Source organism: Palaemon carinicauda, chromosome 2 (genome assembly GCF_036898095.1).
Source record: "Palaemon carinicauda isolate YSFRI2023 chromosome 2, ASM3689809v2, whole genome shotgun sequence".
NCBI classification, from domain to species: domain Eukaryota; kingdom Metazoa; phylum Arthropoda; class Malacostraca; order Decapoda; family Palaemonidae; genus Palaemon; species Palaemon carinicauda.
The window spans coordinates 59,007,697-59,250,956 of record NC_090726.1 but is presented as its reverse complement, the minus strand read 5'-3'; the positions used below and the strand labels follow the sequence as shown (position 1 = coordinate 59,250,956).

General features: G+C 42.6%; 1 protein-coding gene and 1 pseudogene across 1 annotated transcript; one reads left to right on the top strand and one right to left on the bottom strand.

The window, feature by feature from the left end:
* The first annotated feature begins 23,388 nt into the window (after positions 1 to 23,388).
* LOC137630233 (5S ribosomal RNA) lies at positions 23,389 to 23,507 on the top strand (annotated as a pseudogene).
* Positions 23,508 to 88,698: 65,191 nt separating this feature from the next.
* On the bottom strand, positions 88,699 to 226,937 carry LOC137625304 (centromere-associated protein E-like). The gene is made up of 25 exons (XM_068356137.1): positions 226,809 to 226,937; positions 222,350 to 222,534; positions 222,083 to 222,205; positions 209,203 to 209,314; positions 207,037 to 207,187; positions 206,524 to 206,619; positions 200,628 to 200,827; positions 200,137 to 200,265; positions 199,338 to 199,494; positions 187,890 to 188,000; positions 185,262 to 185,481; positions 184,778 to 184,970; positions 184,137 to 184,350; positions 183,481 to 183,702; positions 178,888 to 179,007; positions 178,529 to 178,641; positions 160,727 to 160,832; positions 160,295 to 160,507; positions 148,652 to 148,996; positions 141,263 to 147,984; positions 140,005 to 140,081; positions 139,712 to 139,860; positions 131,617 to 131,790; positions 103,058 to 103,456; positions 88,699 to 89,552 (listed from the first exon to the last, which is right to left on the bottom strand). The coding sequence occupies exons 2-25, from the start codon at positions 222,504 to 222,506 to the stop codon at positions 89,289 to 89,291; spliced, it is 10,767 nt and encodes a 3,588-aa protein (XP_068212238.1). The 5' UTR covers positions 222,507 to 222,534; positions 226,809 to 226,937; the 3' UTR covers positions 88,699 to 89,288.
* Positions 226,938 to 243,260: the final 16,323 nt, after the last annotated feature.

The window sequence follows — 243,260 nt, the reverse complement described above, 5'->3', positions numbered from 1 at the left end:
TCTCTCTCTCTCTCTCTCTCTCTCTCTCTCTCTCTCTCTCTCTCTCTCTCTCTCTCTCTCTCTCTCTCTCTCTCTCTCTCTCTCTCTCTCCCCCCCGTAAGAAATAAAACCTTAGTTCACATATGGCAACTTGAGTTTAAGAATGAAATTAACATGACTATTGTTAGTTGTGGCGATCAATTCCTCGTTTCAGGAGGTACACGAAACAAAAACACGGCATTCGATTACAACAGCTGATTCTCTCTCTCTCTCTCTCTCTCTCTCTCTCTCTCTCTCGTTATACAATACTTACAAATAAATGAAGAAACCAAAATCGGTTTTCTTAAAGTGTCGATTAGATACGAAACAAAAAAATTATACCGTGCATACATCCATTTCAGTCATAGCTTAAAATACAGTATCCGATTTCATCAGCAAACCACTATTTTTTAGGAAATACCATTCTATTCCAGAAAATTTTTACTCTTTGAATAGTCAATTGCGCTACAATAAAACATGTACTTATGTTTTTAAATTTCGGGTGTGTTTTAAAAATCGAGTATTGCTGACTTCTTTTTGTTTTACTTTTGGCTGTGATCACATCAACTGATGTCTAGCTTCCGCTCTCAAGATTATGCGCGTATGAATACAGTAACAAAGAATTGTTTATACCATTTCTTAACTTATTCAAACCATCTATATAGTTAATATTACATAAGCACCAATGTGTTATAACCTATCATATTTATTGTTTAGTACATTTAAAACCATCTCTCTCTCTCTCTCTCTCTCTCTCTCTCTCTCTCTCTCTCTCTCTGTCACATCGAACGTAATAGCGGTAACCTAATTGTTCGTTGACTAAAAATCGGCTTAGTACTTTCTTCTTCTTTTACCTTTTTTTCACATGGTTCCATAATTGAGGTGGGTACAAGTTGACTTATAACTGAAGTTAGGAAAAGTATTTTGGATATGGAAAGGACAATCATCTTTCGTAACAGTTTAGAATTATCGTAAATTATCATTCTGTCATAAGCGGCAGTTTGCTATTGTGGATTAAACGCATAAGGGAAAAAAAGTTTTCCAGCTTTGCTACGAATGTAGGAATTTATATGGATACGGTAAGTAAAATATTTGTAATAACAATGTTTACTAAATGTTTGTAATATCATTAGTTATCACTTTGATCATGTATGTTTAATGCGTTCGTTTGTTTATTATGATCGAAGATGGAGCATACCGTACAATAAACAAATGGAAGGTTTCCGTTTCAGGCAGCATCATAAAGAAAAACATTATATAAATGACATTCATTTCATTTATTTGGCAGTTTAAAAAAAAATTAAGTAGAACATTGGTAATAACAAAATCAACATATATTCAATACTTGGTAAGATTGCTGTCGATGCAAAAACTAACCTATACTGTACACAGATGTGTAAATGTGTCTGTTTCTTCGTTATGATCAGAGATAAACGTAAACAAAACATTAGTTGTCGTTTTCTATTGTGCTTTTTGGCGTGTTTACGAAACGCATGATATAAAATCGCCTTTATTTTGATAATTCTGGATTTTTAATGATACAACAAAAGCTAGTCTATAGAGTGATGGTTTTGCTATTCACCAGTTGTCTTATACAATAGATATGACAAACATTGAAATTTGTCTGTATTTTGGGTCGTGTTATAATGGGAAATATACGATGTTTACACCCATCCTGGTTGTAATTTTAACCGTTTTTCAAGTTATTAGAACTTTAAAGTATATTAAATGTTTGATTTATTTACAAGAACAATTTGATATTATAAAGAAATGCAGTGTAGTACATAGAAAGTATTGGAAATGGGTAGTAAACACGTTTGAATAGGCAAGTTGCTGGTTGCCATGGCCCCAATGGAATTATTTCTGTTAGTTTGTTAGTTGTGTGTTTCGAAATATGCGATTTTCCATTTATACGAGGTCATTGATCGGCCAAATTCTCGCATAATTCGGGACCCTACTATACGTAGCAAAGCAGGAAGACAACTTTTTTTTTTTTTTGCTTTTAATCAACAATAACAAACTGTCGCTAATGACAGAATGATAATTTACGATAATTCTAAACTGTTACGAAAGATAATTGTCCATATCATATCCAAAATACTTTTCCTAACTTCAGTTATAAATCAACTTGTACCCACCTCAATTATGGAACCGTCAGAAAAAAAGTAAAAGAAGAAGAAAGTACTAGGCCGGGGTTTAAAGTCATTGAACAATTAAGTTACCGCTATAACGTTCGACGTGACAGAGATGGTGCGAGTTTGGAGAAAGTAAAGAAAATTGAATCATGATTGATTTTTAATATAATTAATACTTTGTGAAGCCACAAAGATTTCATTTGTTAGAGAGATAGAGGTAGCAAAAGGTAGCCTATAGAGAGAGAGAGAGAGAGAGGGAGAGAGAGTGTGTGTGTTTGTGTTTTAAAAGTACTAAACAAAAAATATGATCGGTTAAAACACATTGGTGCTTATGTAATATTAACTAACTGTATAGATGGTTTGAATAAGTTAAGAAATGGTATAGACAATACTTTGTTACTGTATTCGTACGCGCATATTATTGAGAGCCACAGCTAGACATCAGCTGAACTGATCACAGCCAGAAGTAAAACGAAAAGAAGTCAGCAATTCTCGATTTTTAAAACACACCCGAATTTTAAAATCAAATGCACATGTTTTCTTAAAGCGCAATTAACTATTTAAAGAGTAGCAATTTTCTAGAATAAAATGATGTTTTCTAAAAAATTGTGGTTTGCTGACAAAATCGGATACCGTATTTTAAGATATGATTGAAATGGATGTACATATACACGGTATAATTTTTGCGTTTCGTATTTAATTGACACTTTAAGAAAACCTATTTTGGTTTCTTCATCTATTTGTAAGTATTGTATAACACGAGAGAGAGAGAGAGAGAGAGAGAGAGAGAGAGAGAGAGAGAGAGAGAGAGAATCAGCTGTTGTAATCAAATGCCGTGTTTTTGTTTTGTGTACCTCCTAAAGCGAGGAATTGATCGCCACAACTAATGATAGTCATGTTAATTTCATTCTTAAACTTAGGTTGCCATATGTGAACTAAGGTTTTATTTCTTACAGAGAGAGAGAGATTGATTGATTTTTATAATTATACCGTGTACTCTATAGAACCAATCTTCGCAAATCAAATGTATTCTGTTTAAAATATGACAAAATATTGCCGACTCGTTACCAAAGTTTAGGCTATTTACTGCCGATAAACGAACCCAGTCTACTCGTGGAAACCTTGAACGCCTGAAGGGAAAAATAAAGCTTTTATATATACTGTACTGTACTAAACAAAAATAATGCATTAATATACCATCATTAACACTACCATTAAAATTATCGAAAAGTTGGAGAAAGATAAAGATTGCCGAGAACATAACCTTGATTCTGTTTACATTTTGTCAGCTGGATTCGCACAGTTAATAGTTGATTTCATTGTTGATGTGGAATTTTATCCTTAAATAGGTTATTTATTATGAAATTATGTTAATAAGATGTAATGTTAATATTTTTCGTAACATTTATTATAAATCAGCATTTGTTCCGTAACCGAAATACAAACCACGCTACTGTATTTACATTGGGTTTACCTTTTAGCGCAGCTGAAATGGCGAGCCATTAGAATTTAACGAGGGTGTATTACCACCGCGCTAGTTAGCGGGGGTGGGGGGTGGGGGGTAGGGGAGTGGTTGCTAGCTACCCCTCCCCCCCCTCACACACAGGTGAATGCTCACTTTCACTTTTGGCTCGGACTGGGACAGACGTCTCTGGCTTGGTCCTCGCTTGGCAGCCATTGTTTGTTTTGTCTTTACTTAATCGCTTACTTTTCTTTTACTCAATATACAGTATATGTAAACATGTTTTCATGTTTGTATATATATTTGAGTATAGAAATCAGTAAGTTTCCTTTTCAGAGTTGTGTGTGTAGTGTACGATATCTCCGTGGAGTCCTCGGCAGTTAGGCCACCACGGCGTAATTTTATGGGTTGCGATCGAGTTTGACTTCAGTCTTTCTCTCTCTCTTGAAGTCGTTCACCCTTGGCCACCACGGCGTAATTTTATGGGTTGCGATCGAGTTTGACTTCAGTCTTTCTCTCTCTCTTGAAGTCGTTCACCCTTTTACTACGTTTTACTACGCCCTTGTAGCTTCCTTCCCGTGGTGGGGGGGTTGCTACGCCGTACGTTTGGTCTCAATTAGTTTATGAATCTAATTGTAGTTGTTAATTTTTCAGCTTGTAGAACGATTCCTTTCTGGGCTCGAACCTGTGCCACCCAGTGAATAAGCTCCATTTAGCACTTATTCTTAGGTAATTTACTGCTAAATATACCAGAGAAAAAATGTAAAGGAGTGCTAGGTTAACTAGCTCGCTCACCTATTGGTGTCGGTATAAAATTGGGCGTATAATCCAGAGGTCCCGCACTATTTAGATTCATCCACGACAGAAACCCCAATAGAGGAGAGCCGTTCAACCTCACTCGGTACTACTAACACTGCATCCGCTCAGAACCCAACTCCTTTTAGAACGTCTTGTGTTGTAACCCGCTTTTTTGTTGTGCTCTCGTTTTTCCACTTATTTTCATTGGATTATGGCTTCTTTGTCGGTTTCCCAGGAGACACCGTCTAAGTTAAGTACCAAGCTTGGTTTTGCTGTGTTTTGAGCAACCTAGATCGTTTAATATTTGAATTATAGGAGTTTATTCTCTTCGTTCATATCGATCTTGCTTGATCCCACTTACAGTTGGTACTCCTGTTTTGAGAGCTTTTAGTTTCACTCGCGGTGTTACTACTGTATATGTATTATTTTTATTTTTATTAAATTTCATTTGTTATTGTGGATATTCATTATTTAGCGTTTAGAACCCTCGTGGTTCACTTTTTGGGCCGATATCATTTACGTATCGTTATGGCTGCCGACCTTCGTTGCTAGGCGGCAATGTTATTTTTTAAGCCATCAGGTGTGTCTTTTGTGATTTAATTATTATGTTGCATGCCTTGCCCAAAAATTTTTATGTGTTTATTTTATATTATCAACGCTATCACTATTATAATGAATATTGTGCTATTACTCCGTTTGATCTGTCTGGTTGGGGATCGTCAGTTGGTAGCCCTGCTGCTCCGTATCACGTGATCCTCCCCCATGCTCCCCCTCTCGCTAGGTGGGCGGCTAGGCTTCTCTCCCCCCCTCCCCTAGGGGACCGTTGCCTTCCCTAGTTTTAGAGGGGGTAGTTCAGTGTTTATGGACTTTGTCCTCCGGGTGTCCCGGCGGGTTCATCTCTGTCTAGTCTGGTTGGCCACCGGTCAACAGAGTTGGATCCCGGTGCACCCTATTTTATATTCACTTATCACACTGGTTTATGTTATATGAAACCCTCTGGGTTCGGTTGGCGGTTCTTATCTACAGTTCCGCCCCCCCTATTAATTTATAACAGTTCCTATGATTATATATAATGATTATATGACAGATCACTATCCCGGAGTTCCTATACGAATTTGTTTTGGATACTTTTATTTCCCGGCCCGGGGCTTAGCCTCGCCCCGGGAAATCAGACACCATGTGTCTTAATTTCTTGTTGCATCCTTTTTTATGCTCCCGGCTCGACCGGAATGGATGGCTATACTTTAGTCTTAAGCTAGACTTATGTTTAGGCCCGGGTCCTCCGGACCCGCCCCTACTTAAGAATATTACAGTTAAGCTCTAATCTTGTGTTAGGCTTATGTTAGGCCCGGGTCCTCCGGACCCGCCCCTACTTAAGAGAATTACAGTTTCTCATATACTATTCTTTTTATAGATGGTGCATTGTCAGACGACGGCCTGTGCAGCTGTTCTACATCAGCCCTGCGGCCATACCGTCTGTCGGTCCCACGCCCTCTGCGGAGTGCAGCTGGAGGATGTCGTGGTATGGCACCCGGATAACTGTGTGGTCTGTTTTGACCTCGTTACCACCCTTGGATCTGACTTGGTGAGTCCCGTTGGCTATGTTGCCTTCTTATTTATCTTACCTTTTTTGGCATACATACACTATTTAGTAAGATATCTATGGTCTTGAAGGACCACTGGGAGTCTTCCCTTTTTAATTCCCACTATTATTTCAGGCATCCCCGGAGCAAAAGTCTGCGGCTCGGGCCACACTGAAAGTGTGGGTTGGTGGTTTTGCCCGGAACGTGAAGTCCAAGCGGCCGTACGTCCTCTCCGAGGACTACTGTTCCTTGATTTACCCCAACGCCAAGTCTTCAGCCGCTGTGGCTAGGCATGTTGCAGCTCCCATCATTGCCCACATTGATGCCACCATAGCGGGGTTCATTGATCCAGAGCAGGACCCGTCGGACGCCCCCGGAGATCTAGAAGACAATGTTGCCTCCATGAACCTTGACGTGGAACCCATGTTATTGGATGATCCAGATACAGGTAGGGTGGTAAGTGAGGCAGGTGTTTCCGGCGCTGAGATTCCTATCCTCAGCCCCTCTCTTTCTTCTTCATCTGATCGCTCTTCCTTTCATGGTTTTTCTGGGGACCGTGATTCGTCCCAACGATCACACCCGGTTCCCCCCAAGAATAAGTCTAGAACCTTACCTAAAGCTCGTAAGCCTCATAAGGCTTCTCATGGTTCTAAACAGAATACAAACCTGTCATCTAAGGCTTCTGGCTCCTCCTCTAAGTCTCGCGACCCGGGAGTTCATTCCGCCACTCCTGCTGCTAGCCCGGGCCTTTCCGAATCAGCCATGCTTCGCATCGTGTCGGAGATGCAGGCTAAGTTGGTATCAGAGATGCAGTCTAAGATGGACACGATGTTCTCTAACATCGGTCAGAGACTTGGGGCATTAGAGCAAGGTGCTCCGGAGCGAGTCCAAAGCTCTCTCATCCCGGATGCCTCTAAGCTCCCGCCGTTTGCCAAGAATAACCCTTGGCGTATGGCTCTTCATTCCCCGTTCTCAGACGGAATGTTAACTTTGGAGGGTCTTGGCACTCGTCCCCTAGAGGACTTTGAATTCTTTCCTCCTGGTCTGGCATTTCCATTTCATGGTTATGCCAGGCTTACCGAGGAAGCTTTGGTTCGGTTAGACAAGGTCCCCAAAGAGACAGTCATCTTCCCTAAGGAGCAAGCCCAATCTGTGTGGGCCAGATTCCTGAATGACATCGGCTGTACCAACACCATGTTGACGCCTTATAAGAGCTCCTTCACAATGTTCTTAATGGACAAAAACACCGTGACTCCATGTGTCAATAAGGTAGCAGAGCTTGCCTTCCAATATGCTCTGGAGGAGAAGCCCTTGCCTCCCATCCGAGAGGTGGATCCAATCTCCCTCCTTCTTCCTTCAGGCATTGAGTGTTGGGACAACGTCCATACCACTTTTACCTCTGGCAAGCTAGCAGCAGACTGTGCTTCAGTAATGTTTAGTGAGCGGCTTCCCCGTCTCCCGGAATCCCTCATTAAACAGGAATATGATTCCCGCCTACGCGTTGGCCGTACTCTGAACTTGGCCACCTCCACGGAGTCGATAGCCTTGACTTACGATACTGAGGGTATTTTTAAGTCTCTCAACAAGGCTACGTTGCAGTCATTATACTATGACCTGTATGACTTCGCTACTGCTAAACGCAGGTGTCGCAAACATGTCCTGGCAGAGGCGACTATTAGGCATGAACCTAATAAGCTTATCCGGTCCTCCTGTTGGGGTTCAAATCTCTTCCCTGAGGATCTTGTAGAGGAAGACTTGGCGGAGGCCACTAGAGTCAACCAGAGCCTTAAAGCCCGTTGGGGTTTGACTCCTAAACGTAAATATGACCCTGCAAATTACCAAGCCCGGGGTAGGAAGAAGCTCCGTCCATATACCTCCACCCAGTTCAGGCAACAGCAGAGTGGTTTGTCCATTTTCCGGCTGCCTCTTCCCCCATCTCCTGTTGCCCCTGCACAGCCTTCCACCTCTCAGGCTCCTTCGGATGACTATGTCACCGTTCTGCTCCCTAAGAGCCAGCTTTCCGGTGCCTCCGCTACCTCTCCTGCCTTTAACCAGTCGTATGAGGCTCATAGCTCTTCCCAGAGTTATGGTAGAGGTAGAGGCTACCACCGTGGTTCTAACCAGAACAAAGGCAGTGGAAGAGCCTTTCGCAGGGGAAAGAACTTCCGAGGCGGACGTGGAGGCAACTCCTCAAACCAATACTGAGGTGCAGCAGGTAGGGGGGAGGCTCTATGCCTTCCGCAACAAATGGAGGTTCAGTCCCTGGGCGTTCAGTATCATCTCCAAGGGACTGGGGTGGAGTTGGATTCAAGGACCTCCTCCTCCGAACAAATTTCATCAACATTCCACTCCGGACCTGGTCGAATTTGTCCAGGATCTTTTACAGAAGAACGCCATACAAGAAACGAAACACCTGAAGTTTCAAGGTCGGCTGTTCAGTGTCCCGAAGAAGGATTCAGACAAGAGAAGAGTGATTCTAGACCTATCCCTTCTCAACTTGTCCATTCAATGCGACAAGTTTCGAATGCTTACCGTCTCGCAGGTGCGGACCTTACTTCCCCGTGGGGCCGTCACCACCTCTATCGATCTTACAGACGCCTATTATCACGTCTCGATAGCGAGACACTTCCGTCCGTACCTAGGCTTTCGCTTAGGGGACAAAAGTTACTCCTTCAAGGTGATGCCTTTCGGGCTCAACATCGCCCCAAGGATCTTCACAAAGTTAGCAGAAGTCGCTGTTCAGGAACTCAGAAATCAAGGGATTCAAGTAGTAGCCTATCTGGACGACTGGCTCATTTGGTCAGACACCTCCCAAAATTGCCTAAAAGCCACTCACAAAGTCATCCATTATCTTCAATCTCTAGGCTTCCAGATCAACTTCAAGAAGTCCCGTCTTCTTCCAAAATCGAAGTTCCAATGGCTCGGCCTGCAATGGGATCTTATATCTCATACTCTGTGTCTTCCCAAACCCAAGAGGTTAGAGATTGCAAGGAACACCAAACGCTTTCTCAAAGACAAAGTAAGTTCCAGACGACTCCAAGAGAGGATTCTGGGGTCCCTTCAGTTTGCCTCAGTGACGGATCTTCTTCTGAAGGCAAAGTTGAAAGATATCAATCGTGTCTGGCGTTCGAGGGCGAACCGGAAGTTCCGGGACAGGAAAGTCCGCCTTCCTCCCATTCTACGGGAAAGACTTCTTCCTTGGACAAGAGCAAACAGTCTGTCAAAGTCAGTTCCCCTTCGATTTCCGCCTCTGAAATTAATCATTCACACGGACGCATCCTTATCAGGTTGGGGCGGCTATTCTCAGCTCAGGAAAGTTCAAGGTCTTTGGTCTCCCTGGTTCCGCCAATTTCACATCAATGTGCTGGAGGCCATGGCAGTTCTTCTAACCCTGAAACGTCTCGCTCTTCCCAAGAAACAACACCTTCGTCTGGTCCTCGACAGCGAAGTGGTGGTCCGCTGCCTCAACAGAGGCGGGTCAAAGTCAGGGCCTCTGAACCATGTTCTAGTAGCCATATTTTCCCTAGCAGCCTTGAACCGTTGGCATCTTTCAGCTGTCCACCTGGCGGGAGTCCGGAATGTAGTAGCAGACGCCCTGTCCCGGACCTCCCCTCTAGAATCGGAATGGTCACTCGATCTAAAGTCATTTCGGTGGATTCTCTCTCAGGTTCCCGGTCTCCAAGTGGACCTCTTTGCCACGGAGTCCAACCACAAATTGAGAGTATATGTGGCTCCCAATCTAGACCCTCAGGCTTACGCCACAGACGCCATGTCACAGAATTGGGACATCTGGGAAAAGATTTATCTCTTTCCCCCGGTGAATCTTTTGCTGAAAGTTCTAGACAAGCTGAGATCCTTCAAGGGACAAGTAGCCTTGGTCGCACCCAACTGGCCCAAGAGCAACTGGTATCCTCTCCTGCGAGAGTTGAGACTATACCCTCACCCGATACCCAATCCGGTTCTGTCTCAGATAGTACAAACACGCGTTGTGTACGCTTTCTCAAACATTCAGAGCGCCCTAACTTTATGGACTTTATGAAGTTTGCGGCCATGCATGGTGCCAATATTGATCCTCAAAACACCCTGTTCCTAGAATCGGATAAACGGGATTCCACCATCCGCCAATATGACTCTGCAGTTAAAAAGTTGGCAAAATTTTTGATAGACTCAGACGTGAACTGTATGAACTTGAACCTTACAGTCACTTTCTTTAGATCTTTATTAGAATCAGGTCTGGCAGCCAATACTATCACCACTATTAAATCGGCTCTGAAAAAGATCTTCCTAGTGGGTTTTAACATAGACTTAACCGACTCTTTGTTAGCTTCAATTCCGAAAGCCTGTGCCAGACTGAAACCGGTTACTCGTCCTACCCCGGTGACCTGGTTCCTTAATGATGTACTCAAATTGGCTTCTGATACCCTTAACAGTTCTTGTGATTACATTCCCCTTCTCAGGAAAACACTTTTCCTGGTGAGCTTGGCTTCCGGGGCAAGAATTTCTGAACTGGCAGCTTTGTCGAGAGACCCGGGTCATATTGAGTTCCTGCCTTCGGGAGAGGTCCTTCTTTCACCTAACAAATTCTTTTTGGCTAAGAACGAAGACCCTCAGAACAGATGGTCCTCCTGGAAAATTGTTCCCCTCACGCAAGACCCGTCTCTGTGCCCTGTTACTACTCTTAGGTCTTATTTATCCCGGACCTCCTCTAACTCCTCGGGGCCTCTATTCGTTAGAGAACAAGGCGGTACCATTACTATTAAAGGGATCAGGCAACAAATTTTGTATTTTATTAAACAAGCTAGCCCTGACTCTTTTCCTCTTGCACATGATATCAGAGCGGTTGCTACTTCGGTGAACTTTTTTCACCACATGAATTTTACGGACCTTTCCAGGTATACAGGGTGGAAATCACCGTCAGTGTTCAAGAAACACTACCTTAAACATTTGGAAGCCCTAAAATTTTCTACAGTAGCTGCAGGGAGCGTAGTTACTCCCAGGTAACTCACAGGTTAATACCTTGTCTCTTTATCTCTCCCTCTTACCTGCCTCATTTATACCCTATTGTATTCGTTGGTCTCGCACCTGTATACTGTTATTATATTTGTAAATTTTTAAACTCCTGAGTATCTGTATATATTATCACTCACGGCATTATTATACCTACCTTATTTGTCAATTGTCCACCAAGTGGATTTATGTTCATATTTAAGATACCCTTATAATTGTTTTTTGGTACTCATCTCTGATTAAAGCATCCTGTATTTCCCTTACGCTTATGTTTTTTCCTTTATTTTGCAAGTTTGGTGACATATTCTCTTGTATAGATTCACTGGGCGGCACAGGTTCGAGCCCAGAAAAGGGATTTTGACGTAGGAAAAATCTATTTCTGGGCGAGGGACCTGTGCCGCCCAGTGAACCCTCCCAGCTCCTCTCCCTTGGAGTCCCCAAACTTTGGGTGCTAAGGAGTTGGGTTCTGAGCGGATGCAGTGTTAGTAGTACCGAGTGAGGTTGAACGGCTCTCCTCTATTGGGGTTTCTGTCGTGGATGAATCTAAATAGTGCGGGACCTCTGGATTATACGCCCAATTTTATACCGACACCAATAGGTGAGCGAGCTAGTTAACCTAGCACTCCTTTACATTTTTTCTCTGGTATATTTAGCAGTAAATTACCTAAGAATAAGTGCTAAATGGAGCTTATTCACTGGGCGGCACAGGTCCCTCGCCCAGAAATAGATTTTCTGGGCTCGAACCTGTGCCGCCCAGTGAATAAGCTCCATTTAGCACTTATTCTTAGGTAATTTACTGCTAAATATACCAGAGAAAAAATGTAAAGGAGTGCTAGGTTAACTAGCTCGCTCACCTATTGGTGTCGGTATAAAATTGGGCGTATAATCCAGAGGTCCCGCACTATTTAGATTCATCCACGACAGAAACCCCAATAGAGGAGAGCCGTTCAACCTCACTCGGTACTACTAACAATGCATCCGCTCAGAACCCAACTCCTTTTAGCACGTCTTGTGTGTAACCCGCTTTTTTGTTGTGCTCTCGTTTTTTCGCTTATTTTCTTTGGATTATGGCTTCTTCGTCGGTTTCCCTGGAGACACCGTCTAAGTTAAGTACCAAGCTGTGTTTTGCTGTGTTTTGAGCAACCTAGATCGTCTAATATTTGAATTATAGGAGTGTATTCTCTTCGTTCATACCGATCTTGCTTGATTCCATTTACAGTTGGTACTCCTGTTTTGAGAGCTTTTAGTTTCACTCGCGGTGTTACTATATGTATTATTTTTATTATTAAATTTTATTTGTTATTATGGATATTCATTATTTAGCGTTTAGAACCCTCGTGGTTCAATTTTTGGGCCGATATCATTTACGTATCGTTATGGCTGCCGACCTTCATGCTAGGCGGCAATGTTATTTTTTAAGCCATCAGGTGTGTCTTTTGTGATTTGATTATTATGTTGCATGCCTTGCCCAAAAATTTTTATGTGTTTATTTTATATTATCAACGCTATTACTATTATAATGAATATTGTGCTATTACTCCGTTTGATCTGTCTGGTTGGGGATCGTCAGTTGGTAGCCCTGCTGCTCCGTATCACGTGATCCTCCCCCATGCTCCCCCTCTCGCTAGGTGGGTGGCTAGGCTTCTCTCCCCCTCTCCCCTAGGGGACCGTTGCCTTCCCTCCTTGTAGAGGGGGTAGTTCTGTGTTTATGGACTTTGTCCTCCGGGTGTCCCGGCGGGTTCGGCTCTGTCTAGTCTGGTTGGCCACCGGTCAACAGAGTTGGATCCCGGTGCACCCTATTTTATATTCACTTATCACACTGGTTTATGTTATATGAAACCCTCTGGGTTCCGTTGGCGGTTCTTATCTACAGTTCCGCCCCCCTATTTAATTTATAACAGTTCCTATGATGATTATATGACAGATCACTACCCCGGAGTTCCTATACGAATTGGTTTTGGATACTTTTATTTCCCGGCCCGGGGCTTAGCCTCGCCCCGGGAAATCAGACACCCTGTGTCTTAATTTTTTGTTGTTGCATCCTTTTTTTATACTCCCGGCTCGACCGGAATGGATGGCTATACTTTAGTCTTAAGCTAGACTTATGTTTAGGCCGGGTCCTCCGGACCCGCCCCTACTTAAGAATATTACAGTTAAGCCCTAATCTTGTGTTAGGCTTATGTTAGGCCCGGGTCCTCCGGACCCGCCCCTACTTAAGAGAATTACAGTTTCTCATATACTATTCTTTTTATAGATGGTGCATTGTCAGACGACAGCCTGTGCAGCTGTTCTACATCAGCCCTGCGGCCATACCGTCTGTCGGTCTCACGCCCTCTGCGGTGTGCAGCTGGAGGATGTCGTGGTATGGCACCCGGATAAGTGTGTGGTCTGTTTTGACCTCGTTACCACCCTTGGATCTGACTCGGTGAGTCCCGTTGGCTATGTTGCCTTCTTATTTATCTTACCTTTTTTGGCATACATACACTATTTAGTAAGATATCTATGGTCTTGAAGGACCACTGGGAGTCTGCCTTTTCATAATTTCCACTATTATTTCAGGCATCCCCGGAGCAAAAGTCTGCGGCTCGGGCCACACTGAAAGTGTGGGTTGGTGGTTTTGCCCGGAACGTGAAGTCCAAGCGGCCGTACGTCCTCTCCGAGGACTACTGTTCCTTAATTTACCCCAACGCCAAGTCTTCAGCCGCTGTGGCTAGGCATGTTGCAGCTCCCATCATTGCCCACATTGATGCCACCATAGCGGGGTTTATTGATCCAGAGCAGGATCCGTCGGACGCCCCCGGAGATCTAGAAGACAATGTTGCCTCCATGAACCTTGACGTGGAACCCATGTTATTGGATGATCCAGATACAGGTAGGGTGGTAAGTGAGGCAGGTGTTTCTGGTGCTGAGATTCCTATCCTCAGCCCCTCTGTTTCTTCTTCTTCTGATCGCTCTTCCTTTCATGGTTTTTCTGGGGACCGTGATTCGTCCCAACGATCACACCCGGTTCCCCCCAAGAATAAGTCTAGAACCTTACCTAAAGTTCATAAGCCTCATAAGGCTTCTCATGGTTCTAAACAGAATACAAACCTGTCATCTAAGGCTTCTGGCTCCTCCTCTAAGTCTCGCGACCCGGGAGTTCATTCCGCCACACCTGCTGCTAGCCCGGGCCTTTCCGAATCAGCCATGCTTCGCATCGTGTCGGAGATGCAGGCTAAGTTGGTATCAGAGATACAGTCTAAGATGGACACGATGTTCTCTAACATCGGTCAGAGACTTGGGGCATTAGAGCAAGGTGCTCCGGAGCGGGTCCAAAGCTCTCTCATCCCGGATGCCTCTAAGCTCCACAGTTTGCCAAAAACAACCCTTGGCGTATGGCTCTTCATTCCCCGTTCTCAGACGGAATGTTAACTTTGGAGGGTCTTGGCACTCGTCCCCTAGAGGACTTTGAATTCTTTCCTCCTGGTCTGGCATTTCCATTTCATGGTTATGCCAGGCTTACCGAGGAAGCTTTGGTTCAGTTAGACAAGGTCCCCAAGGAGACAGTCATCTTCCCAAAAGAGCAGGCCCAATCTGTGTGGGCCAGATTCCTGAATGACATGGGCTGCACCAACACTATGTTGACGCCTTATAAGAGCTCCTTTACAATGTTCCTAATGGACAAAAACACTGTGACTCCACGTGTCAATAAGGTAGCAGAGCTTGCCTTCCAATATGCTCTGGAGGAGAAGCCCTTGCCTCCCATCCGAGAGGTGGATCCAATCTCCCTCCTTCTTCCTTCAGGCATTGAGTGTTGGGACAACGTCCATACCACATTTACCTCTGGAAAGCTAGCAGCAGACTGTGCTTCGGTAATGTTTAGTGAGCGGCTTCCCCGTCTCCCGGAATCCCTCATTAAACAGGAGTATGATTCCCGCCTACGCGTTGGCCGTACTCTGAACCTGGCCACTTCCACGGAGTCGATAGCCTTGACTTACGATACTGAGAGTATTTTTAAATCTCTCAACAAGGCTACGTTGCAGTCATTATACTATGACCTGTATGACTTCGCTACTGCTAAACGCAAGTGTCGCAAACATGTCCTGGCAGAGGCGACTATTAGGCATGAACCTAATAAGCTGATCCGGTCCTCCTGTTGGGGTTCAAACCTCTTCCCTGAGGACCTTGTAGAGGAAGTCTTGGCGGAGGCCACTAGAGTCAACCAGAGCCTTAAAGCCCGTTGGGGTTTGACTCCTAAACGTAAATCTGACCCTGCAAATTACCAAGCCCGGGGTAGGAAGAAGCTCCGTCCATATACTTCCACCCAGTTCAGGCAACAGCAGAGTGGTTCGCCCATTTTCCGGCTGCCTCTTCCCCCATCTCCTGTTGCCCCGGCACAGCCTTCCACTTCTCAGGCTCCTTCGGACGACTATGTCACCGTTCTGCTTCCTAAGAGCCAGCTTTCTGGTGCCTCCGCCACTTCTCCTGCCTTTAACCAGTCGTATGAGGCTCATGGCTCTTCCCAGAGTTATGGTAGAGGTAGAGGCTACCACCGTGGTTCTAACCAGAACAAAGGCAGGGGAAGAGCTTTTCGCAGAGGAAAGAACTTCCGAGGCGGACGTGGAGGCAACTCCTCAAACCAATACTGAGGTGCAGCAGGTAGGGGGGAGGCTCTATGCCTTCCGCAACAAATGGAGGTTCAGTCCCTGGGCGTTCAGTATCATCTCCAAGGGACTGGGGTGGAGTTGGATTCAAGGACCTCCTCCTCCGAACAAATTTCGTCAACATTCCACTCCGGACCTGGTCGAATTTGTCCAGGATCTTTTACAAAAGAACGCCGTACAAGAGACGAAACACCTGAAGTTTCAAGGTCGGCTGTTCAGTGTCCCGAAGAAGGATTCAGACAAGAGAAGAGTGATTCTAGACCTATCCCTTCTCAACTTGTCCATTCAATGCGACAAGTTTCGAATGCTTACCGTCTCGCAGGTGCGGACCTTACTTCCCCGTGGGGCCGTCACCACCTCTATCGATCTTACAGACGCCTATTATCACGTCCCGATAGCGAGACACTTCCGTCCGTACCTAGGCTTTCGCTTAGGGGACAAAAGTTACTCCTTCAAGGTGATGCCTTTCGGGCTCAACATCGCCCCAAGGATCTTCACAAAGTTAGCAGAAGTCGCTGTTCAGGAACTCAGGAATCAAGGGATTCAAGTAGTAGCCTATCTGGACGACTGGCTCATTTGGTCAGACACCTCCCAAAATTGCCTAAAAGCCACTCACAAAGTCATCCATTATCTTCAATCTCTAGGCTTCCAGATCAACTTCAAGAAGTCCCGTCTTCTTCCAAAATCGAAGTTCCAATGGCTCGGCCTGCAATGGGATCTTATATCTCATACTCTGTGTCTTCCCAGACCCAAGAGGTTAGAGATTGCAAGGAACACCAAACGCTTTCTCAAAGACAAAGTAAGTTCCAGACGACTCCAAGAGAGGATTCTGGGGTCCCTTCAGTTTGCCTCAGTGACGGATCTTCTTCTGAAGGCAAAATTGAAAGATATCAATCGTGTCTGGCGTTCGAGGGCGAACCGGAAGCTCCGGGACAGGAAAGTCCGCCTTCCTCCCATTCTACGGGAAAGACTTCTTCCTTGGACAAGAGCAAACAGTCTGTCAAAGTCAGTTCCCCTTCGATTTCCGCCTCCGAAATTAATCATTCACACGGACGCATCCTTATCAGGTTGGGGCGGTTATTCTCAGCTCAAGAAAGTTCAAGGTCTTTGGACTCCCTTGTTCCGCCAATTTCACATCAATGTGCTAGAGGCCATGGCAGTTCTTCTAACCCTGAAACGTCTCGCTCTTCCCAAGAAACAACACCTTCGTCTGGTCCTCGACAGCGAAGTGGTGGTCCGCTGCCTCAACAGAGGCGGGTCAAAGTCAGGGCCTCTGAACCATGTTCTAGTAGCCATATTCTCCCTAGCAGCCTTGAACCGTTGGCATCTTTCAGCTGTCCACCTGGCGGGAGTCCGGAATGTAGTGGCAGACGCCCTGTCCCGGACCTCCCCTCTAGAATCGGAATGGTCACTCGATCTAAAGTCATTTCGGTGGATTCTCTCTCAGGTTCCCGGTCTCCAAGTGGACCTCTTCGCCACGGAATCCAACCACAAATTGAGAGTATATGTGGCTCCCAATCTAGACCCTCAGGCTTACGCCACAGACGCCATGTCACAGAATTGGGACACCTGGGAAAAGATTTATCTCTTTCCCCCGGTGAATCTTTTGCTGAAAGTTCTAGACAAACTGAGATCCTTCAAGGGACAAGTAGCCTTGGTTGCACCCAACTGGCCCAAGAGCAACTGGTATCCTCTCCTGCGAGAGTTGAGACTATACCCTCACCCGATACCCAATCCGGTTCTGTCTCAGACAGTACAAACACGCGTTGTGTACGCTTTCTCAAACATTCAGAGCGCCCTAACTTTATGGACTTTATGAAGTTTGCGGCTATGCATGGTGCCAATATTGATCCTCAAAACACCTTGTTCCTAGAATCGGATAAACGGGATTCCACCATCCGCCAGTATGACTCTGCAGTTAAAAAGTTGGCAAAATTTTTAATAGACTCAGACGTGAACTGTATGAACTTGAACCTTACAGTCACTTTCTTTAGATCTTTATTAGAATCAGGTCTGGCAGCCAATACTATCACCACTATTAAATCGGCTCTGAAAAAGATCTTCCTAGTGGGTTTTAACATAGACTTAACCGACTCTTTGTTAGCTTCAATTCCGAAAGCTTGTGCCAGACTGAAACCGGTTACTCGTCCTACCCCGGTGACCTGGTTCCTTAATGACGTACTCAAATTGGCTTCTGATACCATTAACAGTTCTTGTGATTACATTCCCCTTCTCAGGAAAACACTTTTCCTGGTGAGCTTGGCTTCCGGGGCAAGAATTTCTGAATTGCAGCCTTGTTGAGAGACCCGGGTCATATTGAGTTCCTGCCTTCGGGAGAGGTCCTTCTTTCTCCTAACAAATTCTTTTTGGCTAAGAACGAAGACCCTCAAAACAGATGGTCCTCCTGGAAAATTGTTCCCCTCACGCAAGATCCGTCTCTGTGCCCTGTTACTACTCTTAGGTCTTATTTATCCCGGACCTCCTCTAACTCCTCGGGGCCTCTATTCGTTAGAGAACAAGGCGGTACCATTACTATTAAAGGGATCAGGCAACAAATCTTGTATTTTATTAAACAAGCTAACCCTGACTCTTTTCCTCTTGCACATGATATCAGGGCGGTTGCTACCTCGGTGAACTTCTTTCACCACATGAATTTTACAGACCTTTCCAGGTATACAGAGTGGAAATCACCGTCAGTGTTCAAGAAACACTACCTTAAACATTTGGAAGCCCTAAAATTTTCTACAGTAGCCGCAGGGAGCGTAGTTACTCCCAAGTAACTCACAGGTTAATGCCTTGTCTCTTTATCTCTCCCTCTTACCTGCCTCATTTATACCCTATTGTATTCGTTGGTCTCGCACCTGAATACTATTATTATATTTGTAAATTTTTATACTCCTGAGTATCTGTATATATTATCACTCACGGCATTATTATACCTACCTTTTTGGATTTATGTTCATATTTAAGATACCCTTATAATTGTTTTTTGGTACTCATCTCTGATTAAAAGCATCCTGTATTTCCCTTACGCTTATGTTTTTTCCTTTATTTTGCAAGTTTGGTGACATTTTCTCTTGTATAGATTCACTGGGCGGCACAGGTTCGAGCCCAGAAAAGGGATTTTGACGTAGGAAAAATCTATTTCTGGGCAAAGGACCTGTGCCGCCCAGTGAACCCTCCCAGCTCCTCTCCCTTGGAGTCCCCAAACTTTGGGTGCTAAGGAGTTGGGTTCTGAGCGGATGCATTGTTAGTAGTACCGAGTGAGGTTGAACGGCTCTCCTCTATTGGGGTTTCTGTCGTGGATGAATCTAAATAGTGCGGGACCTCTGGATTATACGCCCAATTTTATACCGACACCAATAGGTGAACGAGCTAGTTAACCTAGCACTCCTTTACATTTTTTCTCTGGTATATTTAGCAGTAAATTACCTGAGAATAAGTGCTAAATGGAGCTTATTCACTGGGCGGCACAGGTCCTTCGCCCAGAAATAGATTTTTCCTACGTCAAAATCCCTTTTCTGGGTTTTCGTTCTTTCTTTAGTGTTCATTCATTTTTAAATTACATAATTATATAGTTTCATAATTATAATTGTTATAATTCTGTTTTGGTTACAGCTCTCCTTCCGTGAGTGTAAGTGGTTGTGAGGGCACGTGCCTGTTGTGTAATTCTTGTTTCCTTTCCCTCGGGATTCCTCTTCGGAGCCTTCCCGGGGGAATGAATGTGTACTAATGTTTTTTGTTTTTATTTTTTTACAGTTACCGATCTAGTTCGTTTCTGTAATATGGCAACGGTGTGAGCTGTCTTGTGGAGGCCTGGGGATTCGGCTGTTGCTGCCTCCCCTTTGGATTTTCGTCAGGGGCGTGTCTCCTTCTACTGGAAGTACTCCCGTGACGATTGACAGCTCTCCAGTTCATTTTAGAACTCAGGAGGCTTGCCTCCTTGGGTGGGTAACTTTCCTTCCGAGGGAAGTTTTTTCTGTCCAGGCTTGAGTTTTTCTCCTTTTGGGGTGTTCTTCTCTTGCCTTTTTTTCGTGCGACTATGCTCTTGGTGCTGAGCGGTCGCACCTGCAGTTTCGCTCAAGGGGCTGGGCAACTGCAGGAGCCCCTCTTCGGAGGATTGCTCCTTTTAGGTCACTGGCTGACCAGTCTCTTCTACGAAGTGTTTCTCTTTCGTTCGCGAGAGAGTACACTCATAGAGACTCCTCTTCGGAGGATTCTTCTGCTGCTGTTGCTGTTGGCCTCCTTCGCCGTAAGGCTCACCATCCGCCTCGTCATAAGGGCCTCTCATCTCCCTATAAGGGTGCTAAGAGGCGCCTTTTTGAATCTACGTTTGCAGCCTACAACTCCTTCATCCGCCCTGGTGCAGATGGACAGCAGTCTGACCTCGTCTTCCGACGGGCAACGGTCTTCCCGACGGACAATGGTCTTCCCGACGGACAACGGTCTTCCCGACGGACAACGGTCTTCCCGACGGACAACGGTCTTCCGACGGACATCAGTCTCCCGGTGGACAGGCAACGGTCTTCCGGCCTGCTCCTGCTCAGTGTTAGCGCACAGGCGCTCTCCTGCTCATCAGCGCTTCCTGATCGCTAGCGCTCTCCTGTTCGCCAACGCTCTCCCGTTCGTCAGCGCTATCCTGTTCGTCAGCGCTCTCATGATGATCATCTCTGCTGTTCCTGTTCGCCCTCGCGATCTAGAACTTCGGTTCAGGTCTGGGTCAAGGACTCCTCTTCTATGCGCAGGCTTCCACGCGTTGCCTTCTGCTCGTCAGCGATCATCAGCTCGCCAGCGACCTTAGATGCGTCAACGTTCACCTGCTCGCCAGCGATCTCCTACGCGTCAACGATCGCCATCGATCTGCCATGCGTGTCAGTTCCCCTGACCACCATCAGTAGCGATCTAGCGCTCGCCTGCTGTGGACCACGATCTCCGGTAGCTGAGTCTTGCCGTAGATCTTCCTCCTGCTCGCCAGCGCTCACCTTTTCTTCTGTCCTCCTGTGCGCCAGCTTTCTTCAATCGCCAGCGCACATCTACGCGCCCTTCTTTGCCGCGCACCAATGGGCGCCAACGGGTTTCTGACCGTCTAGGATCGCCTGATTAACAGCTGGCTTCAGCGCTCACCTCCTGATGCACCTGCGCACCTTCTGTTAGCGCGATGCGCGCTAACCATCACTAGTCTCTCTCACGTTGGCAATCGCCTATGCACCCGCGCGATTCTTCATCTGCTCGCTAGCGTTTTGTTAACGCACCACTGCTCGCCAACGCGCCGTCGCTTGCCGACGCGCCGTCGCTTGCCGACGCGCCGTCGCTTGCCGACGCGCCGTCGCTTGCCGACGCGCCGTCGCTTGCCGACACACCATCGGTCTCCCGACCGCCTGTGCTCACCCGCGCGCCCACGTGCCTGCGCAGCCACACGCCCACGTTCCTGCGCGACCGCACTCCCGCGTGCCTGCACGTCTACGCTCATGCGCGACCGCGCAAATGCTCTCCAATGTTCGCCCGCGCGCGAACCAACGGTATTCCATCGCGCGAACGGACGGTTTCCGTCGCGCGGACGGACGGTGTTCCGTCGCGCGAACCGACGGTGTTCCGTCGCGCGAACCGGCGGTGTTCCGTCGCGCGAACCGGCGGTGTTCCGTCGCGCGAACCGACGGTGTTCCGTCGCGCGAACCGACGGGGTTCCGTCGCGCGAACCGACGGGGTTCCGTCGCGCGAACCGACGGGGTTCCGTCGCGCGAACCGACGGGGTTCCGTCGCGCGAACCGACGGGGTTCCGTCGCGCGAACCGACGGGGTTCCGTCGCGCGAACCGACGGGGTTCCGTCGCGCGAACCGACGGGGTTCCGTCGCGCGAACCGACGGGGTTCCGTCGCGCGAACCGACGGGGTTCCGTCGCGCGAACCGACGGGGTTCCGTCGCGCGAACCGACGGGGTTCCGTCGCGTGAACCTACAGTGTTTCTTCGCACGAACGTCGGCTTAATTCTTGCAGTATCCATTGCTCGCCTATGGGTTATCACTCGCCGACCACCAGCTCTCGCCCTTCCTTCCACGCTCGCCCTCCTTCTGCGCTCTTTCGCTCACCTTCGTTTGCGTTCCTGCGTGACCGCGCATGGGCGCTTCCACGTTCGCCCACGCGCAAATCATTGATTTACCATCGCGCGAGCTCCAGGGCAATTGCGACCACGATTCCCATTGGGGTTTTCGCAGCATGGCCAGCCTGGCGAGTTCTTCTGGAGGGTATTTCCAGAACACGGCCTCACCCCGTAAACGCAGAGCATGGCACTTGCAAGAATAGGAAGAATCTTCAGGGAGGTCTGAGCAACACTCCTCTTTCCAGAACCTGGGTTAGCCCTTCCCCGTCATTCCCTGGAAGGATTTTTGGCGGGGGGCTTTCCGTTCGAGATTTCTCCATCGGCCAAGGGGTGACTGCTTACCCCTTCCTCTTCACCTCGTGTAGGGGGCTTACCAGGTCCTTTCCCTCCTCGGTTACGGCCCGAGGTTTGGTTCAAGGAAGCTACAGGAAGGTCATGGGTACTTTCCTCCTCTCGGGCTCAGGCACCTTGGCGTTTCGTCGTTAAGTATCTAACTTGCGGGCAAGCTCGATGTTGGACCATCTGGACGCACTGACCGAGGGCTTCCTTTCGGGTGTCTCATCCGTGGATGTCGACAACCTCAGACACCCTTCCATCCTTGAGAAGAGTTTGTTTGTGCCCAAGGACAGAGACTTAGACAGCGGCTGTGCGGAGGAAGTCGACTTCCGTTTTCACTCCTCCAAGGCGCTTTCTTCCAGACTCTGCAGGGCTCCAGCGCCTTTTTCTTTCAACTACAGTACGTCGGCCTAAGTTATCGGCTACGACAACTGAGACAAGGTGTCCAATTGCAGTTTCCTCCTGTCAGGAACAGATGGCACGGGAGGCTCCCCGGGGGGGCCATAGTCCTAAAGGGAGCGGCAGAGTTCACGAACTCTAGGATTGCCGCCCCACCCCCCTTGCAGGTTTCACGCTGGGAGGATGCTTAAGGTTACTCATCCGGATGACAGCTTCCCGATGCCCATTCCCGCACGATCTCTGTGATCAGCCAAGGATATCGCGCCTGCCGTCTCTGTCAGCGAATTCAGTGTCTCTGAACCTCTATGCCATAGGGTCGGCAAGAATTGCCCGTTTGGGCAGAATGATCCATACCTTAGGAGAAGGTCCTCCATAGGATCATCGACGGCTTCACCCCCGGCTTCTTCAGTCGATCCTTTCTTGTAAGGAAGTATCTGAGACGGGAGTTCCGTAGTCGACCTCTCAGCCCTGATCAAGTTTTTTTAACAAACTTCGTCCAGCGTAGAACAGCAGAATCGATCAGACTGGTAACGAAGCGACAGGACTCCTTAAACCCTGGATCGGAAGGACGGGTACTTTCAGTTTCCATTCCATCCATCTTCCTTGGAGCTCGTGGAATTCAGCCTAGACTGCAGGTATTCCTGCTTATGATGCAGTGTGGCGATCCCGCCGTGGCATCGCAGGTTTTTTTCCCCAGAGAACTCTCCCTGCTTTCCTCATGGCCGCTCAGGTGCAGGCTTCCGCCTCCTTCGCTTTTTGGAGGGCTGGTCAACTCCGGTAGGCTCGGGTTCGACCTTCTTCAGCGCCGGGACAAGCTTCCGGATGCTTACCATGAGTGTGGGTTCATGGTATTTTGCTAGGAGCCTTCTCTTCTTCTGCCTCAACATCTGGTGTATCTGGCCATGATATTGAGTCAACGGCCTTACCACGTTGGAAATCCCGCTTCTCGTCCGTCCAGCGAAGTTAAGCAACGTCGGTTTTGGTCGGTACTTGGATGGGTGACCACCTGGGGACGCCAGATTCTGTTGCCACCTCCTCCGAGCCTTCCCTTCAGTTGACTGTGGCAAGGCTGAGGAGAGTCGCAGTACCTGTTCTCAGTCAAGCAGAGCTTTCAGCCCTACCTTGGAACGTTTCCTAGTTCTCCTTTCCTCATTGACCCGTCTATAGTTCCGAACGGTCGCCTCAGGATAAGTTCCATGTGGGGCGGTCCAAGTTCCGGTGGTTTCAGGCAACGATTAACCGGACTTCCTGGCCCCTATTGGACCAGCGGAACTATTAGACCTGCAATGGGTGTTGACCTATGGAACCTCTTGATGGGAGTGGATATCCTCATCCTTTCCCCACATTCTTGATGCTGTTCTCGGACTCGTCAAAGAAAAGGGGGAGGGGGGGGCATGTTCCGGTCCAGGCCTATGGTCAGGACCTGAAGGATACCTCTCCATCATTCAGGCAGGCTTAGGGGCCGTAGTCTGGCCCCTCTACAGATCCTACAGCTCCTGCCGAGTCGCTCCGTGCGCGTCGACTTCATGATTCTGGCGTTTTCTAACCAGCAGGGGACGCATTTTCACACCTTCACATCTTGCAGTAGAGATACCGAGATGATTGAGATACTCTCACTACCACCATCGGCTCTCTCATTCCAGGCAGAGGAATGTTCTCTCCGACTATCCGAGCAGAGCCTCGTAGAGAGAGTGTACCTGGGGGTCTTTGGCCTTGAGTAACCAGCAAGTCCTGGTCTGGGGGACCTGATCGCGACAGCTTGGAACCTCAAACTTCCGCTGTTCTTCCCCCCCAGTCTCAGACCCCGAGACTCTGGCAAGATGCATTCCGGTGATGGTGAGACAACTTCGACGCCTGCGTCTTCCCTCCTTTTTGTCTGTGAATGGGTCTCAACAAGACCAGGTTGTCTGTCAACCTTTCAATGGGAGAGCTCCACTGGGACTATGCACAGAACGGTTTCTGGACCCTCTGCTTCCCCTGACGGAACTCCCGGGAGAGCACAGACTACTCAAACAACCACACTGCAACATCTTTCACGAACCGGGGCGTCGCTTCGGCTTCATGCCTGGAGACACTACGCCTCCTCCTCAAGAAGAGACAACCCGCTACAGTCGCGGGACGGAGGTCGCGTCATCTGCGATAGTCATCCGCAGGGGTCTTCCAGGCGAAGTGAAGAGTCTTCGGTGGTTGGTGCCGTGGGAGATATACCTCTTCCCTTGAGGCCTCTTCTCCAGCAATAACGGTCTTATTGCCTTTCGGCGGGAGGAAACTCCTTTCCGCTCTCGGCAATGAAGCCTGTCGCTCAGCCTTTCCCTGACCTTCAGGCTTAAAGGAATAACTTTTTCCTGCCCGCTGGATCTTTCCTCGCTCATGCGAAGCTACGATCGTGCCTGCCCTAGTCGGAGTGAGACCTCCAACTTGGAGCATGGCTCGGACTTTTTAGTCCCTTAAGAGATCTTCTCAAGACCCTTTACGACAGGCCTCGGATTGTATTCCGTCTTGGGTCTCCTGCTCACTCTGGCCGCGGCCAGTGTGTAAGCAATCTTCTTGGTCTCGTACGACTCCGCCCTTTCTAAGGAAGAGGGGAAGGCAACATTCAGGGTTGCTCCTGAGTTGTTGGCTAGACTCAGAATCTTGGGGTCCCGGCCCTTCGGTCCAATTCCTTCAAGATTTCGAGTCTCCATTCTGTATCTGATGTCCCAAAACCTTCTCTTTCTTGCCAGTAAAGGAATCGAGAGGTTAGCTTTGGGAACAGCTGCAGTTTGTCCTCAGTTGCAGCCGATTTGGGAGCACAAGGAGGACACGGGGGAGAGTCACCAGTACAGTGGAACCTCTACACACGAACGTATCTACATCCGAATTTTCCAACATCCGAAGTAAAATTCGAGCAAATTTTTGACTCTACACCCGAATTTTATTTCGACACACGAAGTAAACATTACGCCATTGAGCGTCGAGTGCTCAGTTCTCTATTCTTTTTGTATCATGTGGTTGTCTTCTGTTTGGTCTGTTATTAACAGTGCTTATTTTCTTCCTTTTCTCACATTTCCTTTTTGATTTTACCTATAATCATGGTGCCTAAGAAGCCAAGTTTCAGTACAGGAAGAAGGCAATTCTTTCATTAGAATTGAAGCAAGAAATTATAGAAAAACATGAGAGCAGTGTGCATGTGAGTGATACTGTATGGCTAAACAATATGGCCGGAATATGCCTAAGATCTCGAGGATCATCAAGCCGAAGGCAGCCATTAAAGCAAATAACCATCAAAGGGGTTCACCATTATTACAAGACATCTTAGGAATACCCTGGAAGAGATAGAACGCCTTTTGTTGATAGGGATAAAGGACAAAGAGATTGTTGGCAACGATCATTTGTGAGAAGGGCCAGCGTGATGAACAGAAAGAAAGAAAAAAGTGAAGCAAAGAAAACCATGATAGCATTAACAAGCTCTTTTAAATAAGACTTCTCTATTTTTCTGTTTCTCTCTAAACATAGCATTAACATGTTCTTTGAATAAAATCTCTCTCTCTCTCTCTCGTTCTTCTTCGCTGTTATAGCGTTAGATACGTCTATTATTTTTTTTTCCGAGAGAGAGAGAGAGAGAGAGAGAGAGAGAGAGAGAGAGAGAGAGAGATTAAACAAAAATGTGTTTAGAGTAGCCTACATATGATTTTTAACAGCGTCAACGAGTTGAAAAACAATTAAATGTAACTAAGAAAGTAATATCAGCTAATCTGAATTCCTTTATTAACTAAAACAAATATTGATACACACACTCGTGTGCGTATGCACAAACACACACATGTGCAAAAATTGCTACGCAGTAAGAGAGACGGTCGGGGAGGAGGTAGAGATGGTGACTGCGATAACATACCGGAACTCGTCACTGAAAGTGATGAAAATAAAAAATCAAAAGAAAAAAGATGTAAAAAATATGAAATATGAAAATAAAAATAAAAAAATAAGTAAGCTAAGTTAGATTAAAATTTCCGTAGTGTAAAAGTTACGCTATGTTATCGCAGTCACCATCTCTACCTCCTCGCCGATCGTGTCTCCTCGTGCGTGTGTGTGTGTGTTTGCGCATACGCACACGAGTGTGTTTGTATCAATATTTGTTTTAGTTAATAAAGGAATTCAGATTCACTGATATTGTTTTTTAAGTTACAATTAACTGTCTTTCAACTCCTTAACGCTGTTAAAAATCAAATGTACACAACACATTTTTGTTTAATCTCTCATTTTTGTTTAATCTCTCATTTTTGTTTAATCTCTCTCTCTCTCTCTCTCTCTCTCTCTCTCTCAGAAAAAATCAATAGACGTCTCTAACACTAACAGTGAAGAAGAACAAGAGAGAGAGAGAGAGAGAGAGACACTTGTTCTTCTTCACTGTTAGTGTTAGAGACGTCTATTAATTTTTTCTGAGAGAGAGAGAGAGAGAGAGAGAGAGAGAGAGAGTATTTATTTAAAGAACATGTTAACACCATGTCTACCTTCTCGCCGATCGTCCGTCTCCTGGCGTAGCAAATCCTACACCTGCGTTGGCCTGTCTCTAAGGTAAAGTGGCAATAAAACAAATTTTTTATTTATTATTTCTTTATAATTATCTTTTTTACATGCTTCTTTCATATTATGCAGTTATGTTATTGTTATGTGTAATTATGTGTAGCCATTTATTAAGGATTTATTATGGGTTTTTAGGCTGAGGAACGAATTAAATGAATTACCATGTATTCTTATGGGAAAATTCGTTTCTACATCCGATCATTTTCTACATCCGAAGTTGGTTTTGGAACGAATTAAATTCGTATGTAGAGGTACCACTGTATACCTCTTCAGCTCGGACTCAAGGACATTCATCTCGACCTGTCTCCAGACCCTCCTCCGTCACGTCGCCCTACAGCACGATGTTGGATACATCGCAACGGACCTCGAACCTCTGCAGGTAAACCATGCTTCCTTGTGTTCCGAGTATTGAGTCAATACTGTCGCGTCCCCCATACCCTGACGAGGTGGTATTAGGAACGTCCTAACCCAGAGTTCCTTCTGGAACTCCAGGTCAACTGCCTAGGACGGGTCACACTTCTTCCTTCACACACAAGCTTATGTAGGTCACACAGTTTCTTGCGGAGCAAGGAACTTGTGAGGTGCAGGGACTCCTTTTCTCGAGTGCGACTCACTCGGATTCTGAGTCCCCGGGTAAAGCCAAAGCCAGTATGGCTGGGGACTTTCCACCCTACTTAAGGGGTAAGTCACCCAATGTAAATAGCGTGGTTTGTATTTCGGTTACGGAACAAATGACAAATTCGTAGATAATTTGTATTTTTCCTAACCATACAAACCTTAGCTATTTACACATAATTGCCCGCCAGCCCTGTCCCCCAAGACAAGTCCTACCTCTAAGTGAAAGTGAGCATTCACCTGTGTGTGAGGGGGGGGAGGGGTAGCTAGCTACCACTCCCCTACCCCCCCGCTAACTAGCGCGGGGGTAATACACCCTCGTTAAATTCTAATGGCTCGCCATTTCAGCTGCGCTAAAAGGTAAACCCAATGTAAATAGCTAAGGTTTGTATGGTTAGGAAAAATACAAATTATCTTCGAATTTGTCATATTTAGGGCTACCAATATACTTAAAAAGACAATAGATTTGATACATTTTGTATTGCTGGACTAGCACTTTGAACAGCTTCGCAGATACAGAAAATTTATTTTTGAAAATAGCTATCACATAAAAGGGGAATCGTATAATTCAAACACTCATAATTCGGGACCGTACTGTACTTGCATGATATTCAGGTATACTGTAATGTTTTAATGTCCAAGTGTTTATGCCAAGGTCAACTAGGTACAGTTTTTTTAATGTTCATATTTAGTTTCAATGACATGGCTTCACCTACTTTGAGGCATAACAGGGTCAGCTATGCTTTTCCAGCCTTAACTGTGATGTGTTCTGCAATTGGTATGCCAATCAGTGGTTGCATTACAAACATGGGTCTCTTCTGCATTTGAGTCTGAGTCTTTATTCCCTTGCTTGATGTCTGGTCTTTTTGTCAAGGCTAAAGGTTATCAACCTGCTAGTGATATGCTGCTGCCTGCACTTCACTTGCCTATTTATCAGACTCCTCTTCCTGTGGCCATGCCCACTATTGTCTCCCTACCTGTCCAGCCCATAAGTTCACCCTCTCCCTTAACAGAAAGCTCACCCACTGTGCTTTAAAGGTGAAAGGCTGCTCATGATTGTCAGAGGCAATGGACAATTAAAATGCCCTAGCTAGCAGGACAATGCCCTAGAGACTGACCATATTTACATATTATTATTATTATTATTATTTTGTTCTGTAACTGGAATACAAACCACGTTATTTATTAGGGGTTATACTTTCGGCGGAGCTGAAATGACGAGCCATTAAAATTTAGCAAGGGTTAACTACCTCCACCGTTAGTTAGCGGGGGTAGGGGGGGGGGGTTAGCTTGCTACCACTCGCGTTCACACACCTGTGATTTAGTTACTTTACTTTTGGCTCGGATTGAGAGCGGTTGTTTCCTCTCTCCCTCCTCGCCTATTCTGGACTGCCATTAATTTTTGTCTTTTAACTTACTTTTTCTTATACAGTGGTACCTCTACATACGAATTTAATCCGTTCCAGAACCAACTTCGGATGTAGAAAATGTTTGGATGTCGAAACGAATTTTCCCATAAGAATACATTGAAATAGGATTAATCCGTGGTTGAGCCCAAAAACCTATGATAACTTCTTAATAAACTATTACACATAATTTCCCATGAGAATAATGCACACTAAATTAGATAATAGACGTGTAAAAAAGAATTAGCAAAAAATGATAAATAAGAAACAGGTTTTTAGCGTCACTTTACCTTAGAAACTCCAGCGCAGGTGTTGTTGGTCTTGCTACACAGAGAGGAGACGGACGGGCGGCGAGGAGGTAGAGAGGTTAACTACGATAAACGTACACTACCGTAACTTATTCTAACTTACACTAAGTGAACTTTAACATAACTTAGCTTATTTTTTTTTTTTTTTATATTTTATATTTTTTTTTACATTTTCTTTTTTTCTTTTTGATGATTAATTTTAATTACTTTCACTCTCTACACTTAAAATTGATTGAATTTCTTTCGCTTCACTCTTTGCCGTTTTCTTTGTTTCACTTTCTTCCGCTTCACTCTTTGCCGTTTTCTTTGAATCACTTACATCCTCTTCATCACGAGTTCGCTTCGTAGTTTTTTTAAAGAAATTATCGATAGATAGTTGCTTGGTACGGCTTTTCAGAATGTCTCGAAAGTGAGTTAGGCAAACATCATCGAATTGCGCAACTACACGACAAACCTGCAATTTTTTGGGGTGGTATTTGTCGATGAAGTCGACCACGTCTTGATATTTTCCTAACACCTCTTTTATATGCACCGAACCTAACACATGTTCTACCTCCTCAATCCCTTCCTCGTCATCACTCATGTGGTCAGACATAGCATGGAGTTCCTTGAGCTCCTCTGTGGTAAGTTCGTCGTGATGTTCGGCGACGAGTTCCGTAACGTCATCTGCGTCGACCTCCAGACCCATGGACTTGCCAAGGGAGACGATTTCCTCTACGTCTTCCGCTGCACCCACCACGGGATCAGGTTTGGGGTCAAAACCTTCAAAATCTCGGGGAGAAACTGCATCAGGCCACAGCTTCTTCCAGGCAAAATTGAGGGTCCGTCGAGTTAATTCCACCCAAGCCTGATCTATGATCTTCAAGCAGTGCACGATGTTGAAGTGGCTCCTCCAAAATTCACGCAAAGTTAAGTTGGTGCTTTGCGTGACATTAAAGCACTGCTTAAATAAGTGCTTGGTGTACAGCTTCTTAAAATTAGAGATGACTTGCTGGTCCATGGGCTGGAGGATAGAGGTGGTATTCGGTGGAAGATACAGCACCTTTATGAACTTAAATTCATCGAAGATATCATCTTCAAGTCCGGGGGGGTGAGCGGGTGCATTGTCAAGGCATAGCAGGCACTTTAAAGGCAATTTCTGTTCATGAAGATACTTCTTCACAGAAGGGCTGAAAACTTGGTTAACCCATTGCACAAAGAACTGCCTAGTGACCCAGGCCTTCGAGTTGGATCGCCAGAAAACATGAAGCTGGTCCTTATCGACGTTGTGTGCCTTAAAGGCCCTAGGGTTCTCGGAATGGTAAACCAGTAAGGGCTTGACTTTAAAGTCCCCACTAGCGTTGGCACATAGGGCAAGAGTCAACCGATCCTTCATTGGCTTATGCCCAGGCAATTTCTTCTCTTCGGCGGTGATGTAGGTTCGACTGGGCATCTTCTTCCAAAACAGCCCGGTTTCATCACAATTAAATACTTGCTGCTCTACGTAGCCTTCTTCCAGCACGATCCTTTCAAAGTTCTTGACAAAGTCAGCTGCAGCCTTTGTGTCCGCACTAGCAGCGTCTCCGTGGCGAACAACTGAATGAATCCCGGACCGTTTCTTAAATTTCTCAAACCAGCCACGAGATGCCTTGAAATCGTCTGAGGAAGTTTCGGTTGAACTCTCCCCAGCATCACCCCCAGAGCTCTCCTCCTTCAAGTCCGTTAAGATGGCGTGCACCTTCTCGCAGATGACGGTTTCGGTGATGGTGTCGCCAACAATCTCTCTGTCCTTGATCCAGATTAGCAGAAGTCGTTCCATCTCTTTTATGATAGGGCTACGGCGTTTTGAAATAATAGTGATCCCCTTAGAAGGTTTCACTGCTTTAATAGCTTCCTTCTGTTTAAGGATTGTCGAGATCGTCAACATATTACGGCCATACTGTTTAGCAAGTTCACTCACGCGGACGCCACGCTCATGTTTTTCAATAATTTCCTGCTTTACGTCTAAAGAAAGCATTTCCTTCTTCCTTTTCTCACCACTACCACTACCACTTGCAAAACTAAGCCTTTTAGGACCCATACTTTGCGTAAATTACCGTAAAAGGATGCACGTAAAAAATCACGATTAAAACACAGTTAATAGCAGAACGCACAGGGCACAACCGCAAGAAGCCGACGAGAACAGAGGACTGACCCAAGCTGCGCTCATTGAGGGTCCCTCCGAGGTCGAAGTGCTGCCTTCTATTGGCGGAAATAAAAAACACTTCAGGCGCTATGAGCACCGACTACGCGTACGAGTATTGTTTACTTCGGGTGTCGAAAAAAAAATTCGGGTGTAGAGTAGGAACGTGTTCGAATTGTACTTCGCGTGTCGAAAAATTTGGATACAACCGGTACGACGAAAATTGCTTACTTCGTGTGCCGAAATAAAATTCGGGTGTAGAGTCAAAAATTTGCTCGAATTTTACTTCGGATATTGGAAAATTTGGATGTTGATACATTTGGATGTAGAGGTTCCACTGTACTTGTATATATATGAAAACATTCTTAATGTTTATGTATATATATGTGTATAGAAATGTGATAAGTTTCCTTTTCAGTGTTTGTGCTGTGCGTGTAATACATATACGACAACGACACTTGCGTACATTAGCAAGGCCAGCACAGTTCCACTTCCTGGGGAACGACCTCTCCCTCTCTGGTCCATCGGTCTTCCCATTGGCATATAACCGTTAACTCGGCCACCGCAGGGGAATCGTCATCGCCTGGACCCTCTTCATTCAACTATTGTCTTCGCCTTTTCCTTTTTTCCTACGGGAAACATAGATTTCTGAGCGAAGGGAATGTGGCCTTTCAAAGATTGACTATGGTCTTTCTCTTCTCGAGGTCGTTCACCTTTACAACAACAGTGTACTATTGGGGAAGCTCCTTTCCCGTGCGCGGGTTAGGTTGCTCTTCCGATTGTTTGTCTCAATTATTTTTAGTGAAAATATAATTGTATTTTAACTTTTCAGCTTTCTCCGTGGGAAACACTTCCCTTCGGAGGGTCAGTGGTTCTCACTATTAGTGAATATTCTTAGCTGATTTAAATAATAGTAATTCTGTTTTTATTACAGTTACTCCGCTCACCCCTTCTCCGTGGATGTCGACTGGGGAAGGAAGGGCGCAATACTTAATTTTATGTTGTTCTCTCGGGATTCCTCTTCGGAGTTCCTCCCTGGGGAATTTGTTAAATAATTAATTTTTTGTCGGCGCAATACTTATTTGTTCTGTAACCGAAATACAAACAACGCTATTTACATAGGGGTATTACTTTCGGCGTAGCTAAAATGACGAGCCATTAGATTTTTAACTACCCTCTTGCTAGCTAGCGAGCGGGTAGGGGAGGGGTAGCTAGCTACCCCTCCTCCCTCACACACCGGTGAACTGATTCTCTTCGCTTTTGGCTCGGACGGTGAGCAGATGTTTCTGCTCCCGCCCTCGCATGGCAGCCATTAATGTTTTGTCTTTACTTAATTACTTACTTTTCTTATACTTAATATATATATAAACATTCTTTATGTTTATGTATATATTTGAGTATAGAAATACAGTAAGTTTCCTTTTCAGTGTTGTGCTGTGTGTGGTAGTGTACGACAACGTCACTGTTAGTTCCAGGCCACCTCGGTGACATTTCGTGGGGCGCGATCTCTCCCTTGGTCCTTCGGTCCTTCCTTCGGCTTCTGATTATCAGGCGCCGTGGGTAATGGCATCGCTTGACTTTATTTAATCTGTTTTCTCCGCTGTTCCTCCTTCCCTACGGGGAACTTGGGCTTTCAGCGAAGGGAACATGGGAGTTTAATTTGACTACGGTCTCTCTCTCTCTCTTGAGGTCGTTCACCCTTTTACTACTACTACGTAGTACGGTAGCTTCCTTCCCGTTGCGGGTTGAGTTGCTACTCCGTTTATTTTGTCTCAATTATTTTTTACGAAATCTAATTGTATTTGTTTACTTTTCAGCTTCTGTGTAGAACACTTCCCTTCGGCGTTTATTCGTTCTTTCTATTAGTGAACATTCCTTTTTGAATTACATAATTATGATTGTTATAATTCTGTTTTTGTTATAGTTCTCCGCCTTCCCCGTGAGTGGCAGGGGGAGGAGGGCACATACCTGTTGTGTAATTCTTATGTTCTTTTCCCTCGGGGTTTTCTCTTCGGAGTTTCCCCGGGGGAATGAATGTTAACTAATTATTTATTTTATTTTCACAGTTAACGATCTGTTTTTCGTTTGCCTAATGTGACAACGAAGCAGAGCTGTCCTGTTGGGCCTGAGGAGTCTGCTGTTGCTGCCTCCCCTATAGGACTTCGTCATGGGCGTGTTCCCTTCTTCTAGAAGTTCTCCCGTGACAACTGGCAGCTCTTTAGTTCATCTTAGAACGCTCAGGAGGTTCGCCTCCATGGATGGGTTCTTCCCTTCCAATGGAAGTTCCCTTCCCTGGTTTGAGTTTTTCCCCTTCAGGGGAGGGAATTTCTCTTACCTTAATAATTCCTGTTTTGTTCCTGGTCCTTGGGCGGTTGCTCTTGGTGCTTAGCGACCATTTTTGTAACCATGCTCAAGGGGCTGAGCGGTTGCAAGTTCGGACCATGGAATTCGTGCGACTATGCTCTTGGGGCTGAGCAGTTACACTTGTAGTTATGCTCAAGGGGCTGAGCAGCTGCGGGAGCTCCTCTTCGGAGGATTGCTCTTTTCAGGTCAGCTTGCTGATCCAACGGCCCTAAGGGGCGCCATCATCAGTTTTTCTTGTCTCTTCTACGAAGTGCTCACCTCTCTCGTTCGCGAGAGAGGACACTTTTAGAGACTCCTCTTCGGAGGACTCCTGCTGATGTTGCTGAAGGCTCAGTTCCCCCCTCCGAACATCCTTCGAGGTGGCAGCTGAGTCCAATGGTCTCTCCTGCGAGTGATTCTCCCCTTCGGGGGAGTTCACTACAGAGACTCCTCTTCGGCGGACTGATGATGGTGCTCCTGTCAGTGGTCGTCTTGATCTTCACCTCCGACGTTCCCCGCAGAGGATCATCCTCGACGAGAACAAATGCAGCTGCTTCGCTAGACCTTCGGCAGATCGTTCGCAATCTCCGACTCCTGCCAGACCTTCTTGTCTTCATCTTCGTTCCTGGACGCAGATGCGCAGTGGGCGCCAATGCACCTCGGTGTCCAACGGGCACCGGTCCCTTCGGGGCAAAAGGGCTTATTCCACAATGTGGGTAAGTCCCTTAAGGGCCAGGTTTTTACCTGCTCGCCCTCGATCTTCTGCGCGCTCGCGCGCAGTAGCGCTCGCCTGCTATGGACCAGTCTTCTGCTGAATCAACATTCCTGCGATCCAGCAATCTCCTGTAGTTGTGTCTCGCCATAGATCTCCTGATCGCCAGCGCTCACCTGCGCTTCTGAGACCTTCTGTGCGCTAGCTCTCTTCAGCTCGCCAGCGCACATCTGCGCGCCCTTTCCTACTATGCGCCATGTGCGCCAATGGTCTTCTGATCGCCCACGATCTCCTGCTCACCAGCGCGCATCTGCGCCCCCCTTCCTGATGTGCGCAATGCATGCCAACATTCGCTCACGATCTCCGGATCTTGGCGCAGGCAAGGAGATTGTTCTTTTGCTAAACGCCCTCGATCGCCTGCTCGCCAGCGCACATCTGCGCACCTTTTCCTGATGTGCGCAATGCGCTCCAACGTTCGCCACGCGCCCACGATCTACCGGATCTGGGCGCAGGTAGGAGATTCTTCTTTCGCCTTCTCGCCGACGATCTCCTGCGCTTCCTCAGAGCTCGCCCACGTGCAAGCCATCGTCTGCACATCTTCACAGGTGCGCACTTCCAGACTCGATTTAGTCTCTGCGCGCCCGCGCGCCCAAGAGAAGTCTCCTGTGCCCGCCCACGAGCGTTCGCCCTTGCGCGCAACCTCACCATCTGGTTCTTCAACCTCACTGATATCTTCTGGTCGCACAACCGCGCGCCAACGATCTCCTAAGCGCCAGCGATCTCCTAGTGACCACGCGATGCTCCGCCTGCGCGCTAGAGTTTTCAACACGCCCACGCTTCAGATCGCCGTAGGTCCCCTACGCGCCCACGCGTTAACCCTCCTGTACGTGATCGGCCGCTACGCGCCATCGCTCGCCATCGCGCCATCGCTCGCCAACGCGCCATCGCTCGCCAACGCGCCAACGCGCCATCGCTCGCCAAAACGCGCCATCGCCCGTCAACACGCCATCGCTCGCCTACGCGCCATTGGTCTTCCAACCGCCAGCGCTCGCCCTTACAACCGCGCTCACCCTCACCTGCGTGCCCACGCGCACTTTCGCCTGCGCACCCACGTTCGCCCGCGCGCGAACCAACGATTTTACCATCGCGCAAGCGCCAGGGCGATTTCGACCGCGATTCCCGTCGGGTTTCGCAACACGGGCAACCTGGCGAGTCTTCTGGAGCGCGTACTTCCAGATCATGATCTTCACCCCGTAAACGCAGAGCATGGCACGTGCAAGAGCAGGAAGAATCTTCAGAGAGGTCTGGGCAATATTCTTCTCCATCTTTTCAGGCAGGCCCCATCATCTCTACTCCTCAGGATCGTTCGATTCCCTTCCCTCCAGCGGGAATCGCTGACACTGCGTCTGTCAGCCGTCAGAAGAGGAGGTACTTCAAGATAATGGGGGAGCCTGGTTTAGCTCTTCCTCTCCACCATTCCGTGGAAGGGGCTTACCAGGGAAATTTTTTTCTCTCGAGAAACTCTCCGCCCGGCAGGTGACATTCTCAACTTCGGAGATCTTAAGCCAGGAGAAAGCCGCAAAGTGTGCCATGCAGGCCACTTCGTGGCTGGTCGTCTGGCTTGGATCCCTGGGCATCCTGTTGCGATCCGAGAATTCGTCCAAGGAGAGCTCCAGGAAGGTCATAGAAACTTTCCTCCTCTCGGGCACGAGCACCATCGTTTCCGGCTCACCAAGTTTCGAACTTGTGGGCAAATTCGATGTTGAAGCTTTGAGATGCAGTGACCGAGAGGTTCCTCTCGGAAGTCCCAACCATGGATGTCGGCAAACTCAGACACTCTTCCATCCTGGGAAAGAGCTTGTTTTGAACCCAAGGACGGGGAACGGACAGCTGAGAGGTGGAGAAAGTCGAATCACGATTCGCTCCTCCAAAGGCTCTTGCATCCAGACCCTACAAGCCTCCAGCGCCTCAACAACAACAGCCTCGTCAGTCTAGGACATGGGAACCGGCCCCGACAGCTAAGACAAGGTGTCTAAACAGCACCCCCCTCCTGTCAGAGACAAGAAGAACGGGAAGTCCTCCTGGGGAGGCAATAATCCTAGAGGGAGCGGCCGAGGCTGCTAACCTTAGGATTGGCAACCCCCCTGCATGGTCCCCAGTGGGGGGATATCTGGGGTTGCGCGTTCAGGTGGCAGCATCTCGGGACCGATTCCTGCAAGATCTCCGTGATCAGCCAAGGATATCGCGTCCCGTTCATAACATCTCTACCTCCACTGACAGCGAATCCAGTGTCGCTGAGCTCCTATGCCATGGGATCGGCAAAGGGCTAACCCTTCGGGCAGAAGTCGAGACCATGCTCTAGAAGGATGCTCGCCGGAAGGTCATCGACGGCTCCCCCCGGCTTCTTCAGTCGACTCTTTCTTGTAGAAAGCGTCTAAAGGCTGGAGACCTGTCATCGACCTCTCAGCCCTGAACAAGTTTGTCGAACAAACTTCATTCAGCGGGAACAGCAGAGTCGATCAGTCTTGTAGTGAGACCACAAGACTTCATGTGCACACTGGATCTGAAGGACAGGTACTTCCAGATCCCAATCCATTCGTCTTCCAGGAAGTACTTGAAATTCAGCCTAGACAACAAGATATACCAGTTCAAGGTGCTGTGTTTCGATTTCTCCACAGCTCCGCAGGTGTTCACCAGAATGTTCACCCTGATATCTTCATGGCCACACAGGAGCGGCATCCGTCTCCTTCGCTTTCTGGATGTCTGGCTACCCAGGCAATCTCGGAATCGACCCTTCTTTGACACCGAGACAAGCCTCTGGGACTTTGCCAAGATCTAGGGATCATGGTAATTCTCAAGAAGCCTTCTCTGCTTCCATCTCAACAACTGGGATATCTAGGCATGATATTAGACTCCAATCTCCAAGCCTTCCCATCAGATGACAGGATAGCAAGGCTGAGGAGAATTGCAGTACCTTTCCTCAGACGAGGAGAGCTTCCAGCCCAATCTTGGTTACGCCTCTTAGGTCACCTTTCCTCCTTGACCCGTCTAGTTCCAAACGGCCGCCCCAGGATGAGATCCCTGCATTGGCGGCCCAAGTCCCACGGGAATCAAGACAACAATTCCCCGGACATTCTGGTCCCTTTGGACCTGCGGAACGAATGGACCTGCAGTGGTAGTTGACCTACGGAAACCTTGCAAGGGAATGGATCTTCTCGTCCCTCCCCCACATTTAATGCTGTTCTCGGACTCGTCAAAGAAAGAGGGGGGGGGGCCCACGTTCTGAATCAGGCCTATGGTCAGAACCAGAAGGGTACCTCCACATCAGTCTGCTAGATATGAAGGCCGTATTCTGGCCCTTCAACAGCTCCAACAGACCCTGGCGAGTCACTCCGTGAGCGACAACGCCACGGTAGTGGCTTATTTCAACAAGCAGGGAGGTACCTTTTCATAACAGCTTTCTCATCCTTCAGTAGAGATACTGAGATGAACCAAAGTCCACTCGATACCCTATCGGCTCGCTTCATTCCGGGCAAAGGAATGTGCTCTCCGTCAGTCTGAGTAAAGCCTCACAGATAGAGAGTACCGAGTGGTCTTCGGCCCCCCCTCGTAGCCAACAAGTCCTGACCTTGTGGACCTGTTCGCGACAGCCTTGAATTTCAAGCTGCCGCTGTACTACTCCCCAGTCCCAGACCCCAAGGCTCTCTGGCAAGATGCCTTCCTACAACGGTGGGACAACATCGACGTCTACGTCTTCTCACCGTTCTGTCTGTTGAGAAGGGGGCTCAACGAGACCAGAATATCGGTCACCCTGACGATGACTCTGATAGCTCCGCTGCGGCATCATGTAGAATGGTTCCCGGACCTTCTGCATCCCCTGACGGAACTCCTGAGAGAGCTTTCCCCACGACACGAGCTACTCAAACAACCACACTGCAACAGCTACCACAAGCCGTAGCATCGCTTCGGCTTCACGCCTGGAGACTATCCAGCACCTCCTCACAGAGAGAGGCGTCCCACAACAAGTTGCCGAGCGGATGTCTGGACACCTGCGAAAGTCATCCGCAGGGGTCTACCAGGCGAAGTGGAGTCTTCTGTGGTTGGTGTCGTGGGAGAGGTACCTCTCCCCTTGATGCCACTATTCCAGCAATAACGGAGTTATTGTTTAGCGGCGGGAGGAAATACGACTTTCGCTCTCGGCGGTGAAAACCTATCGCTCAGCCTTAAGCCTGGCCTTCAGGCTGGAAGGAATAGACATTTCCTCCCCGCTGGATCTTTCTTCGCTCATACGAAGCTACGAACTTACCTGCCCCCAGTCGGAAGTGAGACCTCCTCCATGGAACATGGTTCGGGCTCTTAAGGCTCTTAAGAGATCTCCTTACGAACCATTACGCCAGGCTTCTATCGTCACCTGTCTTGGAAGACGGTGCTCCTGCTCGCTCTGGCCTCGGCCAAGCGTGTCAGCGATCTTCATGGTCTCTCGTACAACGTCGCCCATTCAAGAGGATACGTTCAGGTTCGTCCCTGAGTTGGTTTCTAGACTCAAAATCTTGGAGTCCCGGACCTTCGGTTCGACTCCTTCAGGATTTTGAGTCTCCGTTCTGTAACAGATGAACCAGACCTTCTCCTACTTGGCCCAGTAAGGAGTCGGAGGGGTTATCTTAAAGAACAGCTGCAGTTCGTCCTCACGTGCAAGCCCTGTTTGGGAGCACAGGAAGGACGGAGAGGAGGGTCACCAAGAATGCCTTTTCAGCTTGGATTCAAAGGGTCATCCATCACGCCCTGAATCCAGACCCTCCTCCGTCACGTCGTCTTAGAGCACACGATGTCAGATACATCGCAACGTCCCTGGCCTTCAAGAGGAACTACTCTGTGACGCAGGTGCTACAGGCTGGAGTCTGGAAGCGTCAAACGACCTTCACAGCCCACTACCTGCAGGACGTGACCCACAGGAGCCACGATACATTTTCTATCGCCCTGTGGTGGCTACACAACAGCTGGTCTAACCTCAGGCTCCTTTTTGGACAGGTAGCAGAAGGTTTAGGGCATTGTTACCCGGGTTTAGACTGCATGAATGGAAGAAGTATGTCTGGCCCTTACTTCTTTCTTCATCCTCCCCTCTCCTGGGGAAAGCAGCATCCTGGGTTCTCTGCATAGCTGACCTCAAACCTCTGCAGGTAAACCATGCTTCATTGTGTTCCTAGTATTAAGATAATACTGTCGCGTCCCCCGTACCCTGACGAGGTGGTATTGGGAACGTGCTAGCCTAGAATTCCAGCTAAAGGACTTCAGGTCGACTTCCTAGGACAAGTCACACTTCTTCCCTCCACACATAAGCTTATGTAGGCCGACTTGCGTGGTGCAGGGACTCTTTTTCTCGAAGTGCTGCTCACTCGGATTCTGAGTACCCAGGTAAAGCCAAAGCCAGTAGGCTGGGGACTTTCCACCCTTCCTAAGGGGTAAGTCACCCTATGTAAATAGCGTGGTTTGTATTTCGGTTAGGGAACAAATGACAAATTCGGAGATAATTTGTATTTTTCCTAACCATACAAACCTTAGCTATTTACACATATTTGCCTGCCAGCCCTGTCCCCCAAGGCAAGTCCTACCTCTAAGCGAAGTGAATCAGTTCACCGGTGTGTGAGTGGGGAGGGGTAGCTAGCTACCCCTCCCCTACCCCCTCGCTAGCTAGCGAGAAGGTAGTTAACCCTCGTTAAAAATCTAATGGCTCGTCATTTTAGCACGCCGAAAGTAATACCCCTATGTAAATAGCTAAGGTTTGTATGGTTAGGAAAAATACAAATTATCTCCGAATTTGTCATTTTGTGTTGTTCCCTCGGGGTTCCTCTTCGGAGTTCCTCCTTAGGGAATTTCTGTTAAATAATTAATTTTATTTTTTCCCTGTTAACTATGCAGTTTTTCTTCGTTCGTCTAAGAGTGCCGACGAAGCAGAGCTGTTCTGTTCGTGCGTGGGGAATCTGCTGTCACTGCCGTCCCTCAGAGAACGTCGTCATGGGTGTTATCCCTTCTCTTAGAAGTACTCCCGTGACAACATGACCAGCACTTCAGATCATCTTAGAACGCTAAAGGAGGTTCGCCTCCAAGTGTTGGACAACTTCTCTCCCGAGGAAAGTTTCCTCCCCAGGTGTGAGGTTGTTTCTCCCTTCAGAGGGAGAACTTCCCACATCGTAATAAATTTATCGTCTCTGACTGCTGTTGCTGCCTTCGCCCAGACTTCTCACCCCCCTTGCTGAGTTTCTCTTCTTTCAGGGGCGGAGCACGGTCTTGGCAAGTCTCTTCTACGAAATGTGTAGTTAAACGGCCCTCAATGGGTGTCTTCTAGTCTCTTCTACGAAGTGTTCTCCTCTCTCGTTCGTGCGAGCGGCCACTCATAGAGACTCCTCTTCGGAGGAGCGCTACTGTTAAAGGTCAGCTTGCTGATCCACCGGCTATCAATGGGCGTCTTCTAGTCTCTTCTACGAAGTGTTCACCTCTCTCGTTCGCTAGAGAGGCCACTCATAGAGACTCCTCTTCGGAGGATCGCTACTGTTGAAGGTCAGCTTGCTGATCCACCGGCCCTCATGGGTGTCATCACGGGTGTCTTCAAGATTCTTCTACGAAGTATTCACCTCTCTCGTTCACGAGAGAGCCCACTCATAGAGACACCTCTTCGGAGGATCAAGCAGACCTACCATCGCAGCAGACCTATCAGGACCTACCGATCTACCTTGCGCTGCATCGTAGTCCTTTGGACTTTGGTCCTGGACTCTAACGCCGACCTTTTTACAGTCCCATCGGTGGATGCTCGCTCTTCCAAAGGGCACATCCCAGTTCCTGAACATCCTGCCAGCTGACCTACCGATCTACCAGCGCAACCTTGCTCTGCAACGTAGTCCTTAGAACTTCGGTCCTGGACTCTAATGCAGACCTTTTTTTACGGTCCCCATAGTTGGATGCTCGCCCTTCTAAAGGGCACATCCCAGTTCCTGATCTACCTGCCAGCTGACCTACCGATCTACCAGCGCAACCGTGCGCTGCAATGTAGTCCTTTGGACTTCGATCCTGGACTCTAACGCGGACTTGTTTATGGTCCCCATCGGTGGATGCTCGCCCTTTTTAAAGGGCACATCCCAGTTCCTGATCGTCCTACCAGCTGACCTGCCAACCTACTAGCGCTACCTCCGCGCGTGCGCTCCAACAGTCTTCCTCGCGCGTGCGCTCCAACAGTTTTCCTCGCGCGCGCGGTCTCCGACAGTCTTGCGCGCGCACGCCGACGATCTTCCGCTCGCGGGTGCCATTGGTCGCCTGTGCGCGGGTGCCAATGGTCTCCCGCGCGCGCGCTAACAGTCTTCCGCGCACGCGCTAACGAGCTTCCGCGCATGCGCTGACGATCTTCCGCGCACGGGCGGCGATGGTCTTCCACGTGCGCCCCGATGATTTTCTGCGCATGCGCAGCGACGATCTTCCGTACGCGGGCGCCTATGGTCTCCCGCTCGTGCGCCAACAGTCTTGCACGCGCGTGCGCGCCGACAGTCTTCCGCACGTGCGCCGACGATCTTCCGCAAGCGTGTGCCGACGATCTTCCGCATGCGGGCGGCGATGGTCTCCCGCCCGCGCCTCGATGATTTTTCGCGCGCGCGCCAATAGTCTTGCGCATGCGCACCGACGATATTCCGCGCACGGGCACCTATGGTCTCCCGCGCGCGACACTAGTCTTGTGCATGCGCATCAACAGTCTTGCACGCGTGCGCGCCAACAGTCTTCCGCGCACGCGCTGACGATCTTCCGCGCACAGGCGGCGATGGTCTCCCACGGGCGCCCCGATGATTTTCCGCGTGCACAGCAACAATCTTCCGCGCGCGGGCGTTAACAGTCTTGCACGCGCGTGCCGTCAGTCTTCTGCGCGTGCGCCGACGATCTTCCGCGCGCGTGTGCCGACGATCTTCCGTGCGCGGGCGGCGATGGTCTCCCGGCCGCGCCCCGATGATTTTCTGCGTGCGCACCAATAGTCTTGCGCATGCGCACCAACGATCTTCCGCGCGTGGGCACCGACGATCTTCCGCGCGTGGGCACCTATGGTCTCCCGCGCACCCGCCAATAGTCTTGCGCGCGCGCCACTAGTCTTGCGCGTGCGCGCCACAAGTCTTCCGCGCGTGCACCAACAGTCTTGCACGCGTGCACGCCATCAGTCTTCCGCGCGCGGGCGCCGATGGTCTCCTGCGTGCGCCGAATTTCTTCCGCAAGCGGGCGGCAATGGTCTCCCGCGGGCTTGAGCACCGACGCTCTTGCGTGCACTCGCGCCAACAGTCTTGCGTGCACACGCGCCAACACTCTACCGCATGCGCCGATGGCCTTGTGAGCGTGCCGACGGCCTTCCGCGCGTGCCTGCACCAATGGCATCCGCGCGACCACCCGTTGGCCTTCCTCACGCACACGCGCCAATACTTTTGAGATCCAATGATCTTGCGCGCACGTAGCCTTCTGCACGCGCCAACGGTCTTTTGCGCCCGGGCTCTGATGGTCTCCCGCGCCAATGGTCTTCCGCACGCGCGCGCCAGTAGTTTCCACGTAATACTCGCGCCAATGCACCTGCCCTTGCGCAACCACAGTCACACGCTTTGGCGCATTCTTGGGAGAATGCACAAAACTACACAATGCCTTACTGCGCGCCGGCGCTCTTCCGCACTTTCCTGCGCCATCCTGTGCAGTTAAGGTCTCAGCTCCAATGCGCCAGCTCTTGTCAAAGAGTCAGGGCTCGCAGATCCAATGCACCAGCTCTTGTCTAAGAGCCAGCACTTGCCTGCTCTCCAGGCAGAAATTGAGCACCAGCATCATCCTGTGTGCCATCGCAATAGGCAGTAAAAAGGAATAAAACTTTTTGGACAGGTCACCATTGCCCCATTCCTCCCCGCAGACACATAAACATTGCCAGTGGGAAAGAGGAATAAGGCTTCACAGGATTCAAGATCCCGAAGATTCCATCCTACAAGGGGAATCGAAACGGGGAATCCTTGGTCCCTGTCTCTTCTGAAGTTTCTTTTTTCCTTGACAGACCACCGTCAACAAACGGGAAAGCATCAACAGTCTGATCTCTAGATCACTGTTTGCTGGTGGCTAGTTCACAGTTTACTGATCGCTAGGTCGCCGATCACCAGATCGCCAATTGCTAGCTCAATGCTGATCTTTGACCTCTAGTCCTTCCAATGACTACCGATCTCCAATTGCTAGCGTTTCCAATCACCGATTGCAAGTTTATAACCAGTCATCAACTTGCTGATCACTAGATCACTGATGGGCTGGTCATCTTACTTCGATCATTGAACTCTGCTCGCTGATCTCTAACCAGCCCATCCTTCAGCTTGCTCATCTCTGACCAACCAGGGGGGACCATAGTTAGCTTGCTGATCTGTAACTCACCATCGGCTCACAGACCACCGATTCATCGGTCATCGGCAATTTGCCAGCAGTTGGTGACTCGAACTTACTAGTCAACCGCTTCCTGTAGTTCCTAGATCAGAAGGTATACAACATACTTCTCGCTACTGGCCGTTCGCCATTACACTAAAGTGATCGGCAAACGTTCGACAACCATCATCAACGGCTTGCCGACAGGAAACTACTTGCGAGCAATCCCCATCTGTACAGTAACCTCGATACCCAACGGTTAACCATTGATTAACATTCGCCAGATTGATTCTATTCTAAGGAATAGCATCTATCCCATCAGGGCGCATGGTAAGGCTAAGCATTGCCTTCCTTCTGTTATTTAAAGAAATTCTCTCTCAGAGAAGAATTCTTACACTGAGTATCGCGCCTGATCCTTTACGACACGAGTCAAGACTCCAGCGTCGACAATCTTCCATACAAAAGGATCTGCAAGAAGCTGTACCTTTGGGTCGATGTCCACACAATGTTGGAGTTCGAACAAGGGCTAAGACCTCAGGTCTTCATTTGCACACTTAACCTAAATGACACTTACTCCCAGGTCCAAACCATCCATCTAGGAAGGTTAGAAGATTCAGTCTAGACAAACAAGAAACATCAGTTCAAGGCACTGTGCTTCGGTCTTTCCACTACACCCATCCTGGTCTCACAGGATCGGCTTCTGTCTCCTCTCTCTCGGGATGACTGACTGACCTTAGCAGACTCAGTGGCAACCTTGCATTAACACTGGAACTTCTGAAGTCTTTTTACCAAGATCCAGTGATCAGGGTAAACCTACGGAAGTCTTCCCTACTTTCTTCCGAGGAGACTGGTGTATCTGGGAATGATTCTAGACACCATTCTCCACAAAACCTTCTCGAAACGAGAACGACTTCCATTCCAAGAGACTTAAGTCGGAAAAAGAAGAGAGGAGGGACCATAGTGCTGCGCCACACGACCTCAGCCCTCTGGACAGAGCCCAGAAGTACCTTCACTTAAATCTCTTAAGAGATGAAGGCCAACTTTCCGGTCCTTCAGCAGCCTCATCGGTTCCTAACAGACCACTCAGTGATGTGATAGACAAAGGCACACCACATACCACGTAGAGACTCACATTGACAAGCAAGAAGGAACTTGCTCGTAGCCTCTTTCCATTAACAGTATAAACACTAAGATGGGCCGAAGTCCGTTCGGTACCACTATCAGCCCGCTTCATTCCAGACTGGAAGAACATGCTCGCCGACAATCTGTGCACAGCATCTCAGTTAAGGTATACCGAATGGACTTTGGATTGCCATGTAGCCAACCAAGTCCCGACTTTGCGAGGTCCTCCAACTAGGGATCTGTTTGCAATGCTCCTGAATCTCAGGCTGCTGTTGCTCACCAGCCCTAGACCCCAAGGCTCTCTGGCAACAACGGTGGGTACAACAATGACGTTTATGTCTCGTCCCTGTTTTATCTGGAGAAGGGCACTCAAGAAGGCTAGAACATCGGTCAACCTCTCAATGACTCCTAGCTCTGCTATGGCATTATGCAGAACGGTTTCCAAACCTTTTGCAGCTCCTAATAATGTCTCCAAGAGAACCCTCTCCATATCACAGACAACCCACTTCGACACCTACCACAAGCTATAGCTTTGCTATGATTGTACGCCTGGAGACTACCCAATACCTCTTTGTGAAAAGGTTGTCTAGATATCTGAGGAATTCCTCAGCATCAGTCTACCAGGCAGTATAACGACTTATGTGGTTGGTGTCCTGTGAAAGTGTGTGTCTCCACTCGATACCTCGATTCCAGCAATAGCGGAATCCTCGAGTATATACTAGAGGAAAAGACCCCCTATTCAGTTCCGACAGGTAAAGATGATCACTCAACCTTGATCCTTCACCTTCAAACTGAAAGAAAGGGACACCCTCTCATCGATAGACTTTTCCTAACTCATATGGACTTACAACTTGCCTTTCCCCAGTCAGAATTAAGACCTTCCTCTCAGAACATGGTTCAAATTTCCGATTCCTAAAGGGACCTCCTTATGTTCCACTTCACCAGGCAACAAATTTTCTCCTGATTTAAGACCACAATGTTCCTACACACTTGGACAGCAAGCATACGAGTCAAGGAACTTCATGGTCTCTCTTTCGACATCGCCCATTATTGAGAAGGGCAAAAGACAATGTTCAGTTTCGTCCCTGAGTATGTCGCCAGACACAGTCTCCAGAGATGACGGATCCTACACAAGTCTCAACTCGGTAACGGACGATCCAGATCATCCGTTACTATACCCAGGGTAAGGTATGAGACTTTACCTAAAGAAAATGGCAACAGCCTGTCGGGGTCCCTTCTCTTGTCATCAGCACTGGGAGAGACTAGAGGAGGATCACCGAAACATCATCTCGACATGACGACTCACAGTGTCAGGGGCATAACTATGCCCCTGGTCCTTCTTAGCAGATTACTCTGTGATGTAGGTTTTACAAGAAAGGATGTGAATGCTCCAGGTGACTTTCACAACCTTTCTCCTGCAAGACATGACCAACAGATACGATTTCTATCGATCTGGTGGTGGCTGCACAACAGCTGGTTGTATACCTCAAGCTCTTTATTGGACAAGTAGCAGAAGGTTGAGGGCACTGTTACCCGGTTTTAGTCTGCGTGAATGAAAAGATTTGACTGGCTCTTATTCTTTTCTTCATCCTACCCTCTCATGGGGAAAGCAGCATCCTGGGTTCTCTGCATAAGCTGACCTCAAACCACTGCAGGTAAACCATGCTCTCTTGTGTACCTAGTATTCAGCTAATACTGTTGCGTCCCCATACCCTGGTGAGGTGGTATTGGGAAGTCTCGGTTACATCAGGTTTTTCCTACATAGACTCGGAATAACTTTACCTAGACAGTCACACTTCTGCACGTCTCAACACACAGCTTGCGTAGGCCGCGGACCTTGCGTAGCAAGGTTTAGCAAGGGCAGGGACTCCTTATTTTTGAGTACTAACATACTCAGATAAGGAGCCCCCAGGCAAAGCCAAAAGCCAGATTGGCAGGGACGTCCACCCTTCGTAATGGGTGAGTCACCCCTAATAAATAGCATGGTTTGTATTCCAGTTACGGAACAAATGACAAATTTGTAGATAATTTGTATTTTTCCTAACTATAGAAACCTTAGCTATTTATACAAACTTACCCGCCATCCCTGTCCCCCTTGAAGTCCTACCTCCAAGCAAAGTGACTAAATCACAGGTGTGTAAACGGGAGTGCTAGCAAGCCCTCCCCCCCGCCCGCTGACTAGCGGTGTGGGTAGTTAACCCTCGCTAAATTTTAATGGCTCGTCATTTCAGCTCCGCCAAAAGTATAACCCCTAATAAATAGCTAAGGTTTGTATAGTTAGGAAAAATACAAATTATCTACGAATTTGTCATATTATTATTATTATTATTTGCTAAGCTACAACCCTAGTTGGAAAAGTAGGATACTATAAGTCCAAGGGTTCCAAAATGGAAAATAGCCCAGTGAGAAAAGGAAACAAGGCAAAATGAAATATTTTAAGAACAGTAACAACATTGAAATAAGTATCTCCTTTATAAACTATAAAAACTTTAACAAAAACAAGAGGAAGAGAAATAAGATAGAATAGCTTGCCCAAGTGTACCCTCAAGCAAATGAACTCTACAAAACAGTGGAAGACCATGGTACAGAGGCTATGGCACTACCCAAGACTAGAGAAAAATGGTTTGATTTTGGAGTGTCCTCCTGCTAGCAGACCTGCTTACCATAGCTAGAGTCTCTTTTACCCTTACCAAGAGGAAAGTGTTATTCCCATCATTATTCTTTCCATAGCTCTTTGAGTTGTAACTAGCTTATGTTCTAAGGCTTTAGTAAGGCTCCAAGTTTTTGATGCGTAAGTTAATACTGGTAGGACCGTCTCATAGTTAGGTGACCCATCATCTTCTCTTGCTTTCTCTGCATCTTTTATAATCTCTAGGAACCCATTCTTTTATTCTTAATGTCCATCTATGGTCTGTCATCCTCATTGTATGCTCTGCCCATGTCCATTTCTTTTTCTTACAAATTGTTAGAATAATCTCTACTTTAGTTAATCTTATATAGATGTTGCTCTTTTTCTCTCTGTGTTATCCGATCATTATTCTTTCCCTAGCTTTTTGATTTGTAACTAGCTTATGTTCTGAGGCTTTAGTAAGGCTCCAATTTTCTGATGCATAAGTTAATTCTGTTAGGACCATCTCATTACATACTTTTGTTTTTATAGAAAGTGGCATTTTACTTTTCATAATCTCATTTTGTTTACCAAATGCTCTCCATCCCATGCTCTCTCTGCATTTTCATTGAAAATTTCTTAGTTGTACTCATATTTGTTTTCAACCCTACATTTCCTCTTTCTCTATTCAAATCTTCTATCATCTTTTGTAATTATTCCCTTGATTCACTAAATATAACTATGTCATCAGCAAATCTCAAGTTGTTAAGGTACACCCTATGAATATTAATTCCCACATTTTCCCAATTTAAATTTTTAAAAACTTCTAGACATGCTTTGAATACTTTAGGAAAGATGGGGTCTCCCTATCCAACTCCTTTCTCAATTGGAATTTTCTCACTATATGTAGTTTAAGGATTGCTGTACTTCCTGTAAAGATATCTTCAAGTGCTCTAACATAAGATTCTTTTATTCCTTGTTTTTGAAGGGTTTTCATTACTGCTGATGTTTTGACAGAATCAAATGCTTTCTCATAGTCTATAAATGCTGTACATATTACTGTAGTCTGTAAGACTCTGTTGATTTTTCTATTAGTTGGTTAATTACATTGATATGGTCAGTTGTTGAATAACCACTTCTTAAGTGTGCCTACTCTCTTGGTTGATTAAAGCATAGCTGTCCTTTTTGGCCTAATATAATCTTTCTAATTATTTTATATACAGTATTACAGAGAGGAAACTTATTGGGCGGTAAATTTTCAGGTCTTTTGTGTCTCCCTTTTTATTAATAAGTATAATGATAAAGTTTTTCCCAGCTGTAGGTAAAGAGCATTCTTGCAGACATTTGATGAACAGTTCAGCCAGTTTTACTGCTAGGAAATCTCCTTCATCTACTATTAAATCAATTGTTAGACCATCTTCTCCTGTTGCTTTGCCTCTTTTCATGCCCTTTAATGCTTTTTTTCACTTCTCCTACTGTTATATTTGGTACCAGCTTAGGTGTTTCATTATTTCTATTGGTAAAGTTATTTCTTATATCACTATTGTATAGCATTGTATAAAAATCTGCAATTTTTATCACTTCTCTCTATTGTGGATGATATTTCCATTTTCATTCTTTAAAGCAAACATCTATTGGCACCCTGTTCCAAGTCTTCTTTTCATCGATTTTATGCTGCTTCTTTCCCTAAGTGTTTCCTCAACTTTGGTCCGATTGTTTTTACGAATATTTTGGGGGTTTAGTTGATTTATTGTTTTGGAAAATTTTGCTAATTCTATTTTATCTCTTGATTTTAGGAACTCTTCCACCTATCTCATGTGCTCATTCCAATACAAATTTTGTTAAATTACTGCTCATTTCTTCCTTACTTGCTTCCATTTCATCATGTAGCTGGAAATATATATTTTGTATTGCTAAACTAAACTCATCAGATTTTTCTCTTATTACGGGAATGTTTATTTTCTTTTTTAAATTAATTTTTCTATCAGATCTAAACAAATTTTGCTTCTCACCATTCTAAGATCCCATGACTTTAAATTGTTCAACCCTGTTACATGTCTAACTGAATTGACTTTTTCACTGCTAATAAAATCTATATAATTTTTTGTTTCTCCTTTTGCGCCTCTCCACGTCCATTTTGCATGTTCCTTCTCTAAAAGGTGTTCAGGATTTTAAGATTGGTTCTTTTAGCAAATTCTACAAGAATGTCTCCTCTGTTATTCCATATGCCTACCAACTCTAAATTTACCTACTGCTGATTCTCCTCTCTTATTTGACCTACTTTAGCATTGAAATCACCCAAACAAATGTAAATTGAGTCTTATTTTTTTTCATAGACATCTCCAGATCTTCATAAGAAGTTTCTATTTCTTCCTCTGCATGGGATGTTGTTGGTGCATACTATTGAATGATCTTCAGTTTATACTTTTTATTTAGTTTGATGATTAATCCTGCAATTCTTTCACGAGTACTATAAAATTATTTTCTGTTACCTCCAAGATTTTTATTAATAAGAAAATCCACTCCATTTTCTTTATTTCTTTCCTGTCCTCTGAGACAAAATATATGGCTCTTTTAATTCCATATAAGATTCCCCAGTTCTAATTCTACTCAATCTTATTATATCCCAGTTTATTTCTTTAAGTTCTTCTAGTAACACAGGAAGATCTTCTTCCCTAGGCAGGGTCCTGATGTTGTATGTTACAAGGTTCAGTTTCCAAAGGTGGCCTGATCTAGTCTAGATATTCTTAGCACCCCCTGCAATGGAATGCAGCTGCCCGCCATCTTGGGCAGTTGTTCCACTGCTGCTGGGCACTGGGGTTCGAGACAGGGTTGTGATATACATGTGTGGGTTTTGGCCTGTTATTGTCACCACACTAACCACTGCAGATTGGTGATGGTGAGAGATTTTTGTTTGATCACTCACAGCAAACCAACCTAGTATGGGTAGAGCGGACTAGTATAGCTTTGCTAATCATTGCAATGCGCAAACCCTTTCACCTATCTAAGGAAAGGTCGGCCTATTTTGAAATTTCATTGTTACATACTGTGTTTAATTCTCCTAATTTTGACATTGTTCTCATTGGAAATTAAAAGTATGCTGTTCTGATGGTAACAATATTGTCAGTTTCAAACTTTATGGATCCTGTGGCTCTTATGCATAGACCTAAAGAAATTTTCTTTCTAGTATAAATAATTCTGCTCTGTATTTCAAAAACATCTACTATTAGTAAGTCACGATAGCTAAAATAGTTCCCATTACTACCAACCAGAGAAGACAGTTCTTCCGGGCATTTATATATGTTCCATGGGCACCAGCATCCTTTTATTTTTGCAAACCAAGATCATGATCACTCCTATGAACGATCTAATGATGTGTCCAGATTGTACTCTTCAGATGATAATTTCCCTTTTTTCAATATTAAACTTAGCCGGTGATCATATAAGCTGCAACTCTGTTGCTCGACAGAAAAACCTACGGTCAAAATACGCCAGCGATCGCTATGCAGGTGGGGGTGTACATCAACAGCGCCATCTGTCGAGCAGGTACTTAGTACTCCAAGTAAACAAAGAACCAATTTTCTCTCTGTCGGGCTTCCGGCAAGACCTACTAATACGCTGTTACTAACTGGATTTGTTTTCACAACTATTTGGTGAAGTACACTATTCTAGTTTTGAGCTTTCGCTATGCAGGAGTTTTATCTTCATCTCAAAACTTGAACTCGTTTTGGATAGATTTAATTATGGTGACAAAGAGAGTATGGACTCTCTTTCACTCTTAAATGGCCGATCCTTCCCTTAGACGGAAGTGTGTTTAGCTTTTTAGTAATTTTGCTTAACACGTTATAGATCTATATATTTTATATCTCTCCGCCTTTATTAGGCCTCTTCGATTAACTTTCCTTTTATTATAAACATATAAAAATAAATTTTTATGTTTTGTTTATATGCGACCTTTCCTGATAGTAGGCGGTCCTAACTTGGAACCGAAGTTAATCAACGTTGAGCCCGTTATATCGTATTTAGCCTTTAAAGAATTTAAAACTTTTTAAATTTAATGTTTTATGAAAGAATTTCTTTGATAGTCTTCGTACTGTTTTCAAAGATGAACTAACGTTTAGTTTTTTAGTCTACGCAGTTGTTGACGTTCAGGACGTTCAACATGTGCTCTATCGTTACGATAGAGAGAGTGTATCACGGTTTCACTTTGCAGTAAGAGTAAATCGATTCTGACGTTTCGTTCATTCTTTCTTAGCTTAAATGTTTTAAATTATAAATTAAAGGAACTTTTTATTTAGAAAACCTTTCAGTTTTTTCCTTTAGTCAAATAACATGTTTTTTTGACGATATATAATTGGGCTCTTCTCTTAGGTGCGAAATCAAGAGAGAAAGAGAGAGAGAGATAGAGACGGAGGGAGAGAGAGGAGAAAAAACGTTCCGTTCAAGCGGGTAACGTTGTTCTCGTGTTACTCTCCTCCCTAGTCGCTGTACGGGGAAGAAGGTAAAACGTTTCTAGGGTTTTATTCTTGTCCCCAGGCTATGTGCGGTGAGAGATTGTAAACGTAGTTTATTTGAACTAGTGTTTAGTCTCTTTCCCAGCCACTGAATTCTTTATCTTTATATATGTTTTCTGTTTTTTGCTAGTATTAATGAGCTGCATTATACGACTGTTTTCGCAATTACTACCTTTTAATGAAGGGTAGAATTGCGTGTTTCAGGTAGAAATCAGTAAAAGTTTCGATTTCAGTGAAATAAGTGCAAAACAGAAAATCGAAGTGATAAAGTGATATGCGCAAAGTGTTACAGTGTTGCGTCCGAGGGTTCGTCTGTTCGTGCCTGTCGTTCACCTAGTCCGGGACCTCTTGCAAGCTCCCAAGCCCAGGGGAGAAGTAATGTCGAACGACTTATGGGTTCGTCAGGCCTTGATCAACGAACAGACGTTTCCCTCCGTGGTTTCGGGCGTATCTACCCAAGATCGCCCCACCCACACAAAGACGAGAGAGCCCATTTATTTCTCGTCTGCGGAAGAGGTTTCTCGTAAGAAACCATGGACCAAGGTCTCGCAGCTTATTAAGCGCAAGTCGGTCCCTTCCGCGCAAGTCCAACGGCCCAGTTGTAGCCACTGGGTCAGTTCGGACTCGCTGCAGTCTTCCGACGACTGCTCACCTCCTAAGAGAGGCAACGCGGTACCGCATCAGGCAGTCACACCGTCTGTTGCCGCACCTGCTCCTGTAGACCCTAAGTGGTCTTTGCTGCAGACCATGCAGTCTCAGTTAACGTCATTGATGCGGGACTTTCGTGCGGAGAAGGTTGACACTGCACCAACCTCTAGCCTACAACCAACACGGTTGTGCGTTCTGTGGACGCTGAGGCGACCTTCTGCCGCACTCCAGCTGAGAGAGTCCCGCCACCCATGCGTTCCAGTGTACCCTGCCAGCCGCATGTTGACGTTTCAGTAACGCACGGAACCTTCCGTTGACGTTCGCGAGGTACAACAACAGTCTAAGTTGTTTTGTTTTGACGCGGTGCGTCAACCTCCGCATTCTAGAGTTGTTTTGACTGCTCAGTATAGACAGTCAAAGCAGTCTCGAGTGAACACTGTATGTCCTCACGCACCTGTTGTGGTTGACAGTTCAGTTGTTGACAGTTCACAGACTGTCAAGCAGTTACATGACGTTGCTTTCTGGTCTGCTACTAATGCACCAGTGCTGTATGTCCTCACGCACCTGTTGTGGTTGACAGTTCAGTTGTTGACAGTTCACAGACTGTCAAGCAGTTACATGACGTTGCCTTCTGGTCTGCTACTAATGCACCAGTGAGAGACTCACTGAGATAACCTAGCTTTTATCGGACAAGGTTCATGTAGATGAGAAAGTGCTGTTCTCCCTCCTACTGATATTCCCTTGAGGACTCTGTCATTTGGAGAGGAGCCTTAAGCTGCTTAGCCTCCTATGGACTTTAATTAAATCATGATGATTTTTTAAGGATCTTCGTCCGGATCTTGTAACTGCTGCTCCTCGTTCGCCTAACGTCAGAACTTACACTAGGCCTAGCTACTTCGAAGCCGTTGTTTTTAAGCTAGTGCTCTCTCGCTCTCCTAGAGAGCGTTACGTTGGCTAGGCGACTGGTTTTTGCACCAGGAGTGGTTTTAGGGATACAGCCTTTGATTTCCCTTCTTTTAAACTGGCTTATAGAGCGAGAGTCTGATAGGACACGAGAGAAGTTCTCGGCTTGGGAGTTCATGCCTCTGCCCAGATAGACTTCTCAATTCTGGTAGACTCGCCCTGGCGCCTAGCCAGGAGACGCTCCAAGTTGTTTTCAGGTCAACTTCTCAACTTTTGTCGAGCCTTTGAAGTTTTGCTGTACTATTATGTCATACATAACAAGGCTTTCAGGGATGGTAAATGGTTCCGCCTCAGTCGCTAACCCCGTCTGTTGCCACACCTGCTCCCGTAGACCCTAAATGGGATTGGCTGCAAGACATGCAGTCCAAGCTTGCGTCCTTGATAGAGGACTTAAATGCGGAGAAGAACCTTCTGGCCAACAACCTTCCAACCGGTTGGTTGTGCGCCCTGTTGACGCTGAGGTAACCTACTCGCGTCTGCCAGTTGAGGTGGTTCCTCCTTCTGGCCAACAACCTTCCAACCGGTCGGTTGTGCGCCCTGTTGACGCTGAGGTAACCTACTTGCGTCTGCCAGTTGAGGTGGTTCCTCCACCGATGCGACCCAGTGTGGGTTGCCAGTCGCACGTTGACGTTAAGCGACGCTCGGAGGTGGTTGTTGACGTTCAGGACGTTCAACAACCAGCAGAGGTGACTTGTTGTGACGCAGTGCGTCAACCTCAGCAACCCGGTAGGGTGTTGACTGCACAACCCAGACAGTCTAGACAGTTTCGGGTTGACGCTGTACTTCCTCGCGCACCCATGGTTGTTGACAGTTCACAGACTGTGCAGCAGTGCCATGATATTGCGTCCGGCTCCGTCACGCATCCACCAGTGCGACCGGATTCAGCGAGTCAGACGTTGCCCACTCCGTTGCCGTTTCCCCATCAGTTTCGGATGAGGAACCCTCTGATGAGGACGTTGCTGAACAAGACGATCAGCCCCCAGCCCTGCTATCCATCCAGAAGATGCTGAAGAAGGAACGCTGCCCTGTCAGGCTGTGGATGAGTCTGGTAGGGACACTGTCATCCGTGGATCATTTGTGTCACTAGGAAGACTGCACCTCCGTCCTCTTCTATACCATCTAGCTTTTCACTGGAAAAAGGACAAGACGCTAGAAGCGGTCTCGATCCCGGTTTCCGGAAAGATAAAGTCTTGTCTGACTTGGTGAAAGGACTATATCATCCTTAGAGAGGGTCTTCCCCTGACTGTTCAGACTCCCAACCACGTTCTCTTCTCGGACGCATCGGACGTAGGCTGGGGTGCGACATTAGACAGTAGGGAATGCTCGGGATTATGGAACTCGAGTCAAAGGACAATGCATCTCAACTGCAAGGAGCTACTGGCAGTACGTCTGACCTGGAAAAGCTTCAGGTCTCTCCTTCAAGGCAAAGTGGTGGAGGTGAACTCGGACAACACCACGGCTTTGGCGTACATCTCCAAGCAAGGAGGGACCTACTCTCTGACATTGTACGAGATCGCAAGGGACCTCCTCACCTGGTCAAAAGGTCTAGACATATCACTAGTAACGAGGTTCATCCAAGGCAACTTGAATGTCATGGCAGATTGTCTCATTCGGAAGGGACTAATAATTCCAACAGAATGGACCCTCCACAAGGATGTATGCAAGAGACTTTGGGCCACCTGGGGCCAGCCAACCATAGATCTCTTCGCAACCTCGATGACCAAGAGGCTCCCAATATTTTGCTCACCAATCCCGGACCCAGCAGCAGTTCATATAGATGCCTTTCTACTAGATTGGTCACATCTAGATTTATATGCATTCCCTCCGTTCAAGATTGTCAACAAGGTACTGCAGAAGTTCGCCTCTCACGAAGGGACAAGGTTGACGCTAGTTGCTTCCCTCTGGCCCGCGAGAGAATGGCTCACCGAGGTACTTCGATGGCTAGTAGACGTTCCCAGAACACTTCCCCTAAGGGTGGACCTTCTACGTCAGCCACGCGTAAAGAAGGTACACCAAGGCCTCCACGCTCTTCGTCTGACTGCCTTCAGACTATCGAAAGACTCTCGAGAGCTAGAGGCTTTTCGAAGGAGGCAGCCAGAGCGATTGCTAGAGCAAGGAGAACATCCACCCTTAGAGTCTACCAATCGAAGTGGGAAATCTTCCGAAACTGGTGCAAGTCAGTATCCGTATCCTCGACCAGTACCTCTGTAACTCAAATAGCTGACTTTCTCTTATATCTGAGGAAAGAACGATCTCTTTCAGCTCCCACTATCAAGGGTTACAGAAGCATGTTGGCATCAGTCTTCCATCACAGAGGCTTAGATCTTTCCAACAATAAAGATCTACAGGACCTCCTTAAGTCTTTTGAGACCACGAAGGAGCGTCGTTTGGTTACACCTGGTTGGAATTTAGACGTGGTACTAAGATTCCTTATGTCAGACAGGTTCGAACCGCTATAATCAGCCTCCCTGAAAGATCTCACCTAAGACTCTTTTCCTGATATGCTTAGCCACAGCTAAAAGAGTCAGTGAGATTCATGCCTTCAGCAAGAACATCGGATTCTCATCCGAAACGGCTACATGTTCTACAACTTGGTTTTCTAGCCAAACACGAGCTGCCTTCTCGGCCTTGACCAATATCGTTCGATATTCCAAACTTATCGTATGGTTGGAAATGAACTAGAAAGAGTCTTATGTCCTGTAAGAGCTCTTAAGTTCTATTTAAAAACCTTTACGAGGCCCGTCTGAAGCTTTATGGTGTTCAGTTAAGAATCCATCTTTGCCTATGTCAAAGAATGCGTTATCCTATTTTATCAGACTGTTAATACGAGAAGCTCATTCCCATCTGAATGAGGAAGACCAAGCTTTGCTGAAGGTAAGGACACACGAAGTTAGAGCTGTCGCAACTTCCGTGGCCTTTAAACAAAATAGATCTCTGCAAAGTATAATCGACGCAACCTATTGGAAAAGCAAATCAGTGTTCGCGTCTTTTTATCTTAAGAATGTCCAGTCTCTTTACGAGAACTGCTACACTCTGGGACCATTCGTAGCAACGAGTGCAGTAGTGGGTGAGGGCTCAACCACTACAATTCCCTAATTCCATAACCTTTTTAATCTTTCTCTTGAAATGTTTTATTATTGTTTTTTTTGGGTTGTCCGGAAGGCTAAGAAGCCTTTCGCATCCTACTTGATTTGGCGGGTGGTCAAAGTCATTTCTTGAGAAGCGCCTAGATTAGAGGTTTTGATGAGGTCCTGTTGTATGGGTAGCAACCCTTGATACTTCAGATCCTAGGGGTCGCTCAGCATCCTAAGAGGATCGCGAGGCTCCGTAAGGAAGACGTACTTAAAAAGGCAGAGTAATTGTTCAAGTCTACTTCCTTACCAGGTACTTATTTATTTTATGTTTGTTATTTTGAATAACTGCTAAAATGAAATACAAAATACTTAGTTCATAATAATGTAAACATGTAATGCTGGTCTCTACCCACCCCCCTGGGTGTGAATCAGCTTATATGATCACCGGCTAAGTTTAATATTGAAAAATGTTATTTTTATTAATAAAATAAATTTTTGAATATACTTACCCGGTGATCATATATTAAAGGACCCTCCCTTCCTCCCCAATAGAGACCCAGTGGACTGAGGAGAAAATTGGTTCTTTGTTTACTTGGAGTACTAAGTACCTGCTCGACAGATGGCGCTGTTGATGTACACCCCCACCTGCATAGCGATCGCTGGCGTATTTTGACCGTAGGTTTTTCTGTCGAGCAACAGAGTTGCAGCTTATATGATCACCGGGTAAGTATATTCAAAAATTTATTTTATTAATAAAAATAACATTTTTGTAAGTTGTTTTGAGAAAGATCACCACCAGTGTCTTACTGCAATATAGGGCCTATTTCTTAGACAATATTTTGTCAATGGCAATTACTCCTTGTCATTCATTCTGGAATAGTCTTAATCATACTTTCCCTGGGAACCCTGATAAAAAATCAGAATGCTCTCACAAATTATCACTCAGATTTTGCTACTCTGGAACTGCTTTATATGAAGGAGGAAAAGGGGTAAACTGCTAATACTTTCACAGGCTTACTGATACAGGCTACTCTTCTTTCAAGTTGCACATTGTTCTTATAGACCAAAGTCATAATATACTGTTGGCCTTTATAATTCAAGTTCCAGTGACCTAATTGGCCCCCTTATAAAATCCACAGCTGAAGAATTACTCTCATTGCCTTAGGTGTTAGAAACATCACTGCAGATAGTTAAAGAATGAAAAAAAGGTAATTTTAAGGGTTTATGATTGTTTACAATGCTTTTAGCATACAAGACCAGAGGATCTGAAAATTCTACGGTCAGGTTACTGACTCCCATATGTACACAAATCCTGTCAAGTACTCACTATGCTGCTGTGCAGTACTGGACTCTGCCTGTTGTTTGGTGATCGTCACCTTTCTTGATATTCCTTTTATTATTTTGATGAGCTGTATATGTCTGAAGATCCTTATGATTGTTTGTAAGTTGCAAACTGAATGTGAGAAGAGATTGAGGGCATGAATGTGTGGTATGTTCTTCTATGACATTTACTTTTTAGAATTTTTTTCTCTTTGCATATCTGGCTTTGTAGTAAGAATCTGCCTTGTGAGTATGAAGGAGAGTCAAAGTTTCTCTTTAAAAGAATGCAAAAAAGACTGCCTACACTTCAAGTTGTCTAATAATGGAAGTCTTTTAGGTGCTGTTACTGTATCAGTTGATTTCACTCCCCAGTCTCCCTATGTCACATGGCCTGGGTAGGATTTTACTGAAACAACTGGATGACCTTCCATTGCCTATTTTAACAGAGCGTAAGGTAGATCATAGAGGAATTTTCTATGTATGCTTATTGACCAGAAAACTTTGTTTTCAGTCATTTTTGATAAATTGCATTTTATCCAAACATCTGTATGTAGTACTGTAATCACAGACTTAGTTCTTTTATTTATTTTTTTACCCATATCTCTCTTTTGCTTCTGCAGGGCAGATTATTTGAAAAAATTCAGTATCCTGAGCCTTGCTCCTATTATTATTTCTACTATTATAAACTAGTTTTAAAGAGACCAGAGGGTCATTGCTAGACTATTGAAACGCTTCCCAAAACTGTATGCTATATGCTTTTTGAATATGATTAGAAGAAATTTAATCAAGGTGAATTTTCAAGAAGTTAGGGCATCACAGTAAGAAATGACCAAAGAGAGTTGATTAAAAGTAACCCTTGTATACAGTAAAATCTCTTATCTAGACCTTTTTAAGCCAGTTTGCCGGCTTCGCCAGATAATTTTTGGACCTCAAGATTGGTTTGTGTAATAAACTGTAGCAAAATAGTTGAAATAATTTTCGTATTTTATTGGGTTGAAATAATTTAATAAGGATTTTGGTAATGCCTTAGTTTTTTTAACACATCTCTATAAGAATTTAAAGGTGATGAATTCCTTAATTTTTTTTTTTGTCACCCATAATTATAAATTGTTCCGTAACTGAAATACAAACCACGCTATTTAATATGGGTTATTACTTTCGCGTAGCTGAAATGACGAGCCATTAGAATTTTAACGAGGGTTTACTACCCCCATCGCTAGTTAGCGGGGGTTAGGGAGGGGCATCTTGCTAACCCCCCTCACACACCTGTGTGATGAGCTCACTTTTAGTTTGGCTCGGGTGGTGATCGTACGTGTCCGCTTTCACCCTCGCCTCTTTGACAGCCTTTAATGCTTTTTGTCTTTTTACTTACTTTTTCTTATACTTGTAATATATATATAAACATTCTTTATGTTTATGTATATATTTTTGTGTATAAAAATGAAGTAAGTTTTCTTTCTTCAGTCCTAGATCCCAAAGCACTCTGGCAAGATGCCTTCCAACAACTGTGGGACAGCACCGACGTGTGCGCTTTTCCCCCGTTCTGTCTGATGAGAAGCGTGCTCAACAAGACCAGAATATCGGCCAATCGCTTGATGACCCTTTTATAGCTACGCTATGGCATCACGCGGAATGGTTTCCGGACCTTCCGCAACTCCTAACGGAACTTCCGGGAGAACTCCCTCTGCTGCACAAGCTACTCAAACAACCACATGCCAACATCTTTCACAAAGCCGTAGCTTCGCTTCGACTTCACGCCTGGAGACTATCCAGCATCTCCTCACTGAGAGGATTGTCGCAACAAGTTCCGAACGGGATGTCTGGACACCTGCGCAGGTCATCCGCAGGAGCCTACCAGGCAAAGTGGCGAGTTTTCTGTGGTTGGAATCGTGAAGGGGTATCTCTCCACTCGATACCACTATTCCAGCAAGAGCGGAGTTCTTCGTTTATTTGCGGGAAGAATGCGCCTTTCAGTCTCGGCAATGAAAGGTTATCGCACAGCCTTAAGTCTAGCCTTCAGGCCCAAAAGAGCGTACTTTTCTTCCTCGCTGGTACTTTCCCTACTCATACGAAGATACGATCTTACCTGCCCTTAGTCGGAAGTGAGACCTCCTCCAGGGAACATGGTTCGAATTCTCAGGCCACTTAGGAGGCCTCCCTACGATCCATTTCGCCAGGCTTCAAATCGCCACCCAACTTGGAAGGCGGTGTTCCTACTAGCTTTGGCCTCGGCCAAGCGAGTCAGTGAACTTCATGGTCTCTCGTATGACATCGCCCATGCAAGGGGATGAGGGGAGGTAACGTTCAGATTCGTCTCTGAGTTTGTGGCTAAGACACAGAATCCGGGAGTGCCGGATCCTCGATTCGACTCTTTCTGGATTTCGAGTCTTCGTTCTGTAACAGATGACCCAGACCATCTCCTACTGTGTCCAGTAAGGAGTCTGAGGTTATATCTCAAAGAACGGCTGCATTCGTCCCCAAGTGCAAGCTTTGTTTGCGATCACTGGGAGAACAAAGAGGAGGGTCACCAAGAATACCATCTCCGCATGGATTCGTAGGGTGATCCATCTGTCCCTGAATCCTGACCCTCCCCCATCATGTCGCCTTAGAGCGCATGATGCCAGGGTTGTAGCTACGTCCCTGACCTTCAAGAAGAACTCAGTGACGCAGGTTCTACAAGCAGGGGTGTGGAAGCGTCAGACGACCTTCACAGCCCACTACCTGCAAGACGTGACACACAGGAGGCTCGATACGTTCTCTATCGGCCCTGTGTTGGCTGCACAACAGCTGGTCTAACCTCAGGCTCCTTAATGGACAGGTAGCAGAGGGTTGAGGGCATTGTTACCCGGTCTTAGTCTGCATGAATGAAAAGATTTGTCTGGCCCTTATTCTTTTCTTCATCCTCTCCTTCCTTGGAGAAAGCAGCATCCTGGGTTCTCTGCATAGCTGACCTCAAACCACTGCAGGTAAACCATGCTTCCTTGTGTTCCTAGTATTAAGTTAATACCCTGACGAGGTGGTATTGGGTAAGTCCAAGCCTAAAGTTTTCCATCTAAAGAGCTTCAGGTCAACTTCTTAGGACGAGTCACACATAATCCTTCACACACAGCTTATGTAGGCCGCAGCCCTTGTGTAGCAAGGTGCGACCGAGGTGCAGGGACTCTTTATTGTTGAGTACTGACACACAGATAATGAGTCCCCGGGCAAAGCCAAAAGCCAGTATGGCTGGGACTTTTCCACCCTTCCTAAGGGTTGAGTCACCCATATTAAATAGCGTGGTTTGTATTTCAGTTACGGAACAAATGACAAATTCGGAGATAATTTGTATTTTTCCTAACTACAGTATACAAACCTTAGCTATTTAAGCAAACTTGCCTGCCAGCCCTGTCCCCCGTGAAGTCCTACCTCTAAGCAAAGTGAGCTCATCACACAGGTGTGTGAGGGGGTGGGGGGGGGGTTAGCAAGCTACCCCTCCCTACCCCCTGCTAACTAGCGATGGGTGTAGTAAACCCTCGTTAAAATTCTAATGGCTCATCATTTCAGCTACGTGAAAGTAATAACCCATATTAAATAGCTAAGGTTTGTATAGTTAGGAAAAATACAATTTTCAATATTAAACTTAGCCGGTGATTATATAAGCTGCAGCTTTGCTGCTCGACAGAAAACTCTACGTTCAAAATCCGCCAGCGATCGCTATGCAGGTAGGGGGTGTACATCAACAGCGCCATCTGTCGGGCAGGTACTCAGTACTCAATGTAAACACAGAACTCAATTTTCTCTCTGTCGTGCCACCGGCAAGACCTAATTCGCTGTTGCTAACTGGATTGGTTTTCACATCTTTTTGGTGAAGTACACATTTCTAGTTTTGAGCTTTTGCTTTGCAGGCTTTATCTTCAATTCATCCTTGCATTCTTTTGTTGATACCGGATTATTTGTTGATGACTTTGGATAGTTTCTGAATTCCCCTTTGACTAATTCTAAATGGCTGACCCTTCTCAAGTCCCTAAATTCAGGAAGTGTAATGCTAGGGACTGTTCAAGGCGTCTTCCGAAGGCCTCTATCGATCCTCACACCGTTTGTTCCAATTGTCGGGATAAAACCTGTCAATTGGAAGATCGATGTGAGGAATGCGTTGGGCTTTCGGAATTCGATTTTATCGAATTCCAGAAATATACACGTAGGCTAGAGAGAGATAGAGTCAGGAGAAGTTCGTCTCGCTCCGTTGAATTTTCCTCTCCTCATGCCCCACAACCTATTCCTTCCCCTGTAGTGGTTGCTCCTGATCCCCCTTCTAGCACTCAAGAACCTTCGATGGCAGATATGATGCGTGCCATCCAAGCTCTGGGTGAGAGAGTCGAGTCCTTGGCTAGTGACCGTAACCAGCTCATGGCCGACGTCAAGGAGCTGAAGTGTAAGAGTGCAGTGGGTAGTGATAAAGTGAGTGATAGTGTTGTGGATAGTGTTGCGCTTGAGGGTTCGTCTGTTCGTGCCTGTCGTCCTCCCAGTCCGGGACCTCTTGCAAGCTCCCAAGCCCAGGGGAGAAGCAATGTCGTACGACCAAAGGGTTCGAGAGGCTTTAATCAGCGAACAGACGTTCCCTCCGTGGTTTCGGGCGTATCTACCCAAGATCGCCCCACCCACACAAAGACGAGAGAGCCCATTTATTCCTCGTCTGCGGAAGAGGTTTCTCGTAAGAAACCATGGACCAAGGTCTCGCGGCCTCTTAAGCGCAAGTCGGTCCCTTCCGCGCAAGTCCAACGGCCCAGTTGTAGCCACTGGGTCAGTTCGGACTCGCTGCAGTCTTCCGACGACTGCTCACCTCCTAAGAGAGGCAAAGCGGTACCGCATCAGGCAGTCACACCGTCTGTTGCCGCACCTGCTCCTGTAGATCCTAAGTGGTCTTTGCTGCAGACCATGCAGTCTCAGTTAACGTCATTGATGCAGGACTTTCGTGCGGAGAAGGTTGACGCTGCACCAACCTCTAGCCTACAACCACCCACGGTTGTGCGTCTTGTGGACGCTGAGGCGACCTTCTGCCGCACTCCAGCTGAGAGAGTCCCGCCACCCATGCGTTCCAGTGTACCCTGCCAGCCGCATGTTGACGTTCAGCGACGCACAGAAACTTCCGTTGACGTTCGCGAGGTACAACAACAGTCTAAGTTGTTTTGTTTTGACGCGGTGCGTCAACCTCCGCAACCCAGTGTGGTTACCTCTGCTCGCCCACATCAGACTAAACAGTCTTGAGTAGACGCTATGCGTCCCCGCGCTGCTATGGTTGTTGCCAGTTCACAGACTGGGCAACAGTTCCATGACTTTGCGTCCGGTTCAGTCACGCGTGCACCCGTGCTGCCGGACTCAGCTGACCAGCCGATTCCTACTCCTTTGCCGCTTCCTCCTCAATTCTCAGATGATGGACTCTCTGATGATGACGACGCGGCACACATTGATGACCCACATACGGACCTTGACGAACCCAAGACCACGCAACCCTCTTTGGACTTTAGAAAAGTTCTTGCTCTGTTCAAAGAGATGTATCCGGACCAGTTTGTGTCTGCGGCTCCACGCTCCCCTCCGTCAGAGTTTGCTTCAGGTACTCAGTCATCCGCGCCTGCCTTTACGAAACTCGTCCTCGCCCGCTCGTCCAAGAGAGCTTTACGAGTTTTAGGAGATTGGATGCAGTCCAAAAAGGACCTAGGGAAGACAGCGTTTACGTTTCCCCCTGCGAGACTCTCTTCCAGATCGAGCGTCTGGTATGCCACGGGAGAAGTTCTCGGCTTGGGAGTTCCTGCCTCTGCCCAGGGCGACTTCTCAAGCCTGGTAGACTCTCCCCGCAGGCTAGCCATGAGACGCTCTAAGATATGCTGGTCTCCTACGGACCTAGACCATCTGTTGAAAGGAGTGTTTAGAGCCTTCGAGGTCTTTAACTTTTTGGACTGGTGTCTGGGAGCTTTGAGCAGGAAGATCTCCCCGTCTGACAAGGAATCTTCCTTGCTCATAATGTCCTGCATGGACAAGGCCATACGTGACGGATCTAGTGAGCTTGCGGCTTCGTTCGTATCCGGGGTCCTCAAGAAACGGGAGAACCTTTGCTCTTTCCTGTCAGCTGGAGTAACACCGTGTCAGAGATCAGAACTTCTTTTTGCTCCTCTCTCAAAGTGCCTTTTTCCAGAGGACTTGATTAAGGAGATTGCTGCCTCTTTGATTCAGAAGGACACCCATGACCTGGTTGCGTCCTCTGCCCGCAAAGCCACCCCTTTGCCTACCTTGTCAAGACCCAGGATGGACACTCCAGCGTCCAGATTCATTCCGCCCTTTCGTGGCAGAGCCTCCAGCAGAGGAGGTGCTCGTGCCGAAGGGAGACGTGGGAAGAAGAAAGGTACCAAGTCCTTTAAAGGCAGAGTCTGACTGCCTCCTTCTTCAGACAGCAGTGGGAGCCAGACTCAAGAACTTCTGGCAGACCTGGGAGAAAAGAGGCGCAGATGCACAATCTGTGAAGCTGCTCAGAGAAGGGTACAAGATCCCGTTTGTACGCAAACCCCCTCTAGCAACGTGTCCCATCGATCTCTCTCCCAGGTACAGAGAGGAAGACAAGAGACGAGCTTTGAAGCAGGAGGTGTCTCTCTTACTAGAAAAGGGAGCGGTAGTCAAAGTCCGGGACCATCAATCCCCGGGCTTCTACAACCGTCTCTTTTTAGTGGTAAAGAAGACAGGAGGGTGGAGGCCGGTGCTAGACGTCAGTGCGCTGAATGTCTTTGTCACAAAGCAGACGTTCGCCATGGAGACCACAAAGTCCGTTCTAGCAGCGGTCAGAAAGGAAGACTGGATGGTCTCTTTAGACCTAAGGGACGCATACTTTCACGTCCCCATCCACCCAGACTCCCAACCTTTTCTGAGATTCGTTTACGAAAAGGTTGTCTACCAATTTCAAGCCCTGTGCTTTGGCCTAAGCACAGCTCCTCTTGTGTTTACGAGGCTGATGAGGAATATAGCCAAATTCCTTCATTTAGCGGACATCAGAGCCTCCCTCTATTTGGACGACTGGCTTCTAAGAGCCTCTTCCAGTCGTCGCTGTCTGGAGAATCTAAAGTGGACTCTAGATCTGATCAAGGAATTGGGTCTCCTGGTCAATATGGAAAAGTCTCAACTGGTCCCATCCCAAACTATTGTGTATTTAGGGATGGAGATTCACAGTCAAGCTTTTCGGGCTTTTCCGTCGGCCCCCAGAACAAGTCAAGCCCAGGTATGCATCCAGAACATGCTAAAGAAGGAACGATGTTCAGTCAGACAGTGGATGAGTCTGATAGGGACGCTATCATCCCTGGAACAGTTCGTTTCGTTAGGGAGACTACACCTCCGTCCCCTTCAATTTCACCTAGCTGTTTACTGGAAAAAGGACAAGACGCTAGAAGCGGTCTCGATCCCCATTTCCGAGAAGATGAAGTCGTCCCTGACTTGGTGGAAGGACAGTATCAGCCTCAGAGAGGGTCTGCCCCTGGCTGTTCAGACCCCCAACCACGTTCTCTTCTCGGACGCATCGGACACGGGCTGGGGTGCGACATTAGACGGTCGGGAATGCTCGGGAACTTGGAACTCGCATCAAAGAACGTTACATATCAACTGCAAGGAGCTACTGGCAGTTCATCTGGCCTTGAAAAGCTTCAAGTCCCTCCTTCAAGGCAAAGTGGTGGAGGTGAACTCGGACAACACCACGGCTTTGGCGTACATCTCCAAGCAAGGAGGGACCCATTCTATGACGTTGTACGAGATCGCAAGGGACCTCCTCACCTGGTCAAAAGATCTAAACCTTTCTCTAGTAACGAGGTTCATCCAAGGCAACTTGAATGTCATGGCAGATTGCCTCAGTCGGAAGGGACAAATCATTCCAACAGAATGGACCCTACACAAGGATGTGTGCAAGAGACTGTGGGCCACATGGGGCCAGCCTACCATAGATCTCTTCGCAACCTCGATGACCAAGAGGCTCCCAATATATTGCTCACCAATCCCGGACCCAGCAGCAGTTCATATAGATGCCTTTCTACTGGATTGGTCACATCTAGACCTATATGCATTCCCCCCGTTCAAGATTGTCAACAAGGTACTGCAGAAGTTCGCCTCTCACGAAGGGACAAGGTTGACGTTAGTTGCTCCCCTCTGGCCCGCGAGAGAATGGTTCACCGAGGTACTTCAATGGCTAGTGGACGTTCCCAGAACTCTTCCTCTAAGGGTGGACCTTCTACGTCAGCCACACGTAAAGAAGGTACACCAAGGCCTCCACGCTCTTCGTCTGACTGCCTTCAGACTATCGAAAGACTCTCTAGAGCTAGAGGTTTTTCGAAGGAGGCAGCCAGGGCGATTGCTAGAGCAAGGAGGACATCCACTCTTAGAGTCTACCAGTCGAAGTGGGAAGTCTTCCGAAACTGGTGCAAGTCAGTATCAGTATCCTCGACCAGTACCTCTGTAACCCAAATAGCTGACTTCCTATTATACCTGAGGAAAGAAAGATCTCTTTCAGCTCCCACTATCAAAGGTTACAGAAGCATGTTGGCATCAGTCTTCCGTCACAGAGGCTTAGATCTTTCCAACAACAAAGATTTACAGGACCTCCTTAAGTCTTTTGAGACCACGAAGGAGCGTCGTTTGGCTACACCTGGTTGGAATTTAGACGTGGTACTAAGATTCCTTATGTCAGAAAGGTTCGAGCCACTACAATCAGCCTCCTTTAAAGATCTCACTTTAAAGACTCTTTTCCTGGTTTGCTTGGCCACAGCTAAAAGAGTCAGTGAGATTCACGCCTTCAGCAGGAACATCGGATTTTCATCTGAAACGGCTACATGTTCTTTACAGCTTGGTTTTCTAGCCAAAAACGAGCTACCTTCTCGTCCTTGGCCGAAATCGTTCGATATTCCAAGCCTTTCAAATATGGTTGGAAATGAACTAGAAAGAGTCTTATGCCCTGTTAGAGCTCTTAAGTTCTATTTAAGACGAACTAAACCTTTACGAGGACAGTCAGAAGCTTTATGGTGTTCTATTAAGAAACCTTCTTTGCCTATGTCAAAGAATGCCTTATCCTATTATATCAGACTGTTGATACGAGAAGCTCATTCCCATCTGAGTGAGGAAGACCAAGCTTTGCTGAAGGTAAGGACACATGAAGTTAGAGCTGTCGCAACTTCAGTGGCCTTTAAACAAAATAGATCTCTGCAGAGTATAATGGACGCAACCTATTGGAGAAGCAAGTCAGTGTTCGCGTCTTTTTATCTTAAAGATGTCCAGTCTCTTTACGAGAACTGCTACACCCTGGGACCATTCGTAGCAGCGAGTGCAGTAGTGGGTGAGGGCTCAACCACTACATTCCCCTAATTCCATAACCTTTTTAACCTTTCTCTTGAAATGTTTTTTATTGTTGTTTTTGGGTTGTCCGGAAGGCTAAGAAGCCTTTCGCATCCTGGTTGATTTGGCGGGTGGTCAAATTCTTTTCTTGAGAAGCGCCTAGATTAGAGGTTTTGATGAGGTCCTGTAGTATGGGTTGCAACCCTTGATACTTCAGCTCCTAGGGGTCGGTCAGCATCCTAAGAGGATCGCGAGGCTCCGTAAGGAAGACGTACTTAAAAAGGCAGAGTAATTGTTCAAGTCGACTTCCTTACCAGGTACTTATTTATTTTATGTTTGTTATTTTGAATAACTGCTAAAATGAAATAAAAAATCCTTAGCTCATAATAATGTAAACAATTATTGCTGGTCTCTACCCACCCCCCTGGGTGTGAATCAGCTTATATAATCACCGGCTAAGTTTAATATTGAAAAATGTTATTTTTATAATAAAATAAATTTTTGAATATACTTACCCGGTGATTATATATTAAAGGACCCTCCCTTCCTCCCCAATAGAGACCCAGTGGACCGAGGAGAAAATTGAGTTCTGTGTTTACATTGAGTACTGAGTACCTGCCCGACAGATGGCACTGTTGATGTACACCCCCTACCTGCATAGCGATCGCTGGCGGATTTTGAACGTAGAGTTTTCTGTCGAGCAGCAGAGCTGCAGCTTATATAATCACCGGGTAAGTATATTCAAAAATTTATTTTATTATAAAAATAACATATTTCCGAATTTGTCATTTTAAAAGGTTGTTGAATGTTGATTTAAAATACTTTTGAATAATTAAAATCACTATATTTTAAAGATGTAAAATATTAAAATCCTAATTTATATTTACAGCAGCCTACCTACAGTAGTTAAAAATCTTTACGTACATAATTTTTTTTTTTCTTGACATGCATAATGTATGGACAATTTATTACATTCTGCTGGTTATTTTAACTCATAGATGTTCTCAAGTAGTTCTTACAATTAAATTTTGTTTTTGCTACGGTAATGTAAAAAGAAAAAGTAGGCAAAATTAAATACAGTAATTAAATTTAAATGATTGTTTAACGTATGATTACAATGATCGTAGATATTTCACAATTGAACTTTAATAGTTGTGTAGCCCTCAAATATTGGCACGGTATGCTACCCTACCTTTCTTATACAATAAATGTTCGTTTTAGTTTTAACAATTAGAATTCCTTAGTCTAGCATACAGTAAATAAGTGTGTGAGTACATGAACTTCTCTAGGTTATGATTTGTGGTGATAGCCCTCCTAGCGTATGAACTTCTAGTAGGCTAGCTTACTCATTTGCATAATAAGAATGTAGATCAATTTCTTAAATGGTTTATATTTGTTATAAGAAATGATATATAATTGCATATCATACATAAAATAAAGGTTGAATTACTAAAAAAAGTTATCTTAGCCATTATTGTTGGTAATTAAATTAACGAAAAATCAGCTCAACTGTACATACTGATCTTCCCCCATTAGGCGGGGTTAGCCAGATTTTACCATAACGTTACCTCCTAAATTGCTATCTGGTATACAGTATGTACAAGTGAAAGATTTATGATGGAATAAGAAAAAAGTTGAGGTAGCAAAATTTATTTCTTCATACAAAATCTTGATAAATATGCTTTTCCTAACTCCCTGAGTGCAGTTCACCTAATATGAGGCAGTATTCAAATGTAGACCTGTTGGTTTTCTTGAGTCGTGTAGGTAAAAGATTGCACTGTCTATAACATTTGAAAACCATTAATATTGGTTTCATGTGGATAATAGGTATGTATGAAAATATATATGTATTTCATGGGATTCAGTTATTATAAAGTTTCTGGATAAGAATTACTAAATATTGTATTTTGGATAAGTGAAAGTTGACATGTTTTGAAATCCAGTCCCCAGTTGTAGAAATTATCCTTCTAAGATGTCTGTGCATGTGAAAATATTTTCAGCATTTTATTAAACGGATTTTGAGCGAAGCGAAAAATCTATTTTTGGGTGAGATAGCCATGTCGTCCTGATGGAAAGTTCCTATTAGTAGCTTCCTAAGGGATATTTGACTACAGTGATAATTCTCAGAGAAATTACCTTTAAGTCTCCAGAATTCTAACTCTTGGCGCGAATATCCTTAAACTTTCTCTTAAGGATATCGCATAAATCAGGGTACGTATGATACGACACATAGCAATCTTCACCTCGAATAGCGTTTTCGCCTCGAGGGGGAAGAGTGGCAAAAATAGAAAGGGAGCCGTTATCAAGGTTACCCTTTCTCCCATACTACTATTGAGTATCTAGATGGCACCATACCCAAGATGGCGGTTATTCCTTGTAGTATTGAGCATGGTGCTACAGATATAGTAGTTTCGGGAGAGATCCTGCCAAGGCTTTTTCTGTAGAAAAGGAGGGCGGGTCCATCAGGACGACATGGCTATCTCACCCAAAAATAGATTTTTCGCTTCGCCCAAAATCCGTTTTTGGGCTCAAGCCATGTCGTCCTGGTGGAAGCTTACCAGAGAATTACTAGAAAGTACTTTATCTGTGGATTTTCATAGGTGCCTTAACCTTGGGACAATTTTTCTCTGGTCATCCGGACCATTGAGACAAATGACGTTACCGTTATCCGTCATTACCACTAATCATAGACAATGTTAGTGCTTCTTGCCCCCTACAGGGAAGAGTCATACTCGACGGTAGAAAAGGGGCCTCAAGGTTAGCATATATTGTATGAACAAACATAAGTATCCACTAGATATACAAAGGGTCTCATGGTTTGTATATATTGTCGGAACAATTAAGTGTCAACTATATCCATTGTTTGTAAGCATACAATAATATAAGGTTTACTTATATAAATAAGTAAGAGAACTCTGGCATTTTTAATATGCTAATTGCAGGGCAAAATAGGATGCAATTACACTCTAATAGACATTTATTTCGAATAAATGACCAAATGGAATAATGAGTGTAACGAATGTAACATTTTAAGGGAATTATACGTGCAACGTATACAGAAAATATAATCCTTCCTGAAAGGAAAGAAATGATGAGTGCCACTCTAAAATAGAAAATTTTAATAAATTTTCCCAATATAATTTCTGTAAATGTTGTATACTATCAACACTCTGTACTATGTACACACAGCACAAGTGTTATCTGTGTAATTCCACACCTGACATTTTGAACAGTCTTAGTGTCACCATAGTGACACCCACTTAAAAGGTATCACACTGGAAGTGTCAATACCTTTTCACCCTAATTGATAGTCCCAATCAATTAACTGTTCATCGCAGCACTAGACGACAGGTTTTAATACACTACCTGCCGCCACCACATAATGCTTCAGTTCGTGGACTTGCTTTGCGTAGTGTTTGCAGAACACTCTGGATGATTTCCATCCAGTATATTGAGCGAAGACGTTCGAAGTCCATACAGTGAGCCCTCGTTTATCGCGGTAGATAGGTTCCAGACCCGACCGCGATAGGTGAAAATCCGCGAAGTAGTGACACCATATTTACGTATTTATCTAACATGTATATTCAGACTTTTAAAACCTTCCCTTGTACGTAGTACTGTTAACAAACTACCCTTAAATGTACAGAACACTTAATGCATGTACTACAGTACCCTAAACTAAAACAGGCACAAAAATTAAAGGTGATTTTATATCATGCGTTTCCTAAACACGCCAAAAAGCACGATAAAAGATGGCAACCAATGTTTTGTTTACGTTTTATCTCTGATCATAATGAAGAAACAAACGCATTTAGTGTACACATCTGTGTATAGGTTAGTTTTTGCATCGATTATATTGATTATACAGTATGTTGATTTTGTTATTACCAATGTTTACTTAATTTTTCTTAGGACTTCCAAATGAAATGTTTTTCTTTATGGGTGGCGTCATAAAGTACACTCCATCTTCGATCGTAATAAACAAACGAAGGCATTTAACGCGCATGATGAAAGTGATAAATAATGATATTACAGTAAAAGCTTTTAGAAAATATGTTATTACAAATATTATTTTTGGGCTCAAGCCCTGACGTCCTGATGGAAGGTTCCTTTTAGGTAGCTTCCTTGGGTATATTAACTACTAAGATATTCCCAGAGAATTTAACCACAGGTTATCACAGAAATCTAACTTCTGGAGCAAGTATCCTAAAGGTTTCCCTTTAAGACATCGTATATCAACAGGGGACGCATGTATTAACACGCCACATAGCTATCTGCACCCCATATAGAGTTAACACTTCGATATGGAGGGGCGGAGAATAACTGGGAAGCCGTTCCACAGCTATACTCGTCCGTGGCTACTTTTGGTACTCGAAACGTAAACAAACGGGCGCCATTGTTAAATGACGTCACGTCCGTCCTCATCCTTCTTTTAGTAGCTTGCCTTGCTAAGACGGATTTCCCCTTGTGCCTTTTTATCGGCTTGCATCTTCGTAATGTCGCTACCTTCAGCCTCGCCTTTTTCTGGAAAGTTGAGTACCAGGTCCCAGTATTGTTTAAATAAGCTCTGACCGTAAAGTAACTTATACTTTTCGAGATATTTCATGTTTTCTGGCGGAGCTGTGCTACTACCGGACACGCCATTTTATGGCGTCGCTGTTCCCTTGCATGCCTTATTTAGCTAGCCTGAACAGCTTATTCCGGCCTCTTAACTAATTGATACTGTTAGTTATTTAGTCTTCATAGCTAGGAACTTCATATATCGTGTTTTGACGCACTTTTATTCGGTCATCGCCTGACCCCATACTAGATTGCTAGCTTAGCCCCTAGGCCAGATTGCCTAGCACCAGTGTTCATGCATGATATATTCCAGTGATCCTAGGTTAAGTTATGAAGATAGTGGCATTATTTATGATACTGTTTACTGTGATGCAAGTGTTTTTCGCCTTCAGGGACCATATAGGGGATCGGTTTGATAGTGTGCCTTTCTAACCTAACCTAAATGTAGGACCCCTATATGCTCCCTTCACCCCCTGCCTTAGGGCATTCCCTCTGTGTGGCCATGCTCCCCCTACCATGTAAGGGGATCAAGTCCGTATCAGAGTATTTATCGATTATCTGTCCTCCATAAGGGAATGATCCCCCCTTAGGGTTGCGTCCTCAGTTGCTGCGGTTAGGTTACTTGACCTTCATTGCAACTTGCGATATGTCTTCCAGCCTACCTAGCTTGGGGTTTAACATCCCTTCTCTAGGTTAGGACTCGGGGGGGGGGGGGGGGGGCTAGTTCTGTACTGTTAGCTTGAAACGGTACCCATGCACCGTTCTCATTCAGGTTACCTACCCTAGGCTAGGGAGCGTCCTCCCTTCCTTGGTGGCCGTTTTTGTACAGAGCCTCCCCTATGGAAGACCCCTCTTCTTCCCCCTCCCCACCTATCCCTTAGTATGGTCTAGCCTATACATAGGCTAGCCTATACACATCTGTCCCTAGTCCTACAACTCCTCCTTAGGGTGGAGTGATAGGGCTATCTTGAGCTCCTGTGGGCAGGCCGCTCTGGTACATATACCCTTCATAGCGTCCTATGGGGTTAGCCACTGGAAGCGATTTGTCCACAGGGGTTCCCCCCCTCCTGGGTGTACCCTAACCCTCCCTTGGGTTACTCTGTCACCCGGCCGACTGCCGGCCCCCTGCCATCGGGTGATAGGGCTCACCCCTATCATGGGTACACTCACTCAGGTGGGATGCTATAGGGGTTCGTATTCTTATCCCTCCATCCCTCCTTCTGTCTCTCTTCCTGTCCTGGTGCCGGTCCCTTGCCGCCTCTACTGCCGGCGATACCGCCCTCCCTTGGTGACACATTCCTGAGATACCCTCCCTAGTCGACAGCCCTCCGCGTGCCGTAGGGCTGCCGCCTTCCGTCGGTGTATAGCCGATGGCCCACCCTTACACTACCTAGCTTCGGTTGTCCGTTCTTCGGGCCGGCCTCCGGCGTGCCGGCATTGATTTCCGGTGGTCTGGGTATACCATAACTCCCTTCCTTATCTTATGAACTAGTCACCAAGCTGCCACCGCCTCCTGCCGGCGTGCTGCCGCTGTGCCGGCGGCCGCCAAGCTGGCATTACACCTGAATTCTCTATGTGTCTTCCCTAATGCCATAAACTCTGCTGGAGCGGCCTCCGGCGGGCCGCCGGTCTGCCGGCGCCCTCTGGAGGCGCCAAGAGACTTGCACTACTTCTCCCAGCTATCAACTACATGCTGATAGCCCTACACTGCAACCAGATAGCTTGGCTACCCTAATGGATAGGTATTGTCTTACCGTTCTATTAACGGCCGTGCTGTCTTCTTGCATATCACAATTTTCCAGCATGCTGTGTGTGTCTTAGCGCGGCTGGTTGCCGGAACCCGTTATCATATGGGGTCTTCTACTACCCCCCAATTTTTACCATAATGGTCTGAGTGGTCTCAGTCCTTGATATACATCTCAGGCAATCTCTGCTAGAATTATCTTCTGCCTTCCTTGGCGATCCATGAAGATTTCTGCTTTGTGTCCTCGGTCACAAACGAAATTGCCTACTGATAAGGTTACGGTAACCAGCTGGGCGGGATGCACAAGTATGTGTCTATCTACTTCATTTCCCGCTCCACTCTCTAACATTACAATGTTATAATTTAATTAATGTTAAGTTAAAGTTTAACTACTTAAAATTTAACTTTAGAGTAATATAAGTCACTCCTATGACTTCCGTATACTCATGTTCTCTTTCTTTTACAGGAGGAGTACGTTAAATGTGACCACAACTTCTGTGGAGTGAAGCGCCCGCACTTCTACGGGCACACAGCGTGTCGGACCCACGCCCCCTGCGCCAATAAGAAAGGCGAACTGAAATTCTGGGACCCGCAGCACTGTACAGTCTGCAAGAACCGTCTGGTCGAAGCGTTCAACGATCCTCCTTCAGCGGAGGTAAGGGACACTGCTCGAGAGAAGCTACGCAAGTGGGTGCGTGGCTTCCAGAAGAACGCCACCGGACCGTATCTCGCCACCGAAGATTTGAGGGCCTTGCTTTTCCCGAAGGCATCACCAGACTCAGTGGTCCCTAAAGATCAGATTCCCACCGTCCAGATAGTGGTGGAACCGGATGTGGTCATGGCTCAGTCCATGCATGAGTGCCGTTTGGACTCCGACAACGTGGAACGTATGTCGGAAGTGTCGGAGAACACGGAGAGGAACCTCATGGGCGACGAACTGGACTATGAGGAAGATCAGGTGGAATACCCTGAGTCGGAGCAGGAGGTCGCTCCAACATCCACCCCCACACCAACTCCTACACTGACGGATGTATCACTCCCTTCTACATCCGCTACCCCGGATCCTACCCCATCCAACACCCAGGAGATCTTCATGATGCTTGAGGCTCTCATGGATAAGAAACTCCACGAGACGCACGAGTTCTTCAGGTCCAACATGGGAAGTTCGAAGCAACCGAAAAGGATTTCGGTTAAGGACCTCCCTGCATGCTCGGATACTAATCCCTGGAGGTATGCCGATCACCACGGGCAAGATCTTTATTAGCGAAAAGGTCGGCTCGATCGCGCTGGAAGAAGTGGAATTCTTCCCAAACTTTGAGGCTTACCCGGACTGTTACGTCCGACTTAGGTCTGAACCTGCCTCTAAAGAAGAGACCGAACCAAAGGAGGTTATCGTGTTCGATCTCCCGAAGGCCCAGGCTATGTTAGCCAATACGGTGAAAAGTAGGGGCTTTACCTGCTCTAAACTACCGGCGCTTAGCAAAAAGAACCCGACTTACGTCGCACCAGACGATGCGACCTTCCCCTTTTTGGAAAAGGCCTTCACTGCGGTGCATAAGGCAGTGGAAGAAGGAAAACCTTGCCCTGCACTGGAGGAGTGCAGACCCTTCTCCCTGACCACTCCCCCTGATGTTAGACACTGGAAAGACGTCCAGTCAACATTTGTAGTGGGGAAACTAGAGCCTGACGTCGCTGGTCGTCAGTTTAACGAGGACCTCCCAAAACTTAACGATCATCTCCTTCGTCGGGAACATGATACGAAGGAAAGGCTCGCCGCATCTATGTCCCTCCAAGTACAGCTCGAAGTCATGGCCGGTGACACTAGGGTCCCTGACTACTACATGGTCCTCGCCAAAACACATCTGGCGACCGTAGTAAAGGATCTGTACAGCTTCACGAAGGCTCGTAGAGCCTGCCGTGAATTTGTGTTCTCGAGTGCTACAGTGAGACACGAACCCCGGAGGCTGATTTCCTCCAACATCTGGGGTAAACACCTCTTTTCCTCCTCCCTAGTGAAAGAGATCACCGACAAGGCCGCCACGGAGAACAGGAACCTTCTCCACAAATGGGGCATGTCGAAGAAAAGGAAATCCTCTCAGGACGACGGCCCTCAACCTAAGAGGAAACCCACAAAGCCGAAACCCCAGCAACGTCAACAGAGACGGCAGTTTCCGGGATCCGCTACTCCCCAAGTGGCAGCTCAGCCACAAAAGATCTTTCAATTGGTCACCCAACCGGTCTTGTCACAGTCGCCGGTCTTCACCCCTGCATTTGAGCAGCAGTCAACTACCTTTCGTCCCAAAGGTAGAGGCTCAAACAGAGGTGCAGGCAGAGATGCATCTCGCCGTCCCTCCAGAGGCAGAGGAGGAAAGGGAGCTAGCGGCCGAGGTAGTAAGCCCTCGGGAAACCAGAAGCAATGAAGTGCTTCCGGTGGGAGGAAGACTCCGCCAATTCCAGGATCGTTGGACCTTCGATCCCTGGGCACACAGCATCGTCAAGAAGGGTCTAGGCTGGAGCTGGACTCAACCACCCCCAACCTTCCAGCAATTCTTCCAACAGTCAACCCCCCTTCTGGAAGAATATGTCCTAGAACTCTTGAACAAGAAGGTGATAAGGAGGGTAAAGTCAACCAGGTTCCAAGGGAGACTGTTTTGCGTCCCCAAGAAGGACTCCGACAAACTCAAGAGTCATTCTAGACTTATCCCCCCTCAACAAGTTCATAGCGAACAACAAGTTCAAGAGGCTGACTCTTCAACAGATAAGGACCCTTCTGCCTCAAGGTTCCTACACGGTCTCCATAGACCTGGCGGATGCCTACTGGCACGTTCCAATGAACCACCACGCTTCCTCCTACCTAGGATTTCGACTCCAAAGGAAAAGCTACGCTTTCAGGGCCATGCCCTTCGGCCTCAATGTGGCCCCACGGATCTTCACAAAGCTGGCAGACACCATCGTTCAACAGCTCCGCCTCCGCGGCGTCCAGGTGATGGCCTACCTCGACGACTGGCTGGTCTGGGCTACATCGCCCGAAGATTGTCTAAGATCCTGCAACAAAGTCACCCAGTTTCTGGAACACCTGGGATTCAAGATAAACAGAAAGAAATCTCGGCTCTCTCCAGCTCAGAAGTTCCAATGGTTAAGAATCCAGTGGAATCTTCAGTCACACTGCCTTTCCATTCCCCAGAAGAAAAGGAAAGAAATAGCAGGGTCTGTCAAAAAACTGCTGAAATCCAAACGGATCTCAAGACGTCAGCAGGAACGAGTTCTAGGCTCTCTACAGTTCGCCTCAGTGACAAACCCAGTGCTGCGTGCACAGCTAAAGGATGCCGCGGGAGTCTGGAGACGTTCTGCATCCATCGCTCGAAGAGACCTCAAGAGACGGCTCCCAAACAGACTTCGGTTACTCTTAAAGCCGTGGTCGGAAGCAAAGGCCCTGAAAAGGTCCATCCCTCTTCAACATCCACCTCCATCACTCAACATCCACACGGACGCTTCGCTGGAGGGTTGGGGAGGTCACTCCCACTAACAACAGGCTCAAGGTACATGGTCTCCCCTATTCAAGACGTTTCACATCAACATCTTGGAGGCCATGGCGGTCCTTCTCACTCTGAAGAAACTCTCTCCGCCTCCCTCGATCCACATTCGTCTGACCCTGGACAACTCGGTGGTAGTCCGATGTCTCAATCGTCAGGGCTTGAGATCGCCCCAGATAAATCAGGTGCTTCTCCCAATCTTCCGCCTGGCAGAGAAGAAGAAATGGCACCTGTCTGCAGTTCACCTACAAGGATTCCGCAACGTGACGGCGGACGCTCTATCTCGGACAAGCCCGATAGAGTCGGAATGGTCTCTAGACGCAAGATCCTTCTCCTTCATCTCTCACCAAGTCCCGGAACTTCAGATCGATCTCTTCGCAACGAGCGACAACAATCAACTTCCTCGTTATGTGGCCCCGTACGAGGACCCCAAGGCAGAAGCAGTGGACGCCATGTCACTGGATTGGAACAGATGGTCCAGGATCTACCTGTTCCCTCCCACCAACCTTCTGCTGAAAGTCCTCTCCAAGCTGAGAACCTTCAAAGGGACAGCGGCCCTAGTGGCTCCCAAGTGGCCCCGGAGCAATTGGTACCCCCTGGTCCTGGAGCTACAGCCCACGCTGATCCCTCTCCCGGACCCAGTTCTCTCCCAGCAAGTACAGAAGTCGACTGTCTTCGCTTCATCATCGAAAGTCAGGGACCTTCATCTCATGATTTTCTCTCCCTAGCCGCGAAGAAAAGGTTTGGGATCTCGAAGAAAAGTCTAGACTTCCTCGAGGAATACAAGACCGAATCCACACGACGGCAATACGAATCATCCTGGAGAAAGTGGGTCTCATTCGTCAAGGCAAAAAATCCTACGGAAATCACCATCGATTTTTGCATGTCCTTCTTCATTCACCTTCATGGACAGGGCTTAGCAGCCAACACGATTTCTACCTGCAAATCGGCCTTGACTAGACCACTACTGTACGCCTTCCAGATTGATCTGTCCAGCGACATCTTCAATAAACTGCCGAAGGCATGCGCTCGTCTACGCCCAGCACCTCCGCCAAAACCTATCTCCTGGTCCCTGGACAAGGTGCTCCATTTTGCCTCCAACTTGGACAACGATTCGTGCCCTCTCAAGGATCTGACTCAAAAAGTTATATTTCTTTTTGCTCTTGCCTCAGGAGCCCGAGTCAGCGAAATAGTGGCATTATCAAGAGACGAGGGTCACATCCTGTTTACAGACTCAGGAGACCTTACCCTCTTCCCTGATCCGACGTTTCTCGCGAAAAATGAACTACCCACCAAGAGATGGGGCCCTTGGAGAATCTGCCCCCTGAAAGAAGATGCCTCTCTATGTCCGGTAGAGAGCCTCAAGGTCTATCTTCGTAGAACTTCTGACTTTGGTGGAGGCCAACTCTTCAAAGGAGAAACATTGGGTAGCGACCTGTCACTGAAACAACTAAGAGTGAAAATCACCTACTTCATTCGCAGAGCGGATCCTGACAGTACACCCGCAGGTCACGATCCTAGAAAAGTCGCATCGTCTCTGAATTTTTTCCAGAGCATGGATTTCGAAAGCCTCAAGAGTTTCACAGGTTGGAAATCTTCGCGTGTTTTCTTCAAGCACTACGCGAAGCAAGTGCATGAAGTCAAAGATTTCGTGGTAGCCGCAGGTAGTGTTATGAAACCTGCAATTAACTCTGCATAGAACTGTGAGTTACTTGGGACTTTAACTCTTCGGGTGCCTATGTTGACCCTCGTGTGATACGTAGTGACTTCATGGACACTTAGTGTTTTTCATAGACTGTTCTTTACAAGGTGAAATGTCATAGTCGTCACATGAGTGCCGCATGCCTAGAGCATGATGTGTTTTTTTCCTTATTAAAGACTGACGTTCCTGTGGAACCTGTGCCTTCTAATAATTTGAAATTTTCTTTCAGATTCAAGAGCAAAGTCTTTTCATTACTATGTACATTATAATTTATTTGTAAATTAACTTTACATCCTTTATTGCATTTATTTTTACTATATCCTGCAATTGTGAAATAAAATTTCTATTTTATTACTTGTGCGTCTCTCTCCGCTCCTACTCATACTATGAAATACATGGATGTCATAGTTTCATTATCCCCTTTCTTTTGAAATGATGAAGAATAATAGGTTCTATCCATATTATATACTCACCTATGCTGTGTAATATTCCTAATTGAATACTTACTTGCGCCATATCTTCGAGACCAGACCGTTCTCTAGCTATGAAATATAGTGCCTAACCACCACTTTTCTGTTATTGAGAATGTTCCTACATGAATATTGACCATTCTGTCTTGTCTCCGAGTTCTTCACGTTCTCTCCGCAAGGTGGGTAGCCCTTCGATGACCACTTTGATCTTCGGCATGGACCGTTGGGACTTCTCTGCCAGGGGGGGCAGGAAGTTGCATCCCCACGGAACCTCTATCGAGGTCACTATGCTTACCTTATTCAAAGCCCTTGGCACTTACTCTATAAGGGGAAATCTACCACGATACATTGATTCTCTGGTACTCTTCCATCAGGACGTCATGGCTTGAGCCCAAAAAACGGATTTTGAGCGAAGCGAAAAATCTATTTTTGGGTGAGATAGCCATGACGTCCTGATGGACCCTCCCTGCTACTCTAGTCCAGCCTTTCAGGCCCCACCCTGTCCTGCTGTATCATGGTGATTGGCAAGCAGCTGGCATCAGGATGAGGACGGACGTGACGTCATTTAGCAATGGTGCCCGTTTGTTTACGTTTCGAGTACCAAAAGTAGCCACGGACGAGTATAGCTGTGGAACGGCTCCCCAGTTATTCTCCGCCCCTCCATATCGAAGTGTTAACTCTATATGGGGTGCAGATAGCTATGTGGCGTGTTAATACATGCGTCCCCTGTTGATATATGATGTCTTAAAGGGAAACCTTTAGGATACTCGCTCCAGAAGTTAGAATTCTGTGATAACCTGTGGTTAAATTCTCTGGGAATATCTTAGTAGTTAATATACCCAAGGAAGCTACCTAAAAGGAACCTTCCATCAGGACGTCATGGCTATCTCACCCAAAAATAGATTTTTCGCTTCGCTCAAAATCCGTTTTACCGTATCTATATAAAATCATACATACGTAGCAAAGCAGGAAAACAATTTACGAGAGAGAGAGAGAGTTGTTTTACGTACGTAAATGTAAATTTTAAACAAAAAAAATAGCCCCATTTCGTATAAAATAGGTTATTACAAATATTTTACTTTATCATATTACAGTAGTCTGTATACTGTAATACTGTAAAGTTCAGTACAGTATGTTGTTGTTAGTCGTGGCGATGAAATTCTCACGAAACAAAAACATGGTATTCGATTACAACAGCTGATTCATTCTCTCTCTCTCTCTCTTCGTGTTATATAATACTTACATATAGATGAAGAAACTAAAATTAGTTTTCTTAGTGTCAGTTAAATACGAAACGAAAAAATTATGCCGAGTTTACATCCATTTCAATCGTAGCTAAAAATACGGCATCCGATTTCATCAGCAAACCACTATTTTTTGGGAAACATCATTTTATTCTAGAAAATGGCTACTCTTTAAATAGTTAATTGCACATTAAGAAAGCGTGTACTTTTGTTTTTAAATTTCGGGTGTGTTTTAAAAATAGAGTATTGTTGACTTCTTTTTGTTTTACTTTTGGCTGTGATCAGATCAGCTGACGTCTAGCTGCCGCTCTTGAGAGCGTACGAATACACCAACAAAGTATCGTTTATACCATTTCTTAACTTATTCAAACTGTCTATATAGTTGATATTATATAAGCACCAATGTGTTATAACCTATCAAATTTTTTTGTTTATTACATTTAAAACAACACAAACACTCTCTCTCTCTCTCTCTCATTACATTTAAAACAACACACACACTCTCTCTCTCTCTCTCTCTCTCTCGTGTTATACAATACTTACATATAGATGAAGAAACTAAAATTAGTTTTCTTAGTGTCAATTAAATACGAAACGAAAAAATTATGCCGAGTCTACATCCATTTCAATCGTAGCTAAAAATACGGCATCCGATTTCATCAGCAAACCACTATTTTTTTGGGAAACATTTTATTCTATAAAATTGCTACTCTTTAAATAGTTAATTGCACATTAAGAAAGCGTGTACAGTACTTTTGTTTTTAAGTTTCGGGTGTGTTTTAAAAATAGAGTATTGTTGACTTCTTTTTGTATTACTTTTGGCTGTGATCAGATCAGCTGACATCTAGCTGCCGCTCTTGAGAGCGTACGAATACACTAACAAAGTATCGTTTATACCATTTCTTAACTTATTCAAACCGTCTATACAGTTGATATTACATAAGCACCAATGTGTTATAACCTATCAATTTTTTTTTGTTTATTACATTTAAAACAACACACACACACACACTCTCTCGCTCTCTCTCTCTCTCTCTCTCTGGGCTACTTTTCACTACCTCCCATTCCTTACCTCTCTCTATCTCTGTAACAAATGATATCTTTGCTGCTCCTCAAAGTTTCATTTATATTGAAAATCAATCATGATTCAATTTTCCTTACTTTCTCCAATCTCGCACCATCGGTCACATCGCGGTATTTTCGAAATTTCCGGAAAATCCGTGATATATGTATATACATGCGTTATGAAAAAAATCCGCGAAGTGGTGAATCCGCGATGGTCGAACCGCGAAGTAGCGAGGGATCACTATATACTGAAAAAAGTTCAGTGATGAAGCAGTTTTTTCTCGGATCATGACCTGCGGGTGTACTGTCAGGATCCGCTCTGCGAATGAAGTAGGTGAGCTTCGCCCTCAGTTGTTTTAGGGATAAGTTTGATCCTGAAGTTTCTCCTTTGAAGAGCTGTCCGGAAGATAGACTTTTAGACACTCTATTGGACATAGAGAGACATCTTCCTTCAGAGGGCAGATTCTCCAGGGACCCCATCTTTTAGTGGGTAGCTCGTTCTTGTTGAGAAAAGCTGGGTCAGGAAAAAGATTCAGTTCTCCCACTTCTGTGAACTGAATGTGGCCCTCATTTCTTGATAGGGCTATTTCACTAACTCTAGCCCCTGAGGCTATAGCGAACAGGGAAATAACCTTCTGGGTTAGATTCTTGAGAGAACAATCTTCATTGTTCACAGATGAAGCATAATGTAGAACCTTGTCCAAGGACCATGAAATGGGCTTCGGAGGAGCATGCCTTCGTGATCTTGTTAAAGATTTCGTTCGTCAGATCCATTTGAAAGGCGTATAGAACAGGTCTAGTCAGAGCTGACTTGCACGTAGTTATCGTGTTGGCAGCCAGACCTTGATTATGGAGGTGGATAAAGAAGGACAGACAGAAGTCTATAGAAATTTCTTTTGGTCCTTTTGCTTTAACAAAAGCAACCCACTTTTTCCAAGACGATTCATATTGTCTTCTAGTTGACTTAGACTTGTATTCTTCTAGGAAGTCTTTACTGCCTTTTGAGATCACAAATCTTTTCTTAACCACTCGGGCGAGAAAATCATGAAATGAAGATTTTGGGGTCTCTGTGATGAAGCGAAGACAGTCAACTTCAGAACCCGTTGAGATAGAGCTGGGTTTGGTACAAGGACCAGCCTCAGCCTCAGTTCCATCGGTAGAGGGAACCAGTAGCTCTTGGATCACTTGGGAGCCACTAGAGCTGCCATTCCTTGGAAGGATCTCAGCATGTTGAGGGCCTTCTGCAGGAGATTGGATGGAAGGGACAGGGAATTCCAGGTCCTTTCGTTCCAAACTAGGAACATGGCATCCGTTATCTCCTCTAGAGGGTCCTCGTATGGGGCTACATATCGAGGTAGTTTCTTGATGATGCTCATCACAAAGAGTTCGATTTGCAGTTCCGGGACTTGTTCCAAGATGGAGGAGAATGAGTCTGCGTCTGTGGTCCACTCTGACTCCATCAGCTTGAGCCTGAGTAGAGCATCCGCTGTCACATTGCGGATCCTTTGTAAGTGAACTGCTGATAGGTGCCATCTCTCTAGACCAAGGATGGCTAATATCACATGGATTATATGGGACGATCTCGACCCTTGTCGGTTCAGACGTCTCACTATCACTTCGCTGTCCAAGATCAGCCTAATGAGGGCTGGTTTGGGAGGGGAGAGTTTTCCCAACATGAGAAGGACTGCCATGGCTTCCAAAATGTTGATTAGGAAGGCCTTGAACAGAGGTGACCAAGTCCCTTGTACTTTCCTGTGATGGGAGTGAACTCCCCATTCTTCCGTCGAGGCATCCATGTGGATGGTCCTCAGCAGCAGAGGTGGTTGCAAGGGCACGGTCCTCCTTAGGCTCTTGGTCTTCGACCATGGGTTGAGAAGTGATTGAAATAAGGCCGATATCGGTCATTTTAGATCTCTTCAAGCATTTGATTGCGTTTCTTCTCCAGACTCCTGACACATCTTTCAGCTGTGCTCTTAGCACTGGGTCTGTTACTGCTGCAAACTGGAGAAAGGCCAATACTCTTTCCTGTTGGCGTCTTAAAATCCTTTCGGATTACATTAGTCTCTCGACAGACCCTGCGATTTCCTTCCTCTCCCTTGAGAGAATGGAGGGACAATGTGACCTCAGGTCAATGATTTTCCGGTCATTGAAACCCTTGAGCTGGAGATAGTCGAGACTTATTGAAGTTGATTTTGCATCCCAGATGTTCCAGGAACCTGGTTACTTCTTTGGATGCTTGCAGACCAGCCGTTTCGGATGCTGCCCGCACCAGCCAGTTGCCCAGGTACTCTGGTACCTGAACAGTTTCTAGGCGTAGTTGTTACACGACTGCGTCTGCCCGTTTCATGAAGATACTTGGGACTATGTTTAGTCCGAAGAGTATGGCTTTTAGAACATACTTTATCTTCTGTAACTTGAATCCTAGGTAAGAGGAGAGGGGGCGACTGACTAGAAGGTGCCAATAGGCATCTGTCAGGTCTATCGAGACTGTGAACACCCTTTTTGTAATAGGGTCCTTATGTGTAGAAGGATTAACATCCTGAACTTGCTGTTTCTTATGTGCTTGTTGAGTGGCGACAAGTCCAGAATGACTCTGAGTTTTCTTGAGTCCTTCTTGGGAACACAAAACAGCCTTCCCTGGAATTTGATTAGGCCGTGGGCCCAAGGATCGAAGGCCCAACGATCCTGAAATAGTTGGAGCCTCCCTTCTACTGGAAGCGTCTCCTTGCTTCGATTGATTGGAGGATTTACCTCCTCGTCCGCCTACCTGGGGCACAGCGGTCATTGTAACTGTTGGATGTTGTTGAGCAGGCCGAGGGAAAAGTCTAGACTTCTTCGTCTTCCTTTTAGGTTGGGGACCCACATCCGGGGAAGACTTCCTCTTTGACGAGATGCCCCACTTCTGGAGAGGGTTCCAATTCTCCGTGATGGCTTTCTCGACTACCTCTCTGACTAATTCGTTCTGAAAGAGGTCTTTACCCCAGATGTTCAAAGATATCAGCTTCCTGGGTTCATGTTTCACTGTTGCAGCAGCAAACACGAACTCTCTACAGGCTCTCCTAGCCTTCATGAAAGCATACAGATCTTTTACTAAGGTGGCCATATGCATTTAGGCCAGGACCATGAGCATGTCTGGGGTACTTCGTTGGCCTGCAAACATCTCTATGCAGTTTTGTAGGGATAAAGAGGCCACAATTCTCTCCTTCGTCTCTTGTTCCTTGCACAAGAGAAAATCAGAGAGTTTAGAGAGATTCTCGCTAAACTGTTGTCCAGCGATGTCCGCGTCCAGTTTCCCTACTGAGAAGGTTAGGTGGACTTCATTCCATTCCTTCTCCTGCATGGGCAAGGCTAGCAACAGAGGCCTGCACTCTTCAAGTGCAGGGCATGGTTTGCCTGCCTCCACTGCCTTGGCAACAGATTTAAATGCCTTCCACGTAAAGGGGAATGCTATTGAAGGAGGAGCAAGAAAAGTAGGGTGTTTCTTGCTAAAGGCGGACACTTTCGACATCGAATAGCCCGCCTTTCTCAGGCTACTTGTCAAGAGAGCCTGTGCCTTATCGTGGTTGAAAACCATGACCTGCGTTGGTTCTGTCTCCTCTTTTGACATTGTTTCATGCTTCAGTCGAATGAAGCAATCAGGGAAAGCGTTAAAGCTTGGCCAAAACTGAATGTCGTTTAAGGGGACAGCTCCCATCTTCTCCGAGATGTAGAGTTTGCCGTTCGAAATCGGCATAAGCTCCGCATACCTCCAGGGATTGGTTTTGGAGCAGGTCGGGAGGTCTTGGCCTCTGGGTCGCTTGAATGACCCTCGGGAGGCGATAAGTGGAGCTTCACGAAGCTCTCTCTTGAATTTCGCTTCCCTAGTTTCGCCTCGTTTGCGAATGTTCTCCATTAAATCCGTAAGATGGGCCAACGCCTGGCTCATGTTGTCCAATGGAGGGGTAGAAGGTGAAGACGTCGAGGGTAATGACTCCGGGGCCGGCACAGATGGAAGAAATTCCGACACGACATCATCATCATCTTCCAGAGGTAGAGTAGACTCCTCCTCGGGATGATCTTCCATTAGATCCTTTTCAGTGTCCATAGACACTTCCGACATCCTTACCTTCTGGTGGATGTCCATACTCTGGAACGCCTCCCTGACATCCGTCTCGATGGCAATCTGGACGCGGGGAGGTGCAAGTCGTGTTTGGGGCACAATCATTTAACTACCCACTTTGGGGAACAGTAGGCTACGCATCCTATCGTTAGGTAGGTATGGTCCCGGAGAGTTCTTCTGGAACCCTCTTACCCACTTGCGTAGCTTTTTACGTGCCGCATCCCTAGACTCCATTGACTTGGGGTCGTCAAAACCTTCGGTCACCAAGGTCCGGCAGATATTGCAGACTTGGGGGTCCCAATATTGCAGGGATTCGATAATAATGGTGCAGGGGACATGAGACCTGCATGCTTTATGACTGTAGAAGTACTTACTCCTATGATTGCAGAAGATTGCATTGCATTTCATCTGGGGTTCCTCCTGTAAAGAAAGGAAAAAGGGATTTTGACAAAGGAAAAATCTATTTCTGGGGAGATACCTGTGACGCCCGGTGAAAAGGGTCCTTCCTTACACTTTTCTGATATAAATACTTCCAAATATACCAGAGAAAGTTAAAGTATGGAATGCAGAGGTTACTACCCTCGCGCGAACACCCAGTGGGCGTTGTGTATAAAGCAGGGGCGTGTGAAAACCACTATTCACAGGCTGTCTTCCATTTAGATAATTCCTTCATCAAAGGGAAGGGCCGTAACAGAGGCCCTAGCTACCTTACCTGCGCCACTCTACCGACGCCCAATGCTAGCGCCCTCTGATCTACATCCTTCTGCAAGAACTATGGCTTGGAAAGGAAAGGGTGGGGCAACGTAAGGGAAGGGTTTCACCGGGCATCACTGGTATCTACCCAGAAATAGATTTTTCCTTTGTCAAAATCCCTTTTCTGGGTCGACCTGTGACGCCCGGTGAAAATGTACCAGAGAATGCCTTCCAAGCCCAAAAAACACTATCAAATAAAAGGGATAAAGTCAAACACCAAGTACCAAAAACAAAATACTATATGAAGGTAGGCAAACTAAAAATATAACACATTAGCCAAACAGGAATTCCAAAGATGGAGTGACAATAAGATGAAATGCAGGGAATCATCCCGAGAATCAAAACACAACACAAACTCAATCCTTACATGGCTAAAGAATGGTAACATGAAATAATATAAGGTAAAGTTAAACATACTAACAGGTAATAATCAGGGTAATGAAGTAATGGTAACCTAAATCTAGGGCTAAACGACCCACCCAGGAGAGCGGCGACGTGGCAGGAGTGGCAGGTAGGAGGGAGAAGGAGAGAGACGGATGAAAGGGAAGAGCAAAGAGATTATTGGGGGGGAGATAAGACTCCCCGCTGCAACCGTGGGGAATTTAAGGGCCTGTAGATTCTTCAAATAGTGGCGTTTGAAAACCATAGGAGATTTCCAACCCGTATACTTCTTAAGGTCATCAAAATCCATGTTCTGAAAGTAATTGATGTAGGTTGCCACCGACCGGATATCATGAGCATGGGGAAATGATTCCGGGTTAGCTTGCTTAATAAAATGCAGGATCTGTTGCCTGATGCCTTGAATGGAAATAGTGCCTCCTTGTTCTCTGAGAAACAGGGGGCCAGACAAGCGGGTGGTGGTTCTAGCTAAAAAGGCCCTGAGTGTGGTGACTGGACACAGAGTAGTATCTTGGGGAAGAGGGATAATCTTCCAAGGGGACCACAAATTTTGTGGGTCCTCATTTTTAGCTAGAAAAGCTGTCTGGAGAAAGTAGAACTTCGCCTGACGGGAGGAAATATATTTTCAGGATTACGTGAGAGAGCTGCTAATTCTGAGATTCTAGCACCTGAGGCCAAGGCCGTTAGGAATAAGGTCTTCCTAAGAAGAGTGATGTAGGAGCAGGATTCGTTATCCGTGTTCGAAGCTAGCCTTAGTACGTCGTTCCGAGACCAAGAGACCTTTTGTGGGCGAACCGAAGGTCTGAGCCTAGCGCATGCCTTCGGAATAGATGAGAAATAGGAAAGAACGTGCTATTAAAAGGAGTGACGTCACTGGCGTGGGATTGCTAGTAGTAGTAGGATGTTGAACGGCACCTTGCTGTTCGGGGATGTTGACAGGAGATATCTAAATGGTGCGAGGCCTCTGGTTGTGATTTATTCAGCGCCGCAGTATTATACCGACACCTTATTAAGGTGAGCGAGCTGGGTTCAACCTAGCATTTCTATACAAATTTTTCTCTGGTAAATTCATAGCAGTTTTTACCTTAGAAATGATGTTAAAGGAGCATTTCACTGGGCGGCACGGGTCGGAGCACAGAAATAGATTTTTATTTCGTCAAAATCCCTTATTAATGATCGTGAAGAGCCCCTATACAATAACATATGACACCACAAAGTCTGTAGAATCAAATTGTGCTTTTGAATCTGAAGGACCCTTTTGATATACCCACAAAATTACGATAAATGCTCATAAATCAAAGTTGAAGGAAAATCAACAATTTGAACATTAACTCCAATTGTTGTTGTAGCTGTTAACTATTTCTTGACAGGAAACAAATATTCACATATATGACCCAAATTTGGGATTAAATCCAAGGTATTTGCAAGCAGCATTTCCTTGATTAGAAGTTATTTCAAGTTATTTAACACACAGGTTTAGTTTGGATTTTACAAAAGCCTTTAGGGCTAGATATTTCTAGTATATTTTCTACTTATATCAAAGGTTAACCATACAAAATTTTCTAGAAAAGTTTATTAAAAAAAATTCTTAAAAAGGCCTTGAGAATTTATCTGAATTACAAAATGTACACTAAGAACAAAATCTTGTTCTCAACATGAAATAACTTTTTTTAAAGGACAGATAATCAAGAATGAAAGTATATATATAATTCTTATCCAGGAGTACTTCGTATGTACTAGTGCTTAAATTAGTGTATATCTATGAAGTTAGACACTGTATATTACAGAACAAAATATAAAATATATTCTTGTAGCATTAATTTTGAACAGTAAGTAAAGCTACATTTTGATGTTAGAATTTAATTAACAGACACCTGCCATTATAAGACATTCTTAATTTACTATCTACAGTACTTGTATCTATATGTATAACACTAATCTATCAGACATGTCACTATAAAACATTATTAATTTACTATTCAACAAAACTTTTACTTGTAGTATCTATATGTATAACACTAATCTATCAATATCTCTTCTGTTCAGTCAACTGTCTAATCAACTTAAAACTATGTTGTACTAAAGCACGCTTTCCTTATAATAAATACCCCAGTGATATGTTTTCATATAATTTATTAATAAAAAGTATCACTGAGTTTTGCACTCTTCCTCTTTCTTTTTCTGACTTGAACCTGGAGGCAACTTGTACTTTGAATAGTCTTTGTTTTCCTTATATGCACTGTACCATAAAGGTTCTTTATTTCCAGCAGTCTTCTGTGGATTACTTGGAGTCATATCAGCTGAATGTTCTTCGGTGCGAGTCTGACAAGGAACATCAGCATTGTGATTACGTAGATGTGACACAGGCTCAGACATTCTTTCAGCTCTAATAGCAGCTATTTTATCGCTACCCTGTTGAGAAATTGTATTGATATTAAATCAAGTGGATAAAGAAAGAAATCAGATACTTAAAACTCATCAATTATTTCTTTACATCAACACTAAATTAAAGGATCTTGATAAATATGTTGGACAAACTTGAACAATTGTCTATTACAACAGGCCCTCTGACTTTGTTAATAATAGGTTGTATTAAAATTATTATTATGTTTTGGATATTACCTTTTCAAGAAATGCATTTCAAATAAGTCTTAAATTAATTAATTAGTGTCAAATAACGTATCTTTGCCATAAACTTCAGAAATCAGTTAGATGTGGGATACCTTCAATTTAAAAAAGTAAACTTCAGGGTTTTTCAAATTTGACACTAGCACTTATTATTTAGAAGGCTGGACCCAAGTGCATGCAGTGCAATTTTCTTATGCTAAGCTTCATAAAAATGTTCTTGATACATTAAATTTCTTTTTAATATTAGCTGTAATTTGTTCATCACATGCTCAAATATTGTTTTCAGAAATTCTTGAACAAAAAGCCAATTTTTCTATGATGTGATGTGAACTAAATAGATACACAGTACACAAATATTTAACTGCACTCTACTTATTGCTAGACCAAGAAAATATTAACTTACGTAGAAGTCTCAAAGGTAGCTTGATGATGTTTTTACAATTATTCACATTAATTTTTATACATTCTTGCAATTCAAGAGCACCAATTTTTTTTTTAGTAAATTATATTATTCCTAAATATAAAACCCCAATTTCAATATACCTAGACCTTAGTTGTTAAGAGTTTAACAGTGTCGGTATTTACTAGTGGGTGGCAGGGAAGCCACACCCCACAACGTAGCCGCTTTGACCTTTACTAAGGCTGGTGAGGTGGTTGGGGTAGAAATTGAACCTTGATTCTATGGCGACCGATGAACATCAAACATGATTTTTCAAATACAGTATGGTCCCGAATTATGCGATTCCCCATTTATGCGATGGCTATTTTTCAAAAATAAATTTTCAGCATCTGGGAAGCTGTTCAAAGTCTGGGAGTCAAGCACAACAAAATGTATCAAATCTATTGTGTTTTTAAGTATATAGGGTGCCCTGAATACAGTGCTTCATAATAAATGTTACTAAATGATATTTACCTTACATCTTACTAACATAATTTCATAATAAATAGCCTCTTAAATGATAAAATTCCACATCAACAATGAAACCAACTTCAACTATGCAAGTCCAGCTGACAAAATGTAAACAAAACTGTGGTTACATTTTCGGCAATCTTTATCTTTCTCTAACCTTTCAATAATTTTATTATGTGTTAATATTGATTGTATATTAACCCTGGATAGGTACGGTGGGTCGTTTGCGACCCCGAGCGTCAAAAAAAAACAGGTTTTTCTCACGTGACTCACCCCTGTGACTGAATTTGTGGGTGATCGACCTGCAGGAGGTGTCTCCCCTACACGCTCTAGTAGTGTCCAGATGTGCATTGCTGTAGCTGTACTCCTTCCCCAATTTCTGAGACGCGTCGGGGTCGTTCGCGTCCGAGTTTACCCTTCTGAGGTAGTTTGCATAATTATCAAAGTTATTACGTATTATGAAATTGTCGTAGAATGGTGCAACTTGTATAGGTTATCAGTTGTGGAAAGTCTTGGTGGATTGTTTGGCTACCATGTGCATGTTTTTTTTTTTAGTTAAAATGTCGTTCATCACCACGAGGACCATTTTACCGCGAGTGCCCCTTTTTCAATTTTTTTCATTTTTTTGCCAAGTCATTTTTCCGTAAGATATTGCCAAATAGTGTCGTAAAACTTTTGCTTGTTTAGTGTTGGAAAGTGTGTCTAGATGATCTGGCTACCCATGCATGACTTTGTTTTTGTCAGATACGACGTAGTTATTGGTATATTGGGTATTTAACTGCGGTTACCAATTTCTGTTTTTTTTCAATATTTGTAAAAATTACTACGTAGTAAGGAATTGCCGTATATTATTCATTTTTTTTTCATGTTTATGTGTTAGAAAGTGTGCCTTGATGGTTGGGCTAACACGTGCATGTCTTTTTTTTTATCTGAGATGTCGTATATTAGAATGTCGGGCATTTTACCGCGAGTGTCCCTTTTTAATTTTTTTAAATTTTTTTGCCAAGTCATTTTTCCGTAAGATATTGTGAAATAGTGTCGTAAAACTTTTGCTTTTTTAATGTTGGAAAGTGTGTCTAGATGATCTGGCTACCCATGCGTGATTTTGTTTTTGTCAGATACGACGTAGTTATTAGTATATTGGGTATTTAACTGCGGTTGCCAATTTCTGTTTTTTTTTCAATATTTGTAAAAATTTACTACGTAGTAAGGAATTGCCGTATATTATTGATTTTTTTTTCATGTTTATGTGTTAGAAAGTGTGCCTTGATGGTTGGGCTAACACGTGCATGTCTTTTTTTTTATCTGAGATGTCGTATATTAGAATGTCGGGCATTTTACCGCGAGTGTCCCTTTTTAATTTTTTAAAATTTTTTTGCCAAGTCATTTTTCCGTAAGATATTGTGAAATAGTGTCGTAAAACTTTTGCTTTTTTAATGTTGGAAAGTGTGTCTAGATGATCTGGCTACCCATGCGTGATTTTGTTTTTGTCAGATACGACGTAGTTATTAGTATATTGGGTATTTAACTGCGGTTGCCAATTTCTGTTTTTTTTTCAATATTTGTAAAAATTTACTACGTAGTAAGGAATTGCCGTATATTATTGATTTTTTTTTCATGTTTATGTGTTAGAAAGTGTGCCTTGATGGTTGGGCTAACACGTGCATGTCTTTTTTTTTTATCTGAGATGCCGTATATTAGAATGTTGGGCATTTTTCCGCGAGTGCCCCTTTTTATTTGTTTTGCATTTTTTTGCTTAGTCATGTTACCGTAAGGAATTGGCAAGTAGTGTCGCAAAACTTATATTTTTATAGTGTTGGAAAGTGTTTCTAGATGATCTGGCTACCCATGCCTATTTTTTTTTTAGCCAGATATGGCGTATATATAAGTATGTGTTCGATTTTCCTGTGATTGCCATTTTTTCGTTTTTTCCCATTTCTTTCAAAATTACTACGTACTAAGGAACTATCACAGAGTAATATTTCATTTATATGTTTATTTGTCGGAAAATATGCCTTGATGGTTTGCCTAGCACGTGGCTGAAATTTTTTTTTTCTGAAATGCCGTATATTAGAATGGCCATTTTTCCACGAGTGCCCCTTTTTATTTGTTTTGCATTTTTTTGCTTAGTCATGTTACCGTAAGGAATTGGCAAGTAGTGTCGCAAAACTTATATTTTTATAGTGTTGGAAAGTGTTTCTAGATGATCTGGCTACCCATGCCTATCTTTTTTTTAGCCAGATATGGCGTATATATAGGTATGTGTTCGATTTTCCGGTGATTGCCATTTTTTCGTTTTTTCCCAATTCTTTCAAAATTACTACGTACTAAGGAACTATCACAGAGTAATGATTCCTCTAGATGTTTATTTGTCGGAAAATTTTGTTTACTTTTTTTTTGATTGAATATCATCAAATTTTTTTAGCTAAAATATTGTTTTACATTTTTTTTTTCGATTTTATTTCCCTTCAAAAAAAATTTTTTGGGTCAGAATTTTAATTTTATAGTCGTAAATAATCGACAATTATCCAGCAACCCACCATACAATTTTTATGCATATCCAATAATAATTAGATTAGTAAATAACACCTCGAAATTGACATACCCTTCCTACATTTCAAGTGGCAGATTAGGGAGTCTGAGTCAGTGTGGTTGGCGGCCATTTTGTGGACATATCCGAAGCGTAAGCTGCCCTATCTATATATATTCTTGTTCCCTATAGAATTTGTGATATTTTGGTATATTTTTACCTGCATAAATATCATATTATATATTAAATATATGTATTTTTTTACGAAATTTCCAAGTACTCAAAAAATTACCTTTAGATATGGCCCCTGATATAAATGTAATTTACAAAATAATGAAGATTTTTTTACATATTTCTATTTTAGGATAACATATGTTTATTCCCTAAAAAAATTAGCCACTTCCTATTTCATTTGGGTACCCAAAAAAATTCATGAAATTTGGACAATTTTTTTTGGCCAAAAAAAGTTACCCTTTTTTTCTCATTTCAGATCTTCACCTCCATGGGTCTGACTTCATCCAAAATACATCAAGATGTGTCCTAAACATTCAAGAATCAATTCCTAAAAGGATTTGTGTATATATGTATAAACTTTTTTTTTATGAATTTTTATGTCAGGTCTTTTTTTTTTTTCTACTTAATTTTTTAAAATATTTATAAAAAATAGTTTTTCTGCAGATGAGTAGTATTTATCTTTACAGTTGTTTTAAGCATTCATTGAAGTTTTTTTTGGCAAAAGAAAAAAGGAGGTTACTGCAAAAACTGATTTTTCAAGAATTTTTTTTGGCGTCGGGGTCGTTCGCGTCCGAGTATACCCTTAAAGGGGTGTCCGAGGACCGTACCTATCCAGGGTTAAAGCATTATTTCTGTTTAGTACAGTATACATAAAAGCTTTATTTTTCCCTGTGGGTGTTCAAGATTTTCACACGTAGGCTGAGTTCGTCTATCAGCAGTGAATAGCCTAAACTTCGGTTACGAGTAGACATTATTTTGTCATATTTTAAACTGTATTGTTTTACTTTACAAAGATTTGTTATGTATAGTACACAGTATATTTATCAAAACTTCTCTCTGAGAGAAGAATTGATCGCCACAACTAACAATAGTCTAGTTAATTTCATTATTAAACTCAGGTTGCCATATGTGAACTAAGATTTTATTTCTTACAGAGAGAGAGAGAGAGAGAGAGAGAGAGAGAGAGAGAGAGAGAGAGAGAGAGAGAGAGAGAGATTTGAGGTTTTCTGGTATCAAATCTGTTACTGTATTCGTATGCGCATACAGTATTCTTGAGAGTGGCACTAGAAAACAGCTGATCTGATCACAGTCAAAATAAAACAAAAAGAATTCACAAATGCTCGATTTCTAAAACACACCCGAAATTTAAGAACATAAATACATGTTTTCTTATAGCGCAATTAACTACAGTATTTAAAGAGTAGAAATTTTCTAGAATAAAATGATGTTTCCTAAAAAAATGGTGGTTTGCTGACGAAATCGGATGCCGTATTTTAAGCTACGATTGAAATGGATGTATACACGGTATTTTTTTGTTTTTCGTTTCGTATTCAATTGATACTTTTTAAGCAAACCTATTTTGGTTTCTTCATTTATATGTAAGTATTGTATACCACCAGAGAGAGAGAGAGAGATATTTGAGGTTTTCTGGTATCAAATCTCTTTCTCTCTCTCTCTCTCTGTGTAAGAAATAAAATCTTAGTTCACATATGGTAACTTGAGTTTAATAAGGAAATTAACATGACTATTGTTAGTTGTGGCGATCAATTCTTCGCTTCATATTAGTACAAGAAACAAAAACATGGCATTCGATTACAACAGCCGATTCTCTCTCTCTCTCTCTGGTGTTATATAATACTTACATATTGATGAAGAAACCAAAATAAGTTTTCTTAAAAAGTGTCAAATACGAAACGAAAAAATTTACCGTGTATGCATCCATTTCAATCGTAGCTTAAAGTACGGCCTCTGATTTCGTCAGCAAACCACTATTTTGTAAGAAAAACCATTCTATTCCAGAAAATTTTTACTCTTTAAATAGTCAACTGCGCTATAATAAGACATGTACTGTACTTATGTTTTTAAATTTCGGGTGTGTTTTAAAAATTTTGTATTGCTGACTTCTTTTTGTTTTACTTTTGGCTGTGATCACATCAGCTGATGTCTAGCTTCTGCTCTCAAGATTATGCGCGTACGAATACAGTAACAAAGAATTGTTTATACCATTTCTTAACTTATTCAAACGATATATACAGTTAATATTACATAAGCACCAATGTCTTATAACCTATCATATTTATTGTTTAGTACATTAAAAACCATCATTATCTCTCTCTCTGTCACAAGGAATTAACTAAATGGAAGACAACCTGTGAATAGTGGATTTCACGCGCCTTTGCTTTATACACAACACCCAAAAGGTGCTCGCGCGAGGGTTGTAACCTCAGCATTCCATGCTTTTATCTTTCTCTGGTATAATTGGAAGGTTTTATCAGAAAAGATATTTAAGAAGGACTCTTTTCACCGGCCGCCACAGGTCGACCCAGAAAAGTATTTTGGATATGGAAAGGACAATTATCTTTCGTAACAGATTAGAATTATCGTAAATTATCATTCTGTCATTAGTGGCAGTTTGCTATTCTGGATTAAACGCAAAAGAAAAAAAAAAAGTTTTCCAGCATTGCTACGAATTTAGGAATTTATATAGATACGGTAAGTAAAATATTTGTAATAACAATGTTTACTAAATGTTTGTAATATCATTAGTTATCACTTTGATCATGTGTTTAATGCGTTCGTTTGTTTATTATGATCGAAGCTGGAGCGTACAGTGAACAAATGGAAGGTTTCCGTTTCAGGCGGCATCATAAAGGAAAACATTATTTCATTTATTTCGAAGTTCTATGAAAAATCAAGTAGAACAACATTGGTAATAACAAAATCATCATGTAAAAACTAACCTATACACAGATGTGTAAATGCGTTCGTTTCTTCGTTATGATCAGAGATAAACGTAAACAAAGCAATGGTCGTCATTTTTTATTGTGCTTTTTGGCGTGTTTAGGAAACGCATGATATAAAATCTCCTTTATTTTGATAATTTAGGATTTCCAATGATACAACAATAGCTACTCTATACAGTGATGGTTTTGCTATTCACCAGTTGCCTTATACAATATATATGACAAACATTAAAATTTGTCTGTATTTTGGGTCGTGTTATAACAGGAAATATATGGTGTTTACACCCATCCTGGTCGTAATTTTTACCTTTTTTTTCAAGTTATTAGAACTTTGAAGTATAGTAAATGTTTGGTTTATTTACAAGAACAATTTGATATAAAATAATACAGTACAGTATAGTACATAGAAAGTATTGGAAATGGGTAGTAAACACGTTTGAATAGGCAAGTTGCTGGTTGCCATGGCCCCAATGGAATTATTTCTGTTAGTTGTGTTTCGAAATATGCGATTTTCCATTTATACGACGTCATTGATCAACCAAATTCTCGCATAATTCGGGACCCTACTGTATTCACTAGAAAAGAAAAATTGTGCTATAGCAGAGTAGGGCTCTGTTAGTGTTAGAGCCTTGGGTGAATCACAGCACATCTGGTTCTAAATAATTAATAGTGATCGCTGTTTTATTTCTTTTACGATAATTTTATTGTAATTACGCAAGATTTTTTTCAGTCAAATTGGAAAAAATAACTTTGTTGATACAGAATTTACTTAGAAGCAATGGAAACAAACCTCTCATTCCAATTTTTTCTATTTTATATGGGTGAATATTTATGTCCACGTAGGAAGCACTTGTATTTTATCTGTCATATATACCAAAATTTATCATACCTAGGCAAGTTTTGTTTTGATTCATTAATTATAAACAAAAATGGAATGCTAGTCTATAGCTCAAATATTAAAGTAGATACAGCAATTTGAAAATTCTTTAAATTTTCTTTTTCAGTAGCATGCAAGACCCTGGTACTGGCACAATATGATGTGCAACATATCGTGGTCTTCAATGAATTAAAGGACAACTCAGTTTGTATAGTTAGGAAAAATACAAACCTGCATCATTTAATTGGAAGACTTATATTAAGGTGGGAGGAAGCCTCTATAACCACATTGGCTGGTTCCAAATTTTAATATGTCAAGATACTCATACCTTGTAGAGGTGCTCAAGTGTGGTCTCTTAGCCCACCGCTACAACTACATAACCTTGGTGAGCTTGTCGGCAAGTACGTTCCTGTTGACTGAAATAAACCCTGCCAACTACTCCATTACATGGTCATGCGCTCAATACTGCTACTTTGCCAACTTGCTGAGGTGCTATGACACAGTAACACCATTCTTGTTGACGTATGCCACTACAGCCATGTTGTCTCTCATCATTGCTACAGATCTTCTACTGATTTCCATGGCTTTAGGGCTTTGGATTTTGCCCTAGAATCAGGCTGACAGCAAATCAGAAATGAAGCTACGCATAGGTCTGGTAACTACTTGGACCTCGTATACACCGACTCCTCTTATTATTATAACATGTAAAGTTGGCTCTCCAGTTGGGACATCTGATCATGTCTTGATTTCATTTGTGGTGAAGACTAAGCACCCTGTCCCTGATGTATCATACTCGTGTAAGGTTTATATAAAATCTCAGACTGGAATGGCATTTTGAGTGATCTTTTGGGCTTGAATTGGTAGTTTCATAATACTGTAGTGTTGATCCTGTTGTTCCTTTGAAAGAGAATCTAGTTAACAATTGATAACCATATCTGGTGTGCTAAGGTACCGTATGAAAGACAAACCATGGTTCAATGATGATTGCAGATGGGCTTACTTGGAGAAGCAGGAGGCCTATCATCTTTGGAAGGAAAATAGATCAGATTGACTTGGAATAACTATTCTCAGCTTAAATTTTTTATTCCTGATCTAGATATTAATCTCCGGCCCCGTTGTTCAATTAGTTCGTTATGCATGTTGCATAAGATTTTTCATAATTCTGACCATCCTCTACATTTAGATCTTCCCGGACAATACCATCCTGTCCGTTATACTAGGTATGCTGTCAACTCTAATAGACTGGTCTTCTCCATCATGAGGTTCAATACTACATAGTATTCTTGAAATTTTATTCCAACTGTGACCAAGTTGTGAAATGATCTTCCTAATCAGGTCGTTGAATCGGTAGAACTTCAAAAGTTCAAACTTGCAGCAAAATTTTTTATGTTGAACAGGCTGATAAAAGTCTTTTTATAGTTATATATAAAAGGTGTTTTAATGTTGATACTGTTCTTAAAATATTTTATTTTAATTGTTCATAATTTCTCATAGTTTATTTCCTTCCCTCACTGAGCTATTTTTCCATTGGAGCCCTTGGGCTTATAGAATCCTGGTTTTTCAACTAGGGTCGTAGCTTATCTAGCAATAACAATAATACTAAAACCACAAGGATGAAGCGGAGATTATTTCTGCAGGACCGAGGGACTGGGATCTGAAAGTAAGCATCTTCAGATCTTTACTGTTGCTTGTCAGTACTGACATCACCCTCTTCTCGAACGGAGTTTGGCACACAAGCATAAAGGGTAAGAGATCGATGACCGGTCTCCAACCCGATACCAGAAGTGGCTGTAAAGGCCTTGTAATTTGCCCCCTATGATCTGTAGTGCTCCCTTGTCTATCATCATCTTCACCTTTAGAGGAAAAGCAAGGTTTTTAGGTCTGGTAGATAAGACATTAATGTCTTCAGCATCCAAGTGAGGGGGAGGAGAGTCAACAAACAGATAGTGTTACCAGTCTCACAGGGCCCTTACCATTCATTCATGGACACCGTGCCACTGCCACTTTGCCCATTGGCTCGCCAAGCATCACCCAACTCATGACAGAGTAGGGGATTACCGGCACTATCTGGCTCTCTCCTACCTCTGTTCTGGCCAGGCAACAGTCAAAAGGGAGGAGCAGAGTCCAAACCCTTGCAAGAGGATGCCAGTGGTAGAAGAGGAAGTCACTGAAGGTTTCTCGAGGGCAAATTTTAAGGGTACAGACGTTGATTAATTACAGATCATCCTTGATGGGCCCAGACCCTTAAAGGACACAACTCAGTGGAAAAAGAAATCCCCACCATTCCACCGCTTCATCTAGTTCTTGAGCCGGGAAGAGGGTCTGGCCCTGTCATACAGAATTGCGAAGTGTCAATGTTTCCCTGTCCTGATTGCCTTGCAAACTTGGAAACCCATATGTTCCTGGTGCTATGTAAATTCCACCCACAAACATTCCTCCCACCAAATTCCACCCACGCCAAGTTCCACCCACGGAAATTCCACCCACAAAGAATTTCTACTTCTTGTCTTTCATGTATGTTTAATCATAACAGTAAGTTTTAGTTTTTGCAGGATTACCACGGTGCTTCTCGTACACATAGTTTTCCTCGTCATACAATTTTTTCTTTTTCTTTTCACTTAAGATACACCTTAAGGCCATTCTAAATATACCAAAGTAAAAAATGCTTGAGTAAATATACCAACAGGAAAAAGCTTCTGTAAATATGCCAAACAGGAAATCCACTTCTTATTATACACTTCTTTAATATAAGCAAACAACTGTTTCAAGAATAGCCTGTAGGATAGTGATTGTTTAACGAAGATAGTTCTTTAAAATAAACAAACAACTGTTTCAATACTATTCTGTAGGATGGTGATTGTTTAACGAAGATAGTTGTTTAAAATAATCACCCACAATATACATATATATATATGTGTGTGTGTATATATATACTGTATATATAGTAAAAAAAAGTTGTTAACATTTAAACCTTCATTTATTGATATGAAATGAACAAAGTTTCATTTGGTCTAATGATTAAATAAATGAAAGAAAATAAAAAATATAGAAAATATGGGTGGAACTTTCGTGGGTGGAATTTTACATGGGTGAAATTTTCGTGGGTGGAATTTGGTGGGTGGAATTTTCGTGGGTGGAATTTTCGGACCACGATGTTCCTATGCTTAAGAACCCAGTTGACCCAGTGGTTGGTGGACTAGTGTACCAAGTGGGTCACTGCTTTGGCTCTTAACAGGACCAGGTCGGTGAACTACAGTACTGCTCTGTAATTAATTTGCCCAATTTCTGGGAAAGTGAAGAATTCAATGGCGCCCATCCAATGTTCCTACCAGGACATTGTCTGTAGGTTGGCCCATGTAGGTTGCTTCCATGGCAGAGGACTGGAAGAATGGGAAGATAGTGCTCTCCATTCCTAATTTTTTGGCTCGGCCATGTCGTCCTGGTGGAAGGTTCCTTTAGGTAGCTTTCTAAGGGATATTTGCTACAGTGATACTCCCAGAGAATAAACCGAAGGTCTCCAGAATTCTAACTCCTGGCGCGAGTATCCTTAACCCTGGAAAGGTATGATGGGTCGTATGCGACCCCTACAGCATTTTCAAAACCTGTTTTTTCCCCATAAATCATCAGCTGACTTGAATATGGAAGTGATCGACCTGCAAGGGGTGACTAGTCTATATGCCATTGTCTGCTTTAGGACTGATTTTCGTCTAACTTCCCTCCTTCCCCGTTTTTTTACCCCCCCCAGGGGTCGACCTCGACCCTGACATACCTTTATAGGGGTAAGTGATCAAACAGCAAAGTTATTACATAATTATAAATTGTCGAACAGTGTTGATACTTGTTTGGTTCTTTATAGTTGAAAAGTGTGGATGGATGGTGTGTCTACCACTTGCATGACATTTGTTTTGGCTTAGATGCCATATATTGCCATGAGGTCCATTTTCCATCAAATGCTAATTTCTGAATTTTTTTTCATTTTTTGCAAATTAGATTTTTTTCTATTTATTTTGAATTTATCTTCAATAATGGCCAGCAGGCAGTATTCCCTCGGCATGGATGTCATCAACACACTTCTAATGGAGTTAAAAAGAGATGTTGATGATAATATGGAGTTTGCAACCCCATTCTTCATTTCAAGTGGTAGATTGAGCTGTAAGAGTTGTTGCGGTCTGCGGCCATTTTGTTGACATACCCGAAAGGTAAGTTGGCATATCTCTATATATTCTTGTTCTGTATAGAATTCGTGATATTTAGGTATATTTTAATGCATAAATATCATATTTTATAGGAGATACAATGATTTTCATAAGAAATTTACATTGTGAAACTAGGCCGTCAAAAAATGACCTTTAGATTTCGCCCCTGATATAACAGTAAATTACATCTTAGTGCACATTTTATTATGTATTTCTGTTCTAGGATAATATGAGTTTATTCTATAAAAAAATTTGCCTCTTCCTATTTCATTTGGGTACCCAAAAAAATTTGTTTTTCCTGTTTATCAGAAAGAGAGAAGGGGTCAAATTTTCGGGGGGCACTGAACTCTATCTGGTAGAAAAGAGTCAGGGGTAGGATATTTAATGGCCTGCTGGTCTTTTAACAATTTCCTGGACCCAGAGATCTGGTTGCCCACTGTCAGTCACTTTTCTAGCCAGCTCTGACCAAGGAAGTCTAGCAATGGATTTGACTATTTAGGGGGGCTAGAAAATCGATGTCTTGCAGCCCTTACCTGAGCCTTGATGCTTTGCCCAAGTCATTGAACTCGCTGATCAGATTTAAGATCTTGACAAAGGTGGACAGTGTTTTCATGTTTTCTGCTTCTTTAATAACAAGTCCTAGCTCTGGGGTTGCAGGATTGATAGCATTTCTCAACTCTTCTTCTTGGATATGGAAACAGCAAGCGTGAGGTGGTGGTGTGCAAGCATTCATGATGCGATTAATGTTTGTGTACCTGTAACAACATTTTAGCTCACGATGACTATTTGCAAGAGGTCTCCACCTCCTCAGAGAATTACAACTCCTTCCTCACTTGCTGCCCTGGCAAAGGCTTGCAGCTATCTCTATGTAGATGGTATGACCTCCAAACCTAAGGAAGGCTAGAGTGCCCTTGTGACCATATCCTAAGCTGTGTCGTGAACATTATGCTGCAGCTCACTAAGAGGTGAAGATGCAGCACATCTGCTTCTCTAAGGGAAGCAGATACGACTGCTCATCTTGTAACTTGCCCTAACAGTAGTTAATAGTCATCTTACTTTAACCCCCAGGAGGAGGGTCAGAGGTTTGAGTACTAAGGAAAGAATAAGAAAATACCCACAAACTTTGACTTCAAGAATGACCTCAAAAGGGAATGATCCCATTTAGCCTTTTCTTTATCTTTCTTTTGCCATACTCCACCCACTATGCAGTCAGCCATTCCTTCACTCATTACAGTAGGATGACTGCAAACACCCATGCTCCTGGCAAAAGACGCACATGGAATGGAGATCCACGTGGCTACTGCTCATAAAGGTGCCGCATTTACTTTCAGGGACGACAAGACTGCTAGTGATTTCTCCGTTCAAAACAAATAGTTTAAACAATTTACAAGAAAAAGAGAAAAAGTCAAAATAGCCAAGGATGCACCGAGTGTACATCTGTATAAGTCGCTGACCGAAATCAAAGTGGCTACTGTGTGATGACGAGGTGGGGCTTCCCCGCCACCCGCCAGTACCTACCAACACCTTGTTATAAACTTTAAACAGCCAAATTCCAACTACGCAGATATCATACTCCTATTAAAGGAAGAAGGTTTGTATTCTTGCAGGAGCAAATCTAAATCCAATTACATGAAATCCTCTAAACTAATCTGAAAACCATTTCATGACTTCCCTCTCCTTCAAGAACTGTACATCAAACAGATTTCACTAACCACTCCTCATTCATTCTTCTACATCCACTAACCATATTTGAAGGCCAACTAATCCACCTACTCCCAAAACTGATAATGCTACTTACCTGATCTTTTAGTGGGACAGGTTTAGGAGTCCTGAAGTTAGTTGATACAGAGCACCGACTACCACTTTCCTTCTCTAGTTGAGATTCACCTCTCTTTTCTCTCTCAATCTTCTCTAAAATTTGTCTCTGACCACCAATTTCAAACTGCAGCCTTTCAATTTCACTCTGGCAATCCTCCACCTCCTTTCGCAGTCGGTAGGTTTCAGTACGCCAGGATTCCACTTCCTTTTTAGTTTTATCTACAATCTTTTGCTTTTTCATGGAAGTATCTTTCCACTCTTGTGCTTTAGTCCTATAATGTTCGACGTGCTGCTCCATAGTGCGGTGTTCAATTTCTAACTTCTTCTTTTCATTTTCCAGGCTATATAGTTTGTTTTGGAGTATCATGACCTGCACTTCCTATGGAGTATACAAATATATAATTTAACCTAGAAAAATAAGAGAATATATTTTTTTTAATAAAAGAAACTAGATTTTTCATACAAACCAATCACTTGAACATGACAGCAATCATGGTCTTCGAGTAGCCACAGAAACTGCGTAACTATCTAACAGACTAAAGCTCAGTTAAAGTACACCACAAGTACCACCTAGATGCTCTGAAATCCCTCTATCTTCCATTTCACTTTTCATGTAACAGGCATAAGCCTTTGAGTTTATCAGGGCTGAAGAGGGAATTTCTTATACTGTACAACTGATGGTTTACTAAAAATTTTGACAATATTGTTTTCTTTGTCACATCCATATTACTTTAGTGCTTGAATCTTTAATTTGGGTAAAGGGATCAAACTGCTAAATGGCCCAATAAAAAACCTTAAGGATCCAGTAGAGCATTTGGGATTGGTACAAATCAGGGAACAACTCTTTAAGAGGTAAATGAAAGGTGCTTGGCCTGGTATATGTATTGACTGACTCAAGTCTTGTGAGTCAAGTTAATAACCACAATTAAAGGCTGCAATATTATAAGAGCCCATGTCTGGCAGGAAGGGTCAGGCAATCTACAACAAACACCCCAGGAGTCTCTTATTTCTAGGATGTTCAGCATGAATGGATGAGACGTGGGTCAAGGAAGAGGTTGAAGAAAAATACAGTAGAACCTCAAAGATCAAACTCCCTAGAGATGCAAAAATTCAATTATTTTACCCTTGGAGATTGAACTTGAAAGAATCTATATGGGTCAAGACATGTAGCTAGGGTGGCTGACCCAGTTTACTTGCCCTTACCTAGTTCAGACCCTAAAACCTTATTCCATTAACTTTTTTGTTAATTTTATGGTCATGTTGATAATAAATTCAATTCAATATACAAAGACTGACTGAATAGCTAGGTTCCTTTTTAAGTATCCTTAGACCAAAAGCAGCTGAGGATAAAGCAATTATGATGAAATGGGTCTATTTATAAAATTTTGTAGAAAAAAAAATAGATAAGTTAATATAATTTATATTGAGCTATTTCAGAAAATGTCAAAAGGGGGGCAGAAACAATTCTCTTGATGTTTTTAATAAAAGGTCTTCAAATGAATAACAACTAGTGGTGGAAAAAGGCAAATATATGAAAGAATCTCACTAGAGGACTCCCTTTCCAAGCCTCCACTCTCCTTACAAGTGAAACTCGGTGTTCATCTATTCCATAATTATTCATTTAGTCAATTAAAAATTTTCTTGTTCTTGGTATACTTTTTATACTCTACTGTATTTTAATATTGTAAAATATGTGTATAAAGAGGAGCTTCCTTGGGTGGGGAACCAATTAATGCTATTTCAATTCATTCTTATGGCAAAAATTAATAGCATTGTATTTAACATCAATAAAAGGTAGTTTTGCTTTTAATCCTAATGACTAGAGTATTTAGTATTGTAAACCAATAATTGCGTTATTCAATTTATGATATGTAGGTACTACATGAGTTCCAACCATTTTACTTGTAATACTGTACTCAGTCATGTAGTTACCTTGAAAGTTACCATCAACTAAAAGCATAATAATCTCAACAATCTTTAAGGTGTACATTGTTTTTTAAATCCTTCTTAAGTACCTTTTAGTCAACATCATTCAGCTTTTAATTTATTATTTTTAAGGCCAAGATCACCAACATGAATGTTATACTTATATTATATATTATAATTCAACACAACAAAACTAAAAATAATCTAAATTAAGACTTATTTTTATGATTTTTAACATTATAGAGTTATTTTTATCATCATCATCAGCTAAGCTACAACCCTAGCTGGAAAAGCAAGATGCTATATGCCCTATAAGGGCTCCAACATGGAAAATAGCTCAGGGAGTCAAGGAAATAAACAGATAAAATTGTGCACCTGAATATACCTTTAAGTTATATCAGATGATTTTATGAACTAAAAGAATTCCAGTTTTCCTTGTGATATACCGTATATTAACGTGTAAAGGGCGAAATTTTAAGACCAGTTTTAAATTAAAAAAGTCAGGGCTTGCCCACTCGACTTCTGCTGTGTTGTTGTTTGGGTATTCTAATTGCATATGGTTCATTAATAGGTTAGTGGTTTGGAAGGATCGACCTAAAATTATATAATATACTCATTTCGATTACGGTATATATTTTTATGTTCAAGTAAAATATGGTATTTTCATTTTAAAATTAATTTTTAAACATACTTACCTGGTAGTTACATATATATAGCTTAATCCCGCCGATTCGTCGCGCGCACGGTTGAAATTCAAAATTCGCGGCAATCGCCGACAGGTGGCCAGGTGATCATACCTGTGCTCCCTCTATCCAGGTACCTGGAACCATTCCCATTTGTCCTCAGAAATTCCATGCCCCTGTTTTCAGAGGGGAGGAGGGAGGGACCTTTTATATATGTAACTACAATGTAAGTATATTTGAAAATTCATTTTAAAATGAAAATACCATTTTTAAATAGTGTATGTAACTTCCCTGGTAGTTACACATATATAGCTGATTGACACCATTGGTGGTGGGTTAGAAAACCGCAACCCCGTCGGGAATTAGTATAATTATTAATGGCTACAAATTAGCTGTACCAATAATCTGATTCGTACCTGATAAGGAAGCTGGCTTTGTAGTTATCCTGCCTCATTTGCCTGCATTCCTTGAGAGACCAAGCGATCCACCCAGGGGGCTGTAAAAGTCTCTGTGGGGCTGCCACACGGTCCTTGACCTTAACATGACTAGACCACCACCTTTGCTATCCTGGCACAGCCATGGACAATGATCTGACCACCTGACCCAAAAACACACTCCATAAAAACTAACTTAGACTTGCATCCCAGACTGTGTAAGGTTGCAACAACCTTCACAGACAACCTGTGATACCAAGTTCAAGAAACAAGCAAGGGTATATAATAAAAGGTTATAGGTTAGAGGCAGTAGTACCTTCTCCAACTACGAAGCCGGAGGCAACATACGGACCCAGGGAACAACAATCCTCATATTGGGTCTGTACCTCTTTAAGGTAACATTCTGCGAAGATTGACTCGCTTCGCCATAATGATGCCTCCAAAATAGATTTCATAGACTTAAGTGTCTTTAAGCCATCAAAGTCACCACAGCTCTTACTTCATGTGGTTTGACTTTGAGGATTGGAAAGGTTTTCTCGTCACAGCTCTGGTGAGCTTCCCTTATTAAATCCTTTAAAAAAGAAGGCCAGTGTATTCTTTGACAATGGTAACGAAGGCTTCTTTACCGAGCACCAGAGGTTATCTGCCTGTCCTCTCAGGGTTTTGGTCCTCTGCAGCTAAAATTTTAGGGCTCTCACTGGACAAAGGCCTCTCTCCTTTTCCCGTCCTACTAAATGAGATAACCCTGGAATGGTAAAGGATCTGGGCCATGGTTGCAAAGGATTCTCGTTCTTGGCGAGAAAACCTAGTTGTAGAGAGCAGACTGCATTTTCTCCATTGAAGCCCACCTTTTTGCTAATGGCTTGCAATTCTCCTATTCTCTTGGCTGTAGCCAACGCAACTAGGAATAGGGTCTTCTTAGTAAGATCCTTCCATGAAGCCTTGTTGAGAGGTTCAAACCTGCTCGAGGTTAAAAACATCAGGACTACATCCAAATTCCAAGAGGGGGTTGGGTTGTTTTTCCTCTTAACGGTCTCACAGGATCTTATGAGGTCCAAGAGATCCTTGTCTCCTGACACGTCAATATGTCTGTGACGGAAGACGGAGGCTAGCATGCTGCGTTATCCCTTGATGGTCGATACTGCTAGCTTCTCCTGTGTTCTCAAATGTAACAGAAAATCTGCCAGTTGAGTTAGAGAGGTATTGGAAGAGGATATGTTGTTAATCCTGCACCATTCTCTAGACACATCCCACTTAGATTGGTACACCTTGATTGTGGACGTCCTCCTCGCTCTCGCGATTGCTCTTGCAGCTTCCCTCGAAAAGCCCTTCGCTCTTGCCAGTTTTTCGATAGTCGAAAGGCAGTTAGATTGAGAGCGAGGAGATTTTGACGGTATCTCTCTATGTGTGGCTGTCTAAGTAGATCGTTCCGATACGGTAACGCTCTGGGGGTGTCTACTAGCCACTCCATCACTTCTGTGATCCAAGGTCTCATGGGCCAAAACGGATTTATCAGGGTCATGTGGGCGTTGTTCGACACTCTGAACTTCTTCAAGACTCTGTCTAGGATCTTGAATGGGGGGAAGGCGTACATGTCTAGTCCTTCCCACTCCATGAGGAAGGTGTCCACTGCCACTGTTTCCTGGTCTGGGACTGGAGAGCAATAAACTGGTAACCTCTTTGTTCTTTGCGTCGCAAAGAGGTCTATTGACGGTTCTCCCCACAGATTCCAAAGCCTGCTGCACCCCTCGTGATGTAGGGTCCACTCTGTCGTGAGAACCTGTCTTCCTCTGCTGAGAAGATGCGCTCTGACATTCTTCTCCCCCTCTATGAAGCGGGTTATCAGAGTTATATTTCTCGCTTTAGCCCACAGTAGGAGATCTTTTGCTGCCTCTGAATGAGTGCCTCCTTGTTTTCTGATGTAGGCCAACGCTATGGTGTTGTCTGCGTTGACCTGAACTAACTTGTTCTGGACTTCCTCCTGGAAGTACATTAGTGCTAGATGAATGGCCACTAGTTCCTTGACATTTATATGTCATTCCTTCTGATAATCTTCCCACAGACCCGAGATCTCGCCCTTTCCCAGTGTTGCACCCCACCCCATGTCTTATGCGTCTGAATACAACACTAGGTTGGGGTTCTTCTGTTGAAGTTCGAGGCCTTCTAGGAGTTTGTTGGGGTCATCCCACCAACTCAACTGATTCCTGATTCCCAGAGGAATCGGAATCCACGTCTCTAGACCTTGGTCTTTTGTCCAATATCTTGACAGATGGAATTGCAGTGGACGTAGATGAAGTCTTCCCAGGGATATGAATTGCTCGATCGAGGAGAGGGCCCCCAGCAGACTCCTCCATTCCCTCACCGAGCAGGTCCTTCTGCCTAGGAAGTGCTTCACCTTTCTCAAGCATTCCAGAATGCGTTTCGGAGCTGGAAAAGCCCGAAAAACCACTGACTGATTCCTCATACATAGGTAGATGATGTCTTGTGAAGGCATCAGTTGTGATTTGGCCAGATTTACAACCAGACCTAGCTATTGCATCATGGACATTGTTACTCGTAGATCCTCCAAACACTTTTCTTGCGACCTGGCTCTGATTAGCCAGTCGTCCAGGTACACTGATATTCGTACCCCTTTCAGATGTAACCAGCGAGCCACGTTCGACACCATCCGAGTGAAAACGTAAGGAGCCGTGCTTAGTCCAAAACAAAAGTGCTTTGAACTGATAAATAGTTGCGTGGTGTACGAATCTCAGGACTGACGCAGATGTCTCCATAGCAAACGTGACTTTGCTTACATACTTGTTCAGTGGACTTACGTCCAGAACGGGTCTCCAACCCCCCGAGTTCTTGGGAACTAGAAAAAGTCTGTTGTAAAAACCCTCTGACGAGGGGTCCTCTACAACTTCTATCACTGCTTTTGACAGAATCTGGTTGACCTGCTCTTGAAGAGCTGCTGCCTTGCTCCCCGAGTATGTAGCTGTCAACTCTAACGGCTCTGGCAAAAGAGGAGGCCTTCTTAGGAAGGGGATTTTGTAACCCTCCTTCAAGACATCGACTGTCCAGTCGTTCGCTCCCCTTTGGCTCCACTCTCGCCAGTAGTGGGATAACCTGGCTCCCACTTGTGTCTGGAGGTTGTAGAGCTTACTTTCTGGTTTTTGGTTGCTGCTTTGTGTATTTACGAGGTTGTCCTCCAGCAGCCGTTCTCTGACTTCCTCTTGAAAGGGCCCTCCTACGAAAGGGCTGGCGCGTGGGAGGAGCTTCCTTCTCCTTCCTGGCTAGAAAGTTTGCCGGAAGAACTTTCTTCGCAGTCCTGGTAATAAGATCTTGCGTTGCTTGTTGCGCAAGAGCTGCCGACAAGTCCTTCACTACGTCTGAAGGGAAGAGATGATTATTTAAAGGAGCATACAAGAGCTCTGCTCTTTGAGCGAGAGTCAATCCTGAAGACAGGAAAGAACACAGCATGGATCTCTTCTTAATAACCCCTACCGTGAAAAGGGCTGTGAGTTCGACCGTCCCGTCCCTCACGGCTTTATCGAGACAGGCAATAAGGTGCATCTGCGTCTCGTTCTATTCGTCTGCGACATCTGTGAGGGCTCCGAGAGTCCAGTCCATCAAGCTGAAGACCTCGATAGTTCTAAAGATGCCCCTCAGCAAGTGATCCGTCTCTTGACGTGGACCCCACAACCTTAGCCTTAGTCATGGCTGATCTACGCGAGGCGTCAACGAGTCTGGAGAAGTCCCCCTGGGAGGAGGCAGGAACTCCCAAACCGAGAGCCTCCCCAGTCTCGTACCACACACTGGATCTAGAAGCCAATCTCGTAGGGGGGAAGGAAAAGGTTGTCCTTCCTTGTTCCTTTTTCTTGAGAATCCAATCGTTCAGAGTAGAAACAGTCCTTTTGACCGATCTGGCTAACACTGTCTTCTTAAAGGAGGAAGGTTTCTGGGATCTACCCTTCAAAAACTGCGAGGGTGGGCTCCGAGGTACAGCCTGCTGAAAGTCATCCGGATACAAGTCGGCCAAAACTGCAAGTAATCTTTTAAGATCTGGTGCATGAAGAGTATCTTGCGTTTCCTCCTCTGAGATCTCTAAAGGGTTAGCAATCTCCGATGTAGAACAAGTGGAAGAATCACACGCCTCGTCTTGCTCGCTTGCGTCCCGCATGCTGCGAGGGGGCGTCACGCTCCTTGTCGCCTCCCGTAACGCGTCCAGATCGCTCCAAGGGAGCGTCCATGAGCGCTGCAGCTTGCCGCGAGTCTGCGTCCTGCTGGCTGTTCGCGTCTCGTTCCAATCTTATTCTTTTCCTAGGTCTGTTGACGTCCTTAGGTTCTTGTTGCGAGCTTCCTCTGTTTGCGACTTATAAACGTCTAACAGGGATGTAATGGACTGTTGAAGCTCTGACAGACATGCTGCTTGCGGTGCATCCTGCATGCTGCGAGGGAGCGTCACGATCCTTGTCGCTTCCTGTAATGCGTTCAGTTAGCTGCAAGGGAGCGTCTACAGTTTCAGAAAACCTAGCTGGGGTCTTTTGGCGAAGAAGAGGTGAAGTCCCTTGCGACATCTCCCAATCCGGGGGTGGGGGAGAAGCATGAATCGGTGTAAAGTGCATGTCTTCTTCCTCCAACGAACTATGCGTCCTACACCTCTGTTTAGGTGCGGACACGTCGTTTTCTTCCGACAGGAAGATTTACGGAGAGCTCCAATTGCTACACGAGGGTTGCTGGAACTTAATGGGGGACAATTGTCTCTTGAGAGGTCTCGATTGAAGAGGTTGTCGCCAACCGCGTCTAGATCTTGTCTCTTCCGAAGACGACGAACACTTCCTCATCTCTCCTTTCCTGCGGCGAGGGGGAGCGTCCTGGGATGCGTCGACAGGATCACTCGAGGGGACGTCCGTTCGCTGTTCAACGTCTCTCACCTCCTTTAGCCTGTCGACTTTCCTTCTCCTAGGGGTTGGGGAGCATGGAAGAGGTCTAGGGCTAGGAGCATGATAGACACGAACGGACGCACCCTCCACTGCACTATCACTATCCCCGAACTAGCGTTGCAAACCATGCACTGGCCTCCACATCACTTCCTTATCCAAAGTAAGGGATTGCACTTTCACTCCCAAAGCCGAGATAGCAGCCATAATATCCTTCAAAGAAGGCTCGCTTACCTCAGACTCCGTAGGTGGGTCTGGTACTACAACCTTAGGATTAGGATTAGGAATATTAGTTTTATGCAAGTTAGAAAGGACTTGACTATTCGAAGACCTATTAGACAGAACACTTGACGATCTAGCTCTCCTAAGTCTGTCCTTCTCCAAACACCTAACATAGCGATCATACTCTCTCCACTCTCTCTCTCAGATAAACTTTCACATTCATTACATCTGTCATTAAATGAACAGTCATGCCCTCTGCAACTCTTACATATTGAGTGGGGATCAAGAGCAGCCTATGGAAGCCGAGTCTTACACCCCTTAACACACCTTCTAATAACAGAGTCAGCCATTTTAAAAACTAGAAAAGCAGTTAAAACTAACTGTCCAACAAAATCTTTCTTATCCGAGTGAAAAGTAAATAGGGAAAATCCAAAATCAGCGAAAGCCATCAACAAAAAACCAAACAATGGGTACTTCACCAATTTGTAGACAAAGCAAACCCACAACGTAGAGCGAATTTCCGACGTGTTGCTGGAACGACGGCAGGGAATTTCTGAGGACAAATGGGAATGGTTCCAGGTACCTGGATAGAGGGAGCACAGGTATGATCACCTGGCCACCTGTCGGCGATTGCCGTGAATTTTGAATTTCTGCCGTGTGCGCGACGAATCGGCGGGATTAAGCTATATATATGTAACTACCAGGGAAGTTACATATCTAAAAATTTCATCTTTATTTATTTACAGTACTGTACTTGGGCTATGTTGTGTGAACCTGTTGGTAGGCTAGCCTAGTTGTCTGAAACCTACATTTTTCATACTTGTACCGGTAATTAATTTTTATACTTGCATAGTAGTTAGGAAGGATTGACTTAAAAGCAAATAATATGCCCAGTATAATCATACACTGCAGTTGTGTGTTTATGTATAATAAAAATAAGAATTATTTTTTTTTATTACAATACTTAGTCATCAAAATCTTGTTTTGGACAACCTGGAATGTAATGTTTACATTATTTGCCAAGAGACGGCGGTAGTGGTGGTTGTTCGAAACCTTAAAATTTGCAGGTTATCAGTACCTACACTATGTTTACAAGGAAAGAATGATGCAAACAAATTTAAAAAAAAAGAAAAAACTTCACTTGATAAACTTGAACTTAAAAACAATCAAAATCAACACCGCCATTTGAACTATTAAAATGTGTTAAAAAAAACTCATCAGAACAGCAACGTCAAGGGGATCATCTTTGTTTCTTTCGTTTGTACTACTAGCACTGTCACCGTCCTCCGTTCCATCTAAATTGGTTGAAATGCTTTTGCTGTATACTTAGAAATCCAAAATAAATGAAAGAATTTTTTTCATGCTTTTGCTAAACACACCACCTAAAACCAAAACCATTGCTTTGTTTATGTTCCATTGCCAATCATAACTAACAAACTAACATAATTACATGTCTGTGTATAGGTTAGCTTTTGCAGCCACAGCTATCTTACCAAGTATAGGTCATGTGATAATAATGATATTATTAATGTTGATTTACTTACTTTAGCTCCCTGTGGCCACGGGGGCATTAAAACAATTAGAATAGAGCCAACGTATCCCTGCGTGTCGTAAGACGCGACTAAAAGGGACAGGACGAGGGGGCTGGGAACCCCCTCTCCTGTATTATAATCCTGTGAGACATCAAAGAGGTGGAGCTGGGGGGAGAGTGACTGCTCCCCGCACTCTAGTTTTGGGGTATTTGAATGTGCGTGGATGTAGTACGATAGAGTGAAAGATGTGAGATTGGAAGTATGCTTAGGAATATATGGATGGATATATTTGCTTTGTATGAGACAAAGATAAAAGGGAAAGGTGAAGTGATGTTTGGTGAAATGTCTGGGATTGAAAGGGGAAGAGCAAGAAGAGGTGGCTTTCTTGCTGAGTGAATGGATGACAGGTAAAGTAGTGGAATGGAAGGCGATATCATCTAGGTTAATGTGGGTAAGGGTTAGGTTGGGTAGGGAATGTTGGGCTTTTGTCAGTGCATATGGTCAAGGCTGTGAGAAAAGTGAAGTAGAGCAGAATGAGTTCTGGAATTAATTAACTAGGTGTGTTGAAGGACTGGGTAGAAGGAATTATGTAGTTGTCATGGGTGACTTAAACGCTAGAGTGGGCACTGGAGAGGTAGAAGGTGTCATTGGGAAGTATGGCGTACCAGGTGAAAATGAGTGGTGAGAGACTGGTAGATATGTATGTTGAGCAAGAGATGGTGATAAGTTCTAGCTTTTTCAAAAAGAAAGATAAAAACAAGTATACATGGGTAAGAGTGGCAAATGGAAGAGTGGTAGAAAGGGCATTAATGGATTATGTGTTGATAACTAAAAGAATGTTTGGAAGATTGAAAGACGTGCACGTGTTTACGGGTATGGCTGACGGTATGTCTGATAATTTTTTGGTGGAAGGAAAATCAGTTGTAGCAAAAGAGTGGGTGAATAGAGTAGGTGGGTGTGAAAGGGAGCTAGTGAGGGTTGAAGAGCTAATAAAACCGGCGGTAAAAAGTAAATATCAAGAAAGGTTGAAAATGGCATATGACGAAGTGAAAGTAAGAGAAACTGGTAATTTAGAGGAGTGGAAGTTAGTATAAGAAAATTCTGTTGGGATTGCAAGTGATTTGTGTGGCAAGAAGTTTGTTGGAATAGTGGAATGAAGGAGTGAAGGTAAAAGTGGAAGAGAAAAAGAGGGCTTTTGAAGAATGGCTGCAGAGTAATAGTGTAGAGAAGTATGAAAGATATAGAGAGAAAAATGTGGAAGTAAAGCGCAAGGTAAGTGAGGCAAAGAGGGCAGCTGACCTGAGGTGGGGTCAGGGATTGGGTCATTCATATGAAGAGAATAAGAAGTTTTGGAAAGAAGTGAAGAGAGTAAGGAAGGCTGGTTCAAGAATTGACGAGACATTGAAAGATGGAAATGGAAAGTTGTTAAAAGGAGAGGAGGCAAGAAAAAGGTGGGCGGAATATTTTGAAAGTTTACTGAATGTTGAGGATAATAGGGAGGCAGATATAATTGCTGTTGCATGTGTTGAGGTGCCGGTGATGGGAGATGAGAATGAGAAAGAGATTACAAGAGGAAGTGAGGAGGGCACTAGATGAAACGAGAGTAGGAAAAGCATCTGGTATGGATGGTGTGAGAGCCGAGATGTTGAAGGAAGGGGTGTTACTGTACTTGAATGGTTGGTGAGATTGTTTAATATGTGTTTTGTGTTGTCAATGGTACCAGTAGATTGGGTTTGTGTGTGTATTGTACCACTAAATAAGGGTAAGGGAGATGTGCATGAGTGTTGTAATTCAAGGGGTATTAGTTTGTCGAGTGTAGTTGGAAAAGTGTATGGTAGAGTACTGATTAATAGGATTAAGGATAAAACAGAGAAGATTGGGTTTGTGTGTGTATTGTACCACTAAATAAGGGTAAGGGAGATGTGCATGAGTGTTGTAATTCAAGGGGTATTAGTTTGTCGAGTGTAGTTGGAAAAGTGAATGGTAGAGTACTGATTAATAGGATTAAGGATAAAACAGAGAACACAATCTTAGAAGTACAGGGTGGTTTTAGAAGAGGTAGGGGTTGTATGAATCAGAATTTTACAGTTAGGCAGATATGCGAGAAATATTTAGCAAAAGGTAAGGAGGTGCATGTTATGTTTATGGATATGGAGAAAGCGTATGATAGAGTTGATAGAGAAGCAATGTGGAATGTGATGAGGTTATATGGAGTTGGTGGAAGGTTGTTGCAAGCAGTGAAAAGTTTCTACAAAGGTAGTAAAGCAGGCGTTAGGATAGGAAATGAAGTGAGAGATTGGTTTCCAGAGAGTGGGGCTGAGACAGGGATGTGTAATGTCGCCGTGGTTGTTTAGCTTGTATGTTGATGGAGTGGTGAGAGAGGTGAATGCTCGAGTGCTTGGACGAGGATTAAAACTGGTAGACGAGAATGACCATGAATGGGAGGTAAATCAGTTGTGGTTTGCGGATGATACTGTACTGGTTGCAGACGCGGAAGATAAGCTTGGCCGATTAGTGACAGAATTTGGAAGGATGTGTGAGAGAAGGAAGTTGAGAGTTAATGTGGGTAAGAGTAAGGTTATGAGATGTGAGAGAAGGGAAGGTGGTGCGAGGTTGAATGTCATGTTGAATGGAGAGTTACTTGAGGTGGTGGTTCAGTTTAAGTACTTGGGGTCTGTTGTTGCAGCAAATGGTGGAGTGGAAGCAGATGTACGTCAGTGTGAATGAAGGATGCAAAGTGTTGGGGTCAGTTAAGGGAGTAGTAAAAAATAGAGGGTTGGGCATGAATGTAAAGAGAGTTCTGTATGCGAAAGTGAATGTACCAACTGTGATGTATGGATCAAAGTTGTGAAGAATGAAAGCGACAGAGAGACAGAAATTGAATGTGTTTGTGATGAAGTGTGTGAAGAGTATGGCTGGTGTATCTCGAATGGATAGGGTTAGGTATCTCGAATGGATAGGGTTAGGAACGAAGTAGTGAGGGTGAGAACGAGTGTAAAAAATGGGTTAGCAGCTAGAGTGAATATGATGTGTTGAGGTGGTTTGGCCATGTTGAGAGAATGGAAAATGGCTGTCTGCTAAAGGTGATGAATGCAAGAGTTGATGGGAGAAGTACAAGAGGAAGGTCAAGGTTTGGGTGGATGGATGGAGTGAAGAAAGCTCTGGGTGATAGGAGGATAGATGTGAGAGGCAAGAGAGCGTGCTAAAAATAGAAATGAATGGCAAGCGATTGTGACGCAGTTCCGGTAGGCTCTGCTGCTTCCTCCGGTGCCTTGGATGACAGCGGAGGTAGCAGCAGTAGGGGATTCAGTGTTATGAAGCTTCATCTGTGGTGGATAATGGGGGAGGGTGGGCTGTGGCACAATAGAAGTACCAGCCAAACTCGGTTGAGTCCGTTGTCAGGCTGGGAAGAACGTAGAGAGGAGAGATCCCCTTTTTTTGTTTTATTTGTTTGATGTCGGCTACCCCCATAATTGGGGGAAGTGCCTTGGTATATGTATGTATGTATCCTTATAAATTCAAAATAAATGGAAGAGCAATTTTATGTCATGTTTTTTCTAAAATCGCTGCCTAATACAGGAAAAGTTTTGTTTTTATTTCATCGCTAATCATGACGAACAAACTAACGCATTTACACATGCAAGTGATGGCTTTTGATACCAAGAGCTTTTAGTAAAGATGTTAAAATAAATGATGATTATATGCATTGTAAAATATCTATAATAAAAGTGTCGTTACATTAGGCTGGCCTTAAAATTGCCATTTACCCATTACATGGAGTATATGATAAAAACCCTTTTTTTAAAGGAAATTTTGAGGTTCTCCCTTTACATGCGGTCGTCCATTACACGGTAATACAAGGTACATCTCTCTCTCTCTCCCAAGTGGGGAGCATTAGCAATGAATTTGTTCAAACTTAGGCCTTCCAAATTCCTGTATTACATTTGTTTAATTGTAAATAAAATTTTATATGTATAGTAAAGCACTTTAAATATACAGTATACTAAACTGATGGTCCAGCACTTTGCTGCAGTAGAGGGGCTTGAGTCTCTCAATGATGGGCTGGGCAATGGCGGTGGGGTAGTTTATCCACCCTGGCAGGCTCAACCATACCGCTAAGGCCAGTTCTGAGAGGCCAGACCAAGACTGGACCCCTATAGGCCTTCTCCTTTATTTAAGATAGGCAAAGGCTAGGAGAAGGAAAACTCCAAAATCAAACCAAACAAGACCCCAACGGCGGAGCTTCCCAGCGCCGGCGGAAGAGGGCAATGCCTGTCGGGCAGGCAACAAGGCAATGCCTGTCGGGCAGGCAACAAGGCGGGCCTTGACATAACAAGAACCCGGCAGCCCGATGCAACCAACATCGTAGAAGCCGCCTGTCTCATATGTCTTGAGCCGCGGTGAAAACGGTGTGGGCCAAGTGTGTGTGCGTGGCCGTTGCAAAGCCACGACCACCCAAAACAATATACCCAGCTACTGGCATTCTGTCGTTTCCTCCACCCCTCTTCATCTCTAGATAGGAGGCTGATGGCTAACGACAGAACCCAATACTCGGACACGAGTGGGTGCCGACGACACGACACGATACTAAACTAGTTGAATGAAAATTCTGATATATATTTACTTCAACTATCTAGCTATTTTACTGTAAAAATAAAAATTTTAGAGGAAAATAGCCTGGATAAGTCAGCAAACTGGATGAAAAGGATCCTGACATGCAGCATTTTACAGAGGAAAAAACAAAATAAGTGCTGATAGTTATTTCTATGAACCACCCCTATTTTCATATTTTCATATTGCTTGTCTATGGAAGCTTTGTTATTATTGAAGACAGTAACCCCTAAAATTCTTAAACGTCATTTTACCTTTCGTTCCAATAGATTCGGGCCTGCAATAAAGATATGACAAAATACCTGTTAATGGCAATAAACCATGGCTTGGCCAAGTCATACTGCCTTTGTCTTCATTCTCTGCATCGTGTCAGAGTAAACCTACACACCCCGTACTCCATATTGTTCAAAACCTACACACCCCGTACTCCATATTGTTCAAAACCTACACACCCCGTACTCCATATTGTTCAAAACCTACACACCCCGTACTCCATATTGTTCAAAACCTACACACCCCGTACTCCATATTGTTCAAAACCTACACACCCCGTACTCCATATTGTTCAAAACCTACACACCCCGTACTCCATATTGTTCAAAACCTACACACCCCGTACTCCATATTGTTCAAAACCTACACACCCCGTACTCCATATTGTTCAAAACCTACACACCCCGTACTCCATATTGTTCAGACTTAAAAGGTTTTGTTCTTTTACTGATGTCTTCTCCTGGATTTATTAGTTATTACCGTCTCGTGTCAGGGACAACATTGCGAATTAGATTACCGTTGCAAGGATTACAAAGGCTTCACTATTTCTTCTATACCATATAAGACTAATAATCTATCTAATCTTATTTTAGATTACAATTTAACCTCCTAAAGCCTATCATTAGTACTAATAGACATTAATCATTAAATGCAGTTTGCAAGATGGCCTACAGACAAACCGTTTGTTAAAATTTAAAAAGAACGTAGGGGTTACTTATAATCTTAAAAAAAAAAAAAAAAAAAAAAAAAAAAAAAAAAATTGAAGGCCACTGTGATTTGAATTGTTTAGAATTATTTAACTGAAAATAAACTATAGTAAGCCATGTGTTTAGTGATTAGAAGGGACTAGGCGCGTTCCTCTATGGTTGGGACATTGCCATGGGGCAGAAACATTACTGATAATATTCCCCTATTTCGGTTCCTGTTTTAGATGTAAATATGATTGTATAAGTAATTGCTCAAGAGGGTACCAGGCCGCAAAGTGAGACTGAAGTCACTTTCAAGAGATAACAATGTTTTGGCTTTAAGCCAGTAGCTTCTACACCCCTAGAATTTTCTCCTTTGGGGAATTCCTTCTCCAAAAGTGGTAAAATATGTTTCTGCTCTAGTAGATGTTTGACAAGTTTTCCCAATAGGACTAATAGATCTTATTATTTAGGGTGGTCCTTCCATGCAGGTTGAAGCCTTCAACCTAATCCATGGATGTGACTATAGTCTAAGAACCTCACAGGGTTCCATTAGCCTCCAATCATCCACTTTCCAAAGAACCAATTCCATGTTCAAGTTATCTATCAAATACTGAAAAAGCACAGATTTTGAAACTACAAATTTAAAAACTTCTTTTTCATGGTTTCTACACAAGGTTGTTCCTAGTCCCTAAAATATCTGAGAGGTTTGGGAGGCCAGTCCTATATGACAAACTTACTTCAATAAGTTTACAGTTTTCTGAAATTTTTCCAGTTCGCCAGTCAATTACTTCTTGAGGTATTGGCTGCTCAATTTGTCCCCCCTTATCAAGGAGATCACCCTCCAAGATTCGTGATGGGGTGTAGATTCAACACGGGCACCTCCGCTCCGACGGGACCTGCGGCTAAGACCTTCCGGAGAGATGGGCACCTTTGTCACATAACGAGCCTTTGATAAAGGCACAGGCTCCTCCGTGGAGGGGAGCCACGGAGGGATCAGAGCACGTGTAGAGTCAGCACGGGCCCTCCCCGCTCTGAAAGAGTCTCGCGGTTAAGCCCTTCCAGGTGAGAAGGGTGCCTCCGTCATTTTGAGCCTTCGAGGTGGTGACGGGCCCCTCCGTGAAGGTGTCAGAAGACTCCTTCCTCTGCCTGACTCATCGAGGCGGCCCCGGGAGAGCCTCCAACAGAGCTCGTGATTGTAGACAGGACTTTGAGCTTACACTGGACGGGCATTGCCATGGCATCCAGAACCTCCGTCCTCTAGGCGGAGTCCTCCGTTATGACGGGCATGGTCATGGTGGAGAGGGCCTCCGTCCTGTAGGCGAGGCCCCCGTTATGACGGGCATCTCCATGGTGATGAGGGCCTCCGTCTTAAAGGGGGAGTCCTCCACTAGGATGGGTCTTGCCGTGGCGACAAGGACCTCCACCCTGTAAGCGGATTACCCCGTTGGCATGCCCTCATTGCCGTAGACCAGGTACTCCGTCCGGGGTTGAAGAGCTATGGCGACGGGCGCCTCTGCCCTAGGTTGTGGACTGAGGATGGGCACTGCCGCAGAGGCAAGAGTCGGGTATAGTCGTCTATTTAGCGGTCTTACACCTATTCGACGGGGACCTTGACGGGACCCTCGGCTCATTCTACCCCCTTAGGCCGACGTTTCCTACCTCCTCGAGGTCCTGGACGACGGGACGGGATCTTCCGTGAAATAGTTCGACGGAGGCCCCCCGTCCCCAACTATCATCTTGATGGGGAGACCTGTCGAGGCTGCCCATCCTAGGAGACGGCTCCCTCCACTGAGCGGATGGAGTGGCTCTAGGACGGGACTAGGTCTACAAGACGAGGTCCTCCGCTCCTCGGCTGTCTCCCTGTCGAGGCTCTTGGAGGCCCTTCTAGGAGGACTGTCTCCTGCTCTCTTAGGTATCAAGCCTGAGGTCCTAGTTAGGTCCCTCAGCTTGTTGTCTGGGAACGAGACCCATTATCCTCGAGGCCCTGGACGACAGGACGGGTTCCTCCGTGAAATAGATCGACGGGGGTGCCCGGCCCCGTCTACCATCTCGATGGGGAGACACGTCTAGGCTGCCCATCCTAGAAGTCGGCTCCCTCCACTGAGCGGATGGAGTGGTTCTAGGAAGGGACTTAGGCCTACAAGACGAGGTCCTCCGCCCACCGGCTGACTCTCTGGCGGGGTTCTTGGCTTGTATGGAGGGGAACGGGGACTTCCCGTCCCGAGATCCTGTGGGAGACCGCAAGGGGAGTTCCTCCACACAGACTGATCCCCATTCTCCTGGAGGACCTGGACAACGGGACGGGCTCTTCCGTGAAACAGATCGACGGGGGTGCCCGTCCCTGTCTATCATCTCGATGGGGAGACCCGTCTAGGCTGCCCATCCTAGGCGACGGCTCCCTCCACTGAGCGGATGGAGTGGTTCTAGGAAGGGACTTAGGCCTACAAGACGAGGTCCACCGCCCACCGGCTGACTCTCTGGCGGGGTTCTTGGCTTGTATGGAGGGGAACGGGGACTTCCCGTCCCGAGATCTTGTGGGAGACCGCAAGGGGAGTTCCTCCACACAGACTGATCCCCATTCTCCTCGAGAACCGGGACGGCTCCTCCGTGAAACAGATCGACGGGGGTGCCCGTCCCTGTCTATCATCCCGATGGGGAGACCCGTCTAGGCTGCCCATCCTAGAAGACGGCTCCCTCCACTGAGCGGATGGGTTGGCTCTAGGAAGGGACTTAGGCCTACAAGACGAGGTCCTCCGCCCATCAGCTGACTCTCTGGCGGGGCTCTTGGCTTGTATGGAGGGGAACGGGGACTTCCCGTCCCGAGATCCTGTGGGAGACCGCAAGGGGAGTTCCTCCACACAGACTGATCTCTCTTCCTCCTGTGTCGTCTCCGACGTTCCTCGCTTGAAGGGCCCGAAGGATCGAGCCCCGATGCGGATCCAGGGTGAAGGACTAGCATAGGACCTCCTCCATGTCCAGTGGGGACCTCAACGGCATCCTTGGTACATCCCACGCCAGCGGATCCCTCCGCAGGTGAAGCGCCTGAGGCCTCTACCCATGAATCTGGTGATAAGAAAAAAGGAACATTATTAGGCCACATGGGGTCCTCCGCCGAGACGCCGTCCCTACGAGAGAGACGTGTCCCTCGGACCCCCACACACTCACCTGTAGGCGCCTGATCTGCCCTGAACAAAGAAGGTTCCCCCCACAACATCTCTCCCTTGGGAAGGAGGCACCAACTTCTTACACTTCAAGGACTTACCTCGTCCCCTACTCTGGGTAGGGGAGAAGAATGCACTCAACCTGCCCCCTCTCCTGCCGACGTCGCAGGGGAAGACATGCTAGTTTCCCTAGGAGACCTCTTCGAATCCGTCTTCATCGTGCCGCATTTCCCCCATCGGACCTCGCGCCAACCGGCACATCCGGGACACGTGTCTGACGGCGAACTGGCTTTGACAAGAAAGCCCAACACGAATACCCGGCTCTAGGCCCAGGACAACGGCGATCGTACTCCAAAGCACACACAGAGATCGCTAGACCCAAGCATAAAGCAAGGCAAAGCACTAAAACGCCAATAAAAGCACAAAGGAACGATCCTAAAAGAACACAGATAAGGCACTAATCACTCGTGAAGGAATCGAGACCATGTAGTAACTACATAGTAACGCGCACAAAGGGGGTCGCACAGAGAATGAGGAGCGGTGTGTGTGAACACAACGCGACCAGAAAACATACTGACTAGGTAGAGATCGTCGCCACATGGCTGACCTCGGGCATTGCCCCAGGTCACGTTCTCTTCCGCTAACGGGTCACGTTGGATATAGTAGGGTAAACTACGCAAAACTCTGGTCGTTAGCGAGGAGCCACCAGTGACTCCTATGCAAAGTGTTTCGAGGTAAGTGTCTGTGTCGGAACAATTTAAAAAGAACGTAGGGGTTACTTATAATCTTAAAAAAAAAAAAAAAAAAAAAAAAAATTGAAGGCCACTGTGATTTGAATTGTTTAGAATTATTTAACTGAAAATAAACTATAGTAAGCCATGTGTTTAGTGATTAGAAGGGACTAGGCGCGTTCCTCTATGGTTGGGACATTGCCATGGGGCAGAAACATTACTGATAATATTCCCCTATTTCGGTTCCTGTTTTAGATGTAAATATGATTGTATAAGTAATTGCTCAAGAGGGTACCAGGCCGCAAAGTGAGACTGAAGTCACTTTCAAGAGATAACAATGTTTTGGCTTTAAGCCAGTAGCTTCTACACCCCAAGAATTTTCTCCTTTGGGGAATTCCTTCTCCAAAAGTGGTAAAATATGTTTCTGCTCTAGTAGATGTTTGACAAGTTTTCCCAATAGGACTAATAGATCTTATTATTTAGGGTGGTCCTTCCATGCAGGTTGAAGCCTTCAACCTAATCCATGGATGTGACTATAGTCTAAGAACCTCACAGGGTTCCATTAGCCTCCAATCATCCACTTTCCAAAGAACCAATTCCATGTTCAAGTTATCTATCAAATACTGAAAAAGCACAGATTTTGAAACTACAAATTTAAAAACTTCTTTTTCATGGTTTCTACACAAGGTTGTTCCTAGTCCCTAAAATATCTGAGAGGTTTGGGAGGCCAGTCCTATATGACAAACTTACTTCAATAAGTTTACAGTTTTCTGAAATTTTTCCATAGAAACACCCTCGACAGTTCTGGGGTTGAATGATATCAATAAACTTCACAGATGTATATTTTCATATTCCTATTCACCTTGTTCCAGGAAATACCTTCATTTTGTCAGCAGCTCACATGTTTACCAATTCTATGCTGAGTTTCACTTCAGGAAGGTCCCTGAAGGTCCCCTTTTCAAATTAATTAAGGATTGTGGAGCTAAGACTTCTATACCAGAATAATTTCCTATTTTTGAATGACTCATGGAAAAGGATTCAGCTTCAATAAGTTTGGTTGCTCATGTCACTAGAGCAGTTGAAGATCCTGGTTAATTTGAAGAAGTCTCTGCTGGTTCCAACTTGTTAGATTATATATTTTTGGAAATTATAATAGCAACAAAAAAGAGGATTCAATTTCTCTTTTACTATTGAAGAGCATCTGGAGGAGAATGGAGATCATGACTTCCTTTAAGAACTCGATAAGGCGTTACAATTTTGTCTATTTCAAATGAAACAGAATAATCGATTGAGATGGTCTCCATTCCAGTGATGAAAACTAACTTCAACTGCCGAGTTGATGAGACGCTTGCAATTGGTTATCCTAGGGAGTTTTCTAGGATATGTAAATCCAAGACCTTTCTCTGTTCTAAGATGCTTTACAAAAAGGATCTGTCAGGGAACCTGACAGAAGAATTAACTCTTCATATAGATTACCTGGAGCTTCCAGCATTATTAAAGGCCTTCAGGACCAGAAACCACTGCTTGTAGGAAAAACCATGGTTATCACACCAAGGGCGAGGCTAGCATACTGATAAACATTATTTAGCATGCAAGGTTTGATTTTTAGAATGGTAGTACAAGACAACCCACAATTTTTAGCGGTAAACTTTAGGATTTAAAGATTGTCCTATACAGTATGTGGATATATAAGATCTTCTTTGTCAATTAAAGCCTGTTTAGTATTATTTGGACAAGACTATGGGCATGAGAGGTTGTTCCTAATTTTTGTGGGATTAGAGTTCTAAATCATCTTCTATCCAGAAATGTGTTGTCTTCCTGTTTCAAAGTTAAGTCACGAGGTTCACAAAGAGTTGGATCAATGTCTAATGAAATATTGTAAGTGCAGCTACATAAATTAGTTTTTACAATAATCTTTCTTTGGAAAGGGTTTTAGTATCACTGGAATGGGGTACCAAGTCAGTATCTGTTAAATATTACTTTTAAAAATCTTGGCTTGCTTATCAAGATTGCTGGACTTCAGGATGTTGGTGTTGTGAACTAATAACATTTTTGGGATTAACTAATTTTTTAATCTTGTTTTAAAATCTAATTTTAGTTACAAGGTGTTGGGGGTTATGTATATAAATAGGAATTAGGGGATTAGGCAATATTTAAGGAAGCATTCAGTTTCAAGTCTCAAAATTTGATTAAAAGATGTTTGGTTAGCATAACTAGTCAGATTTTGTTTTTGCCTAAGTGACCAACAAGAACATTTCCAAGCTACAGAATAAAAAAAAACAGTAAAGAATACTTCTGTTCAATAAGAATGGCATGAACAGCCTGAAAATGGGACTTGCAACCTTTATCATTTTATCAACAAATTTTGTTGCCTTATCCTTTTAGTAATTTTCATCGCATGGAGTTATGGTTACTTTAAAATGGTCACAGAAATTTATATTCTAAGCAAATTGTAGAGCCCTTCAAGTAGATTAAAGAACATATGTTTGTGACAGATGGAGATTTGATGCAAGTAAATAAATGCCAGTAGACACTGATTTGTATAATTTTAGAGACTAAGAGACGAAGAGTAGACAATTAATGAAGAATGGTGTGATAGATATTAAGAGCATATATCAATCAGTTGGTAGTGAAGTCTTGGGACATACAGTTACAAGGCGAAAGCCGCGGATATCAAATGATACTTGGGATACTATAAAACGGAGACAAAAACAGAAATTGATTATTGAAAATTTTTGAGGAAGTGATGAACTTTACAAGGTAGACCATCTAAGTACAGTGATACCTCTGAATACGAAAGTTTCTGCTCACGAAAAATTCAGGATACGAAAAGTGATTCAAAGATTTTTATGCCCCAGTATACGAATAAAATTTCAGGATACGAAAACCTTACGAGATCCCAACTCTTCGCCGAGAGTAATTTTAAAAAGCGCGCCGTGAGACTTTGAACTTGAGTAGACTCGCTTACAACCTCCCGCTCACCCATTGGTTATCTCCCTACTCAGATACAAGCTGACGCCATAAGATCCTGCTTTCCTATTGGTCGGCAACTATCCCAGCTTGCTTACGCACGGGCGTTCATCTCTCTCTCTCTCTCTTTTCGTTCCGACCGCGGTATCGTTAACAGACATTGTGTGCTTTCGCTTGTTTGACGTAGTGTTAATATACAGTACATTCGTACGCCACGTGTTATCGTTATTAAACATTCGTTACTGTGCACTGTACTGTATTAGTGTTTACTATACATAGTACTGTATAAAACGTATGTAGTGTATTATATTACGTATTACTGTAGCCATGGGTCCCAAGAATGTTGCCGAAGGAAAGAAGAAGAAGACGATGCTCTCGATGGAGACGAAACTTGAAATCGTAAAAAAGTACGAGTCTGGCATGCGTTTAAGTGCAATCGCCAAGGAGTATGGCCGGAATCCATCTACGATAGGCACCATCCCGAAGCAGAAGGTGGACATCAAAGCAGCGGCACCTACTAAGGGCGTCACTATTTTCTCCAATAAGAGAACCCACGTGCATGACGAGATGGAGAGGCTGCTTCTTGTGTGGATCAAAGACAAAGAGATCTCAGGAGACACCATCACTGAGACTACAATTTGCCAGAAGGCCTCCGCCATTTTCGGTGATCTCGTGCGTTCTCAGGCCGAAGAAGGGGCAGGAGAAGGAACATCCCAGCAGGAACCCCCAGAGTTCAAGGCTTCTCGGGGGTGGTTCGAGAAATTCAAGAAAAGGACTGGCATTCATTCAGTGGTACGGCATGGGGAGGCAGCCAGCTCGGACACGAAGGCCGCCGAAGCCTTTGTTAAAACGTTCGACGAGTTGACTCTGCAGGAAGGCTACAGTTCACAGCAAGTTTTCAATTGCGACGAAACTGGACTTTTTTGGAAGAAAATACCTCGTCGGACGTTCATCACGGCGGAGAAGAGGCTACCCAGACATAAGCCTATGAAGGACAGGCTTACCCTTGCTTTTTGTGCAAATGCCAGTGGGGACTGCAAGATAAAGCCCCTGCTGGTGTACCATTCAGAAAATCCCCGAGCCTTCAAAGCCCACAAAGTCATCAAGGAGAACCTTCCCGTGATGTGGAGGGCGAATGCTAAAGCCTGGGTAACGAGGCAACTTTTCATTGATTGGGTGAATGTCTGCTTCGGTCCGACTGTCCAAAAATATTTGGAAGAAAACCGCCTCCCTATGAAATGTCTGCTGGTGTTGGACAATGCTCCAGCTCACCCTCCTGGCCTCAAGGAATATCTTCTGGCCGAGTATTCCTTCATAAAGGTCCTATATCTACCGCCTAACACCAACCCCTCTCCTCCAGCCCATGGACCAGCAAGTTATTTCAAATTTTAAAAAATTTTACACGAAGCATCTCTTCCAGAGATGTTTCCAAGTCACAGAGAGTACAAACCTCACTCTGCGTGAATTCTGGAAAGATCACTTTAATATCGTGATATGCCTCAAACTCATCGATCTCGCTTGGCAGGAAGTTTCGAGGCGTACCCTGAACTCATCTTGGAGGAAGCTGTGGCCTGATGCTGTCTCTGCACGAGACTTCGAGGGGTTCGGGAAGCCTGGAGGTGAAGCCGAGATCGTTGACGATCCTGAACCCATTCAGCAGTCTGAGGTGGCTGACATCGTACAACTTGGTACGTCCATGGGGCTGGAAGTTAGCGCTGAGGATATAGATGAACTTATCGAGGAGCACCACGAGGAGTTGACGACGGATGACCTAAAGGAGTTGGAGACGATGCAAGTGAGTGTTGTTCAAGAGCAGTTCTCTAGCGGTGATGAGGAGGATGTTACACCTTTGAAAACGGCAGACATTAAGGAAATTCTCGCATGTTTCCATAAAATGGCAGACTACGTCGAAAAGGAACATCCAGAAAAAGTTTATACCAACCGTGCGCTTCAACACTGCAATGACGTTTGCCTAACGCATTTTAGAAATGTGTTGAAAAGTAGGCAGAAAAAAGCTTCAATGGATAGTTTCTTATTAAAGAGGCCAGCGGTATTAGTAGGCCAAGACGAAGGTGAAAGTGAAGAAAAGAAACAGAAAAGAGGAAGTGATGAAGAATTAGAAGGTAAAAGTAAAGTAAAGAAACTGAAAAAAGAAAGTGATGAAGAAGTAGAAGAGATTCAGAAAATATGAAAAACGTAGTTATAAAAAAGCAAAAAAAAAAAATTCAATTTTAAGTTTTATGTTACCGTTAAGTGTTAAAGTAATTTTTTCTTTCATTTTATAGTTTTCCATACGTAATGTTAAGTGTTAATTATTTCTGCCATTTTTTTATTTCGTAAAGTTTAAGTGTTAATGTGTTAAGTGTGTAAATTACTGTACGTAGTCTGTCACTTGTTACGTTTTCTGCCTTATGCCATCCTCTTCTGCCGCGACTTCGCTATCGGACATCGTCTCAATCAAAAGGTAAGTTTCAACTTTTTTGTTACACTAATTAACTGTAACCTTTTTTTCAGGGCATCAATCCTTAATTTAGGTGTACGTACAGGTAACAATACACCTTCACTGATCCAAATGCTTTACATACAGTACCGTAACTTTTATACAGTAGTAAAGAAAACGGACCGTTTTCTTAGGGCTTGGGGGGGGATAACTAGGCTATAACTACATTATTGAATAATCTCATAGTGGTTTCTGGAATGGATTAGGCTGTTTTTAACGGTTGGGTTAATTATTGAATGATAGAAATGGGTGCATTGCATGTTTATTACTACAGTTTAGCGTGTTTATGGAAGAAAAGGTGTCTTTTCGTAAGGCTTGGAACGGATTAGGCTATTTACATGTAAAACGCAACTCAGGATACGAAAAAATCAGGATACGAAACCGTATCCTGAACGGATTACTTTCGTATTCTGAGGCATCACTGTATTCCAGTATTGATAGCGGGGTTAAAAGAAAATCCAGGAATGACTGGAGAGAATATTTAGACAGTAAAGCAGATGAGGCTGACAAAGCTATGAATTCAGGAAGTAGCTATGGTGTAAGAATTGCTCGTAGAATTATTAATGAAATCTCGACTGGGGCAAAGAAGAAGCATATACCCAACGAAAAGAGAAATGGATCTATTATAACAACAGAAGATGAAGAAAAAACACTAAAGAGATGGAAAGCCACTGTATATGATGGAATAACTGCCAAGATGATACTGGCCGAAAATGAAGCGACTCTCAGACTACTTACAAGATTATTTTGTACAATGTGGCATGAAGAGGCAAAACCTGAAGAATGAGAGTTACGAGTGTTGGTGAAAACGGCAAAAAAATGAGACCCGACTGATTGTAATAATTAGAGGCATCACACTTACATCAGTTGTTCTGAAAATATATAATACAGTATCCTTATTCTAAAGAGACAGGAGAGAAATATTGATGAAAAGCTGAGAGATGAACAAGCAGGATTTAAAAAAGATAGAAGTTAAACTGACTAAATTTTCATTTTGAGACATGTACACCAATGCGTAGAATATAGAAATCCACTTTTGATGGCCTTTGTGGATTATGAAAAAAGCCTTTGATAGCGTACACCAACCAATTTTGTGGAGAGAGTCCTGCGTTATTATTGAATTCCTCTTAAATATGTAAATTTGATTAAGTCTGTTCATGAGCATCGCAAGTGCAATGTTAATGTTAATGGAGTCTTATCAAATGATTTTCCAGTGAACAGCAAAGTACTCCAAGGAAATGTGTTGTCACCTATGTTGTTTATCCTCTTCATGGATTTTGTAATGAGTAGAACAGTTGGAGATGGTAAAGAAGGATTGGACTGGATTGGTGATGTGAATTTAGCAGACCTGGAGTACAGTGAACCCTCGTTACTTCGCGGTTCGACCATCGCGGATTCACCACTTCGCGGATTTTTTTCATAACGCATGTATATACATATATCGCGGATTTTCCGGAAATTTCGAAAATACCGCGATGTGACCGATGGTGCGACATAGGAGAAAGTAAGGAAAATTGAATCATGATTGATTTTCAATATAAATGAAACTTTGAGGAGCAACAAAGATATCATTTGTTAGAGAGATAGAGAGAGGTAAGGAATGGGAGGTAGTGAAAAGTAGCCCACAGAGAGAGAGAGAGAGAGAGAGAGAGAGAGAGAGAGAGAGAGAGAGAGAGAGAGAGAGAGTGTTGTTTTAAATGTAATAAACAAAAAAAATTTTATAGGTTATAACACATTGGTGCTTATGTAATATCAACTGTATACTGTAGACGGTTTGAATAAGTTAAGAAATGAGCGGCAGCTAGACGTCAGCTGATCTAATCACAGCCAAAAGTAAAACAAAAAGAAGTCAACAATAATCGATTTTTAAAACACACCCGAAATTTAAAAAAAAAAGTACATGCTTTCTTAATGAGCAATTAACTATTTAAAGAGTAGCAATTTTCTAGAATAAAATGATGTTTCCCAAAAAATAGTGGTTTGCTGATGAAATCGGATGCCGTATTTTTAGCAACGAGTGAAATGGATGTAAACTCGGCATAATTTTTTCATTTCGTATTTAATTGACACTAAGAAAACTAATTTTAGTTTCTTCATCTATATGTAAGTATTGTATAACACGAAGAGAGAGAGAGAGAGAGAGAGAGAGAGAGAGAGAGAGAGAGAGAGAGAGAGAGAGAGAGAGAGAGAATGAATCAGCTGTTGTAATTGAATGCCGTGTTTTTGTTTCGTGAGAATTTCATCGCTACGACTATAACAACAACATACTGTACTGAACTTTACAGTATTATACAGACTACTGTAATATGATAAAGTAAAATATTTGTAATAACCTATTTTATATGAAATGGGGCTATTTTTTTTTTTTTTAAATTTACATTTACGTACGTAAAACAACTCTCTCTCTCTCTCTCGTAAATTGTTTTCCTGCTTTGCTACGTATGTATGATTTTATATAGATACGGTAAATAATATTTGTAATAACATATTTTCTAAAAGCTTTTACTGTAATATCATTATTTATCACTTTCATCATGCGCGTTAAATGCCTTCGTTTGTTTACTGAGCGTACTTTATTACACCGTCGTTTCAGGCGGCGTCATAAAGAAAAATATTTCATTTGGAAGTCCTAAGAAAAATTAAGTAAAACAGTGGTATGTAATAACAAAATCAACATACTGTACTGAATAATCAATATAATCGATGCAAAAACTAACCTATACACAGATGTGTAAATGCGTTTGTTTCTTCATTATGATCAGAGATAAACGTAAACAAAACATTGGTTGCCATTTTTTATCGTGCTTTTTGACGTGTTTAGGAAACGCATGATATAAAATCGCCTTTAATATTTGTGCCTGTTCTAGTTTAGGGTACTGTAGTACATGCATTAAGTGTTCTGTACATTAAAGGGTAGTTTGTCAACAGTACTACGTACAAGGGAAGGTTTTAAAAGTCTGAATATACAGGTTAAATAAATAGGTAAATATGGTGTCACTACTTCGCGGATTTTCACCTATCGCGGCCGGGTCTGGAACCTATCTACCGCGATAAACGAGGGTTCACTGTATGCTGATGATGCTGTCCTTGCTAGCAGAACACCAAAGAATTTGCAATGCTTACTAACCAGAATGCATGAAATGTTACACGAGGTTGAGCTGAAGATAAATAGAAGAGAGACAGAGATGATGAGAATGGAGTATGCAATGGATGATGAAATATCATTGGAAGGAGAAAGGATTAATGAGGTAGAATCATTTAAGTATTTAGGAACTATGATCTACAATACAGGGTTTTTAGAATTAGAGTTTAGTGAAAGATTGAAAAAAGCAAATCAGAAAATGGCTAGGTCAAGTAAAATTTGGAAATCAAATCGCCTGAAATTACATATAAAAATCAGACTATACCCGTATATCACTTTAGTGAGATCAGTGTTACTCTATGGACACAAGTCATGGTATGACAATGAAACTATCTCCAATAGATTTAGTAGATTTGAGAACAAAGCCCTAAGAAGGATATTGGGAGTTAAATGGCAGGAGAGGATCAGAAATGAAACTATAAGAGAGATTACTCGAGTGTCCATATATGGATGAGATCATGATGAGGGGTAGATGGAGATGGGTTTGGGGATGCTCTTTTCAATCCCCCCCGAACAGTCAGCTGGGCTCCACAAAGCACTAGAAGAGTTGGAAGACCCAGGCCTACATGGCTGAGGACTATGAAGCTCAAAGTAGCTGCCGAAATCTAACCAAAGCCCTTTGCGTCAATAGGCGTAGTAGATGATGATAATGAATGTATGCATGCCAATCATTAATATTTTTTTATATATCACTAGATTAAGACAAATACGTTATGGAACTAGAAATTTTCTTTGAAACTTACCGAAACAATGCCACTCTTGCTGCTGTAGTTAAAGTTGTTACCTGAAGCGGCCTCATCATCCTCCTCCATATCAAACAACTTTGAACGCACAGGACCTCCTCTTATTTCACAAATAGTTGAGTCAACATTGTTACTGTTTTGGATTCGACGCAACTCTGCTCCTAACTGGGTCACCTAAAATAAAAACAATGTGTATAAATACAGAGCATCTTTTAGCTAATTTTAAAGATTAACTTTTTTGCCAGTGTAATCATTGACGATAACAAAAGGCAAACAACGAGTAATAATTCAGTCATGTAATCAACCACGAACAGTCAATATTATTTACAATGCTATTATGATTTATTAAATAAACATGTACAGTACTTCTCATAATTACTCAAATGGCAAAAGGGATAGGATAATTTTATGTTCCTTTCCTCTATGTCTACCTTGAAAGATAGTGCTTGTAGTTTACTTATATATCAAGCTGATGCCAACAGCAAAAAGAAAATGGGTTAGGCTGTGAGATCTTTAATATTGTAAGACTAAATTCCAATCTAGAAGCCCTTCAATGTTAATAGCCCTAAACACATCTGCTATAATACCTGAAATGGATAAATCTAATTGTAGATGCAAGATTACAATATTAAGCATGAATCTGACAACATTAAATATCCATACTAGTTTAAGTCATTGATACATTTCTAGATTTGCACCAATCAAAATGCACATTCCACTGTCTGACAGATTATTAGTTGACTGTATTTTGGGATGTAAAAGACAGTCTAGAAGACAGTAAAAACTCTGTTTATGAGAATACAGTGAATAGTCTTCATACAGTTAGATGTAACACAAATGGGTTTACATGAATCCCCTTCGAAAATGGCTGTGGATTTGTTTTTTATGGGAACCTTCTATGACACTCGGATAATGGAAGACACAAATCTGTGAACCCATACCACGCATCATCCTGCTGTTCGTGAAAATTTTAAAACTGTTCTTCACCTGAAGAACAATGGTGAACAGTGGAAAGGTATTAAGGTCTAGGTTTGACCTGTCTTGTGATGGCATCTACATTCTGTGCTATGGGATCCAGAACTGGCAAACAAAATCTTGGTTTTTTTGATCAGTGATGTCCCAAAGGTGTATATGCTGGTTGACCCAACCCCGTCCAAATTTATAACACATTATTCTAATGACGACCATAGAAAAAACTCATTTGGAAAGATTTTATTTTCCTGCTTGATAATCTGTAAGATGTTTGATTTTCTTGGAATGAACTGAGAAAGAAGGCCGAGTCCTCTCAAATTTGTCCAAGTCAGTAGCACCTCTGCTATCCGGTATAAAGTGACTGCAAACTTGTCTCCCTTTGGTTCTGGAAGTGGGCCAATGGTTTTTCTTACAAGTGGTTCCTGATCCTGAGGGGTCTTAATTATCACTACAAGATTCAGTCAAATGATATAGAGCTAACTTCAAAATCCACTTCCCTAATAGATGCAAAACATCAAAAGTTGCTCCATATTTTTCCTGTATAGGATATGTGAACAGAGAGGGGCCTGGATCATTATCTCCATTGGAATTCCCAGGGATAACAGCCTACAAACATTCCACTAATTTAGGAATTGAAGTTGGATTTTCATCACTGCAATATTGTATCTAGACCAAATGTTCTACCCCAATATATAAAAGACAGATGATTTTGGAAACCCTTATCATTAGGCACTACTCAAACCAAGTCATGGTTCCTAAAAGCTATATCCAATTCCAAACTGACACATACTTTAGCCTTCTGAACCTTTCGACAATAGAAGAAAGACTTGGAACATCTTTTCAATGAAATAAACCTAAACAGGAACTTTATTGTCATTCCCAAAGAGTATACAATCTATCAGAGTTGTAACCAGAAGAGACTGTATTTGACCGGTTAACAAAAAAATAAGTATAAGTACATACATACATACATACATATACCAAGGCACTTCCCCCAATTTTGGGGGGTAGCCAACATCAAACAAATGAAAAAAAAAAGCGGACCTCTCCTTTCTATGTTCCTCACAGCCTGACAAGGGACTCAACCGAGTTCGGCTGGTACTGCTAGGGTGCCACAGCCCACCCTCCCAAGTTATCCACCACAGATGAAGCTTCATAACGCTGAATCCTCTACTGCTGCTACATCCACGGTCATCCATGGCACCGGAGGAAGCTGCAGGACCTACCGGAACTGAGTCGCAATCGCTCGCCATTCATTCCTATTTCTAGCACGCTCTCTTGCCTCTTTCACATCCTCCTATCACCCAGAGCTTCCTTCACACCATCCATCCACCCAAACCTTGGCCTTCCTCTTGTACTTCTCCCATCAACTCTTGCATTCATCACCTTTTTTGGCAGACAGTCATTTTCCATTCTCTCCACATGGCCAAACCACCTCAACACATTCATATCCACTCTAGCTGCTAACTCATTTCTTACACCCGTTCTCACCCTCACTACTTCATTCCTAACCCTATCTACTCGAGATACACCAGCCATAATCCTTAAACATTTCATCTCAAACACAATCAATTTCTGTTTCTCCATCACTTTCATTCCCCATAACTCCAATCCATACATCACAGTTGGTACAATCACTTTCTCATACAGAACTGTCTTTACATTCATGCCCAACCCTCTATTTTTTACAACTCTCTTAACTGCCCCCAACACTTTGCATCCTTCATTCACTCTCTGACGTACATCTGCTACCACTCCACCATTTGCTGCAACAACAGACCCCAAGTACTTAAACTGATCCACCTCCTCAAGTAACTCTCCATTCAACATGACATTCAGCCTCGCACCACCCTCCCTTCTCGTACATCTCATAACCTTACTCTTGCCCACATTAACTCTCAACTTCCTTCTCTCACATACCCTTCCAAATTTTGTCACTAATCGGCCAAGCTTCTCTTCCGCGTCTGCAACCGTTACAGTATCATCCGCAAACAACAACTGATTTACCTCCCATTCATGGTTATTCTCGTCTACCAGTTTCAATCCTCGTCCAAGCACTCGAGCATTCACCTCTGTCACCACTCCATCAACATACAAGTTAAACAACCAAGGTGACATTACACATCCCTGTCTCAGCCCCACTCTCACTGGAAACCAATCGCTTACTTCATTTCCTATCCTAACACATGCTTTACTACTTTTGTAGAAACTTTTCACTGCTTGCAACAACCTTCCACCAACTCCATATAACCTAATCACATTCCACATTGCTTCCCTATCAACTCTATCATACGCTTTCTCCAGATCCATAAATGCAACATACACCTTACCTTTTGCTAAATATTTTTCATATATCTGACCAACTGTAAAATTCTGATTCATACAACCCCTACCTCTTCTAATACCACCCTGTACTTCTAAGATTGCATTCTCTGTTTTATCCTTAATCCTATTAATCAGTACTCTACCATTCACTTTTCCAACTACACTCAACAAACTAATACCTCTTGAATTACAACACTCATGCACATCTCCCTTACCCTTATATAGTGGTACAATACATGCACAAACCCAATCTACTGGTACCATTGACAACACAAAACACACATTAAACAATCTCACCAACCATTCAAGTAGAGTCACACCCCCTTCCTTCAACATCTCAGCTCTCACACCATCCATACCAGATGCATTTCCTACTTTCATTTTATCTAGTGCTCTCCTCACTTCCTCTCTTGTAATCGCTCTCTCATTCTCATCTCCCATCACCGGCACCTCAAACACCGGCAACAGCAATTATATCTGTCTCCCTATTATCCTCAACATTTAGTACACTTTCAAAATATTCCACCCACCTTTTCCTTGCCTCCTCTCCTTTTAACAACCTTCCATTTCCATCTTTCACTGTCTCTTCAATTCTTGAACCAGCCTTCCTTACTCTCTTCACTTCTTTCCAAAACTTCTTATTCTCTTCATATGAATGACCCAATCCCTGACCCCACCTCAGGTAAGCTGCCCTCTTTGCCTCACTTCCACATTTTTCTCTCTATATCTTTCATACTTCTCTACACTATTACTCTGCAGCCATTCTTCAAAAGCCCTCTTTTTCTCTTCCACTTTTACCTTCACTCCTTCATTCCACCATTCACTGCCCTTCCTCATGCTGCCTCCAACAAACTTCTTGCCACACACATCACTTGCAATCCCAACAAAATATTCTTTTACTAACTTCCACTCCTCCTCTAAATTACCAGTTTCTCTTACTTTCACTTCGTCGTATGCCATTTTCAACATTTCTTGATATTTACATTTTACCCCCGGTTTTATTAGCTCTTCAACCCTCACTACCTCCCTTTTACATCCACCTACTCTATTCCCCCACTCTTTTGCTACAACTAATTTTCCTTCCACCAAAAAATGATCAGACATACCGTTAGCCATACACCTAAACACGTGCATGTCTTTCAATCTTCTAAACATTCTTTTAGTTATCAACACATAATCCATTAATGCCCTTTCTACCACTCTTCCATTTGCCACTCTTACCCATGTATACTTGTTTTTATCTTTCTTTTTCAAAAAGCTAGAACTTATCACCATCTCTTGCTCAACACGCATATCTACCAGTCTCTCACCACTCTCATTTTCACCTCGTATGCCATACTTCCCAATGACACCTTCTACCTCTCCAGCGCCCACTCTTAGCATTTAAGTCCCCCATGACAACTACATAATTCCTTCTACCCAGTCCTTCTACACACCTAGTTAATTCATTCCAGAACTCATTCAGCTCTTCTTCACTTTTCTCACAACCTGGCCCATACGCACTGACAAAAGCCCAACATTCCCTACTCAACCTAACCCTTACCCACATTAACCTAGATGATATCGCCTTCCATTCCACTACTTCACCTGTCATCCATTCACTCAGCAATAAAGCCACACCTTCTCTTGCTCTTCCCCTTTCAATCCCAGACACTCGACCACACATTTCACCAAACATCACTTCACCTTTCCTTTTTATCTTTGTCTCACACAAGGACAATATATCCATCCTTCTATTCCTAAACATACTTTCAATCTCACATCTTTTACTCTCTATCATACTACATCCACGCACATTTAAACACCCCAAAACTAGAGTGCGGGGAGCAGTCACTCTCCCCCCCCAGCTCCACCTCTTTGATGTCTCACAGAATTATAATACAGGAGATGGGGTTCCCAACCCCCTCGTCCCGTCACTTTTAGTCGCCTCTTACGACACGCAGGGATACACTGACGCTATTCTAATTGTTTTTATGCCCCGTGGCCACAGGGGGCATAAGTATTTCCTCAAATTGAGATGACAAAACTGTCGAGGGCATTTCCATCAAAAGTATTGTGAGAACTTGTTGAAGTTTGAGACATCTAGAACTGGCCACTAGCCCCTAACACTTTGGGAACTATGAATAATCTGTTGTAAAGTCCAGAAGGTTCAAAGCCTCTTTTTCACATATCTTATAGTTTCTAGTTTCAACATCTGTGGCTTTGTTATATTTGACAGATTACTTGCATATACAATTAGTTCCTTGAACAAGGGAGGATTAAAGAAGGTATAAAGTAACCTGTTTTAACTACAGCCAGCACCCTTGAATCCGGACAATAAAAGTAGGAAGGTTTTCCTTCTACATAGATATGCTGGGAAGAACAGTCATAGTATTTCCTTTTAAAATCTAAGTCTTATTGGCACCTCTTGCAAAGCATTTACTACAGCAGAATCATGATTTTCGGCACCGTTACAAAAAGGAATTTCTTGAAGGAGACTTTCTAGAAACGTAAAAGCTACTGGTTAAAAGGGGTGAAACATGGGTATTATTATTATTATTATTATTATTAGCTAAGCTGCAACCCTAGTTGAAAAAGCAGGATGAAGTGAGTTTAATGGCTCCAACAGGGAAAACAGCCCAGTGAGGAAAGTAAATAAGGAAGCATTGAAGTGCGAGTGTCCCCTCAAAGGAAGAGAACTCTAACCCAATACAGTGGAAGACCATGGTACAGAGGCATGGTATTAGCAAAGACTAGAGAACAATGGTTTGATTCTGCAGTATCCTACTAGAAGAGCTGCTTACCATAGCTAAAATCTCTTCTCTACCCTTACTGAGTGGAAAGTAGCCACTGAACAACAATAAGAGCAGAAAGTGACCTCAAGATGTCATTTTGTGCCCTGGTACCGACTTGAACAATTACATTACCAATCATATTTTAATCTAAAATGACCCAAAATTGGGGAAGAAATCAGTTAATGTTTCTACTCTTCAGACAGTCCCTATCATGGAGGTACAAACATGTTCTTCTTTCATAATCACAAAATAAATATCTCAATTATTTAAGATTAAAAATTTGCAAAGGAGAGTATTCAGTGCTTCCTAATTTATTACCTATAAACAGCATCTCTCTAGTAAAGCAGCTTGAAAACCTTGCATTTAAAGATTTACATCACTTGCTATTAATGATGGACTCAAGGGAGGAGATTAAATTAGAATCTATAACAAGATTAGATAACTGATTAGTCTTATAAAAGATAAAACATCTGTGTGGGATAGAAGACTTTAACACTAAACAAGAACTAGAATATCAGCCTTTCATTTCCTTTTAAATAATATCAATTGTATTCTAACCAATTGAGAAATCTGATGTGTATTAGTCATCTTGGAAGTAACCTTTTCAGACGATTTAGAAGAATAAGCAGCATCAGAACTAGTCTTTATAACTTATTTGGATATTTTTTAGAAATCGATTTCCGTAAGGATTGAAAATAAGCTAATTCAAGTCAGATCAGGTTCTTTATATTCTTAGTTCATTCTCATCATTTTATTCTGAAGGATGATCGTAGACATGACTTGCAGGTCTTTCTATTTGTTTAGTCTTTACTTTGTACAAAAACTGTTGAGCATTTGATTTTTAGATTCATTTCAGCAGTTGGGGACTTGGAGCCTACATTTCCATGGATGAGCTTCCAAGGAAACAATACAAACTGCCATCCAAAACACAATGCAACCAGTCAGTTTTTGACAAAATTTATGATTTATTTAAAACATGCAAACTGTTCTAAGTGAATTATACGATATGCCATGCCATCCAAATATGAAATAAGAGTTTCTTTCGAGCACTTCAGCACCTGACATGTTATTAAGATCCAGGCTACTTGTATGTCTTGCTTCACAATCTAGTTATCTAAAAGAGCAGTTAGGATTGTGGAAAGGCAAATATTGTGCAGCAGAAGGGTTTGGAGTAAATGGAGAACTTGAGGCTCTATGAAATAATCTTGAATCTATGAACCCTTACTGAATGGAATACAGTACTCGAACCATTAGACACAACTAGCTGGGGTCAAAATAGGGCAGGTTAGTTCAACATTATGGCCTTTAATCAAAGACTTGCTGGTCTTCTGAGGTTTCACAAAAAAGCTAGAAGTCCGAAACTCATCACTATTCAAAGGTAGACTCATTAGGTGCTGAATTGGGGTTCAATTCTGGCATGTAATTATCGTTATCATTCCCACTATAATAATTAACTAGCTTAGTCTTTGCTGGATTTCCCCTGAAACTAAAAGGAAGTGTCTCTAAAAGCTTAGAACTTTTAACTTGGTCTACAACCATAAATGCATATTTTTCAATAAGTGGAACTATCAGGCCTTTGGAATTCTCACAACGATTATTTAAATATCAATATTGTCCCTGCCATGAGACAAAGACAAAGCAGAACAATATATGCAGTAATTACTAAAACATCTAGAAATCTTTAAAAAGCACTAAAAATCTCAATGGCCACACAATCTAGATTAGGGGGCCTGACACTTATCCAGACAAGAATGTGGAGACTGAAGACAAAGGCAGCATTTCTTGGCCAAGCCACTTTTATTGCTATTAGCAGCTAGATGTCTCATTAAAGTCTTTCAGTAGAGGCCTAATTCTATCAGAAAGAAAGCAAACAGGAATTTTTTTTTTTAGTTTCCAGGGTAAATATCGATACAACAGGCTTTGAAAGAGAAGCAAAATCAACCTCGGGAGGTTCATTGAAATAAAATATCTGCTGAATCCTCTTACAAAATAAATACACTTGAGAGCGAAAGAGAGAGAATTACCTTGGCATTAGCATTTGAAAGCGCTTCTTTGAGGGCCTGGACTTCTTTTTCAGCAGGAGCATTCAAAGCCCTCAATCTGAAACGCAATTCACTGTTTTCTCGTTCAAGTTCAACAAAACGGTCTTCCAGAGGCAGTTTTGAATCTGTCTCTGAAATAAACAGGAGCAGATGTAGTCAAAATACATTATTAAAAATTTTCTACTTATGGATTCAAAAGCAGCATACATTAATACACAAAAATTAACAATATAAGGTAGAGTGCCAAAAGGCAAGAAAATTCTCCAAATACCAACCTGCTTTCATTTCTTCTGACTTTATGGTAGCAGTTTTCTTCAACAGTGCAATCTCCACTTGCAACTGTGCATTTTCTCTGTAAGAGAATTATCAAAATTAGACTAAGTTGCTTGCTGATATTAGCTTTCTTCAAATTGAGATGGGTATTTTTTACATTAACACTTGGTATTATCCACTGGTAAAAAGATTAAATAAGAAAAATTATTTACTGGTATTATATTACACTGCCTATATTAATTTCAAAAAAAGCCAAATAACTAGCATGATTGAAAAAAACTGGATAAAATTTAGAAACCCAAATTGGAAAATACAAGTGGATTTAACTTCTATGGTGGCATAAACCACAAATAGAATATTTGTAAGGAACAACAAATGTAAATTTACAGTATAGTTTATAAATTCTCTATACTGTATATAGACAAAAAATGGTAAAATCTGGTATATGGCCAAGTTCAGATACAGTATAAAAATTATTCTAAAAACTACCTTTGAGGAACCTTAATATATCTAAATTTGCTGATTATAATTAAAGCAGATTATTATGATATAGCAATAAGATACATTTAAATCAATTAATAAAATTGGGCAAAATTACGCAATTCTAGGGCTGGGAGGCCATTCATTGCCGGTGTAAAAAGGGGCACACCCTGGCATCATAAAGGTAAAGTTAGAAGAGGTAGGGCAAGATAAAGTAAAGGGCTAAAAAGTGGGTGCAATTTTGGGGGGGGAGGAGGGGGCAAAGGTGAAATAGTAGAAAAGCGACTGGTAAAGTGTAAGAAATACAAGATATATCTAAAGATGCAACAAGTAAAACATAGGTAAGGGCTTGTGAATATGATGATCTAACAAATTTAAAGAAGATGAAAAGCATTATCCAAGCAAGTATCAATTTCCTACGAGTTAATACTGCTTACAAGCATACTTTAAGTTGGCTGGCTATATTTACTTCTCAATGAATGGAATTATAACATTAACATATAATAAAACAATGAATAACATAATGGCTATGCCTACACTTCGAAATGATAAAAATAAATTTTTGAATATACTTACCCGGTGAATATATAATAGCTAATTTATATATTCACCGGCTAAGTTAAATATTTAAAAATGATATTTTAATTATAAAATAAATTTTTGAATATACTTACCCGGTGAATATATAAATTAGCTATTATATATTCACCGGCTAAGTTAAATATTTAAAAACATGGTTTGCACATGAACTACATGATAAAAGTGTGATTACATATTTACCTCTGCAACTGTTCCAAAGTATAGTGGCTTGTTCCTCCCGTTACTGGGGTTTTGCTTGCTAATAATTCATTTTCCTCTTTAAGGGCCTCATTTTCCTTCTCGAGCATATCATAATTCCTGTTCAACAAATCTCTTTCCTTTTCTATTTCCACCAGCTTCTCCTTGATTAATGATAGTTCCAAATTAAACTCTTCATTACTGGAGAAAATTCCACTGGAATTTCGAAGATTTTCTAGGTGACTTTTTAATTGTTCATTCTTGGCTGTAAGCACTGCAACTTCTTCCATCAATTCATCCTTTTGCTTCTGTAACACTGCAACTTTACCTTTACTTTTCCCCATAGAAACATCAGCAGACGAACTATTCAGAGAGGATTTGTTCAAAACAGTATTGAGACGAGTAGTCAGTTCTTCCATTTTTTCCTCAGATTGTATCCTGTGCTGTTGCATTTTAAGCTCAGAATCTTTAACTTTCTCTTTCAGTTTTTCACATGCTTCAAATTGTTTGGTGTACCCATGTTTCCAGCCAGAGCATTCTTCTGAAAGATTCTCTAGATTCTTATTACTAACTTCTAATTCTTTCTCAAGGACTTTTATTTTGTGCAAAAGACTATCTATCTGCTCTCCAGCAGATTCCGATGAGATTGATTTTCTCAAGACAGCAATTTCTTTTTTATAATCATCTATTTGAATGCTTAAACTTTCTTTTTCTTCCGACCAGATTGCTTTGAGTTTTTCAAAGTCTCCTAGTCTCTCTAATAATGAATCAGTCGTTGTGCTGCCAATCTTAACTTCTTCCTGTAATACAACATTGCTCTTCTTTAAATCAGAGCAATTTTTCTCCATTACACTGTATTCCTCCTCTAGTTTTGCATATTTATTTTTTAGAGACGCAATTTCCTTCTCCAAATTGGCCCTCTGTTGAATAAGCTGTTCATATTCTGTAGAAACTGTATCATTGTGTGAGTAGCTTTCAGTATAGGACTTAGTAGAGAGATTGCCTCTTGTCAAGGTCAACTCATGCAATCTACTATGTGTTTGAGATAATTCCAGCTTTGTTTTTTCAAGTTTTTCTGACATTTCCTCCAGATCCTTTTCCTGTATTTTGGTTTCCTTGTTGAAGTGTTCAACCATCTCATCCATTTCTTTATTGAGTTCTATACATTCTTGTTCTTTGCTGTACAATTCTTCTCTCAATGTTTTAACTAAATCCTCATTAATACTTTTGTCTGCTACTAAAGTGTCAGATGATGAGGTATTGATAGTCATATGTGAATGACTCAGTTTTTCCTTTGTTTCTTTCAACGCTGCCTCCAACTTTTGTATGTTCTCAGTTTGTGAATAGAGTGTTTCATTCATATCCTGAATTTCTACTCTATAATGTTCAACTATGTCATCCATTTCTTTATCGAGTTCTGCACACTTTTTTTCTTTAAGGGCCAATTCTTCTCTAAGTGCTTTAACTACATCATCACGAACACTTTTGTCTGCTACTAAACTATCAGATGATGAGGTGTCAACAACCAATTGTGACTTACTACTCAATTCTATCTTTGTTTCTTTCAACTCTGTTTTTGTCTTCTCTAAGTCTTGGGTGCAAGAAAAGAGGGAGTCGGTCATGTCTTTACTTTCCATTCTGAAATGTTCAATCATTTCGTCCATCTCAGTTTCTAATCTGGAGCACTCCTCTCTCTTGCTTTCCAGATCTTCCTTTACAGTTTTCAATTGTTCTTCTGTTTTCAATAACTTTATAGCAAGATCCTTATTTTCTGCCAAGACAGATTCTATATCTTTAACAGTATTACTATTGATGGATTTCAACTTGAAATCAGAGAGTTGCTTTTCATCTTCACTTAATTTCTGTGACAATTCTGTTTTTTCGGAACATAAAGATTTTAAAGATTCTTCAGCTTCAGCTAGCTTTGATGTCTTAGTTTTTAGTTCAGAAATCAAAGATTTCACTTCTTCACTTTTGTTTGCAATCTCAATTGCATGTTCTTTATTTCTTGTAATCATTTCGTCCTGTTTCAGTGAAATATCACTTTCCAGTTTTTCAATTATTTTCACAAGACCATCAATTTTTTGGCTGTTGGAGTTATGAATTTCTTTGAATTCTTTTTCTTGTAACATCTTGCTTTCCTTTAAGGACTGAATTTCTACATTTTGTTGAAGTATTTTCTGCTCAGAAGCTTTACTGATATCCATAAGAGAAGTCAACTTCTCCTTTAGAGAATCTAACTCTGATGAGAGTTTCGAAATCTCCTGCTTCTTTTCTTCAAGTTCGTCCTTCAATTTCTGCATTTCTTCTATGCCATTTCTGCTGCCCAGCATAACTTTGGTCAGTTCCTCTTCATTTACCTTAAGCTTATCAATGAGTTCTATCTTTTCACAAGCAACTGACGAGAGTTCTTTTTCATACTGTCTCCTCTCCAGATCAAGCTGGGACTGAACTTCCCCTAATGACTTTTCAGCTAAGTCTAGTTTTTCTTCAAGAGTTCTTATTTCTCCGGTTAACCTCTTGCTGTTTAGAGCATCTTTCTCCATCTTGCTGTTCATCTTCTTTAAATCCTCATTTTCTTTATGCAAGTCTTTGACTGACTTTTCCAGTTCACTAAGCTTCACATTCTGAGTCTCCATTTCCCCCTGCAAACTCTTTACTCTCTCCTCATTGGTTAATGCTTCATTTTCCCATTTTGCTGCTTCAGTCAACTGATTATCTTTCATAACAATATCAGTCTCAAACTTCTCAATGATTGCAACCAATTGCTCGATATTACTGCTCTTTTCTTCAAGTTGATTCTTCATAGTTTTTATTCTAGAATTCAGATCTAGAACTTCAGACTTCATATTTTCTACCTCACTCTCAAGTACCTGTATATCCTTAGCCTTTCGTGTTACCTCTGTTTGTTGCACTTCTAAGTCATTTTGCAACTTTGTCCTTTCTTTGGTTAAGTCTTGAATTATTTGTTTCAGCTCATCAAATTCTTTCTCCAGAAGACTTGTTCTTTCAGATTTCACCAACATGTCGGAATTTTGGTCATCGTACAGCTTCTTCAATCTATCATGTTCATCTTGTAAGCTCTCTAGTTGACTTTTCAAGGAATCATAGGTTGTCAATAGGTCTTTACTACTCTGTTCCTTGGTGTTTATGGTTTCAATCATGATCTTCCTATCTTCACTGAGCTCATCAGAAAGTTTAGTCAACCTTTCAATTTCAACTTCCAGTTCTTTCACCTTCTGAGATGTTTCTAACTGAGCATTCTCCATCATATGTTCATTTTCCATTATAAATTTCTCCTTGGAATTCTTCATTTCTTCTACTTCCTTTTCCAAACGTTTAATTTTGTTTTCTTCTGCTTCCAAAGCTACATTCATTACCATTTCTCTATCTGACTTCTCCTTAACTTCTACCTCAAGCAACTGTATCTTACTGGCTTTTTTCTCCAGGTCTTCTGAATAAAATGCTATTTCTAGCTTATGTTCTTCAATTGCTTGGGCCAATTTCTCCTCCATATTATTTTTCAGAGTTTTGAGATTGTAAAGAGAATCCTTGAGCTCATTGCATTCTAATACCTTTGTTTCAAGATCATCTTTAAGTTTTTCGAATTCATCAAGCTTTCCAAGAATGTGATTTCTTTCACTATCATCTTTTTCCCTCATAGAATTATTTTTGGCATCTAACAATTGGTCACAGGACTGTTTCAATTTTTCCTCTTGTTCTTTCAACATAATCTTTTGTTCATCTAGAGAATTCTTAACTTCATCCAAATCTTGCACTAATTTCTGTTTTTCTTCTTCTGTTATCTTAATTATATTTTCCTTTTCTTCAAGTGTCTTTCTAAGGGCTTCCATCTCACTCATTTGAGCACTGCACTTTTCTTTATAGACATCGAGTTGCTCGGTAGCATCTGATAAGCAACTCTGAATCTTCTGACAAGTTTCTTCAAGGGCCAAAAGATCTGCTCCTTTCATTACAAGAGTAGATTCCAAATTTTCAATGATAACTTGGAGAGAAGAGCATTTCTGGCCTAAATCCTCTTCTACTTCATCTTTGGTGGAAGCTTTCTTTTCTACTTCCACCAACGTGTTAATTCTTTTCTCGAATGCCTCCTCCTTTTCCATGAAGTTGGTAATTATACCCTCTAATTCACTTTCTTTCTCATCTATAATACTTGCAATTTTTTCTTCTGTGATTTTCTTTTGGGTTTCCAGTTCTTGCTCTAGTAATTGAATCTTTTCTTGCGCAAGAGCAAGCTCACTTTCTTCAGCTCTTGGGGAGGACATTTTATCAGAATTTTCATTGCTATGCTTTTCCTGGAGATCCTCAAGCACAGACTTGGTCTCTTCTAATGTTTTAGTTCTGACAAGTAAATTTTCTCTTAACTCTTCACAATTTTTTTCTACTTCTCTTAGTAATTCCCCTTTGTGGCAGAGGTCTGCTTTGATGGATTCCAACTCGCTTTCCTTTTCTCTAAGTACCTCTATCATGGCTTTGGTCTCAACCAATTCGATAGTTTTAACATCCAAATCTTCTTTCAACTGTTTGAAGTTGTTCTCTACACCTTCTAATTCTTTCACTTTGAGTTTTAAATCTGTTTTTGTATCTTCTAATTCTTTTTTAACATTGTCAAGTTCTTCTTCCTTTGATTTAAGATCACTAGTCATAACAAGGTTCTCCTCTAACTCTCTAGCTTTCACAGCCAAAGATTCCTTTAACTGCTCAACATTCTTCTCTACTTCTCCTAATAGTTCCACCTTATGAGCCATGTCCATCTTAATTACTTCAAGTTCATTTTTGGCATCATTTAGTTCTTTTTTCTTCCCATTAAGATCCTCAATCATGACCTTGTTTTCAGCCAATTCTTTAGCTTTTACATCTAACTCTTCCTTCAACTGTTCATGGCCCTTTTCTCTTTCCTCAATTACTTTCACTTTGTCACTATGGCTTGTTTTGATAAATTCCAACTCATTTTTTACTTCTTCAAGTTCTTTTTCCTTACCTTCTAGATCTTCTATCATGGCCTTATTTCCATCCAATTCTTTAGCTTTCACATCTAACTCTTCCTTCAACTGTTCATGATTCTTCTCTAACTCTTCAATTATTTTCAATTTGTCACTATGGCTTATTTTAATAATTTCCAATTCATTTTTGACATTAAAAAGTTCTTCTTCCTTAGCCCTAAGATCCTCAAATTTGACCTTGTTCTCTGCCAACTCTCTAGTTTTCTCGACTAAATCTTCTTTTACCTTCTCTAAATGTATCTCTAATTCTTCCAATAGTTTCACTTTAACATTGAGGTTAGCCTTGATTGACTCTAGCTCATTATTGTCCGCTTGGGAATCAATACTTGTTTCTGAAGCAGTTTTTGAAGATTTTTCTTCAAGTTTTTCACAAGTCCTATCCAAATCTCCTATTTCTTCCACTTGCTGGCCAGGGTCACTTGTACTTGATTGCAGTTCCTCTTCAGAGTATACAGTCTGTTTTCCTAACTGTTCCTCATTTAACACTGTCTGGTTTCCTAACTGTTCTTCACTTGACACTGACTCATCATAATCCCTACTAGACTTGCATTCTGAATCAGTTAGTTTTTCAGCCAAGACCTCCTCTTTGTTGATAAGCTTACCTTGTTGGCTAACTTCATCAATCACTACCTCTTTCATAGAAGCCTCTGCATAGCTTGCTTCAGATTCATAAATTTTGATATCCTCTTCTAAATGAGAATTTTCCTCCTTTAACGTTTCCACCTGCCACCGCAAACTGTGAACCTCCTCCTCTACCATACTAAGTTCATCCTTTAGCTTTTGTACTTCTAGCTCCAGAATGCTTTTTTCGGACTGAAGCTTTTTCATTTCAGTGCCCATTGTGTTCAAATCATGCTGGCTAACAGGCAGTGGTGTTGATGCATCACCTGAAGCATTTGAATTATTCAAACTGCTTGACTGCATCTGCAACTCTAAGATTTTGTTCTGAAGAGAAACATTTTCAGAACTGAGTAACTCTAATTGTTGCTTTAATGTCTCATTTTCTTGCACAGGATTAACCTCCATCTCAAAAACGGAGGTTTCAAAAGTGTCATTGCAGAACCTACTATTCACTCCAGCATCAAGTAATTCGTCGGCAAGGGAAAGTGCTCCATGGCGAGGCTTGAAGGCTTGTAAAACAGAGTTCTCGGGACTTTCAACAAAAACAGACCCCAAAGTTTCAGGTTTCCTTTCTAAAGCTGAATCCAGTTTATTCTGTAAGTGTTTAACCTGGGAAACTAAATTACTTTTCTCTTCCCTTAATATTTTCAGCTGTTCTTTCAGACTCATGTGCTCATTTCCAACAGACATGGTATCTAAAATGGAAATGTCAAAACAATCATTTAAAGTCATTTCCATACTAGCACTTGAAGTAGTGCCATCATCTGATGGCAAAACTGAGGTATAGAAAGTATTATTGTCAGTTGATTCTTGAGATGAGCCACCCTCAAAAGTACTTCGGTTCCCTGTGAATTTTGTGTCATATGCATCCTTATATATTGTAGTTTCTGCTACAGTGTTCTGTTCCTCATTAATGTTAAAGACTCCTGTAGATTCCATATTGGGAATGGACTCCTGGAATTTGTCTTCAGGAGTTGCCATTTCTCTATCAAAGAACTGGGTAGAATGAGATATAAAATCAACATAAAAACTCTCTGTTAGTTTCCATAGATCTATTTCTGCTGCTGCCTTTGCCATTATCTGCAATTGAAAAGCCAAAAGTTACTCTCATAAGATTTCAAGAACCCAATTTCTTCTCAAAATATAATCAAACACAAATGGTGTTATAACTTAAGTCTACCCGATACAGTATTCCCTCTAAAGTTATTAAAATTGGTTTTAAAAGCTCAATATCTGTTGAATAAATGGCGTAAAACATTTAACCTTTAATTTATTTATATATTAGCCTAAAATATACAGTATATTTAGGCACTGAATTATATGGATTTGTAGATAGCTATAGGATATCTTCAATGTTCAAGTGTTGACTACGGTATAGCTTCTGTTACTTATAAGAAGGCTAAAACACTGAAGCATCTGACAAGATGAGAGGCCACAGCATCAAGAGAACCATACAAATACTTGGACTGAATTTTAATGGTAAGATGTGGGGGTGACCTTGCTATAAGTTTGAAGCACTTTTTAGATCCTGGTCATTGTATGTTCAAAATATGGTGTCTACTTTGCCCTTGCATGTCTGTAATCCTAAGATATATTAAATTAATTTTTCAACACTTTCTGTACTTTTACTTTGCTTTTATATGTCTTAGTATTGTCTGCATAATCTTACAATAATTAAGAAATAACACTTCACTTACCCATTACATATTTCTAGAAAATATTTTTAAAAACTTTCAGAAACTCATACCTCTGTACATATCATCTGATCAAGAAGTGCATCCTTAAATGAATCTTGCTGATCTTTTTGGTTCTGGTATTGTAATTCTTGGGCCACAAGTGCAGCTTGTAGGTTTAGCAATTGTTGTTTGATTGCTGCCACATCATGAGGCTGAATATATGGTTCACAAAAACTGGTCGAGTTTGTCCCTGGAGTAGTAGGTATCATCATGGATTCCTCTAGTACTTGTAGAGTCTCGGAGAGCTTGCGAGAAATCTTTGACGTGACTGAGGAGTTTGGTTGGCTTGATGGACTAATACCTAAAGTGGAATCAGCATTTTCTACTCCCTCTAGTTTCTCTCTTAGCAGCTCAACCTATAAAAAAGTAAATAAAGCTGATATTTGAAGGCTTAATGAAATAGCCAGAAGGAACTTATAGGTAACTTCCAAAGTATTGCATTTGTAATTATCCGTATTCACTACAAAGCAAAATATAAAATTCATAATCCACTCATAAAAATCAACCAAAATGAAACACAGAGCCAAATTCCAACTCATTTATGACATTAGGTAGAATGTCAAATAAAAATTATTCTCTTACACCTTATCACAAAATCAGCAATTTAAAAAGTGTTATTCCATGAAGATACATTAGAAATGTTATAAAGAATATCTAGCATTGAAAAATAGTTCATAAAAAGCAGCAATAATTCAATTTTAAAAAATTTCTTCTTGTTTATAACTTCACCTAAAGTTCATGTTTCTTTGCTTATATCAACGTTTACAACGGCAAAAAGAAAAGCACTGGGCTTCTTACCACTTATTGCTAGAAGGTTCAATTGCTTTGCTAAAGGCATGTATTTATTGATGAGAAAGATTACAGTATTGCAATTTGGTCTAGGAGAATGTCTATATTTCATGTTTCAAATGTTTTTTTTTTAATGAAATTTTATTCTATTGCATAAAACCCTCTCATTCTTATATTTATGCAAGCGCATATAGTCCCTTATGCAACCCTTTCCTGACTAGGGTCCCTATTTATTTACTTTTCTTTAAGAATTTGGGGTTAATATATTTTTGTTAGTATCCCACACTGTATACTGTACTGTAACACCCAAATTTTCTACGATTGCCTCAGTTTTCTTATTTTCTCAATGGTATCATAAATGTTAGCTGCACATCTCTCCCAAATCATATTCACTAACTAAATATGCCTAAATCACAAAATTTGCCCAGAAAATACTCAGGCAATAATATATTATACTAGCATTTTCTTACTCGTGTGGGCATTTGGTACATGTAGCGTATATATTTCTGGACTTGAGGGAAGGGCTCATCACTACTTCATAAATAACCCTAATTATGTTCTTATGATCCCAGTGGTGAGGAAAGTTAAAGCTCATACTTATGCGTACTAAAATATAATCAACCAATCATTATCCCCAAAAAACTGAAGACCAATTTCTCAAAACATGAATTTATCAGAGAAAAATTGCTACAAATTTTTTACAATGTTGATTGATTATTTCAAACAAAAAGATACGGAAGTTTATAGCCTACAACTTGTACATTCACTTTTTGCAAAAAATGAAAAATTCCATATGAAAAGTAGTCACCCTTGAAAGTGACTTCTATACATTGATACATACATATATATACATTTACCAAGGCATTTCCCCCAATTTGGGGGGTAACCGACATCAAACACATGAAACAGAAAAGGGGACCTCTCCTCTCTACGTTCCTCACAGCCGAACAAAGGACTTAACTGAGTTCGGCTGATACTACTAGGGGTGCCAGAGCCCACCCTCCCTCCTTTACCCACCACAGATGAAGCTTCATAACGCTGAATCCCCTACTGCTCCTACCTCCAGGGTCTTCCAAGGCACCGGAGGAAGCAGCAGGGCCTACCGGAACTGCATCACAATCGCTAGCCATTCATTACTATTTCTAGTACGCTCTCTTGCCTCTCTCACATCTATCCTCCTATCACCCAGAGCTTCCTTGGCCTTCCTCTTGTACTTCTCCCATCAACTCTTGCATTCATCACCTTCTTTAGCAGACAGCCACTTTCCATTCTCTCAACATGGCCAAATCACCTCAACACATTCATATCCACTCTAGCTGCTAACTCATTTCTTACACCCGTTCTCACCCGAAGAGCTCTGCTCCACATGGGCTTGTACCGAGTCTTTTTTTGTAAATATTTTGTATGTAAATATGTTTTTGTCCAATAAACATTATTATTATTATTATTATTATTATTATTATTACTACTTCATTCCTAACCCAATCTACTCGAGATTAACCAGCCATACTCCTTACACACTTCATCTGAAACACATTCAATTTCTATCTCTACATCACTTTCATTCCCCACAACTCCGATCCATACATCACAATTGGTACAATCACTTTCTCATACAGAACTCTCTTTACATTCATGCCCAACCCTGTATTTTTTACTACTCCCTTAACTGCCCCCAATACTTTGCATCTTCATTCACTCTCTGACGTACATCTGCTTCCACTCCACCATTTGCTGCAACAACAGACCCCAAGTACTTAAACTGATCCACCAACTCAAGTAACTTTCCATTCAACATGACATTCAACCTCGCACCACCTTCCCTTCTTGTACATCTCATAACCTTACTCTTACCCATATTAACTCTCAACTTCCTACTCTCTCACACCCTTCCAAATTCTGTCACTAGTCGGCCAAGCTTCTCTTCCGCATCTGCAACCAGTACTGATTTACCTCCCATTCATGGTCATTCTCGTCTACCAGTTTCAATACTCGTCCAAGCACTCGAGCATTCACCTCTCTCACCACTCCATCAACATACAAGTTAAACAACCACGGTGACATCACACATCCCTGTCTCAGTCCCACTCTCACTGGAAACTAATCACTCACTTCATTTCCTATCCTAACACATGCTTTACTACCTTTGTAGAAACTTTTCACTGCTTGCAACAACCTTCCACCAACTCCATATAACCTCATCATATTCCACATTGCTTCCCTATCAACTCTATCATACGCTTTCTCCAGATCCATAAACGCAACATACACCTCCTTACCTTTTGCTAAATATTTCTCGCATATCTGCCTAACTGTAAAAATCTGATTCATACAACCCCTACCTCTTCTAAAACCACCCTGTACTTCTAAGACTGCATTCTCTGTTTTATCCTTAATCCTATTAATCAGTACTCTACCATACACTTTTCCCACCGCACTCAACTAATACCCCTTGAATTACAACACTCATGCACATCACCCTTACCCTTATATAGTGGTACAATACATGCAAACCCAATCTACTGGTACCATTGACAACACAAAATCACAAACTTTAAGTAATTTGTATTTTTCCTAACAGTACTTACCTCGAAGTACTTTCTTAGGAGTACCTGGGATCTCCTCCCTAACCGACCAAGAATTTTGCGCAGTTCCCCCTATCTCCGTTTTCCCTTGTCGGGTCCCTCCGTGGCGGATGGATACATGCCCTGAGGCGACCCGGGGTCAGCGCGCGAGTGTGTGCTACTAGGTCTGTGTCGCCAGTAAGCATATGTTAAGTACTACTTCGAACTCCTGTAAGGCACCCAGGGCAGGATGGGTGGGCAATAACCCGAAAGTAGTTCGAGGTAAGTACTGTTAGGAAAAATACAAATTACTTGATATTTGTGATTTGTTCCAACACGGAGTACTTACCTCGAACTACTTTCTTAGGAGACTTACACTTTAGGGGAAGGGGGGGGGGGGGGGTACTTACAGGCCGGAAGACCCACCACTACCATCCCAGGACACGGGACCTAAATAGGAGGTTAGGTCCAGATGACACAAAGGACAGGGTAGGAGAGTCAGGGGAAGCACGCGAAAGTCTACCTGTTTGTATAACTCACCTTTATGCATAATCCGGACATGGGCTTCCACAACATCCATCTCTCCCATGGGAGGAGGAAAGGAAAGGGAAAAAGGGTAGCAAGGAAAGGGGAGTAAGGAGGAAACTTGTGTCACTTGCAATTACTTCCTTCGGGCTACCCGGGGCTTTAGCCTTAAACTTGTTGCATGGTGGAAATCACTGGTCCAATGGAGGAGTCCAGGGACTTCCTCGTACAGTCTTTCAGGTAGTGGACCGTAAAGGTGGACTGCCTGGACCATGTGCCTGCTCGCATGATTTGGCCTACTGCCATGTTGCTGTCAAATGCCAAAGAGGTGCTAAGACCTCTAATATCATGGGGTCGCGGGGAACCAGGGACTGCAGACCCCTCAATGTCGTAAGCTCTCTTGATGACTTGCCGAAGCCAGAAGGAGATCGTGTTCTTTGACACTGCCCTCTTTACTGGGCCTGAGGAGACAAACAGACTTTTGATGGCTGGCCAGTCTGGCTGTCCTGCTAAGGTATTTCCTGACAGTTCTCACTGGGGACAGGAGGAAGTCTTCCGGGTTGTCTGAGTGAGGGATCACCGGGACCGAGAACCTCTCGAACCTTGGGTCTGCAAAAGCCGGGTTCTGTGTTTTGGCCACAAATTCTAGCAGAAACTCATAGGATACAGTATGTCCTTCCACCCTTTCGAGTGCGAGACCTCGAATGACAAGCTGTGGAGCTCACTCACACGCTTGGCTGAGGCCAGAGCTAGTAAGAACACTGTCTTGAGGGTGAGGCCTTTATCCAGGATATCCTCGAGGGGTTCGAAGGGAGGCCTTGTCAAAACCTTGAGAACCTTGGCCACGTCCCACTGCGGGACCCGAGAGGCGCGGGGGGGGAACAAGATTGCTCGAAACTTCTGACGAGCATGGAAATCTGGCGAGAGGCCCCCGGTCGATGCCCCTGAGTTGAAATACCTGCCCCAGGGCCGCTCGGACACCCTTGATAGCTGGAATGGAGACCCCCAGGTTGTCCCTCAGGTGGACCAGAAAGTCTGCAATCTTGTGGACTGATGCATCCAGAGGTCTCAGAGTCTGTGTGGCACACCACTTCACAAACATGGCCCACTTGGCCTGGTACACCACGCTCGAGGACTTCCAAAGATACCCTAACATCCTCGAAGCTCTCTTCTCCGAGTATCCTTCTTTCCTTAAAAGACGCTCGATAACCTCCACGCGTGTAGCTGAAGGCACTGAGGGTTTTCATGAAACCTTCGAAAGTGGAGCTGGTGCAGCAGATCTTCCCTTATTGGCAGGGGCCACGGAGGAAGGGTGGCTAGGTCCTGTAGATCCACGAACCACTCCCTCTCCGGCCACCTGGGCGCTACCAAAGTCATCCTTGTAGCCCTTGATTGTCTGAGCCTATTGAGCACCTGCCTGAGAATTCCGAAAGGGGGAAAGGCATAAGTGTCGAGTCCGTCCCACGAGTCCTGGCAGGCGTCCTCGAACGCTGCTGCCGAGAGAACAGAACAGAACATGGGGAACTGCGTGTTGAGCCTCGTTGCGAACAGGTCTATCACCGGTGAGCCCCACAACTGGAGGACCTTCTAGGCCACTTGGGAGTGTAAGGACCACTCCGACCCCACTACTTGCCCTGCCCTGCTGAGCCGTTGGCTAGAACGTTTCTCTTTCCCGGAATGAACCTGGCTGTGAGAATGATGTGTTTCCTCTCGGCCCATTCCAGGATCCGAGACGTGAGATTGCACAGCTCCCTTGACCTCAGTCCTCCTTGTTTCTTTATGTAGGCCACCACAGTGGCGTTGTCGCACATGAGGGCTATTGTGTTTCCCTGAAGGCAATGGGCAAATATTCCGAGGGCCTATTGAACCACCAGGAGCTCGAGCAGGTTTATGTGGAGGAGCTTCTCCTCCGAGGACCACTTTCCCTCTGCTGTCTTTTCGAGCAGATGGGCTCCCTACCCCTACTTTGACGCGTCCGTGAAGAGCAACATCTCCGGAGGAGCGGATGCGAACGGCACCCCCCGTAGGGTGTTCGCCCTGTCGGACCACCAGAGGAGCATGTTTCTGGTGGCTGGAGTCATCCCGACTAAGGCCTGAGGCGGGTCTCCCGGTGACCAGAAGTCCTTCAGATTCCACTGGATCGGCCTCAGCTTGAGTCTCCCCTGAGGAGCTAGCTTCTCCAGTGAGACCAGGTGACCCATGAGTCTCTGCCAATCCTTGGCTCTCATCGGTGCATTTGTTAGGAATGGTCGCATAACCTGATCAAGATTGTCCAGCCTCTCTTGAGAGGGGAATGCCCTTGCTAACTGGGAGTCCAGGACCATCCCTAGGTACGTCATCCTGGTGGTGGGGACCAACTGGGACTCCTCTAAATTGATGGTAACCCCCAGTTCTCTGCAGAACTGTAACAGCTTTGCCCCCTGCTCCTTTAAGGCTGCCTCTGAGGCTGAAAGCAGCAACCAGTCGTCGAGATACCTGATCAGCCTGATGCCCTGCTTGTGTGCCCAGGCTGATACTACGGTGAACACCCTCGTGAACACCTGAGGAGCCGTTGACAGGCCGAAGCAGAGGGTCCTGAACTGTAGAGACTGGGATCCCCACTTCCCCTGAGAAACTTTCTGCTGGAGGAGTGTACGAGGATCTGAAAGTAGGCGTCCTTGAGGTCCAGGGACATCATGAAATCCCCTTCTTTCAAGGCTGCCAGTACCGACTTCGGCGTGTCCATCTTGAAGGACGTGTTCCTAATGAACTTGTTCAGGGCCGAGAGGTCGATGACTGATCTCCAACCTCCCATAGCTTTCTCCACCAGGAAGAGCCTGCTGTAGAACCCCAGGGATGATTCCTGGACGGGTTGCAGTGCTCCTTTGTTCAACATGGCTGACACCTCCTCCTGCAAGGCTGCTCTCATCTTGTGATCCTTGGGGGCCAGCCACTCCGCCCTATGTTCCGGAATCAGAGGGGGCGGCTCTGTCAGGAAGGGAATCCTGTATCCCTCTCTGAGGACTGCCACGAACCACGGGTTCGCACCGTTGTCCTGCCAAGCTTGCCAATAGTGTTTGAGGCATCCCTCCATCTGTGGCGTGGGAAGGTGTAGGAGGCTTCCCTTCCTATCTCCTTCTGAGGACGGTTTGAGCGGCCTCGTCTCGAGCCCGCGTATTTCTGTCTAAAGGAGGCCTGGGTTGGGGCACCACTTCTGCGGGACGGCCGCGGGGACTGATGCCAGGAAGGAGAGGGGGACTCCTGTCTAGCTGGTGGCGTAGGCGGGTAGGCCCCGTCCACAGACGGTCTTCTATGGGAAGGACCTTTAGCCGTTGGCTGTCTGGGCTCCGCCAAGTCTTAAATTAAGTTTCCCCACTCTCTCCATAGTTTCTGCTACCGTCTGAAGGGGGAACAGGGTCTCACTCCACACCAGAGCATTTCTCAGGAATTTTGCCTCACATTCGGGAAGTCTACGGGGGAGCCTGTTAAGCACCGTATCTCTCCTCCTTAATACCCAGTTTGCTGTCTGGGTCAGGGACTGGAACGTAAGGAACTTCATGGCTTTGCCCCCCCAACGTAGGAGTTCATGTAGTAGAGCTTGATTCTCCGCCACCGAGAGATCGTGGAGAGCTGGAAACCTGCTAGGGTGCAGGCCCACCAGTCCAGCCAGGAAGCCACATTTATGATGTCCTGCGATGTGTCCTCCATCATAGCGGCCTCCACCTGAGAGAAGACCACTGGGGCAGTAAGGCTCCTGTCATCCATACTGCCCTGGCTCAGAGTCGCGACGGCTTCTTCCAAAGTCCGAGGCCCCGCAGGCCGTCCGTCTGGCACATAAAATTTCTTCTGGGTCCTCAGTCCAGGCAGGGGCTTGAAGGACCCTTGGGCTCTGAGGGAGTTCTTGGACCCCGAGACAAACCGGTCGACGTGGTCCATGCCCAGGGCCACGTCCGGAGCCAGAGGTAGGGTCAAGGATGATTTCTGTTGTACTGGGTTATCCACCATCCTTCCCAAACTCGAAAGCCAGGCCTACTCTGAGGACGGTTTAGGCTCGTCTAGCCTGTGGTAGTGCCGAATCAGTGCCAACACCTTCCTGTAGGAGGATACTTCATTGGGAGAACATTCGCCAGTATCTAATAAGCCCTCTACCACTTGATCCTCCATGTCGGCTGTATCCTCGATCACGGATGGATCCGTGGGGGCGGCCGTATCCCTGACATCCGGCTGGCTCAATGGAGTGGCTGCCTCCATCACGGATGGAGCCGCCGAGGCGGAGGTAGCCGTCATGGGTCTACCCCCTCCCGGGGGAAATCCGTGGAGAGTGACTGCCCTGCTGTGCCAGCGGCTGCATCCGATGCCTGGATGGAGCCGGTGAGATTTTGGGTGTGGGAGCAATGCTGCCGGGCTGAGCCAGCGGCTGCCTCCGCTGAACGGATGGAGCCGGTGACTTGCCGGGCAAGGGCAAGGGAAAGTTAAAGTGTGCCAACGGCTGCATCCGAAGCGTGGACGGCGCCGAAGAGACACTGAGCAAGGGCGCGGAAGCGGCTCCAACGGCCACCGAGGCAGGCACTGGAGCGGCAAGAGCTGTTCGACCCGCAAGGGGGAAAAGTCACTTTATTCCTCTTCTTTCTGGAACACTTCTTCTTGTTCTTCCTCATAACCCTGGCCTTCTTCCTCAACGGGCCTGAGTTCGAGCTCGACTTCTTTCTCTTTTTCCTCATTTCCCGGTCGCTGGAGTCTTCCGACGATGACGAGCTGGAGGACGAGATAACGTCCGAGGAAGATAAGCTATCCGAGTCTTCTGCCACCAACCTGGGGGCTTGCAATTGTGCTACCGGGGGTGACGGGTTCCATGAAGTCAGGCGGTAGCGCGACCAAAGGCGCCGGGTGCGTGCGTAGTGACCCACGTGAGGCAAACCAGCCAGAGAACTCTTCTTCCTGCCGCATGGGTGACCTGAAGGGCGTCCTTGGTACCGTCCACACAATGGAGTCAGGGTCCAAAGAGCACGTGGCTTGCCTTTCTCTGTCTCGATCGCCCCCGGAAACCGCTGTTCCTGAAAAACATTGCCACGATGGGGGGGAAGGAGCTGGTGTTCCAGACCTCCCCCACACTGGGTTTTCACTCGAGACGGATCCTGCGGGCACCAGAACCTCATCTGCGGAAAGCACTTCCGTCACAATAGCAGACTCCCCACTCGTCTGCGTAGGCACAATGCAATTAGAATCAATGAAATCAGACTCATGGGGAACAGCAATGGGCTGTTTCCCCACAACGGACTTACCTCGTCCCCTACTGGGTAGAGAAAGGGGAAGGAGAACCCCTCTCCGAAGGAGCTGACGGAGACGTCAACGGCAAGCCGATACCAGGCGACCGCTTCGACACCCTCTTCTTCTTTGTTCCGGACAAAGTCCACTGCAGCTACAGCCAGGACGCACACTCCGGAAACGTGGAGGCAGGCGAGCACACACTGCCTCTACACGAGGAGCACAACGTGCGGATCGACGCTCGACTTAGAGAGCCATGCCCCGCATGACTTACCGGCCTTGGGCACGGGAAAACGACGTTGGGATTCCATACGGGAATACTGTACACAAGCAACACAAGTAACACAAGGAAAGGATATGGACGGGAGAGCACAAAGGGAACACGTGTAACATAATGGTGGGTCGTACGGGATGTGAGAGAGCGGCGAGATGTTATCTACGCCGCGACCAGATGCTTACTGGCGACACAGACCTAGTAGCAAACTCTCGCACGCTGACCCCGGGTCGCCTCAGGGCACGTATCCATCCGCCACGGAGGGACCCGACAAGGGAAAACGGAGATAGGGGGAACTGCGCAAAATTCTTGGTCGGTTAGGGAGATCCCAGATACTCCAAAGAAAGTAGTTCGAGGTAAGTACTACGTGTTGGAACAAACACACATTAAACAATCTCACCAACCATTCAAGTACAGTCACACCCCCTTCCTTCAACATCTCAGCTCTCACACCATCCATACCAGATGCTTTTCCTCTCGTTTCATCTAGTGCTCTCCTCACTTCATCTATTGTAATCCCTCTCTCATTCTCATCTCCCATCACTGGCACCTCAACACCTGCAACAGCAATTATATCTGCCTCCCTATTATCCTCAACATTCAGTAAACTTTCAAAATACTCCGCCCACCTTTTCCTTGCTTCCTCTCCTTTTAACAACCTTCCATTTCCATCTTTCACTGTCTCTTCAATTCTTGAACCCACCTTCCTTACTCTCTTCACTTCTTTCCAAAACTTCTTATTCTCTTCATATGAATGACCCAATCCCTGACCCCACCTCAGGTCAGCTGCCCTCTTTGCCTCACTTACCTTGCGCTTTACTTCCACATTTTTCTCTCTATATCTTTCATACTTCTATACACTATTACTCTGCAGCCATTCTTCAAAAGCCCTCTTTTTCTCTTCCACTTTTACCTTCACTCCTTCATTCCACCATTCACTGCCCTTCCTCATGCTGCCTCCAACAAACTTCTTGCCACACACATCACTTGCAATCCCAACAAAATTTTCTTTTACTAACTTCCACTCCTCTAAATTACCAGTTTCTCTTACTTTCACTTTGTCATATGCCATTTTCAACTTTTCCTGATAATTACTTTTTACCCCCGGTTTTATTAGCTCTTCAACCCTCACTACCTCCCTTTTACATCCACCTACTCTATTCCCCACCTCTTTTGCTACAACTAATTTTCCTTCCACCAAAAAATGATCAGACATACCGTTAGCCATACCTCTAAACACGTGCACGTCTTTCAATCTTCCAAACATTCTTTTAGTTATCAACACATAATCCATTAATGCCCTTTCTACCACTCTTCCATTTGCCACTCTTACCCATGTATACTTGTTTTTATCTTTATTTTTGAAAAAGCTAGAACTTATCACCATCTCTTGCTCAACATACATATCTACCAGTCTCTCACCACTCTCATTTTCACCTGGTACGCCATACTTCCCAATGACACCTTCTACCTCTCCAGCGCCCACTCTAGCATTTAAGTCACCCATGACAACTACATAATTCCTTCTACCCAGTCCTTCTACACACCTAGTTAATTCATTCCAGAACTCATTCCGCTCTTCTTCACTCTTCTCACAACCTGGCCCATACATACTGATAAACGCCCAACATTCCCTACCCAACCTAACCCTTACCAACAATAACCTAGATGATATCTCCCTCCATTCCACTACTTTACCTGTCATCCATTCACTCAGCAATAAAGCCACACCTTCTCTTGCTCTTCCCCTTTCAATACCAGACACTCTACCACACATTTCACCAAACATCACTTCACCTTTCCCTTTTATCTTTGTCTCACACAAGGACAATATATCCATCCTTCTATTCCTAAACATACTTCCAATCTCACATTTTTTAGCAATCGTACTACATCCACGCACATTCAAACACCCCAAAACTAGAGTGCGGGAAGCAGTCACTATACCCCCAGCTCCACTTCTTTGAAGTCTCACAGGATTATAAGACAGGAGAGGGGGTTCCCAGCCCCCTCGTCCCGTCCCTTTTAGTCGCCTCTTACGACATGCAGGGACACGTTGGTGCTAGTCTAATTGTTTTTATGCCCCACAGCCACAGTACACTACATAAAAAAAAGAGAGAGAGAGAGAGAGAGAGAGAGAGAGAGAGAGAGAGAGAGAGAGAGAGAGAGAGCGAGAGCGCGCGAGAGAGAGAGAGAGAGAGAGAGAGAGAGAGAGAGAGAGAGAGAGAGAGAGAGAGAGAGAGAGAGAGAGAACCTACCTCTAATTCCAATTCTTGAATACGCTTAGTTTCATGAGAGCCTTCTTTCTGTGTTAGTGTTGACTGTAAGAGTTCAATATCGTTCTTCAATGTTGAATTTTCCTTTTCAAACATCTTTGCAAGATCTTCAGCTTTGTAAAGTTCAGTTTTCAGGATTTCAATCTCGGATACTTGGGTTTCCATTTTCTTCACTTTCTCTTCAAGTACAAGAACCTAAAAACAATATCTGGTTAATTTTTCAATCAAATAAACTAATTCCAAATTGAGAACCAAAAATAGACAAGTAATATGATGGGCATTAAAGCAGATGGTACCAGAGAGAATTTCAAATGTTCAATATTAAATCAACTAGTCTTCATGTAAGAAACATATCCCAAGAAATTATGCTCCTAAATTACAATTATATACATGCTTATAACACAAACTACTTACTTGTGACAATTGAATGGATTGCTCTTTTAATTGATCTTCATACTCCTGCTGCTTAGCAAGAGCATCTTGCAACTGCTTTTTGAGCTCATCAGGATTTACATCAGACCTGCAAAGGAATTAAAAATGCAAAAAAAATTATCTTTCTCTTTATCAAAAAAAAAAAAAAGGAATAAAAGTGCTATATTATATATTTAGATCTTTAATTTCATAAAAACCTTATGGTACAGTACTGATACCACCTCTCAAAGCTAATTAAGACACTTTAGTGCTACAAGAATAAGATATGGAAAATAAACTACTTTTTATTGGCATAAAAATTTATAAAGCAAGTAGCCTATCTCCTTAAATAGGTGGTAAATGAAAAGTTATGCATTCTGAATGTGAAATTATTCTTCTAATGTATTGTAAATATGTCTAGTATAAGAAGGGTTGCCTCAATAACATTCAAGTACAGTAGGGTACTTTGGCACATTAGACAAAACTGAATTAGAAATAAAAAATTCTAAAGAAAAGTCTTTGGTATTCATTTTCAAAAATCACAAATAAAACATTTATGATTTTTTTAAATCAATGACAAGTAAAATTACTGTATAAAAAAGAAACAATCATTCAAAAGATTTTGATCAAATTAATAAAAAATTAAGGAAAAAAAGTCTTTATATTCATATTCAGTTAATAATCAAAGTTTGAAATTCTAAGATTATAATTAAAAAAAAAAATATGTACAGTACTAAGGCAATACTTGTGAGGGAAGTATACATCGCCTTCTGTGCTATACTGTATATCCTTATCTACTGAAGAGGAAAAACTAACAAGTATTTATTGGCTAGGGTGCTTAAAATTGGCAATCCATATTTATTAAACTTTCACAACTCCTTAACAAACTGAATTGCCTTCTAATTGATGTTTCTCTAGTGAGAGGTATCTATATCTCATCATAATTGTTTGGACAAATCCCTTGAATTTGATCTCACTAATGCCTTATAAAATTGTGACAGTTTTTAACATAATCACTTGGTTGAAATACACAGAAAAGTTACCAGTTTGTTGACCATGAAATGCATATTTAATAATACAATAATAACAAAAATAATAATGTTTTTTGCTATTTATCCCTAATAAAAAAGGTAATATCTAATTACACACAACTTTCATATTTAAATAGGCAGGTACTTTTTTTAAGTAAAATAAGGAAGTTAGGGAAGGCATAAGCTGATAATATGTACACACTCAAGTACCCACACTTCTGCAAACTGACAGTTAAATTCACAATCTACCATAACATAGAGAAAGGTACGGCTAAGAGAGATACCAAAGTTTGTTTTCTTTGTTAATGAAATTACTAACACTTAGGTCAAATGACAGGAAGAGTAGAGTACTGTATATGGATAAACACATAATGAGATGATCTTGCCATGTCAAGATCACATTATGGTACTTCATTTTTCAATCTAACAAGCCCAATCTGCATTCGCAGGTTAGCCATCTCTCTTTCTTAACTGTTTTCAATAAGATTAATCTTTTGTGACTTGGATGGTTGAATGATAACTAAATTTTTCCAACTGTGTAGCATTGATAATACAGTACTGTATATACAATACTGTTCTATCCTGCTAGTATTCAGGAATGGTACTAGTCACTGATAGTTGCGTATAAAATAGGGATCGCTGATATATAAGTTTTGACCCCGAGGAGCAAGTGCAAGGACCATATGCAGTTATTAAATGTTGAAAACTTTGCAAAAGTTAATATTTTCTACTTCTACAAAACCTCCCTATAGACCGGATTTAGCCCCGAAATACTTCTAATTGTTCCCAAAATAGAGAAAGGACTTGGAAGGATAAAATTTCTTATCAAGAGAAGTTCAAGCTGAATTTAGGAATTGGAACATATTTATACTAGAAAATTTCTTCATGGACTGGATAAAAATAGATTTGAGCATTTAGAAAAATTTTGTCTTTTCCAAAACATTAAATTTTAGGAAAAATAAGTTTAGAAAACAGAATCCCAGTAAGTCCAATCTGCTTACACTAAAACTACGTGTCACTACCTTATGCAAGAAACGAAAGCTCAGGCTCATACAAAAAGTCTATTCTTGGCACTCAATTCTGAAGAGCTTTCATTTTACTTTCTAAATGTGGAAAGTAGACTAGCAGATTAGATAAAGTAATTATTGGTAGAGGTCAAGGCTGTGTGCTCTTAGAACCTTTCGAGATTTAATCCACTTACAGGACCTAAGCACAGGTCTACATGTCACGAATTACTACTTCATCTATGGTCTTTAATTACAGTATTATCATTATTAGCCAAGTTACAATACTAATTGGAAAAGCAGGATGCTATAAGCCCAAGGGCTCCAACAGGAAAATAATAGTCCAGTGAGGAAAGGAAATAAGAAAATAAATAAAATGCAAGATAAGTAATGAAAAGTTAAAATAAAATATTTCAAGAAAAGTAACGACAAACAACTTTCATATATAAACTATAAAAAGATTTACATCAGCTTGTTCAACATAAAAACATTTGCTGCAAGTTTGAATGTTTGAATTTCCACCGATTCAACTTGGCAGGGTTGTTTTTATTTAAATCAAATTATTTAAATCAAAGCAAAAAAATCATGATTCAAATCAATTTAAATCAGAGTTTTTAAACAAATCATGATTTAATGCAATATAGTGTCAGAAATCACATACATACATATACCAAGGCACTTCCCCCAATTTTTGGGGGTAGCCGACATCAAACAAATGAAACAAAAAAGGGGGACCTCTCCTCTCCACGTTCCTCCCAACCTGACAAGGGACTCAACCGAGTTCGGCTGGTACTGCTAGGGTGCCACAGCCCATCCTCCCCCCGTTATCCACCACAGATGAAGCTTCATAACGCTGAATCCCCTACTGCTGCTACCTCCGCGGTCATACAAGGCACCGGAGGAAGCAGCAGGGCCTACCGGAACTGCGTCACAATCACTCGCCATTCATTCCTATTTCTAGCACGCTCTCTTGCCTCTCTCACATCTATCCTCCTATCACCCAGAGCTTCCTTCACTCCATCCATCCACCCAAACCTTGGCCTTCCTCTTGTACTTCTTCCATCAACTCTGGCATTCATCACCTTCTTTAGCAGACAGCCATTTTCCATTCTCTCAACATGGCCAATCCACCTCAACACATTCATATCCACTCTAGCTGCTAACTCATTTCTTACACCCGTTCTCACCCTCACTACTTCGTTCCTAACCCTATCTACCCGAGATACACCAGCCATGCTCCTTAGACACTTCATCTCAAACACATTCAGTTTCTGTCTCTCCGTCAGAAATTACTTTGGAAAAAAGAAAATTTCTAAAATTAATTACTTTTATAAGTGTTGCAACAAATGAACATAATCCTAGTTAATATCTATAACATTTCGGGTAAACTTGGTGTTCTTAAGAAATGAAGTTGTTCTTGCAATTATACCAATTATAAAGGTGTTTATTTTTTTAACAGCGTTAATAAGAATAAAAAATTTTGTTGCACATGGAGAAGTACTAAATATGATTTTAGTTTTATTCATTATTATGTAACTGCTGTATATTCCAATTTTTTTTATTGCAAGTTTCACTTATTTTTGTGTACTTATGTACGAGTATCATTAGTCTAAATTTTGGTTTTTAAGAAAAAAAAACTCATCTTGATTATGTATATTAAACTTTGATTCATTTAACATAGATCAAGTTCTATACCAGAAAATACCTTCATAAGATAAACAATCAGCAACAGCAAAAGGGTAACTATGGAAAAAATTACTGTAATTTAAATGAAAAAAAAAATATGATTTATTTATTTTTATCTTTTTTTTTAAGAAAAAATTCTTGATACTTTTCAACCCTGAAACAGATGGAACAAAAGTTCTAGAATTCTTGCTAACTCGTGGAAAATAACAGACAACTTTGGAGCCAAGACATCTGCAGTCTTTATAAAATCATAGGAAAAGTACAGTGGAACCTCTACATACGATCTTAATTCGTTCCAGAAACTGCTTCGTATGTTAAAACAATCATATGTTGGAGCAAATATTCCCATAAGAAAATACTGTAATTTGTATAATTCGTTCCACATCCCCCAAAAACCTATAATAACTCCTTAATAAATTACTACATATAATTACACATAACAATAACATGATTGCATAATATGAAAGAAGGATGTAAAAAAGATAATTATAAAGAAATAATAAATAAAAAAATGTGTTTTTGTTGTCACTTTACCTTAGAGATAGGCCAACGCAAGTGTAGGAATTCCTACGATCGGCGAGAAGGTAGACATGGTGTTAATATGTTCTTTAAATAAATACTCTCTCTCTCTCTCTCATTCTTCTTCACTGTTAGAGAGAGAGAGAGAGAGAGAGAGAGAGAGAGAGAGATTAAACAAAAAAATTACATGTAACTAAAAAAGCAATATCAGCGAATCTGAATTCCTTTATTAACTAAAACAAATATTGATACAAACACACTCGTGTGCATATGCACACACACACACAGGTGTAGGAATTCCTATGCAGGAGGAGACACGATCGGCGAGGAGGTAGACATGGTGACTGCGATAACGTACTGTAACTTACACTACGGAAACTTTAATCTAACTTAGCTTATTTATTTTTTTTTTTTTTCATATTTCATATTTTTTTACATTTTTTTTTTCCTTTTGATTTTTAATTTTCATCACTTTCAGTGACGAGTTACGGTACGTTATCGCAGTCACCATCTCTACCTCCTCCCCGACCGTCTGTCTACTACTGCGTAGCAATTTCTACACCTGTGTGTGTTTGTGCATATGCACAAGAGTCTGTTTGTATTAATATTTGTTTTAGTTAATAAAGGAATTCAGATTCGCTGTTATTACTTTATTGATTACATTTAATTGTCTTTCAAATCGTTGACACTGTTAAAAATCATATGTACTCTAAACACATTTTTGTTTAAAATATATATATATATATATATATATATATCTCATAAAAAAATAATAGATGTCTCTAACACTACAGTATAGCAGCGAAGAAGAATAAGAGAGAGAGAGAGAGAGAGAGAGAGAGAGAGAGAGAGGATATTTTATTCAAAGAACATGTTAATTCTATGTTTAGAGAAACAGAAAAAGAGAGAGGACTTTTTTAAAAGAGCTTGTTAATACTATCTTAGTTTTCTTTGCTTCACTTTTTTCTTTCTTTCTGTTCATCACGCAGGCCCTTCTCACAAATGATCGTTGCCAACAATCTCTTTGTCCTTTATCCCTATCAACAAAAGGCGTTCTATCTCTTCCAGGGTATTGCTACGATGTATCGTAATAATGGTGATCCCCTTCGATGGTTTGACTGCTTTAATGGCTGCCTTCTGCTTGATGATCGTCGAGATCATAGGCCTATTCCGGCCATATTGTTTAGCCATTTCACTCACATGCACACTGCTCTCATGTTTTTCTATAATTTCTTGTTTCAATTCTAATGAAAGAATTTCCATCTTCCTTTTCTCACCACTACAGTACCTGTACTGAAACTTAGCTTCTTAGGCACCATGATTATAGGTAAAATCAAAAAGGAAACGTGAGAAAAGGAAGAAAATAAGCACTGTTAATAAAAGACCAAACAGAGGACAACCACACGATACACACAAGAACAGAGAACAGAGCACTCGATGCTCAATGGCGTCCCTCTTACGTGCTGCCATCTACCGGCGTTAACAAGATCTACATCAGATGTTGGAGCATTACTTCCGAGTGTCGAGACAAAAATCTAATGGAATTTTACTTTGGATGTTGGAACAATCGTATGTAAAGACAATCGTATGTAGAGGTTCCACTGTACCACTTGGATCTACACCTCCATAGGCATCAAGGTCCATCAAGTGAGCTTTAATTTAACAATATTGAAAAGCTAGTTGAGTTAGGTCTCAGGAAAACAGGAATAAGAAAAATCAAGTTTCTCATTACAGACGCTCCCCAAGATACGAACATCCGTGTTACGAACACAAATTGACGGAAGTCCAAACATGTTTGTAAACATCCGTAGATTTCATCGCAAGTTTAAATTTTGAAATTAGCACCACTCCCGACTTGTATTGACTATATGTTGATTTTGTTATTACCAATGTTCTACTTAATTTTTCTTAGGACTTCCAAATAAATTAAATGAATGCAATTTATATAATGTTTTTCTTTATGACGCCGCCTAAAACGGAAACCTTCCGTCATAATAAACAAACGAAGGCATTAAACGTGCATGATGAAAGTGATAAATAATTATATTAAAAGCTTTTAGTAAATATGTTATTACAAATATTATTTACCGTATCTATATAAAATCCTACATACGTAGCAAAGTAAGAAAACTATTTTTTTTTGGGGGGGGCCGCGTTTAATCATCAATAACAAACTGCCGCTAATGACAGAATGATAATTTACGATAATTCTAAACTGTTACTAAAGATGATTGTCCATTCCATATCCAAAATACTTTTCCTAACTTCAGTTATAAGTCAACTTGTACCCCCCTCAATTATGAAACCATCTAAAATAAAAAGTATCAGAAGAAGCAAGTACTGGCCCGATTTTTAAAGTTGTCGAACAATGAAGTTACCGCTATAACGTTCGATGTGACAGATGGTACGAGATTGAAGAAAGTAAGGAAAATTAAATCATGATTGATTTTCAATATAAATGAAACTTTGAGGAGCAACAAAGATATCATTTGTTAGAGAGAGAGAGAGAGAGAGAGAGAGAGAGGAGAGAGAGAGAGAGAGAGAGAGAGAGGAGAGAGAGAGAGAGAGAGAGAGAGAGAGGGAGAGAGAGAGAGAGAGAGAGAGAGAGAGAGAGAGTGTGTGTGTGTTGTTTTAAATGTAATAAACAAAAAAATTTGATGGGTTATAACACATTGGTGCTTATGTAATATCAACTGTATAGACGGTTTGAATAAGTTAAGAAATGGTATAAACGATACTTTGTTAGTGTATTCGTACGCTCTCAAGAGCGGCAGCTAGACGTCAGCTGATCTGATCACAGCCAAAAGTAAAACAAAAAGAAATGTTATTTTGATAATAAATAAATTTTTGAATATACTTACCCGGTGATTATATAAGCTGCAGCTCTGCTGCTCGACAGAAAACTCTACGTAAAAAATCCACCAGTGATCGCTATGCAGGTAGGGGGTGTACTTCAACAGCGCCATCTGTCGTGCAGGTACTCAGTACTCATTGTAAACAAAGAACTCAATTTTCTCCTCGGTCCACTGCGTCTCTATTGGGGAGGAAGGGAGGGTCCTTTAATATATAATCACCGGGTAAGTATATTCAAAAATTTATTTTATTATCAAAATAACATTTTTCAATATTTAACTTAGCCGGTGATTATATAAGCTGATTCACACCCAGGGGGGTGGGTAGAGACCAGCAATAAATGTTTACATTATTATGAGCTAAGGATTTTTTATTTCATTTTAGCAGTTATCAAAATAACAAACATAAAATAAATAAGTACCTGGTAAGGAAGTCGACTTGAACAATTACTCTGCCTTTTTAAGTACGTCTTCCTTACGGAGCCTCGCGATCCTCTTAGGATGCTGAGCGACCCCCTAGGATCTGAAGTATGAAGGGTTGCAACCCATACTACATGACCTCATCAAAACCTCTAATCTAGGCGCTTCTCAAGAAAAGAATTTGACCACCCGCCAAATCAACCAGGATGCGAAAGGCTTCTTAGCCTTCCGGACAACCCAAAAACAACAATAAAAACATTTCAAGAGAAAGATTAAAAAGGTTATGGAATTAGGGGAATGTAGTGGTTGAGCCCTCACCCACTACTGCACTCGCTGCTACGAATGGTCCCAGGGTGTAGCAGTTCTCGTAAAGAGACTGGACATCTTTAAGATAAAAAGACGCGAACACTGACTTGCTTCTCCAATAGGTTGCGTCCATTATACTTCGCAGAGATCTATTTTGTTTAAAGGCCACTGAAGTTGCGACAGCTCTAACTTCATGTGTCCTTACCTTCAGCAAAGCTTGGTCTTCCTCACTCAGATGGGAATGAGCTTCTCGTATTAACAGTCTGATAAAATAGGATAAAGCATTCTTTGACATAGGCAAAGATGGTTTCTTAACAGAACACCATAAAGCTTCTGACTGTCCTCGTAAAGGTTTAGTTCGTCTTAAATAGAACTTAAGAGCTCTAACAGGGCATAAGACTCTTTCTAGTTCATTTCCAACCATATTTGATAGGCTTGGAATATCGAACGATTTCGGCCAAGGACGAGAAGGTAGCTCGTTTTTGGCTAGAAAACCAAGTTGTAAAGAACATGTAGCCGTTTCAGATGAAAATCCGATGTTCCTGCTGAAGGCGTGAATCTCACTGACTCTTTTAGCTGTGGCTAAGCAAACCAGGAAAAGAGTCTTTAAAAGTGAGATCTTTAAAGGAGGCTGATTGTAGCGGCTCGAACCTTTCTGACATGAGGAATCTTAGTACCACGTCTAAATTCCAACCAGGTGTAGCCAAACGACGCTCCTTCGTGGTCTCAAAAGACTTAAGGAGGTCCTGTAGATCTTTGTTGTTGGAAAGATCTAAGCCTCTGTGACGGAAGACTGATGCCAACATGCTTCTGTAACCCTTGATAGTGGGAGCTGAAAGAGATCTTTCTTTCCTCAGGTATAAAAGGAAGTCAGCTATTTGAGTTACAGAGGTACTGGTCGAGGATACTGATACTGACTTGCACCAGTTTCGGAAGACTTCCCACTTCGATTGGTAGACTCTAAGAGTGGATGTCCTCCTTGCTCTAGCAATCGCCCTGGCTGCCTCCTTCGAAAAGCCTCTAGCTCTCGAGAGTCCTTTCGATAGTCTGAAGGCAGTCAGACGAAGAGCGTGGAGGCCTTGGTGTACCTTCTTTACGTGTGGCTGACGTAGAAGGTCCACCCTTAGAGGAAGAGTTCTGGGAACGTCCACTAGCCATCGAAGTACCTCGGTGAACCATTCTCTCGCGGGCCAGAGGGGAGCAACTAACGTCAACCTTGTCCCTTCGTGAGAGGCGAACTTCTGCAGTACCTTGTTGACAATCTTGAACGGGGGGAATGCATATAGGTCTAGATGTGACCAATCTAGGAGAAAGGCATCTATATGAACTGCTGCTGGGTCCGGGATTGGTGAGCAATATATTGGGAGCCTCTTGGTCATCGAGGTTGCGAAGAGATCTATGGTAGGCTGGCCCCATGTGGCCCACAGTCTCTTGCACACATCCTTGTGTAGGGTCCATTCTGTCGGAATGATATGTCCCTTCCGACTGAGGCAATCTGCCATGACATTCAAGTTGCCTTGGATGAACCTCGTTACTAGAGAAATGTTTAGATCTTTTGACCAGGTGAGAAGGTCCCTTGCGATCTCGTACAACGTCATAGAGTGGGTCCCTCCTTGCTTGGAGATGTACGCCAAAGCCGTGGTGTTGTCCGAGTTCACCTCCACCACTTTGCCTTGAAGGAGAGACTTGAAGCTTTTCAAGGCCAGATGAACTGCCAGTAGCTCCTTGCAGTTGATATGCATTGTCCTTTGACTCGAGTTCCAAGTTCCCGAGCATTCCCGACCGTCTAATGTCGCGCCCCAGCCCGTGTCCGATGCGTCCGAGAAGAGAACGTGGTTGGGAGTCTGAACAGCCAGGGGCAGACCCTCTCTGAGGCTGATACTGTCCTTCCACCAAGTCAGGGAAGACGTCATCTTCTCGGAAATGGCGATCGAGACCGCTTCTAGCGTCTTGTCCTTTTTCCAGTAAACAGCTAGGTGATATTGAAGAGGACGGAGGTGTAGTCTTCCTAACGAAACGAACTGTTCCAGGGATGATAGTGTCCCTATCAGACTCATCCACTGCCTGACTGAACATCGTTCCTTCTTCAGCATGTTCTGGATGCATAACTGGGCTTGACTTGTTCTGGGGGCCGACGGAAAAGCCCGAAAAGCTTGACTGTGAATCTCCATCCCTAAATACACAATAGTTTGGGATGGGACCACTTGAGACTTTTCCATATTGACCAGGAGACCCAATTCCTTGGTCAGATCTAGAGTCCACTTTAGATCCTTCAGACAGCGACGACTGGAAGAAGCTCTTAGAAGCCAGTCGTCCAAATAGAGGGAGGCTCTGATGTCCGCTAAATGAAGGAATTTGGCTATATTCCTCATCAGCCTCGTAAACACAAGAGGAGCTGTGCTTAGGCCAAAGCACAGGGCTTGAAACTGGTAGACAACCTTTTCGTAAACGAATCTCAGAAAAGGTTGGGAGTCTGGGTGGATGGGGACGTGAAAGTAAGCGTCCCTTAGGTCTAAAGAGACCATCCAGTCTTCCTTTCTGACCGCTGCTAGAACGGACTTTGTGGTCTCCATGGCGAACGTCTGCTTTGTGACAAAGACATTCAGCGCACTGACGTCTAGCACCGGCCTCCACCCTCCTGTCTCCTTTACCACTAAGAAGAGACGGTTGTAGAAGCCCGGGGTTTGATGGTCCAGGACTTTGACTACCGCTCCCTTTTCTAGCAAGAGAGACACCTCCTGTTTCAATGCTCGTCTCTTGTCTTCCTCTCTGTACCTGGGAGAGAGATCGATGGGAGACGTTGCTAGAGGGGGTTTTCGTACAAACGGGATCTTGTACCCCTCTCTGAGCAACTTCACAGATTGTGCATCTGCGCCTCTCTTCTCCCAGGTCTGCCAGAAGTTCTTGAGTCTGGCTCCCACTGCTGTCTGAAGAAGGTGGCAGTCAGACTCTGCCTTTTAAAGGACTTGGTTCCTTTCTTCTTCCCACGTCTCCCTTCGGCACGAGCACCTCCTCTGCTGGAGGCTCTGCCACGAAAGGGCGGAATAAATCTGGACGCTGGAGTGTCCATCCTTGGTCTTGACAAGGTAGGCAAAGGGGTGGCTTTGCGGGCAGAGGACGCAACCAGGTCATGGGTGTCCTTCTGAATCAAAGAAGCAGCAATCTCCTTAATCAAGTCCTCTGGAAAAAGGCACTTAGAGAGAGGAGCAAACAGAAGTTCTGATCTTTGACACGGTGTCACTCCAGCTGACAGGAAAGAGCAAAGGTTCTCACGCTTCTTGAGGACTCCGGATACGAACGATGCAGCAAGCTCACTAGATCCGTCACGTATGGCCTTGTCCATGCAGGACATGATGAGCAAGGAAGATTCCTTCTCAGTCGGGGAGATCTTCCTGCTCAAAGCTCCCAGACACCAGTCCAAAAAGTTGAAGACCTCGAAGGCTCTAAATACTCCTTTCAACAGATGGTCTAGGTCCGAAGGTGACCAGCATATCTTAGAGCGTCTCATGGCTAGCCTGCGGGGAGAGTCTACAAGACTTAAGAAGTCGCCCTGGGCAGAGGCAGGAACTCCCAAGCCGAGAACTTCTCCCGTGGCATACCAGACGCTCGATCTGGAAGAGAGTTTAGCAGGGGGAAACGTAAAGGCTGTCTTCCCTAGACTCTTTTAGGACTGCATCCAATCTCCTAAAACTCGTAAAGCTCTCTTGGACGAGCGTGCGAGGACGAGTCTCGTAAAGGCAGGCGAGGATGACTGCGTACCTAAAGCAAACTCTGACGGAGGAGAGCGTGGAGCCACAGACACAAACTGGTCCGGAAACATCTCTTTGAACAGAGCAAGAACTTTTTTAAAGTCCAAAGAGGGTTGCGTGGACTTGGGCTCAAAGAGGGTTGCGTGGACTTGGGCTCGTCAAGGTCCGAATGTGGTTCATCAACGTGTGCCGCATCGTCATCATCAGAGAGTCCATCATCCGAGAATTGAGGAGGAAGCGGCAATGGAGTAGGTATCGGCTGGTCAGCTGAGTCCGGTCGCACGGGTGCACGCGTGACTGAACCGGACGCAACGTCATGGAACTGTTGCCCAGTCTGTGAGCTGGCAACAACCATAGCAGCGCGGGGATGCACAGCGTCTACTCCAGACTGTCTAGTCTGATGTGGGCGAGCAGAGGCAACCACACTGGGTTGCGGAGGTTGACGCACCGCGTCAAAACAAAACAACTTTGACGGTTGTTGTACCTCGCGAACGTCAACGAAAGGTTCCGTGCGTCGCTGAACGTCAACATGCGGCTGGCAGGGTACACTGGAACGCATGGGTGGCGGGACTCTCTCAGCTGGAGTGCGCAAGAAGGTCGCCTCAGCGTCCACAGGACGCACAACCGTGGTTGGTTGTAGGCAAGAGGTAGGTGCAGCAGCAACCTTCTCCGCACGAAAGTCCTGCATCAGAGACGTTAATTGGTACTGCATGGTCTGCAGCAAAGACCACTTAGGGTCTGCAGGAGCAGGTGCGGCGACAGACGGTGTAACTGCCTGAGGCGGTACCGCTTTGCCTCTCTTAGGAGGTGAGCAGTCATCGGAAGACTGCAGCAAGTCCGAACTGACCCAGTGGCTACAACTGGGCCGTTGGACTTGCGCGGAAGGGACCGACTTGCGCTTAAGAGGTCGTGAGACCTTGGTCCATGGTTTCTTACGAGAAACCTCTTCCGCAGACGAGGAATAAATGGGCTCTCTCGTCTCTGTGTGGGTGGGGCGATCTTGGGTAGATACGCCCAAAACCACGGAGGGAACGTCTGTTCGCTGATTAAAGCCTCTCGAACCCTTTGGTCGTACGACATTGCTTCTCCCCTGGACTTGGGAGCTTGCAAGAGGTCCCGGACTAGGAGGACGACAGGCACGAACAGACGAACCCTCAAGCGCAACACTATCCACAACACTATCACTCACTTTATCACTTCCCACTGCACTCTTACACTTCAGCTCCTTGACGTCCGCCATGAGCTGGTTACGGTCACTAGCCAAGGACTCAACTACCTCACCCAGAGCTTGGATGGCACGCATCATATCTGCCATCGAAGGTTCCTGAGTGCCAGAAGGGGGATTAGGAGCAACCACTACAGGGGAAGGAATAGGTTGTGGGGCATGAGGAGAGGAAAAATCAACGGAACGAGATGAACTTCTCCTGACTCTATCTCTCTCTAGCCTACGTGTATATTTCTGGAATTCGATAAAATCGAATTCCGAAAGCCCAACGCATTCCTCACATCGATCTTCCAATTGACAGGTTTTATCCCGACAATTGGAACAAACGGTGTGAGGATCGATAGAGGCCTTCGGAAGACGCCTTGAACAGTCCCTAGCATTACACTTCCTGAATTTAGGGACTTGAGAAAGGTCAGCCATTTTGAATTGGTCAAAGGGGAATTCAAAAACTATCCAAAGTCATCAACAAATAATCCGATATCAAAAAAAGAATGCAAGGATTTATTGAAGAGAAAGCCTGCACAGCGAAAGCTCAAAACTAGAAACGTGTACTTCACCAAATGGTTGTGAAAACAAATCCAGTTAGCAACAGCGAATTAGTAGGTCTTGCCGGTAGCACGACAGAGAGAAAATTGAGTTCTTTGTTTACAATGAGTACTGAGTACCTGCACGACAGATGGCGCTGTTGAAGTACACCCCCTACCTGCATAGCGATCGCTGGCGGATTTTTTACGTAGAGTTTTCTGTCGAGCAGCAGAGCTGCAGCTTATATAATCACCGGCTAAGTTAAATATTGAAAAATCAACAATACTCGATTTTTAAAACATACCCGAAATTTAAAAACAAAAGTACACGCTTTCTTAATGTGCAATTAACTATTCAAAGAGTAGCAATTTTCTAGAATAAAATGATGTTTCCCAAAAAATAGTGGTTTGCTGATGAAATCGGATGCCGTATTTTTAGCTACGATTGAAATGGATGTAGACTCGGCATAAAGTAAAACAAAAAGAAGTGAACAATACTCGATTTTTAAAACACACCCGAAATTTAAGAAAACAAAAGTACACGCTTTCTTAATGTGCAATTAACTATTTAAAGAGTAGCAATTTTCTAGAATAAAATGATGTTTCCCAAAAAATAGTGGTTTGCTGATGAAATCGGATGCCGTATTTTTAGCTACGATTGAAATGGATGTAGACTCGGCATAATTTTTTCGTTTCGTATTTAATTGACACTAAGAAAACTAAATTTAGTTTCTTCATCTATATGTAAGTATTGTATAACACGAGAGAGAGAGAGAATGAATTAGCTGTTGTAATCGAATGCCGTGTTTTTAGCTACGATTGAAATGGATGTAGACTCGGCATAATTTTTTCATTTCGTATTTAATTGACACTAAGAAAACTAATTTTAGTTTCTTCATCTATATGTAAGTATTGTATAACGAGAGAGAGGGAGAGAGAGAGAGAGAGAGAGAGAGAGAGAGAGAGAGAATCAGCTGTTGTAATCGAATGCTGTGTTTTTGTTTCGTGAGAAATTGATCGCCACGACTAACAACAACCTACTGTACTGAACTTTACAGTATTATACAGACTACTGTAATATGATAAAGTAAAATATTTGTAATAACCTATTTTATATGAAACGGGGCTATTTGTTGACTTCTACGGCTGAAAATCGTAGACATATGAGTTAGGTTACGCTTACTCTAGACCAAAATTTAACACTAACGACTTACGAACAATCCAGCTTACGAACAGACTCTCGGTCCCTATTGTGTTCGTAAGTTGGGGACTGTCTGTACTCTGCTTTCTGTCAAACAGATCAGCCTAAATGGTTACCTTTTACTTTAGATAGTGATTAACAGAGCCATCTGATGTAAGCATAGGAGGCTATTACATCTACATGTTCCTGGTTTGTACCAGCAAGGGTTCTTTTATGGTTAAATTTTATTACTTTTCAGTTGAAGCATAGTCTTTGAGCAAAAGCTCCAAGTTGAGTATAGTCATTCCTAGTCAAATCTGATCTGTTACCCTTTCAAAGATGGTAAGCCTCCTGTTTCTCCAAATAAGCACATCTACAATCATCATTGAATCATGGTTTGGCTTTCACTCAGTACCCGAGCACACAGGAAATGATATGCCCATCAATTATGTTGACTAGATTCTCAATCAAAGGAATAACAGGTTCAACACTATTGTGACAAATTCAAGCTTTTTGTTGAGCTTTTATACATTTTGCTTCATAAACCTTATTTTTTTCTACTTCTGTTACATTTTTAACTTAAGAAGACCATGTTGTGATGTAAGCTTTCAGATTAGAAAAAAATACATACATACATATATATACACACACATATATATATATATATATATACAGTAGGGTCCCGAATTATGCGAGAATTTGGTCGATTAATGACCTCGTGTAAATGGAAAATCGCGAATTTTGAAACACACAACTAACAGAAATAATTCCATTGCGGCCATGGCAACCAGCAATTTGCCTATTCAAATGTGTTTACTACCCATTTCCAATACTTTCTTTGTACTATACTGTATTTTTTTATAATATCAAATTGTTCTTGTAAATAAATAAAACATTTAATATACTTTAAAGTTCTAATAACTTGAAAAATGGTTAAAATTACAACCAGGATAGGTGTAAACACCATTTATTTCCCGTTATAACACAACCCAAAATACAGACAAATTTTAATGTTTGTCATATCTATTGTATAATACAACTGGTGAATAGCAAAACCATCACTCTATAGACTAGCTTGTTGTATGATTGAAGATCCAGAATTATCAAAATAAAGGCGATTTTATATCATGCGTTTCCTAAACACGCTAAAAAGCACAATAGAAAACGACAACCAATGTTTTGTTTACGTTTATCTCTGATCACAACGAAGAAACAGACGCATTTATACATCTGTGTTTTTGAATTGACAGCAATTTTACCAAGTATAGATTATATGTTGAATTTGTTATTACCAATGTTCTAATTATTTTTTATTAGAACTTTCAAATAAATGAAATGAATGCCATTTATGAAATGTTTTTCTTTATGATGCCGCCTGAAACGGAAACCTTCCATTTGTTTACGCTCCATCTTCGATCATAATAAACAAACGAATGCATTAAACACACATGATCTAAGTCATAACTAATGATATTACAAACATTTAGTAAACATTATGTTATTACAAATATTTTACTTACCGTATCCATATAAATTCCTAAATTCGTAGCAAAGCTGGAAATTTTTTTTTCCTTATGCGTTTAATCCACAATAGCAAACTGCCGCTAATGACAGAGTGATAACTTACGATAATTCTAAACTGTTACGAAAGATAATTGTCCATTCCATATCCAAAATACTTTTCTTAACTTCAGTTATAAGTCAACTTGTACCCACCTCAATTATGGATCCATATGCAAAAAAGGTAAAAGAAGAAAGTACTAGGCCTATTTTTAAAGTCACCGAACAATTAGGTTACCGCTATAACGTTCGATGTGAGAGAGAGAGAGAGAGAGAGAGAGAGAGAGAGAGAGAGAGAGGGATGGTTTTTAAAGTACTAAACAATAAATATGATAGGTTATAACACATTGGTGTTTATGTAATATTAACTGTATAGATGGTTTGAATAAGTTAAGAAATGGTGTAAACAATTCTTTGTTATTGTATTCGCGCGGAAGCTAGACATCAGCTGATGTGATCACAGCCAAAAGTAAAACAAAAATAAGTTAGCAATACTCGATTTTTAAAACACACCCGAAATTTAACAACATAAGTACATGTTTTATTATAGCGCAATTGACATTTAAAGAGTAAAACTTTTCTGGAATAGAATGGTGTTTCTTAAAAAAATAGTGGTTTGCGGACGAAATCGGTTACCATATTTTAAGCTATGATTGAAATGGATGTATACACGGTATAATTTTTTCGTTTTGTATTTAATTGACACTTCAAGAAAACCAATTTTGGTTTCTTCATCTATTTGTAAGTATTGTATAACGAGAGAGAGAGAGAGAGAGAGGAGAGAGAGAGAGAGAGAGAGAGAATCAGCTGTTGTAATTGAACGTCGTGTTTTTGTTTCGTGTACCCCCTGAAGCGAGGAAATAATCGCCACAACTAACAATATTCATGTTAATTTCATTCTTAAACTCAAGTTGCCATATGTGAACTATGGTTTTATTTCTTACGGAGAGAGAGAGAGAGAGAGAGAGAGAGAGAGAGAGAGAGAGAGGGGGGATTTCTGCCATCAAATCTCTCTCTCTCTCTCTCTCTCTCTAGATTTTATTTTACCGTCTACTCTACAAAACCAATGTTTGCAAATCAAATGAATAGTTTAAAATATGACAAAATATTGACGACTCGTTACCGAAGTTTAGGCTATTTACTGCCGATAAACGAACCCAGTCTACTCGTGAAAACCTTGAACGCCCAGAGGGAAAAATAAGGCTTTTAAATATACTGTACTAAACAAAAATAATGCTTTAATATACCATCATTAACACTACCATTACAATTATCGTAAGGTTGGAGAAAGATAAAGATTGCCGAGAACGTAACCACATTTCTGTTTACATTTTGTCAGCTGGACTCGCACAGTTAACAGTCGATTTCATTGTTGATGTGGAATTTTATCCTTAAATAGGCTATTCATTATGAAATTATGTTAATGAAATGTAATGTTAATATTGTTTTGTAACATTTATTATAAATCACCGTATTTAGGGCTACCAATATACTTAAAAAGACAATAGATTTGATACATTTTGTAGTGCTTGACTCGCGAACTTTGAACAGCCTCGCAGATACAGAAAATTTATTTTTGAAAAATAGCGATCGCGGAAAAGAGGAATCGTATAATTCGAACACGCTTAATTCGGGACCCTACTGTGTATATATATATATATATATATATATATGCAGAAATTAGAGTAATTTAGTAAACATGTACAGCATCATCTCTAAGGAAACCACAAGTCACAGTCTGTCACTCACTTTAATGTTCGAAGCTCAGTAAGTTCAGCCTCCAAGATGGTCATTCGCTTATGCCTGTTCTTTACTTCTTCAACATTCCCTTTTTCATGTTCTGCTATCTCTCTCCATGCATCCTGAAATAAAAAGATTTCTTATTTTCTTCTAATTTATACTAGATTTAAACTTTTTATAATTTGAACACCAAAATTATACTGATGAAAAAAAGTCTAATTAGCCTTTAAAATTTGGCATAATATAAAAACTGTCACCATTACTTTCTATCTAACATCTGATCCATTCACAAATCATAAAACCCTTAACAAAATGCTAGTTCCAAAATAATTACCAAAAGTCGGCCTAAAATAAGATAAAAAACTTACATCTAAACTTTTCCTAAGGTCCTTCTCTTTCACCCTTTGTTTCTCAAGTGCCAGTTCCATCATCATATCAAAATCCTTTCGGTCATTTTCAAGCTGGCTAAGTCTTTCTTCCTTTTTATCCTATATAAAAAAAAAAATTATTTGTCATACAGATATGATATAAAAAATGAATGATAAATAATTTTAAGCAATGCTTTATATGGTGACCAATGGTTGGTGAGATTGTTTAATATGTGTTTTGTGTTGTCAATGGTACCAGTAGATTGGGTTTGTGCATGTATTGTACCACTATATAAGGGTAAGGGAGATGTGCATGAGTGTTGTAATTCAAGGGGTATTAGTTTGTTGAGTGTAGTTGGAAAAGTGTATGGTAGAGTACTGATTAAAAGGATTAAGGATAAAACAGAGAATGCAATCTTAGAAGTACAGGGTGGTTTTAGAAGAGGTAGGAATTGTATGAAATCCGATTTTTAGTTGGTCAGATATGCGAGAAATATTTAGCAAAAGATAAGGAGGTGTATGTTGAGTTTATGGATCTGGAGAAAGTGTATGATAGAGTTGATAGGGAAGCATTGTGGAATGTGATGAGATTATATGGAGTTGGTGGAAGGTTGTTGCAAGCAGTGAAAAGTTTCTACAAAGGTGAGTATGGAGGAGATGCATAAGAAGAATCAGCTACTATTCTCAAAATTATCATCCCAGAGTACAATATTGTACTAGAAAAAACACAAACCATACCTGAGCAATTCTGATTCCAAATTAATAAAACAGAACAAACCCAATAACCCCATTATGCTCTTGAAAGAAACATAACTTAAAAATCCCAAATTCGTATATAATTTGTATTTTTCCTAACTATACAAACTTAGCTATTTAACAGGGGTATTACTTTTGGCGTAGCTGACGTACATCTGCTTCCACTCCACCATTTGCTGCAACAACAGACCCCAAGTACTTAAACTGATCCACCTCCTCAAGTAACTCAATTTAACATGACATTCAACCTCGCACCACCTTCCCTTCCCGTACATCTCATAACCTTACTCTTACCCACATTAACACTCAACTTCCTTTTTCTCACCCACCCTTCCAAATTCTGTCAAACAAATAAAACAAAAAAGGTGACCTCTCCTCTCTGCGTTCCTCCCACCCTGACAAGGGGCTCAACCGAGTTCGGCTGGTACTGTTAGGGTGCCACAGCTCACCCTCCCCCGTTATCCACCACAGATGAAGCTTCATAACGCTGAATCCCCTACTGCTGCTACCTCCGCGGTCATTCTAAGGCACCGGAGGAAGCAGCAGGGCCTACCGGAACTGCGTCACAGTCGCTCGCCATTCATTCCTTTTTCTAGCACGCTCTCTTGCCTCTCTCACATCTATCCTCCTATCACCCAGAGCTTCCTTCACTCCATCCATCCACCCAAACCTTGGCCTTCCTCTTGTACTTCTCCCATCAACTCTTGCATTCATCACCTTTTTTAGCAGACAGCCATTTTCCTTTCTCTTGACATGGCCAAACCACCTCAACACATTCATATCCACTCTAGCTGCAAACTTTTTTCTTACACCCGTTTTCACCCTCACTACTCCAAGGCCTTCATGAAAACCAAATTGCAAACTAGGGAACAGATGATTACCTTCAGCAAACCTATTAAGACGTTTTGCCAGAAGACGTTTAAAAACTTTAAATATTGGAGTTATGGAAATTGGACAGTACAGTAATCAGTTGGACTTGAGCTACCACAAACACATTTACAGAGTGGAGTAACATTACCAATTCTCCAACAAGTGCTAAAAGCTCCTCTCCTTGCTAACTTGTGCAAAATAAGATAAATTTGGAGCTAAGAAATCTGTTGTCTTTGTAAAAAAACAAGGGAAAAATACCATTTGGATCTACACCTCCATAAGCATCAAGGTCCATCAACAGAGCTTTAATTTCACAAGATCCAAAAGATAAACTATTTAGTTTAGCCTCAGAAAAACAGGAATGAGGAAGTTCGAGTTTCTCATTACTCTGCTTGCTGTCAAACATGTGCCAGAAGGGTTGCTTTTCCTTTGGACAGTGAGTGACAGCCATCTGGTTTAAGTAAAGGAGGAGCTGTTGCATCTAAACTCTCTTAGCAAAAGGTCTAAGCTGAGTACAGTTATTCCAGGTCAAATCTGATAGGCCTCCTACTTCTCCAAATAAGCACGTCTACAATCATCATTGACTAATTGTACTATCACTTATTCTTGGGAATCTGGATTCCTCAAATAACCTAAGAATCATCCTTTGGGAGATCCGAAAAAGAAAATTACCATCGACAGCAAACAGTGAAAGGAAGCTACTTTTTGTCCTTACGGCTAGGAGTCTATACCAGCATGTGTCACAGTGAAAGGCAACAAAAAACTATCACAAAAGTTCATACGTTAAAACTCATGTAGCTACTCCTTGAATGACAAAATGTAATGTCTCATTTCTTTGACAAATCTGTATAGCATTGAGAAACTGTGTTCATTCGAATTGATGTTTATAGAGTTTACCAACTTCTTTGTGCATGCATAGTAAACATTGTACAATAGGAAATAAGAAAGAAAATATTATCGAAAAGTCATGATAAACAATATGGTGGCTGCCATAAATGCCTAGTAGACTTCAGGTCCTTTTCCTTTTATATTGGTATTCACTTTTCAAAAGTTTTATATAACAAACAATTACGCTGTTTAAACTGCACTTTATGGATCAATGTGTCTATTACTACTTGATCAAAATCAACCAATAGTATGGATATTGTGGCAATGGTCTACATGAAACATTGTTCTTCCTGATGCAAAGTATTTACTGGGATAATCAAAATTAAAAAAAAAAGGGTCAACTGGACTGCTTCTAATACAGTATAGTACTAACTTGTTCTCACTTCTATGGATTCTACAGATTTAATCAACTTTTCACGTAAGTAATTATGGCAGGCCATGTAAAAGAGCAACAGAAGAGCACATGCTATAAAAGATTTTGGTCCATATTAGTTAACGCTATGGCTCTAGTAGTGCAAATTAGGGAGAAGTTGCAGTATATACCTTGAAATAGGAGAAATTTTAAGATATGCTAATTTTGAAAAGATGGTAGGGTTTACATAGTAGCTACAGACAACAAAATTGTGATGAAATACTTATATAAAATCATTTTTGGATACTTCAGCACTTAAAACTATGCTTCATCCTATTAAATTGGGAAATTTATACCAGCACCCAAAGTCAATCTTTTCATTGAATGTCACATTACAGAAGTTCTAATAGAGACCAGAATACTTCCAAACAATAATTTACATAGTAATGATAGATTTATATTCCCTATTATTATTACTAGCTAAGCTACAACCAAAGTTGGAAAAGCAAGATGCTATAAGCCCATGGGCTCCAACAGGGAAAAATAGCCCAGTGAGAAAAGGAAAAAAGGAAATAAAAAAAACGATATAAGAAGCAATGAAGAAATAAAATAAAATATTTTAGAAATATTAACATATTTCATATATAAACTATAAAAGGACTTATGTAAGCCTGTTCAACATAATAACATTTGCTACAAGTTTGAACTTTTGAAGTTCTACTGATTCTACTTCCCGATTAGGAAGATCATTCCACAACTTGGTCACAGCTGGAATAAAACTTCTTGAGTACTGTGTAGTATCGAACCTCATGATGGAGAAGGCTTGACACTTAAAATTAACTGCATGCCTAGTATTATGAACAGGATGGAACTGTCCGGGAAGATCTGAATGTAAAGGATGGTCAGAATTATAAAAAAGCTTATGCAACATGCATAACGAAATAATTGAACGACTGTACCAGAGATCAATGTCTAGATCAGGAATAAGAAATTTAATAGACTTTAAGTTCCTGTCCAACAAATTAAGATGAGACTCAGCAGCTGAAGATCACACAGGAGAACAATGCTCAAAACAAGGTAGAATGAAAGAATTAAAACACTTCTTCAGAATAGATTGATCACCAGAAATTTTAAAAGACTTTCTCAATAAACCAATTTTTTGTGCAATTGAAGAGGACACAGACCAAATGGTTCTCAAAAGTAAATTTGCTGTCAAGAATCACACCTAAAATTCTAAAAGAATATACAATGTTGAAGAAACGCTATCAATGATGAGATCCGGATGTTAAGCCACTGCCTTGATGTTGTCATATTCTTTGTTAATTCTATAACACTCAGGTTGTTTCAATTTTATGTGCAAGTTAATGACTCTGAAACCAAACTTAATGATTAATATGAGTATCTGAAAAGTTTGCTACCACACTTGAAAAACATTTAAGAAAAAACCTTAATATATATCTGTACTTTTGTCCCTAGTCTAGGCAACCCAGTCAGTATATAATAATTTGTTTTTTATTTAAACATCAGGTGCTACTTCATTTGTAAATTAATGTAAATCATGCAACAAACTTATTTCGGACAAAAAATTAAACCCAATTTTTTTGGTCCAAAAATCACAGCTGTTTTGCATTCCTTTGTAACCCCATTGCAGAGTATGTATATAGAATGATGTAAAGCAGCATTGTACTTGGGGTATAACAAGCGACCAAAAACAGGATAAACTTTACCAAGATCTTCAAAGTTTCTTCATATTTATTCCGGAGATCGGTCAGCTCCTTTTCCACTTCAGTAAGTCTTGAACTTTTTGGCAAAAGATCCTGGAGTTGTCCCTGGATGATAGAAAGTTCGTGCTTCTTTTCAGACAAACTTCGATTTGCATCAAGCAACAAAGCCTCAGAATCTGAGAGTGAGTGTTGGAGGTTTTTAATTTCTCTCTCTTTTTCTTCAAGCTGGAAAAATACAAAACACCAATGTAGGGTTATGAAAGTTACTTAATAGTTTAACTACAAATTTTAATAAAGCTTAATAAATCTATGATAAATGGAAATAAAAAAGTATAAGTACAATATTAATATACTAGTGTACCCTTGTCATAAAAAATTACTTCTAAATATTTAGATAGATATGCACGCACACACATTCAACCCTTCCCACCTCCTCCCCCATTCCTAACTACAACCCATTGTTATGGCAATATGTGGGAGTGTATGGTTTCAGTGTACCTCTTGGTGTAGCCCCTCTCACCAGGGTATGACTACTCCACCTCCCCCCACCCCCCTGAGTGTGACCTGAAAGAAATACAGTATATATATTTATATTTATTTATATATAGCCAGACACTTGCTCTTATCTTAATACAAAGGAGAGATATCTGAATATATACCTTTTCATAGTCCAAAGGACCTTCAGCCATCTTGCGTTGGAAACTTTCGTCCAACATGGCCAGTTCAGTGCTATGATATTCGGCAAGTGTCTTCATCTCCTTTTCCCAATCATTTAACCACTCCTCCTTTTTGCTCACTTCTTCCATCAGCTTTTTGTTCCGCAACCGAAGAATATGTGTAGGAGTACCTGGAGTGTGAGGCTGCAGAGGTACTCTGGAAAAAGAAGGTTGTACAGTAAGGTTATTTGTTACAAGTAAACAAAGTCTGAAAAGAGAAAGCATAACTGTAGTGACGAAATATGTAACAAAAAATCAAACCATTTATCCAGCTGGATAGGCAGGGCAGATAAGTAAGACAACTACATTTAGTGATAAAATTGCTAAAAACAATTTCTTTAATGATTTCTGTTTGTCATACAACTTATGAAATACTGTATCATATTCATTCTATCTTGACTATAAAGACTGATAAAAGAAATGAACTTGCACTTCTGTGTCATCTAATACAAACCTTCACAATCAGGATATTAATATTGTACCAGTAATAAAAATATTCTTAAGTGTAAAGGACCTTCAATAGAAAAAATACAGTATAAATAATCCAGTCATTTATGGCAAAGCAGGAAATAATCACAACTTACTTAAACTGAGGAACCAGGCTATCTTCTGTCTGACACCCAGTATCAACAGTATCTCCTTGGTGAGGTATTTTGAAATGCACTCTTTTCCATGGCTTATGACTCGAGGAGTCCAAACTGTCCATGCTATTTTCTAATTTTTCAAGTTTTGACTGCTCCGCCAAATCGTTGGTAAAGCTGACTTCTCTGCCAAAACCTAAAAAGAAAAAAAATTATTTACATACCTTGCCATAACTAGCCTTGTGTAAAGAAAATTTCTTTAAGGTCTTGAATAAACCAGACTTTGAAAAAAGGTGACATGATAATGACAATAAAACTTCATGAACAAACTAAGGAAATAAAAGTAAAAACTAATGAATAAAAGTTAAAAAAAAGTCCTTAAATGTGTTCACTTGGCTGTATTTCATATATCTCAATAAATGATGTGAAATATCCCTACACAAAATATTAAAAAGATAAATTACTGGTAAGAAAACATATGAATTACCATCTGATAAAGCAGAAATATTTGGATCACTCTCTTCTGATTGCCCTGACTCCTCAGAGATCTTACGGAATCCTGCTAATAAGGGAAGAGGAACTCTAGGTTCCAGGAAATTGCTGTCAAATCTGACTGGTTCAATGTTGACAGGAGCCATACTCATCCTCATTCCTCGCAATGCTCGCGGTGCAGCCCATGTTTCTCGTCTTAACTTTTTTTTCTTATCCTTAATTAAGAAAAACACCAATTTATTAATTACAACTATTAAAATGCTTTTCTAACAAAATTTATTTCTATACTCCCCTGATATTGATGCTCCTTTTTTATAAGTCGAGTTTATCGACATTTACCACAAATTTTTTAAATTTCCCATTTTCCTTCCTTTTAACAACAAAAATGTTGCGACACTATAGCAGTTAAAGGCAACGAGCAAAGCAGTGACGCCCCAAGGGCTCGTTTGTTATTTCTGCCTCGAAGGTGAAACTATTCCCTATCCACTTGACATCATAAGTCATTGGGGAAAACCGTGTACTTGCATATGACGTCATGTGAATATAGAAGCAAAGGTAGTTAGGTTAGTGTAAGTAACCGGGCAGGCAAGCAAGACTTACCACCCACAAGAGAAGGCTCACTGGCCTTCCGAGATTAAATAAGGTAAAACCCAAAATAGATCATCACAAACTAGCCTAGTAAGCGAGTATTGGCATATCACATCATTATCAGCTCCACAAAAAAAAATAAACACTACACTCTCTATTTCCCTTGAACTAAAAATTTCTTTCCTCAGCTGTTAAGAGAAACAAATAGCAGTCATTTTGTTTACAACGTAGAAGCTTTTCCGCTGTGCAGTGTACAGTAAAACTCTGCAGTTCCACAAAACTAACTTAAAACATAATTCCTGATAGAAACCATGACATGTTAATCCTCACAATGGTTATTTGAAACCCAATGATTTCCGTGTAGAAATGCTAACAGACGACTAGGTAATAAATCAAAATACCTTAAAAACTTTACCACCATCTGGAAGGAGAGATAGTGTACATGTCTTAACGAGACCGATGGAGAAAATTGAAGAATAGGGAACTCTAACAAACTACTTGTCATTAACTGCTAGTATGTCTCAATACGTAACTGGGGCATGTATCTTTTAAAGGGAAGGAAGTATAATTTTTTCATAAATTTTAGGGATAAACATACATAACAGGAGCTTTTGATGAAGCAATGTGAAGATCAGGTCAGTATAAAAATAATTTAATCTTAAAAATTCATCACTTCTATAAACAGTGTTCCCTACCTATAGCCCCACCAATAATTTAATCTTAAAAATTCATCACTTCTATAAACAGTGTTCCCTACCTATAGCCCCACCCTCTCAGTCTTTAGTTGTACCCATCCCTGCACGTTTCAAACATGTCGCTAGTTGTGCAGTGTGTTTATCATATTTTTGTCTTTTAATTCTGTTAAAGTAGTGTAATATTGACTTCTAATCAAACTATACTGAACTAGTCATCTACTGGATAAATAGAACAACACAAAAAAAAAAGGAATGAATAGTATGGTGCACTGTTGGGATTTTCATTTTAATGTAATCAAGATTGATGGGCTTCCTTGAAGCAAGAAAGAAATGATTTATTGTCAGAAGAGAATTGGAGGGATACACATTTCCATCTCAAGACCAGAGCCATCATGACGACGCATGAAATAACCTTCGATTACACACAGAGGGTGGTTTAAATGGTTAAAATAATGAGTCCTTGGTGAGGATTAGAGTGGGAAAGAAGTCTTGATCGAAAACATGAAAAGGCTCCTTCTTAAAACACTTTTTGTCTAAGTAGGATATTAAGGATCACATAACCATTTCGTTAAGTAATCAGTACAGAGGGGGCTGAAATTCAAGACATAATTAATCCACATTTTAGAAAACCCCAGACTTGAAAGGTTATACTAAGGATCATCTGTTAAAAAAATCTAACCTCAAGATCTGGACAACTGCCACCTTGAACGAAACCTAAATTGATAGTTCCCTTTTGATAGGAATGTTACCCAATTGTATATGGTAGTGAAAAATGGGTGTACTTCATAATACAAATAATATACAGCTTTAAATAAATAAATAAGCAAGATGCATAACCTAAAACAAATACAGTATAATCATTGCAATCTAAAGACAACAAACCACTTCCTTGCATCAACTCAAATACATAAAAATAATCATAGAATAAGGTGATGATCTCTAACAATAACAAGATACAAAAGTACTAAAAATACAAGTATGTATTATATCCATTGGAAAACTTATCTATGATGAAACACTGCTGTTGAAAATAAGGACTATAATAAATTACAAACTAAGGCAAGTCAATTCCAAACATAATGAAATACAATAACCAAATTGATGACCAAGATGCTCTCACTTTGGTTGGAAGCTCACTTGCTAGCTACACCAAGACACAAAAGGACTATATAGCTGGTGCTGATGCCAATTAGACTTACAACAGGCCTTCATTAAAAACGCTACTTTTTGCACAAGTACAAATGAATTTCATTATAGTAAATAAAACAACATAGATCAAACATTCTTAAACATACTGGTACATAAAAAAAAAAAAACTTTCAAAAAAGTTCAAATCTTACAATTTTGATTTCTCTGGGATGGCTTGAAACAATCAATTTTGTTTTCAGATCATTGATCTTTAAAAGAAGCTCCTGGTTTATACGTTCTTTCTCGTCGAGCATCTCCCGAACCTGTTAAAATATCAATTATTTACTATTTACAGATAATAAAAGTACAACAGATTATCTCAACACAAAAACTTAGTAAACCAACAATTAATACTATGAGAGGTTTTGGAAACATAATGAAAACTATTTCTACTTATTAAAAATCAAAATCTTAAATGAGTAAAAGAGGCGATTTGAAAAAAAAAAAAAAAAAAAAAAAAAAAAAAACGACGACGACAACCACCACCTTTTAGGGGAGGTGTTGTGTAGTATCCAAGGATTTTCATGAAAAAGGTTAGAACAGGGAATCCAATACAACATAAATTACCAAACATTGTCTCCCTTGCTCTAGGATATGTGTTTCAACGTGCAAGAAGGGAAACACGAGTTCAGGCACTAATGAACAAGTCTCAGTACCTCTAATGCTAAAATCATCTGACAACTGATGACATGTCCTCACTAAGAACCAATACTAATACTGACACCGTCATCTTCCATACTCACCAAGTGAAAATCAAATATCTCGCTTCCTACACAATGCTAGGGAAGAGGAAGGGTCTTAAGACCACACAGGACCTTCGCAAAATAAATTTTTCCTTCATCAAAACCACTTTTTAGGGGTTAATGTGTTTACATGGACTAATACCTAGGCAATTAAAGACTAGACTCGTGACCATAAAAGACAACCGTTTACAATCAAACAACCCAATCATGCATGCGTTGGTGAAAAGAAATACTAACAAGTCTGACATTTCCCGCTTCATGAAAAACTCTGGAGAAGCTAGATACCTGTCAATGTACTTCTGCTGAGGGACCTGGTCAGTGTGCCCCTCTTAAATCCAATTTCCTTCAAAGGCCTAACTGCCACGAACGAGTCAAGTACCACGTACGCATATTGTACTGCTTGAAGTAGTTTCATGTAATGTCTAATGAGCACCTCATGCTCATACCAATCTTTAAGGCTCTGGATGTCCTGAATTTGCTAATATAGCTCTGGATGTCCTGAATTTGCATACTAGCAAAAGAAAATAAAATTCCAAAGAGGAAGCAATTTTTCTCACATCATGAGTTTTTAGGGATGGAGAGAAGATTAGCTTTCTTGACAAGATAGGTCATTAGAATGAAAACAGCCCTTGTTGAAAGGTACTTGTTAGTCTGGGTATTTTGAATGACTACCTTCTGAGGCTGTGGATCTCTACAGTTAATAATTGCAGGGTAGACAACAAACAGAGGTTACCATCCCCCGGTATTAACAGTAATATAAAGAAGGTCCCACACACCCTGAAGAGGCATTTTATTCTTGCCCAAACTGAAGATCCAAAGTCAGAATTAGGAGAATGTCAGAAATAATGGTGATTCAATTCCTGATCTCTCCATAATGCCGAAAGCTCGCTGAATCTTGCTGCCAAAGCTAATGCCATAAAAATATCTTTCTGGAGTAACTTAAAAGGGAAATGGAGGAATTATCTAATTTTGCCATACACTCAAGAACTCAATCAAGAGACAAAGACACTAAAGGGGTTGGTGGAGATGGTCATTATAAAGCAAAAGACTTGGTCGTCTTGTGAAGCATATCCGATTCTATACCCATGTCAAAAGTCCGCTCAAGAGGTTCTACCAATTCCTCTGCCTGCCTGGGTTCTGAAGTACACATCTTTGAGGTTTATTGTCATCATGAAGTCCATAGGCCTGATCGCCCGCCCGACTGTAGTAGTGATTCCGATCTTGAACGCTTTTTGTAGAACACACTTGTTCAGGCCTGACAGGTCTATTACTGATCTTATGCCTCCCGAGCAGCAGTAAATCCAGGCGAACTTCCTCCATTTGTCAGTCGCTGCCTTTACTTCCTCCATTGGGAATAGAGCAGTGCCCATTAGGGAGGTGTTTCTTACATCTCACACTGATCAAACTGTTTATTAGACCTAGGGCTAAGTGATGCACATATGGGTGAAGTGCGTCTGGATGAGGCATGTCTAGATGAAGTGGGTCTGGGCGAGTCACGTGAGGATGAGATATGCTGGGTTGAGGCGTGAGTGGGAAGGTCATATCTGGAAGTCAAAAGATGATCTGGATGAGGTTCATAGATGAAGAGGAGCGCCTGTGTAAGACGTAAGATCCTCCTCTGAGGAGGAAAGATCTAGCAAAGGTTAACCAACAACCTTGCAAGCATGCTCTGGAGGAGACCTCCTGGAGGGGCAAAGGCCAGAGCTTGAAGAGCTGAAGAAGGCACTCATAGAAGCTTGCAGGTCCTTGTAAGAGTGAGATCCTCTGGAGGGGTAGGTGAAGACTAGCACCTCCCAAAGGAAGAGAGCCTAAAAAAAATAAGTCTCCCACAAAGGTCTCTGAGCAAGTCGAGACAAAGAAGGCAGTGTCGAGGTCCCAAGATAACCAATGACTTCTCTGGCAGGGGCTGCAATTGCTCCTGTGGGGGAGGGGTTCCCTCCAAGAATTGCCTGCACTAACCACTCTGGAAAAACCTTCAAGTCTTCAAAAGGGCTACATTGCAAATGTCAACCTGTAATAAAAGACTCCTGTTGGGAGGAAGACTCATTTCCAGAAAGAAATGGGAAGAACTCCCTATCTCGATGCTTGTCAAGGTTAAAGGTTACACCTCACTCCCGAACGGCCTATAGTGGAAGCTGAGGAGAGAGGGAAGAAGGGGAGGTATCGGGGTCAGAGTGAAGTTGAGGCTTATGCAACCTAAAGGATGACTCAAAAGACAGAGAGATTTTGTCTCCTTCTAAAGACTGCATTACCTTGAAGGACAAACATTACAAAACTTGAGCAGATCTCAAATCCCAGTCCAGCAGATCGCTACGCAGAGACGTATCCTATAAGCTATCATAACACACTCATTACAAGCAGCATGGATTCATTCTTTTCACTCGAAGAGGAGCATATCTTTCGCTGAAATCCCAATCGAAAACAATTCATAAACATGCTGGAAAAGGAAAAGAAAAATTAAGTTTGCCAAAAATTCCAGACAGCGGGTCTGTCTGTTCTCACTAACGGCTGCTATCAAAGTGGCTACTCAGTGACCATACAGGAAGGGTGGGGCTTCACGGCTTCCAGCCGGTTATCATTTTCCTTTATGAAGGACAATGATTTGTATTTGTGTTGGAACAAATTCCAATTGTCTAGGGCACTTCAGTACTACAGTTACCGCAGTCAGTTGACAGATTTCTACAGCATTCTTTAGAAGTTTAATTGAAATTGATAACTTACAGGATTAAAAAAAAATTCTCCTTACAAGATTAAAAAATATTTTCTCATGCATGCTCTACCTGAATATGCCTTGAAATTTACAGCACTAAAAAAGGGATTTTGACGAAGGAAAAATCTATTTCTGGGCGAGAGACCTGTGCCGCCCAGTGAAATACTCCTAAAGCACTATTTCCAAGGAATATAACTGCTATATATTACCAGAGAAAAAAAGCATAGGAATGCCAGGTTGAACCCAGCTCGCTCACCTATAAAAGGTGTCGGTATAATATACTGGGGCGTGATAATTCACAACCAGAGGTCTCGCACTATTTAGATATCTCCTCTTCAAAATCCCCGCCACAGCGAGGTGCCGATCAACACTACTACCACTAACCCAACCCACGCCAGTGACGTCACTCCTCATAGCACCCAAGGTTTGGGGCCCATGTTGGGAGGGTTCACTGGGCGGCACAGGTCTCTCGCCCAGAAATAGATTTTTCCTTCGTCAAAATCCCTTTTCTGGGCTCCGAGCTGTGCCGCCCAGTGAAATAGTACCAGAGAAATGGTCCCAAATCTTGGAACAATACCTGAGGAAGTAAAATAAAATTCAAAATAACAGGTAAGAGGATAGCAAGACATAGTTGATTAAGGTTCACTATGTTCAGGAGGAATCACATTCCCTGCTGCCACTGTAGCAAATATTAAGGCTTCCAGAGGTTCTAAGCAGTGGCGTTTAAATACTGTTGGAGACTTCCAGCCTGTATATTTAGTAAGTCCAGTGAAGTTCATAGTAATTAACTGAGGTAGCTACAGCTCATATATCATGGACGTGAGGGAGTGATGTGGGAATGATTCTAGGTAGCCCGTTAATGAAATGCAGGATCTGCTGTCTGAGTCCTTTCAGGATGATGGTTCCTCACCTTCTCTAATGGGTAAGGGCCCTGAGGACTGAACGGGAGATATGTTTAAGTAGGCTTCCAGTGTGTTTACTGGACATAAAGATGGGTCCTGCGGAAGTGGGACAATCTTCCAGGGGAACCGTCTGTCCTGGGGGTCCTCATTTTCGCTAAAAACCTTTTGTCAGGGGAAAGGAGTACTTCCCCTGACGAGAGAAATCCAATATGACCTGGATCTCTAGACAAGGCTGAAAGCTTGATATTCTGGCGCCAGAAGTCAGGTTCATTAAGAACAAGGATTTCCTAACCAATGGAATATAATGGCAAGTCTCGTTAAGAGTGTCTGAAGCCAACTTAAGTACGTCATTCAGAAACCAGGAAACTGAGCTAGGGTGAGTTGATGGTTTCAATCTGGCGCAGGTTCTCGGGATGGATGAGAAGTATGAATCTGTAAGGGCAATATTAAAACCAATTGTAAAACCTTCAAGGCTGACTTAACTTGTGGTAATAGTACAAGTCGCTAAGTCTGATTCAAATAAAATTCTGAAGAAGGTTACTGTCAGATTCATAGTCATCGTCTCAACCTTTGAGTCCCTTAAAAACTGGCAAATTTCATAACAGCCGAATCATACTGTCGAAGGGTGGATCCCCTCTTATCTGATTCTAAAAATAACGTATTTGAGGATCAATATCTGCACCTCTTGAGCTGCAAATTTCATAAAGTCCATAAAGGTAGGGCATTCTGAACTTGAGGAAGCTAACACACTGCGAGTTGTACTGCTTGTGTTAGCATTGGATTGGGGATCTGTCGAGGTGGAGACCCGGTTCCACCAGAATGGGAAACCCGTTGTTCTTGGGCCAGATGGGGGCTACTAGAGCCACTTGGCCTTTGAAAGTCCTGAGCTTGTCTAACACTTTCATCGACAGATTTATTGGTGGGAATAGGTAAATTCTATCCCAAATGTTCCAGACTAATGATATTGCGTCTGTGGCGTAAGCCCGAGGATCCGGGCTGGGAGCTACGTAGTACTCTAGTTTGTAGTTGGACTCTGTTGCAAACAGATCTATCTGGAGATCCGGAACCTGAGAAGGAATCCAACTGAAGGACTTTGGGTCTAGTGACCACTCCGACTCCAGCGGAGTTGTCCTCAAAAGTGCGTCCGCCACTATCTATCTAGAAGAAACCTGATATCTTGGTTTTTGGCTGGAGCTGGTTGCTTAAGGTCAAAAATACCGCCAGGGCCTCTAAAACATTGATATGAAGTTGGCGGAATATTGTCGACCATAGTCCCAGGACTTTCTTGTACTGAAAGTATCCCCCCCCCCGCCTGTTAAGTAGGCGTCTGTGTAAATGACCAGCTTGGGGGTGGATATTGTAAGGAAACGGATTTGCCAGATTTTGACCTTGTCCATGGTTGAAGTCTTTTCTTCAGAATTGGTTGGAGTCAAGCCCTTTGTCTCGATATTACTCGTTTTCCTGGAGTACCATACTCGGCTTAAATCTTTCAGTCTGGCCTTCAGTAGTATATCTGTTACTGAGGCAAACTGGAGGGCACCCAGGATCCTCTCTTGATTTCTCCTGGAAGACAATTTGTCTTTGAGAAAACGTATTGTGTTTGCTATATCGTTCCTCTTGGCTGTTGGGAGACAGAGTGTGGGAGCATAGAATTCATTGAATCCTAACCATTGAAACTTGTCTTCGGGACCAAACGAGACTTCTCGAAGTTGATTTGGAACCAAAACTGTTGTAAGAGATTATCACTCTGTAGTTGCTGTGAGGCCGTTGCCTAGTTGAAGCCTAGAAACGGACGAAAATGCCTTGCTTTCAGAACATGATAGCAAACGTCTGCAAGATCCATAGAGGAGGTGACGGCCCCACAGAGAAGCAAGGTCCGCACCTGAGAGATGGTCAGCATGTGAAACTTGTCGCATTGAATGTAAGAATTCAGAAACGACAGGTCCAGGATTACTCTTCGCTATTCCGAGTCTTTCTTTGGCCTGCTGAACAAGTGATCCTGAAATTACAAGCGATTTACTTTCTTTATTGCTTCCTTTCGCAATAGATCGTTTTCATATAAGACTAGCTCTTCCGTTGGATGTTGATGAAAAATGGTTGGTGGAGGGGGCCTTTCTATCCAACTCCACCCCAGATCTTTTGGAAATTATACTGAAAGCCCAATGTTGAACGTTCAACGGTTCCGGAAGATGTAAAATCTTCCCCCTACATGAGAATTCCCAATGATTTGCTGCGGATTTACCTCCTCGGCCTCCGCGGAATTCTCGGCCTCGAGAGTAGCTGTTGCAAAAAGTTCCTCTCGAGCTAGCGCCTCTGGCGCGCTGGTAACCCTGGAAAGCACCCTGAGTTTCAAAGGTGGGCCTAAGGGCTGGGGAAGTAGCACAGGAGGTAGTTGCTACTTGGGACGCAAAGAAGTCGTAGGAATCAGACAGTAAGGTTTGAAGTAATGATTTCGGCAAGACCTTAAAAGGTGGTTCTTCTTCATACATTAAAGAGGTCTTTTCTGCCATTGTAGCCGAGTTGATAGGTCTACTCAGGCGCATACAGGCTTCGAACTCGAGGCATATCAGGGATTCCGGAAGCCTGGGTAGCCACTCACTGAACTGAATGGAAGCACAGTCAGCGCTTAATTCACCCGATGTGAAGGTCGCCGGGGCGTTAGTCCAGCAATCGTAATCCCCCGGGGACAGGAGAGAAGTCGGATGCGTTTCTTTCAGCTGCGGTAACGGCTTGTCCTCGTTTATTGCCAGCTGAGCAAGGTCCGATATCTTAGTGACACACGGAGTAGGGGTTTACTCCTCCACTAGAAACATCGTGTACGGGCTCTTGTGAGGTGTTAACGTAGTGTTAACACACTCCCACTCGTTTAAGGGCCGGACCCAGGTGGACTGAGCCTGCCCCTTTGGGTACATTTTGGTTTCTTTGGGGACCTTGTCAAACCTTACGAGTGTCTCCTCGGTAAGGCATGCGAAACCAGAGAGAGGGAACTGTTAACCCGGCGGGTAGAATTCAAAATCTTCTACAGTGCGGGTGCCAAACCCTTCGATGGTTAACATACCATCTTTGAAGGGAGAGTGCAAGGCCGCCTTCCACGGATTGCTTTCAATGAATTCCGGGAGGTTAGAGGCATCCGGGATGATATATTGTGCTGTTGAGGTAGCCCATAACAAATGAGACCCTGTATGAGGCTATCTGGTTTAGCACTCTCTCTTCCCCCTAAAGGGCAATAATTCCATTCAATTGTCAAGTTCACAGAGGCACCAGGAATCTTTCATCATATAATTCGTGGTGACTCGGTATGTGACACGAGGTTTGAGCCAGTGAGCTACAGAGGTCCGTAAATTATATATATATGTATATATATGGATAAATATCAACACAACATCGTGTTCAAATAGAAATAAATTTCTACCTCATCCCTGGGATCGGTCGCTGGCCTCTTCTAATGAAAGGTCAGGTTGAAACTAACCATGCCACGAGAGGCCATGCATCAATCTTGAAAGGGCTACCGGATCGAAGGGAGCCTCCGGAGTCGTAGGTTTCAGGCCGGGCTTCGCTCTCGACCCAAGAGAAGTCTTAACTGGTTTGGTGATTTGGAAGACCTGTGAGTCTTTGGTAGGGGCTGGCAGGTAGCTTTAACTTTAGGGACAACGGGACGTGGCCCGACATCAGCCACGTGCTTCCTTGAAAACCCTAAAAGGAAGAGACACAGGGTCTCTTTGCCCTGACACTCCAGGCAAACCCGCCAACCCAGATCTAAAGAGTCGCCAAGGTAGAAGTCATGGAAGACTGCGAGCTCCGAAAGAGGGTATATCGTTACTAATGAACAAGGTAACTCCGTTGGGAATGTAAAATAAATAGATCGAGAATAAATGTTTAAATCGATCAATCACAAAGGAAATAAAATGAAAATCCCAAAATATTATATCCGAAGTTATAATTATAGATAGTAACGACAGGGGCACCTACAGTGTCCCATAGTAGGTTAGTAACCCAAAAAAATCCGGGTGTTCCGAATTCTTAAAATAGACCGGTATGAAACCGGGACAAAAGGCTATGAACAAAATTTCGGACCGGTATAATAACCGGGGAGAAAACTTTTCATAAATTAACTGACATTATCAAAATAATTCCATAAAAGGTGAAGATTATCAATGAAATAATATTGTCATAGCGCGAAATATACTATCCCGTCGGTACTGGGGAAGTATAGAATAACATAAAGATACATAAGTATCCCTTAGCAGGTCAGTAACCTAAAGAGATCCGGATGCTCCGAATTCTTGAATTAGACCAATATGAAATCGGGACAAAAGACTATGAACAAAATTTCAGATCGGTACAGTAACCGGGGAAAAACTTATCATAAATTAACTGACTTTGTTAAAACAATTCCATAATAAGTTAAGATTATCAATGAAAAAATATTGTCATAGCGAGAAATATACTATCCCGTTGCTACTTGGGAAGTATAGAATAAAATAAAGATACGTGAATGTCCCATAATAGGTTAGTAACCTAAAAGGATCCGGGTGTTCCGGGTTCTTAAAGTAGACCGATATGAAACCGGGACAAAAGGCTATGAACAACTCTAGGACCGGTTTAGTAACCGGGGAAAAACTTATAAATAAACTGACATTGTTAAAACAATTCCGTAATAAGTTAAGGTTATCAATGAAATAATATTGTCATAGCTTGAAATACACTATCCCGTCGCTACTTGGGAAGTATAGAATAAAATACAGATACGTGAGTATCCCATAATAGGTTAATAACCTAAAAAGATCCGGGTGTTCCGGATTCTTAAAATAGACCGATATGAAATCGGGACAAAAGGCTATGAACAAAATTTCGAACCGGTATAGTAACCGGGGAAAAAATTATAAAAATTAACAGACATTGTTGAAACAATTCCGTAATAAGTTAAGATTATCAATGAAATAATATTGTCATAGCGAGGAATATACCATCCCGTCATTACCAGGGAGGTATAAAATAAAAAGGGATGAAAAAGGATGCAAAAAACAGTGATGAATAATTATAATCATAACTAGTTCCGGGGCCCCCGGGGCCGGGGAACAGGGTTGGTAAAGTAAACTTAAAGTAAACTTAAAGTAACTTAAAGTAAACTTAAAGTAACCTAAGATACATCCATAAAATACATAAATAGAAAACTCCAGTTACGATCTAAAACTAATGTCTGTAATTGAATAGGGCTCCCGGAGGGAGGATATTAATCAAAACTGTGTCAGTGTCAACAGATCTTGTATTTAAGAGCCCGGAGGCTACGATGTCTGATGACGGGAGGGTACAACGGGAGAGCGCGGGGGGAGCCAATGGAACCCCCACTACCCAACCGGAGGTACCGGGACGAAGGTAATGATTCATGTAGAATATAATATAATGATATGGGATATTAATAAGTCCTATGCGGACGATAATAGCAGGAGGTACCGTAGGTGGGGACACTCCTAATATAAGTGCTCATTCTTACAACCATAGCTAAAAGCAAAGGTTACACCAAGGTGCAGTTATACCGAGCTAAAAGCAAAGGTTACACCAAGGTGCAGTTATACCGACTAATCCTGTGTGATAGTCCCCGGTGGTCCCGGCCCTCCCCCTCCCCCGACCGATGGCCAATCGGGGCGACGGGAGGGGGGGGAGACGAAAAACGCCCGGTATGAATGAGACTAAGTCACACCCCGTGGGTACACTCAGTCCTCAATATGTCGGAACGTTGAGGGAAGACTGAGGAACAAGCATACTTGACCCGTATGTCATAACCAACAACCATCGAGTGAGAGGAAGGGTGTACACTGGAGGAGGGGGGGGATGGAATAGCCTCCCCAACCTGTGGGGGGGAATGGTACCGGGGAATCACCAGTGCGTAGTGGTAGACAGGGCTACCAACTGGAGATCCCCTCAACATGACATGAAAATCCCAAAAATATGATCATAACGGAGTAAAGCAATAAATATAATATCAATGCACAAATACATAAACATAATTAATGAATTAAAAGCGAAATCACGTAAGTAAGGTTAGGCATGCAGAAATAATATGGCGAGAGAGGGACTCGGGCGAGTGGTAGGGGAGAAACATGACGCCATCAGCAGATGGAAAGCAGGGGTACCAACCTAGTTACTGAAGCGGTAGATCGAACAGTAAAAACAAAAAAAAAACAAAAAAACGCGAGAGTCCCACTCGAACCAAATGTAAAACTAGGTGGAGCGTAATAAAACTAAAAGGTTTAATAATAATAAGTGAGATGGTCGTCTTCCTAGAACTAGCGAAACAATCTCAATGGTGACGCAATCCACCAACATGCACGAATGCAGGCATACCAACATAACCTACTCCTTGATGAAACGCTAACACTGATATCATAGGATAACATAAAATTAATGCTAGATGAAAGCATAAAGACGGTGTACTATATAAATGTAAGGAAAAAACTCCTAAAAGTTCGAACAAATATTAATGACGGACGAACTAACGAGAAAAAGGGCAGAGCCGAACCATGAACGGTAAGAACGGGGACGCCGTTCATATAAAAACACTTCTCAATTAATAAAAACAGAGGTTACACTGCCCAATCTCGCTAAAACTCATGGATAAAGTACTTAACTTCGATGGGGTATCTTGGGAATCGGCCATCGATTATAAAATAATGATAAATCCAAGGGTAAACACGAGAAAAAACATGTTGGACTTAATAACAACAAGTGCTATAAAGGAGTGTCGTCACTGGCGTGGGTTGGGTTAGTGGTAGTAGTGTTGATCGGCACCTCGCTGTGGCGGGGATTTTGAAGAGGAGATATCTAAATAGTGCGAGACCTCTGGTTGTGAATTATCATGCCCCAGTATATTATACCGACACCTTTTATAGGTGAGCGAGCTGGGTTCAACCTGGCATTCCTATGCTTTTTTTCTCTGGTAATATATAGCAGTTATATTCCTTGGAAATAGTGCTTTAGGAGTATTTCACTGGGCGGCACAGCTCGGAGCCCAGAAATGCTTATTATGCAGTAACTGCTAAGGGAAATTATTATACCAAGGAGGTTAACATAAATTGTCATACCCATGTTGAAGTTCCAAAATGTACCACTTTAATGTTATACTGTACATCAATTTGACAATATAAAAATTTCAGATAAATTCTAACAATAGTTTGCTTCAATATCTTACTTATTCACTGCAGAACTAACCAAGAATGTCAGGAAACAGCAGAACTATTTTCTCACCTGTTCAACTTCCTGCGCTTTGTCTGTGTTTCGCTCCTTGTCAAGAGACAACTGCAAATTCTTTATTTCTTTTGCATATCGCTTGAGCAATGCTGCCTCAGACAAAACCTCATTGATGATAGGCTTATTTTTTATAGATTTAGCTCGAGATGCAAATCTGTAGGTAAAAAAAATATGATCTCACTGCTACGTAGCTATTATTAAAGAGGACAGAATGCTTAATCAAAGTCTACACTAGTGGAAGTAGCTACCGAGATTTTGAAATATGTGAAAAAAGATTTATGATGACAATAATAAGACATCTTTTTCAGTGATAATTCTATAGCTTGAAAAAGACAAAATCAAACCAATCTTTAGTCTCTACTTCCACCAGTTTCTCTACCAAGTTAAATGAAAAGATATAAATTACTTTGAAGTACTATACAGTATATCTGAATAATAATGATTATAAATATCTTAATGAGCATTTCAATTCAAGCAAACATTTAGTATAGCTAGAGGTACTAAATATGGAATAAAAACAATAACTTGCAATGTACTGCATAAGCTTACAACTACTAAAGAAGTGTCTTTGGGTTATAGGGGACGTAAGTTTATTGACCAAGAAAATGCAAGTTAAGTAGAATCAGGTAAGATGGATCAAATGAAAAATAAAAGGATTAACCAAGTTGGTACCAGATATAAAACTAAATAAATTGAGCTCTGCTCTAACCAAATGTTAATAAAAAAAAAATTGCTAAGGACCAATCAGTGATTAATTTCTTTTGTTTTAAAATTCTAAAAAAAATGTAAACCTTACCTTAATGTAGAATGAGTTTGATCAATGCCTACTGGTGTGACAGTACATACTATGGCAGTTTTTGCATTTCCACCCAATGATGATTGTAGAATTCGGGTCAGTTTGGAATCGCGAAAATTCACAAATTGCCTTAAAGAGCAAAAAATTTGAATCAGCCCAAATAATGTGCGATAAATTAATAAATTTATAGGCAGTTATTTCTTAATTCTAAAAGATTAGCCAAAATCTATTCAGCTGACACTAAAAGATCTCAATAAAATTTCTTTAATGGATGTGTCTAATATGTGGTTAATAACAGTACTCTGAAATTTGTGTTTTCACAAATTATGCTTCACTATCAATACTGTAGCACATATTAACACTCACTAGATCATGATAAGTGACTCTAAGCCTCATAGGTAAATATCCACACCATACCTTAATTCACTATCAAATTCTAAAGACTAAGTTTCCCAGTACCAAAAAAATTGAATACAAATACATTTACTTACTCTCCTTCACTAAGTTGTGATATGACACGCCCCAACATAAAAAGGGATTTGTTTATAAATCCTCCTTCTTTCAATCTTTCTCCAGTCGCCCCCGTTTGAGAAGCATTTTCTGAACCAGCAAGATCTACCAAGTTCAAGTGGGATACCGTAATTGCTTCATTCGCATCATCGCTGTCATTCCTCTCTCGAGACTCAATAATCTGAAATAACAAATAAGCTATGAATCAATATCTATTCATAACACTAGTTCAAAACTGATATCATGTATTGGGTATTATCTACAATACCTAATGAAATATAAAATATAAACTACAGCCATCCAATACGTCATTGAAACCCCCATTTGGAGGCTTCTCCAAATAACACTCCTTTTTTTTATATGATTTATGAACTAGGCTATAAGGCCAAGATCTGAGACCTAGGAGGCCATTCAGCAACCATGTATAACTGGGGGAAAACCCTGCAGTCTCAGTGTAAAATACTGTGAAAGTCAAGAGACTGGACAGCTAGATAGAAGCAAGAACAGAGGTAAAGTAGAGGGGTAAATAGTGAGTGCAGTTAGGGACTGCAAGGATGTTACAAAAGCCTTTAAGTAATGACTGCAGTGCACTGTTTGTGGCTCATTAACAGCCCTTTGTTTTCTAAAAACCTAGACAACCTATATACAACTAACAGGAAAAACATACATGATACCATCTGAGCTAAACCAGTTAATTGCCATTACAGGTTTGAATCTCTCAAGTTATATTAACCTGGGTATATGAATAGCGCCAACGTATCCCTGCGTGTCATGAGGCGACAAAAAGGCACGGGACGAGGGGGCTGGGAACCCCTTCTCCTGTATCATAATCCTGTGAGACATCGAGGTGGAGCTGGGGGGAGAGCGACTGCTTCCCGCACTCTAGTTTTGGGGTGTTTGAATGTGCGTGGATGTAGTACGATAGAGTAAAAGATGTGAGATTGGAAGTATGTTTACGAATAGAAGGATGGATATATTGGCTTTGTGTGAGACAAAGATAAAAGGGAAAGGTGAAGTGATGTTTGGTGAAATGTCTGGTAGTGTGTCTGGGATTGAAAGGGGAAGAGCAAGAGAAGGTGTGGCTTTATTGCTGAGTGAATGGATGATAGGTAAAGTAGTGGAATGGAAGGAAATATCATCTAGGTTAATGTGGGTAAGGGTTAGGTTGGGTAGGGAATGTTGGGCTTTTGTCAGTGTGTATGGGCCAGGTTGTGAGAAAAGTGAAGAGCGGAATAAGTTCTGGAATGAATTAACTGGGTGTGTAGAAGGACTGGGTAGAAGGAATTATGTAGTTGTCATGGGTGACTTAAATGCTAGAGCGGGTGCTGGAGAGGTAGGTGTCATTAGGAAGTATGGTAAACCAGGTGAAAATGAGAGTGGTGAGAGACTGGTAGATACAGTATGTGTTGAGCAAGAGATGGTGATAAGTGCTAGCTTTTTCAAAAAGAAAGATAAAAACAATTATACATCGGTAAGAGTGGCAAATGGAAGAGTGGTAGAAAGGGCGTTAATGGATTATGTGTTGATAACTAAAAGAATGTTTGGAAGATTGAAAGACGTGCACGTGTTTAAGGGTATGGCTAACGGTATGTCTGATCATTTTTGGTGGAAGGAAAATTAGTTGCAGCAAAAGAGTGGGGGAATAGAGTAGGTGGATGTAAAAGGGAGCTATTGAGGGTTGAAGAGCTAATAAAACCGGGGGTAAAAAGTAAATATCAAGAAAGGTTGAAAATGGCATATGACAAAGTGAAAGTATGAGAAACTGTTAATTTAGGGGAGGAGTGGTAGTTAGTAGAAGAAAATTTTGTTGGGATTGCAAGTGATGTGTGTGGCAAGAAGTTTGTTGGAGGCAGCATGAGGAAGGGCAGTGAATGGTGGAATGAAGGAGTGAAGGTAAAAGTGGAAGAGAAAAAGAGGGCTTTTGAAGAATGGCTGCAGAGTAATAGTGTATAGAAGTATGAAAGATATAGAGAGAAAAATGTGGAAGTAAAGCGCAAGGTACGTGAGGCAAAGAGGGCAGCTGACCTGAGGTGGGATCAGGGATTGGGTCATTCATATGAAGAGAATAAGAAGTTTTGGAAAGAAGTGAAGAGAGTAAGGAAGGCTGGTTCAAGAATTGAAGAGACAGTAGATGGAAATGGAAGGTTGTTAAAAGGAGAGGAGGCAAATAAAAGGTAGGCGGAATATTTTGGAAGTTAAGTGAATGTTGAGGATAATAGGGAGGCAGATAAATTGCTGTTGCAGGTGTTGAGGTGCCGGTGATGGGAGATGAGAATGAGAGAGATTACAAGAGAGGAAGTGAGGAAAGCACTAGATGAAACAAGAGTAGGAAAAGTATCTGGTATGGATGGTGTGCGAGCTGAAATGTTGAAAGAAGGGGGCGTGACTGTACTTGAATGGTTGGTGAGATTGTTTAATATGTGTTTTGTGTTGTCAATGGTACCAGTAGATTGGGTTTGTGTGTATATTGTACCACTATATAAGGGTAAGGGAGATGTGCATGAGTGTTGTAATTCAAAGGGTATTAGTTTGTTGAGTGTGGTTGGAAATGTGTAAGGTAGAGTACTGATTAATAGGATTAAGGATAAAACAGAGAATGCAATCATAGAAGTACAGGGTGGTTTTAGGAGGTAGGGGTTGTATGAAGCAGCAGATTTTTACAGTTAGGCAGATATGCGAGAAATATTTAGCAAAAGGTAAGGTGTATGTTGCGTTTATGGATCTGGAGAAAGGGTATGATAGAGTTGATAGGGAAGCAATGTGGAATGTGATGAGGTTATATGGAGTTGGTGGAAGGTTGTTGCAAGCAGTGAAAAGTTTCCACAAAGGTAGTAAAGCATGTGTTAGGATAGGAAATGAAGTGAGCGATTGGTTTCCGTTGAGAGTGGGGCTGAGACAGGAATGTGTGATGTCACCGTGGTTGTTTAACTTGTATGTTGATGGAGTGGTGAAAGAGGTGAATGCTCGAGTGCTTGGACAAGGATTGAAACTGGTAGACGAGAATGACCATGAATGGGAGGTAAATCATTTGTTGTTTGCGGATGGTACTGTACTGGTTGCAGACGAGGAAGAGAAGCTTGTCCGATTAGTGACAGAATTTGGAAGGGTGGGTGAGAAAAAGGAAGTTGAGTGTTAATGTGGGTGAGTAAGGTTATGAGATGTACGGGAAGGGAAGGTGGTGCGAGGTTGAATGTCATGTTAAATTGAGTTACTTGAGGAGGTGGATCAGTTTAAGTACTAGGGGTCTGTTGTTGCAGCAAATGGTGGAGTGGAAGCAGATGTACGTCAGGGAGTGAATGAAGGATGCAAAGTGTTGGGGACAGTTAAGGGAGTAGTAAAAAATACAGGGTTGGGCATGAATGTAAAGAGAGTTCTATATGAGAAAGTGATTGTACCAATGTGATGTATGGATCGGAGTTGTGGGGAATGAAAGTGATGGAGAGACAGAAATTGAATGTGTTTGAGATGAAGTGTCTAAGGAGTGTGGCTGGTGTATCTCATCTCGAGTAGATAGGGTTAGGAACGAAGTAGTAAGGGTGAGAACAGGTGTAAGAAATTAGTTAGCAGCTAGAGTGGATATGAATGTGTTGAGGTGGTTTGGCCATGTTGAGAGAATGGAAAATGGCTGTCTGCTAAAGAAGGTGATGGGAAAAGCACAAGAGGAAGGCCAAGGTTTGGGTGGATGGATGGAGTGAAGGATGCTCTGGGTGATAGAAGGATAGATGTGAGAGAGGCAAGAGAGCGTGCTAGAAATAGTAATGAATGGCGAGCGATTGTGACGTAGTTCCGGTAGGCCCTGCTGCTTCCTCAGGTGCCTTGGATGACCGCAGAGGTAGCAGCAGTAGGGGATTCAGCGTTATGAAGCTTCATTTGTGGTGGATAATGTGGGAGGGTGAGCTGTGGCACCCTAGCAGTACCAGCCAAACTCGGTTGAGTCCCTTGTAAGGCTGGGAGGAACGTAGAGAGGAGAGGTCCCCTTTTTTTGTTTCATTTGTTTGATGTCGGCTACCCCCCAAAAATTGGGGAAAGTGCCTTGGTATATGTATGTATATGAGTTTAATTCAGAAAAGCAGGTAACAAACAACTACAAGCATTATGTAAGCCCCAAATCTTAGGAAAAATCATTACGAGTTTAGTTCATTCTTTGGGCAAGCTCAAAACCTAAAATGCTCATATCCTAAATAAAGGAAATTCACTTAATGCATTACACAAGTCCATAAAACATACAGCATACCCATTTTTAAAGGTTTTGTAAAGGTAATTATTGAATAATTCACAATCTCCAACATTAGAAATTTACAAAAATTAATAAATCACAATGAAAAACAGAAATAATTGACATGTGATAGCTGGTTAAGGGTAACTACCGCGTCATATATCAAGCTGGCATGGCGGGGCATGTATGTGCCATTATAGGCTTTTAGAGATAGCTGGATTGACGCCAACCTATACGTAGACTTTCCTGGCTTAGCGCACTGGGAAAGTTATCATCGGGGAATGATCACTGTGAATGCTAGAATCCCCTTTGCCAGTGCATCCATTTGATGAGCTACCACTGCACTTTATTCAGTTGATCTTCCGAGCTGGTGTCGTAGAGGTCCGTTTTTTCTGAATCTCAAATTATAACTACCCTAAAATTGTAATTTTCCTTCTTCAAAAGCTTTCAACCATTCTCTCTTCTACAATAAAGATATTACCAAGGACCCATGACCAAGTTTTTTTTCAAGACAAAAGTCCAATTAAAAAAGGGAAGGCACATACACACGCAAATGTTAATTCACTACATTATTCATATAAACATATCTCAACTCATATCACATATTTAAGGCATAATAATATTTGACTTGGAGATAGCATTTCATCACATGAAAATCCTGCGCATCACATGATAATCTCGTATGTAGTCTTTGACCACAAAATACTTTTGCTTGCAAGCCAATGCAATACTCATAAACCAATTCAAATCTATATTTCATGTACCAATTTGCTTGTAATCAAAGTTACTTGTCAACCAAGGTATTGTACTGCTGCATTACAAAATCAGAAAAAAGGAGGAAATGAAAGAAAAATTTTATTTACTTACATAGACAAATATAGATGTAGCCTATTTAAATATGAAATCTAATAATAAAAAGGGTAGACTTGCTATCCAAAAACAACCAAGGAAAACATAACTTGCTATTTTCTATTAACTGAATCTTGCTCAGACAAGAACAAGGTATTATCAAGTTTACATATAAAAAAAAAGGTTAAAAAATCTCCCATTACATAATTTTCTACTTTAATCTTAATAGATAACATATAATTTTGGGTAGTCTATATTTATGAAAATATTTTAAAGAGCATCAAATCTGAGTACCATCAACATGATACATATTGATATACCTATGCTTTAAACAAACACCAAATCCAATATCCCTTATAAAAGCACTAAGCAATAAAAATACCTGTACATGCAATATATGCAATGCATTCATTATATCAGATGCAAATGTAAAATAATTCTAATCTAAGAGACACAAGTAAAATGTAAACTTTCAGTGTTCTTCATACAGGTACATCCCTTTACTATCTGATGGAGATAATAAAAATACTTAACCTACTCACTTACAGCGGTGTAATTTAGAACTGCAAATCCTATAAAGGATACAAAGATATTAATATTCTTGACTGTTTACATCAACATAACTAAACGTCCCATATAAATAAACAAAACCATGACTAAAATAAAGAAATTATCTATCTTTTTACCAAGGCACTTCCCCCAATTTTGGGAGTAGCTGACATGAAAAAAGGGGGGAGGGGACTTTTCCTCTCTTCGCTCCTCCCAGCCTGAAGAGGGATTCAAAGGAATCATACATAAATATATCTACTTACCAGGCGGAAAATTGTGTGTGATCTTGAGCTTTTGTCATTCATGTTCGTTGCACCCACGTGACGATTCTTGTTCCCTTTCCTCAACAAGGACAACAGCTGAAAATATCAATACCCAATTGACTTAGGCTGTAGATCATCAAAATGACTACCTAAAAGATGTCTACACTACAAAACAGCATACGACTTTTGTATTAAAATTTTCTCAAATCATATATACTCAGCAAAAGCTGGAGCCTTACTTTCATTGCCAAATTCATTCATTATGAAAAAAATTATATCAACAGACATTACAACACTTATAAAAATGTCCTGTGTCAGCATATGAAAAAAAATTTCACCTTTAATCATTCATCTTAAGAAACTTAATCCAACTAAAACTCATACACTTAGTTCCCTCAAACCAAAGTGTGATTTACAAGGCAAACCGTCACCATTATACCAGATGGAAAAATATAACTGCTCATTCTTATATATAAGCCTTTAGAAAGCAAATCAACATGATAGTAGACTAACCATTTCTTCAGAATTCACACATTCCTCTTTGAGGTCAACCACGTATACAGCCCCTGAAGCGTCTTCACGAACAGACAGGCCTTTGGTTTTTGGATCCCGCGTCGCAAGCAGGTCAGTTATGGCTTCATTGTAAATTTCCATGAAAGACACTCTGGAATGAGAAAAACTCTGAATGCGCCTCATACTCTATTAAAGCATTTTATCATTCTATCAATTTTGGAAGCATTTTAACACTCTACAATTGCTAGTAATATAACATCAATTAATCCACTCCTTACCTTAACAGAGGACTAAGATGGGGAATAAAAGGTGATATTACCTTTCTTCTAACTTAATACAGCATATTAAATCCACTAAATGAATGGCAATATAAATTCAGTCACAGTATACATAAAAGTAAGTTTTAATAAATATTACACATAATACCAATTTCAAGTGCATCTCGACAAAAGTTCATTAAGAATTTACATATACAGTGGTACCTCTACATACGAATTTAATTCGTTCCACAACCAACTTCGGATGTAGAAACGAATTTTCCCATAAGAATACATGGTAATTCATTTAATTCGTTCCTCAGCCTAAAAACCCATAATAAATCCTTAATAAATGGCTACACATAATTACACAAATCCTTCAATCAGCTCAGTAAGACAAATATAGAATGAGATAAGTAAAATAAAATTATTTCCCAAACAATGGGAAGGCTCGGCTTTAAAATAGTCTGATCCATTTAGTAATCAGAGCATTCTTTTGAATTTTCATTAATAAAATTAGGCCCAACACTGGGGCCCAAATGAAACTAAGAGAAAGACCAGCACTTGCACTATGAATTTAAAGCTAGAAGAGATTGAACAGCAAGAGGGATGAAAGAAGTATCCTTTGGATTTTGAGGCAGAAAAAATTAAGATTTTTTATTATACAGGGGGTCCTCGGGTTACGCCGGTCCCGACTTATGTTGTTTAGTGGTTACGAACGCGCCCCCATAAAAATATAAAAAATAATAAGCGCCGTTCCATCTTACAGCGTTAGCGTCGTAAGCGACATAAACAATTGCGAACTAGTTTCTAGTGCGCAGCGGATGAATACGCTTTGTGGTGGGTGCGGGCGAGGAAGAAGGCGTCCCTCAGTTCCAGTTCTACGCCATTTTGGTTGTGTTTGCCTGTTCTCTCTCGTTCTTTGGAACTTTTTGCCTTTTGTTATGGCTCCTAAGCGTAAGGCAGATTCTTCTGATGGTAGTGCGTCTAAGAAAAGAAAGGCCATCACCATGGAAGTGAAATAAGATATTATTAAGCGGTCTAAAAACGGTGAAACGCCAATGAAAATTGGCCGAGCGCTTGGCCTTAGTCGTTCGACCGTGGCTACTATTCTTAAGGGCAAAGAGCGCATCGTTGAACATGTGAAAGGATCTGCTCCTATGAAATCAACAGTGATAACCAAGCAGCGTAGTGGTTTATTTATTGAAATGGAAAGATTATTAGTGCTTTGGTTGGAAGATCAAAATCAACGTCGTATTCTGGTGAGCCTAATGGTGATTCAGGAAAAGGCTAAAAGGATGTTTGGAGCGTTGAAAAAAGAAAGGGGGAAGAAAGTGAAAGTGGAGTTTTCGGGTAGTAGGGGTTGGTTTATGCGATGTAAGGCTCGAGACAATTACCATAATTTTAAAGTGCAAGGTGAAGCTGCTAGTGGAGATGAGAAAGTAGCAAGTGAATTTCCTAAATTTCCTGTCTCACTTCCACAGAATCCTGACTCACCTGCCCCAGATTCTCCAGCATCTTCTGCAGATTCCTCTCCCCAATAAACCTGTCTCTCCGTCCCTCGCAACATCCCTTCCAGTGTGCAAGCCAACCATAGGATTTAGGTAAGAAATTGTTCGCTTTTTTTTATTAATATTTACTTTAATTCATGTGGTAAGGAATTGTTTTATCTTTTTCTAGTACTGTTTTTATGTCATTTGATACATTTTATTATAGTACAATACTTTACAGTACAGTACAGTACGTATAGAGTAATCTATTAATGGTATTCCGACTTACACTGAAATTCAGGTTACACCACGTCTTAAGAACGCATCGTCGCAACCCGAGGACCCCCTGTATGGACATAACCATTCAACAGTAATAAAAGAAAAATGAACATACGATTCAAGCAATGTATTACACCTACCTTATAAGATACTCCCTGTTAGGGTTATTTTCAATGCTATTAAAGATATTCTGGATAGCCAATGGGATGACTCCTGGATTATTCTTGTCTCCCATCATTGTGTGGGTTTTTCCTGAAAATAAATCAATACAAATTCTGTAAACAAAGAACCTATATGACCTAAAGACATCAAGTGTGCACATATATCAACTAAGTACATAAAGTAGTCTCTTTCCTTCAGCAATAATAACAAGACTGTATTACAAAAACAAAAACAAAAAACATAGCTATGAAAGATTACTAGTAAGCTTACTCTAGTAAAGTAAAATAGTGTACATGTACAGTAATTTAGTAAAATATATATAATTGAAACCTAATTAACAAGCACACACCTTATATACAGTATTATGTGGTAAATTTAGTAAATCTGATGAATTTAGTTTAGCAATACAAAATAGGTAATACCAGCTACATGATGAAATGGAAGCAAGAAAACAAGAAATGAACAGTAATTTACTTAGATTTGTATTGGAATCAGCACAAAAGATAGGTGGAAAATTTCATACATAAGATCAAGGAAAACTATCTGAAAAGACCAAAAACCTAATAAAGAAAAAATTGGAAATGAGGGTAAAATCTAAGAGATGAAATAAAATTAGCAGAACTATCCAAAACAACATACAAGCTAAAAACCCCAGACATTCGTTAACACAATCAGACCTATGGAGGAGGGAGTCCTGGTGGGACTTCCTCCATCTCTCAGCAGCATGTTCCATGTCCTTTTGCTCAAACAGAAAAGGATACCTCAAAAGAGGAGTTCCTGAGCATAGCGATCTCGGCATTTGGGACCTGTTGATGGAATCTCTCAGACACCACATCTCGACGTTTCAGAATGGTGTTTGCCCATAAGTTTGAGACTTGGTGGGCGAAAAACTCTATGGTGCGTGTGCCTGAGAGAAGGAAAGTTTCCATCGCTCTCCTGGTGCATTCCTTGGAGAAATCCTCTGTTTGAACCAGGATTCCCAGGGTCCCCAACCACAGATCAAGCCATGAAGTAGCCTGCATGGCATACTTCATGACCTTCTCCTGGTTAAGGATCTCTGATACCGAGAACAAGACCTGACAGCTGGAGAGCCTCTCAAGAGACTCCCCCGTGGTGACTCGTGATGGAGAGGAAGAGCTGGACGTGGCTCATCCAAGATCTCAAAATACCTCCTCTGCTGGATGCGAGGAGGTGTGAGAACGTTGGGAGAAGGAGAGCTCGGAGAGCTGTTGGGCGATCTTACCACGGGCACCCTTTAGCCCTTGAGACCAGGGCAAGGATGCACTAGTCTTAGAAGGCTTTTGAGTGCCAAAGACTCAGTCTAAGGCTGTATCTTTACCCTCTCGTGGGGATATCTCCGGGTCAGTAAACACATTGAATACCCTAATAAGTCAGAACTTGCCAGAATGCATGTTCTGCCTCTTTCTGCTCCCCCTCCAAAGTGGGACTAGCAGCGAAGTCTCCTTCCACCCTAGAGAGCTCCTCTCGGGGTGGGTCGCGAGCATCCTTAAAGTGACTAGTGGTTCCTGTAAGCCTGGAGGTCCTTGAAGAGGACTTTGGGAGAGTCTTTGAGTCCTTAAATTCCTTCCAAGGAAGGAGGTAGGACTCAAGCACCGAAGGCCAGATGGGATTGTCCCTCCTGACTTCCGTCAGCGGTAGAGAACTCTCCGTGTGAGGAGAAACTTCCTCCGAAGTTGGAGGGAAGGAAGTTCGGGCCTCCCGCGACTCCCTCGGCAGAGGTGAGGTAAGGGAGCGTCCGGCAGGAGAGACGAGAAGGGCGGGGCTTGAAGGCCTAACAGGAGTTAGTTTCATCCTAAGGGATGTGATCATGTCTGAGACTCCTCTTTTCCTCTTCAGGGGAGAAGCAGCAAGGGTTCCTCGCGGTAGGTCTGCTGATGCCGTTAAAGGGAGATCAGTGACGAACAAGATGACATGACAGGCCCAAAGACTTGCACTACTGCTCTGACCATGGCACCGAACCAAGGCTGCTTGTTGACGCATGCACTGATGGAAAGATCCCCTTAAGGGAAAGGGACCGAAGGTTCCCTGTGAGGAGTTTTAACCGATGTTTGCAGTGGTGGGTTCGCCTTTGAAGATCGAATCTTCGGGATGCTGAATCCTTCTGTGGAACCTACTTTCCCTTCCACCGGTGGAGACACTATAATGCGTTTGGGGGGAGGGGAATGGGGCGATGGTGACCTGTCACAATCTATACTGTGAAGTTCCTTGAGTTTTGAAGCCTGTAGAACCTGCTCTGAGGTTTGGCGCAAGTGCACAGGAGAGCGCTGGCGTGCTGGAGACTGCTGGCGAGCCGGAGAGCGCTCGCACACAGGAGAGTGATGGCTGGCAGTACGGCGCTTCGCAGGTAAATGCGAGTGAGCAGGTGAGCGCTGTCGAGTGCTGAAGCGCAGGAGAGTGCTGGTGCGCAGGAGAGCACTTGCAAGCTGGAGAGCGCGAACGCACAGTTGAACGGCGCTGCGCATGAGCGCTGTCGTGTAGGAGCGCAGTTGCGATGGCAAACGTTGGTCCTTGGACCGGCAAGAATGTGCTGGAGAGGACCGGCTATCAGGAGATCGCTGGGGCATCGGAAGGCACTGATGAGCAGGCGAGTGCTGATGCGCCGAAGGGTGCTGAAGCGCTGGCAAGCGATGGCGCTCTGGAAAGCGTTTGAGTGCTGGAGGGCACTGACGTGATGCTGGCGCGTACTGGTGCACTGAAGGGCGCTGGCAAGCTGGACGGCGTTGGCGCGCAGCTAAGTGCTTAGGAGGTGCAGCTCGAGCCGGCAGATGATGAATAGGAAACAGGAACGGTGAAGGCAGGTCGGCATGAAGGTTGAACTGGAACAGGGATGTGCCCTTTAGAAGGGCGAACACCCAACGACAGGGATTGCGAACGATCCACAAAAGAGTCCAGGACCGAAGTCTGAAGACTAGCGGCGACGTCGTCTGGAGAAGGTCCTGGAATAGGCAAAGGTCGAGAGCCGAAAGACGACTGAAGTGGAAGCTCCTCTGCAGGAGACGACTGCTAGGATTAGGCTCAAAAGCCGAAGAGGTGCCTTTTCACCAATGGTGAAGGGCCACCTCCATGGCGAAGCGGAGGGCAAGCTCTACGTCGAAGACCTCAAGGAGCCGGGGGATCAGCAAGCTGACCTTTAGAAGCAGCAGTCCTCCACAGAGGAGTCTCTATGAGTGAATTCCCCGAGGATGAGACACACAGGCTGGAAAGACAGAAGGACTAAGTTCCCCCCTCGAAGGATGAAAAGGAACGGGGGGAACACAGTCTGCAGCAACAACCAGAGTCTGAAGGTGTAGGGGGTCGGCAGCAGTCACAGAAGATGCCTCAGACACTACGTCAATGCAAGGTAAAGGATCTAACTCTGAAGCCGACGACAGCTGTGCACTAGCACCAAGAATGATGAAGCGCAGCAAGGAGTCCTTGGAGAGCAGACCCGTAAGCGAAGGACGACCATACCTGTAAAAAAGGAGACAGAGACAAGGCTTCACCCGGGGGGAGAGGTGGGGCCGCTTCGACCATCTCTCGAGGACTGGGGTTGGCTATAAATTAAAGGTTCTACGCTACTACTCGACAGTCTCCTGGAAGAGACCGAACGAGCAGGGTCTTCGGAGGAAGGTCGGGAAGCAAGAGAAGGGGTCTTGGATTTTTCCCTTTCGAAGAAACCTTTGAAGGAGAAATATCCCGCTTTGACTTCTTCAGCCGTCGCCCAAACCTTTCCCACTGGGAGGTAAACCACTCCCAACATTCGCTACCCCTGTTACCACTATCACACCGTTGACCTCTGCAGGCGGAACAAAATGTGTGGTGATCGGTGTCCATGCCCGACATGAAGGTTCCGCTGGGCCGACCTTCGAGTCCTGGGCAAGTACGCATGGTAACAGAAGTCAACACACACACTAACAAAAGAGAAAGCACAAACAAAAGCATTAATGGCAGTCCAAAAATAGGCAAAGGATGAAGAACGGCAACGAACGTACACCATCCGAAGAAAAAGCAAAGCGAGCTAAATCACCAGTGTGTGAGCGATAGCACGCTAACCTCCCTACCCCCGCTAACTAGCGGAATGGGCAGTTAACCCTCGGTAAAATTCTAATGGCTCGTCCTTTCCGCTTCGGTAAAAGTAATAATCCCTAACAAATAGTGTAGGATTGTATTCCAATAACGGAACAAATTCCAATTAAGAAAGAAGTTACACAGGGAGATCTCATCTCTCCTAAATTATTCACAGCATGCCTAGAAAAGTTTTTAAAAATTTTGATTAGGAAAATTTAGGAATCAATATTAATGGGGAATACCCTAACAACCTACAATTTGCAGATGACAGTTGTGTTTAGTGAATCATGGGAGGAATTGAAAAAGATGATAGAAGATTTGAATAGAGAAAGCAGAAATGTAGGACTGAAAATAAATATGAGTAAAACTAGGATAATGGGTTATGGATGAACCTCTAGAGATTGTTACTGAATATGACAAATTCGGAGATAATTTGTATTTTTCCTAACCATACAAACCTTAGCTATTTACATGGGGTATTACTTTCGGTGTAGCTGAAATGACGAGCCATCAGATTTTTAACGAGGGTTTACTACCCCCTCGCTAGTTAGCGAGGGGGTAGGGGAGGGGTAGCTAGCTACCCCTCCCCCCCTCATACACCGGTGAACCGATTCACTTCGCTAAGAGGTAGGACTTCCCGGGGGACAGGGCTGGCGGGCAAGTATGTGTAAATAGCTATGGTTTGTATGGTTAGGAAAAATACAAATTATCTCCGAATGTGTCATTTGTTCCGTAACCGAAATACAAACCACGCTATTTACATAGGCTGACTCAACCCTTAGGTAGGGTGGTAAGTCCCAGCCTTACTGGCTTTGGCTTTGCCCGGGGACTCAGGATTAGAGTGTGTAGCACTCGAGATAAGGAGTCCCTGCACCTCACAAGTTCCTCTCTCCGCAAGGAACGTGCGGGCTACATAAGCTAGTGTGTGAAGGAAAGAAGTGTGACTCGTCCTAGGAAGTTGACCTGAAGTCCTTTAGATGGAAATCTAGGCTAGGACGTTCCCAATACCACCTCGTCAGGGTATGGGGGACGCGACAGTATTATATTAATACTCGGAACAAAAGGAAGCATGGTTTACCTGCAGTGGCTTGAGGTCAGCTGTGCAGAGAACCCAGGATGCTGCTTTCCCCAAGAGAGGGGAGGATGAAGAAGAGAGTAAGGGCCAGACACTTTTTCATTCATGCAGACTAAAACCGGGTAACAATGCCCTCAACCTTCTGCTACTTGTCCATTAAGGAGCCTGAGGTTAGACCAGCTGTTGTGCAGCCACCACAGGGCCGATAGAGAACGTATCAAGCCTCCTGTGGGTCACGTCCTGCAGGTATTGGGCTGTGAAGGTCGTTTGACGCTTCCAGAACTTGCGTCACTGAGAAATTTCTCTTGAATGCCAGGGACGTAGTGATGCCTCTTGACATCGTGTGCTCTCGGGCGACGTGACGGAGGAGGGTCTGGATTCAGGGAATGGTGGATGACCCTGCGAATCCAAGCCGAGATGGTGTTCTTAGTGACCCTCCTCTTCATCCTCCCTGTGCTCACAAACAGGGCTTGCACTCGAGGACGAACTGCAGCTGTTCTCTTCAGATAGAGCCTCAGACTCCTTACTGGGCACAGTAGGAGATGGTCTGGGTCATCTGTTACAGAACGGAGACTTGAAATCCTGAAGGCGTCGAACCGTGGGTCCGGAACTCCAGGATTCTGAGTCTTAGCAACAAACTCAGGGACGAATCCGAACGTTACCTCCCCCCGTCCCCTTGAATGGGCGATGTCGTACGAGACCATGAAGTTCACTGACTCACTTGGCCGAGACCAAAGCGAGCAGGAACACCGTCTTCCAAGTCAGGTGACGATCAGAAGCCTGGCGTAATGGTTCGAACGGAGGTCTCTTAAGAGACCTGAGGACACGAACCACGTTCCATGGAGGAGGTCTCACTTTCGACTGAGGGCAGGTAAGCTCGTAGCTTCGTATGAGTAGGGAAAGTTCCAGCGAAGAGGAAATGTCCATTCCTTTCAGCCTGAAGGCCAGGCTTAAGGCTGAGCGATAGCCTTTCACCGCCGAGACCGAAAGGCGCATTTCTTCCCGCAAATACACAAGAAACTCCGCTATTGCTGGAATAGTGGGATCGAGGGGAGAGATACCCCTTCCACGACACCAACCACAGAAGACTCTCCACTTCGCCTGCAGATGACTTTCGCAGGTGTCGAGACATCCTCTCCGCAACTTGTTGCGAAAAGCCTCTCTCTGTGAGGAGATGCTGGATAGTCTCCAGGCGTGAAGCCGAAGCGATGCTACGGCTTTGTGGAAGATGTTGTAGTGTGGTTGCTTGAGTAGCTCGTGTCGTGGAGGAAGCACTTTCGGGAGTTCCGTCAGGACCTGCAGAAGGTCCAGGAACCACTCTGCATGATGCCATAGCGGAGCTATCAGGGTCATTGACAGGTTGACCAATAGTCTGGTCTTGTTAAGTACCCTTCTCATCAGACAGAACGGTGGGAAGGCGTAGACGTAGATGTTGTCCCACCGTTGTTGGAAGGCATCTTGCCAGAGTGCCTTGGGGTCCGGGACTGGGGAACAGTACAGCGGAAGCTTGAAGTTCAAGGCTGTCGCTAACAGGTCCACCGTCGGGGAACCCCACAAAGTCAAGACTTTGCTGGCTACTAGAGGATCCAAAGACCACTCGGTACTCACTATCTGCGATGCTCTGCTCAGACTGTCGGCGAGCACATTCCTCTTGCCCGGAATGAAGCGAGCCGATAGTGGAATCGAGTGGACTTCGGTCCATCTCAGTACCTCTACTGCAAGATGGGATAGCTGTTGTGAAAGGTACCTCCCTGCTTGTTTATGTATGCCACCACCGTGGTGTTGTCACTCATCACCACCACGGAGTGACCCGCCAGGATCCGTTGAAACTGTTGAAGTGCCAGATATACGGCCTTCATTTCTAGCAGATTTATGTGGAGGCACTTTTCTGATTCTGACCATAGGCCTGATATCCTGTGGTTCAGAACATGGGCCCCCCACCTTACTTTTGAAGCGTTCGAGAACAGCATCAAATCCGGGGGGAGGACGAAAAGATCCACTCCCTTTCGAAGGTTTTCGTCCGTCACCCACCACTGAAGGTCCGTCCGTTCCGTAGGATGTCCGGGGAATCGTGGCCTTGATTCCACCGGGACTTGAGCCGCCATTGTAGGGATCTCATCCTGAGGCGGCCGTTTGGAACCAGATGGGCTAGGGAGGAAAGGTGACCTAGGAGACGTAACCACGATTGGGCTGGAAGCTCTTCTCGTCTGAGGAAAGGATCTGCGACCCTCCTCAGCCTTGCTATCCTGTCGTCTGATGGAAAGGCTTTGTGGAGATTGGTGTTCAATATCATGCCTAGATATACCAGTCGTTGAGATGGGAGCAGAGAAGACTTCTCAAGATTTACCATGATCCCTAGATCTTGGCAAAGTCCCAGAAGCTTGTCTCGGTATCGAAGAAGGGTTGACTCCGAGTCTGCCAGGATCAGCCGGTCGTCCAGATAACGGAGGAGACGGATGCCGATCCTGTGTGCCCACGAAGATATCAGGGTGAACACTCTGGTGAAAACCTGCGGTGCTGTGGAGAGACCGAAACACAGCACCTTGAACTGGTAGATCTTGTTGTCTAGGCTGAATCTCAAGTACTTCCTGGAAGACGGATGGATTGGGATCTGGAAGTACGCGTCCTTCAGATCCAGTGTACACATGAAGTCTTGCGGTCTCACTGCAAGTCTGACCGTGTCTGCTGTCTCCATGCTGAACGGAGTTTGTTTGACAAACTTGTTCAGGGCCGAGAGGTCGATGACTGGTCTCCAGCCTCCAGACGCCTTCTTTACAAGAAAGAGTCGACTGAAGAAGCCTGGGGAGCCGTCGACGACCTCCTGGAGAGCATCCTTCTTGAGCATGGTCTCGACTTCTGCCCGAAGGGCTAGCCCCTTTACCGATCCCATGGCATAGGAGCTCAACGACACTGGATTCACTGTCAGGGGAGGAAGAGATGTCGTGAATGGGACGCGATATCCCTGACTGATCACGGAGATCATCCAGGAATCGGCCCAGAGTTGCTGCCACCTGAACGCGCAACTTTGTAGGCATCCCCCCACTGGTGGACATGCAGGGGGATTGCCAATCCTAGCGTTTGTGGCCTCGGTCGCTCCCTCTAGGATTCTTGCCTCCCTTGGAGGACTTTCCGCCCTTCTTGTCTTTGACAGGAAAAGGCTGCTGTTTGGACACCTTCGTCTTTTCTGCCGGCGCCGGTTTCGTCAACTTGGACTGGCGAGGTTGTTGGGGTGCTAGAGGTTTGTAGGGCTTAGATGTAAGAGCCCTTTGGAGGAGAGAATCGTGGTTCGATTTCCTCCACCTCTCAGCTGCCTGTTCCACATCCTTGGGCTCAAACAGGCTCTTTCCTAGGATGGAAGAGTGTCTGAGCTTGCAGACATCCACGGCTGGGACCTTCGCGTGGAACCTCTAGGTCACCGCATCACGTTGTTTCAAGATCGAGTTTGCCCACAAGTTCGAAACTTGCTGGGCTAGAAACTCAATGGTACGTGTGCCCAAGAGGAGGAAGGTCTTCAGGGCCTTCCTGGTGCTTTCCTTGGAAAGATCCTCGGAACGCAACAGGATGCCCAGAGACCCTAGCCAGACATCCAGCCACGAAGTGGCCTGCATGGCACACTTTGCGACCTTCTCCCGACTCAGGATCTCCATTGCCGAGAATGTCACCTGCCGGTTGGAGTCTCTCTCAAGAGAGACTCCCCTGGTAAGCTCTTCCACGGAGTGGTAAAGAATAAGAGCTAAACAAGGCTCCTCCATGACCTCGAAGTACCTCCTCTGTTGGACACGAGGAGGTGGGAGGAGCTTGTTACCAGCAGAGGAACGGCTGGAGGAGGCGAGTTCCGCAAGCTGGCCTTCAACCTTATCTCTGGCACTCTTCACCCCCTTGGGACCAAGGCAGAGCCGCGCTGGCCTTAGAGGGTTTTTGAGTGCCATAGACTTGGTCCAGGACCGTATCCTTGCCTTCACGAGGGGCAGTCTCGGGGTCCTTGAACTTGAGATGCCTCATCAAGGTCAGGACCTGCCAGAAGGCGTGCTCTGAATCATGCTGCTCTCCTCCTGGTAAATTGGCAGCAAAGTCTCCTGTCCCCAACTGCTCTACTTGGGGGGACACGTGGACGTTCTCCAGGGGTCTCGCTGGCTCTGGTCGAATCCTTGAAGACGACTTCGGGACGGTCTTCAAGTCCTTTGGTTCCCTTCTAGGAGGGATGCAGGACTCCAACAAAGAAGCCTGAGGACTCTTCTCCCCCCCAGTACGCGACGATTCTCCTACTCGTGGTGGGGTCTCTCCCATTGGTGCAGTGGGAGAAGGTCTCACCTCGGTAGATTCTCCTGAGGACGGAAAAGCTTCGTCCACAGGAGAAGGAGAGAATGTCTGAGGGGGGAAAGGAGCCTTCCTTACGAGCTTCTTGGGGGCCAGTTTGACCCAAGGAGAAGTCACCACGAATTCTACTCCTCTCTTCCTCTTCAGTGGGGACGCTGGTTTGAGGCCCAAATCAGCGAAGGCAGGCTTAACAGCCTGGACGACAGCTCTGATAAGGGACCCAAACCAAGGCTGACGACTGACGGAAGCAGTGTCAGAAACATCCACTGGAGGGAAGGGGATCGGGCGATCCTTTGGAGTACAGTAGACATCACAAGGGGGGGGGGGGGGGGTCGTGAAGATGATGACCTGGTTGTGGACGTTCCTGGAGACTCGCTCGGCTGCTCGCGCTGCGAAACCCGTCGAGAATCGCACTTGGGGTTGCGTTGGCGCTCTCGCGATGGACAAATCGCGGGTTCGCGCGCAGGCTAATGTTCGCGCACGAAGGTGAAGGCGCGTGAGCGAAGGGGGGCGTGGGCGCGCACGGCTGTAAGGGCGAGCATTGGCGCGCTGGCGCGCAGGCGAGCGTCGGCGCACAGGCGAGCATCGGCGCGTAGGGCGATCGTGCTCAGGAGAGATAGCGCGTTGGCGCGTAGGAGACCTTCGGCGAGCAGGATCGTGAGCGCGCGAGCGCGCTGAAGGATGCTTGCGCGCAGGTGACAGATCGCGCGGGCGCGCGGTCTGGAGCAGGCGGCTGGGGTGCAGGGCCAGCAGGAGTAGAGGAGCGTACTGGGGGCTGCTCGTCGGCGCGTGCCAGAGACTTTCCGTGAGCGCGTGGGCGTGTAGCGTCTCGTCCAGCTCTGGAAGGGCGAGAAGGCGAGTGCGCACGATGGCGCGCAGGCGAGGGCTGACGCGTGGGCAAGCTCCAAATCTTCTTGCCTGTGCCCAGATCCGGGGATCGTGGGCGCGCGGGCGAACGAGTTTGCGCAGGTGCGCGCTGACGCGCAGGAGAAGATCACTGGCGAGCTGGAGATCGTGGACGCGCCTGGCGCGTGACAGGAACAGGGCGCGCAGATGTGCGCTGGCGAGTAGGAGATCGCTGGTGCACAGGAGAACGCTGGCGCGTAGGCAAGCGCTGGCCTACAGGAGCACGTTGACGAGCAGGAGAGCGCTGACGAGATGACTCTGCCTCTGCTGCAGGAGATCGCTGGCGCGCAGGAAGGTCCTCAGCAACAGCAGGAGAGCGCTTGCGCGCTACTGCGCGCAGGTGAAACCTGGCGCTGAAGACTTGCTCACATTGCGAGACAAGTCCTTCTACCCCGAAGGGACCGGAGGCTGTTGGAAAACGGGGTGCGTGGGCGCCCACACCGCATCAGCTTCCAGGAACGGAGAAGGCAAGTCCACAGGTCTGGCAGGCGTTGGAGATCGCGAACGATCTGCAGAGAGGTCTAGAGATGCAGCTGCAACGGTCACCTCACGACGAGGAGGAACCTCTGCGGGGAACGTCGAGGGTGAAGAACCGAAGAGGCGCCTCCTAACTCCCTTGTAGGGAGAAGGAAAGCCTCTACGGTGGAGAGGAGGGCGAGCCTTGCGGCGAAGACGACCTCTAGGAGCAGGCACACCATCGTAGGTCCTCCGAAGAGGAGTCTCTGTCAGTAAACTCCCCCGGGGGGAGAATCACCCGCAGGAGAGACCGTTGGACTCAGCTCCTCCCTCGAAAGATGTTCGGAGGGGGGAACTGAGCCTTCAGCTACATCAGCAACCAAGGCAGGGGTTTGACCCGACCCGTCGTAAGCCTCTGCCACAACAACGTCGACGATAGACAGAGGATCTACCTCCGCCGCTATCACCGGCGACTGTTTGACAGCTGCTCCCAACTGGATCAAGTCAAACAGGGCTTCCCTGGAGGGCGAACCCTTAAGCCCCAAGGAAGCCCAAAGCTGCAATAAATCATCATTAGTCACAGAGTTATCAATATCCTCCCCCAGAGGAGGAGGAGGAGCTGCCTCGCTATGGGAGGCAACTCCCTCTCCCGAACCCCGAGGTTGGTCAACAAAAGAAAGGCCTACGCTACCACTCGCTGGCCTCTCACGAAAGACCGATCGAGTGGGAGCTTCGGAGAAGGTTCGGGCAGCGGAAGAAGAGTCCTTGGAACTTTCCTTCTTCAAGGCAACCCTTGAAGGAGAAAGATCCCCCTTAGACTTCTTCTTCCGTCGCTGGGAAAACCTCTCCCACTGGGAGGTAGACCACTCCCTGCACTCACTGCAAACATTTTCTCTATCACACCGTTGACCTCTACAGTACGGACACAAGGTGTGAGGGTCCGTCTCGACCGCCGACATGAAAGTCCCACAAGGGCGGTCAGGTAAGCCAGGGCATTTCCGCATGATAGAGGTAGAGGCCAACTTCCTAACACACTCTGAAAGAAAAAGCAAAAAAGATTAAGGCTGTCAATATGCGAGGGTGAGGTAGACACGTCTGACCGTCACCCGAGCCAAAAGTGAAGTGAATCAGTTCACCGGTGTGTGAGGGGGGAGGGGTAGCTATCTACCCCTCCCCTACCCCCTCACTAACTAGCGAGGGGGTAGTAAACCCTCGTTAAAAATCTAATGGCTCGTCATTTCAGCTACGCCGAAAGTAATACCCCCATGTAAATAGCGTGGTTTGTATTTCGGTTACGGAACAAATACATAATCAGGACAGACAGAAAGCGATTCCCCACGACACAAGTTCAAAATCAAAAGAGGATAAGTATGGGATGGAGAGCATTTGGTACACAAAAGTATGGGATGGAGAGCATTTGGTACACAAAAGTATGGGATGGAGAGCATTTGGTACATAAAATAAGATTATGAAAATTATAATGCCACTTTCTCTAAAATGAAAATGATCTACCAGTTTTAACTTGTGCATCAGAAATTTGGTGCCTTACTAAAGCCTTAGAACATAAGCTAGTAAAAACTCAGAGAACTATGGAAAGAATAATAATGGGAATAGAACTAAAGATAAAGAGGCAGAAAACAAACAACATGGATACAAGAGCAAACTAAAGTAGAGGATATTTTAACATGTAGGAAAAAAAATGGATGTAGGCAGGACATATTATGAGAATGACAAATAATAAATGGATATTAAGAATAACAAAATGAGTCCCTAGAGATTGCAAAAGAAGCAGGGGAAGGAAGAGAAGACAATGGATTGGCGAACTAAGAAAGTTTGTGGGTGTCGACTGGCATGGAAAGACCATAACAGACACAAGTGGAAGAACATGTCTGAGGCCTTTGTTTTGCAGAGGACTAGTAACGGCTGATGATGATGAAATTTACAACACTTGCCCCAAAAAATGAGGACACAAAATGCAGTACTATATATAACTGCATTATGGCTAAATAAAAATCTCAAATAATTCAAATGCATACCTGAAGACGTCTGACCATATGCAAATATTGTCCCATTGAACCCAGCAAGAGCAGATTCAACGATACCCGCTGCAACACTAAAAAATATGTCGGCATTGTCATAGTCCATACCAAAAACACGATCTGAAAAACAAAATTAATGATAGCCCTAAACCAATGCTATGCTATAGACCTAGAATAAAGTATGGAAATTTGTAAAATTTAAAATCAGTACACTGTATAACTTTTCCATGAACTTAAAAAAGAAGGTTATATAAGTAAACTTACCAAATCTGTAAGGAGGACATAATGCTTTACTGCCTACTGGATCAACCTGAACTAAAGTGTTATCTTCACCTACCCGCCAGTGGATGGCTAAATTATCATTTATTTCTCTGGGTATTAGGGGGCGCAGTCGCACCGAAACCAAGATATTATCGGACATGGTGCTCCTAAATGATGATCAAATCCACCTGTAAATAAAAATAACAGAAATAATTAATATCAATGCCAAGTAAGCAAAGAAAAACTGCCTATGAAGGCTATCTAATAGCTTTTGTTCACCTTAAATGAGTTTACATTAGGAATTTTATAGCATCAACATAGAAAATATCTTCCCCACGCAGTTTGAGAATGGCTGCATCACAATTTTTTAAAGTAATTTCTATCTTTCCTAAATATCCTGCAAAATTACATTTTCCTTTAGTATGTTTATCTTTCTGAAACTGTTGTGGTGTGGCTGGTATAGATATCAGAGGTTGCCAATTTTCATGACATGGAAATCATATTACAGTAACTGCACAGAGACTATTGAAATTTTTCATTTCTTGAAATGGAATGTTTTGTTTCCTACCAATACTTTATATTAAATAAATCTTTTGCCTATTTTTGGTTAAAACCTAAGTTCAATTTATATAAATAAAAATTTGGCATATTTCTTGCCTGGCATTGCTAATCTGAGTTTATGGGTCATATGCTTTTTAAGAGGATTTAAAAGGATGCAGTCAATATCATAAAATGATACTGGCTTTCAGTCAGTCACTGATAAATATGGACATCCCAAAGAACATTGTACAGTGAGAGAGAAATTTCTACTTTCAACAAATTGCTGGTAACAATGAGAAACCTTTTTAGGAAAAAAAAAATTGTGAGTGTTTTAAACATGGTTTTAATATGATTTTCTTAAAATTCTAAGATACAAAAATTTAATTAATCCTGTAAGTTATTAGCAAAGTTATGGATAAATGGTATTTGTGAGTTAGTGTTATCATAAGCCTGGTTCTTAAAAACCTAATTGGGCAAGATATTTTATTAAGAAAATTATATATCAACAAAGTTGTGTATGTACATAAGCTTTGAAGGTTAATAATTTATGTATTGATGAAAAACATAGATAAATCAATTTTCATTTTCCTTCATAAGATAAGAAGAAAGTCTAAATATACTACACATACTACCTAAAACTTAAACTGCTGTATCTACATTAATCATTAATAAGACTGATGAAAAAGTGTACAAATTTGGGAAGGAGAAAAAAGAATCAGGAATGAAAATAAAAAAGTGAGTACTGTACACGGGTTTTGTACTTTAGAATCAAACATTTTACCTCAAGTCCCAAGGTCTAAAGCAAATCTTAGTATTAAGGATGATCACTGCAGTAGGCATTTAAAGGGCCTTACTTACTTGTAGATCTAACAATTCTGCCTTTTCTATCTGGTCCAAACCTAGCAAACTTCGAAAATTTAACAGACTATAGGTTGGGTTGAGATGTACTCCTGTAATCAACCCAGCCCATTTTCTTGCTTTCTATCTTTTCACTTCTTTTCTCTACTTACAATTAAACACAGGAACCATAAGCCTGTACAAAGATAAATACAAAATATTTGCTAAGAATGAAGCTAGCACAAGCAAACTCCCCGTGCAAATAGCTATTTATCACTGTAAATATTGAACGTACGAGCAAGTGAACAACAATAGCCAATTTTGTAAATGAGAAAACCAACAGCATCAGGCTAATCTAACCTTATTCAATCTTGGAAATAAGTGGCACTGAAGTGTGTATAAATAAAATATTTAACCTTTGAAACAAGGGGCACTACTATAAACAGCCTAATGGTACAAATACTTACCCTCCCAGCGCTGTTCTAGTCAAATCACTTCATTAAAGTAACTTTCCTCTAAAACAAAAGTTTTCTTGCTTAAAATCATTACTTTAGCTTAGCCTTTTCTCTTATTTTCAATGGGATGCCCTTGCAATCATTGTCTAAATGAACAATCAGCACCTTCTTCCCTATCACATGACTTTTTGGGGGACCAATTAACCACCATCATTGCAGCACTGACTATCTTCTACATCTTTCCAAAGTTGTGCATGCAAATAGTTTAATAATGATACTGATATTCTCTGACCATGATTCTATAATTCCAATTATCTTTAAAATGGTCATACATACAAGTTCTTTACAATAATAGAAAATAATTGTAGACAAAATGTAAATGTGATTAAGGAAAGTGATTATAAGTTAGTATAGTTTAAAATGTGAATAGGGATGCATTGTGGGCCCTATCACGTGGGAGACAGCGTGATTGCTTACGACATCATCACGGGACTGGGCTTATTTCACCTGGAATCTCTGCAGCGACTATACTGTATATGGGACTTTCTTCCGAAAGACATCTTGACCCATGGAAAACAGTCCTTTTTATTTATTGCTTCTTCTCCTAAAACATGAGAGTAGAGGATACAACACTTAGGTTAAGCACGCTGCATCCAAGGAGATTGCATGGGGTCATACCCATAGGCGAGGTGAGGCAAGGTAAGGAGAGGCCATTCTAAGTTAGTTAAGGGGGAACCTCCGATCAGTTCACATTCCTGTGTTTGTTTCCCTGATGAGATAAGGTTTTTTGGGCATGTACATACATACGTTTGGAACTGCAAACGGCAGCACGGTTCTAAATCTAAATAGAATGGCAAATCAAATAATTTTTAATTTGAATACATATTGCTAGTAACAAGTAAGTGGGCTAAGAATACAAATTGTTGTATAAGTGATCGGTGGTAGTGTTAATACTTAACAGAAATGTTACAAGCTAGGCTAATCTAGTTTGTACAAATATTGATTTTGTAATTCCTTAACTAGAATAGGCTACTTTCCATTAGTTTCCTTCTATTACTTACAGCAAGTATTTTCAACAAAATGTCAGGTAAATTTGCATAAGTTGCCATAATTCCCAGGGGATAACAAAATGGTTTTTCGGGTATATTTTCATGCGTTTTGAAGGAATGTGATAACTATCAGCGCAAACCCATAGTTGTAGAGTTATGTATCGACCATAACTCCACAACCTATGGATTTCCAAGAAAAATCATCAAATTCTTCCAAAACACATGAAAATATACCATTCAGTTATCCAATTTTACCTAGAAAACAAGTACTCACGAAAGTGAAAACGCAACCACCATCGACAATGTTTACAACTTACGACGTACCGACACAGAAAGACACCGTTCGAACGCATGGTTCTCCGAGGACTTCCCCTTCATTTTTTCTAATATTCAATAAAAAGCTAACCTAACCACACCTAACCTAATCTAGTAAGAAAACAGGTCACTAACCTAACCTAGGGCAAGCCTGCCGGACCCCCACGAAAAAATAATGAAAAATCTTCAGGTAGAGCGGTACAGGTAGCACAATGTTTGAACGCTTTGATTTAAATTTGGCTTTAATTTTTAAGAATTATATAGTTACTATTACGTTAGTATTTATTCGAGCCTTTGGTTTATTGTATTCAAAATATTGTGCAAAGTATTTTGAGCTATCGAAGAATGGCAACTTATGCTATAATACCCAACGCCCAATTGAAGGCTTCACAACAGTGAGATAGAGATAACACCTACTTCCATACACAGTAAAATGGTCATTCAAACAATAATAGCGACAGAAGGGTCACAATACACAAACAGTGAATTAGTAGGGCGGTAAGTTGTCTCATTATCACCTACTCTAAGGTAGAGACTGAGCAGTGTCTTGAAACATTATCATTATTACTTGCTAAGCTACAACCCTAGATGGAAAAGCAGGAATGCTATAAGCCCAGGGGCCCCAACAGGGAAAATAGCCCAGTGAGGAAAGGAAACAAGGAAAAATGGAATATTTTAAGAACAGTAACATCAAAATAAATATTTCCAATATAAACCATAAAATCTTTAACAAAGAGAAACCAAATAGAACAGTGTACCAGAGTGTACCTTCAAGCAAGAGAACTCTAACCCAAGGCTTTTTCCAATTTTAATTTAGCAAGGACTTTTTGTATGCTAAGAAAGTCAAGAAATACTACTCTTTATCTGAATAGTAATTTAACATATAGCCTGACCTTATAAAAACGAATTATGAATCTGCTACCGTGTGTTGTACGGTTATGTTGCTTGCCACCCTTATGAAGCCTTCATAAATAGGCCTATGAGAGCCTACGCAAAGTCATTACAGTATCATTCCCTATTATATAGCTGCTAAGATATGACCTTGCCTACTATACGAAACTTCCGGTAGCCTCATAAGGATAATGCCAGTAACTCAAGCCTAAGTTTGATGATACTGGGATCTACTACGAAATGACGGCATGCACGTACCAACGTCTATTTAACCTTCATCTATAGACTAACATAGTACAGAATTTGAAATTACGGTTAAGAATCTGTATCTCCTTAAAATTTGATTCAAAACATAACAAAAGAAACTTAATTTACCTTTAAATATACATTAAATCCCACCCAAAACGTTGACAGCCACGGGCAGAATCCACACACATTCACAACTAGGGGAAATTTAAATTTCACCGTTCAGACGAAAACAACATAACAGACGACCAATCAGCAGTCGTTTTAAGTTTTGACTATCGTACTCAAAAGTATATATTCACATACGGTGTTATCTCCATAAACAATTATTATTATTATTATTATTATTATTATTATTATTATTATTATTATTACTATTATTATTTGCTAAGCTACAACCCTAGTTGGAAAAGCAAAATACTATAAGCCAAGGGGCCCCAACATGGAAAATAGCCCAGTGAGGAAAGGAAACAAAGAAAAAGAAAATATTTCAAGAACAGTAACAACATTAAAATAAAATATTTGCTATATAAACTATAAAAACTTTAATGACAAACAAACCTACAAATTTCTATATTTCAAATAACCCAGAATTCATATATTTTCGTTTGAATTTTCATATATTTAAGAGAGACGTGAGCTTTAGTCGGTGCTTTTCAATTTGCTTGATTTCCATTTAGAATAGCCTAACATCGTGGCCACAGATGGCCGATCTAACATCCACTATCACTTATACTTGTCAATATTTTCCAAAGATGTGCTTTATCACTCATATATTTCAATATTTTCAAAAGATACACGCTATATTCAATAGTGTCCAAAACAAGTAAACAAGCAAGTAATACATATACACTGACCAACAGATAATCAAATAACTGGCAGGTATATAGATATTTATCATACATCTTAAATATAATACCAATTTTCTTAAAGTTTTATTATGACAGAGAACATTAAACATATTATATAAGATCATCCCAGCAAATCACAACGGGCAACTTAATGTTATTTAACATCTGGCAGCGCACCGACACCAGCCAATGGTGTCGAAACCCTGGGTAAACAAATACGAAATCAAGGGAATTTTAAACTACTGCGTCATGGTGCAAGACATCAGCAACAATCCCTGCAACCGTGCCAGTCACTTTAATTTTCCTTTAAATTTTCCGTTATTATTTTTTTTTACCGACCACGTTATATAATAAGACATTTATAGCGTTAAGGATGAAAACTAAGTGGACCACATACATTCTAAAGATGGTTACAAAACGACCACAAGAAGTGCAGTAACTTTTTTTTTATATCTAATTGTTGTGTTCCACTACGATCCATCTGAGCAGATTTTTCTGGGATAGATAGAATCAGGGGTATTAAAAGTTATCTTGTACCCTGAGCACAGCCCAGCAGTGGTTCTCATAGAAGACATAGACCCTATGTCTTATGCTAGAAAAAGGTTCATACGTTACACACTTGACAACTGTTCTAAAACACTGCCTGGTCAGCAAGGTATGATAAGCATTAAACACATTACTTTACCAAAGAACTAATCAACTTTATTGGTCCGCCAGTAAAAAGCCTGCAGTTGTTTGAATCTTTGAATTCATTTTAATTGAATAACGTTACATATGTGCAGATGTCTCATTTTTCTCTTCATCTATAATATTATAGGCAGATGAACACGTCAGATAACTTTCACGGTCACCTGCAGGCAAGGAGAGCCACTGCCGTCTCAATACACTGAGACGGCAGTAGGAGAGCACTGGTCCACGGTATGGTACGAGCTTAATGGAATAGTCTACCGGTACAGGCCTTTGCAAGTTTTCACGCACACTGTTAGGTTGGGTGGTATTTGCGCTACCATTATTATTATTATTATTATTATTATTATTATTATTATTATTATTATTATTATTAGCCAAGCAAAAACCCTAGTTGGAAAAGCAAGATGCTATAAGCCCAAGGGCTCCAACAGGGAAAAATAGCCCAGTGAGGAAAGGAAATAAGGAAATGAATAAATGATGAGAACAAATTAACAATAAATCATTCTAAAAACAGTAACAACGTTAAAATATATATGTCATATATAAACCATAAAAGGCTTATGTCAGCCTGTTCTACATAAAAACATTTGCTGCAACTTTGAACTTTTGAAGTTCTACTGATTTAACTACCTGATTAAGAAGATCATTCCACAACTTGGTCACAGCTGGAATAAAACTTCTAGAATACTGTGTAGTATTGAGTCTCATGATGGAGAAGGCCTGGCTATTAGAATTAACTGCCTGCCTAGTATTACGAACATGATGGAATTGTCCAGGAAGATCTAAATGTAAAGGATGGTCAGAATTATGAAAAATCTTATGCAACATGGATAATAAACTAATTGAACGATGGTGCCGAAGATTAATCTAGGTTCGGAAATGAGGAAGAAGCAGGATGGATTGACGTGAAGTTACTGATTTTGTGCCTTGCTGGCAGCATAGTATTGAAATATGACGATCCAACAGGTGGGGCAACTGATGTAAAATTATGAATTCAGTGGTTGACTGCCGAAACATGAGGAGTATCAATTAAGGGACCGTTAATGACATTTACAAAGGGACGCGTCACTGAAGGTGTCGTCGAAAAATAACAAGACTGATTGGGATCAATGATTAAATTAGGAAGAGCCATTAGACTATGAAAGACAATTTCAATTTTTCTTAAATAAGCAACAGGAACGGGATTATTTACTTTAACAATAAGATTGTCGTAATGACGTCTCCAAAAGGTTTTATAACTGCAAAGTTCATCGCTTACGTTACCAACTTGATTAGACAAAAAACTGAAATACGGAAAAACAAATTTTATCCACTAGTATGAATGAAAACTTGCCTGTAACGTTATGACAATTGTTTGCTGGCTTTGGTAGTTGTTTATCCGCATCATAATGTAATTCTTTCGTTGATATAATTTTAGGAAAGGAGATAGTTAACAACAGTAAAGAAGCATTGGGTTAAGCCTAAGGGATCTTTACTCCATAAGATTTAAAACTATAAATAATGAGCAAGACTGTATCGGTAACATACATGATTATTTCCAAAGCTCATATACATAACTGGTTCGGGAATCTGCAAGGATTCGTGAAAAAAAAGACTTCCCTGTTCATGCTTCAATTAAAGTTCATGGTGTTACTTGATATTAATAAAACCTAATACTGGCACAATTTCTTTCTATTGGATCAGCCCATATTTTTAGGCCCAGGGTTTAAATCGACTCAATTCTGAGCCAAAAACTAATAAATTCATAAGTCTCCAATTATTAAATTTATAGAAAACGTTTAGAAAAGTATTTTAAAGACAGTGTACAATTTAGAATGGGAGACTATTATAACTTACTTCCCCAAACCATTTTCTCTTAAAGATGGATATTTTTTTTTTTGCACATTGATATTTTAAACCCTCTGTAGATTTTAATATCATACTTATGATTATAAATATTACTCAAATTTCATCATATTTAACAGAAATGTAATTTTAATCGTTGATTTCTGAATTCAGATTTGTCAATCTAATATATGATCATGGCGGTTCCAGAAAATACTACTAACACCAGCTTCGTAATATAAATTTTCTAGCTAATACTCAATGTAATGCAGTGCTCGATTCTTATTTTTGGTTTTGTGAATGTAAAACAATGGTGATTTTTGGGTGGATCACCTTACTTTGACTTGCTGTTCCAATTGTTTAAAACATTTTAACGTCTAATCTGTATGGGGTAGTTACCGTTTTTTCTCATTTACATCTCATTTCTAATGGCCTCCCCAATCTCAGAGCTGGTCCAAATGACATATATTCCACTGAATCCTAAATAAATACAAATAGATTTGGTTTATCTATAAAAAGAAAAAATACGACTAAAGTCAATTCCTAATCGTAGCCTGTATAGCAAATAATTCCTCATGGATATTTGGACATATAGACCCATTTTTAGCAGGCTAGTTGCAGTCGTTCGGCACAAAATGTCACCAACACACAGACAAAGTCACATAAATATTTAAAAAATATGAAAGATATACTAAATTCTTAGACTATTATTTCAACAGACATGAGACCTAGCCTTCTGGATACGAATCCGTTGCATGCCTTGTAAGGACAGTGAGACAAGCGTCACCAAGATCAACTGATACTTTATTCAAATGTGCGTGGGAGTATATTACAAGGTGCGGACGGAAAGGTAGGATGGCGCTGGCGCCAAATCAGATTGAATTGCCCGCCAAAATATATGTGTTTTCTTACACTTACAAATATACGAATTATGAGTTAACAGAAACATGTAATGAAATAATACATATGTCAAAATGTAGCTCTGATAGAGCGGAATACATATACATGGGAAACCACGGTGTGGCGAAAGGAGAATTCAAATAAATAAACAGTTTGTTGATTTTCTGGACGACGAAGGGAGCGGTGTCCTTACAAGTACTCCCCCCCCCCAAGACATCGGGCGGCGTAGAGGGCTGATGATCAATCTTCGTATCTTTTCGGGCGTCGGAGGGTTCCTCTTGTTTTTGAACGGAGGGGCGCGCCGGCGGTCGGCGTAAAGATCTCTTCCTCTTGTCGTCGTTTGATGATTTTTCTTTCGTTGGGCGCCTTGTTTTGAGGTGGCACTCTGGATCTGCCAGGTCCGGCGGAGGCGGTGTCGCTTCCTTCGAGAAACGCTGGTTTCACGCGGTCTATTGAGACCCAGTCCTCTTGGCCATGGACGTCGATAAGGAAGGCTTTCGTTGTCTTCTTAATTACCTGGTAGGGGCCTCGATAAGGTCTAGTTAGTGGTTGTCGATGAGCGTCGACACGGACGAAAACGTACCCGCAGTCATCCAGGCTTTTTGGCTTGAAGTGCTTGGTTCTGTCCTGGTAAGTTTTGAGACATGGCTTGAACTTCCTAGCGATGTCCCTTAGGTGATCCAGCTGCGTGTCGTCGGTTGATGAGGGAAAGAATTCGCCAGGAACTGCAAGCGCCTCCCCGTAAACCTTTACGGCGGGCGAAGGTTCGCCGTCTGCGCGAGGGGCGGTGCGAAGGCCGAGGAGTACCCAAGGAAGTCGTGATTTCCAGTCCCCGTCGATGCAGCTCGCCATCAGGGACGCCTTGAGGGCGCGGTGAGTTCTTTCGACCATGCCGTTTGCCCCGGGGTTGTATGCTGTGGTGCTGTGGAGCGTCGTCCCCATCAGGTTCGCCAAAGCGAGCCATATTTCTGAGAGGAAAGCGGGGCCTCTGTCGTGATGTCGTCAGGAACGCCAAACTTGCTCACCCAGCTTGACAGGAGGGCTTCGGCGCATGCTTGAGTCGTAGCTTCGGTCATCGGCGATGCCTCCAACCACCTCGTGGAGCGATCGATGATTGTAAGTAGGTAGCGAGCAGATCCAGAAGGGGGCAATGGTCCCACGACGTTGATGTGTATGTGACCGAAACGTCTTTTTGGCTGGGGGAAATCGCCTACCCCCGATTCGGTGTAATGGCTGACTTTGCTTGATTGGCAGTTGATGCATGACTTCGCCCATTCCCGGGCGTCCTTTTTTATCCCTGGCCAGACGAACTTTTCAGACAGAAGGCGAGCGGTGGTGCGTCCTGAGTGGTGTGAAAGTCCATGGATGATATAGAATATTTTCCTTCTGCAGGAGGCTGGTATCCAGGGACGTGGGCGGCCGGTGCTGGTGTCGCAAAGAATAGTTACTCCTGCTGGTCCGAGGGGAATCGCACTTATCTTGAGCGCGGATGGCCCAGTCAGGTGATCCTGTGCTTCTCGGTCGGTGCGTTGTTCTGTTGCGAGATTGGCGTAGTCGATTCCCAGGTGGATTGCGTCAATTTCAATCCTTGATAGGGCGTCCGCAACTGGGTTTTTCTTTCCTGGGACGTAACATATGGTGCACCCGAATTCGGCGATTGTTGCGAGACGACGTTGTTGTCGGGAGGACCATGCGTCTGTCGATTTCGTGAAAGCGTGTACGAGGGGTTGATGGTCCGTCGCGATTGTGAAGGGAGTGCCCTCCAAGATGTGCCTGAAGTGGCGGACGGCGAGGTAGACGGCGAGGAGTTCCCTATCGAAGGTGCTGTATCTTGCTTCGGCGGGTTTCAATTTCTTGCTGAAGAATGCCAGCGGTCGAGGAGAACCATCGACGAGTTGCTCCAGCACAGCCCCACAGGCGACGTTGCTGACGTCGGTCGTTAGTCGCAGGGGCGCGTTGTCGTCGAAATGAGCCAGGGTGGTGGCATTCGCGAGAGCATCCTTCGTCCGGGCGAATGCCTGTTGCTGGGGCAAACCCCACTCGAGTTTTTTCGCTTTTCCTTTCAGTACGTTGTTGAGGGGTGACAGGGTTTGTGCGATGTTGGGGATGAAGCGCCTGTAGTAATTGACCATCCCCAGGAACTCCTGAAGTTGGCGGATGGTCGTAGGTATCGGGAACTTTCTGATGGCGTCGACCTTGGTTGTCATGGGTTTTACCCCGCACGAGGATACGCGGTGACCAAGGAAATCCACTCCTTCCGCACCGAACGTGCACTTGTCGAAACGTACGACCAGGCCGTTCTCCTGTAGGCGTTTGAGGACGGTGCGGACGTGCCTCCGGTGTTCCTCCTTAGTTTTCGAGAATATCAGGATGTCGTCGATGTAGCAGACGCAGAAAGGTAGGTCACCCAGAATGCTATCCATTAGTCGTTGGAAGGTCGCCCCGGCGTTGCGTAGACCGAAGGTTGAGTATGCAAAGGTGTAGGATCCAAACGGCATTACAATGGCCGTTTTCGGGATGTCTTCCGGAAATACGGGGACCTGGAAGTAAGACTTGAGGAGGTCCATCTTGGTAAAATACTTCGCGTCGTGCAACGCGTTCGTTAGGTCCTGCATGTTGGGCAGCGGGTAGTGATCGGGCGTTGTGATGAGGTTGAGGCGCCTGTAGTCGCCGCAAGGTCTCCAGGACCCGTCCGGCTTTTTTACCATGTGTAGGGGCGATGCCCAGGGGCTCGATGCTTTCTTACAGATACCCATGCGTTCCATGTCCTCGAAGGCGCGTTTGGCAAACTTCAGTTTCTGGGGCGGGAGGCGGCGGAATTTGGCGTGAGTAGGAGGTCCTGTCATTGTGATGTGGTGGTAGATCCCGTGCTTGGACGGGGAACCTGGCGAGTGTTGGAGCTCGGGCTTGAAAACCTCGGGAAATTATTGTAGGAGGTCGGCGTAGGGATGCGTCGTTACGGCGGATACGGACATTGTTGCAGGGCCGTATTCTAGGGCGCGGGACTGGCAGGTTCCCGTGTCGATGAGACGTTTGTTAGCGACATCGACGAGGAGTCCGTGGTGGGCGAGGAAATCCGCATCGAGGAGGGAGCGATTGACGTCAGCGATGGCGAAGGGCCAAGAATACGAACGGCCCATGATAGATATCTTGAGGGTCCTAATCCCATAGCACCGTATGGGAGATCAGTTGGCGGCGATGAGTGAGGGAGCGTTTTTGGCGGGACCACGGTCTAGGTCGGACTTGGAAGGTGGGAACGTTGACTGCATTGCGCCGGTGTCTACCATGAGTCTACGGTTGGAAATGGTATCAAGGATATAGAAACCATTCTTGTTTTGGTTACCTGCGGCTGCAATGGTGGCTGGTGGATGCTTCTGGCGTCATCTTCTAGGGAAACTGCATGGTGCTCTACATTTCTTGGTGTCGCTGCCGAACTGTTGGTGGTAGAAGCACCATGCTGGGTTAGTCCTAGGGTTCGGTCGTGTTGGTTGCGGCAGTTTCTTTCTTGATAGAACGTTGATCTCGTCGTCCTCAGGAGCCGTTGCTGAGGAGTCTATGGAAGAGCAGCTGCTGAAGGAGGAGAACGAAGGCGGTGCTGACGATGATGCTCCGAGGCGAGATGCTTTGGAGGCCTCGTGGAGCTTCTGAGCCTTCGACAGGAGTTCGTTCATTGGGAGAGTGTCGGCGTCTGTCAATTGGGCCCTTACATCTTGTGGTAGGCGTCGAAGAAAGATCTCGCGAGATAAGCTAATCTCACGTCGTCGGCCGTTGCTGTCTGTTTCGGGGAGCATAAGCAGGCCGGTTAACTCGTCCCACGCCTCGACAGGAGAGGTGTCACCCATGGGCTTGCCGGCGAGGTCCAGGACTTTCTGTGCCCTTGCTGAGACGGAGAGGGAGTAGATACCGATGAGTTTCGTTCTCAGGTCGTCGTATGAAACTTGGCCGGCCTGGGCGTCGAGCCATGGGGAAATCTTGTCGAATACCTCTTCAGGTATGGAGGTGAGAACGATGTCAGCCTTGGCGCAGGAGTCGCTGAGTCTAGCGACGCGGAAGAGTACGTCTGCTCTCAGGAACCAGGAAGCGGTGTTGTGTTGAGAAAAAGGCGGCAGTTTGACTTTGGGCGTGGAGGCGAGGTCGTTGGGTGCGATGGGCGTGTTGCTTCCTGCATCGTGGCCAGACGACGAGTCGGCGAAGAGGTGAGAAGTTGATATGTCGGTTAAGCTCATCCTACTGCCTTACATGCACCGAAGTGTGGGAGAACCAAAGGCAGGCTCACGCCTAAGGTAACGGAGTATAAAGAAGGTAGCACGGCCGTAATAAGTCCGTTAATGGCAAAGCCAAAACCGCTGATGCTACTTTCAACTCCGGGGTCACCAGTTGTAAGGACAGTGAGACAAGCGTCACCAAGATCAACTGATACTTTATTCAAATGTGTGTGGGAGTATATTACAAGGTGCGGACGGAAAGGTAGGATGGCGCTGGTGCCAAATCAGATTGAATTGCCCGCCAAAATATATGTGTTTTCTTACACTTACAAATATACGAATTATGAGTTAACAGAAACATGTAATGAAATAATACATATGTCAAAATGTAGCTCTGATAGAGCGGAATACATATACATGGGAAACCACGGTGTGGCGAAAGGAGAATTCAAATAAATAAACAGTTTGTTGATTTTCTGGACGACGAAGGGAGCGGTGTACATACAGCTTGGATTCATCACTGATCTCTCCATCTCTATCCTTTTTTTTTTTTTTCTTTTTTATAATAAATTTCCTTAACTGATTTATCTTAGTTTAAAGCTAACAATTCAGTGGCAGTAGTAGTAGGCCTATTGTTACCATAAAACAATGTTAGCTTTATTTTGCTTACTGAAACTACTTGGAGAATCTGTCTTTCTTTTTAATGCTGTTTAATGTAAACATTCCACTTCGGTTGTAATAATGTTTCTCATTTAGTACGGAGGATTCTTACTGCGATATATATATATATATATATATATATATATATATATATATATATATATATATATATATATATATATATATATAGGTATTATAATTTATTCATAAAGGCATCTGGAAAAACAAACAATTCATTAAGCTCAGATTTTATTGATCATCGAAATGAATACGTCTGCATTCACAGCAAGTGTTGGCTAAAGACAATAACAAATATATAGGCTAGGCATACATACATTTATACAGACATTCACGCATAAATATACGCCCATACATACATGCACACATACTGCATATATATATATATATATATATATATATATATATATATATACATATATATATATATATATATATATATATATATATATGTATATGTATATATATATATATATATATATATATATATATGTATATGTATATATATACATATATATATATATATATATATATATATATATATATATATATATACATACATATATATATATATATATATATATATATATATATATGTTTGTATCATCATAATTTCCTCCTACACCTATTGATGCAAAGAGCCTCGGTTATATTTTAGATTTTTGCTAGTCGTCTATACTTTGAGCTTTAAATTTCATACTTCATAGTCCTCAGCCATGTAGACCTGGGTCTTCCAACTCTTCTAGTGCCTTGTGGATCCCAGTTAAATGTTTGGTGAAATACTCTCTCATGGGGAGTGCGAAGAGCACACCCAAACCGTACCCATCTACCCCTCCCCATGATCTCATCCACACATGGCACTTGAGTAGTCTCTCCTATAATTTCATATCTAATCCTGTCCTGCCATTTAACTTCCAATATCCTCCTGAGGGTTTTGTTTGTAAATCTACTAAATCTGTTGGAGATTGCTTCATTGTCATACCATGACTTATGTTCGTACAGTAACATCGATCTTACTAAACTCATATATAGTCTGATTTTTATATGTAATTTAAGGCGATTTGATTTCCAAATTTTACTTAACCTAGCCATTATCTGATTTGCTTTTTCCAATCTTTCATTAAACTATAATTCTAAGGACCTAGTATTGGAGATTATAGTTCCTAAATACTCAAATGATTCTACCCTATTAATAATCCTTTCTCCTTCCAGTGATATTTCATCTTCTTTTTGGATATTCTGTTCTCATCATCAATGTCTTCCTTCTAATTATCTTGAGACCAGCTTCATGTGATATTTCATGCATTCTGGTGAGCAACCATTGCAAATCCTGTAGTGTTCTGCTAATAAGGATAACGTCATCAGGATACTCTAGGGCTGCTAATTTCCTGTTACCAATCCAGTCCAATCCTTCTCTCCACTCTCCAACTGTTCTATGCATTAAGAATCCATGAGGAAGATAAAGAACATAAGTGACAACACATTCCCTTGGAGTACTTCACTGTTCATCGGAAATTCATTTAATAGGACTCCACTAAAATTAACTTTGCACTTGCTATGCTCATGAACAGACTTAATCAAATTCACATATTTAAGAGAAACTCCATACTAACGCAGGACTCTCCACAAAATTGGCCGGTGCACACTATCAAAAGATTTGTTATAGCCCACAAATGCCATTAAAAGTGGATTTCTACATTCTGCGTATTGCTGTACATGTCTCAAAATGAAAATTTGGTCAGTGCAACTTCTACCTTTTCGAAATACTGCCTGTTCATCTCTAAGCTTTTCATCAATCTTTCTCCCCAGTCTCTTTCGAATGAGCATGCTATATATTTTCATGACAATATTTCAATCAGTCAGGTCTCCTTTTTCTGCCATTTTCACCAACACTCCTAACTCCCATTCATCAGGTTTTGCCTCTTCATGCCACATTCTACAAAATAGTCTTGTAAGTGTTCTGGGAGCTACTTCATTTTCAGCCAGTATCATTCCAGCAGTTACTCCATCATAACCAGGGGCTTTCCATTTCCCGAGTTTTTCTAATGGTAGCTTCGACTGCAAACACACTAAATTCCTTCATGGGCACATCAGGGTCTTTCGTGGCTTTAGGTATATCAATCAAATTATTACCTTCGAATCTCCTATTCATGATCTTGCTAAAGTGTTCCATCCAACGTTGTCTTTCTTCATCTTCTGTTGTTTTAACAGATCCATCTCTCTTTTTGATAGATATGCGTATATGCTTCTTCTTCTTTGCCCCAAAACAAATTTGATTAATGATTCTATGTGTTTGCATATATATATATATATATATATATATATATATATATATATATATATATATATATATGTGTGTGTGTGTGTGTGTGTGTGTGTGTGTGTGTGTGTGTGTGTGTGTAAAGTACTTAAAGGCTTCTCCCGAAAGAATATAACACAATAGAAAAAGAAAATTAAAATCGTTGTGTCACTGCTACATACTTGTAGAAGAGCCCCTTTGTAGTAAAAGTTTCACAATATCCGTAGCTTTATCACACAATAGTCTCATTAGCAGCTCATCGAGCACAGCACTCACGTCTCCGTTCACTTCTATCTTGCGTACATTTCAGCATCTCAATATTGAGGTTATTCCTTTTCAATATACATTTTGCTGCAGGAGTCATATTAGACATAAGATCAGAGCCCAAGTCCCCTCCCTACACAAGCTAGGACTAGAGAAGGCTAAACAATGGCTGCTGATGACTCATAAGGTAAAAATAGAACTATAGACTACTCAAGACCACCATCTCTAGCTCACATGGATAGTGAGGTTGCAAACACTATGAGAAACAATCGGGCTTGTGTGGGTCTTGAACTCCCGACTCACAGATTGCGAGTGAGGGACGTTTCTAATAGGTTACCACATATACATATACTACTCAAAAAGTTAATCTAAGCAGTTTTAAAAATTCTGTTATCCATATTTAGCGAAGTTGCGAATACATAAGGGGGAGTGTTTTGAAAACCCCCTCATACGATCAAAAATTGGCCTTTGCAGACAATTCAAGGCTCTTCATAGTCATAAAAACCCACTCGGCTACTTATGCTTTAACTATTTTCTCTCTCTCTCTCTCTCTCTCTCTCTCTCTCTCTCTCTCTCTCTCTCTCTCTCTCTCTCTCTCTGTCTTGGTCGTTCATTTATATATATATATATATATATATATATATATATATATATATATATATATATATATATATATATATATATATATATACATACATGCATACATAAACAGGTATACATTTGAAAATTTGTAAATAATCATAGAACCCTACATAAATACATTCCTAGTAATTTCCTTGGAACACAGCTTTACCAGAAGGCGATTTCCAAGTAACAATTTCCATCAGGAGCGCAATGGCAGAAATCAAGACGCCCATGAACAGAATGAAAAAGGCAGCCTGAAATTAAAAAAAGGAAGTTTATTCATGGATTTTCAATGGAGGAGATTATCAAATGAAAAATATGATAGGACATTAAAATTAGTTATTCTTTTATTGAATTAGGATTTATGCAGGAAAACAGTTCCAGGCCAGAGGCCCTGCTGGTGAATTCAAGGTTGCTAAGTTGATAATTGTATTACAAGGTAAAAACAGCAATGGAAAATTTAGATAAAGATTGGTAATTAAGAAAATTAGAGACCAGAGAAATGCTATTATATTAAATAGCTAAGAAATACATAAGAAAAAACTTTTCTACGAGACTACATGCCACAAGGAAGGAAAAGAATAGGCAAAACATGGAATAAGACTAGCTGTTTTGGACTTGTAAGTTCAAAACAAGGAAGTTATCCCCAACTGAAATAAAGATCAGGATGTAAGAAGATTCACGAAATGTGGAGAAAGCTTTCAATTTATATTGAGTAGACCTAGTGACTCGTAGCAGGTTCAAAAGCAGCTAGATGTGAGGCTGAGGTTGGATATAGTTTTTACATGTTAACTTGCGGGGCTGAAGATTAGTTATAAGTGGGAGGAAAATGTATTTCATTATTATTATTATTATTATTATTAGGTAAGCTACAACCCTAGTTGAAAAAGCATGATAGGACTCCAACAGGGAAAATAGCCCAGTGAGGAAAGGAAATAAAGAAATAAACAAACTACAAGAAAAGTAATGAACAATTAACATGAAATATTTTAAGAACATTAAAAACATTGAAATAAATCTTTCTTTTATAAACTATACAAACTTGGAAAAAAAAAAAAACAAGAGGAAGAGAAATAAGATAGTATAGTGTGCTCGAGAGTACCCTTGAGCAAGAAAACTATACCCAAAGATATTATTATTATTGTTATTATTATTATTATTATTATTATTATTATTATTATTATTATTACTAGCTAAGCTACAACCCTAGTTTGGAAAAGCAGGATGCTATACGCCCAGAGGCTCCAACGGGGAAAATAGCCCAGTGAGGTAAAGAAAAAAGAAAAATAGAACATTATAATAGCATTAAAATATCCGTAGCTTTATCACACAATAGTCTCATTAGCAGCTCATCGAGCACAGCACTCACGTCTCCGTTCACTTCTATCTTGCGTACATTTCAGCATCTCAATATTGAGGTTATTCCTTTTCAATATACATTTTGCTGCAGGAGTCATATTAGACATAAGATCAGAGCCCGAGTCCCCTCCCTACATAAACTTTAAAAACTTCAACAAAACAAGAGGAAGAGAAATAAGATAGAATAGTGGAAGACAGAGGCTATGGCCCTACCCAAGACCATTTTCTTACTTGGAGATGAGTAGGTGTAATAGCTGTGGAAGTATCTGACTGGGTTAACTGTGTCAGTTGTTCTGACCTGTCAGGAGGAAATCTCCTCAGCTCATTGTCCAACCATTTGGTCATAAGTCCCGCCTCACGTAAAGCTGTTAGCCTGTGATATAAGATGTGCTATTAGTAATGTTTTTTTTCATGGCTTGGCAAATATGATTTTCATTACTGGTTACTGGAATGTCTTGCTTCAGTGAGGTGTGGTTTGTAACAACAGTTTCTTTAATGTTGAAAGATTCCAATCTTAAGATAATTCAGTGTGGAATCCCTTATCATGTTGTAATAATAATGTGATTCACTACGATATTTAAAAAAAAAAAAAAAAAAAAAAAAAAAAATAACGATTAATTTCTATCTGTTTTGGGAGGTTTTGCTCATCGGTTTGACTGATAATCTGCTGTTTTCTAAATCCTACCTTACTTTCACTTAGCCTACTATTTCTAAAAACATTGAAATGATAGGACGAAAAAAGTTTCCTTTTAAAATTCCCGTTAATTTTTCATCTAACTTCATAATCTATCCTCATGTGTTTCACCTTTCATTACTTCTCTTTAATGGTTCAATTTAACCATGCTTATTTTCCGTTCAGGGCTGCTATCCTTAATAGGTCCCCTGGAATGGTAGCATAATGTATTTCCACAATAACAGTATTTCGTTCTTTAACACATTGATAATTAATAAACACCTCAAAAATAAATTTTCAATGTTCAGATAGCCCATTTTTAACTTAGATTATTTTTGTTTATATTTAGGCCTTTTAAGGAATATGAAGTCATCTTTATTTTCCTCTGTGTACGTGGAGGCCATAGAAGGGGAGTTTTTCAAAGTAAAATAAATTTTGAATAATTTACTTTATATAGATTTCCAGACACTTACTTTTTATTATAAGGGAGATTCTGGGCAACGATATCAACACAATGCAAGTGTTCCATGTTCATCCTATGATAGCGCTCGTATTTCTTTATGCATATTGATATAATACATAAATCCAGCTCCTATCGAAAACGAACGTGCTGACAACTTACACCCAGCTAAAGTTTTCTTGATACGGAGCCCCTGGTGGACAGGCTAAAGAAATAAGTTGGGGGAAGAAGGTCTGGCGGGCTTCGTGGAAATTCCAGATGCCGAAACGCTCTGCGTACCAAGTCATCAGGACGGTTGGGCCGATGAAGATGAATTTCCTCTCTAAGATCTTCTCGTGTCAAGAAAGAAATTGATTGTAAAATCTTCAATTGTTTTGTTTCTTGAGTAGTGTGATATTGAATAAATGACAGAGTTGAGTAATAGAAATTTGAAGGTGATAGATTTGAATAACGGAAATATTAAAGGGAGATAAATTGATTACATAAATTTGAAGGTGATAGAGTAGAATATCTTGAAAAATTTAAGGATGATAGAGTTGAATAACAAATTTGATGGTGATAGTGTTGAATGATTGAGATATTAAATGGTGATGAATTGATTAAAATAAATTTGAAGGAGATAGAGTGGAATATCTTGAAAAATTTAAGGGTGATAGAGTTGAATAACAGAAATTTGATGGTGATAGTGTTGAATGATTGAGAAATTTAAGGGCATTAAAGTGGATGAGATCATGATGAGGGGTAGATGGAGATGGTTTGGGCATGCTCTTCGCACTCCCCAAGAGAGATTAGTTCACCAACTTTTAACTGGTCTCCACAAGGCACTAGAAGAGTTGGAAGACCCAGACCTACATGGCTGGAGATTGTGAAGCGTGAAGCATGAAATGATGAATAGAGAAATAATGAATCAAAAGCTCAAGATAGAGACGACTGGCGAAATCTAAATCAGGCCATTTGCGTCAATAGACGTAGGAGGAGATGATGATGATGAAAGTTGATTAACAAAAATTTCAAGATGATAGAATTGATAACTGATAATTTCATGGGTGATAGAATTGTGTAACAAGAATTTGAGGGTGATAGAGTTGAATAACAGGAATTTAAGGTTAATAGCGTTGAGTAAAAAAAAAGAATTGAAGGTGATAGACTTGAATAACTGAGAATTTAAGGTTGATAGAATAAATTAACATGAATTTGAGCGCAATAGAAGTGAATAACTGAGAAATTTAAGGATGATAAAATTAAATAACAGAAATCTATGGGTGATAAAGTTGAATAACTGAAATTTAAGGGCGATAAAGTTGGATAACTGACACGTGTTATGGTGATAACGCTGAATAACAGAGAAATCTTAGGGTGATAAGGTTGAGTTATTGAAATACTAAAAGATGATAGAGCTGAATCACTGAGAAATTTTATTGATTCTAAATGCTTTTCAACCAATAAGAGTTCTGTTATTACTAAATATCTTTTCACATATCATATTAGGGCATTTTAGACTAAGGAGTTTTCTACAGGTTCTGGTCTCTCAGTAAGTGTCCTATTATTTGCGTAGACCCACATAATATAAATATGGAGGATATTCACATTTACTGAGATTCTAACTATTACTTCAATATGGTTCAGTAAAACATGTGACGTAGGCTAGTGTTCTATAAAATAATCATAATAAATTAGATTTACTATTGGAAAATGGAGTAAACAGATCCATTCTTATGAATTATGTCTCTCCTATGTAAATTTTACCAGGTATA

What these genes read in the sequence shown, in the direction of transcription:
- LOC137625304 (XM_068356137.1), bottom strand. Translation starts at nt 222,506, where the DNA reads ATGTCCGATAATATCTTGGTTTCGGTGCGACTGCGCCCCCTAATACCC. An exon ending in AGCCTGGTTCCTCAGTTTAA is followed by an intron (nt 184,351 to 184,777) that starts GTAAGTTGTGAT and finishes TTCTTTTTCCAG; the next exon opens with AGTACCTCTGCAGCCTCACA. An exon ending in GTCAGAAGAAATGAAAGCAG is followed by an intron (nt 139,861 to 140,004) that starts GTTGGTATTTGG and finishes TGTTTATTTCAG; the next exon opens with AGACAGATTCAAAACTGCCT.